The sequence below is a fragment of the Erythrolamprus reginae genome, chromosome 1, assembly GCF_031021105.1.
Source record: "Erythrolamprus reginae isolate rEryReg1 chromosome 1, rEryReg1.hap1, whole genome shotgun sequence".
Classification (NCBI taxonomy): domain Eukaryota; kingdom Metazoa; phylum Chordata; class Lepidosauria; order Squamata; family Dipsadidae; genus Erythrolamprus; species Erythrolamprus reginae.
In genome coordinates this window covers 119,784,191-120,016,587 of record NC_091950.1, presented here as the reverse complement: position 1 = coordinate 120,016,587, position 232,397 = coordinate 119,784,191, and the positions used below count along the sequence as shown (strand labels likewise).

Sequence of the window (232,397 nt, the reverse complement as noted above, 5' to 3'; positions counted from 1 at the left end):
TATGCAACATTTATGGGGCTGAGTTATGCTTTCAAATACTTCGGACTTTATTAAATTGGAAACAGAAACTTAAATTAAAGAATTGGTTCTATGTGTTTTGGGGGGGAAATTGCATTGTTCACTATTATAGTCCAATCATGGGAGTTTTCCCATAAAGTATTTGCTTTTTATCTGTTAAATATGACTGTTGAGTTTAAAGAGCTCACATTTATCTTGTTCATTTTCTTTATACTGAGCATTAATATTAACATTTTGTACTAATCTTTCTGTAACCTGTATATTCCAAGTGACCCCAAAGAATTAATTTCCATTCTTTTCATCAATCTAGCCAATTGCAAAATCAGCTGAAATTTCTGAAGGAGATTCTTCTTCACTTTTTTCCTCTCTGTTAGACTAAATTTAGAATTGTGAGCCGCTTATGTAATGTTAAACTTCTTTTGGAATAATTATCTGGCTGCCAAACCATGGAAACCTGGCAGCTAGAGTATGGACATTGGAAATTTTGACTCTTCGTGTAGATTTATTTTAGATATGGAAGAAATTTTATGATAATTCAGTTTGAACTATTCAAAATGTAGAAGCAATCATTTTATGGATCCAAAATGTTTATAGACAAAAATTCCAATTGTAATACTCACACTGTTTTTTACTGTTCGGAATGTCTGTTGTACATTTTGATATGCAGACGTTATTTTCCATATCACAAGTACATTTTGATCTACATCCTCAATTAGTTTTTTTATTTACAATGTATTTTTCAGAGTATAAGATGTTTGTTTGATTGATTGACTGATTGATTGATTATTAGAGTTGAAAGGGACCATGAAGGCCATCGAGTTCAACCCCCTGCCCAAGCAGGAACCCTGGAAGTGGCAGTTCAATCTTCTCTTTAAAATGTCCAGAGTGTTGGAGTTCACAACGTCCGCTGGTAGGTTGTTCCACTGGTTGATCGCTCTGGCTGTCAGGAAATTCCTCCTTATCTCCATGTTGAATCTCTCCTTGGTCAGCTTCCAGCCGTTGTTCCTCATCCGGCCCTCTGGTGCCCTGAAGAATAAAGTGATCCCCTCCTCTCTGTGACATCCCCTCGTATACTTGTAGACTGCTATCATGTCCGCTCTGGCCCTCCTTTTCTCTAGACTATCCATGCCCAGTTCCCTCAGTCTCTCTTCGTAAGTCTTGGTTTCCAATCCCTTAATCATCTTGGTTGCTCTTTTTTGCACCTTCTCCAGAGTTTCAATGTCTCTTTTGAAGTGTGGTGACCAGAACTGAATACAGTACTCCAAGTGTGGTCGGACCATGGCGTAGTAGAGTGGTATTAAGACTTCCCTGGTCTTGGAGTGTATTCCCCTGTTGATGCAGCTTAGGATTGTGTTGGCTTTTTTGGCTGCTGCTGCACATTGCTGGCTCATGTTTAGTTGATTGTCCACCAAGACTCCGAGGTCTCTTTCGCAGTCGCTATTGCTAAGAGGGGTACCTCCCCCCCAAAATGTGGGTGGAAATGGTGCATCTTACACACCCAATACAGCCATTTTTGATCTCCTGAAGCCCCACCCCTGAATCCCATTTTTGCAAAAATAAAAGAAATGGGCCCATTTCTCACAAAAATGGGGTGCACAGAGGGTTTGGGAGGCTTGCAGAGTGCTCCGGGGGGGGGCAGGGAGGACAAAAACCTTTTTTCTTTACTTATCTCTTTGAAATCTTGGCGCATCTTATAAACCAGTGTGTCTTATATCTGAAACATGCAGCATATCCCACCTTTATTATATTTATAAACAACTCAAGGTAGCAAGCATACCAATACATTACTCCTTTCTCCTCCTATTTTCCCTACAACAACAATCCTGGGTGGTGAGTTGGGCTGAAAGAGAAAGTGACTGGCCCAAGATCACCCAGCTGGTGTTCAAGCCCACAGCAGCACTAAAACTCCCAGTCTCCTAGTTTCTTGCCTGGCGCCTTAAACTCTAGACCAAACTGACTCTCATCCTCTTCTGATTCTGTGGGACAAATTATTGATTAGCACTTGGAATGTCACGTGCTGAAGAAAGATGGAATAAGATAAGAGAAACCTCAGTGTTTACAGTCATAATGCACATCATAAAAATCAGAATCAGTTTTAATTTATCATTGGCATTGGAGAAAAATGGAAACAAATGTATTCTCTGGTGGCACTTTTACAAGCTTTGATTCTTACATGGACTTAAAACACCTCCACACTTCCGCCTCCATTCTTCCCATGGAAGAAGAAAATCCAACTCTCATAGATAAAACAAATGAATTTTGGTTTTTAAAGGAAGAAACACATTTGTTTGCTGCTCCAAGGATGACTAATTTGAACGTTCTCTGGAGGTCACAGGAAAATGATTATTTTCCTGTGACCTCCAGACAGACTTGGCAACAACACTCAGGCTAGCTCTGTAATCTTCTCTGCTAATCACAAAGGCTCATTAAATTGATAGCTGGTTCAGATCTCACACAGAGTATCTTCTACCTTTTCTTTGGGATATTTATTCACAGTGGAATTACAGAACTCATGCATGTCTAGAGGGAGCCATTAGGATTGGAAATGCCTAGAAATATATGTCAACATATTGCCATGATTGGACAGCTAAGATTGCTTATGTAGAAGTAAGAATAAGTCTCTATGTATTGTAGCATGCTTACACCCAGTGATGGGCTCCTATGGGTATGGTCAGGTATGCAGAACCAGTAGAAAAATTGGAAGCTTTTTCTTTTTTCCCCTTCTGGGCTCTGGGTATGTTTTTCCTATCACAGTAAATGAGGTTGAATGTGTATCATTTTAGAAGAGCTGTGCGTGCATGTGTACATACACATACAGTTTATGTCCTGCCGGCGTGTCCCAACTGCCCGTAATTACAGGGTAATTAGTCCAAAAAGACACACACCACACGATAGAAGGAAAACCAAAAGTCTTTATCAATAGAAAAGCAGAAAAAACTCCCTTTTTAAATGTCAAAGGGATTTTCTGGTACACACAAGGCACAGGTTAAATGCAATCCAATTTCTCACCCAGTAACTGGGTAATTGAGTCCAATTCCAAAAGTCCAGAAATTCCACACCCAGTCTTGAACAGGGAACCAACAAACCACAATCTTGATGAACTATGAATCAGATACATTTCCACAAGGCTGGCATATATACATTGAATTAAATTTTGGATGTTCAGTAATAGTAAACAGATAGGGAAAATGTATCTCTCTGAGTCAAGGAGAGGCCAGGCACTCTAACCCTAACCCAAACCCTTGACGTGAGTGATGCCAAGTTGGCCACCTTTAAGCCAGTCACATGACCTTTAAGGCACCCATCCGGTCACATGATCATCAAGCCACTCCCACCTGATCCCATGGTCAACAAGCCACACCCACAAAATAAGGAGAAAAGGAATCCTCAATCTGAATATTGCATTGGCAGTTCTGTGTTAGCAAAAACTTCAGAAGAGAAGGATTTAGGGGTAGTGATTTCTGACAGCCTCAAAATGGGTGAGCAGTGTGGTCGGGCAGTAGGAAAAGCAAGTAGGATGCTTGGCTGCATTGCTAGAGGTATAACAAGCAGGAAGAGGGAGATTGTGATCCCCTTATATAGAGCGCTGGTGAGACCACATTTGGAATACTGTGTTCAGTTCTGGAGACCTCAGCTACAAAAAGATATTGACAAAATTGAATGGGTCCAAAGACGGGCTACAAGAATGGTGGAAGGTCTTAAGCATAAAACGTATCAGGAAAGACTTAATGAACTCAATCTGTATAGTCTGGAAGACAGAAGGAAAAGGGGGGACATGATCGAAACATTTAAATATGTTAAAGGGTTAAATAAGGTCCAGGAGGGAAGTGTTTTTAATAGGAAAGTGAACACAAGAACAAGGGGACACAATCTGAAGTTAGTTGGGGGAAAGATCAAAAGCAACGTGAGAAAATATTATTTCACTGAAAGAGTAGTAGATCCTTGGAACAAACTTCCAACAGACGTGGTTGGTAAATCCACAGTAACTGAATTTAAACATGCCTGGGATAAACATATATCCATTGCAAGATAAAATACAGGAAATAGTATAAGGGCAGACTACATGGACCAGGAGGTCTTTTTCTGCCGTCAGACTTCTATGTTTCTATGTTTCTATGTTTCTATAAGCCACATCCACAGTGTGATAGTAAAATGTTTGGCAGCCCTTCACTGCTTACACCTGAGGTAGAAATATTTACAAGAAGAAACACAGATACCAGGAAGTGCGGAGTGTTCAAAATTCAACTTAAAGCTAACTGGCATCTTTCAAGGAAATATATACTTCACCTGAGTTTTTTTTATGATAAGGGATGAAAAGGTAAAGTTAAGGGATGAAAAGGTAAAGGTAAAGGTAAGGGATGAAAAGGTAAAGTGGGACATATATGCAGACATGTACAGCTCCAGTAAGTGACTCAGGTGAACAGGAAGTAATTGAATGGGGGTACCAATTGCTGCTGCAGGGAATATGCCATCATTGTATCTCTGTCTTGCTCTGGGTAGTGATCGGGACCAGATAGATGAGCACAATGTAAGCATGCATTCCTATTTCCTTAATTCCTTATGGCTATGGTGAATTACAGATAGTCCTCATTTACTGACTATAATTACAGATAGTCCTCACTTACTGACCAGAATACATCCGGGTCCGCCTTCTGCCGCACGAATCCCAGCAACCAGTTAGGTCCCACAGAGTCGGTCTTCCTCGGGTCCCGTCAACTAAACAATGTCGTCTGGCGGGACCCAGGGGAAAGGCCTTCTCTGTGGTGGCCCCGACCCTCTGGAACCAGCTCCCACCCTCCTTGCCTTTCATAAGCTCCTCAAAACCCACCTCTGTCGTCAGGCTTGGGGGAACTGAACTACCCCTTTCCCCCTAGGCCTACAAAATTTATGCATGGTATGTTTGTGTGTATATTTGGTTTTAATAAGGGTTTTTAAATTATTTTAAACATTAGATTTGTTACATGCTGTTTATTACTGTTGTTAGCCCCCCCCCCCAAGTCTACAGAGAGGGGAGGCATACAAATGTAAGAAATAAATAAAATAAATAAAATAAATAAATAAATAATTGGAACTAGCAACTCTTGTTGCTTAATAACAATAGCAATAGCATTTAGATCAGTGGTTCTCAACCTTGGGGTCAGGACCCCTTTGGGGATCAAACAACCATTTCACAGGGGTCACATAAAACCATGGGAAAAGACAAATTTCTCATGGTGACAGGAACTGAAGCTTCTATTCTGGCACCTTGAAACATATTTTTGCAATCTGATCAATCAGGCGTTTACAGTGGGGCTGTCCCTCTGACCTTCTAGCCAATCAGCTTGAAGCTCTGTTGGGGGAATTGGCGCTAGACTAATGGCTGTGGGCATTTTTGGCATAAAATACCTCTGTTGCCATATCAAAAGCCAAAATGCTTCCAAAAGTATGAATAGTATGTTTACATTAAAACATAAATATTTTTATGTTTACATTAAAATGTAAGTCTTTTAGGTTTTCTTCAAAAGAAAACAAGCTTCAAACTTCAAAAGTATTGTATTGTATTTATATTGTATTCTGGTTTTTATTTTAATCCTCTGTTACTGTCTAGAGCTGTGATGGAGAACCTATGGAACATGTGCAACAAGTGGCACGTGGAGCTATATCGGAGGGCATGCAAAACTTTGCCATGTTTCAGCTTCAGCACATGGGCCAGCTGATTTTCAGCCATGGAAAAGGCCATTTCATCCACCAGAAACTTCAGGAAAGTTTCCCTGAAGCCCCAAAGGCAAAAAAAATTCCCCAATGGACAAATCAGAGGTTCAGAAAAATGCACTTCCGGTATGCTGTTATGATGTTTTTTTGCACACCAGAGGGTTCGGGGAAGCTTCCTGAAGCCCCAGAATGCAAAAAACAGCACAATGGGCAAACCAGAAGAGTGTTTTCCAAACTTCCAATTTGCCTGTTGTGCTTCTTTTTTGCACTTCAGAGCTTCAGGAAGCTTCCCTGAACCCTCCGGAGTGCAAAAAAACAGTAGAATGGCAAAACAGAAGTGCATTTTCCCAAATGTCCATTTTGCCCGTTTGGACATTTTTTTTCACCTACCAGGCTTCAAAAAGGCCTGTCCACATGCTAGAACACACTTCCTTTTGGCACACAAACCAAAAAAGGTTCATCATCACTGGCCTAGAGTCATTGCTTTGGGATGGGCAACTGTATAAAAGGAAGGAAGGAAGGAAGGAAGGAAGGAAGGAAGGAAGGCAATTACATTCCATGCACAAACAACTAGGTTAGAATAATCTATGCTGTAATGTTTCATGGTTTCAATGTTTTGGACTATGTAGGAAACAAGGCAGAGGTGCTTTGACTACAATGTGATTTTGGCCAGAAACATTTTAGGAGAAGATAAGACTAAGGAACCACGTATGGACTACAAGTATGCAATTGTGCACATAGGCATTAGGGTGGCAACTGAGTTGATACAACGGGAGGGGGGGGGGGGGAAGTATTTGGAAATTGGGAAGGCCAGCTATGCAGCTGTGTAGTACAGTGTCAGTGGAAAGATGAAAACAAGAAAGCAGTGAGGCAGATGAAGTGATGCCATGCTGAGAACCACTGGTAAAATGGGAGGTTAATTGGCAGAAGGAGGGGACATTGGGAAGGTTCAGAAAGGATAGAATATGCTGCAGTCGGACTGCAGGTAGATCAAGGAGGAACAAGTCATGGGATAATCTGCATTGGGATGTGGGTGTCAGAATGGAGCAGAAAAAGGAAAGAAACAGAATGTGTTGAGAAACGCAGGGCAAAGGGATTGTGGGATTTATTTATTTATCTATTCTATTCTACTCTACTCTACTCTACTCTACTCTATTCATTTCATTTTACTTACTTACTTACTTACTTACTTACTTACTCAGAATATGGCATACAAGACTAAGGAAGCTACAATGTTATGCACCCAGTAGAAGTCTAATCTGTTTGTTACAAAGGTGCACCACAAGAGGGCGAACTAGCTTCACACTGGTTGGGCTGCAGCATTCTCAGAGGGAGCTCATCTGGGATTTCCACTCTCTTTAATTGATCACGTCCAGGTAGATCCTGTAGCAGTTCCAACTCCCTGTGCAGTATGGAGCCAGCAGTTTCCTACCACCAAAATGGGATTACTCATCTATCTACTTGCTTACAATGCTTTCAAACTGCTAGATGGGTAGAAGCTAGGGACAAGAGATGGGTGCTCACTCACTTTATTCATTCATTCATTCATTCATTCATTTATTTTCAAGTACGTATTGGTCATATGCAAAGATATAACGAAGTTTATATACATGATACTCGTAAGAGAGAAACATTAGGACAGGGGACGGAAGGAACTCTGGTGCACATATGCACACCCCTTCCTGACCTCTTAGGAATCGGGAGAGGTCAACAGTGGATAGTCTAAGGATAAAGTTTTGGGAGTTAGGTGATGATACTACAGAGTCTGGTAGTGAGTTCCATGCATCAACTACTCGATTACTAAAGTAAAATTTCTTGCAGTCGAGTTTGGAGCGGTTTACTTTAAGTTTGTATCTGTTGTGTGCTTGGGTGTTGTTGTGGTTGACTTGAACCACCAGTGTGCTGGCAATTTCTCAGCACATCCAGCGTAATTAAGTCTCTGGCCCACCACGTCCCTGGAACTGTGGATAAATGGTTGGCTCACACTAGCTTTCCTTACTTGCCCAGCAAATCTCCCGGAGTTCTGCCAAATTTTATTTCAGTCAAAATCTGGAACAACCGAAACATTCTGCATTTCTGTTGAACTGTGACCAATATGTGAGCGTGTGGATCAAGGTTTTCTGTTCTACATGGACGTTGTAATCCTTTATTGTGGGTTTGAATCTTTGTACTCATTTAAAGAGCTCATTGCTGTCTTCGAATATCAAATGGATATTTAAAATCATCAGAAAAAAATATTACGATGACTGAGACACTAGATAAATGAAGAATGACTACAGAGTCACAGCACAAGTTCTGACTTCATTTCCAAAAAATGCCATGTTCAAAATAAACAGGAAGTAATGATCAGGCAGTGTCATGCGTGATGCCAGATCTCTGGATTAGCAAACATTTCACTGGTGACACTGTCATTGTTAACATCTCTCTCACTGTAAAGCCAGTGAAAGCAGAAGGATGCCAGGGACTTCATGTCTTATCTTTGAACTTAAAAATAGCGAGGCAGAAATGTTATTAATAGATAGTATCATAATCCAGAATGGCTGTTTCACAATACCCTAATAGGAACAGTCCCTCTGGATTACATTAAGAGAATGGCATAGTTTTTCTGTGATTGGTAATTCCATTTTAAAAACTGCCTACTCACACTTTAATCTTTCAGAGTCTTCATGAAGAGCAAAAAGCACGTAGATATCTCATTTACAATTGGAAATGTACCTCAGTGTATAAGACGCATCCAAATTTTTACCCTCTTTTGGGCGGGTAAAACGGTGTGTCTTATACTCCAAAAATACGGTATATATGCTTATGAAGAATTAATTGATAAGTGCAAGAAGAAGGTTATGATGGAAGTAAAGCCATCACAATAATTTTACAGTTATATAAACTGTGTTTTATTCTGCTTTTATTGCACACTGCCCAAAATCACATTAATGAGATGGGTAGCTATATAATTTTGATAAGTAAAATAAATAAAGCATAGAAGAGAATGGATACAATTCTTAGCAAATGGTTAAATGATCAGGGTGTATTACAAGGAAGAATGACATCCCCTTGGTGGTTTAATGCATTTAGGACAAAACGTATACAAAATATTTTTTGTTTGGGGCCATTAAAATCTATTTTCAAAAATAGATTTGCAATGAAAGTTATATTATATGATACACTGTGGATATGGATCTGAAAACTAATGTATCAAAGATCAAGGGGAGTAGCCAATTGCAGTTCATATGGTCCAATGTACCATAAATTACAGCAGTTGGCTTAATTGCTAAAATAACAATACAATTATAATTATTTCAAAATTATGGATAAACTATCCTTGGTAAATTACTCATAAAATATAGTTAATACTTTGAATAAATGAATAGAATGGTAGGATGAATTCATATTTTTCATTACAATGTTGACATATTTTATATGCATATATAACTTCTGGATAATACTGTTACCAAGTTTGGACTTTGAAAAAATTAATACACTATTGACAATAGGCTCAAAGGTAGACCAATAGGATCAATTTGAAGCACTGATGCTCTGAAGTTGCAATGGTGCTTTTTTCCTTAGGATATACATAGAAATTATTTAGAAGAGATTTCCATGAAAAATGCATGTGTTGCATTGCTAGAGCTTGAGAGCTCTTAATATTGGGAAGCAACCAAAATTAAATTATTTCTTATGAACAATACTTTGTGACTTTTTGTAATAATTTCTCATGTCATCCAACTATGATTTTTTTTCAGAATTATCTTTCAATCTACTCCCTCTTCTGTAATATATTTGGATTTTAGACTTGATATTGCATACTGTTTTATTATGTTGTGAGCCATCCCAAGTCCTAGGAGAGGGACAGCATACCAATCCAATAAGTAAGTAAGTAAGTAAGTAAGTAAGTAAGTAGGTAGGTAGGTAGGTAGGTAAGTAAGTAAGTAAGTAAGTAAGTAAGTAAGTAAGTAAACAAGTAAGTAAGTAAGTTCTGTAATTCAATCTTCATTCATTCCCTCTATCCATATGATCAGACCACCTCAATGTACTCTTTTAATCACTAGTCAATCACTTTTGTATCAACTCTTATTCATTACCCACTTAATGTAGGACAAAATCCTGTTACTCTCCTCCAACTAGACTGAAATATCTATTTCCACTGCCTTTTTTTTTCTCCTGACGTAACCAGCTCTCATTGACAGATAATAAAGGCAGAAGCCAACTGTCAGAATTTTCATGTTTTGATTTTCACAATAGGCTTATTTGTCAACGGTAGAGTTTGATTATACATGGATTGAATTATGTGTGAGTGTGATGGAATGTGAGAATGACCTTGGAGCCAACGGGCAGGAAGGATCAGTTATAATGAAGAGCAGCCCAGAATTGAACAATGGGCAGAAAAAGAAACCTTGAAAGAATCTGCCCTGACTTATCAGATGGTAGTAACAAAAGATTGGAGATTTGTATTGTCAGAGGTGTAAGATTTCTCATGTTGCTTTTGATCTTTCCCCCAACTAACTTCAGATTGTGTCCCCTTGTTCTTGTGTTCACTTTCCTATTAAAAACACTTCCCTCCTGAACCTTATTTAACCCTTTGACATATTTAAATGTTTCGATCATGTCCCCCCTTTTCCTTCTGTCCTCCAGACTATACAGATTTAGTTCATTAAGTCTTTCCTGGTAAGTTTTATGCTTAAGACCTTCCACCATTCTTGTAGCCCGTCTTTGGACCGTTCAATTTTGTCAATATCTTTTTGTAGGTGAGGTCTCCAGAACTGAACACAGTATTCCAAATGGGGTCTCACCAGCGCTCTATATAGAGGGATCACAATCTCGCTCTTCCTGCTTGTTATACCTCTAGCTATGCAGCCAAGCATCCTACTTGCTTTTCCAGTCCAACAGGCCTCCTGGAAGTCCAGTGGCTTCAATGAGGCCTGTGCATATGTGTGGGGGAGGGTAATGCAGGGGGGTTGTGCGCATGCATAGGTTTCTTGAGGAGAGGGCACATAATTGCCTCCTTGTAGGGAGCCAGAAAGGACCTCTCCGTCAAAAAAGCATCTCCTGAGCCCAGCTCTGTGTCACTTCCCTGCTGGCCAAAACAAGTCAAGAGGGACATGGGTCCAACAAGCAGGTGGCTCACAGTTCCCTTGGCCTTGCCCACTTCATCAGGTGTTACCTGATCAAACTCCTCCCAAACAGATGGACTAGGACGGGCCCCTGTCATCTCAACTGACTCGTTGTCAGCTGACATTGCATTCCAATTGGAGTCAAGGTCTTTCCATATCTGAGTGATTTTATCCGCAAACTGAAAGTCACAATCCCAGTTTCTAGCATAGTACCTTTAACCATTACACCAAACTGGCTATCATCTGCTTGGTTTCTTTCTTTCTTTCTTTCTTTCTTTCTTTCTTTCTTTCTTTCTTTCTTTCTTTCTTTCTTTCTTTCTTTCTTTCTTTCTTTCTTGGTATTCAATTCATAAAAGCAGTCTTTAAAAAGAAAAGCACACAGAAAGTATTAAAAATTACAACACACTGCCCCCTGGTGGATACTATGTACAAGGCTTTGATGCCATTTAATCACAACTTCCTGTTTACACCTATGATGGATGAGTGATTGAATTATATGAAATTAAAAGTGTGCTTCTGTCTTTATTATGGGTATGTCAAGAGAAAGCAAACTAATAAATGCACTGAAAACTTCAGTTTGTGAGAAAGAAAACGACGAGAGTTATGGCCAGGGTTCAGACCGGTTTGCCCGAACTAGTACTGACCCACTGGTGATGACGTCACCGAACCAAATCGGTCAGTGCCAGTCCATGGGAGCCACCATTTTTTATTTTTTACATTTTTTTTCCTTTTGAGTATGTGCAGAAACTGAGTTCCAGCACTGTGGATGTGGTCACCATCTTTTTTTTGCCTTTGCTGGGTTTTTTTTTGTTTTGTTACTGTGTATCTACATGTGCGCAAAGTGCACCCACGAGGCATGCCCACATGGCATGGGAGGGAGTGAACTGGCAGTGAGTTAAGTTGGAAACCACCCCCGGATATGGCCCGCATTAAATGAATGAATGTGAACCAAATATATAAGCGATTGAGCACAACTGAGGTGGCTTGGTCATATCGAGAGAATGAATGAAAACTGAATCATAGAACAAACGTATGACAGAAGAGAGAGTAGACTGAAAGGGAATCATAGTTGGATGAGAAATTGTTAGGAAAAATCACACTCTTGAAGCATTTGTTCATAAGAAATTATCTAATTTTAGTTGCTTGTTAACCTTCAAGCTTTCAAGCTCTGGTAATATTTATTGCCTTTTCTGATTAGGGGTGTCAAACTCTTGTCATCACGGTGTCATCTCGTCACGTGACAACCCTGTTCTAGATCCTTCTAACTCAGTTCCCAAAATTGTCAGAATAATCGAAATACTTTCATGGCAATTAATTTTACACCTTATCACTTGTGATTAGCAATTACAAAAAACACTCAGTTGAATTTACAGCAGTCCCAACTCATTATAAGTGAGAAATTTAAAGAACAGAAAACAATGTAAGCATAAGTAGGAACAAGGATAATTTGCAAGGATATGGAGATGTAAACTAATTAATTCTTTCCTTCCATATCCATCTAATCTCTTTTCCTTACTACTGTTTGCACCATTTGCAAAATGTCAAAATGGGGTAGCTAATGAGCTTGCATCCATAAAATTACAAATCAAATCATTTTTTTTAATTTCGGCCACAGACCTGCATAAATATATGTCTCATTACAGCAGCAGAAAATAATGAATATAGAGTTTAATTGGAAAGCAACTATCTGTCCAGAGAAAAATGTTCACAAGCTCATATAGGATAGGCAGTGCATTTGAACATATGGAGTTCTGTTCACAATCACATGCCATATAATTACATCACTATTGTCTGCAGCCCAAGATATACATATGCTCCCATTTTGACATGCTAAATGAGTCTTGCTAGCATAAAAATGTAAGTATTTTTTTGTCAGAGTCAGGATCATGGGCATAAATCATCTTGCTGCAGGAAATAACACCAACTTATAACTTGTTGGGTTTTGAGATAGTTCAATAATTTGCCAAACCTAAACATTTTGTCTAATTTATACAATTAACAGTAAAACACTTACGAAGAAATTTAATGTCCTGTTTCTACAGATAAATCTACTAAATTTTTAAACATTAAGAGATACCTTTAAGAAAGATTGCAAACTTCTTGGAACTTAAATTCTGTTTTGTTTTGTGATCCCAGTGATCAAATATCTTTTATTATAAAGTACAGTTGTTTATCTCAGAAAAAAAATCCTTTACATTTATTTATTATTTTAGAAAAGTAATTTTCCCCCTTTAGTCTTTAATTTAAAAATTCATTTAATTTTTAGCGTACAAATGGTCTTAATACAGTCTTTTGCATTCATGTGAAAAATATAGAAACTGAAATGTCTGTTTTAAATGTATAGAAATATAGAAGATTGATGGCAGAAAAAGACCTCATAATCCATCTAGTCTGCACTTATACTATTTCCTGTATTTTATCTTAGGATGGAAATGTTTATTCCAGGCATGTTTAAATTCAGTTACTGTGAATTTACCAACCACGTCTGCTGGAAGTTTGTTCCAAGCATCTACTACTCTTTCAGTAAAATAATATTTTCTCATGTTGCTTCTGATCTTTCCCCCAACTAACCTCAGATTGTGTCCCGTTGTTCTTGTGTGCACTTTCCTATTAAAAACACTTCCCTCCTGTCCTGAACCTTATTTAACCCTTTAACACATTTAAGTGTTTCGATCATGTCCCCCCTTTTCCCTTCTGTCCTCCAGTCCAGACTATACAGATTGAGTTCATTAAGTCTTTCCTGATAAGTTTTATGCTTAAGACCTTCCACCATTCTTGTAGCCCGTCTTTGGATCCCTTCAATTTTATCAAAATCTTTTTGCAGGTGAGGTCTCCAGAACTGAACACAGTATTCCAAATGTGATCTCACCAGCATTCTATACAACGGAATCATAATCTCCCTCTTCCTGCTTGTTATACATCTAGCTATGCAGCCAAGCATTCTACTTGCTTTCCTTACCGCCTGGCTGCAGTGCTCACCCATTTTGAGACTGTCAGAAATCACTCCTCCTAAATCCTTCTCTTCTGAAGTTTTTGCTAACACAGAACTATTTACATATACTGCTTGATTTCATGTATTTTTAGTAGATGATATGTTTTTCCTGGTTTTGCTCTCAAACTTTCCTTTGTAAAGTAAAGTTGTAAACAATGAAATGTTTATCCTGAACTTATTTCAGATTTGTCCCTTTTGGGGGGGATTAAAAAAAATTCCAGGAAAAGTCATGGACTAAAAGACATGTTTTACATAAAGAGGACATATCTTAATGCAGTGTTTTTCAACCAGTGTGCCGCGGCACACTAGTGTGCCGTGAGAAATGGTCAGATGTGCCTTGGGGAAATTAAACATGGGTCCCCAAACTACCATTTCTGCCAGGATATCCCTTTTGTGTTCATTGAAACAGGCCCAGGTTTCACACTAAGTGAATATAAATACATTTAGAAACTACATTATCAACTATATGTATAATATGTACTGTGTTAGAGTGTCATTTTGTGTCATTTTGGTTGGTGGTGTGCCCCAGGATTTTGTAAATGTAAAAAATGTGCCGCGGCTCAAAAAAGGTTGAAAATCACTGCCTTAATGAACTTCTGTATCTGAGATTATATGAAAGTTGGAAAAATTTATCGGTAACAGTTTAATTGCCTTCTAGAATGTTAAGCTGCGAGTATGAAACTGAGAGGTTCATATGCAGTGGACAGGTGCCAAGTTTTTCATCTTTGTCCTGCCAAAGCATTTCATCGTCAATCTGTGGCATCTATGCTATGCAGCCTCTGCCTTCCTCTGTCTCATTTTCCAATGTCCACAAACACTGTCGTCAGACCAGAAATAACTGCGAGGGCTGGCGCTTTACACATCTTTGAATGACACCATCAGCAGCATTTTACTGCAAAGCCAGGACATATCTAAAAATTGTGCTGATGCGCAAGCAGTTTCCATCTGTTTGAATATGAGTTCAGAAGGACAAGTGATGCTTCACTTTATTTCCAAAGCATAAGGGACTGTTGCACTACTTTTGATTATCCACTTTACATCAGGTCTTTTTTTTAAAAAAAGAAATCTTAAAAAAACACTTTGGAGGGTCATGCTTCCTCCAATTGAGCGTATGAATTCCCCCCCCCCAAAAAAACCAACAACTGTGAAACATAGAGGAGGGAGAGAGGAGGGGGACACACTGTTTTCCAGGGAGGGCCGGACGAGGAACAACGGTTGGAAACTGACCAAGGAAAGATTCAACCTGGAGATAAGAATTTCCTGACAGTGAGAGCGATCAACCAGTGGAACGGCCTGCCAGCGGAGGTTGTGGACTCCCCAACTTTGGACACTTTCAAGAGGAGATTGGACTGCCATTTGGCTGGGGTGATGTAGGATTTCCTGCTCAGGCAGGGGGTTGAACTTGATGACCTGTAAGGTCCCTTTCAACTCTAATAATAAATAAATAAATAGAAAGAAAGGCAGTTTTGTCTTCCTGATAACAAAGCAAGAATGTTATAGCTTCATGCCTTTCCTGAGAGAAAATATATGATAAGTTTTTTGAGTGCTCCTTGTCCACCTCAGGCCAGGCCTGATTCTGAAGGGGATGAGCCAGGCCCTTCAGGGTATCCTGGGCCAGGGGGTTTGCCAGAGGAAGCTGAGAGCGAGAGTGAGGCAGAAAGTGACTGAGGAGAGCTTGAGGGGGCCGATGTGACATTGGGAGATTGGTCTCTGTCAGACAGTGGGGAAGACATGTTAGTAGAAAATAGTTGGATTAACCCTCGCTATAGAAGAATGGCTTGAAGGCGAGAGGAGATCCAGAGTAAAAGGTATTAATCCACAGCCTTAGCTCTTTGAGGGGTGATGTCACTTCCAGGCAATATAAAGGAAGGGGTTGTGGGAAATGGGGGCGTGGATCCTCAACGTTCGTTCCATGGAAGAGACGAAAAGAAGTTCTAAAATCATGATCTCTGCCTCAAAGAGACAATCTGTACTGGAGTGCGGTGTTAGCAACTGTTTCTGGTGAGCTAATGCATATAGTTTGAGTGTTATCTAAGGCAGTGTTTCCCAACCTTGGCAACTTGAAGATATCTGGACTTCAACTCCCAGAATTCCCCAGCCAGCGAATGCTGGCTGGGGAATTCTGGGAGTTGAAGTCCAGATATCTTCAAGTTGCCAAGGTTGGGAAACACTGATCTAAGGAATGTAGATAAAGACTGAGTTGGCACGCTTCCTAGAATCGAGAACAAAGCAGGCTCAAAATGAAATAGAATCTGCTTCTATGCTACTTTAACCCTGCATTTGCATTCATGTACCTGCTTTGAGTTTTAATAAAGAGTGATTTTTTTAATCAATAAGAAGTGATTTTCCATAGATTGGAATTTACTGGAAGCCGGTGAGCAGAACAATAAGTGGATATTGTTTCATGCAAAACCATTATGATATTACGTAGGAATGTGCACAGAGTGAAAAATGGTGTCTCTCTCTCTCCCCCCCCCCACTACCACTACTACCATCACCACCATGCTGGCATTCAAGTATGACATAAATTTTATTGTCTATGGTTCATTGGTGTGGTCCGGTGCGGTTCTGGTAGTGGCATGCCGATTGCGCAATTCTGGTGTGATGGCTACTGTTATGTCCTGCCCAGAGATTAGTAAAAGGGGCTTAGAGACAAGTTGTTCATTGGATGAACCCAGGTCACAGTTATTGGTTAATTGCTGCTGTTGCAAGGGCGGCAAAAGTTACGTTTCCCGATTGGTGGTTGCCTCAGCAGGCAGGGGTATATAAGACCTGTCATTCTTACTGTGGCTCTGGTTCTTTCCCATGTAATGCTGTTCCGACTTCAATAAAGTTCCGTTGACTGCAACTGGTGTCCGGCTATTTTAGCTACAGTCTGTTTTTACCGGTCCAGGCACGCTGCCATATTTTAAAAATATTTTTCTCCAATTTTCATCTCTCTGAGCATGCGCAGAAGGAAAATCATCCCTCTGCGCATACGTAGAAGTGAAATAATTCTGGGGATATACACACACACGAGCATATCAAGCACACATGTGAAACAGCGCGATGCCCACACAGTGCTCCAGTAGGAAAAGGTAAGCAATTCACCCCTGCTATGGTTGCTGTGCATCCTCTTATCATACACCTCAACCCATCCACCCTTATCTCACAACTTCTGTTTCCCCACTTCTTTCATGCATCCATTCTGCCTTCCTGTTACCACAGAGCCTTCTCTGTGAGGGCCCCGGCCTCTGGGATCAGCTCCCCACGGAGATTTGTACTGTCCCCACCCTCCTCGCCTTCTGCAAGACTCTCAAGACTCATCTATGTCGCCCGGCTTGGGGCGATTAGACTCTAGTCCCTGGCTGATGAATGTTATGTATGGTTGTCGTCTGAATGGGGATGATTGATTTTTAATAAAAATGAGGATTATAGATTAATTATTTAGTTTTAAATTAATTGGATTTAGGCTACTGTACTGTATTTGTTTCTCTTTTATCTGTTGTAAACCACCTTGAGTCCTCGGAGAAGGGTGGCATATAAATCAAACAAACAAACAAACAAAAAACAAACACATAAATAAATAAATATGCCAACAGCCATTCATTTCTTCTACTGTCTCCTACCTTATAATATCCCTGTTGAAATAGATATGCTCCAGGTCCATCTATGAAACATGTATGAAACATAGCATAGAACTGGGTTATCTGAGGTTATCTGGCGTCTCCCCAGTTACATCAGCCTGCCATGTGAAATCTGACAGAGTAGACATGTGGTACCCATCTTAAGGAATATTATTTTCCCCAAATTAGATCATCTCCATCCTCTTTGATATCCCCAAAATCTTTTAAGATCTGGCTATGTTCTCAGTCATGGGGCTCCCAAACAACCAGAGACTTGGTCAGATGGCTTCACTGAGGAGAAGGACTACGATGCCTAAGACACGATGTAAGTATTGCCCACAAGATCATATGCTGCAATGTTCTACCTGTCAATGACTACTTCAGCTTCAATCGCAACAACACAAGAGCACGCAACAGATTCAAACTTAATATTAACCGCTCCAAACTTGACTGTAAAAAAAATGACTTCAGCAATCGAGTTGTCGAAGCATGGAACTCATTACCTGACTCAGTAGTAACAACCCTTAACCCCCAACATTTTTCCCTTAGACTATCCACGATTGACCTCTCCAGGTTCCTAAGAGGTCAGTAAGGGGCGTGCATAAGGGCACTAGTGTGCCTTCCATTCCCTGTCCAATTGTCTCTCCTTATCTCATTTATCTTTTCTTCCTTTCATATATCTTCTCCTCTATTTTTATATCTTTTCTTCTATCCTTTTCTTTATATATATTACTACATGCCTATTCTCTTCAATGTGTATTGTGTATTGGACAAAATAAATAAATAAAATAAAAAATAAATTTTTATCTTCCCCCAACCTGGGGTTTGTATGTCTCGCTTTTACAATTTTTCTAAGAATGGATTTTATATGTTTGCTTCTATTTGTTGTTTTTAATCTATTGTTCTTTGCCACCCAGAGTTGCCTCTGGTGAGATGGGTGGGTATATAATTTTGATTTAAAAATGAAATAAACAAACAAACAAACATGCCCTATATAGTAACAAAACACATGTACTGCTGATGGGTTAAAGCGGCTTGATGCTGCCTGATCCCGGCCTGGAACACTTTGTGCATAGAACATTTTGCAAATTCTTAGCCAAGTGAATTAATATTATGATTCCTTAACTTTAAAAGCAAAGCAACAGATGCTAATGATGTGGGAGGTTACAGGCAATCAAGGAGCTGATTTTATTTATGTGATCTGGCATCTCATTTTCCTTTGTTGTTATTCCCCAAACAGGAACAAAGGAGAATCCCTGGGCTCAAATAAGACTCATCTGTAAGGGGTAACAAGCCACCACTGATCTATGTTGAGAAGCCCATCCTGCCTGTTAGTAAAGGGTATCTTTCCATAGCAGTTGTGCAAACAGCTGTTCCGCCTGAAGTTGTCACCAACAGCTCATGATCAAATGATCATAACACAAGTGCTGCCGAAAGCTGTAATAAGATCATCAGGGTACAATTTCTTTCCATTGATCGTGTAGAAGATGCAGAAGTCCCAGGTGCAAAGCCAGTCCAGATGCACATGGGGCTGATGGACAATCTTTCAGTAAATCTACACCCAAAAAATGAAGTGTGGAAAAAACCACCCAGCAGAAACATATTCAGAGGTTACTCTTTCAAGCAAAAGTACAATTAACACATATTTTCAGGTTAACTTAACAGAATAACAGAGTTGGAAGGGATCTTGGAGGTCTTTTAGTTCAACCCCTGCTCAAGCAGGCAACCCAGGTCACATAAGTGGTTGTTCAGTTTCCAAGTTCAATGTGCTATCATCTAACACAGGGATGTCAAACTCCTGAGTCCTGGCCCATAGGTGGATGCATCACACATTGGCCACACCCACACCCAGTTTAGCAAAGGGGGGGGGGGAAAGTCCCGCTACATCATGTGACGCAACCGTGAGTTTGACACTACTGCCTAATGCAACTAGTATAAATGGTTAATTACACAAACTACACAATTAGGTTCACACAACATCCTTTGCCTGAATGAAATTGTGACTCCAGGACCTGAGGGTTTCTTCATTATAGGGTATAGCTTAGCACAGTGATGGCAAAACATTTTTGGTTTGTGTGCCAAAAGGGTATGTGTGTTTCTGTGTCTCTCTATGTGTGTGCGTGTGCGCGTGCTACCTCCGAGTCTGCGGAGAGGGGTGGCATACAAATCTAATTAATAATAATAATAATAATAATAATAATAATAATAATAATAATAATAATGCACACACATGTTCACATTCCCTCTCTCATGCATGTACAAACCTCCCCGCACTGCTCCTGCACATGTTCGTTTATAATTGATATTTTGACACCAAAGACCAGCAGCATACTGAAAACCTCAAAAAGATTATAAGAATGAAATTCTAACCTAACAATTCTGCAAAGATCCAGTGGGTGGTGCCCAACAGTAAAATGAAAAGTTATTCTTTTCTCTTCTTCAAAAGTGTGTAAAAGCCAATATTAAATTCTGCATTCAGTTTTACAGTATTTACACCCAGTTCCTTCAAAAATATGGACCACTGGATTATTTTGTCCTTGTTTAGTATATGATAAATTATGAACTTTCTATTATGTATTTTTTACAGGTTTTTAAGAATATTCTGTTAAAAGAGTTAAGATATTTTATTCTGACCGGATATCATGCAGCATTTACAGTATTTCACACACTTACAGTAAAGCTTATTTATATCACCATTCATAATAGGTACCAACACAATTTTCATTTTGCACAAAATGAAAGAGTGTTAAAATAAAGATTGAATAGTTTTATCTTGCATTCCTCTCCTCTAACATTGAGAAGTTTCATACCATTGTTTTATAAATAAATAAATAAATAAAATAAATAAATAAATGTACAAGATAGCAGGTAGGAATATAAACACGGACATGAATGAAGGAAATGAATACAGATAAATGGGGAGAGTAGGACATGGGCGGTAGGCACACACTGGTGTGGTACTCTTATGCATGCCCCCTTTACGGACCTCTTAAGAATGGGGTAAGGAGGTCCATGGTAGACAGTTTGAGGTTGAAGCTGTGAGAGTTTGAGGATATAACAATGGAGTTGGGTAGAGCATTCCAGGCATTGACCACTCTGTTGCTGAAGTCGTATTTTCCACAGTTGGGTTTGGAGTAGTTTATCTTGAGTTTGTATCTATTGTTTGCCCAAGTATTACTGAGGTTTTTCATTTATTTATTTATTTTATTTATTTTGCCAAGTACATATTGATAGTATACAAAGAAATAACACTGTTTATATACATGATATCAGTACTAATAAGAGAGAAACTTAGGATAGGGACGGTATGTATTCTAGTGCACTTATGCACGCCCCTTACTGATCTCTTAGGAGTCAGATGAGGTCAACAGTGGATAGTCTAAGGGTAAATGTTTGAGGGTTTGGTGATGAAACAACAGAATCTGGTAGTGCGTTCCATGCATTAACAACTTGGTTGCTGAAGTCATATTTTCTACAGTCGAGTTTGGAGCGGTTTACTTTGAGTTTGTATCTGTTATGGGCTCATGTATTGTTGTGGTTGAAGCTGAAGTAGTCATGGACAGGAAGGATGTTGTAGCAGATGATTTTATGGGCTATGCTTAGGCCGTGTTTAAGGTGACAAATCTCCAAGCTTTCTAAGCCTAGGATTTCAAGTCTGGTTGTGTATGGTATTCTGTTGCGAGTAGAGGAATGGAAGACTCTTCTTTTAAAGCATATTTGCACACTTTCTAATGTATTTATGTACAAAATGCGGTGTTGGTTCCCGACAGATGAGCTGTATTCAAGGATTGGTCTGGCAAAAATTTTGTATGCTTTGGTTAATAGAATGGTATTACCGGAGAAGAAACTGCATAGTATTATGTTAACAACTCTTGAAGCCTTTTTTGCTATGTTGTTGCAGTTGGCTTTGGCAGTTAGGTCATTTGATATGAATATTCCAAAGTCTTTTATGGAGTGAGGGTTATCTGTAAGATTTTGTTTATCCAGCTTGTATTTGATGTTTGGATTCTTTTTGCCAATGTGTAGGACAGAGCATTTTTGGGGTTGAGATTTGGAATTGCTTGACCATTCTGAGTCAAAGTCAAGGTCTTTTTGGAGGGTACCTGTGTTGTCGGTGGTGTTGAAGAGTTTTACATCATCGGCAAAGAGAACACAGTGGCTTGTAATGTGGTTGCAAAGGTCATTTATATAGCGTATGAAGAGTGTCGGTCCTAGTACGCTGCCTTGGGTTATGCCGCTGCTAACAGGAACAGGATTAGATATGGCCCTCCCTAACATGCAGTTATCCAGTCACATAGGGATCCTGAGATGCTGTAGGATTTCAGTTTTAGAAGTAGTTTATCACGAACCACTGAGCCAAAAGCTTTTCAGAAGTCTATGTAAATTGTGTGTATTGATTTGCCCTGATCAAGATGTGCTGTCCCTATGTTTCTGCAGTGAAGGAGTTGCAGGTTACAAGGTAATTTTTTCCTGAAATCAAATTGTTTGTCAAAGAGTAGGTTGTTAGTTTCTAGGTGAAGGGTAATTGATTGGTTTATTATTGATTCCATGATTTTGCCTGTGATGCAGCATAGAGAAATTGGTCTGTAATTTTCAACTAGACTGCAATCTCCTTTTTTGAAGATGGGGATGACCAGGGCTAATGACCATAGGCTTGGTAGGGAACTAGTCCTGAAGGATTTTTCAAAGATTATGCTGGCTATGGCTGGCTATGGCTGTAGAGAGCTTTTTTTAGAAAGTATGCACATAGACCACCAAGCCCAATTGATAGGGAAGGCTTTAGGTCACATAGAGATTTTGCAACATTTGTCTTCAGTGAAGTCTATTTCTGTTAAGTCATTGTGAGTGTTTGCAGTGTGATTAGGGAATTTTGGGGATGAGCCATTGCTGTTTACAAAGACTGAGCCAAATAATGTGTTGAAGAGGTTAGCTTTGATTGATTCATCATAGCATTCTTTGTTGTTGGGATCTTTTAGTGGTGGGATGGGTCTTGAGTCCTTAGGGTTGAGGTTGAAGCTGAAGAAGTCATTGACAGGTAACTCATTGTAGCAGACAATTTTAGATCAGACCGCAGACAGAGTAGTTACAGATTGTCCAAGCTCAAAATTTCAAGTCTGGTGGCATAATGGATTCTATTATAAATATTCATTTACAAAATAAGTGCATCATTTTCTTGGTTTTCAGTTAGCCTTTGCTGATAAAGGGTGAAAAAGGCAGACTTTAGTTTTCTGAAGACGAGCTTTCAGCAATGCTCGCAACAATCTGAGCTTCTTTCTGGCAGCAGGCAATGTCTGACTATCTGTAGGAAATCAGCCTTGGCTCAGTTCCTGACTTTCCGATGGTGCCTGATCACAGGTGTGATAATTTAATAAAGGTCATTCTGTCCCACCTCCCAGGGAGCAGCTGGGCACTGACTTAGTGTTTTCCAAAATAAGATTAGATTGCCAGGAATATTGCACCATGCTTGCCCTTCGTTGGAATAAAAACAGGTCATATGGAACTTCTAAATTACCTGTTTTGAGACAGGCGAAGAATAAACCAAACCCAAGAATCTAGAGTTCTGTGTCAGGGTAAAGGGTGACTTCTCTTGATTGAGACTTGAACCGTGCTGACACGTAATTGAATCCACCCTGGATGCCCGGCAATTTCTTAAGTTAGAGTAAGCACAAGATATATCATTGACTGAGCAAGCTAAGTCAGCACATGCTAAGTACAAGTGGAACTATAAACAGGAAAAAGTTCCAAGAATTGTGCACCATGTCAGCTATGAGATAAAAATCAAAAAGTAGTAGACCAACATGAGACCAGTAGGATCAACGTGGGATTGAGTAGATTTAGTAGATCAACATGAGATTAATCTTTAAACTATTCTTTTTAGAATGCCCAACTGTTGTTTTTAGAAGGGCAACAGTCTTCAAACTGAGCTGTGTAGAATGCCTGCCAGGAAAGTGATAAATGTTTTAAATTTCAGATTATTATAATAAAAGATTAGTCAATGGGCAATGAGCTGGGTTACCTGAATTTAGCTGATAAGAAATAAACAAAGATCAATCCTCCATTAATAAAAAATGTTATATTTCTTTAACCTTTGGCACCTCCCTACCAATTTAAAAGTCTGGGATGTCCCAGTAGGTATAGATGTTAATAGAAGGGGGAGAAAGACAAGGTGTGTTTGTCTTTCTTTCATATTGAAGCATCTTGAAATTCTTGTGGCTTGGTCTCAGATCTATCTACATTCAAATGGAAAGAATCAGTGCCTTAACTACAAGATCATTCACACCAAGAACCTCTGAGTAGTACTATCAGTGTTGACAGGTGGTTCTTCAAGAAGAAAGCCAACACAGAAGGTGGAGCTACCACACGTTTCATCAATAATATCTGTGATAGTTGCATATGTCTTACTCTCATTTGGTGGAAATGATGAACAATTCAAAGCGTTGGTTATGACCTATAAAGCCCTTCATGGCATCGGAGCAGAATATCTCCGGGACCGCCTTCTGCCGCACCAATCCCAGCGACCAGTTAGGTCCCACAGAGTTGGCCTTCTCCAGGTCCCATCAACTAAACAATGTCGTTTGGCGGGACCCAGGGGAAGAGCCTTCTCTGTGGCGGCCCCAACCCTCTGGAACCATCTCCCCCCAGAGATCAGAATTGCCCCTACCCTCCTCGCCTTTCGTAAGCTCCTTAAAACCCACCTCTGTCATCAGGCATGGGGGAATTGAAATATTCCTTTCCCCCTAGGCCTATACAATTTATGCATGGTTTCTTTGTTTGTTTGTTGATTTGATTTGATTTGATTTGATTTGATTTGATTTGATTTGATTTGATTTGATTTGATTTGATTTGATTTGATTTGATTCGATTCGATTCGATTCGATTTGATTTGATTTGAATGCCACCCCTCTCCATAGACTCGGGGTGGCTAACAACAATAATGAAACAACATGTAACAAATCTAATATTTAAAATAATTTAAAAAACCTTTATTTAAAAAACCAAATATACACACAAGCATATCATGCCTAAATTGTATAGGCCTAGGGGGAAGGGAATATCTCAGTTCCCCCATGCCTGATGACAAAGGTGGGTTTGTGTGTATGTTTGGTTTTTAATAAAGGTTTTTAGTTATTTTAAATATCAGATTTGTCATATGCTGTTTTATTATTGTTGTTAGCCACTCTGAGTCTACAGAGAGGGACAGCATACAAATAAAATAAAATAAATAAAATAAAATAAAATAAAATAAAATAAAATAAAATAAAATAAAATAAAATAAAATAAAATAAAATAAAATAAAATAAAATAAAATAAAATAAAATAAAATAAAATAAAATAAAATAAAATAAAATAAAATAAAATAAAATAAAATAAAATAAAATAAAATAAAATAAAATAAAATAAAATAAAATAAAATAAAATAAAATAAAATAAAATAAAATAAAATAAAATAAAATAAAATAAAATAAAATAAAATAAAATAAAATAAAATAAAATAAAATAAAATAAAATAAAATAAAATAAAATAAAATAAAATAAAATAAAATAAAATAAAATAAAATAAAATAAAATAAAATAAAATAAAATAAAATAAAATAAAATAAAATAAAATAAAATAAAATAAAATAAAATAAAATAAAATAAAATAAAATAAAATAAAATAAAATAAAATAAAATAAAATAAAATAAAATAAAATAAAATAAAATAAAATAAAATAAAATAAAATAAAATAAAATAAAATAAAATAAAATAAAATAAAATAAAATAAAAAAATAAAATAAAATATAAAATAAAATAATAATAAAAATACTTGATGAAATTCCTTTTGCATGGTGTTGTATAATCTTATCCTAATTTGACCTCACATTATTGCTTGGCATCAGCATGAATTTTAAAAAGCATGTAATTGCTAGCTAAGAACAACAACAGTGTTGTATACTATTTCCATCATTTGGCAATACTGTACATCTTTTTGAAAATGAGGGCTGAGAATTTTCCTACACTTCTTTCTTGCCTGACTTTCTTGTTGGGTAGGGATGAGCAAGGATCAGTAATGGGCTGCTGCCCCCACGGAGGTGGGGAGAACACAGTGGGGGTAGTAGGTTTATGCTCTATTTATTGAATACTTAATAGATTTTTTAATTGTCCTTCCTTCTCTAGTACCTTAGTTTGAACCTTAATTACTTTTAAAATAGGAAATAATTAAACACTATGTTTTTACCCCTAAACCCTTTAATCATTTTAATAATTATCTAGAACTGAACTTTTATAGCAATTAAAGAAAATTGAGCTACTTTCCTAATCTGTTATCATACTGAACCTTGGGGGTCCAGTACAAAACCTTAAAATGTTACTGTGCTTCTCAACAAATAGTGCTGTCTATCATTTGTCCTTTCTGTGGCTATTCAAATAATGTGACTTAATCAACTGAAAAAGAGTCCAAGCACCTATTTGAAAACTTCAGTAAGCTACTACCACCCAGTCACATGACCTTTAAGTCACATCCAAACAATAAGCCATGCCCATAGTGTGGTAGTAAATTTTTTTGCAGCCCTTCACTAGCAAGGATGCAGTTGAATCTCTCACTTCAGAGAGAATTTGTGTTTTTCAAAATGAAGTGGGATTCTCTTGAAAGTAGAATTGAATCTGGTCCTTTCCAAGTACGTATTGGTAGTATACATGGATATAACGCTGTTTATATACATGAGATGGATACTAATAAGAGGGAAACATTAGGACAGGGACGGTAGGCATGCTGGTGCACTTATGCATACCCCTTACTACCTCTTAGGAATCAGGTGAGGTCAACAGTTGATAGTCTAAGGGTAAACTTTTGGGGGTTTTCTTAAGGTAATGTGTAAATCCAACCTAAGTGAGTCTTTTTCATTCTTCAGATTCATGCTCATTCTAGTTTCTTTTTCCTAAGTTTATTTCCCATTATAATTGGTTTATTCATTCTATGATGTTTTTGTGATAAATCATTGTACCTGATGAACTCTCTTTTAATCTGCCTTTTCTTCAACCATAGCTAAGTAGCAGCAGTGTCATCCTGTTCATAACAAGCTTTTCACTAGTTTTTAAGAGAGACTTTATTTTATGTTGAATCAAGCATTGTGTTTTATCTTCAGTACATTTATAGAAGTGCCTGCATATCAGCCATTTATTTCATTTAGATTGTTTGTTTGTCAAACATGTATGGCAGAGTAGTAGTTTGTATAAACATAAGTAAAAAGCAACGATAAAAGAGGGTAATAGGACAATAGGTCAGGGATGGTAGCAAGGATGAACCAGGCCCTGGAACGGCAAGAATGCCTTTCCAGTGGTGGAAATGGAGCTCCTAGCCGAGATCCATTGCTGCTGGGGGTGCACGAATGCACGGAAGCAAAGAAACCAGCAAATTTTGCCCGAATCTCGCTGCTGGAAGGACATCTGTGTGAGATTTCGGCTGCTGCACATGCACAGCAGCTGAATCTCACTGCAGTGCCTAGAGCAGCAGCTGGGGCCAGCAGCAACAGCTGAGCTCTGGCCGCGTACCTTGCTTTCTGCTCTCCCATGCCACAGGCATCTCTCGGCGTGGCGGTGGCACCCTGAAAGAGTCGTGGCCTTTGGGAGCACAGTGCTGCTGTTCCCAAAGGCTACGTCTCACTCAGGGTGCCATTGCCATGCCAAGAGATGCCTGTGGCGTAGGAGAGAACATAGCAGGCAGCACGGCTAGAGCTCGGGGCCGCCCAGCCTCCTCCCCGCACTGCATGCCATCTTCGGCATCGGAGCACTGGAGAGAAAGGTAAGCAGGTGGCAGGCGGAGAAGCACTTGGGTAGCTCGCGGCAGGGCCGCTGCTTGTGGCAGGGCAGGCAGCGGATGGGCAAATGGGCAGGGCAGGTGGTGGGGATAACTTACATGATTTTCTCTGTTTTCTGCTTTTTTGCTTCTTTGCATTTGCAGAAGCAAAAAAATCCTGGAAATTGTTGTGGTTGGCTCTGGCCCAGCTCCTGCCCCAAGGAATGTGGAGGTGGAGGTGGGGGAAACATCCACATGCCACAGGTCTGTTTTGCTCCTGATAGAATCTCCTGACGAAGGCTCCTCTGACAAAGGAAGCGTGAATAGCAGGGAAGGGGGGAGTTTGGCAGACAGCCCAGGAGGAGATCAATCATCCTTATCATCCCTGGATTCTGAACAAGAACTTATGACAGATCCACGCATGCGTAGAGTGATGCATAGGAGAGAACAACTGAAGGATTATTACAGGAGATAAGTGAGGCCACTTGTGGTTGGGTGGGGCTGCTGTAATTATTGCTACAGATAAAAGAGCACCATGCTGGTTTAGCCTCGTGGCAGTTTATCTGATTCATAGTTTCGTCAAGATCATGGTTTTTGCTGTTTCCCTGTTCAAGACTGTGTGTGGAATTTCTGGACTTTAGAATTGGACTCAATTTCCCAGTTATTGGGTGAGAAATTGGATTGCATTTAACCTGTGCCTTGTGTGTACCAGAAAATCACTTTGACATTTAAAAAGGGAGCTGTTTATATTTTTCTGTTGATAAAGACTTTTGGTTTTCCTTCTATCGTGTGGTGTGTGTCTTTCTGGACTAATTACCCTATAATTACGGGCGGTTGGGACACGCCGGCAGAACAGAAATCATGTATCCTTGCATGAGATTTGGCTTCTTGGCATGCACAGAAGCTGAACCCTGTGTCATGCATGCACTCACCCCCAGCCCCATTCCGGTGGCGCCGGGAATGGTGGCCCATCGTTGGATAGTAGGCACAGTGGTGTGCTTATGCATGCTGCTTACAGACCTCTTAGAAACGGGGAGACAATCTAAGGTTAAAGTTTTTGGGGGTTGGGGAAGAAACCACAGAGTCAGATAGTCCATTCCAGGCATTGATCACTCTATTGCTGAATTTGTATTTCTGTCTTCAAGTTTGGAGTGGTTTACACATTTAGTTTTAATCTATTACGTGCTTGTGTATTGCTATGATTGAAGGTGAAGAAGTCATTAAGAGGAAGGACATTTTGATATATGATTTTATGAACTACATTTAGATTAGATCAGAGGTGATGTAGTTGTAAATTGTCTAATCCCAGTATTTCAACTCTGGTGAAATAAGTTATTTCGATTATATCCATCATTGTTCTGTTTAAGTGTTATTTACACTCTTGTTTGTTAAAAAATGAGACGGGTTTTAAACCAACGCATCAGGCAAGAGAGGCTGATGGTTCAGATCACTGAAAATAGCACAGCTTCTGAGTATCAAGCAACTCAAAATAGCTTAGATAAAAATATGCCACGTTGTCCTCTCTGTCTTATGCTCTTATACGTAGGCAGAGAAGCACAAGCATTTGCATCACACCTTGCAGAGTCAAATGGAAACAATATTACAGGATGGAATTTACATTAACATAAATGCAAAAATCTCAGAGGTTTTGTTGATAAAATCTGATAAAATCTCACGTCCATTTTGTGGTCCACAAGAAAAGAAAAAATAGTCCTGGAAGTACGACCACAATTGAGCCCAAAACTTCTCTTGCTAAGTGAGACATTTGTTAAGTGAATTTTACCACATTTTATGACCTTACTTGCCACAGGTGTTAAGTGAATCACTGTATTTGTTAAGTTTGTTACACGTTTATTACGTGAATCTGGCTTCCCCACTAACTTTGCTTGTCAGAAGGTCCCAGAAAGTGGTCACATGACCCTAAACCCTGAGATGCGGTAAAGGTCATAAATATGAACTTGTTGCCAAACATCTGAATATTGATCACGTGATTATGGGGATGCTGCAAAGGTCGTAAGTATGAAAAATGGTGAGAAGTCTAATTTTTTCATTGTCGTTGCAACTTTGAATTGTCACTAAATGAATCATTGAGCTGTAGATGATGAAGCTCATATCATAAAAGGGATGTCTAGTTGTGTTTGGAGCATTCTCATTGACTAGCTCACTTGACATGTTAGGCACCTGGGGCAAAGTCTTATTGCTATAAATTTGCCACAAGGAATGTTAAGACCACTCATTTTTCAACTGATAAGATTAGGGCAAGCTAGCTTTAAAACTTTCTACCATGTTTCTTTTCAACTATGAATCTTTAACTTTAGTATTAACTAAAATACACAGGGAAAAAAAGTGAAATAAATCTAAGGTACCCAGTGGTGTGATTTACATTTTTTTTCACGACGGGTTTTGTGGCCGTGGCTTGGTGGGCATGGCAAGGGAAGTATACAGTGATCCCTCGATTTTCGCGGGTTCAAACTTCGCGAAACAGCTATACCACGGTTTTTCAAAAAATATTAATTAAAAAATACTCAGCGGTTTTTTTTTCTATACCATGGTTTTTCCCACCCGATGACGTCATACGTCATCACCAAGAGTCACTTCTCTCTCTTTCTCTCTCTTTCCTGTCATTCTCTGCTTCAATCATTTTCTCATTTCTCTTTTCTCCCCTTTTTTCTATCATTTCTCTCTCTTTCTCTCTACCTTCCACTCTCTCCCCTCTTGCTCTCTCTCTCTCTTTCTCACTCTTTCTCTCCCTCTCTCCTTTCTATCTCGCTCTGTCTGTTGCTCTCTCTCTGTGAGAACGCCTGCCCCGTCTCTGCTGCAGCCCCCTCGCTGACAGCCGGGACGAAAGCGCTCTCAGCTAAGGGACTGTGAGAGCAGCTAGCGGCCGAATGAGGAGGAACGAGAAGCCGTAGCTGCCAGCACTGCTGTAGGAGGACCCATGCCCCAGGAAAGCCAGTGAGAGGGGCAGATCAGGCGGGCGGGGGGTAGCGGCGAGGGGGTCGGAGGTGCTGGGGGGGGCGGGGGCGGCCGACATTCAAAACAATATTTACCGGCCTCCGCACTTTCGTCACTCCCCTCCCCCAACTTCAAACCCGGCTCCTTGCACAGCCTTGGAAAAGGGTGCGCGGGGGTAGTTTTTGGCTGCCCATAGCCAAAAATGGTGTTTTTACTTCCGCATCTCTACTTCGCGGAAATTCGACTTTCACGGGCAGTCTGGGAATGCAACCCCCATGAAAATCGAGGGATCACTGTACTATAAAATCTCCATTCCCTTCCCATTCCAGGGGAAGGATCCTTTAAAATTTCCATTCCCTCCCCTTTCTAGGGGAAGGATCCTTTAAAATTTCCATTCCCTCCCCATTCCAGGGGAAGGATCCTTTAAAATTTCCATTCCCTCCCTATTCGAGGAGAAGGATCCTTTAAAATTTCCATTCCCTCCTCATTCCAGGGTAAGGTTACTGCAAACACCCCATTTCATCCCGATCAGCTGGGACTTGGGAGGCAGCCAATAGTTGGGGGCAGAGCCAGTCAGAGGTAGTATTTGCTGGTTCTCTGAACTATTCATAATTTCTGCTACCTGTTCTCAGAACTATTCAAAATTTTCGGTACCAGTTCTCCAGAACAGGTCAGAACCTGCTGAAACCCACCTCTGAAAGTACCATGCAAAATTTCACACTGAAAATGTGTAGAAAATGTATTTAAAGCTAAATGGTCCATAAAGTGTCAATCAAAAGAGTAATTTTCTTGACACTGAATCTGGAGCAAATATTTTACAACTTTTTATTTGTTACCTACCTTATAAATAAACTGTATTCTCTCTCATACTCAGAATTCAAACTTCACAGATAATATTTTTCCCGTGGTCTGCAACCTTATTTTACACATTTGCTTTGGGGAAAAAAACACCTGTTCTGTATCCATCCGTTGCCATATCATGCAGAGCTTGCACTTGGGATGGATGTAGCCATACAATCCATCAACTCCTCTCTAAAAAGCTACAGAGCTTGCTTGGGTAACAGCAGTGAAATTAATCTAGAGGGTGAAAAGCAAAGCATGTTTTTAGCTGTGCATTTGCTGTTGAAGCAATTTCCTGATAGCGGGCACACGTGGTGCTGTGAAATAGTTTGCATTACACAATCTAAGTTTTACAAGCTGCACAGTACTCCAACCTATAAAAAGAGCTTAAATCTCTTATGCAATTGTTGTGTTGTATCTTTTTTGAAGCTGAGAGAATTTATGGGATGTAGGATTAAAAAAAAAACAATTGATATTCACCAGAAAGAACAGTAGATAGATTTCAAATTTATATTGTTAGAAAATTTAAGTGCACCATTTAAATAATTTAATTAATTTTAAAGTGTTGCTTTGGCATAAAGAAATACATTAATTTCTCCCTTCATTCTGAATATAACACTACAGTACTAGGTATTATATTACAGTTCCTTGAATAACTCTACAACACTTGTATATCATTGTATAAAATACAGTATATGTCTATATACATCTTAAGTACAATCATACACTTAAATAATATGTAATCCACAGTCAAAGTTAGTTTTTTAAAAATAAAGAAAACTAGATTAGATGTGAGTACGCTTTGTGCTTAAAAGTTCAGAGAAGTTGCATAGAGATTCAACCTATTTATATCTAATTGGTTTTAAATTCCCATCAGGTTTAATGGGTCAGCGAATATTTCCACAGGACTATATTTTTACAGAGCAAGAAGCCTTGCTTCTTACAAGAGCTTCAAAAGTATATTGCTTTTCTGCCCTGAACAGCAATGGAGTTGGTTATCTGGCTCATGTTAGTTGCCACAATATTAATCAGCATAGGCACAAGGATCGTGTTGAGATGGACCTATCAAGCTTATTAGAAAGCATTCACCCACTACAATAGTTTGCCCTATTGGCACCCTCTGAATCTTCTCTGTAAAGAACCAGAGTCAGTGAGCCATTCTGGAGAGCTATGCCCATCTGAAGGTGAAGCTCTAAATTCATAATCCTCTAAAGCAGTATTTTTCAACCAGTGTGCCATGAGACATGATCAGGTGTGCCATAGGGAAATTAAACATGGGGCCCCAAACTACGGCCCACATGCCGGATAAGGCCCACAGAGGCCATTTATCCAGGCTGCCACCAGCCGCCTCCATCCGAACATAAACATTCCCCTCACAATCCCTCCAGCTATCAGCGACAGGAAGAGTAGAGGCACAAGGAACGCTCACTGACCAATCACCTTCTAGGATTCATCCCGACCATTAGTGATGAAACAATAGCAGGCTACCTCTCATCTACACCCAGGAAGGTCCCCACTCGGGCTGTCGCGCACTTGTCATTGTGTGGCCGCAGCGAGTAGTTGAAGCTGCTGCTCCTCCCCATGGTCCCGATTTCTAATCCTGGTCAGGACTGGAGGTAAACGTTGCCACCACTAGATGAAGCCTCAGCCTCAGCCTCAGCTGGTTATGTCTATCCTGAAACAGGCCCAGGTTTCACACTAAGTGAGTATAAATACATTTAGAAACTATATTATTAACTATATGTATAATATGTACTGTGTTAGAGTGTCATTTGTGTCATTTTGGTTGGTGGTGTGCCCCAGGATTTTGTAACTGTAAAAAATGTGCCGCGGCTCAAAAAAGGTTGAAAATCACTGCTCTAAAAGGTAATATAGAGAGATCGGGGCCAGCTGTTCTGCCAGGCTCATGCTTCACCTAATCTCTTTGCTCTACAAAGAAAGATGGGGGACAGAAATGTATCCAGAAGTACCCAGTAGCCAAGTCTCTGCTTGCTATCCGATGCAGTACAATCAGTATTGGGTTCCTACTGGAATGGAGGGGGGGAGATAGCGCTGCACCGGTAGCTGAAATGGAGCTGCACATGCAGCTCTGGGTGACCGGTGGGCAGGAGAGCATGTCGGAGCAAGATTTGGCTTTTGCCCATGTGCAGGAAGCAAAATCTCATGAGAAGACATGCACTTGAGTGAGATTTTGGCAATTTTTGGTGGGTTTTTTGCTTCCATGCATGTATAGAAGCAAAATGTTTTACCAAAATCTTGCACGCCCATGCGCCTTCGAACAAGATTTGTTTCCTGGTCACCTGGAGCTGCTCACACATCAGCACTGGTAGCAACGGGAAGTTGGAACCCCTGCCCGAGTACAACCCAATACTAGGATTAATGCCTTATGTGCTACTGGAGACAACTTGGCCTAAATTACAAGCATTCCAAATGACGCCCACATGCTTATTTGCAAGATGTTAAATCTAAGCATAGGAGAACGACAAAGGCCAGCTTGATTCAAAAAACAGCTCAGCAATAATACATAGACAGGCTCTGTGCTATTTCCCATTGATTGGATAGAGATATATTTTCATCATTTCACCAATAAAAAAATATGTCACCCATTTTGTAATTATCACTGTTAAGAAGGTAATTATCATCTTGGTTCTGGGCTTTGGGGTTTAGCATGTATTCTAAAAGACAGGAGAATGGTGAAAGAAGGATTAATGGAAGTGAAAAGGTCCAAGTATGCTTAGTGAGGGAAGAGAAAAAAGGGAAGTGGATGTATGAAAGTATGAGAAAACAAAATGGTGTCTGAATTTATGAAGACAAAAGTGGAAGTATTGGGCAAAGAGTAGATGATAAAGGGAAAACACTTGGTCAAATCCAGCACGATTGGTTGTGACCACAGAGGAGGAAACTTCTCAAGTTTGAAAGTCATCATGAGACAAGTAAAGTTGTTTGAAGTTTTAAAATTAGAATTTTTAATGATTGTTTATGTTATTAATTGGATTGTTTTTCTACTGCTTTATTATGTGCTGTGAGCTGCCCTGAGTTCTCGGAGAGGGGCGGCATACAAATCCAATTAAAATAAATAAAATAAATAAATAAGTAAGATGTTGAGCTGTTGCATGAATTTGTCAGAAATTTCATCACTGCTGCTATTGCGGAATCAGCAATGCAAAACTGGCGATCATGGAAAAAATAGCAGAAAACCATCTAGACTTCCAAGCATCCAGTTATAACAGATAAGAGAGACCACGGTACAGACACAACATGGACTTGGAAGGTTGAGTAGAGCCTTAGTGGCAATCTCTATTGGCCTGTTGTTCCTGCTGCAGGCTGAAAAAGTTCAGTCAGCCAGGAAATTTTGCAGGCATAAGGGAGTTTGTTGGACTTTTTCGAAATGAAAATTTTGGACCTTCTTTTAATATGATTGCTCTGTGTAAATTCTGGAGAAAGAGATGGAAGATTCGCACACTTTGTGAACAAATCTAGAGGCTGGAGAAAGTGTGTCGAGTAATGTAGAACCACCAGGAAGGGACATAGAGGCAGGAGATTATAAGAACTGGCCAAACAAGAGAGCAGTTATGAGATGCAATAGGACTAGGAATTAGTGTATAGTATAGTATTAGCATGATTGGGAATGATTGTCACCCAGCTAAACTTGCAGAAGGATTATGCTGTTTGTGTTTTGAATGACTGTGTTTTGGATGTACTGCCAAATAGTGGACAATGACTAGGAAGAGGGATTAGGATTGTAAAAAATATACCAACAGTGGTGAGGAACACTGCTCCAGTGATGGGGTAAGAGTGGCTTTGCATGGAATTGGACCATGTTCATAATTGTATCCTCTATCCATCTTCCCAACAATGCCCATTATTTCAGGGTTCATGGAGGTTTTTAAATTATTTATATATATCTGTCATAGAAGTATAAAATTATAGTTTGTATTAACTTAACAAAGTATAAAAAGGTGATAAAAAGGATAATAGGACAGAAGGACAGGGACGGTAGGCACAATAGTGTTCTATTATAATAGAGTTCTATTATAACAGAGTTCTCAAGACTGTTGGTGCTGGATAATTTGAACCTCTATACCTTAGAGCAGTGTTTCCCAACCTTGGCAACTTGAAGATATCTGGACTTCAACTCCCAGAATTCCCCAGCCAGCATCCGCTGGCTGGGGAATTCTGGGAGTTGAAGTCCAAATATCTTCAAGTTGCCAAGGTTGGGAAACACTGCCTTAGAGGAAGGTTCTGAGTCCTCCAGGATTGAGTGACATAGAGGTCAAATTAAATGAATGAATGAATGAATGAATGAATGAATGAATGAATGAATGAATGAATGAATGAATGATATAGCTTGTGAATTCATGGCCTCCATGATGACAATGAGCTAGGCCTCCACACACATGGTTGGGCATACACTGTAATTGGCATACATAAAATGTGATATTCTTTGTCAATCTGTGGATCAAAGTGACCCTGAAAACTCTGCAAAGGTTCCACCCCATATGCTTAATGGATCTGAATGGTTTCCAGAAGGCATTTGGGGTTTTTCCCAACAATCTAGCAGGAACATCTGCCTCCTGCCTGTTTTATCTGCAGAATGGAGAGGCAGCCACTGCAATTGATACAACTGCTTCAGTGCTCCATCTCTCCAGTCAGTTTATTGGCTTACGGAGAAGTAGAGGAAGATGAAGCATCTGAAATGATATTTGCATAAAATCAAATGTAGACATGACTGAGATTGGTAAGAACTGAGGATTGAGCCAACTGTGACAACAGGGATGACACATCAATTCTTCTTTTCTTTTGTTTCTTGCATTTGTGAAATCTAATAGCTGATCCTGTTTCCCATTAACCCAAACATTTTGGGGGAGGATGTGGAAACCATATCAGTATATTTACTAAATAGGGCAGATATATACAGTATCTTCCCTGCTATTCCTGCCCTCTCCTTGGCATGCCATGTTGCCTTTGTCTTTTTTGATCTTCTGCATCATTTTAGTAAATATTGTGATTTTATACAGTATAATATTTCACAATAGAATCCAAAGTAAATGCCCTGTTGTTGTTTTTAGCTAGTGCTATGTAAATACTACTTTAATTCTCATTATAAGAAATGCTACGATGCAAGCAGGAGGTTCAGTTTGTGATGCTTTCTTGCTACTAGCAACTAATCTGTTATGATCCTCTGGGTGCCTTTTAATAGAACAGACGTTGTTACTCATAATGGAAGGAAAAGATTAATGGTAGTCACCCCTGCTAAGTATAATATTATTGGAAACCAACATGATTTTTTCTTTATCTGGAATAACTACTGCAGTAGTTATATCCTGCCTGGCTCAGAACATGTTCATAATTTGGTCCTTACTCATCTGAGAATTGATTTCAAATATTTCAAATATTTTTACAATATTTTATTTTTCCATTTAAGGACAAAAATGCACAAACACTGTTTTGTACAATGCTGAAAAGGAGTGTAAGTGAAAAGAAGTGAATCCCCTACTGCTGGGTTTGAATCTTGAGCTTCTTTTAAATCAGAAAGTGATCTGAGTTTTTGTTGGTCCTTTGTGCTTATATGCCATACTAAGAGAGCATGGATCCTTATAGCTGAAACTAAGTACAGTACTGTACTTTCAAAGGGTTTTTGGCATGCTCTCCAGTAGTGGTATTCACTTACCTTTGTTACCGGTTTGGATATGGGAGCATGCGCATGTGTTCCTGCGCCTACCGTCCCCTGTCCTATTGTCTCTCCTATATCTCCTATATCTTCTCTTCTTTACCTATATCTTTTTCTGCTATTCTCTCATAGTTATATTTCACTCCTTTATTTTTTCCTCTATTCCCCCTTTAATACATTCTACCTGATTATATCCTCTATAACCCTCATTGTGTATTATTGTGTATTGGACAAAATAACTAAAGTAAAGTAAAGTAAAGTAAAGTAAAGTAAAGTAAAGTAAAGTAAAGTAAAGTAAAGTAAAGTAAAGTAAAGTAAAGTAAAGTAAAGTAAAGTAAAGTAAAGTAAAGTAAAGTAAAATATAATAAAATAATAAAATAATAAAATAAAATAAAATAAAAAAATAAGTAGAGCATCTGTAATGACGTCCAGACAGGTAGATGGATCCTCCCACTGACGCCACTACCAGTTTGCACGAACCGGTGTGAACCAGTAGAATACCACCACTGATTCTGTCTACTTCTAAGCCCACACAAAAAGACATTCATGAATAATTACAGTATAATTAGCGCATGCACCTATCCAATCTTTCTAATGCACATGGTGTTTATTTTTAAACAGCCATGTTCCCACTTTTTTGTTTTTATGTTGAAACCCAAAGCATTTTCTAAATCTAATGTTTTCTTTTTAAAAAAGCACAATCTGAATTATTAGGGTCTCTTTTATTCAGTTTCAGAAACCTAATGTTACTTTTTAACATAAAACTATATTAAAATGTTAAAATGAAAAATAACAAGAACTAATGTATAGAACGAAAATAAAATAAAAAAGAAGGAAATAAGAAAAAAATTAAATCAAAAGTGCAACATAATTAAAAAATACTACCTTTTTTACAGCAACTATAAGTATAAACATGGAGTGAGGGCTTAATTTACATTTATACTTATAATAATTATAATAATAATAGTAATATTTTTAATAATAATAATTTATTACATTTGTATGCCGCCCCTCTCCGAGGATGTAAAATGATAGAATTTATTGAGATGGCCAAAATTGACAGTTTTTAATTAGAGATAAAACATCATTCAATGCTGTTTAAAGTGGCTTTTTGAGTGAAACTGGGGGGGGGGGAATCGAAATTATGATGTATGGATGGCTTTGATGGTTAGAAAAAAATATTTTACCCTATAATCTGTTTTCGGCTGTCTCAACAAGTCCTATCATCTTCATCATTCATTTCTCAATTATGGTTAAAGTCAAATCTTACTATCTTTGTGCATGTAATGGCCTTTCTGCAACATAAAAGATAATGTAACCAAAATGCTTGTCAAAACAAAAAACTCCCACAGAGGATTCTCCTGGAATAACTTTAGCATTTTGCTATGCATTACAGGTAGTTCTCAATTTATGACCACAATTTAGCCCAACATTTACTGTTATTGAGTCAAAAGCTTAATGTAGTGTATCACAACTATAAAGGTAATTGTTTTTGAAATTATGGAAATGAATCCAGTGCTCATAGTTTCATTGCAAATTAATTACTTCCTAGTATGTGGCAAACTAAATTTTACCCTTTCAAGGGGATTGGGAAACTGTGATTTGAAGTGCAGAGCTTGCAAAGCAGGATCAAATTATAATTTATGCTTACAGTTCGCAAGGTACAGTTTGGATTCATAGCACCAAAACAAATTTCCTTTAGTGCCTCATTGGGTTGTATGAATGCAATCCATGTATTGAATACCCATGTTTACGTCTAATATGTGATGTGATTTCTGCTAATTATAGTTTAGTTTATTATTAGATTTGTATGCCGCCCCTCTCGGAAGACTCAGGGCGGGTTTATTGGTTTATTGTGATGTGATTTCTGCTAATTAAGATTTATTCAGCAAATTTATTTATTACATTTGTACACTGCCTGACTCTCAGAAGCTCTGGGCAGTTAATAATAATTCATCAGATTATAATGATTAAGTAAATGATAGGCTCTGATGCAGGGACGCAATCATAATTTCCTGGTTTGGATGCAGCAAGAATCTGTGATTTAATTCTTTTTATTACTGATGGTTATGAAGGAGGACAAATGATAGATACATTATCATGGCATATTATGGTTTAATGTGATTTCTGAACCCCTCCAATGAGTTATACAGTCAGATGATAATTGAAGGTGGAAATGTCAGATTATTTTATTTTATTTTTCATTGCAATCAGTCAGGAGATTTTGTGGTGTACAAAAGAAATGGATTACAGATCATACTAAAACATTATTTGGTAGGTCATGGTTGATTGAATAACCATAGTCAACCAGATTCACATGTGCTAAATCATGGCTTACAGTTCTCACAACCTAGGGCAGAATTGACTTACAACCTTGTGTTTAGTGACTATTTGAAGTTACAATAGTGCCGAAAAAGCAAAATCCACAATTACTAGCACCAATGATATTGTCTAGCTGGGTAATGGAACATCTGTAAGCAAGCCACCAAGCACAGATTATCAAGGACTGCTCAATTTGTACTTTTTAAAGTTCCTTCTCTATTAGCATTGTAGGAGGAAAGTCATATTAATCCACGTAGCTGAAAATCAAAAGACTCTAGAAGCACATTTTAAAGCTAACCATTTTTTAATACAAGGCTATAAACTGTAGGGTATGAAAGCATATTACTTATAATGAAATTGGTCTCACAAGGTGCCTCCAGAATTTCCAGATATAATATCTCATAGAAATAGATCTTTAGGATTTCAAATATTGTAAGCTACAAATGTCCAGATGGCCACTAGAAAGCAACGATTTGGAGTTCATATTTGATGCCTTAGAATCAGGAGTAGGCTGCTGGGGGTTTACAGGGGTTCGGGAGAACCTCTAGCTAAAATTCTGTGCAGTTTAGAGAACCGTCAAATCCCACTCCTGGTTGGCCCCTCCCAGGAGTCTCCATGCAGCCCATATTGGTGCTGGGTATGCGGAGTCTGTGTAGGCCATTTTTGTCCTCCTGGAGGCTCGAGGAAAGCTGCTGGAGCTCAAGGAGAGCAAAAATGCCACCCCCACTCCCGCTATGGCGCAGGAGGCTGTCTAGGCCACAACCCACTATAGCCACATCCACCCAGAAACTGGGCAGAAAACCCTTGCTAAAATTTTTGAAGCCCACCTGTGCTTAGAATAGTCCCCTGGATTTTCACAACTCTGATCTGGTAGCCCTACAGTTTTCAATAAATGTGTGTCTCTTGTTTGTAGTCTGTGTTCTGTTACTCTTGCCTTGAGGGATACACTCAGAAAAGATTAATGAAGGGCTTTATGGAGTGAGGGAATTTCATCACCGAGTCCTGATTTCGAAACTCTGCTTTTATCCCATCCTGTAGCACAGATTTACAGCAGTGATTTAAGAAGCCTTACAACATCTTCCGAATCCTTGTTCTGCTGATACTGCAAAAAGATAGCTAGATGGTGCCATAACATGCTATTAATCACTAGTGATGAAATGGCCTTTAAAAAGCACACATGGAGCATGTCTTTGGGGGGAAATGTATTGTCGTTAAGTCTTAGCTACTGTTAAGTACAGAATAGGATTATGAACTCATCTGTTTTTAAATTTCTCATCTAGTTCCTGCTTTGAAAGTGACTTTTGATTTTCTAAGTCGTTTCCAGAGAGTTTTAAAATAACTTTGGGGTTGGTGAGGATTGGATGTTTTTCAGGTAGCAGGGGCTGCTGCTGCTTTTCACACATCTCTGCTATTTTCGAAGCCTCCCTGTATATCCCCAAATCCATGAAGTGAGTTCCTGGCATTTAATTGAAGTGGGAGAAGCCTGGCAGCTGCAAATGTCTAGAGCAGTAATGGCGAACCTTTTTTTAGCTCGGGTGCCAAAAGGGTATGCATGCTTGCAATATGCCCATGTCACACCAACACTCCGCAGTCTGCATTGGTTGCCGATCAGTTTCCGGTCACAATTCAAAGTGTTGGTTATGACCTATAAAGCCCTTCATGGCACCGGACCAGATTATCTCAGGGACCGCCTTCTGCTGCACGAATCCCAGCGACCAGTTAGGTCCCACAGAGTGGGTCTTCTCCGGGTCCTGTCAACTAAACAATGCCGCTTGGCGGGACCCAGGGGAAGAGCCTTCTCTGTGGCGGCCCCGACCCTCTGGAACCAACTCTCCCCAGAGATTAGAATTGCCCCCACCCTCCTTGCCTTTCGTAAGCTACATAAAACCCACCTCTGCCGTCAGGCATGGGGGAACTGAGATACTCTTTCCCCCTAGGCCTTTAGAATTTTATGCATGGTATGTCTGAATGTATGTTTGGTTTTTACTTTAATGGGTTTTTAATTGTTTTTACTATTGGATTATTGTGTGTACTGTGCATGTGCTTGCCCACACCCATAATGCAATGCCCTCCTCCCACACATGTGCACAACTCTCTCCACTGCCTCTCCATGCATGTGTACAGGCTTCACTGAACCCTCCAGATTTCCGGTAGGCCCGTTGGGCTGTTTTTTGGCCATCCCCAGGATTCAGAAGGCTTTCCTAAAGCCTGGAGAAATGAAAACGACTGAAAAGAAGGCTGAAAATCAGCTGTCCAGCGTGCATCAGCATACGCAAAATAAACATAAGACAAACAACACAACACAAAACAACACAAAAAAACACAAGAGCTCACAACAGATTCAAGCTAAATATTAACTGCTTCAAACTTGGCTGTAAAAAATATGACTTTAGTAATCGAGTTGTCGAAGCGTGGAACTCATTACCGGACTCTGTGGTGTCATCCCCTAACCCCCAACATTTTACCCTTAGACTATCCACAGTTGACCTCTCCAGATTCCTAAGAGGTCAGTAAGGGGAGTACATAAGTGCACTAGAGTGCCTTCCGTCCCCTGTCCTACTGTCTCTCCTATATCTCATATTTCTTCTCTACTATATCCTCTAACTTTTCTTCTATTCCCTCATTGATATATCCCATGCCTATATTTTCTATTCTCTTCTATTCCCTCATTGATATATCCCATGCCTATATTTTCCTTGATATATTTTCCTTTGAGTATATTCCTCTATAACCTTCATTGTGTATTATTGTGTTTTGGGACAAAATAAATAAATCCACAGTAACTGAATTTAAACATGCCCGGGATAAACATATATCCATCCTAAGATAAAATACAGAAAATAGTATAAGGGCAGACTAGATGGACCATGAGGTCTTTTTCTGCCGTCAGACTTCTATGTTTCTATAAATACATTTAAAGGACAATTCTATCTGTCCGTCCATCACCTTGGGGGGGGGCAATTATTGACCCCCTCAGAGAGGGTCCACAACTTGGGCGTCCTCCTCGATCCACAGCTCACATTAGAGAAACATCTTTCAGCTGTGGCAAGGGGGCCGTTTGCCCAGGTTCGCCTGGTGCACCAGTTGTGGCCCTACTTGGACCAGGAGTCACTGCTCACAGTCACTCATGCCCTCATCACCACGAGGCTCGACTATTGTAATGCTCTCTACATAGGGCTACCTTTGAAGAGTGTTTGGAAACTTCAGATCGTGCAGAATGCTGCTGAGAGAGCAATCATGGGCTTCCCCGGGTATGCCCATGTCACATCAACACTCCGCAGTCTGCATTGGTTACCGATCAGTTTCCGGTCACAATTCAAAGTGTTGGTTATGACCTATAAAGCCCTTCATGGCACTGGACCAGAATATCTGTGTGACCGCCTTCTGCCGCACGAATCCCAGCTGCCGGTTAGGTCCCACAGAGTTGGCCTTCTCCAGGTCCCGTCGACTAAACAATGTTGGCTGGTGGGCCCCAGGGGAAGAGCCTTCTCTGTGGTGGCCCCAACCCTCTGGAACCAGCTCACCCCGGAGATCAGGATTGCCCCCACCCTCCTTGCCTTTCGTAAACTTCTTAAAACCCACCTCTGCCGTCAGGCATGGGGGAACTGAGACATCTCCCCTTGCCTATGTAGTTTTATGTATGGAATGTTTGTGTGTATGTTTTTATATAAGGGGTTTTTTAGGTTTCTAATGTAAAATTGTTATTTTAGACTTAATATTAGATTTGTCATTGTATACTGTTTTATCACTGCTGTGAGCTGCCCCGAGTCTGCGGAGAGGGGCGGCATACAAATCTAATTAATAATAATAATAATAATAATAATAATAATAATAATAATAATAATTGAAATTGAAATTACAATTACAATAATTAAAATTAAAATTAAAATTAAAATTAAAATTAAAATTAAAATTAAAATTAAAATTAAAATTAAAATTAAAATTAAAATTAAAATTAAAATTAAAATTAAAATTAAAATTAAAATTAAAATTAAAATTAAAAGTAAAAGTAAAAGTAAAAGTAAAAGTAAAAGTAAAAGTAAAAGTAAAAGTAAAAAAAATAAAAAAAAATAAAATAAATAAAATAAAAAAATAAAAATAAAAATAAATGCGTGCTGGAGCTGACATAGAGTGCTCTCAGATATGGCTCCGCATGCCATCTGTGGCACCTGTGCCATAGGTTCACCATCACTGGGCTAGAGAGATGCATGCACCGTGCCATTTTTATAAGGCAGATCAGACTAAGAAACCAATGCCGTACAGGTCAGCATTGCTTCTATTGATATTATATCCAGAAAATGGGAGATATAGTTCAAGTCCAGTGTGAGTCATAAAAGCCAGCTGGGTGACTTTAGGCCGGTCACTCTTTCTCAGCCCAACCCACCTCACAGGGCTGGTGTTGTGGGGGAAAATAGTAGGAGAAATATATATTGTACATATTTGCTGCCTTAAGTTCTTTGTAAAAATAATAAAGGTGGGCACCAATAAATAACATTAGAAGAGGAATAGAAAGAGGAGCAAGTCTGAATACAGTAGACTACTTTGCCCCCTTCATTTTATCTTAGCGTGAATTAAGGAATATGTTTCTCAAACTACCCTGTTTCCCTGAAAATAAGACGTACCCCAAAAGTAAGGCATGTCAGAGGTTTTGCAGAATTTACTAATATAAGGCACCCCCCGAAAATAAGGCGTAGTCAAGTTTACATACGGTACGGTGGAAAAACATACGGTACCATTCAAAGCTGTTCATAGCGTTACCGTAATAATGTGGCGTCCCCTGCTGGCCCCTTTCATCGCTTTGTACCGTCCAGTACAGCAGACACGGTCTGCTGCTGTCTCACCACCATTACAGTCTCCACTACACTGCGTAGACTGTAGTTCCTCTGGTGGCCGGAAGCTGCAATAGCGGGTGTATACTGTTGTACCATATAAGTGCCGTAGTTTGTGTGTGTGGGTGCCATACTGACAGGTACCGTACCTTAATCAGTGTACCGTACAGTACACTTTCTTTGGGGTGTCAGCTTTTCTGCCTGTGAATTTGTCTTATATGAGAAATATAAGGCATCCCCCGAAAATAAGACGTAGCACAACTTTTGGAGCAAAAATTAATATAAGACAGTGTCTTATTTTTGGGAAAACATGATAGTTTCTTTAAATAGATTCAAGCTGTGTTTGTCTGATTGTTGCCTTGCTAGCAGCACTTCTTCCTATCCTTTAGGGCCCTCCTCTTTTACCTCTGCACACAATGACACTCAGACATACCACCACCTTGTAACAAAGATAAAGGTCACACCCTGTCTATGAGCTTTTGCCCCAAATGTGTGTGAATTTATGTACTGTATAACTTCATTATTTTTCCATCAAATGAAACTTGCAGAAGACTTAGCATGGTACTATGCTGAACCTATACGGAACTCTAGTGATCTTTTAAAATGACATATGAACATATTTAAATGTATGTAAATAAATATTTCGCTCTTGTGTTAAAATAGTCTATACAAGAAACACCCCCGATTGGTGGTGGGGTACGAATGTGTATCTGGTGGTGGGCATAATCACTGAGCACTTGTTATATGTTGTGTGTGTGTGTTTTTTATATTATAAAATGAATAAAAATGTTTATTTAAAAAAAAACATATGAACAGCTTAGGTAAAAATCCAGCACCTATTATGTACAATATCTGACTTGATGCCTATGGGAAGCACAGTAGCAAAAATATTGTTCATCACCCCTGTAGCTCTTTAGCAAGTGTGCATAGAATCACTTCAAAGGGCCAAATATGATTCGGAGCATGTGCAGGCATGCATAGAACATGTCAGCAACACCTCAAAGCAATTGCTTCTTTCCCTGACCTTGCACAGCTGCTTATGCTACTGCTGCCTGATCTTGGGAAAATATGCTTTATCTGCCGCGAATTTGTTTAATCTGTCTTTAAAGCTCTCTAAAGCAGCGTATGAGGTATGCAACACCCGAGATAACTGTCCTCCTCTAGTCAAGGTCAAAAGGGAGCTTCTCACTGAGTTTACTTGAAAGTAAATAAATATTTCAATGTGGTTGACACTCCTGCTTGGTCAATGAATGCACAATTTTCCTGCTCATTTTAAGGGCAGGAATATTGTAAAGGGGTTGTCGGTATAATCTTCCTTCCTGAAAAGAAATTAGGTAAAGATAGGCTTCAAACTCTGTCTGCAAGCAGGAGACATCTCTTAAAAATGAAGAGGAATCAATCAATAGTGGGTTCTAAAACCCATCGCTACTGGTTTGCATGCATGCGATGCTTCTGTGCATGCTTCCAGCTCCCGCCATTGGAGCTACTGGTTTGCTGAACTGGACCGAACTGAGAACAACCCACCGCTAGAATCAATTTACCATATTTTGGAGTATAAGATGCACCTTTTTCTCCCTAAAAGAGGCTGAATGTAACTTTTTTGAAGCTTTTTTTTCCCAGCTCTAAATAAGGTGCTAATGGTCTTCTCAGCTCTTCCTGGCTTGTTTTCATTGCTACTTCCTCCAAAAAAGGGTTTTCCCCCCCAGTCCTAATGAGCTGCTAACCATCTTCCTGGCTCGCAGGATTTTTTCATTGCTACTCTAAAGAAGATTTTTTTCTAAGCCTTTGCAGGCTTGTTTTCATTGCTATTCCCTCAGAAGATTTTTTTCAGCCTAACCAGGAGATAAAATAATGTGCTGAAGCTGACCAGACTAAGGACATTAGCCAGATAAATATCTGGTAGGTAGATTTTCCCCCCTTATTTTCCTCCCCAAAACTAAGGTGTGTTTTATACTCCAAAATAGGGCAATTGGCTGGAAAAGCTGACAAAAGAAAGTACAAGTAAAATGGAAGTATCTAGCAAAGAGCTGAGGGGGGAAATTATCTGGGGAAAAGAGGTTCTGCAGTACTTCCCTGTAGGAGAGGCATTTAGCAGCAACTTGATAAGCTGAAAGTTTGATAAGTTGATAAGCTGATAAGTCTTCGGAGAGGTGCGGCATACAAATCTAATAAATTATTATTATTATTATTAATTATTAGATATCTCCCAAATATGTACATATATTTGTATTTGTGTAGTTACAAAGGACTCAAAAATAACACAAAGATAAAAAACCCTAAAAGTCACAGAGATGTAATGTCCTGAATCCCTGGAATGAACACGTTCATATGTTATAGTACATTACTCAGAAGGATGTTCAGATGTTTTTATGGTCACTGCTGATCAAGGGTTTGAACAGAGTTTAGGTGGCCATCCTCTACGTTAGGGGCATCCAACCCTGCAACTTTAAGACTTGTGGACTTCAATTTCCAGAATTTCCAGCTAGAATGGCTGGCTGAAGAATTCTGGGGGTTGAAGTCCATAAGTCTTAACGTTGCCATGTTTGGAGACCCCTGGGTTTCCAACCTTTTGGCTTGCCTGGGCTTCACTGAGTGAAGAGAAATTGTCTTGGGCCACCTATAAAATACATAACACAGTTAATGTATACAAATCACAAAATAATGTTAAAACTTTACAATCTTACAGGGCTACATTACTAACTGTTCTGGGCTGCATGTGGCCCATGGGCTGCAAATTGTACATACCTGCTCTAGATGCTTCCTTGTCTTGACCTTAAAAAGCAGCACAATGATTCCTCTACAGCTTTCTCAAGAACTTTCTGTCTCTAGCTCTCCTGCTGGGTACAAAGAAACATTTGTCTCCAATGTTGAGAAGTGGGCCAAATTCTTGAAAAACGATGTACTCTTGGTACAATAGCAAAAATATCTCAAATTCAGGGCAAAAAAATAAAAATAAAAACACAAGTTAAAATGAAAATGTTACAGGATGCTAAAGAGGAAGGTTGGCAGTGCCTAATTTTTTTAATTTGGAAGTGCACAACCTCAGATATGGTCTACATGTCTTTGCTGTGATACGATTGAAGTAAATGTTGAATTTAAAAATCATTATTGTCAGAGATAATAATAATAATAATTTATTAGATTTGTATGCCGCCCCTCTCCGAGGACTCGGAGCGGCTCACAACAATAATACAACATGTACAAATCTAATGTTAAAAAACAATTTAAAACCCATTATTACAAAAAAGAAAACTATCACACAACCTAACAAACCATACATAAAACCATAGTAGCTGGGGATATATAAATTTCCCCATGCCTGGTGACATAGGTGGGTCTTCAGGAGCTTTTGAAAGGCAAGGAGGGCGGGGGGCAGTCCTAATCTCTGGGGGGGAGTTGATTCCAGAGGGCCTGGGCCACCACAGAGAAGGCTCTTCCCCTGTGTCCTGTCAGACAGCATTGTTTAGTCGACGGGACCTGGAGAAGGCCAACTCTGTGGGACCTAATCGGTCGCTGGGATTTGTGCGGCAGAAGGCGGTTCCGAAGAAGAAAAGGTTGTCCCCCAAATTGTCAGAATACGCTTCAACTTAAGAAGCTTTCATGGGAGAAACAGCAGCAGGCCAAGGAAAAAAGGTTACATTATAATTATTTGCTGATATTTATAGTTTGCAAACCTACACTTAAGACGAGACCACAGTGAAATACAGAAGGTATAAATTTGACTTGTTTGCCTATATATAAATAAAGGAACAATTTGAAAAAGGTATACAAAGGAGGAAGTAAGAATGAATTTGAAGAAGAATTATGCAAAGATGACAAACATGTCATCGCAGGAATTTATAAATTGCTGTTAAAATGTGATAAAGAAACTGAGCAAGTTAAAGAATGTAATAATACATTAGATTTGTACATGTTGGCGTATTATTGTATGGTTTGTTAGGTTGTGTGATAGTTTTCTTTTTGTAATAATGGGTTTTAAATTGTTTTTTAACATTAGATTTCTACATGTTGAATACCAATTGTTGTGAGCCGCTCCGAGTCTTCGGAGAGGGGCGGCATACAAATCTAATAAATTATTATTATTATCTTTGACATAATGATTTTTAAATTCAACATTTACTTTAATCGTATCGTAGCAAAGACATGTAGACCATATCTGAGGTTGTGCACTTCCAAATTTAAAAATTAGGCACTGCCAGCCTTCCTCTTTAGCATCCTGCAACATTTTCATTTTAACTTGTGTTTTTATTTTTATTTTTTTGCCATAAATTGTGGGACTGTAATTAGCATGGATATTCAGGGAACATGTGAACTGGAAATATTAAATTTATCCTGAAGAGATTTTTTTTTAAAAAAATAAAACAATGTGTAGATGGCCTTTGACACTTAGATGTGCAAAAAAGATTGGAACCTATTATCATATGTAGTGGTCTTATGAAGTGTTGGTGAAAATAAAATGAAATCCTTTTCAGATGAAATCAGAGCTGCTGGACTCATTAGTGTTTAGGGAAAAACCTGAACAAAAAGCTTGGTGATTTATTGCTGTAATCACTGTAGCAAGATAATTGGCTGGAAAATATGTGCAGAAGTGGAAAAAATAAAGAAACTCCATATGTTGAAGACTGGATATTTAAAGTTATGAACTTGACAGAAATAGGGGGGAAATCCTGATATGTCTAATGAGGGAAGAATCTGGAGAGGATTGTAATCTACTACAAATGTAGAGAAAAAAATCTTGATGTTAAAGTAGAGGGGGAAAGCTTGATGATAAAGGATTCAATAGATTAGATAAGGAAAGATAAAAGAAAATTTAAATAGTGATTGCAACTGTGTAAATGTTTAAGATATGGTTAAGAGTTCTGTGAACTATATGTTTTTTAACTTAGATGTTTAATTTTGTATTTGTAGATTTATATATTGCATTTTCAGGTTTATTAGATGTTTAATTTTGTATTTGTAGATTTATATATTGCATTTTCAGGTTTATTTTATGTGTAGAAATTTAATGAAATTTATATAAAAATAAAAATAGCCAAATTCCAGAAGGCAAGCACTTTCATTCTATGAATACATAGGAACAGAACAGAAGTGAACAGAACTGAGTTGAAAGGGACTTTGATGGTCTTCTAGTTCAAAGGTCACCAACCAGTGGTCCATGACAAAATTTTGGGGGTCTACAGCACACTCATGTGGAGAAGCTGCTCTGGGATGACCAAGAGACCAGTTCTGTGACTAGAGATCTGCAATATGGGATGGCAGGCAGCTCATCCTGGGGCTGGAAATCTCCACCATAGAGGGTGGTACGTGTAATGTGCAATTTTGGAATGGTGCAATGTGTAAGGAGTAGCATAGCCCTCACTAGCTGGAATGGTGCTGTTGCAGCAAGTGGGGATGGTGGCATAGGTGGGCCAAAACTGGAGTCCAGGCACTTCAGCAAGTGGCAGGCTGGATTCATATAAGAGGTCTGTAGGATTTAAAATTATGAATTTAGTAGTCCCTGAGGTCCGAAAGGATGGTGATCCCTGTTTTAGTTCTGCTCAAGCAGAAAACCCTAATGGTTGTCTAATCTCTTCTTTAAAATTTCCACTGTTGGAGCATTCACAACTTCTGGAGGCAAGTTGTTCCACTGATTAATTGTTCTAAATGTCAGGAAATTTTTCCTTAGTTCTAGGTGGCTTCATAGTTCAATCTGCTTTTGAAGGATGAGAAATTAGGATGGGAATGGAGATGGGACAATGACATTCTACTGAGCTACAGCAAAGAACATGGTAAGTAAACCTAATCCTACGTAGCTTCTGCTCTGGCAATCTCACACTACTTACCAGAGCTTACAAAACTTTTGCCAGACCCATCCTCGAATACAGCTCATCTGTTTGGAACCCATATCGCATCTCAGACATTAACACCCTTGAAAATGTCCAAAGATACTTCACCAGAAGAGCCCTTCACTCCTCCACTCGAAACAGAATACCCTGCGAGACTGGACTTTCAATCCTGGGCCTAAAAAGTTTAGAACTAAGATGCCTTAAACAAGATCTAAGTATTGCCCACAAGATCACATGCTGCAACGTCCGGCCTGTCGGCGACTACTTCAGCTTCAACCACAACAACACAAAAGCACACAACAGATTTAAACTTAATATTAACCGCTCCAAACTTGACTGTAAAAAATATGACTTCAGTAACCGAGTTGTCGAAGCGTGGAACTCATTACCGGAATCCATAGTGTCATCCCCAAACCCCCAACACTTTACCCTTAGATTATCTACGGTTGACCTATCCAGATTCCTAAGAGGTCAGAAAGGTACGAGTACAAGTGCACTAGAGTGCCTTCCGTCCCCTGTCCTATTGCTCTCCCATATCTCCTATACCTTTCTTCTATTCCTATATCTCTTCTTCTATTCTTTCATTGATATATTCTATTACTATATCTTCTTTTCTATTCTTTCTTAGATATATTTTACTATGAGTATCTCCTCTATAACCTTCATCATGTATTTTACTGTGTGTGTGTGTGTGTGTGTGTGTGTGTATACACCCACTAAAACCCTTATTGTGTATTGGACAAAATAAATAAAAAAATAAAACAAAAAAATAAATAAAGTAGCCCATCTCGTCATTCTTGAAAAATCCGTGTTTGGATGTAGGAGAAATAAACTACTGGCTAAATAGAGGAATTAAAAAATTCCAAAAGCTACCAACTTTTTGTGCAGATTTGAGCTCAACCTAAGGGAAACTTTCCCTCTGAATGCACATGAGCCCAGTTGTCGGTCCAATTGTAGGCCAGGAAAGAAAAATTGAGGTTAATTACTAACATCTTCCTGAGTCTTTCAGCATGCAATCACATGCCTCATTCCAAAAAGCACAAAAAGGATCTTATTTTATTTATTTGCTCAGTTTCTATAGCTGTGCATCTTAATTCAACTGACTCTGGGTGGCAAAAAATATTGCAACAATTAAAACCATAAACACACACACACAGACACACACAAAGAATTCTTTTCTCCATACTTTTTTCTTCCAAATTTTAAAGAGAATTTTTGAAGGGGAAAAATTATAGAGTGGAAATCAGATTCTCCCCCACCCCTGAATCATTACTGAGTGGCTTTGAATCAATTTTCGAAATCCTAATAGACTGTATGGTATATACAGTATCTGTGATGGCAAACCTATGGCACATGTGCCACAGATGGCACACAGAGCCCTCTCTACAAGCACATGAGCCATTGCCCCAGCTCAGCTCCAACATGCAGGCCTCCCACCAGCCAGATAATTTTTGGGTCTCTGCTATGCATATGTGGGTGGTGGGGCATGATCATGTGCGCATGCGCAGGGGGAAGAGCATGTAGGGGAGCAATGCATGTGCATTGCATTATGCACTTTCATGCATGACAACAAAAAGGTTAGCCCTCACTGGCATATACAGTAGATCAAATTCTATCCTTATGCCTTCATCTCTTTCAGAAAGCTTATCTGAGAATGCTGAATATTCTTTTCAATATTATGTTCAATAGATCACAGAGCAAATTGACAGAAATGTGGGGTTAACCCAAATTTCTCAACAAGACCCGCTACAAATATGTTGATCCTGCTTGTTAGTTTCTGGAAGTTGTGTCCCATGCTAGGGCAGTCTGGGTTAAATATTCTGGGCAGCTGCTATGGTTTTGTCCTATTGGGAATGAAGGAATTAAAGATTCACTGGGGAAGTGAATTTCAGAGAAGTCGTGACTGAGAGCTGATGTTATGGGGAGGAGGTCAGTCCAGGAATGCTGCAGAATGCATGACTCCACTTGCTGTCTTCAGCATTGATTGCAATAGGGAAATTGTTTCCTAGCTATTGTTGACATGCTTGACCTGGATTACGTTGTAATAAATGGGACTGCATTGGAGCTACCTTTGAAAAGTGTTCGGAAACTTCACATCGTGCAGAATGCAGCTGCGAGAGCTATCATGGGCTTCCCTAAGTATGCCCATGTTACACCAACACTCCGCAGTCTGCATTGGTTGCCAATCAATTTCCGGTCACAATTCAAAATGTTGGTTATGACCTATAAAGCCCTTCATGGCATCGGACCAGAATATCTCCGGGGCCGCCTTCTGCCGCACGAATCCCAGCGACCGGTTAGGTCCCACAGAGTTGGCCTTCTTCGGGTCCCGTCGACTAAACAATGTCATCTGGCGGGACCCAGGGGGAGAGCCTTCTCTGTGGTGGCCCCGACCCTTTGGAACCAACTCCCCCCGGAGATCAGAATTGCCCCCTCCCTCCCCGCCTTTCGTAAACTCCTTAAAACCCACCTCTGTCATCAGGCATGGGGGAATTGAGATATTCCTTCCCCCCAGGCCTATACAATTTATGCATGGTATGTTTGGGTGTATGTTTGGTTTTTAATAAGGGTTTTTAGCTATTTTAAATATTAGATTTGTCATACGCTGTTTTATTATTGTTGTTAGCCGCCCCGAGTCTATGGAGAGGGGCGGCATACAAATCAAATCAAATCAAATCAAATCAAATCAAATCAAATCAAATCATGAATGAACAAGCAAGCAAGCAAGCAAGCAAGCAAGCAAGCAAGCAAGCAAGCAAGCAAGCAAGCAAGCAAGCAAGCAAGCAAGCAAGCAAGCAAGCAAGCAAGCAAGCAAGCAAGCAAGCAAGCAAGCAAGCTACCAATCAGTTTTCGGGCACAATTCAAAGTGTTGGTTATGACCTATAAAGCCCTACATGGCACAGGACCAGATAATCTCCGAGACCGCCTTCTGCCACATGAACCCCAGCGACCGGTGAGGTCCCACAGAGTTGGCCTCCTTAGGGTCCCGTCAACCAAACAATGTCGGCTGGCGGGACCTAGGGGAAGAGCCTTCTCTGTGGGAGCCCTGGCCCTCTGGAATCAACTCCCCCCAGAGATTCGGACTGCCCCCACCCTCCTTGCCTTCCGAAAGAGCTTAAAAACTCAGTTTTGCCGCCAGGCTTGGGACTTTTAGATCTTCCCCCTGACCACTGAATGCCTTAAGTATGACTGCTGAATGTTTGGTTTTTCTTTTAAATTGTTTTTAAATTGTAGTATTAATTGAATTTACATTATTGTTTTGTTTTCATATATGCTGTGAGCCGCCCCGAGTCCTCGGAGAGGGGCGGCATACAAATCCAATTAAATATATAAAAATAAATCAATCAAAAGGCATGCAGGTATTCATGCAATAATTTTAAGTTGAGACTGAGTGAAAGGATTAGAACTGGTGAGGGTGGAATTTGATTTTTTTTATGGCAGAGAAAGTAGGAAAGACTGATGGCAGACTTTCAAGACTGAGAAACAAACAAGGGCATGGTCAGGCATTTGAAAATGTGGGAGAAAAGGGTTCCATATTTAAATCTAGGGAGTAATGTATATTTATCAGAAATAAGATTCCAAAATGCTGATAAGGAAGAGCTTATGTATCTCTGCAAGGAATCTACTTATCTAGCAATCTGGAGGTGATTTCAGAATGTGGGATAGGGAGGGTGTTTAATTACTGTCGGGTCCAAAGTCCTGACGCTGAGGCTCAGCAAAGAGCAATATAAGACGTGATGACAGCAGGAATTACATCAGCTCGGTTCCTATGTGAATTAGGTGATAGGTCCTGACCAAGGAAAAGGCTGGTTCTGACTTTTCCATAAGTCTTTGTTTTATCCATAGAGAGTGGAAATATTGGTAAATTTAATTTTTAAAATCCAATAATTAGTTAAAACATTAGACATGGATGATAGTCCAAACACAAAATGAGAAAAAGGGGGCAAGAAGCTCATAAAAATTAGCTTAGAATCCAAAATTCTCAAGAATGCAAATAAACTTGTTGGGATCTTGGAACCACTGGAATCAATGGAGACTGGTCTTGCTTTTAAAAAAGAAATCTGTTGTAGGTGAGCTTTTAATAATTATTTTACGTTGCCATATTTCTGTGCAAGACAAATTTGAAATTACAGTATTTCCAAGGTAATTTGATTATACATTTTACGGGCTATCCTGATGCAATGTAAAAATAGGGAAATTGTTTTTGAATGAGAAATTGATTATCCCTGGCTACTTAGTCTAGATCCCTGGTTCCCAATGTGGGGCCCACACCCCACAGGGGGTAATTTTATTTTTAATTGGGGCAATTGGAGCCTTGTTTAAGCCAATTTAATGGCCTTTTAGGCTTCCTTGGCACGTGTAGAGTTCACTTTTTGATAGTAACTGTATTATATTTCATGGGGGGGGGGAATCAAGATTTTAGAGATGCTTGAGTGGGGCATGGCCAAAAAAAGGTTGGGAACCACTGGTGTAGATCAACATGTCTCAACCATGGCAACTCTTAAAATGCATGGATTCCAATTTCCAGACTAGAATGGATTATCAATGCACATGAGCAAGATGCAAAAACCTGTGAAAAGGGAATGGAATGTCACTGTTCTGTTGCTGATGCTACTGCAGCAAAAGAAGACCAAAGCAAGGCTGGGGCTGGGACATACAGTAGCAAAGGCTAACCTCAGGGCCTTGAACTCTGCCATCAAGAGCTAAAATTGGGCTCTGGCTCTACTGAGAAACCAATGTAAAGACTTATGATGGGAAGAAACATGGGGAATATGAAGGAAGTGCAGAACAATGTGCACTGAAACTTTCTAGACAAGGACTATGATTGGAAAGAAGAAAGTTGTAACATTCAAATAACTTTTGAAAGTTACAACTTTCTTCTTTCCAATCATAGTCCTTGTTGGGGCATTTTTGACCTATTCTAGTAGATTTCATCCTCTTATAGTCCGCTGAAATCTGTCTTCACATGCTTGGAATAGACAAGTCCCTATCTTGCCAAAGGTCAGTGTCCTATCGGCTACTCTCAGCCTGGTTTGGTCAGCCTGTTAAAGCTGTTGCCTGGGGTGCGGCCACTGAAAAGAAAAATCCTTAGGTTTATAACTTTCAAATAACTTTTGAAAGTTATAAGCCTAAGGATTTTTATTCTTCGTCCCATTTTTGGACACTTGGTTTCAGAAAACATATCCATGATGTGATTCACAATGAAATATCATATGATGAATTTAGTGGGAGAGAAAAACAAGTGATCCACAGCTATAAAGCAGCAGATGTCTGTGTGAATATTTATGATTCATAACCACAATGTATGACTGCTGAAAGGAAATAGTTCCAGGAGAAAATCATTATAGACATGAGCAGAAATGTGGTTATTTACAGCTGCTGCTCTCAATCCAGTTGGTCAAGACTGGGGATAATGGAAGGAAAAGGTCTGGAGGTCAGCAAGCGGGGAAAAACTGAGTCAGAGTCAGAGGATATTATTTTAGGATACAGAAACACAAAATAAAAATGTCCTAAAAAGAATATCAGCAATTTTAAAACTGGTTTCCAGAAGGAAATATGCTTTTCTTGTTCAGCTTGAGCTTTACCTGAATTTCTATTTACAGCTGAGCTGCCTATTGTCTCCCTGGGATTTAGAGAATGTATCTGGCAGTGAAGGTAGTCATTTTGGGGGCAATAATTTGTCATCAAAAAATCAGGAACAGAATATATTCTTGAGCCACTTTCTGATGACTAACGGCTGCCTAAATAGGAAGTATTCTGCAAAAAGCTTAAGAGACAAGCCTACAAATAACCCATGTTTTGATGATTCCCCCTCCCCCCAGGAATAGATTGTAACAGGAAGGGGTATATGGGGTGTTTTTTACAAGGAAGGGTAGCACCTCTGTTGTAGGAAAATTTCATGACCTTTTATGGCAGCTTTTAGGGCAGCTCATTCACTTTGGTCCCCACCTGTCACAGCTCTCACCTGTCGCTCCTAGTAGCTGTAGCATGCACAGTGGCTGCATCCCAGGCAACAGCTTTAACAGGCTGGCCAAACCAGGCTGAGAGTAGCCAATAGGACACCGACCATTGGCAAGATAGGGACTTGTCTATTCCGAGCATGTGAAGACAGATTCCAGAGGACTAAGAGGATGAAATCTACTAGAATAGGTCAACGGTCATGAAGACAGTCTCTGCAAGTGATGTGGTGTGCTAAGAGCATGGCAAGAGAAGAAAGACGCCTTGGCCAACCACTAGGAGAAGGGAAACTCTGACTGCAAAACTCCACAGCCTTGTGGCTATATCCATAATTGGAAAAGGCTTCAGCAATTCGTGATTGTGCACAGCCACGTTCTGATAACTCCTGTGACGTAGCTGGAACCAATCATATTGGCTTTGCCATTCCATTGGATTATTTCAGAGGCGTGGAGAGGGGGAATCTGCTCCATACTAGCCTCCATACTAACCAACTCAGGCTTCGTGCTCTGGGGAGTCCAGAGCGTGATGCTATGGTCTTTTGAGACCGAAGGATGCCAATGCAGTTACCAGAATTGGAACAAGAATTTATATTAAATTAACAAACAAATAAATGAAAGTTTTCCATTTATCTGATTTCAATACTAATATAATCTTCCAAGGCTTGGAGAAAAGTTGTCCTTGGGGTTGCGATGGGTCAGGCACAGCTTCCCAACTAACAACAACATAATCTTCCACTGCTATAGTGAGTGCATGCTTTTAAGATTCATGCATTTGGGAAAATTGGCCTTTACCTTCTCCTCCTCAATATTTTTGGGAAGACATTTTTGAAGCCCATTCTTGCAGAGTTATGCAAGACCCAAAGTCATGCATTGCTATGCATTCCTTTCTTTTTTAAGACAGTTTTTAAACCATGGACATGGTTTAAAGGGTGCAGCAAAATCTGCCACCTTGTTATTATATGTAATTAATATCGTTAACTGACCATTAGGATGGCATAATCCACAGGAAGCCTTGGATGAGGTGTTGCCATTTCTTCAAGAAATAAGCTACACACAGAAGAAATTAGTCATGGAGAAGATGAGAAAAATTGCCCTTATTTTTGTACATATGCATGATAGATACAGGATACAGATATTTTGATCATCCAGTCGATGTTTATGATACCTTAAGGTAAAATTGATGTTGACGGTACCTTGAGATAAAGTTGATGCTGGTGGTACCTTGAGGTAAGATGGATAGCCTACAAATTTTATAAATGAATGAATGAATGAATGAATGTAGTAAGATATTAGCAACTGTCTCAGAGCCTTTCTTTTGTGGTAGATTGTCAAGAGATTCTAAACATCTCCTTCAAATATAATATTTCTCAGTGGCAGTTTGGGGAAAGGCAATTAGTGGGGATACCTTTGAAGATCGTTTGGAAACTACAAATTGTGCAGAACGCAGGCACGAGAGCAGTCATGGGCTTGCCCAGACATATCTCTCCAACCCTCCAGGGTCTGCATTGGCTGCCAATTGGTTTCTGGACTCAATTCAAAGTATTGGTTATGATCTATACAGCCCTACAAGGCACGCGGGACAGCCTTCTGCTGCATGAATCCCAGCAACCGGTCAGGTCCCACAGAGTTGGCCTTCTCCACATCCCGTCAACTAGACAATGTTGTTGGCAGGGCCTAGGGGAAGAGCTTTCTCTCTGAGGGTGTCGGCCCTTTGGAATTAACTCCCCCGGAGATTCGTACTGCCCCCACCCTGCTTGCCTTCCATAAGAGTCTTAAAACTCATTTATGCCATCAGGCTTGGGGCCATTAGATTCTTGCCCCCTGGCCAATGTATGTGTTGAGAGAAAGTTGATTGAATGAAATGACTGTTTTTATGGTTCTTGGGTTTTTAGATCTCAAATTTAATTAATTGGATTAAGAAGTTTCATATTGTTTTATTATATGTTGAAAGCCACCCCGAATCCTCAGAGAGGGGTGGTATAAAAGTCCAGTTAATAAATAAATAATAAATAATTCAAATTTACTTGTATTTCTTGAAATTAGAACACTAATTGCTAAGAGATTCACTGCATAGTTATATGGCTTTTGATTTCAATCAACATTTGCTTTTTATGGTTAGTGCTTGGATATAGTACAGAATACAAGCCAGGTAACAAAAATAAGATTTTTTTTTTAGCATACTCAAATTTCCATAAATTTGGGATCCAGAGCTGTGCATATGGTTCCAACTATAGCTTTGACATTTTAGAAAATGTGTGTTGGGGGGAGGGAGGGGGGAAACCCAGCTCCACTCATTTGTTTCAGAATAATTGAAAGCTGTCTAGTTCATTCCAAGGGAATATCAGCTGCAACTAGTTATTATTTACGATTTTATTTATTTAAATATTCCATTTATAAATTTCAAAAGGAGATTTTTTTCAAGTAAGTTAATAGGGTTTTCTTGCTTGCAGTTTCATAGTAGTGTAATTTCTCTATTCCAGTAGAATCTGTGGTAAGGTTAGTACTATCAGGCACAGGACAATAAGCAAATTTGCTTTTAATAAGGTAAGGTAAAATCTTTTGACAGCAAAAGGGAACATATTATACAAACTTCTATATGCTCCAGTATATAGGCCTGCTTCACTTATTAATTTTGGTTTAGTATTTTGCTTAGAGATATTTGTACTTTGTTCAATAAATTGTAGTTAAACCAAACCTTACAAGTGATTAGATATAGCAATAGCAATAGCGCTTACTGGTAAACGTATATACCTCTTTATAGTCTTTTACAGCCCTCTTAGAGGTTTACAGAATCAGCATATTGTCCCCAACAATCTGGGTCCACATTTTACCCACCTTGGCAGGATGGAAGGCTGAGTCAACCTTGAGCCGATGAGATTCGAACTGCCAAACTGCAGTTAGCATTCAGTTGAAGTAGCCTGCAGTGCTATACTCTAACTCACTGTGCTTTTGAAATATCCATGAGTTTAGCAATTCCTGATTGTAAGAATGGGGATCAACAGAGATTTTTTTTCTTCTTCTTCTAAATATGGAAAAATGATATTTACCTGTGATATCATTTAAACTGTTATTCTATACCTTAATTTGTATTAAACTAGGCAATCTGCTTAGAATAACTTTGAATACAATTGGCAACAGAACGAATTAAATAAATAAGATAATTTGGATTATTTTGCAACCTTGTTTCAGCAGGACCACCCCTACAATATTGAAGTAATAATAATAATAATAATAATAATAATAATAATAATTTATTGGATTTGTATGCTGCCCCTCTCCGTAGACTCGGGGCAGCTAACAACAATGATAAAAACAGCATGTGACAATCCAATAATAAAACAACTAAAAACCCTTATTATAAAACCAAACATATACACAAACATACCATGCATAACTTCTAATGGCCTAGGAGGAAGGAATATCTCAACTCCCCCATGCATGGCGGTATAAATGAGTCTTGAGTAGTTTACGAAAGACAGGGAGGGTGGGGGCAATTCTAATCTCCAGGGGGAGTTGGTTCCAGAGGGCCGGGGCCGCCACAGAGAAGGCTCTTCCCTTGGGGCCCGCCAAACAACATTCTTTAGTCGACGGGACCCAGAGAAGGCCAACTCTGTGGGACCTTATCGGTCGCTGGGATTCGTGCGGTAGCAGGCGGTTCCAGAGGTAGTCTGATCCAAAGCCATGTAGGGCTTTAAAGGTCATGACCAACACTTTGAATTGTGACCGGAAATTGATCAGCAGCCAATGCAAGCCACGGAGTGTTGAGGAAATATGGGCGAATCTTGGAAGCCCCACGATGGCTCTTGCGGCTGCGTTCTGCATGATCTGAAGTTTCCAAACACTTTTCAAACGTAGTCCCATGTAGAGAGCATTGCAGTAATCGAATCTCGAGGTGATGAGGGCATGAGTGACTGTGAGCAGTGACTCCCTGTCCACCTCTCCCCCAAAAAGTGAGATGCCAAACATGATGATATGACATTAGTCATTGAGGAACAACTGGGATAACCAGATGTTTTAAAATCTTTTATCTGTGGTTTCCTTACACCATGTGTATGTAAAAAACAAAGAAAGAATAATAAAGGGAAAGATTCCATAGGTTAGGTTTTCTCTAATTAAATTTGGCAAATAAAATTGTTCATGTGTCAGAATTTCAAAGAGTGTTTCAGTGTTGAATGAGTATTTTTTTGAAACAAAAAACATTTATGATGTATAATTTGAGTTTTCAGAGTCCTACTACTATGTAGGTTTCATATAAATTTGAAAGCATTCTTCTCTCTCTCTCCCTCCCTCCCTCTCCCCCCCTCTCTCGATAGCCAGTTTTTCAATGTACAGGAAAAATTGTCTAGTACTCTACTTTAGTTCAAGATCAACATTTTAGCAAAACAGAAAACTCCAAATGGGATGTCATTTCTGAAGGTGTCAGCCCATCTCTTCTTACAGCTAAGCAAGATGTCAGAAATCCACCTCAAGAGCTACCCACCTATTGGAAAACAAAATTGGCAGCATATTTTAAACGGGAAGGTTGAGGGGGTGTTAATGAAATTCACAAAGTTCTGGAATCCTTCACAATATTAGCCTAATAATGTACTGGTCTAAAAACAAATAGGTGAAAACAAAAACAAAACAGACATATCCCTAGATAATTAAGAATCAGAGATGGAGAACAAAAAGAATAGTGAAATAAAAACATCTGGGAGTGATTATCAGAGTGATCTATATAATTTAATTGAGGCTGCACTTGTAATGGGCTGTAAGAACAACCTTGAAGAACAGAAAGAAAAGCTGAAACCAAGACAAGGATCAGATTAGAGAAGTGTGAGTCAAAAACATATGTAATTTGAAAAAAACATCTCAAATTTGACCCTCCCTAATTCTCTTGTAGATAAAGGCAGTTGGAGGGGTGGTTTCAGATTTGCAAGATTCTGATACTGCAATCCTATAATTAAAATAGTTTTAATATTCATATCCTTGATATCCAAGACGGGTTAACTTCTAAGTGCTGACTCAGTCAACAAGCGTTTCATAAAATTTTAAGAATTGCTTTACTAATATGCTTTGCTAACAATATTAAATTTGAAGATGGTCAAACTCTCCAGCGCATATGATTAGATGACAACAGAACATAATATAAGTGATGCTTGCAATCATCTTAAAAATAGGCAATAATTAACACACAATTTCTTGAAATGTTAGTTCCAATTTATTAAGAGGGTGTCAGTTTGGAAAAAAATATGCTTTGGAATCTGTATGTCATCCATAAGAATATAAAATACGATTATTCCTTACATTTTATGTCAGTGTGTTCTAACACACTTAAAAAAGCACCATTTCACTGGTCGTTCTTCCTATTCTGAATAATGTTCATAAAGCAAATGCATGTTCTTATTTGAATAGGATCTCCATTTTCTGACATTGTGTTCTAGGCTTAATAATTTTTAAAAATTAAAATAAAACTTCCCGTGGTAGTCCTTCCCATTCTGAATAATGTTCATAAAGTAAAGGCATGCTTCTTTGCTTTATCTTTACTTCTATGCTTGGTACTTTGCTTAAAACTTCCAAGGAGAGGCTTTCTTGGTAGGTTCAGGTTATAAGCTTGCACTATTTCCCAAGCTGCTTATCTCTGCTTCCATTGAGGGAAGATTATATGTACCCTTTTTGTATGTCGGTTTCTTTGTCCTTGGTTCAAAGAATTTCGAGCATTTATCTATGACATTTACCAGACTCTCCTAATTGGACCTTTACTACCCCAGACTGTTTCCAAATAGATAACATAGGGAGTCGGCCCTCACCAGCTGATCCCTCAGTTTGCTCTGGTATTTGGCTGGTGGTTTGATGAAGATTGTAGAGACCTTGGCAAGTTCTGAATATGGACACCTGCCCACCTCAACAGAAAGAAGCAAAAAGCCTCAAACCACAAAGCTAGTGCCTTGGTTTAGTACTATATAGATCCACTGTTCTGCACCCTATATTTTAAGCTATATTTAATCACATTTTTGGACTATAAGATGCACCTAGATTTCGGGGAAGAAAACAAGAAAAAAACTCTGCTTCTGTCTCCCAGCATAGAAACATAGAAACATAGAAGACTGACGGCAGAAAAAGACCTCATGGTCCATCTAGTCTGCCCTTATACTATTTCCTGTATTTTATCTTACAATGGATATATGTTTATCCCAGGCATGTTTAAATTCAGTTACTGTGGATTTACCAACCACGTCTGCTGGAAGTTTGTTCCAAGGATCTACTACTCTTGCAGTAAAATAATATTTTATCACGTTGCTTTTGATCTTTCCCCCAACTAACTTCAGGTTGTGTCCCCTTGTTCTTGTGTTCACTTTCCTATTAAAAAGACTTCCCTCGTGGACCTTATTTAACCCTTTAACATATTTAAATGTTTCGATCATGTCCCCCCTTTTCCTTCTGTCCTCCAGACTATACGGATTGAGTTCATTAAGTCTTTCCTGATACGTTTTATGCTTAAGACCTTCCATCATTCTTGGAGCCCGTCTTTGGACCCATTCAATTTTGTCAATATCTTTTTGTAGGTGAGGTCTCCAGAACTGAACACAGTATTCCAAATGTGGTCTCACCAGCGCTCTATATAGCGGGATCACAATCTCCCTCTTCCTGCTTGTTATACCTCTAGCTATGCAGCCAAGCATCCTACTTGCTTTTCCTACTGCCCGAGCACACTGCTCACCCATTTTGAGCACCTATCCGGTATTCATCTCACCCGTTTGCCGTGGCTCATTCGACATCGCTGCTGCGTCCCATTTATCGCTGCCACCATTTTGCCGCAGCCCTTTGCTGCTGCAGCCCATTGCCCATGGCCCATTCACCATCACCACTTTGCCACCCCCCCTTCACTGCTGCTGCTGCCCCTTCACCATTGCTCTTTCACCACGGCTTCACTGCCACTTTTGCTTCTGACTCTACCCATTCTTGAAAAGCTGATTGGCGCCACACCAACCCCCTCCCCCTGCCACAATATTCGCTGTATAAGCTGCACAGACATTTCCACCCACTTTTATGGGGGTGGGAAAGTGCATTTTATACTCTGAAAAACACAGCACTTGTAACATGACAATTATCTTTTAGTTTATTAATGTCAGCTATGCGGGGGTATTTTTCTTGATCTGAATTGGGAAAGAGAGAACAATGGCACTGGGATGGGGGCTAGGCCGAGAGTCAATAAAACCTGAAAACTATCCTACATTTTACTCCCTCACAAGGTTACACGGGCCAGGCCAATTTACCTTTTGGTTGTATAGTGCTATTTTCAAATGCTAGGTCAGTTTGGAAGAAATCTCCATTATCACTTGATACTAGATCAAAGGGCTGAATTTGAATTACTTATATTACTAGAGTCTAAGTTAGAGAGTTTTGAAGTTGATCTCACCTAATTTTTCCATGTATTACTATGCAAACCGATCTTGTTATCTGTTGAGATGTTCTTGTTCTTGTATGAAAACCCTACTGTCCTAGCATGTATTGAGCACATGAGGTAGTCTCAGATATTATATCAATGTCCATGCTGAGACCTCATTTGGATAAGGCTAGCCTAGGACTGAACACTGATCATTATAGATGATTCTCTTAATTCTTCATCAACCCAACATATGTGAGAGGTTATGTCTTGTATCTAGAGTTTGTGACTGAATAAAGAAAAAAATACTTCATTTTGAGGAAGGTGACTTGACCCCATGTGGCATTGGTAGCTTGGAATACATTCAGGCAACTATGCCAGGATATCATTGAGAAAATCTCTCTATGTGATCACTAGAGTTGAAAATGACTTGATGATACATAAGCAATCAATTAATGCCAGCACTGCTTATCCAAATAGTCTGTGCATTTAGAATACACTCCTCCCTCAAAGAAATTGAAGCTCATTGCAGAATGGGGCAGTGAAGATTTCCATAACGGCAATTAAAATCATGAGCAGTTTAAGAATGAAAAAAAGAATGAAAGAATGAAAGAAAGACATCCTATGTTAAGATCTTCAGCATCTTATGACAGAGAGAAGTTCATTGATGTGGGAATGTTGGAGAAGGCCTTGCTTTCTGTGGCATCCTGTCTTTAGAATGCCCCCTTCCTAGGAGCCAGGCTGCTGTTGTCACAAACTACCTTTTGCAACCCTAACCATTTATTCCTGGATTTAGAATTTAGCATTCAGAGTCCGCCTATCTGGCTTGCCCCTGAAGTGCCTACATAGCTATTATTTTGTGTTTGAAACTGCATGACTTTTAAATGTAATGAATTAACTGAGCTGCATTTGAATTCGGTTTTGATTCTATGGATGGTAAGCCTGACACAAATTCCTCTGGAGAGGGGCAGGCTATAAAGACCTTTTCTAAAAAATGCACCAAGAGGGAAAACTGTCATAGGGCTGAGCTTCCTGAGAGACAGTTTATCTGTCATTTATCCTTGTGTCTTTGGATTGCAGTCAGAAGAGAGAACCGGATGCTTTCCAGGATATGTTTTTGATCTCACTGGAGACAGGAAACCAGGCCAGGTGGCTTGATTCTGTGAGAAACCCAGTTCAGATTTTGAAGGGTGGGTGCAATCCATTCTCATTTGAGCCTGTTCTCTCTTTTTTCAATGCCTGTTGTATTTCTTCCAATTATTCAACTAAGCAAAAGGAAAATACTAGAGAAGAAGTACCACTTCTGGCAGAAAGAAGGCAGGATGTTCAGAAAGTGGCAGATAATGGGATATAGCTCATCTGTCTGGAACCCTCACAGCATTTCGGACATAAACACTCTAAAAAACATTCAGAGATACTTTATTAGATGAGCCCTTCACTCCTCCATTCACAACAGTATACCCTACACAACTGGACTTACAAATCCTAGGTTTAGAAAGATTAGAACTACGTCTCCTTAAACACGACCTAAGCATAGCCCATAAAATCATCTGCTGCCACGTCCTTCCTGTCACAATTACTTCGGCTTCAAACGAGCACACAACAGATACAAACTTAAAGCAAACCGCACCAAACTCGACTGCAGGAAATGTGACTTTAGTAACTGAGTAGTTGATGCACGGAACTCACTACCAGACTCTGTAGTATCATCACCTAACCCCAAAAACTTTACCCTTAGATTGTCCACTGTTGACCTCACCCAATTCCTAATTCAGTAAGGGGCGTTCATAAGTGCACCAGTGTGCCTTCCATCTCCTGTCCTAATGTTTCTCTCTTACTAGTATCACATATATAAACATTGTTATATCTTTGTATACTACCAATACAATGATACAAAGAACATGGCTTTCTCACCAGAGAGTGTATGCCTAGTTTTCATACCTACAAGTCCCAAGAAATGTGTCTTGCAAAATTTATTCTCTTAATACTAATTACTGTAAAGAAAAATAAATATATTGAAATATTATCCTCCATCATGGGGCAATATTGTTCTTCCAAACTCAGAACTGGACAATGACTTTGAAAAGGATAGAAGTTTATACCAAGAGGCATCCCATTATGCACAATAGAGCTTCCTTCCTGTTAAATGGGGAGAACTACTTTTCCCATATGTATTCTATAATACATGGGCAGGCATGGTGTTGTTTTCCTTGGCTAGGGTTGATGGGAACTAAGTCCAACACATCTCTCATGATAGTCAGCAGCTGTTGATATCAGGGGTCTACATATCTGCTTTCCTATCTCAGTCTCTAATCTTGGATGAATTGTACTTCCTCATTTAAGATTACTGTCCAAGGTCCATTTGGAGATCTGGTTCTAAAAATGGGGCAGGGCATTTTGTGATTTTGCATTTTAATTCTTTTGTATATCTTTGGTATGTTGCTTTGTTTTGGTTGTTAACTTTCTGTGGGAAGCTTTGAGTTATTCTGGTTAATTATTCTGATTAAACTGAATAAAATAAAATAATCATGAGTTCACAGCAGGTTTTCTCAGTCTTGGGGTTATCCAAATCATTGGACTTCAGCACTTTATTATTTTATTAATTTGACTCTTATGCTTCCCAATCCTATGAGACTCAGGGCGGCTTACAACAATATAAAACACAATATAATACAATAATAGAAGAAGTCAATATTAAAATTAAGTCTAACTATAATTATTGGTCTTAAGGTGGAAGGTCTTAAGTATAAAACGTATCAGGAAAGACTTAATGAACTCAATCTGTATAGTCTGGAGGACAGAAGGAAAAGGGACATGATCGAAACATTTAAATATATTAAAGGGTTAAATAAGGTCCAGGAGGGAAGTGTTTTTAATAGGAAAGTGAACACAAGAACAAGGGGACACAATCTGAGGTTAGTTGGGGGAAAGATCAAAAGCAACATGAGAAAATATTATTTTACTGAAAGAGTAGTAGATCCTTGGAACAAACTTCCAGCAGACGTGGTAGATAAATCCACAGTAACTGAATTTAAACATGCCTGGGATAAACATATATCCATCCTAAGATAAAATACAGAAAATAGTATAAGGGCAGACTAGATGGACCATGGGGTCTTTTTCTGCCGTCAGACTTCTATGTTTCTATGTTTCTATTTATTTATTTTTATTTATTCATTTGTCCAATACACAAATACATAGGAAGAAAAATAGACATGTAGTAATATATATAAGGGTAAAGTGAACTTAGAGGAGAGGATATATGAAAGAAAGAAAATATATATGATAAGTGAGAGAAAGGAAAGACAATTGGACAGGGGACGAAAGGCACACCAGTGCACTTATGTACGCCCCTTACTGGCCTCTTAGGAACCTGGAGAGGTCAATCGTGGAGAGTCTAAGGGAGAAATGTTGGGGGTTAGGGGTTGACACAATTGACTCTGGTAATGAGTTCCACGCTTCGATAACTCGATTGTTGAAATCAATTGACTCTGGTAATGAGTTCCACGCTTCGATAACTCGATTGTTGAAATCATATTTTTTACAGTCAAATTTGGAGCGGTTCGTATTAAGTTTGAATCTGTTGTGTGTTCTTGTGTTGGTGCGGTTGAAGCTGAAGTAGTCATTGACCGGTAGGACGTTGCAGCATATGATCTTGTGGGCAATACTCAAATCATAATAAAACAATAAAATCCTATTTAAATACCCACAACAATCCAATCAATCAACATACATACCTAGCCTATCAACACAGATTTGGCTGTGACAGATGGTAGTCTTTACGGCCCCCGGTCTGCCGGGAAAGCCAGGTCTTCACTGCCTTTCGGAAGGCCAGTAGAGTGAGAGTAGTACAGACATCAGATGGGAGTTGGTTCCATAGAACCGGGGCAGCCCCCACAGCCTCACCAACCTGCATTGCTTAGTCGACGGGACCCAGAGAAGGCCAACCGTGTGAGATCTTATTGGTCTCTGGGAGGTATGCGGCAGGAGACGGTCCCAAAGATAGTTTGGTTCTAAGCCATGTAGGGCTTTATAAGTTATAATCAGTGATGGGCTCCTACGGGAAGGGTCAGGAACGCAGTTCCGGTAGCAAAATTTGGAGCTCCACCCCAGAGCACCCAATTTGCACTGAAAGATGTTGAAACAAAATGCATAAGCCACGTCCACAGTGTGGTAGTAAAATTTTTGGTAGCCCATCACTGGTTATAACCAACACTTTGAATTGTGCCCGGAGACTAATCAATAGCCAGCGCAGCTCATGGAGCATTGGTGTTATATGGGTGTACACCCATAACATCTCAAACGGCTGCATTCTGGAGTCTCTGTACACTCTTTAAGGGTAGCCCCATGCAGAGCACATTGCAATAATCAAGATGGAAGGTGATGAAGGCCTGAGTGACTGTGTGCAGAGCCTCCAGAATTAGAACTAGAATTCAGGTAGTGGCCTTGGTGGACAAAGTATTCTGGAATTGAAGGTCACATATCTAAAACACATCTAAGTTGAGAACGTTTATAGTTTCAGATTTCATGTTTGGTCCAAATGCACAATATGGCTTACTTTTTATCTGAACTAACCAGAAAATATAGCCTCGAACAAATATAATGAAATTTATGTTTTTCTGATTAGCTGAATACAGAAGTACTACCCTGTTTTCTCCAAAATAAGACATCCCCTTAAAATAAACCCATTTGGGCTTTTGAGTGCATGGTAATAAGGCCAAGTGCTTATTTCAGGGTTCAAAAAATATAAAACAGGGTCTTATTTTCAGGGAAACACAGTATGTGTCATGCATCTGAATGACACATTAAATTTAAACTAATCAGTTGTTTTCAAATTGTACCAGTCAGACAGGGCCGGCAGACATGAATACATCATTGCTTTCTTAATGATAAGAAAAAATAAGTCTAATATCACCATGGAGCTGTTATTTGCCAACAGAAAGAATAGGAAGTGGCCATTTGAGAAGCTTTCATCTGGCTCATTCATAACAGTTATGCTCTTTGCAATTCCAAAGAAAACTGAGATTAATACTAACTGTATTTATTTGAATTGCCATGGACTTTTCCTCTGTTTATCTTTATGAGTTCTAAACAATGGTTTTCCTATTGCAAGATCACAACTGCTTCAGCTATAATGTTGCTGGGAGAACATGAACTAGAAATTATCTTGACAATATAATCTGTAAACGAGCCACAATTAAGAAAAAGAATTAGGTTCATGTGATTAAGAGTGTAAGTATAATGAGCTAAGATTTGTGCTGTCTGAAATAGTCTTGAAGGACATTTTAATAGATTATTGGAAATGTGAATAATAATAATATTAATGATAATACAATAAGCTAATATCTTAATAGTAATAACAATATTACTATTAAGAGACACGGCAGCATAGTAGTTAGAATGCACTATTGCAGACTAATTCTGCCGACTGGCTGCAATTTGGCAGTTTCAATTTTACCAGGCTCAAGGTTGACTCAGTCTTTCATCCTTCCAAGGTCAGTAAACTGAGGACCCAGATTTTGGGGGGGCATTATGCTGATTCTTTAAACTGATTAGTGAGGGCTGTAAAGCACTGTGAAGTGGTATGTAAGTCTTATTGCTACTGCTAATAGCATTTAGGTTTATATACCGCCCCATAGTGCTTTGCAGCATTCTTTGAGTGGTTTACAATGTCAACATATTGCCTCCAACAATCTGGGTCCTCATTTTGAAGACCTCAGAAGGATGGAAGGCTGAGTTGACATTGAGGCTGTCAGAATCAAACTCCTGGCTATGGGCAGAGTTAGTCTACAATCATAGTTCCCTCTAAGCTGAGCAGTGAGCAATCGCTCACTTAAAAATCACCATCAACTCAGAGTTTTCCAAACCTGCCCAGAAGCCGAGAGGGAAAGAGTGAGAAGGAAGGAGAGAGAGAGGAAGAGAGGAAGAGAGAGAAACAGATAGAAAAAAGAGAGGAAGGAAAAGAGAAAGAAAAAGAATGGGAGTAAGGAAGAGAGAAAGAAAATCAAAATCTAGTTTGAAACTAGCTCAACTATTTAAGTGGCATTTTGATATTGATAGAGTTGCCCTATTATGAGCTCACTGTTATAGACACACAGTACAGTATTTTATTTTGAAATTCTCTGAGGCAAAACAGGTGGGTTTTTTATTTGTTTCTTTGTTTGTTTATTTAATATTTCTGTGCCGCCCAGTCCCGAAGGGACTGCCGCTCAGACACTATACTTTTCCGCCCACCCCCCCAAAAAATTAGAGGGAACACTGTCTACAATACTGCATTCTAACCACTACACCACTTGGGCTCCTATAGAGCTACCGACTTCTCTTCTTGGCAACTCCACTACTGTAAATTACAACATAACAACAAACATAAATGCTACAATGTGATGTTTTTATAGTAGCAGTCCAATGAAGAGCTTGCCTATTGGCCATCACTATTAAGCAGCAGTGGGTTACTCCTGGTTCGGTTACTCCTGGCGTGAGTGCACAAGTGCGAAGCTGTAGCAACCGGTTTTGGAACGGACTATTGTTATCAAGCTCAATATTTTTGAAAACCTGTCAAGGACAGTACTAATTAGAAATTGCTACAAAGTTTAAACAAGAGTGGCAATGTCAGTTAGAGCAGACTAATTATCACCTTCCTGGTAAAAACAAACAAACAAACAAAAGCTTAACAAATCCTTTTTCATTGCATTTATTCTGCATACATTGCTAGTCGCCTTCCTTAAAGAGCAAGTGCTTAATTAAACTCTAAACTTCCAGGTACACTATAAGAAGTTCAAAGTGTATATACAATCTAACTTCCACGTAGATTATGAGAAGTTCAAAGTATATATAAAATCTTATTCCCGGGTACATTATGAGAAGTTCAAAGTATATATAAAATCTTAAATTACAAAGTTCATATCCCATGGTGACACGAAGAATATGATACAAAATAAATGATAATAATTTGTTTATAACTATGGAATATGAGCAAATACAAAAAGCAATATAATCTGTAGCATAGATATGGTAGAAGTGTGGTTTTTTTAAGCTGAATATTTTGTTGGTGTTTAATTCTTCTGATCACACTAAACTAAAAAGCCATCTTTGTTGCTGAAAAAATTGTCAATTTACAGGGAGAAATATCTGGTAGCAGATGTGCAGCTTGCAGATGTCTGACAAAATGTTAACAAATTTAAAATGGAAATTTTGACTTACATAGTCCATCATTTTCAATAGATTTTGCTTCTAGGAAAATGTGCATAAGAATGCAGTATTATATAAAATGTATTTAATTTAATTAATTTAATTTAATTTAATTTTTTACTTCTATGCCGCCCAATCCCAAAACACACTTAACAACCAACATATTTGTTACATATGGTGAATCATTTCTAAATTCTATGACTCTTTCTTCCTCAGCTGGGCTTTTGCTATTCTTACTTAGATTTTTGATCTATAAGTTTTAAACATGATAATCTTCTATGAAACTTGCAGCTCTATGAAAGCTATCAACTGATAATACAACATAGGAATTTCTATCAATTATCCATATCTGATCAGAAATCTTTGTGACATTTTAAACATTGGATCATCATGAACCTACAGTATACATCCATCACAATTCAACTGAAATACAATAGAAGCTACATTCCTATTACTAGCTCATTTTCTTCCTTTAAAACATTTTATTGGGATTGTATGTTCACAGAATACTGTTAAATACTCATCCCTGACCTGTTTGTCTCTTTAACTAGCTGAAGTTTAGTCACTAAATTTGGTTTTAAATTTTTAACTAACCGGAAATGTTCTATGGACACTTTAGCAAAGCCAAAATCTGTGTTTAAAGCATGGTGTGAAATACTGTTAAGACTTATGCTTTTGTTTGTTTATATCCTGCCTTTATTGTTTTCAAAATAGCCTAGTGCATAGCATTATGTTATGGTGGAAGAAGGAAGGAAAGAGGAAGTAATGAAATGGTTCTAACTTTCAAATAAATGTTGTGTGTTACTTGTTAGTCATTTGAAATTATTTACATGAAAACTGGATGCACATACCATTCAAAACAATGTTTTATACATACTGTATACAAAATTTAAAAAAATAGATTTATATATAAAAATAAGGTGTCAAAATGCACATATATGCAGACACAACAAACAGCTTTGAAATAAAATAATAATAAAACATTCTCACATTTTCTAGCTTTTCCTCAAGGTCTGCTGCAACTTGTTTTTTTTTTTCTCAGTCTCATGCTTATTATAATGCTTGACCTGCAGAATGTCCCTGATTCAAAACCTGAAAGGAATGTACTTTTAATTAGTCTGTTTACTTCTCTCAAAACCTTCTATCTAGATCAAGTGGCTGGAAAAGTGATGGAATGGTTTACAAATGATCAGACAACAGGTAAAAGACAACAACAACCAGGAAGTTTAGGAAAAGGAAAATAGTAATTAAAATATTTTTGTTGAGTTTTAACCTGGGAATCTTGTTCATACTAAACAAATATTGTAACTACCAGGAAAGATTTGAAACATGCAGCAAACGTAATTGAGGAATAGCTAGAAAAAGGAAGTAAGAGGATGTTCATGTCTTTAACTTATTTATTTATTATTTATTTTATTAATTAGATTTCTATGCCGCCCTTCTCGAAGAGACTCAGGGCAGCATACAACATTGTAAATAAACATAATATACACGAGAAATCTAATTATTTTAAAAGACATATACAAAGTTAGTAAAAATTCAAAACCCCTTACGCAATCATCCACATTAATCCAATTCAATCATTCATATCAGCGGGGGACAATCTCGTAACTCAAGGTCCCCATGCCCGCTGGCAGAGGTAGGTCTTCAAAGCTTTACAAAAGACCAGGAGGGAGGGGGCAGTCTGGAGGGAGTTCATTCCAGAGGGCCGGGGCCACCCCAGAGAAGGCTCTTCCCCTAGCCAGATGACATTGTCTGGCCGACAGGACCTGGGGAAGGCCAACTCTATGGGACCTAACCGGTTGCAGGGATACATGAGGCAGAAGACGGTCCCATCAGTAATATGGTCCTAAGCCATGTAATGTTTTATAGGTCGTAACCAGCACTTTGAATTGTGCCTGGAGACCAATTGGAAACCAGTGCAGCTCATGGAGTGTTGTTGAAATGTGGGCAGATATTGGGAGCCCCACAATAGCTTACTTGGCTGCACTTTGTACAATGACCACATTTAGGACTGTTGCTAATGAAGTTGATTATTAAGTGAGTTTTATCCAATTTTACAACCTTTTTTTGCCATGGTTAAGCGAATTACTGCAATTAAGTGAATCATAAGCAAATCTAGCAACCCTCACAGACTTTGTTTCTTGGAAGCCAACTGGTAAGTTCCTGAATGGTAGTCAGATGCAAAGCATACTAAAAGCTCTATCCAAAAAGCTCAATCCAGCAAAATGAAATTTAATGTGGAGAAAAGCAAGGTTTTTACATCTGAGTAGGAAAAAGTAAAGGTACAAATACAGATTAGGTGAAACCTGGATCAAAAACAGTAACTCTGAGAGAAACCTTGGAGTCCTAGTATCAATCACTTAAATATGAGTTAGCAATGTGTCTCAGTAGGCAACAAAGCTAATGCAATGCTTGGTTATATAAACAGAGGCATAGAATCAAAATCACGTGAAGTATTAGTACTGCTTTATAAAGCCTTAATAAGGCCACGCCTTGAATACTGCATCCAGTTTTGATCACATTATAAAAAAGTGCAAAAGGCAACTAAGATGTTTAAAGACCTGGAGGCCGAAAAATATGAAGAATGGTTGGAAGATTTGGGTTTGGCTAGTTTAGAGAAAAGAAGGACTAGGGGGAGACATGAGAGCAGTATTCCAGTATTTGAGAGGCTGCCACAAAGAAGAGGATGTCAATTTATTTTCCAAAGCAGCAGAGGGCAGGATAAGAAACAATGGATGAAAACTAATCAAGAAAAGGAACAACTTGAAATTAAGGTGAAACTTCCTAACAGTGAGGACAATTAACCAGTGGAAGAGCTTGCCTTCAGAAGTTGTGTGTGCTTTATCTTTGGAGGTTTTTAAGAGATTGAACAGTCACCTGTCTGAAATAGTACAGTATAGGGCTGTCAAACTGCTGGCCCACAAGTTAGATGGTTCACGTGCTGGACACGCCCCCCCCCCCTTTTAGTGAAGGGGGAAAAGTCCTGATACATCACATGACACTGCCGTGACCCCAGGTATTAAGTCTCCTGCTTGAACAGTAGGCTAGGCTAGAAGACCTCCAAGGTGTCTTCCAGCTCTATATTGGAACACTTTATTCTATCCTTGCTTTTTGAAATATTAAAATGCAATGCTACAATTTTGTTGTAAAACAAAAGTAAAACTAAAAGTTTAGTTGTAAAACTTCATGTGACTGTAACTAAACCATTCTATATTGCACTCTGTAATTTGGTGGGAATCAATGCATATTAAAACATATTATTTTGCGCAACTAATGTTAGGAATAGTGAATTCCTATGCTTGCAAATGTTTTATATTTCCCAGTAATGTTAAGCACAAATGTGTTAAACTATTTCTAGAGAGCGATATGAAACATACCAGGAATAATTAGGTCATGTTATCACTAGTTTCTCAATCATAAGGGAAAGTGAGGCATAAACAATAATAAAGGAAACTTTGTTTCAGAGGCAAGTTAAAATAACTAAACAGAAACAAGGGAAAGTGTCTTCTCTCAGTTCCTCTTGCTACAAACAGAACATTTCAATTTAATGTCATTGTGCCATGCATGATTATTAAGGAGGAAGCCATTTCTCTCAGAGCAGCATCTAAGAATAAGACATTGTGCTAATTACAATTACTAGAGTAAAGCCTTGGCACAAATTACAATGTTGTATATGTATTATGCAAGGCCTAGTTCTCTGGGGAAGACTCTATGCTGTGTGAAACATGGAAGACAAGAGAAGAAGATGGCCAGTAGCAAAGTGGATGGATTTAGTTAAAGTGGCCAGGGATAAACCATAAAAGATCTGAAAAACCAGGTTAGCAACAAATCATTGTGGAGAAAATCTCCATGGTGGTTGCTATGAGCTGAAAATCTTTCCATGGCTAAAAAAAGAATGAAAGAAAGAAGCACCTAGGATGTATTTTCATAACATAGCTTCCAAATCAGCAGCTGGCAAGAGAACTTTTTTTAAAAAAATCAAAGTTTGTTAAGGGAAACATACATGCCTGGTCATCTCCTTCTGCTTTGTAAAAATTTAGATTTTTTTAAAAAATGGAATAAAATGTGCTGAAGTGCGAACAGGCTGCATTCATACTGGTTTTAGCCTGGAGAAATTGACCCATCTTCAGTATGGAAGAATTACCGTCAATAATTCTTTTCATTTATACAGATTACCTTAAAAATAAAACGAAATTATTATTATTATTTATTAGATTTGTATGCCACCCCTCTCCGCAGACTCGGGGCGGCTCATAGCAGTGATAAAACAATATACAATAACAAATCTAATATTAAGAATCTAAAATAACAATTTAACATTAAAAGCCTAAAAAAACCCATTATTTAAAAAGCATACACACAAACATACCTTACATAAAACTACATAGGCAAGGGGAGATGTCTCAGTTCCCCCATGCCTGACGGCAGAGGTGGGTTTTAAGGAGTTTACGAAAGGCAAGGAGGGTGGGGGCAATCCTAATCTCTGGGGGGAGCTGGTTCCAGAGGGTCGGGGCCGTCACAGAGAAGGCTCTTATTTATTGGCGCGTTGACTTCAGCGGGCGATAAACAAGGAGGCAAAACAACAGGAAATGGGGCCAATCAAATCAATCTTTTGCCCGCGGGCAGCTTCGAGTCTTAACCAACACCCCCCCCCCCCCCGTGGCATCTTGAGTTGTGGGATTGGTTAGTTTACAACAGGTGTTGAACCTCCTCCGTCCCACCCTCCCTCCCTCGGTGCAACCCTGACTTTTCTTTTTTCTCTTTTTAAATGCCCAGGGAGCGTTTCTTCCCAAAGTCCCCAAGCGGAAAGTCGCCCTCGGCGCTCCCGCGTGCGAGTTCGGTGTGACAGAACTCCCTTCTCGGCGTCTTCCCATTGGCCCACAAGAGCTCGGCTTGGAAGCCCCGCCCAGCCGCCCTCGCCTCACACCACGAGCAAAGCAAAGCAGAGCAGAGCAGGCGGGCGAGTCCTGTCTAAAGGGCAGTCAGGGGCGCGCGCGCACTCCACCCGCGCGCAACCGGAGGGGAAGAAACCGGCGGCATGCGCCTGGCTCCCGGGTAGAAAGAGAAGCAACCGCGCGCGGCCGGAGCGAGTTTTTCCCCCCAGAGCGTCTTATTTTGCTACCAGCGTGCTGACCCCGGCTTGTGGCGGTAAGGTTTTTTTTAAGGATTTGGCCTTTTGCTTTTTGGGGTGGTGGTGGTGTTGGTGTTTCTATGGAGCGTGGGACCTTTTTCGCGCGAGTCAGCGGGCGGGCGTCCTTGTCGACCGAGGCAGCTCTTTCCCCGGGCAATTCCGTGGGGGGGGGGGGGGGGTCCGGAGCGCGCGGCTTCAAACGCAGGTGGCGCTCGGTTGGAAAAAAGAAGCGCCGGGCCATCCCAAAGTTTGGGGTTTTGGCTTGATCCGCCCGGCCCGGCGCGAAGGCTTTTGCGCGCTCTTCCCAGCCCTCGGAATTGTATCGCCGGACGCGTTTCACCTGCTTCGCGGGGGTGTTTTGTCGGGCTTGAAAAAACAAAACAAAACAAGAGGATGTGAAAGAGTTGCCCCAAAGGTTCTCCCTCAACGCCTCCCGACAGAGGCGGAAATGAAAGCAGGGCTGCGGTTTGGGGCTTCGGTGATGAAATGTTTCTCGCCCCGGCGCTTCGGAGCTCCCTGAACTGGGCGGCATGAGATTCTTCTGAAGGGCAGGTGATTGCTTGACGCTCCCTCCTCCAGGTTTTTCATAGATTTTTAAAAAAGAAATAATGATTTAGTTTTAAAAGCCTATGGAGAGGTTCGGTGTCCGAATGTCTGTCTGTCATCTACTCTGACTGTCTATCATCTACTGTCTCTGTCTGTCTATGTATGTATCTATGTCTATATCTGTCTGTGTGTCTGTCTATATCTATCTCATTTGTCTATCTATCTATCTATCTATCTATCTATCTATCTATCTATCTATCTATCTATCTATCTATCTATCATCTATCTATGTCTGTGTCTATATCATCTGTCTATCTATCCATCGATCTATCTATTCTCCTATTCATCCACCCACCCACCCACCGATCCATCCATCCATCCATCCATCCTGGGATCTTACAGATCTACAGTTTTGTTTCCCTTGGCTGCTTTCTATGGAAGATAAGTGGAATTTAAAGAAGGCCCCAAGGACAGTAAGGTTTCTCTGTTGGGAGGATGAGTGAACCTTTCTTGCGCAATTGAGGAATTTGATCTCTTTGGAAGTCAAGTGTGTTGAATTCATCTTCTGGGCAATTGCAGATTGCATTGCAATGGGAACGACTTTCTTCGAGCATCATAAACTTGAGTAGATTCTGCTTCTGCAAGACACCGGAAGGGTAGCAGTGCATTGGTACCAGTGTGGAATGTGTTCGTATAGATACAGTATGGAGAAAAAGAAATTCTGTACCAATGATCTCCAGTTCTCCCTCCCACAATGTTTTTATTTCCAATCCATATCGTATCGAGTACTGAGGACTCAATCAAGAACCATCTAAAGGGGATGGAGGAGTACTGTTTTCCCCAGTCTAACATCCTACCAGAGTGTTGGGATTTGCACCACATTATTATTGTACATTTTTCTTTGGATCTGAATTCTGGGAGCTTGGACTGCAGCTCATGAAGAGGTTGCAAAGTTGAGGAAAGTTGAGTTGCAATGTTTGGGCATTATTTTTTAGATTAATCCTTATTTTACAAATCCTTATATGATTGAAGGTTTTATTGTACAGTTAAAAATGAGGTGTGGTTTGTGTGTGTGTCTTAAAATTTCACTGCTCTAAGGCTTTCCCAAACAGTCTTGAGGAGTTATACTGTTGCTGATTGGAAAGACTGGAAGTTAGTAGTAGAGTTTGTGGGGAAAATGAGATGTGGCAGATAATGAATGAAGATAGAAACTGGCTGGGTGTGGAAAGGAAGTTGGGCTGCTTATTGGCAGCTGTTGAGGTTTATGAACATGTTGTTCAAGTTCTGAGTGATGAAAGACAGCCTAAACAGTATAAACCATAAAGGTATCCTCATAACAACATTATAAGAAACATCCATATACTGTAATGATAAACAAGCAAAACAAAACACAGTTGAGTAGCCTTTACAGTGGTACCTCGAGATACGAGTTTAATTCGTTCCGGACCTGGGCTCTTAAGTCGAGCAGCTCTTATCTCGAACGACTTTTCCCCATAGGAATTAATGTAAATAATTTTAATTGGTTCCAGCCCTCAAAAAACTCACAAAGTTAGTCTAAATTATGCAGAAAGACATGTTTTTAATGAAGAAATGTACATGTACATATAAATGAATAATGAAGTTTCTTTCACTTAACTTGTAAACTTTCTTAAACTTTTAAATTTACATATGTTCAACTTCTCTGCCACCCAATCCTGTAGGACAGAGGTCCCCAACCCTTTTTGCACCAGGGACCGGCTTTAAGCGATCAAGAGAGGAATGGGTGAATGAATGGACGGAGGGTGGGAAGGAAGGAAGGAAAGAGGGAAGGGACAGGAACAGAGGAAGGAAGCAAGGAAACTTATGAAAGGGGAGAGTAAGAGAGGAATGAGTGAAGGGAGGGAGGGAGGGAAGAAGGTGGGAAGGAGAAAGAAAAGAAGAAATAGAGGAAGGGAAGGTAAAAGAGAGAAAGAAAAAGAGCAAGAAAGAAAGATGCAAGCACCCCCCCCCCGAGCCCCCCAGGCCGGCTGCAACCTTTTAAAACACGTGTGCCGCTTCGCAGCTGTCTCCTGAAGCCGAACGCGGAAGTTAGCGTTTGGCTTCAGGAGACAGCTCCTTGGCGCTTGTATCTCGAATTTGGGCTTGTAAGTAGAACAAAAATATCTCTCCCCTCCCAGCTCTTATCTCGAGTTGCTCTTAAGTAGAGCAGCTCTTATGTCGGGGTTCCACTGTACTTCAAATAGAATGTCTTCTCTATGTTTGCCACAGTACATAATACCTTCTTGAGCTTTAAAAAACAGAGCTTGTATATGATAATTTTCAATGTGGTCTTTGACTGTGTTCACATGACACAAAGATCCAAGGTTAATGGAACTTAATTTTCCTGAATTGCGAGCTCATTGAACCCTAGATTAACCACATGCACTGAGTTTGGTTCAGTATGCTAAGCTAAAACATGGCTAACTAGCTTTTGATTCAGTGTATTGCATTAACACAGCCTTGGTAAATCTTCCTATCAGTATGGTTCTTTGCTATGAATCACTGTGAAACAGTGTGCCTATTTAAGGAGATGTATGCCTGTGAAGTCAAGTGGGGAACGGACATTAGACTTTGAATTTCTCCTATGAATTCACTTTGGATCCTCCTCCACATAACTGCTATATGGAATGAAGTGTCAGAATAGATCTATGGGTGATTCTTGGCTTAAGTTCTAATAGTCTAATAAATTCTGCCACATTGTTCTTCTTTTTTATAAGCATGATATGATATACTGGGTTTTTAGTTTGTATGTTTGCTATTTATTCATTAAAAAATAAATTCCAAAAGGGATTGAAAAGCAATTGTTGCATTTGTCTCAAAAATATATGCACTTTAAATATTTTAAAGTATAAAGTATATTTTAAAACTTTTTTAAACTATGAGGCAAAATTTGGAAAAGGGCAGAATATGGTAGGTAGCTTCTAATTTGTAAGGACATCCAGGAAGAATGGAACAGGGCACCCTATACTTTCTAAAGTATCCTCAAGCAACCCTGCTTTATTGCACCAAACTTTGTAGTTTCCCTTTCATATACTGTATTGCTTTAAATAGCTACAGGTACTATGACCCCTAGAGGGACAGTATGTTCAAAATTGCTGATCTTCTTTATTTGAAACGTCAAGGGAATCAACACTGTTTATTCCAGACACTTGAATAAAGACTTCATTCTTAACTAAATGTACAGCAGATACCAATTACACTGCTCGCCCTATATTTTTATAGGAAAAAAGTTAAGGCTAAAGTTGATTAGTTGCTTCTGTTTTAAATCTCAAAACCACCATAGAAAAATAATAATAAAATGGGAACTCTCAAAAATCAATGGGCTTTGGTTCATTTTGTTTGAATTCTACTTTTTAAAATAAATTTTAAATTCTTTTTTTAATATGTAAACTCTTACTTTTTCCTTTGATGTCTGTTGTTGTCTTTAATTGAAATAAGTTTATTCAATGAGTAATGCAATTGCAGTACTTGCTCAACATGAGGCATGTCAATATTTTATGAGTGACTATGTAATACTGTCATACCAATCTGTAATTTCAGTTGTGACTGGTGTATTTGCTTTATCAGATCTTCAATATACTGTATTCACCTCATGTTGGGCCTAATTAAAAAAGGTGTCTGGTATTATCCTGGCTCCAAATTGTGAATTGCTGCTCATTACAGTACTGTATTTGTCTAGTTACTGTATTTGTATTGTCTGCAGTTCTAAGTTACACCCATGCAATTTAAACATTCAGTTCTTTTCACAAATGAGACCCCCTCAGAGACATTTACTTTCTTGTATTGATCATCTTTGGCTTACCTCAAGCATTTTATCCCTGGGAGAATCCTTGCTGTAGGACTGGTGATCTTAGGTGGTGCTACATTTGATCTGTATCTGTATTTAGATGTCAGCATGTTTCTATAGACTGTTTTTACTCAGAGGTCACTAGGGGTTCGGTAAGGGATTGTGATTACAAAAAAAATCACTTTTTGAACTTTATGTGCCACATGATGCTAATACTTTCAGGAATGGAAATTTTTACATGCTGTGACACAACTGCTGGCTTGCAAGTTTGCTGTTGTTGTAAACATTGTATAGATTAGAAGGGAGTTGTATTATAAAATACGCATAACAATTTTTATGCTAAGGTTCCTTGAGACCTAAAAATTATTTCAAGGGTTCCTCCAGGGTAAAAGATTGAGAAAGGCTGTTACAGATTGTGATGGATAATACATGGGATCCATGTTATGCTGTGTGCCATAATAAACCAGAGATACCCTGGACTAGGGCTTTCGAACTCATGGCCCATGGGCCGGATACATCATGCTTTGGCCACACCGCACCCAGTTTAGCAAGGGGGGGGAGTCACAATACATCACGTGATGCTGCCATGATGCCTCACGTTTGACACCCCTGCTCTGGACTCCCAACGTGTGACATAGTCCTTGATGGCTAAATCGTAAATATGTTTATTATGGCAGAAAGTAGGTTAATAAATCAAATATAGGTAGTCCTCAAGTTATGACCACAAGTGAACTTAACATTTCGGTTGTTAAGCGAGACATTTGTTAAGTGAGTTTTGCCCCATTTTATGATTTTTATTGCCACAGTTGTTAAGTGAATCACTGCATTGTAATTTAGTAACATGGTCAGAGGTAGTATTCAGTAGGTTCTGACCGGTTCTGGAGAACTAGTAATGGAAATTTTGAGTAGTTCGGAGAACCAGTAATTACCACCTCTGACTGGTCCCACCCCCATCTATCCTCTGCCACCCAAGTTCCAGCTGATCAGAAAGAAATGGGGATTTTGCAGTAACCTTTCCCTAGAATGGGGAGGAATGGAGATTGTATAGGATCTCTTCCCCTGCCATGCCCACCAAGCCACACCCATAGAATTGGTAGTAAAAAAATTGAATTCCACCACTGAATATTGTTGTTAAGTGAATTTGGCTTCCCCAATGACTTTGCTTTGTTAGAAGATTGCAAAAAGTGATCCCATGGCCTTGGGACACAGCAACGGTCATAACTATGAACCAGGTTGCCAAGCTTCTATCTGAATGTTGATCACATGATCATGGGGATAGTGCAAAAGTCATAAATGTGAGAAACGATCAGAGGTCACATTTTTCAGTGCCGTGGTAACTTTGAACAGTCACAGTAAACAAACGGTTGTATGTCGAAGAACTACCTGTATGAGGATTGTGACCTGGTATTTATGATCCTGAAGTCAGCACCAGCACTAATATAACATTATGGGTTTCTGTTTTTAGATTTTTGCAACACTTTTACCATAGCAGTGCAGGAACTCCAATCCACACAGTAAGCATTTTATGTTCAAGTGCAGCAAGTAAGTAAGCTTGAGTTATAATTGGCACATAGACCAATAGTCACAGCCAGGAAGATGATTCCATTTGAGCACGGAATCTGAACAACATTCTTGTTACTAGAGATGGCCACTCGAGAGTCCGAGTGAATGGGAGCCTTGGGAGCAAAAACATTCTTGCTCTAGTTATGAGTAGTTGTTGACAGTGTCATTTACGATTTTGCATAAAGTAAAATTAGCATAATATAAATTAGTGAAATTGAACTTTGGAGTGAAGAGATGCCTCTCCCCCACTCCTTCCCTGCAAATTAGATACTACTGCACAGCAAGTTCCTAAACCTGTTTAATGTGGTTCCTGTTTATTATATATGAAAATAAGACTTGCAGGGCTGGCTTTCCAAGGATACTAAGCTCTAATTATCAATGCAAAGTATAGTTACTTAGAAAATGTGATATAAATAAAGTATTCTTTTCTTTTTCAGGCTGAGCTGCTTGATAAATGTAGTTAAAATATTTGTATAAATAGATTATAAATAAAATGTATTCAGATACATAGCTATAGGTATCCATAAGAACAGTGTTTCTCAACCTTGGCAACTTGGACTTCAACTCCCAGAATTCCCCAGCCAGTGAATGCTGGCTGGGAAATTCTGGGAGTTGAAGTCCAAATATCTTCAAGTTGCCAAGGTTGGGAAACACTGCATAAGAAGACCTATGCCACAAATCTTTCTTTTTATAGATTTTTAAAATTTGTTAAATTTATTTGCTGCTACTCTAAGCAGCTTTCAATGATATGGATAAAATTAAAAATAATAATCAGTTGTAAATGATTTTGCTACCTGTTTGCACATATGCAGACACTTCTACACATGTGCAGAAGCATCCTGAGCCAGCACTACTGGTTCTAAGAACCAGTCCAAACTGGGAACAACCCGCCATTGATAATAATACACCTCTTTTATCTTGTCCCTACTTTTTTCTTTTGTGTCAGGCCTATTTTTCAAAATTACAATATGCAGCCTGCAGCACTAAAGTAGTTGCCTTCCTCTGCGTTAAATATATATAAAAGAGCAAAAGAAATCCGCAAGCAGATATGCCTAGATATGGGAGATAAAAAGCATTAGGGAAGTAAATATAAATAAAACTTCAAGCAAGTGAAACAAGGCCAGTTCCCATATTGTGCTTTTTCTGTCTTTGTGTAACATGTGTTCTATTTCCATAGAAGCAACCAAGCTATAATTTGAAAACATATTTTTCTTTGTGGTCCTGTTTTTTTTTTATTTATTCAATTTGCATCTCAAACAAGTGACCCTGGGCAGTGAACAATTGTAAAACCAATTAAAGCCAAACATAATAGAAATTATAATCATACATAATAGACAGAGCTACTGAAAGAAATTAAAACCATAAATATGAATGTGACCATGAAACAGGACCTTTAATATACTTCGGGTCCCAGGATTGGGCAGACAACCAGGTTTTCAAGGTTTATGAAAGGCCAGCAGAGTCGAGGCCATCCCAATTTCTGAGGGGAGAATGTTCCAGAGGGCAGGGTAAAACAATGAACTGATACTGGGAAGAGATCCAGGTTCTACTCATCCTTCAGCCACAGCCCATGAGCTACTCATTTTCTCCCAGCCATGCTATTTCACAAGGTTGCTGTTATGGGGAAAAATAGGGGAAGGGAACACTGTATACACTATCTTGAATTTCCAAATGAAACAGGAAGCAGATTGAATAGCTAAGAAGTTTTCAGAAACAAAAACAAAAACAAACTTTATCGTTCATCTTGAAAAGATCCTTTGAAATCATCTTTTCCCAATACTAAATTGTAGGCCTGTTCTTACAGGTAGTCCTTGCTTAATGACCAGTCACTAAGCAACTGTTCGAAGTTACAATGGACTCCCCAGAGCTACTTGTAATCCATTTCCAGAGTTCTGTTGGCTGCACAATCCCCTCAATGATCAGATGATCTCATTTTAGGTACCTGGCAACTGGCCCACATTTACCTCTGTTTAAAATGGCCACAGTCACATGATTGCAATTTGCAGTGGGTTTTTTTGCCAGTTTCCAACATTTACTTCCAGTTTCCACCAAAAATGCTTATTGAGGATAATGGATTTGTTTAATGACCATAGAGAGAAGAGAGTGGGGAAGGTAGGGAGATAGAGATAGAGAAAGAAAGAGAGATTTATATCCTCTCTTGGGCCCTGCCTTGGAGCTTCCTGTTCCTGTATAGGGAATGTATTCTGTTTGTTTGTCAGACTCCCATGGGGCCATGCAGGGATAACTTTGTACTGTCTTGAGTCCCAAGCTTAGTTGAATCTTGCTGGGTGGTGTAATATCCCCAGATGTCATGTGCTGAGTTCTGTTGCTAGAGGACTGGCGAATCCTATCATGTCCTGAGGGCCATGTCTTTTGTGTTGTGGATAAGGTGGCCCAGCCTTTCTGGGGCTATTAGCAAAGGTGGGAGCTGCTTTCCAAGAGCACGTTTCTCCTTTTTTCATCCAGGGAGGTACAATATTCTGCCTTTTTAATATTTCCTAGAATATTTCATTTTTCTAGGAGAGGGGTAGGTGCGAACTTCCTATAGATGTAAGTCGAGGAACACCTGTAATAAAACTGTTTCTACCTGGATACAGATGTTATTATTTAGTAATGTTTTTACTTTTCTTTAGCTAAAATAACTGTTATTTAAACCAGTGTTTTTCAACCAGTGTGCCGTGGCACACTAGTGTGCCGCGAGACATGGTCAGGTGTGCCGCGAAGCTCAGAGAGAGAAAGAAAACAAGAGAAAGAAAGAGGAAGAGAGAGAGAAAGAAAACAAGAGAAAGAAAGAGCAAGAGAGAGAGAAAGAAAGAAAGCAAGAGAGAGAGAGAAAGAAAGAAAGCAAGAGAGAGAGAAAGAACAAGAGAGAAAGAAAGCAAGAGAGAGAAAGAGAGAGAAAGAAAGCAAGAGAGAGAGAGAGAAAGACATAGAGGGAAGTAGGGAGGGAGAGAGAAAGAGCAAAAAAGAGGAAAGAAGGAAGAGAGAAAGAAAGAGGGATGGAGGGAGAGAAAAAAAGAGGGAGAGAAAGAGGAAGAGAGAAATATAGCGAAAGGGAGGAAGAGAGAGATTTTTTTTGTCCAAACTTTTTTTAGCCGCCCCCCCCCCCTCAATGTGCCCCATGGTTTTGTAAATGTAAAAAATGTGCCGCGGCTCAAAAAAGGTTGAAAATCACTGATTTAAACCACTCACTCTAATTACCAGTAGGTATAACTTAGGTAGCCTCAGAGCTCCTCTTTGATATGTCATTCTACCCAAATATTACTGTTCCTTTCTTCTTGGTTGACATATGCAACAATTAAAACATCATGCTTTTCCATGCCCTCATTTATGTATCTGGCTGAGAGGAGACAGATTTATCATTGGCTGAGTGACAGGTTCCATTTATCCAGTCATTGTAATCTACGAAATGAACAGTTGGAGATATTACGCCCTCCCAGAACTCCTTTGGGATCCTTTATTTTGCTATACAGCTAGATTGTTCATACAGCTACAGTCTTTCTTCTAGTGACCTCGCCTGAATCTGATACTTAAAAGAGACAGCGCTCCACAATCTGAATTGTCTTTTGGGCAAATTGAAAAAGGCAGAAATGAAAATCAAAAACTATATAGAAACATCTGCAGACTCTGTTGTATGGAGCTGGGGTGGGTTCCTTCTGGTTTGGACTGGATCCGCCAAACCGGTAGCAATCTGCTGGTGACATCACAATTGGGCCATAGATGCAATTCGGTCAGTGCTGGTCCATGAGCCCTGCCATCTTATCTTATCTTATCTTTTTATTTATTTATCTTTTATTCATTCATTCATTCATTCATTTATTTGATATGTTTGTTGCCCTTCTCCTGAGATTCAGGGCTGCTCAAAACAAATTTTGAAATTTTTTGATTTTTTGTGTGTGAATTTTTCCCTGTTTGGATGGTTTTTCCTCTTCCACTGCTTGAAAAAGGACTCTCCTGCCCGCCCCGGGCTAATATTGACCTTTATTTCTTCACCCAAAGCACAGCTGATCAGCTCCTCAGCTGTGTTTCTAGTAATTTCCTGCTACTGAGCGTGCACGGAAGACAAATTGCACAAAGGGATGGGCATGCACGAGCTTATTGAGCATGCATGGGCAAAACATTGCGATGTGAAGTGATGGTGAACATAAGTGGAACCCATCCCTGGTATGGAAGCATAGGTCAGGAATCAGTTCCTTTCTTTGCCCTCCCCCTTAAAGAGAAAACAATCTCACCAGAAAAAAAACAAAACTAAACTTCATTCTTCTAAAAAAGGGAAAGAGATACAGATCCCTTTTTTGGATTTAAGTAGTTATAAACAAAGGAGATGAAATATGGGCTTCTTGCAGAAATCTATAAAGGAAAATAAAAAGGTCTGAAACTTTTGGTTGGAATGTGCCTCCATTTCTTTTGAAGTTGTTCCTTTTACCAGAGGAGCCCTGTTACTGTTCCCCTCCCCCTTTTCCCTTGGAGAATTGCTTGTACCTTCCTAAAGGACAAAAGCTCTTCTGCCTGGAAACCTGAGGGATTGGAGAAAAATCTCCCTTTTGCTATATAAAAAGAAAGCATCTCCTCCACATAAGGGTGTAGATTCATTTGGCTGACATAAAGGCCATATCTGTTCACTCACTCCATGTACATTACATCTTTTTTCCTCATATCTACCTGCTTATTGGAGACTATCTCACACAGTGCTAGGTCATGGTTTTTTTGTTGTTGTGTTGAACAAGCAGAGATAGTCACACATAAATACTAAACAAATAATGGAGTCATCCATTATGCTTACCTAAAGCAAGCAGACTGTATTATGACTTAGTCATAAAATTACATATGCTTCATTGCACCTAAAACCTATCACTCGTACATTTAATAGGTTACTTCTGGAAATTGATTAAAAAAAATTCTGGTATACAAAACAGACCTGATTCTCATCTTCCATTCACTAGACCTTGAAAGTTATTCCTCAGGATTATTTGAGGGATTTGTGCCTTCTCAAAGACTGCCTTGATTATGTCAATGGAATAACATTATATACTGCTCAAGAAAATAAAGGGAACACTTAAACAACACAATATAACTCCAAGTAAATCAAACTTCTGTGAAATCAAACTGTCCATTTAGGAAGCAACATTGATTGACAATCAATTTCACATGTTGTCAGCACATTCAGCTTTGTACAGAGCAAAGTATTCAATGAGAATATTTCATTCATTCAGATCTAGGGTGTGTTCTTTGAGTGTTCCCTTTGGTTTTTTGAGCAATGAAGATTATTCGTCATTGGATTTCTGTCATTAATAATAATAATAATAATAATAATAATAATAATAATAATCGCAATCCCAGCAGACAGCAGAATTGAGGAGAAGCAGCTAGAGAAATTAGTGAAATACGAAGATCTAAAAATCGAGCTGCAACGACTCTGGCATAAGCCCGTGAAAGTGGTGCCAGTGGTACTTGGCACGCTGGGCGCAATGCCAAAGGATCTCAGCGGACATTTGAAAACCATTGGAATTGACAAAATCTCCATCTGTCAATTGCAAAAGGCCACTTTACTGGGTTCGGCAAACATAATTCGCCGCTCCATCACGCAGTCCTAGGTGCTTGGGAAGTGCCCGACTGGTGATGAAATACGAAATCCAGCATAGTGATCTTGTTTGCTGTGTTGTACTGACATAATAATAATAATAATAATAATAATAATAATAATAATAATAATAATAATAATTTATTAGATTTGTATGCCGCCCCACTCCGAAGACTCAGGGCAGCATACTCGGGTATATTTACTTGGCTCATAATGCAAACCAAATCACCTGAAATTATTTAACAAGATGGTTGATTTTTTTTATTTCTACAAAAACTTTGACAACTCCTATTTATGAATTCATATACTGTATTATGGTAAGTGGTTGGTCTGTTAATATTTCCACTGGCATGCAAAGAGAGAATTAGGTTGGGAGGAAAACATGGTCATGTCTAGAAAATAATCGATTTGATGATGTTATCTGGGTAGCTAAGGTTTCTCATCTGGTTTTATCCTACAGTTTCCTCCTGATTTTCCAAAGGCAAATTCAGAAGATGACCATGCCTTAGAAAGAGAATGGAGAGGCTTTTTAATGTGTTTTTCCCCGTCATACCTATCACAAAAGGCCAGGATTTAGGATGCCTTTTTAGGGAGTAAGATAGGCGATAGATAAATCTAGGACCCTACCGAGAAAGCAAAAATGATTTATGTAAAGAAAAAGAAATACTATCAATTGGAAAGTGGGCAGCTATTGATCCTGCAGATTGTCAGGAATTGTAATTCCTAGAAACTGTTATATATCACTATTTATCAGATAATCTCTCTGGCAGATTCTGGAAAGACAGTAGGCTAGCAAAGCTTAACATGCTGAAGAGGGGAGGATATCCTGCCATTTCTCTTTTTCTCTCTACGTTGTCTCTTTTAATAAATGTGTAGGTTTTAGAGATTTCCATCCAGTATTAGTGAATGTTAGCTATTTTGTGAAGCCTTTGTGGTGGCTTTCGTATGTGCCTCTAAGTGCTGAGGAATTAAATGCTGACATTCCAAGCAACCAAGGAAAAGATAGCTTTTTTGCTTCATCTATCCTGTCAGCTTTACAAGTAAACACTTTACTTTGTGGTTTTGTAAGATTTTGATGGATGAATAGTGAGGTCAGAGATATAATTAAAAGAATATTTTCCTGTTTTTACGGATTCTTTCAGGCAGTATAACTAGCATGCAAGGTTTTGAAATGAGAGAAGTAATACAGTGGTACGTCTACTTAAGAATGCCTCTACTTAAGAACTTTTCTAGATAAGAACCAGGTGCTCAAGATTTTTTTGCCTCTACTTAAGAACCATTTTCTACTTAAGAACCCGAGCCTGGAAAAATTTCCCAGGAAATTTGAGAGTGGCACAAAAGCCCGGCCAGTTTCCTGCCATTCCCTCTTTAATCCCGGCCATCTCGGGCTTTTCTGGGCTGCTAGAGGAGCCTTTCGGAGGCTTTGGCAGCCCAGAGCGAACGGATTGTTTTCCTTTCTCTGAGCACTTGGAGAGGGAATAAACCACTTCGCTGTGGTGACTCCCTCACGCGGCCTCCCATACACCCGGAGAGTCTGGGCGCAGAAAGGCAAAAGGGGGCATTCAACTCACCTTCTTCTTTCGGCAGCGACTGTTCTCCTCCTCTTCTTCCTCCTCCTCCCGCCACCCAAATTCCAAGCTTTTATTTCTTTCCTAATGGGTTTGCACTCATTATTTGCTTTTACATTGATTCCTATGGGAAAAATGACTTCTACTTAAGAATGTTTCTACTTAAGAACCTGGTCACAGAACGAATTAAGTTCTTAAGTAGAGGTACCACTGTACACTTATCAGAACACAACATATTGATAAAAGTATTAATTCTGAGACATCTATAGTCTAAGTCAGTGATGGTGAACCTTTTTTTCCTCGGGTGCCAAAAGAGCAAGTGTGCACACTATCACGCATGTGCGAGTGCCCACACCCATAATTCAATGCCTGGGAAAGGCGAAAACAGCTTCCCCTGCCCCCTGGAGGCCCTCTGGGGGCTGGAAACGGCCTGTTTCCCAACTTCTGGTGGGCCCAATAGGCTCATGTTTGCCCTCCCCAGATTCCAAAGGCTTCTCTGGAGCCGGGGGAGGGTAAAAATGTTCTCCCCCACCCCCGGGAAGTTCTCTCAAAGCCAAAAACACCCTCGGAGAGCCTCTGTGCGATCCAAAAATCAGCTGGGCAACACAACATGCATGTTGGAGCTGAGCTAGGGCAATGGCTCGTGTGCCAGCAGATATGGCTCTGCGTGCCACTTGTGGCACCCGTGCCATAGGTTCGCCACCACTGGTCTAAGTGTTAAAGAGTTACCAGTGAACACAGTAGTATTTATCAGAAAACCATGAACACAGTTTAACACTCATATTAAAGGGATTTTTTTTCCTGTTTTGCCGAAGGGAGCTTGTTATCAACCTCCACAACAGACTGCCAGATCTTTATCTGAATCTCCACTCTCTACCTTTCTTTATCTAAATTCTGGGAGTCTGGATTCATCTATTTGAAATGGAAAAATTCTAGTCAGGGAGTTGCTTAAAGCTGCAGCCACCCACTCTTTACATTCCTGTCCCTTGGAATCTGGTGGGTCACAGGAAATGTTCCTTCCCTAGAAGGAACCAAATTTTAAATGAATGGCTCCAGTTTTTTCCTTTTTAGTCAGGATTGCCAGGCTCAAGCAATTTTGGAACATTAGGTGATAGATGATTGGAATAATGAAGAAAATAAGAATTTTAGCTTTAATAATTTCAGAGCTGGTGTAATTGTAACCAGCCAATAAGGTTGAGATTTACATTCAAAACCTAGCACTCAGATCTATAAACAGCCTGAATTAAAGTAATACAGAAACAGACAATGGATACTGTCACTTCAACAAAATATTTTTTACATGAGTAAATTAAATGTTCCCTGCCAACTTTATTGGTTCCATTCTCCCAAGATTTTCTAGGCTTTTGGATTGACCTTTTAAGTCAAGTAGCTTCTTTAAGTCTCTGCTTCTGGCAGGGCCCACAGCCAAATGTGCCTGAGAATAAAGAAACGTTTAACTTCCTCTTCCACTCTATTCTGCTCCCTCACTGTCATTAGCAGGGCAGACTCTGTATTCCAGCTAGTCAGCAGCAAAATTAAGAGCCCTCTTAATCCACTACAAGAGCATATAGCCATGATGGCAAACATATGGCACATGATGCTCTAGCGTGCATGTGTGTGCCATCCAGGTGATTTTCTTCTCGCACAGAGGCTGTAAGAGGGCATTTTCACCCTCTCTAGGCTCCAGGGAAGCCTTTGGAGCGTGGGGAGGGCAAGAAACGGGCCTGCTGGGACAACTGGAAGTGTGGAAATGTGGGTGGGGGTCTTGCGTGCATGCATGGGGGTGCAGGGCAGTGTGGGCAGGGGGTTGCATGCACAGGGGAACAGGGCATGTGGGAGCATTAATTATGGGTGTGGGCACACATATGCGTGTGATAGTACACACGCATGCTTTTGGCACCCGAGGAAAAAAAGGTTTGCCATCACTGGCATTCACAAAATATTTTATATTTCCATTTTTCCCCATTATAGTCAGCTGTGGTTTTTTGTTCATGGAGAAAACATTATTGTATTCATTTATTTGGTTTCCAAAATTCTAGAAAAGTATATTGCGCAAAAAAAATTAAAGGGAACACTTAAACAACACAATATAACTCCAAGTAAATCAAACTTCTGTGAAATCAAACTGTCCACCAGGAAGCAACACTGATTGACAATAAATGTCAGATGTTGTCAGCACATGCAACTTTGTACAGAACAAAGTATTCAATGAGAATATTTCATTCATTCAGATGTAGGATGTGTTCTTTGAGTGTTCCCTTTATTTTTTTAAGCAGTGCATTTTGGAAATCTTCTGCATCATGAATATGTATACTTTGGGGAGAGGGTCATACTTGGAATTTTGAGAAAATGTATACTATAATGCAGGGGTCGACAAAGTTGTTCAGAATCTAGGAGCCAGCCAAAAAATTTAGGAGCCAGAATTTTTTTTAAGCAAACTTGGTTTTTTGCCGAGTCTCCACCTGACATCGCTTTCACCCCCTCCCCCCCGGCGCAGGCCTGGCTCCGCCGAGCCGGCTCTGCTGTACTCCCGTCGGGATCCGAGGGGAGACCGTTAGTCAGAAACCGAAACAGAGAAGAAGGAAAGGGAGACCGGGCCGGGGACGCGGGTGAGGGGGGGAGGGGGGAGGAGGGGTTACTGGTCGGAAGTCACCGCGCACGCGGCCGGAGGAGGAATGAACAAAACCTCACGCCGGGAGGGGAGGGGCTTCCGCTTCTCTCCGAAGGCGGGTGAGCGGCCAAGATCGGAGCGTCTGTGTGCGGTGGGGGGGAGTGAAGGGGTTCGAGTAGGAGGCGGAATGGAGGCAAGGGGGGGAGGGAGAGACGCACGCAAGCGCAGGGGACGCTGAGAAAGCAGCTCGCTCCGAGGTTGATGGGCGGAGCTACGGAAGCCAAGATGTACCATTTCTGGGCGTAAACACAAGGCGGGAAAAATATACTGTATACACATACAGCAGTGTTTCCCAACCTTTTTGGAGCCGCGGCACATTTTTCATATTTTCAAAATCCTGGGGAACATGGGGGGGGGGGGCGCTAAAAAAAGTTTGGACAAAAAAAATCTCTCTTCCTCCCTTTCGCTCTATTTCTCTCTCCCTCCCTCTTTCTCTTCCTTCCTTTCTCTCTCCATCCCTCTTTCTTTCTCTCTTCCTTCCTTCCTCTCTTTCTGTCTCCTCCTTCCTCTCTCATCTCTTTCCTTCCTCTCCCTCCCTTTCTCTCTTTCCTTTCTCTCCCTTTCTGTCTATCCTTTCTATCTCTCACCCCTTCTCCCTCTTTCATTCCCTTTCTCTCCCTCCCTTTCTCTCTCATTCCTTTCTCTCCCTCTTTCCTTCCTATCTCTCTTTCTTTTTCTCCCTCCTTCATATCTTCTTTCTCTCCCCCTTCCTCCCTCTTTCCTTTCTCCCCCTCCCTTTCTCTTCCTTTTTCTCTATCCTTTCTACTTCTTACTCTTTCTTTCTCTCCCTCCTTCATTCAATTTTCTCTCCCTCCCTTTCTCTCCCTTTCTCTCTCTTTCCTTTCTCTCCCTCCCTTTCTCTTCCTTTTTCTCTATCCTTTCTACTTCTTACTCTTTCTTTCTCTCCCTCCTTCATTCAATTTTCTCTCCCCCCCTTCCTCCCTCTTTCCTTTCTCTCCCTCCCTTTCTCTTCCTTTTTCTCTATCCTTTCTACTTCTTACTCTTTCTTTCTCTCCCTCCTTCATTCAATTTTCTCTCCCGCCTCCCTCCCTCTTTCCTTTCTCCCCCTCTTTCTCTTCCTTTATCTCTATCCTTTCTACTTCTTACTCTTTCTTTCTCTCCCTCCTGCATTCAATTTTCTCTCCCCCCCTTCCTCCCTCTTTCCTTTCTCCCCCTCCCTTTCTCTTCCTTTTTCTCTATCCTTTCTGCTTCTTACTCTTTCTTTCTCTCCCTCCTTCATTCAGTTTTCTCTCCCTCCCTTACTCTCTCTTTCCTTTCTCTCCCTCCCTTGTTCTCCCCTGGGGCTGCCTGTGCCTGCCCTGCACCACCCAACACGGACGGACAGCCCCCGGTCGTCGGTTCGTCGCCCCCCCACCCCCCCACGGAGGGAGATCAGGCTGGCGAGGGCGGTAGAACTACGTCACCAGCCACTGGAGGGAGATCGGGCTGGCGGGGGCGGCGAATCCACCTCCCCAGCCGCGCGGAGGGAAATCCGGTAGGCGGGCGGGTGGCCGCGGCTCCCTGCGCGCCCCTGGAAAAGCGTACAGGGAACGGTGCCCGGGGCCGCTTTAGCCGCCCCCCCGCTCCCCCCGCCATCTCCCCGCGACTGCCTGTGCCGCTGCAGCCGCCCCCCCCCCCCCGCTCCCACCGCCAGTGCCCTCCCGCCGGGCCCCAAAGGACACTTGCCGATGACGACAGGGAACCTTCAGCTGGGCGGGCGCTGCCATGCCGGTGCCTCCGACCTCCCGGTTCCTGCTCGATGCCGCGGTTTCTGGCGCGAAGAATGGAGCTCTCCTTCCTGCCTGCCTTCTTTGGGACCCAGCAGGAGAGCGCCAGAAACCGCGGCATCGGGCAGGAGCGGAGAGGTCAGAGGCACCGCAGCGCCCTGCCCAGGCGGCACACCGGTTGGGAAACGCTGACATACAGTACAGCAGGCAACATTTTCTAGGCGCCAGACAACATTTTCTAGGCGCCACTGGCGACCAGGCGCCTGGGTTTGTCGAACCTTGCTATAATGGGCCAGTCATAGAACTGCCATTTCAAAGAAGATAAGGCTCTTGTTCCTTTGTTACCCACCTTAAAAAATTGCCAGTCAGTGACTTCTGTAATCACTACAGCACAAGGATATTGTCAGATGCATTCTACATGGTTCATTTATTTCTATCTTGCTTTTATTATTTTTACAAATAATTCAAGACAATGAGCATATCCAACACACCTTCTTCCTCCTATTTTCCCCACAAGAAGAATCCTGTGAGGTGGGTTGGGCTGAGAGCGAGTGACTGATCTAAGGTCACCCAGCTGGTTTTCACCCATGCCATGTTCATGTAACATTAATTGTTTAATAATTATATTAAGTAATTATAATCCCTATTATATTTATATTTATATTAAATCCATTAACACATAATTTCATTGTTTTTACTTATTTTTTGCTTTTAATTACATTAATTCTATCACATATATTAATTATATTAATTATATCATATAGTTCATGGGTATCAAACTGGCGGCCTGTGGGCCAGACGCGTCATGCATAGGCCACACCCACCCCAGCTCCTTAAGGGGGAAAACATCATCATGCAGGAACTTGACACCGCAAGTTTGATACCCGTAATATAGTGTATCAATTATAATCATATTAATCAGCAATTGTTATATTAGTTTTCATTAGTAATTAGTAGTTAAGAAGAATAAGAATTTGTAGAATCTGCCTGTGTGAATTTATCTCCATTGGGAAAATATTTTTTTAACATGAGATTTTATTACTAATTCTGTTCTGTTCTAATGGGAGGAGGAGGAAAAGGAACAAGAGTCAAAGAGAGGCTCAGATTCTGGAATTTCAGAAATCATTTTGGTGGTGCTCAAAGACATTTTGCAAATATACAGACTAATGGAGAATGGCATTTTGTTTTGCAGCAAGTTAGCTGGAACTTTTAATGGTTTTATTATTTAATGCTTTTATTTAAAAAGTATTTTTTTAAAAAAAACCAGGCAAAGAAACCTGGTCAGCATTAAGAGAGTTATCCAGGGTTATGTTGGGACCTGTGGGTTCCATGTTATTTACCCATATTTTTAAGTTATGGTATTAAGTGAAAGATTATATTGTATTTGAAAAAATAAATTGTTTGTTTGCCACCCATCTCATAAAATGTGATAAATACTATATACTTACCGATCCCTAGTTCATTATTACCATTGAAAACAATAGTTAATGACACAGTATAAATTATTGAAAGAACATGACATTTCCTGTGTTTTCTATTTTGCATCCTACATTCACTTATTTTAACATCTAAAGGCATAACAGGAAGTAAATTGTAATTAGCTTAATATTACTTCACATTATGTGACATTTCTTTTTTTTCTTTTTTTTTAAGCTCATCTTTCCTTACATAATGTTTGATATTGGAGATGTGGTTAATGTTTTTATAGTGACACAAAATATTAGGTTAACTGGTTATGAAATGGGAGAACTTAAATGCATCACATAGATTTTCAGGGTTAGTCTGTATTTACCAGATGACAGTATAATTTGTTGAAGTTATGTTTACAACTTGCTTATTTTAAGAAAGAGCTTGCAATTAGTATTTCCATTTTAAAAGTTATGGTTGCTGTACTGATGAATCCATATGCAGACAGACCTTGGTTTTCAGTGCTTGGTAAGAGGCTCATCTTTATGGCTGTTTGCAGTGTCCCACACTACTACCTGAATGTGATTTGCAATGTTTGTTTGTTTGCTTGCTTGTTTAAATTTCTATGCCGCCCAACTACCTAGGGACTCAGGGTGGCTCACAACAAAAACACATATAGATCAGTATAAAAAACATTTCAATATAAAATAGTTAATCATCCATACATTAATGGGCCAACTAGCCCCCCCCCCCCGCTCCCCGAGGTCAATGGTCCCAGACCTGTCCAAAAAGCTAAGTCTTTACAGCTTTCCGGAAGGCCAATGAGGTGGGGACAGTACGGATCTCAGGAGGTAGCTGATTCCAGAGGATTGGGGCCACCAAAGAGAAGACTCTCCCCTGCATTGTTTAGCTGACGAGACCTGAAGGAAGCCAATCCCCTGGTTGCTGGAAGGTATTGAAAATACCAGTCTTGAAGATAGTCAGTTTCCAGTTTACTTCTGTTTTTTAGCAAAAAAAACACCATTGGGGAAAATTGATGCACTTAATGATTGTTGAAAAAAAAGTCAAAAAATTAGCTCTGGTCATGTGATGCCTTTCCCTTATGGTGGCAACAATTTATAATTGTAATTCTGGCTCAATTCTGGTCTTAAACTCAGGACTACCTGTATAAACTCTTCCCAGTTGTCCTCATTTGTCAAGATCTTTATTAAATTACTCAAAACCATGGATTATATTCTAGGAATAAGTGAGTGTCCTATGTGTGAGCGACAGTGTTTTTAGACAAAATATCAAGCATTATAGTAGAACATTACTGTAGAACACTGCCCTCCATAGAGTGAAACTCCCAGCCTTATGCAGGAGAACAATAACAAACTGCCATGAGTTAAATGATTTTGGTAGCATATAAATTAAATCATGTGAAGATTTTTTTCCTTGTCTTTTTAAAATCTTTTTAAAAAGAAAAATAATTGCTCATAAACCTAGTAACTGCTTCTCCATATAGGTTCATTGATATACCATTAGAAGGTTGTTAATTTTGTATGAATGTATTTTGAGTTTATTACAGGCTGTGCTATTATTATTGTCAGCTGTTTTTTATCGGTAATAAACTTGTTATTTTGACTTGCATTTTATGAAATCATTTGGGAGTTAAAGCAGTTTAAGAGTTTAGTAAAATTGTTGGTGTGAAAATAATAAATGATTAATATTTGCACTTTCTCCCCACCCCAAATATATATTTGTTTGTTTATCAAATGTCTATGCCTGTCATATCACTGATACAGTGACTCTGGCTGGCTTTCAATAAAAGTGTAAAGAGGTAAATATAGAGACCTAGTTTGGATTAATAGTTGGCTTGCTAACTTTCAAATAGTTAATAATAATTTATGGTTATTTTATTATAGCTGTGATCTTGTTTATCTATTTTTTTTAATTGGTAATTAGTTTAGTGTAATCAGAGTTGAATAAATTATACAGATGAATGGAAAGTTGCACTTCACATTTTAGGAACTGTATTTCTCCACAGCAGTTAAGACTTACGGACATAAAGATTTCGTTAGCAGAAGGCAACACTACAAAGAATTTAATTTAATTTAATTTGACTTAATGTATTATCTTGCTCATTAAATAAAATTAATTTTATTATGCCTGTTACTGACTTTTATCTTATACATATAAAATGATTGAAGCTAGTCTAAGACTCTAAGTGACAGCTGAGTAAGGAATTAAATGGCTGAAGTTTATGGGCTGAGTTCTCCTTCCATTTTCTTCCTGATGATAAATACTTATCTTTTAAAAGTAATGTAATGTGAAAAATATGTGCACCCACTTTTAGAACCAAGCAACCCATATAGTGTGTTAGTGTGAATTAACAACTCAGCTCTGTCCTTCTTCACAGCAAAATATGGTATTTTATATGCCGTTCAAAGTCCGCTTGGAGTGAGCAGCAAATTAATTCATTAATTTCATTTCATTAGAAATGCTATAAATTTATAGCCCTCATCACGCCTTGTCATCTGTCAAGCAACCTTTTGTGGCCCATTGGCATGTTTTGAGAACCTAACAAACTTACTGCCACCACACATTGTCACAATTGCCTAGGTTTTTATAGCCATCTTGGCCCTGAAAGGCATGCTGCTGAGCGCCTCCAACATATCCAGTCATTACTGATAACTGCCAGCTCCTGTAATGCTACCATGCTGCTAGTTGCTGAAAAGCTGGGCAGCACTCTAGCTGTTTCTTTGAAGTTTGCCATTAACTTTTCAAGTATCAGTGTGTCTCCTTTTTCTCTATGAATTCTGCAATTCTAGCCTATGTTGTACAGTATACAGGCGCTGGCAAATAGAGAGACCTGAGAACAAACTCAAGACAATACAGTACACGGTACACAGAAGACTTGTGACTTTAGGAAAGGATATAAAGAAGGCTTTCCTGTACAGGCTTCCAATTATTTTGCACATACATTATTTTGGATTGAAAACACTTGATGTTAAGGTCAAAAAGAGTTGTTTGAAGGGAGAAATTGTTTTATATTTGGAAGTAGGTTACTTCGAACAGAACTATTTTGAATTTAAAATGCATTCACGAGAATGAAATATTTCATATTGAAAAAAAATATTTTGAACTTGAATGTTTTGTACACCAAAAACAACTATAATGTTTTGTACACCACTATTTTCCTATTTTTAGTTCTAAAATAAGAGTGGGGCAAAAAGTGTGTGTTGCTCTTTATCCGTGTGTAAATATATAAATATAAAACACACATACATACATTATTTTATCTTCACTATTCTCTCTGGATGTAGAGACAAGAACTGGGAAATAGGAACTAGAAATATGAGTTTCACCTAGAGAGATGGAAGAAAAAAGAGGGCAGGATTTGACCTAACCTCTGTAAGATTGTATCAAACCTGTTTCTTAAGTTCTTTAGAAAGATTGTGGTTGGTAAGACTTTGATAAGATTCAAGTTATTCTTTAATCTTTCAGTATTGATCTGAATAATTTGACAGTTTTCCTCTCCCACCTCCAAATATGATACAGACTTTTTCAAACATAATTGCTAGTTGAAAGATGTTTGAAAAAAGCTGAACATAATTCAATAAAGACAGTGCTTATAAGCTTTCAGATATATTATTTGTTAAATTTATATCCTTTCTTTTCATTAATTTATAGAAACATCTTTGTTATGTGAAATGTACATTATTAGCCATTTTATGAGCAGAACACTGGAAAAGTGTGCAACTTGATATAACTGTAAGCTATTCCTATTTCTGAAAACAAGATGGTGCAAAATAGCCAAAGATGGCAATTTCTAAAACCTTTAGTGCCTTTCAAGAATTTCATTTTCTTGTACCTACACCCATTTCATTTTTTTATGAAGACTGGTGTGTATCAAGTTTATTCTTCCCCATTGCCTCTAGAAGAGTAGGACAGCAATTCTTATTCACAATGCTTAGTATAATAGGAGTTATAGTTCCTTCCATCTGGAGGGATTTTGGCCAGATATAGCTAGGTGCAGTCATATGCTACTTGAAAAGAATCTGATTGCTCTGGTTTTGTATTTGTATTTCAGTACATTAAGCAAGGCTAATAGAATGTAAGGCCAAGTTGTAAAAATTAAACACAGCCTTTGTAGCTACTTAGAAGTAAGTCGTTCAGTGGTTTTTGGGGAGTGTATATACATTTCCAGTTGATTAAGTGGAGTGACTGTTGTATACCAATTTCACTTGACAACACTGTGGATAAAGAAGTAATTGTCATGTACTTTTAAAAAATGTTGTTTAGAGACTAATGTCTCAGTAATTTTTTAAAAATACAATTAAAAATAGTAATTATAATATTTATTGACATACATTACCTGCACATGAGCAAATAAAATTAATCATTTTAACCAATCAACATTTTTTTTAGTAATGTTGCAGTTGGACCCAAATACGCATACAGTGATACCTCGTCTTACGAACCCCTCTTTAAACTTTTCGTGATACGAACCCAGTGTTTAAGATTTCTTTTGCCTCTTCTTCCGAACTATTCTTCCGAACTATTTTCACCTTACGAACCCGAACTGGGGTTTCCCTGAGCCTCTCCTCCCTGGGAATGCCACCTCCGGGAGGCAAAGACTCATGGAGTTCAAGAGAGGCTCTTTTCACCTTGCTTCATTGGGACTGCGACTCTTGCCACCTCTCGCTGTCCCTCTCCCCACTTCGTTCACCTCAGCTTCGCTGCTATTTTTTTTTTTAAAGCCTTAATGTTTTGAATTTTCCTAATGGGCTTGCACGCATTATTCCCTTTTACATTGATTCCTACGGGAAACATTGTTTTATCTTACGAACTTTTATTCTTATGAACCTCCTCACGGAACGAATTAAGTTCGTAAGACGAGGTATCACTGTACAGTAGTATGTGAGCACTACTTGAAATTGATGGAAATCCTAACTGCACTACTATTTTATTCTGCTTGTAATTCAGACATTGTAGTAATTACATTCCTTAAAAATTACTGCTTCTTAAATGTTGAATCAAAGATGCACTTTTATATACAGCTAGTGATTAAATAACTCCTGCCACCATGTTGTCCCGAAAATAAGACCCTGTCTTATATTTTTGGAACTCTGAAATAAGCCCTTGGCCTTATTGTGATGCATTCAAAGGCTCAATTGGGCTTATTACAGGGGAGGTCTTATTTTGTGGGGAAAGGGGTTTATCAGGCTTTGAAATATACCTGATAGGGAAGAAAGAAGAAATATTACTGGATGGCTATTTAAGTTATTTTATCCTCTCAAGCATCTGAGCTATTATTAGTAAGCCTTTTTAAAGAAATTATTTTTAACCAGCTTGTATTTTGCCCTTTAACATTCCAGCATAGAGACAGTGTACAGCTGTTTTAGAGTGAAGCTTAAAATCAATTATATGAAACTGTTACACTTCTTTAAACTATTTCCCATGTGAATTATGATGCTCGACAAAATTAGATAATTGACAAAACAGTTACATATTTGTGCCTTATAAACTTGAAGGGTCATCTTAAATGTTTTTACAATGAAAGATTATTAAACTTTAAAATCTAAATTTAGTTGACTTTACCGGCTTTATTGGATAAAATTTAAATCAAAAGCAGGAAATAAAGTCAGAGTGCATAGCAAAAATGGAGCATCCATAGAGACTGATTTTTGAAGTACCAATAATACCTTAAAAATGAATAATTGAAAATAATTATGTCAAAGAATAGATTGCTCTAAATGAAATCACATTGTAATAAATTATTTGATACCCAGAAACACTGTTCCCCGTAAGCTGCGCATGTGAGGATGCGCATGTCCCAAAATACCCCCCACGCACCCTTTTCCATGGGCGCGCACTCCCCATCCTGCTGCCAGCCCATGGGGGGGGGGGGCGCCGGCAGTAGAAGGAACTGCCCCCCGCCCACCGATCCGCCCCCTCTCCTCCTCTTCTGCCGAAAGAAAAGCGCGGAGGCTGCCTGCTTGAGCCCCCCGTAGCTCCACCCCGCTTCGGCCTGCCTATCATCCTCCGTTGTGTTTTCGGGGGGGAGCGGCAGGAAAGCCCTGTGCCGGCCAGGAGAGCCGGCTTTTCGGGAAAGCAGCATGCCTTTTAAACACGCTGCTTTCCTGCACCTCTTTCCTGGGGGGGGAGTGGCCTCCTCCCTCCCCCCTGCCCAAGAAAGAGTTGCAAGAAAGCAGTACATTTGAAAAGCCCTGGCTGGCACAGGGCTTTCCTGCCACTCCCCCCAAAAACACAATGGAGGTCCAGGATGACAAGCAAAGCGGGGTGGAGCAACGGGAGGCTCAAGCTGTTGGCTGCAGACCTCCGTTGTGTTTTCAGCTGGGGGGGGGCAGGAGGACCTTCCTGGCTTTCCTGGGCAGCTGGCTTGAGCCTTGTGCTGGTCAGCAAAGCCAGCTGCCCACCGGAGACGTGGAGGGAAAGAAGGGAAAGAGAGGGAGGGAAAGAGGAGAGGAAAGAAGGAGGGAGGGAGGGAAGGAAGAGGGAGAAAAGTGAACGAGAGGGAGAGAGAAAGGGAGGAAGAGAGGAAGGAAGGAAGAGATAAATATAAAGGGAGAGAGGGAGAGGGAGCGGAAGAGGGGAAGGAAGGAAAAGAGAGAGAGAAAGAGAAAAAAGTGGAAGGAAGAGAGAAGGAAAGAAAGGGAGAGAGAGAGAGAGAAAGAGAGAGAGAGAAGATAGGAAGGAAGAGAGAGTGAGAGAGAGCAAGAAAGAAAGAGTGAGAGGAGAGAGGAAGGAAGAGAGTGAGAGAGAGTGAGAGAAAGGAAGAAAGCAAGAGAGAGAGAGAGAGAGAGGAGTGGAAGGAAGAGAGAGGGAGAGAGAAATGATAGAAAAAAGGGGAAAAAAGAGAAATGATAAAATGATTGAGGCAGAGAATGACAGGAAAGAGAGAGAAACAGAGAGAGAAGTGAGTCTTGATTTAAAGCATATGGTAAAAGCACTTAAATAATAACAGAGGAAAAAAACCCAGCCCTCACCTGTTTTTATTAATAGTTATGTTTTTGGATTTGCTGGTTGTTTAATTTTAATAGTAATAGAGTTTGGTTTTGTTTTATTATTAATTTCTTTTTATAAAAAAGTAGGGATTTATTTTATTTATTTATTTATTCATTCATTCATTCATTTGTTTATTTATTTGTTTGTACTTTTATGCCGCCCAGTCCCAAGGGGACTGCCGCTCAGACATTATACTTTTCCGCCCACCCCGGAAAAAAATTAGAGGGAACATTGCCCAGAAAGATTATTTAGTAGAATATTAGTAGTATAATATTCTAAGTGAATATAAAGATTAATCTGCAATGAAATAGAAATATACAAAAGGAAGATAGAATGATAAAAAGAGAAATGTTTAAAATACTGATGATGGCTACTTGCATTTCTTGGTTTATTGTATTATAAACAGTAATTCTAAAAAAAATGTAGCAGCCAATATCGTTTAAAAAGGATAATGAAGACAAAGGAAACAATTCCAGCAATTTTTGTTTGTTTTTTTAACTCAAGGTTATTTAAAAAAACACCCTCTTGATTCACTCTCCCAAGCAATTCAGCTTTAAATACGCGCCCTTCCTTCCTTCCTTCCTTCCTTCCTTCCTTCCTTCCTTCCTTCCTTCCTTCCTTCCTCCCTCCCTCCCTCCCTCCCTCCCTCCCTCCCTCCCTCCCTCCCTTTCCCTTACTGAGTGCATTTGTGGGAACCTTTCCAGTTCCTTCCTTCTGAATGGTGAAGGAACAATTGAAAACAGAGCTGCTTGAATATATGAAAAGTATTATCAGACTCCTTTCCTTATAGTATGCTGAATACTGGGTGCCCTGGTCTAGAGGAAACATAAATGGGCACCCGTTATGCCAGTGATGGCAAACCTTTTTTGGTTCACTTGCCAAAAGGAGATGTGTGCGTGCGCTGGTGCACATGCACATGCCCCCTTCGCTCCCCCTACATATGCACAACCCCGCACTGCCCCCTGCGTATGTGCACAAACCTTCTTCCCCGCCCTACACATACACACTGGCCTCATTGAAGGCTGGGACAGTGAAAAAATAAGCAACTAGCAAACCGGAAATTCAGAAAAACTGACTTCCAGTTTGCCCGTAGTGCTGTATTTCACCGTACGGAAGCTTCAGGGAAGCTTCCTGAAGCCCCAGAGTATAAAAAACAGCACAACAGGCAAACCAGAATTCTGTTTTTCCAAACTTCTGGTTTGCCTGTTGGGCTATTTTTTGCACTCCGGGGCTTCAGGAAGCTTCCCCGAAACCTCCAGAGGGCAAAAAACAGCACAATAGGCAAAACAGAAGTCCATTTTTCTGAACTCCCATTTTGCCCATTGGGTGGGTATTTGCACTCCAGGGTTCCAGGGAAGCTTCCCTGAAGCCTCGGAAAGGTGAAATGGCCTTCCTTAAGGCTGAAGATCAGCTGGCCAGCTGGAACTGAAATAGGGCAGTGGTTCATATGCCCTCTGATATGGCTCTATGTGCCACGTGTGTCACAGGTTCACCATCACTGTGTTATACCATCTACAACATCTTTGTACAAAGTCATGGCAACATTGAACAACAGAGTTGGAAGGGACTTTGGAGGTCTTCTAGTCCAACCCTCTGCTTAAGCAGGAGATCTTGTACAATTCTGGACAAATAGTTGTCATCTTAAAAACCTCCAGAGCGCTCACAATTTTTGAAGGCAGACTGTTCCATTAATTAATTGTTCTTACTGTGGGGAAATCTCTCCTTAGTTCTAGGTTTGAACTTTTTTTGATAAGTTTCCATCCATTGCTTCTTGTCTTGCTCCCAAGTGCACAAGGTCAGGTTACTCGTGGCATCTCCTCTTTCTGAGAATATCTGCCCATCCTACCAGATCAGAAAGGTCCAGATTCCTTTCCTGAATCGAGTGGGACTTTGGAAGAGTGCGCCTTCCCATGGTTGCTCCTATCTTATGGGCAGGGGTGAAATCCTCTGACGTCTGTTAGCAGTTTGCTTCATGCGTGCTTTGCATGTGCATGTGTGCCATAGGCACTACCATGCAGCACTGAAAAAAGCATTTTGAAGTCATCAGAGACTGCAAATGTAAATAGTACAGCAAGGAGGGGGATCAGCTGTGCCCCATGATATAGATTAGCTAGAAAGCAGGAAATCCTGCTTTCTAGCTAATCTAGATCGCACAGCACAACTGATCATCGGATATACAGTGTTCCCTCGATTTCTGCGGGGGATGCGTTCCGAGACCACCCGCGAAAGTCAAATTTCCGTGAAGTAGAGATGCGGAAGTAAATACACCATTTTTGGCTATGGACAGTATCACAAGCCATCCCTTAACACTTTAAACCCCTAAATTGCGATTTCCCATTCCCTTAACAACCATTTACTCACCATTATTACTGGTACTCACCATTGAATAAGACGCTTAGTGATCCTGATATTTATAAACATAATTATTTATTAACAATAATTTTTTTTTGTTATTTATTTGCAAAAATTATTAGTTTGGCAATGACGTATGACATCATTGTGTGGGAAAAACCGTGGTATAGGGGGGGAAACCGCGAAGTATTTTTTAATTAATATTTTTTGAAAAACCGTGGTATAGGCTATTCGCGAAGTTCGAACCCGCGAAAATCGAGGGAACACTGTATCTTTATTCTGCTGTTTTAATTTCCAGCTTGGATTTTATGTGTTTCAAGAAAGGAAACAGGAATACTTCAAAAAATAAAGCTGATAGATATTTTTATCCTTGATTAATATTATCTGTATGGTATTATGTGACACGGCTGTATTGTGCAGCATGGCCTAGGATTTATGATGCAAACTTGATTATAACGCAACTCATTTTTAATAACAAACTCTGCCTGAACTGTGTGACATATTTGTGAGTGGTACAATGTGACATTGAATTTCACACAGAGCAGTCTATAATAGTGCATCTAAATTGTCTTTACCAGCAACTTTTTATTTATCTCAGTATCCCAATATGAGCCATTATGACAATAGTGAATATTAATATTGCAAAAGTATCACTGCTTCTGAGAATACAGGGGTGGACAAAAAAATGGAAACACTTGACTATTTGGCATCATAATGTTTGAACATGTTCAAAACAATCAAAAACGTGACATATTTTAATGTTTTTTAAAATTCTTTTATTTGATATGTTTTTTAAAACTACCTCTTTTTTTACAGAAATTTAAGGAAATTAGTTATAACCTTCTAGAAATTTATTTATTTATTTATTTTGTCCAATACACAATGGGGGTTTTAGTGGGTATATATCTATTCAGTGTTCCCTCGATTTTCGCGGTGGATGCGTTCTGAGACCGCCCGCGAAAGTCAAATTTCCGCGAAGTAGAGATGCGGAAGTAAATGCATTATTTTTGGCTATGAACAGTATCACAAGCCTTCCCTTAACACTTTAAACCCCTAAACTGCAATTTCTCATTCCCTTAGCAACCATTTAGATTATTACCATGTTTATTTATTAAAGTTTATGAAAAAAAATATTTATTAAAGGCGGACAAAAGTTTGGCGATGACGTATGACATCATCGGGTGGGAAAAACCGTGGTATAGGGAAAAAACCCGCAAAGTATTTTTTAATTAATATTTTTGAAAAACCGTAGAATAGCCGTTTCGCAAAGTTTGAACCCGCGAAAATCGAGGGACCACTGTACTGGTTTGCGTGAACTAGTAGCATTTTTTAACAATTGGTTTCAGAGAACCTATCCGAACTGGAAGCATTTCACCTCTGCTTATGGAATACCTTTTACCCAGCAACTAACAATCTTTTCAGCCTACCAGAAGACCATTAAAACCTGTCTCTTTGCTCGGGCAATAGATAAAGAGTGAACTGTGGAGAGCTTTGGAGCCTTTTAGAGGTTGAGTAAGGTATTGGGGTTTTAATTTTTATATGTTTATTCGTTTTATTGCTGTGAGTCCCCACCTCCAAGATTTTATGAAGAATGGCAGCCATACACATTTTTTAAAAACAAAATAAATAATAAATGTAGTGTGACCCACAGGATGTCTATGGAAGAAGGAACTTTCCCACCACTGTGAAAGAGAGAGCATATAGGTTACATTTCATAGAGTTGACATTCTGTAATAAAGAACAATTTGCCAAACTATTAAGAAAGTTTGGCAAACTGATCAGTGGTGAAAGATATGATAATATTACTCTAATCCATTGTGATTATCTAGGAAGAATTTCTCATTGTTCCTCTTCTATCTTGTAGAATATAGTACTCGATAGTTGAGGAACATTACTGAAAGAGAATATTAGCAATGGTGAATGTATTTAATTCTTTCCTGATGTAAGTAATAAGGAATTTGCCAAAATATTCTCCAGGAGGGAAAAATAATAATTTCATTAAAAGGAAATTGCAGTTATATTCATTTGCTAGAGTTTTGTTCCATTTTAAACAATTTTTAATATGTGAATAGCATCTCTTGGTATAATCTACAAAAAATATTTTTAAAATGTATTTAAATCACTGCCCACTAAACCCACTCTGTGCTGGAACACTGGTAACACTAGAGCCAAAGAAATTTGTTCTGGTTCCTTGTATACATACAAATGTCTATGATGTTTCATTTTAATTACCTTTTGCAATTGAATTATGTGTTATTACGATTTCTGTGTGATAAACAGATTGTATCTTCCCTTTTAAAACTGTTTTACCTATCCAAAAATGGCCATGCATAAAACACTGTTACTGAATAACAACTCACATGGGTTGTTGATTTTTTTAAAAAGTATTTGTTGCAAAATTTGTGCATTGAATGTTGGAATAAGAATGTCCTTTGTTCTGATATCTTTAAGAAAATAATACATAAACTATACAAAGTCCATTGAGAATCAAGTGTGCTTTGACCTTATTTAAACAATATTCGAAACAGTTGCTAAATTGTAACCAACCTGAATTGATTTCATAGAACTAATGGAAGCAATAAACAATGGGGAAGAGATTTGCAGTTCCCATTAAGAAAGTCTGTAACGTTTGATATCTTCATATTTCTTAGGAATAGGTATTTTAGGAGGACTGGAAGTTAGTATAGCATTTTGTATGTAGGAAAGCAGTTTGAAATTGGTGTTCATGAGTAGAAGGGAAAAAGTTAGCCCACCTCTTTTTCACTATTCATTTTTATTTTACAGTGTCTAACATAAGTACTGTAATTGCTTACTTGTTTGCATTTAAAGTAATTTTATTTTAATAATAATAAAGCCTGTGGTTTGCATTTGCATATTTCATTGACCACTAGGAATAAAAGACAATGATTTAAAGATACATTTACAAATCTTTTACTGTATTATACAAGATAAGATATTTTATTTCTGAATTATTGGTTTCCTAGTATGATTGATAGCTTATTAGTAATCTTGACTATCACTAAATGTATCTTTTTATTCTTGATGAATATATTTTATTCTCCTTATGTACACTGAGAATCTATACCCCTAAGGCAAATTCCTTGTGTGTCTAATTACACTTGGCTAATAAAGAATTCTATTTTAAACCTTGTTTCTCCCACGATGAGGTTGCTTCAACTGTTAGGGTCTTCCGGAAAGACCTAAAAATCTGTTTTTGTTTTTCTCAGCTAGCCTGGGAATCCTCCCGTGATAGAAAGCCCACATGTTGGCGGTATTATGTGTAATATTCTTCCACGTTTGATCTTTTTAAAAATTATTTTTCATTGCTTTTAATGGATTTTGCAATGGACTTTAATAGTAAGTTTTATTGTATGCTACCTAGAGTAACTTTGTGGGAGATCTGATAAATAAATAAAGTGTTACAATCATGTAACAAATCAGAAGCATACACATTAGGATAACATAACATTGCTATAAGGATATCTTCCCTACATATTTATATAACTTCTGTAGTTCTGTAGTGGTTTTATTTAAAATTCTCTCAATAATGGTACTTTTTCTTCTTGATGACAATGTTTTGAGTTCTACGAAGTATTCTGTGTTACATGTTGTAAAAGTTTGGAATTTTGTTCTGATTTATACTAATGATTTTTATCTGTCTCTTTCTAGATGTTACATCTTGGGGCAAGTTGACAATATCTCTCAGATGAACATCTGCTTAAAAGTATGCCATTTATACATGCTACTCAGTCTTCTTGAAACATGGGTGAAAAAGACAACGATAAGTACAACCAAGCTAACCAAATATTTGAAAGCTTTGTTCAAGCGTCAACATGCAAAGGCTCGATTCAGGCTTTTAATATTCTCACTCGCCATCTTGAATTAGATCCTTTGGACCACAGGAACTTTTATGCCAAACTAAAATCAAAAGTGACCAGCTGGAAGGCCAAAGCTTTGTGGAATAAGATAGATAAAAGGGCAAGCCATAAGGAATATAAACGTGGAAAATCTTGTACAAACACAAAGGTAAGGTGAATTTTGTACTTTGTTTTGAATCTGATTCTGCTTGAATAAATCAGGTGACCCTCTGGTTTTATAGAATAAATTTTGGGATGCTTTTTTAGGTTTAATAATAGTTCTGCACAAACTTCCTCTTATGTTCAACAGTCTATTCCTATGCTTTGCTATTCATACATACTATATCATAAGCCAATGTACATCTGTATTTTAGTATTTGAAAGTTAAACACAACATATACTTGTAAATCTCTACTGTAAATATAACAAAAGCAAATTCACACATGTTAATTTTAATATATTAAAATATATATACTTGCTTCCTATACGCACCTTTTGAAGAAGACTGTGACCTATTTAACTTGGATTCAAAGTCAACACATTCAAAGTCGAAAATGCAGAGTGTACTGGGAATACTTAATAAGAAACCAAAGCAGCTTTTTAGTTTCCACTGTGAGCTTTCATAAGAACCTGCAAGAAAATGATCACCAAATAGGGGGAAGGAAAACATCCTTATTGAAAAACTAAATCCATTTGCATTCAATTGGGTTAAAATCCTCTGTTTCAAACACAGGAAATCAGGAGTCCAGGCAGTTCAAATGAATATAAGGGTTTATTGCAAGCTTAAGCTCTCTAAAAGAATCTTAATTACTGACAGATTCTAACAATGGACAAAGCATCAACAGAATTCAAGTTGAATGGACTTAGATCTCTTGTGTACATGAAGGGATTCAAGACTTGTGACACATTTGACTCCCTTCCTTAGACTCATCCTGGTCATCCTGGTTATCTTCTACATCCTGGTCATCTTCTACATTGTAAACCTGACATATTAATACAATTAATCCTCTGTTAATGACAGTAATTAGGATCAGCAACTCTGTCAATAAACAAAGGGATTGTGAAATATAATGTTACATAATCACATCAACTCATGTGATTTCAGTTGCAGTTCTTAAGTGAATCCTGCACAGTTTTTTAGCTCAGCATCACAAGATTGACTTTTGGGTCCTCCTGTCAGCTTCCCATTGACTTTACTTGCAATGAAGGTCACAGATGGTGACAACTGTCATCATTGTGAGCCTGTTGCCAAGTGCCTGACTGGAGATGCTGTGACAGCCTCAGCTTTGAGAACTGACCATAAGTTTCCTCATGCAACACTGTCCTACCGGTGACCTAAGTCATTAACTTCTAGCACCGATGTTAATGAGATAATTTGACTTACACGTTGAATATATGGAATATGTGCAACTTAAGTAGTTGGTATCCTCCTGTAATTAAGGATTTTTTAACATGTGTTTTTTATCCCCAGCTTAGAAAAGAAAGAACTGGACTAATCCAAATTCTATTATTAACCATAGTTTTTTTGGCATTTTTGAAAAATGAGAATAATCCACAGAAACTAAAACAGAAGTGACATTTTAATAGAGAACAGTATCAATTAATAAATTTCAGTTGCAAAATTGTTTTATTATACTATCAGAGTAACCAGACTATATATGTATGGAAATACTTAATCTGGGGAATGTAATGAAAACACTGACTAGATTGCCAGCCGAACGTAATTATCAAGCAAGCATTCTTTACTGATGAATCATTGTTTCCTGTAAAAAAATATCTATGATATAAATATGAGTGATAGGAAGTGCAGAAACAAGAACAACTCCCAAGTGACTACTTCGAGGCAGTACTGATATTAAAATACTACATATGCTAGGTTTAGCACATTAGAAGATTAAATTACATGCCAGTATATAAATTAGTTGTGGAACTAAAGTGTTCCATACAATTAGCAAGAACAAATATACTTGGAACAAAATATAATTCTCATGTTGAGCATTAATGGCCATAGAATTAAACTTTGTGGACAGGCCAGAATATTTTACTAAATGTTAGAAAATTATGTTGAAATTTCTGCATAGTAATAAACATAGCAGCAGTCTTGTGTCTTACTGTCTATATTATTTTTGATTGTCTGTCTGTATCTGTCTGTCTATCAGTCTGCCTATCTATCATTTATCATGTAGCCTTAAAATGTGTATATAGCATTATTTGTAATGGGATGTATAAGTATAAAATACATGAAATAAAAATAAATGTGATGGTTAAGGCATGTCACTCCAACACTCCGCAGTCTGCATTGGTTGCCGATCAGTTTCCGGTCACAATTCAAAGTGTTGGTTATGACCTATAAAGCCCTTCATGGCACCGGACCAGAATATCTCCGGGACCGCCTTCTGCCGCACGAATCCCAGCGATCAGTTAGGTCCCACAGAGTTGGCCTTCTCCAGGTCCCATCAATTAAACAATGTCGTTTGGCGGGCCCCAGGGGAAGAGCCTTCTCTGTGGTGGCCCCGACCCTTTGGAACCAACTCCCCTCAGATATCAGAGTTGCCCCCACCCTCCTTGCCTTTCGTAAGCTCCTTAAAACCCACCTCTGTTGTCAGGCATGGGGGAATTGAGACTTTCCCTCCCCCTAAGGCTTATAAAATTTATGCATGGTATGTTAGTTTGTATGATTGGTTTCTAAATTGGGGTTTTAAATTAACTTAAATATTAGATTTGTTTACATTGTATTATTATTGCTGTTAGCCGCCCCGAGTCTGCGGAGAGGGGCGGCATACAAATCTGATTAATAAATAAATAAATAAATAAATTAGGCTAGTGAATTCTAGTGTCCTCAGGCACAAAGCCAGCTGGGTGACCTTGGGTCTTTACTTGGACACTTTATCCGAGTCCTAGAAAATAGGCAATGGCAAACCACTTTTGCAAGATTTCCTTCACCAAGAAAAATGATTGAATGAAAGAAACTATATAAATAGAATAGATAGAATTCTTTATTGGTAACGTGTGATTGGACACACAAGGAATTTGTCTTTGGTGCACATGCTCTCAGTGTACATAAAACAAAATATACATTTGTCAAGAATTATGAGGTACAACACTTAACGATTGTCATAGGGGTTGAATAAGCAATGAGGAAACGATCAATATTAATAAAAATCTTAAGTATATAAGCAGCAAGTTACAGACATACAGACATAAGTGGGAGGAGATGGGTGATAGGAATGATGAGAAAAAACATGTAGTAATAGTAGTGCAGACTTATTAGATAGTTTGACAGTGTTGAGGGAATTATTTGTTTAGCAGAGTGATGGCGTTCAGAAAAAAACTCTTCTTGTGTCTAGTTGTCTTGGCATGCAGCGTTCCGTAGCAACGTTTTGAAATATACATACAGTAGTGAAAAATAATAAATAAAAATATCTGAAACAAAAAACAGGAAAATCAATAGATTTATAAGAAATAAACAGTGATATTCAGTTTCAAATAAACATATTTTCAGATGTTGGATACATCAATATTAGAATAGGCAATTTTTTAATGGCTGAGGAAGAACTTTGAGAGATAAATTTCTGCTTTTTCAGGAAAAAATAAGCATTCCCACTTCTACTTTAGTTTCCAATTTAATAGGAATGCCTGTCTAAAATCAATTTTGAGGTAGGAGTAATGCAAAAAATCTGAACCACATTTTCCATATTGATTAAATTGGAATCATTGTATATTTTCTAATATTGCTTCTTTGAATTTCTGCATATTTTAGCTTAACTCGATTGGTAGTCACAATTGGAAAATGGGGTTTTGGGTAGAATAATCTCTTGTATTATTACTTAGGCTTCTGAAAAAGCTGAATTTATTAAATACTGTGCAAAAAGGCCTACGGAGCACCTGAGATAGGGTTGATTTTTTTTATGACCAAATCTCCTTCAGTAAGTCAATAATCTTGACAGTAAAAACTATTTTGCAATGTTAGTCTTGCATACTATTGGAGGGGTTGTGTATCCAACTAAACATTACTTCATTGTCATTACTAGTAAGTCAATTGTGCATTATTCAGAACAGAGAGGTTTGTCTGGATCAGACCTTTTAACATGGAAGTGAGTGATTTACTACCTCCCTTGCTATAGTTCTGATTTATCCTCCTCACACACACATGCATGCACGCACACCATTTTCCTGCTTGCCGGATACCTGCTGATCTCATATTAGTAGAAACAATGGATGGCTTTTTCAATGGGGCTGATATTTACAAAGAAGGTTGGGCAGGCTGTTCTTGCTCTTTAAAATTTGTGCAAATGGAACACCTACAGCTATCTGACGTAATCCTAATCACTTTTCCCAGTCAGTGTTTCAAAAACAGACAGACTGACAATAAGTACATTGCTTAATCTATTTGTTTTTGCTTGATAATGTCTAGAATACAAACCGAGCTTTAAAAAAAAATGCATTTCCACAGTAAGATACATAAATACTTTACCGTACCCTTTATGCATTTCCAGCTAGCTGAATCAAGGTACACAGACAAAACTGTGCTCTTTGTGTGTTTAACGTTAAACGTTGTTATTTCTTAGCCAAGGCTTGAAATGATAGATCGATTTCTCAGCAAATAAGAAACTAGTTAATATTTAAAAGTATTAATTAGTATACATTATAATGGCTCAGTGTCTAAGATGCTGAACTTGTTGATCAGAAGGTTAGCAATTCAGCAGTTTGAAATTCCTAGTGCTGAGTAACGGAGTGAGCTCCCATTACTTGTTCCCGCTTCTGCCAACCTTGGAGTTCAAAAGCATGTAAAAAATGCAAATAGAAAAATAGGGACCACTTTGGTGGGATGTCTTTGGACAGTGCTGGCTCTTTGGCTTAGAAAAAGAGATGAGAATCTCCCCCATAGCTAGAAACGACTATCAGGCATGTGCCGGGGGTGAGGGGCCTTTAATATAAATTTTATTTTTAAAAATTATAAAAAAAATATAAATGAAAAAAAATCCATTCAAGTTTCACTAATACTAAAACAAAGTAAAGTATTCTGAGAATAACAACAGCAATATACATATACTGTATATTGTATATTATAACAAATACATATATATTGTATATTATAACAATATAATATATGTATATTATAACAATTTTATCCCACTCCCATTTTCTATCAGTTTGAATGTAGTTATATTTGGAACCTTAAAAAACACATTTGATATCAGTGTGTATCAGTGGCTTTTTAATATTTTATCCTCTTCTTTCGTACATTCTCATTCCTCCCTTCGAGGAATATACTGTGGTTCAAAGAGCAATGAAGTTATTGTTGTAAGTACATGTTTCAAGTAAATGTCTCTTGAACAGCATACATTCTTCCGCTCCTCTCCTCCTAATTTTAATGCAAATTTAATGGCTTTTGGCATTGAGTTTCTAAAGCAATTGGGTTTGGAGAAAAAGTAAGGATGTGCCTACCATACTTTCTTCCCTATAGCTCTCTATATAGTCTCTATACAGATTAAACTATTGGGGGTTTATGGGGGACTGTCAGAGGGAGACAATCAGAAGAAAATGTTACAACAATGGCTACCAAGTTATAAATTATGCTAATATGAGTTCCATATTTAACACTACCTTTCAAATTCTGGATACTATTTTGGTATGCCGAGAATTTGGTATAAATCATTGCAGAAAAGATAAACCACTTGTGTGACGTGCAAAAAAAGACAACAAATTTTGAATGCATTAAAATTCTATAGAGCTGTAATTATAGTCAAGGTTTTGGAAAGGAATTGGATAATTTAGATTTTTTTTTTAATCTAACATGAGCTACTAGCTTTATTTAGTTCCTGACAGGATTAAACAGGAATTGCAAATGGTTGATGTAAAAGGTGGATGAGAAATTGAGGAAATAAGCAGTACATGCCGTACAGTACTTTGCATTGTACTCTGAAGCTCATTTGAATGTGTGATTTCTGCATATAGTTTCAGAACAACTTTTACCACTTCTAAGAGAGAAAAAGTTTTTTAATTTTTTTATAGTATCATATATCAGAACTATTCTGTTTGAAATGAGCATCTGTATTAACTGAGGACTAGTGTACGGTAAAATAATTTTCACTTTTCAGAACTTACCTATTTAAGGCCATTAAAATCATACTTTTTTTGCATTGGAGACTGAATTTGGTCGGTGGAGGAGGGGCTGCCTACAAGTTGGTATTGGATTCCTGGTAACTGCCTGGAAAAATCCCTGGAGTTTTTTCTTTTGCCATTTTTTCCTTTTGAACACTGACAAGTCACCACCCCCCTTTCTTTTTCGTAACATGAAAGTAGAACTTTCATGGCTTAACAGGCTTAACAGGCTCAAGCTCAATCCCAATAAGATGGAGTGGCTGTGGGTTTTGCCCCCCAAGGACAACCCCATCTGTCTGTCCATTACCAGAGATGGTCTGCAACTTGGGCATCCTCCTTGATCCACAGCTGAGTTTAAAAACCATTTCTCAGCTGTGGCGAGGGGGACATTTGCACAGGTTCGTCTGGTGCACCAGTTACAGCCCTATTTGGACAAGGAGTCTTTCCTTACGTCGCTCACACCTTCATCACCTCGAGGATCAATTATTGCTCTCTACATGGGGATACCTTTGAAGAACGTTTGGAGACTGCAGCTTGTCCAAAATGAAGCTGCGAGAGCTGTCATGGGCTTACCAAAGTATCTCTATCACTCTGCAATGGCTACTGATTGGTCTTTGAAGTGTTGGTCATTACCTATAAAGCTCTACATGGCTTAGGACCAGGTTCCTTACAGGACCGTCTCCAGCCTCATGTATCCCAACGACCGATCAGAGCCCACGAAGTTAGCCTTCTCTAGGTCCCGTCAGCCAAGCAATGCCACCTGGCAGGCCCTAGGAAAAGGGCCTTCTCTGTGGCAGCTCCGACCCTCTAGAACCAACTGCCCCCACTCTTCTGGCCTTCTGGAATGCTTTAAAAATTCACCTTTGCCTGCAGGCCTGAGGCTGTTGAGCTTTAACATTCTGCTCCGGCTGTTAGTATGATTGTGATATGAATGAGTGTGATTATATGGTTTTGAATGGGAATGAGTGGTTATGGTTTCACAACTTGGGTTTTTAGAATAGTTTTTATAATTGGGCTTCAGAATTATTTTTTGTATTATTTTTATATGTTGTAGCCGCCCTGAGTCTTTGGAGAAGGGCGTCATATAAGTCCAATCAATCAATCAATCAATCTCACTGTCTTCTGGTTTCTAGCCTGATGCCTTAACCACCGCACAAAACTGTCTCTCTAAGGACTGCAAGTACTCTGTAAATTAAACAAAACATTCTAATAATGTAAAGCAGAATTCAACCGCTCAGAAATGGTGGAAAATGTGCAAGTTGCTTTGAATAAAATACTTAGATTCAGCTAATAAAATCAAGAATGAGTCAAGAAACTCATTTAAAGCCAAAGGCTTTCATCATCTCAATTTTTTTTTAAAAAAAATCTGGGATTCCCGATTATTTTTGCTTATTTAGCACTACCTGTTTTATGTCAAACCACAAGAACCGCAGACATCAAGACATTACTCTGATGATTTCTGTACTGTGCAAGCACACGCTGTCCTGAAAAACAACTGCAATTATTACCAGATGACAGTAAGCAGACGACAGTCTCAATAAAAATAATGTTAGTGGGGAATAAGTACGTAATTTTAGCACAAAAATTAGCTGTGAACACAAAAAGTTATATGGCTTTATTTATTGATTGATTGATTGATTTGATTTAATTTGATTTGTATGCCGCCTCTCTCTGTAGACTTGGTAGATATATTAGAACAGTATGCAGTGATCAGCAGAGTAGGCAAGATAAACCAAACAATTGAGACAGTGGAGATATAGGAATCAGTTTTTAGACAGCCTGGAAATAATCTGACTTATCCTTTGTTTAAGAGCCTTTGATGTGATCACATGATCCTCTTGACAAGTACAGAAAAATCCTAAAATTGTTTGATAGGAGATGTATTTGGTGAATTTGCAAAATTCCAATCTGTTACAACCTTGAATGGAAATGAATTGAATTTATTAGATTTGTATGCCGCCCCTGTCCAAAAACTCGGGGCGGCTCACAACAAGACAGTAATACAATACAATACAAATCTAATGTTAAAATTTAAACTAAATTAAAATACATGTATAAAACCCCATTAACTACACAGTCATACACACTCGGTCTAGCTGATCAATATAGAGGTCAGAGAAAAGGGGGGGAGGCTAATCCCCCCCCACCTGATGGCAGAGATGGGTCTTTAGCATTTTGCGGAAGGCGAGGAGGGTAGGGGCAGTTCGAATCTCTAGGAGCAGTTGATTCCAGAGGGCTGAGGCCGCCACAGAGAAGGCTCTTCCCCTGGGTCCTGCCAGACGGCATTGTTTAGTTGAAGAGACCCGGAGAAGGCCAACTCTGTGGGACCTAATTGGCTACTGGGATTCATGCGGCAGCAGGCGGTCTCGTAGGTATTCTGGTATTATTTATTTTAGGAAGCCATTGATACTGACTACTTGGACACTGGGCTAGGATTCCTAGTATTCCTAGAAGATGATGAAGTCAGATCAGATGTTTAAATAGTAAGGGATGAGATACTTGTGGGAAATGCCACAGTGAAGTTATAGGAAACTTAAGGTTATGAGGTAGATGTTGTGGGTTTTGATGAGTCATTGTGGGGAAGCTGACTATGAGAAAGGTATAATTAAAGCCCAGTGATAAAACAATTCTTAAGCTCCTGAAAGGAGCTCAGTTCTTACACTATTAGCAAGAGACAGAGTAATAAATTGGCAGATGCATGTGCTGAATTTTCAGGAGAAAACAAGGAATATAACTTTCCTACTTTTAAAGTTGGTTTGTTGACTGCATTACACGCTTCTATTTAAGCTAGCAATATTTAAATCAGCAGCGCAATCCAGAATTTTGGGTGAATTTTAAAAATCAGTTTAGTGATCCAAATGTAAAACAGAAAAGTATCTACACAGCCTCAAAAATATAAAATAAAATAGCATAAAGTTTCTAATTAATACAAGGTATGAGATTTTTCTGGGGCTTAAATGATAAGATTTTTCTGGAGTCTAAATGCTATTTAAATTTGGATTGAAAAGAGGGAAATAACAGTGGATAGGATAGGACAAGATAATACAGGGACCTGTTTGATGATACAGAAAAAGATAAAATAGCATTGCAAGTACAATAAACCTCAGGCTAATCTTCAAAGATGGCCCTGATTTCCGGCCATAATGTCTGCAGCCATTTCCTTCACTGGAAATCTGCATCTTTTCAAGATTGTTTATTCAGTCAATGACCAGCAACATTTAAAATGGAAGGTAATTTTCCACCCAGTTCAGTTGGTAATTGGTTTCATAATTATCTTTCAATACAATGTGCAGAAAGTCCCAGATATTACTTGGCACATCCAGTTCAAAGTTACAAATCCATATTTACTTGATTATCCAGAAAAGATGTCCTAGTAGATGGCACTACATTGGATGGACAGAAGCTAGGCTGTTGTATTCCTCTGAAGTTTATTTATTTATTTATTCGATTTTTATGCCGCCCTTCTCCTTAGACTCAGGGCGGCTTACAACAAGTTAGCAATAGCACTTTTTTAAAAAGCCAGCGTATTGCCCCCACAATCCGGGTCCTCATTTTACCCACCTTGGAAGGATGGAAGGCTGAGTCAACCTTGAGCCGGTGGTGAGATTTGAACCGCTGACCTACAGATCTACAGTCAGCTTCAGTGGCCTGCGGTACAGCAGTCTACCTGCTGGGCCACTCTTTGGACAATAATGTAAAAAAGAATGAGAAAGAAGATGAATAAAATATAAGCATTAGCATCTAAGAATGTTTAGAATGGGATGCCTATCCTACTTTGGGTCTAGTTGCTTCTCTCTTTGCTAGCACATGATATTTAATGTGCTTCTCTGGAGTCAGTATGGCTGTTAGATAGGAAAGAGTTATGAAATCAAGTGCTGAAAATATAACAACCAATGTGTATATTTGAGAAAATCCAACTAGAGTGAGAGACAAAAAAAAAAAAATCTAATGAAAGAGTTTTGGGATTGTTACAGTAGTCAAGGTGGAAAGGAAAGAAGTTGGGAATGGAAAGAATTGTTTTGTAAACAAAGCACAAGATGCAACCAGTTGGCCATGTTAAGAAAGCTTAGAATACATTACAAAAGAGCAAGAAAATTATTCTTCATATTCAAACCTTTGGGCATGTAAGCATCCAGAATCTAGCCTGCCAGAAGTTGATTTTCATACTAATGAAAGTTCTTATATCTGTAGCAAGGATCTTATCAATTCAAGTCAAGTGTTTGACTTCTAGTAAGAGAAATCAGTTCTACTGAAGAGTTATTGCAGGAGCTCAGGGCTACCTTGTGACTAGTTCAGGAAGAATGATATAGACTGCCAGCTATAAAGGTAAAAGGAAAATAATATGTTTGTAGATTCTTCAATCTAAATCAAAATAGCCCAAAAGTAACAGGAAACAGATTTAATCCAAACCACAAACAATAAAAAGTTGTCACTAATTATGGGGCGAAAGATAAAGATAACATTGAGTAAAAGAGGAATCAAACAAACAGAAAAGGTCAAATATTTTAAACTGGGTCAAAGAACCAAAGAAAAGAGTAAAGTCACAGAGCTATAGAATGAGTATGTGTTGTCCTAAGGACAGATCAAAGTCGAAACAAGCAAATTGTCACACTCATCAGAAAATAGATTGTAACTGAAGGTCTCTTTAAGACAAGGAATTTTCTTTACTCCTTATTTGACAATACAGAGGACTGGGAAAATAAATGGCAACAATCTTCTTTTGCAGTGTTTTATGATGAGGACATTCACCATAATGTTGACCTTTGGATGCCTTTATTGAAATAGAATCATGATTATGTATGTAGCAATAGGGCTCGTGTATTAAATTCTGTTGAAGCCAGGTGATACTGCATTTTGTCGATTTTAAATCAACGTAGCATAGATCAATATATGAGGATGGAAAGAGGGAAAGTGTAGATTTTACTTTGGATCAGAATTTATTTTACAGAAATGCCATAGAAACAAAATATTTAAACCAACAGTAGTTAAAGTCTACGGAGAAGGGTGGCATACAAATCTAATAAATAATAATAATAATAATAATAATAATAATAATAATAATAATAATAATAATAATAATAAAAAATAAAATAAAAATAAAAATAAAAATAAAAAAATATCCACAGTTTAGAAAAGATATATTAATTTTTCTGTTTCAATATTTATTTAAAATATATAATGGATTAACTTTTTAAAATGAAAATATTCAACTTTTTAATGTAACGTTAATTTTATTAACATAAAATGACATTCAGACCGCCTTCTACCGCATGAATCCCAGCGACCAGTTAGGTCCCACAGGGCCTTCTCCGGGTCCCGTCAACTAAACAATGTCGTTTGGCGGGACCCAGGGGAAGAGCCTTCTCTGTGGCGGCCCTGGCCCTCTGGAACCAGCTCCCTCCGGAGATCAGAATTGCTCCCACCCTCCTCGCCTTTCATAAGCTCCTTAAAACCCACCTCTGTCATCAGGCACAGGGGAATTGAGATATCCCTTTCCCACTAGGCCTATACAATTTATGCATGGTATGTTTGTGTGTATGTTTGGTTTTTAATAAGGGTTTTTAGTTATTTTAAATATTAGATTTGTTATATGCTGTTTTTTTAATTGTTGTTAGCCGCCCGGGGTCTACGGAGAGGGGCGGCATACAAATCTAATAAATAAATAATAAATAAATAAATGACAAAGTCCTATTAAACTCAGGAATACTGAATTCTGAGTGCAGCTTTCTTAACAGCTTTTAATAAGAAATGCACACAACTTGCTTAATTTACTTGCCAAACCAAATACAATCTATTTAGTCCAGTGTCCCAGCAGATGACTTTGTTCCTGTCTCAGAAATAACTTGGAGGTATGTTCCCCTGCATTCTTGTGCACTAATATGAACAAAGGAGTTTTTTCCTTGAGGACCTTGGCACCTACAGTATTGCTTTAAAACAACCCTTTGTAGTTCACATCAGGAGTGAAATAAATTTATCTGATAATATCTGCTATGTAAGTTGGAACAAATTGGTGCTTACTTAAAGTATTTCCTTAGATGTAAATATAAGGCATCAGAAGATCTGTATGATATCAGATGCATATTGAATAAGGCAATTATGCTTCATATACCTGGCTGTAGAGTGGTGGAGGTGGATTCTGACCTAGAAAATGATTTTTTGCTTCAAGCTTTACAATACATTTAATAGTATAGCCTATCACTGAGTTTTATAAATGTCTATTATTTAAAATAGTACAATGGCACCTCTACCTAAGAACGCCTCTACTTACGAACTTTTCTAGATAAGAACCGGGTGTTCAAGATTTTTTTGCCTCTTCTCAAGAACCATTTTCCACCTACAAACCCAAGCCTCCGAAACTGTAACCGGAAAAGGCAGGGAGAAGCCTCTGTGGGGCCTCTCTAGGAATCTCCTGGGAGGAAACAGGGCCAGAAAAGGTGGGGAGAAACCTCCGTGGGCCTCTCTAGGAATCTCCCTCCCTGTGGTTTCCCCAATCACACACATTATTTTCTTTTACATTGATTCCCATGGGAAAAATTGCTTCTTCTTACAAACCTTTCTACTTAAGAACCTGGTCACGGAACAAATTAATTTCGTAAGTAGAGGTACCCCTTTATAGTTATCTTTCATCTTATTTAAAAGTGTGTTGTGTATTCTCTGGAGAAATCTTCAGAGCAATGAACTTAACTAAACCAAGTAGCAAACCCAAGGGGAAAAAACCATAGTGGCAAATATATATATAGAACAAGAAGATCCAATGAACATAATATTATGCAAGTTGAACACAGTAAATTAAGTTGTAAACATACATGTCTGCTTTATAAGAACATACCTAATTTTTCATTCTGCCATTCTCCTGTATTCCATGTTTTTGTCAAAGTAATGGTTTAAATTATATTAAAGTTGCACAGATCCTTTGAAATATATTCTTTGCAAAGCATGGGAATGTAAATGAAGCACCTCTCTTCAAATCCTTAAAACAGTTACATCTTCTTGGGTGCATGCACGGTCTCTTTGGTTTGCTTTCTTTTCAGCAGAATTCTTCTTCTTCATGGCGATGTAGCTTTTAAAAAAGCCTTTGGATAAAAGAGAGATGAAAGTAGTTCCTTAATGTTAACCACGGTAGAAATATTATCCATTTATCTATAGCAAATTCTGTCTGTCAGCTCTTCTATTTTCACACACTGATTTTTTTTTTTGCTGCAAGTTAGCCAAGACAAAAGCATCAGAGCAAACTTGATTAAGAGCCTTAAAGCAATAATTTACTTAAAAAAATAATTCTCTCCTTTAGATTCTATCTTTGCAAACAGAAGAATGAGTTAAAAGGAAGGCATTTCATAAACCAGGCATAAATCCAGAATTCAAGCTAATATAACAACAACAACAATAAGAAGAAGAAGAAGAAAATTAATTATTATTCTATTTTTGCAAACAGAAGAATGAGTTAAAAGGAAGGCATTTCATAAACCAGGCATAAATCCAGAATTCAAGCTAATATAAGCTGTCTGTCAGTCTGTGAGCCCAGAATGACGTTATTGGGTCTGTTTTTGTAACTGTTCTTATTGCCTAGCACTTGCTCCCTATTTGCTCCCTTTCATCATAAATGGATTAACTAGATTTGGAAATGGAGGAAAAAGTCTGGAACCGGTATGAAGTGCAAAGTTAGGTCTGTAGAGATTTTCAGTCATCCAGGTCATCATCATCATCATCATAATATTATAATAATAATAATAATAATAATAATAATAATAATAATAATAATAGTAATATTTATTAGATTTGTATGCCGCCCCTCTCCGAAGACTCGTGGCGGCTCACAGCAGTAATAAAAAGCAGTATAGCAATAGAACAAATCTAATAATAAAAAGATATACTGTATAAACATACATGCCTGCATGTATGGGGCAGTGGTTGTCTCAAAAGGTGCTTTTTCCCAAAGTTCAGTTGCCTCCAGAAAAAGCGGCTTTGATACAAAGTTAGGTGTTTGTACAGTATATTAAATGGTTATTCTTTATGTATCTTCAAATTTCAATGTAATTAACAACTAATTTGTTCAGTCTCATTCACAATTTGCCAAATATAAGAGTCTAAACGCTACTGTGCTTAATGCAGTTAAGATCTATATTGGGTTTTTGCCCTCCAAATATTTTAATATGAATGGAAAATAACACATGTAGTAAGAAATCTTGATAAAACTACAAAGCAAGTAATTTAACGTAAAAATGTTAGATGGTATTCTCAGATTGTGGCATAAAACAATTGCTAACTGCATGCCTCCAGAAAAGTTGGTGGTGTTTATCATGCGACTGCTCAAAAGAATTAAGTGATAAAAGAATATTCCTTGAAAAACCAAAGTTTGAATGAGTCACTTTTTATAACTGGAATTGTTTGTATATATGCTTACTCATATGCATACACACATCTTTTCCTAGTAGGCCAGAATAGATTAAACCATTTATGGTGTGCATGTGTTGAGTACTATTAAACTGTATATATAACTCTTTTGCAATGTTTGTTAGCACTCAGAGTTCTCATGTGAATCATAACAAAAAATGTGCTGACAAATCATATAAACCTCTGCCAACTGTTTCCTCAATCTTGATAGCATCTGGACTAGATAATATTGATCTATATAATTAGGTCAACCAGTTTAATGATAACAACTGACACAAAGTACCTTTGTAGCTTTATCTCAGCTCTTCAAAGTAGGCTAGCCTAGGAAATCAAAGTTGTGAATGCTAATACTACTTTTATTATAAAGTTACAGTAACAGAATTTTTGAGGTCTGAATAAGGTCTCTCATCCCTTCCTTTACCTTTGTGAAAACTAGGGAGGGTCATATCTGAAATATTTCTTCAAATTACATTCCTGTTCCAGACTCCGATTTCTCTTATCTGTGTTTCTTGTGGCTCTTCCTCTTGTTAAGGTCATTCCTTCTGCCTATTATACTTTAATAGTTTTGACTTTATATGCTAAATCTAGCTGGGAGGAGCATAATTTACCTATGAAGAAATAGTTACCTGCAAAGAATGTGTTGGGTTTCATAGAGAAAAGTAAGCATAGGTTGTTACGTTAGTACTTGAGGTTTTATTTTCTATTTCTTTCTGCCAGTGATCATAAGAACTGTTTTAAGAATTGATCACATAGTGTGTGTGTGTGTGTGTGTGTGTGTGTGTGTGTGAGAGAGAGAGAGAGAGAGAGAGAATGAATACATATGTATGTATGTATCTACACACACACACACACACACACAAATATGTCAAATCTATACTGAAGATCTGATTGATTCTCAAGGGAACAATGGGTTTTTCATGTTTATTTTAGGTATTTGAATGTTTTTGTTTGCTTCAAACATTGTTTTGATACTTCTAAGCAAGTTTACAGAACTGTATAATGTGGTCCAAACTATATTCACGTTTTTGACCTAATCTACTTGCTGTGAAGGGAAAGCAGCTGAGGAAGGGCTTAGCTGTGAGTCATTTTCCACCTTTATATCCATCTTCTGTACTTAAAAGTGCTGTTTACTATATACAGCAAACAATTTTGGAACAAATTGTTTTAGAAAGGGGAGTTTACCAGAAAAATTAGTATCTGGATTACAGTTATATACAACTATTTTACTGAAGGAGAACATCTAAAAATATGTAATTGGGCCATTGGTAGAAAGTCAACTACAAAGGATCCATCTCTGAATTAAATGGCAGGTTTTTGAGGAAGTATATTTTCTATGGAGTTATTAGGATGAGTTTCCCTTAAGGCTTTAGATGTGTCTTTCATTATTTGCTGGCTCTGCAGGATAGTGTACATTTTTTTTTCCTATAGGAAAATTTCCTATTATATCTATCTATCTATCTACCTACCTACCTACCATCTATCTATCTATCTATCTATCTATCTATCTATCTATCTATCTATCTATCTATCTACCTGCCTATCATCTGTCTGTCTGTCTGCAGAGAGGGGCGGCATACAAATCTAAATAATAAAATAAATAAATAAATATCTACCTACCTACCTATCATCTGTCTGTCTGTCTGTCTGTCTGTCTGTCTATCTATCTATCTATCTATCTAGCTAGCTAGCTAGCTATCTAGCTAGCTATTTATCGGATTTCTATGCTGCCCCTCTACGAAGACTTGCTTAAGATCTATATTTGCTTAAATTTTCCTCTTATTTGTTTTTTTCAGTGTTTGATTGTTGGAGGTGGTCCCTGTGGCTTGCGAACTGCCATAGAACTTGCCTTTCTTGGAGCCAAAGTCATCGTCATCGAAAAGCGAGACACTTTTTCAAGAAACAATGTACTTCACCTCTGGCCGTTTACGATTCATGATCTTCGAAGTCTGGGAGCTAAAAAATTTTATGGGAAGTTTTGTGCGGGATCGATTGATCACATTAGTAAGTCATAATTAAATCATTGTCTCTTTCTGAAAGGAAAATGGAGGCACATTATACCCATGGTGAATTTTTTTTTTTGTTTAGAAATATTAGCTGCAACTTAATACCAAGATGTAGATGTAGTGTGTTGAATAGTTAACGACACACAGATTTGCAGCCCTTCCTGCTATGACATTTATTATAACATATTAATATGCTGAAAGCAAGATCCACTGCAGAGAAAGTCTTTGCCAGATATTTTTTGGAAGAAGACAGAATATTGCAAGTCCTTCATAGTGTGTGTTCCCTATCAATATTTTCTAGTATGTTTTATCTAACCTGGATGATAAAGTATTCCGTCAGATTTTTATCAATATCAATTGACATAAATTATTTTTACATTTAGTATTTTACCGGTACGTACAGTTTTTCTCTAGGACTTGATGTATATATCAGAGTTCAAGTACAGCCTCCATTTACAATATGTAGTATTTATCATCAAATACAGGAATGGGATTCCAATTTATAGAGTTGCATCCTTTCTTAAACATTAAAAGAAAACCATAAGAAAACTTCCTAAACATCATCCAGAATTAAAATACATGGTAAATAATAATGAATGGTGCAGGAGCCGCAAGGGCACAATGGTTATTTACACTGCCTGCAATTTAGCAGTTCAAATCACACCAGGCTCAAGGTTGACTCAGCCTTCCATACTTCTGAGGTCGTAAAATGAGGTCGTAATATTGTTGGGGGCAATATGCTGATTCTGTAAACTGCTTAGAGAGGGCTGTAAAGCGGTATATAATAGCAATAGCATTTAGTGCTATTGCTGTAGTTCTGATCAAAAACCTCACAGGTAACATTTGTCTTTAATAGGCATTAGACAACTTCAGCTTATCCTCTTCAAGATTGCACTGCTACTGGGAGTTGAAATCCACGTTAACTTAGAATTTGTGAAAGTTTTGGAACCTCCTGAAGATCAGGAAAATCAAAGTAAGTTGTGCTTCTTTGAAAGGAAGAATTTCACAGCAAAAATAATTTTTAATATTAGAAAACAGGATACTATTTTTGGTGCAACTGATTACATCTGTAGATGTGTACAAAGAATTATTTATGGCTAGTCTGTGTTCAGAGCATAATATGTATTTTTGATTTGTATCTCTAGTGAAACACTGTAACTTGATCTACGAACAGATGAAACTTGTGTTGTGGGCAAAAATGTTTGCAGAGAAAGCCAAAGTTATTGGTGATACACAGAGGTGGGATTCAGCCAGTTATGACAGGTTTGGGTGAACCAGTAGTAGCGATCTGTAAGTGGGGTGGGCCCGCCCTGCCCACCTGCCTGGGTGCAATCCCATCCTATATTATTGTGTTTTTGATGTGTGGATGGCATGAACAAGCGAATTGCCATGTTGTTTGACACCAATGTATGTACAGATGGCACACGCTCACACATTTCTGGGGGTGGGAGAACAAGTTGTTACAGTATAGGAAGCCCAATTCTAATGATACATGATTCCTAAGTAAAAGAAGGTATGATAAAAGTAAAGTGAATGGAAGGACTGGATGGATAGCTCTCATCCTGCCTTCGAGGACAGCAGATAGAACCAGCCTCTCTGTCCCCATCTTTTCCAATGTCTCCCACCACCACCACCACCATTTCCCTTTGCTCCTAATGCTACTATCTTTGGCTTCAAAAGCAGCATGAGGGGAAGAAGAGAAGAAAGGTTTGGCTTAAGCTATGTGGAGTAGGAGAAGAGAGCAGTCCTTAGTACCTCAACCATATCTTCAAACAATGAAATCCTTTTGGATTTCTGTTGTTGAACTACTGTCCACCCACAGTTAAGGAAACAGTATGTGTTTGTTTTGATTTGAAACAAAATTAATTTTCCATTTTATGGAACTTGAATAAATTCCTGTTTTTGTGTATTTTATTTATTTTGACTAATGTTAAGTTTTATAGCAGATGTACCACATTCCTTCTCTCAAACGGAAGGATTGATTCTGAAAATCTTTTCCAAAAAAAGTTAAGGAAGGATTGAACAAAGAAATTAATTAAATTCTCAGGAATTAATTAACTAATTAATTAGCAACTAATAAAATTGTGATTCAGCATAAAAGTGGAATCTTCCTGCTTATAAATGTTACAACATGATACACTTTTGAGTAGAATAAATATGTTAGACTTATAGAAACTCCCTCTAGATTCATGCTGATATTTGTGTATATTTTCTTCGTGTATTGCTTGATTATTGTTTGACACGTTATGGTGTCCATCCCATTTTTAAGATTATCTTAACTGTAAGATAATTTGCAATAAATATATACAGTTTTTCACAAATTATAAATATAGTATGCATTTCTTTTATAAGACACACAATTTTTCTGTATTTTCTGTAATGGATATTTTTAATAAAATGATTTTTTTTTAAAAATAACTAGAAGAAAGTAGTGAAGTTTTTCCAAACTTTTCTTAACATGATTTGCATTATAGATGTTATTGACATACACTTGCTAACTAACCTCTTGATTTCAGAAATAGGTTGGAGAGCTGAATTTCTCCCAATGGATCATCCCTTATCAGAATTTGAATTTGATGTCATAATTGGAGCCGATGGCCGAAGAAATAGTTTGGAAGGTATGTTACAAATAGAATCAAAATTCAACTGAACAAATATCTGAAATGGAAATAAAGAGCCTGCTCATTAATTTTTTTTTATGAAAAGCAATAAAGTAGATCAGAGTTTTAAAAATTATTACACTTTTATCTTTTAAAAATATAGGTGGCTATTAGCAAAAGAAAAAGATATGCACTTTTTAAACTGCAAACTCTAATGCAGAACTTTTCATTGTTCCAGTAAGGGCATGCTGTGCTGTTTGGCTCACAATTGTGCATAGGTACAAAATGAAATGCCCAATACTTGCTATGTATTTAATGAACAATTACTTTAGGAGAGAAAGATCCTGTTGTGCTAGCTGTTAAATATTTTAAAAGGAATTTAATAATAATAAGTATCACAGGTCTAGCTCAGCTTTTGCCAGTGAGACATTAGTTAAATAGTCCATGCTATGTCATATGACTGAACATCTTTATGCCTATTCCTATTTTTTAATTAGATGCACATTTAATTATTTGGAGCTACTGGACTTTATGTTAGAACTTTTGAACTTAATATCACTACATAGTGTTGTACCTACCCAATTCTAGGGAAAAAACAATCAGTACATCTGATGAACATGATGAATTCTGAGGTTGGGAGGTACCAGAGGAATGTGGTAGAATAGTCACAATAGGTAACACCAAGAAACTTTTAGCAAAACAAGTCAACTCTTTACGAGATTTGTAAATAAATGTTTGCACTGGATATGAGATATGTAGAACTGTCCAGTAGAAAAACAAAAAGAGTGAATTTTAAGAATCTGATGCAGGAAATTATATAGTTAGAGGAGGTGTGGTTCAATTAAAAGAGGACATAATAGAGAAATGCTAGGAGAAAAGAACAAATGTTTGAAAGTTTTCTTGCTCCAAATTAATTTACAATCTTTGTGATTATATCCATTTGAGTTCTTGGGTAAATGCCAACATTTTTCATGGAAAAACTGCATTAATCAACTCTTGTTATTTTTCCTTGTAAGGTTTTAAAAGGAAAGAATTTCGTGGAAAGCTAGCTATCGCCATTACTGCCAACTTTATAAACAAAAATACCACTGCAGAAGCCAAAGTGGAGGAGATTAGTGGTGTTGCTTTCATTTTTAATCAAAAATTCTTCCAAGATTTGAAAGAAGAAACAGGTGGGTATTCTTTTAAACATGGCAGAATACAGCAAACTGGCAACCAAAATTGAATAGCAGAGGTATAAAATCAGTGATGGCACTTAAATTCATTTTCTTTAAGATTTTGTTGTTTATTGATTTACACAAAATCTATAATACCAAGCTTCACTCATTATGCTATGGATTATGAACATAGCAATAAGTATAAAGTAAGTCACAGTTATTCCTAAAGCGCTACTCATTTCAATAAAAATACCAACATGTTTTATGACTTTCTACAATAGAATCTTCTCAGCTCTTACTTTTTCATATTTTTGGTGCAAAGGTTTTTCAACACTTTCCATGCATACAAAGAGAAATTGAATTCTCTGAAACATGCTCTGTGTTGACAAATTTAATGTGACATAATTTTTAACTAGGATAGGATTTTAGACTATGAACACACATGGTTTAATGTGTTCATTATAAAATCGTGTTGTTACAATTTAATTAAATATATTGTTGAGACTGTTATACAGTATGAATGTATTTGAATTCAAAACTTCGGAGGTTAAAAATATTTTTTTTCAAATTTGTTGAATGTTAAAGTAGTAAACAATTGAGAAATATACACTGTTTTACTACAGGAGTTTTCATCCAAAAACATGTTTTGTTTTTCTGTAGGAATTGACCTGGAAAATATTGTTTATTATAAAGATAGCACACACTACTTTGTGATGACTGCAAAGAAACAGAGCCTTCTGGAGAAGGGTGTCATTATTAATGTAGGTATCCAATGTATATTTTTTCTCTGTATAATGGATCTCTGACCCTGAACAGAAACTTAAAAGCCAGATTCTCTTTTTTTTAATCACTACTATCCAGATTATTTGGAACAGATTATTTCCAGAATTCCCAGCCAAATGCCATTTTATTCCCAAAGTACTGGGTGGAAATTCTAAGTCACAACACATCTGAAGAACTACAACTTGACAAAAGCTGAACTGCATTTTCAAATTGAAATATAACAGGAAATTGTGATGAAGTGTTCAAGAACATTTAAATGAAATTGACTGTTCAAGGAAGATGAAGAGGGATAAGGCATAAGACTCATCACAGCATTAATAAGCTAGGGCATGTCCTGAGTTAAAATTGTTATATGTCAGTTGAGCTATATTATAAATTCATAGAATTCATATTTGTGTTACATTAAAAATAATTGAGGATTATGGGAGTTGAACCCCAAAATGTTCTGGAAAGTCATTAGGAAGAGTGGTGTACTGTACGTCTTTGGCAACTGAGTTTTATTTATAAAAATAAAACAAGAAAAGTAAGATCCTGCACCTAGGCAGGAAAAATCAAATACATAGCTACAGTATATAATAGTCAATAGCTACTTGAGTATGAACCAGCAGTTGGGGTGCAACTGCCAAAAAAGCCAATGCAGTCCTAGGCTGCATCAACAGAGTGATAGCCGCTCCAAGTATATATAATATATATATATAATAATAATAAGTATTATTATATATATACAGTGTTCCCTCAATTTTCGCGAGGGATGGTTCCGAGGCCACCCGCGAAAGTCGAATTTCCGCGAAGTAGAGACGCGGAGGTAAATACACCATTTTTTGCTAAGGACAGTATCACAAGCCTTCCCTTAAGACTTTAAACCCCTAAATTACCTTTTCCCATTCCCTTAACAACCATTTACTCACCATTATTACTGGTACTCACCATTGAATAAAACACTTAGTGATCCTGATATTTATAAACACAATTATTTATTAACAATAATTTTTTTGTTATTTATTTGCCAAAATTATTAGTTTGGCGATGACATATGATCATTGGGCGGGAAAAACCGTGGTATAGAAAAAAACCCGCGAAGTATTTTTTAATTAATATTTTTTGAAAAACTGTGATATAGGCTATTCGCGAAGTTCGAACCCGTGAAAATTGAGGGAACACTGTACAGTGGTACCTCAAGATACGAACCCCTCATCTTACGAACAACTCGTGATACGAACCTGGGGTTCAGAAAAAATTTGCCTCTTCTTACGAACTTTTTTCGCGTTACGAACGCCAAACCCGAAGTTCCGGGTTCGGCATTCGGGAGGCTGCTGGAAAGCCGCCCGGCTGTTTTAAAAGGTGACCGCCGGGCTGGGGGGCTTCCCAGCAACTCCCCGAACCCCGAACCCGGAAGTTCGGCAAAAGTTTGGGGTTCGGGAGGTTGCTGGGAAGCCCCCCAGCCCAGCTGTCACCTTTTAAAACAGCCGGGCGGCTTTCCAGCAGCCTCTCGAAGCCGAACGCCAAACCCGAACTTCCGGGTTTGGCATTCAGGAGGCCGCCAAGAAGCCCCCCAGCTGTTTCAAAAGGTGACAGCCGGGCGGCAGGGCTTCTCAGCGAAAGTTCGGGTTTGGGAGGCCGCTTTGAGTTTTTGGCTGGGGGGGAGGCAGGAGGTCCCGCCTGACACCCCCCACCCCTCTCCCCCAGCCACAAACCCAAAGGTCCCCACCACACCATCCTCTGCAGGAGACTTAGCCTCCCGATCCTCCCCGCCCCTCACCCGTGGCCTCCCGAGCGCTCTTCTGCCGGCCACAGGCGAGGGACGGGGGCGAGGGGTGCCTCCTGCGGCGGAGACATTTGGGGTTTTGGCTGGGGGAAAGGCAGGAGGTCCGGCACTTCGCCTGCCCTCCCAGCCAAAAGGCAAAGCCGTGCAGCTCCACAGCCACCGAAGGAGGCTTAACCCCTCCCCTCTGTCCCACCCATTGCTTGTGGTCGGCAGAAGAGCGGGGGCAGGCAGGAAGCAGTTCTTCTAGCTGTGCGGCTTTGCCTTTTGGCTGGGAGCCAGGTGAAGCACTGGACCGCCTGCCTTTCCCCCAGCCACATTCGCCTTCCTCCACTGCCAGCGGCATCCAGCTCCTCCTCTTCTCGCTTCTTTACAAGATGACAGCTGGGCGGCAGCACGGAGGCTGGAGGCGGCGCCTGCTGCTTGCTCTCCTGGGAGGCCCCGCAAAGATCACCTTCCGGAGCTTCCCAGCCAGGTCCCTTCCACAGGGCGGTGGCTGTGGCTCCCCCCAGTTCTCCCACGGACCTCTTCCACGCACCCCCGCCGCCCCCAGCCTCCGCACCGCCGCCCGGCTGTCATTTTGTAAAGAAGCGAGAAGAGGAGGAGCTGGATGCCGCTGGCGGTGGAGGAAGGTGAATGCAGGCGGTCCAGCGCTTCACCTGCCTCCCAGCCAAAAGGCAAAGCCGCGCAGCTAGAAGAACTGCCTCCTGCCTGCCCCTGCGGGGTTAAGCCTCCTTCGGCGGCTGTGGAGCTGCACAGCTTTGCCTTTTGGCTGGGAGGGCAGGTGAAGCGCTGGACCTCCTGCCTTTCCCCCAGCCAAACCCCCAAATGTCTCTGCCGCAGGAGGCACCCCTCGCCCCCCGCCCCTCGCCCGTGGCCGGCAGAAGAGCGCTCTTGCCCGGCGGGAGACAAAGCACTGGCGGGGGAGTTGTCAGGACAGCCCCCACCCCAGCGCTTTGTTTCCCATCGGGCAAAAGCGCTCGGGAGGCCACGGGTGAGGGGCGGGGAGGATCGGGAGGCTAAGTCTCTCTGGCCACTTAGCTCCTCTGCCGAAAGAAAAGCATGGAGGCTGCCTCTCTCCTCCTCCCGTATCCCGCCCCCCTCCCAGCCTCCGGGCCGCCGCTCGGCTGTCATTTTGTAGAGAAGCAAGAAGCGGAGGAAGATCTGGATGCTGGTGATGGCGGAGGAAGGCGAATGCCGCCTGGAGGCTGGGAGGGGCGGGATACGGGAGGAGGAGAGAGGCAGCCTCCATGCTTTTCTTTCGGCGGAAGAGCTAAGTGGCCAGAGAAAGTGATCAATGTAAAAGCGCCGCTGGGCTGGGAACGTCTTTGGCCACTTAGCTCCTCCGCCGAAAGAAAAGCATGGAGGCTGCCTCTCTCCTCCTCCCGTATCCCGCCCCCTCCCAGCCTCCAGGCCGCCGCTCGGCTGTCATTTTGTAGAGAAGCGAGAAGAGGAGGAGGGGCTGGATGCTGGTGGTGGCGGAGGAAGGCGAATGCGGCCCGGAGCCTCCCGAACCCCGAACTTTTGCCGAACTTCCGGGTTCGGGGTTCGGGAGGCTGCTGGGAAACCCCCCAGCCCGGCTGTCAGCTTTTAAAACAGCTGGGGGGCTTCCCAGCAGCCTCCCAACGTCGAACCCGGAAGTTCGGGTTTTGCGTTCGGCGTTCGGGAGGTCGCTGAGAAGCCCCCGGGCTGTTTTAAAAGGTGACAGCCGGGCGGCAGCGGTTTTTTGCGGGGTTTTTTTTGTTGTTGTATGGATTAATTGACTTTACATTGTTTCCTATGGGAAACAATGTTTCGTCTTACGAACCTTTCGTGTTACGAACCTCCCCCTGGAACCAATTAGGTTCGTATCTTGAGGTTCCACTGTATAATAATAATAATAGCATCAAGATTTTGACAAGTGATAGTACCATTCTGTACTGAACTAGTGAAGCCACACTTGGAATATTACATCCAGTTCTGGTTGTCACAATACAAAAGAGATGCCAAGACCCTAGAAAGAATACAAAGAAGAATAGTAAAGATGAGAAGGTATCTGGAGCCTAACCATATGATGAATAGTTAAGGGAACTATGTACTGTATGTCTAGTCCATTGAAGAGAAGGTTAAGTTGTGACACAATAGCTATTTTCCAATACTTAATGGGGCTATCACAGAACAGAGGGGTTCAACCTATTTGTTTTATTTTATTTATTTATGTTGTCAAGTCCGTATTTGTAATATACATAGATATAACATTGTTTATATACATAAATAAGAGGGAATAATTGGACAGGGACGGTGGGCATGCTGGTGTGCTTATGGTGTGCTCTTACTGTCCTCCAAAGTACCTGAGCGCAGGACAAGCAGTAATAGGTGGAAGATCATTAAAGAGAGGTGCATGATCCCTTCCAACCAGAGGTGAAATCCATCATGTTGTGGACAACTGGTAGTGAAAATGTTGAGTAATTTCATGAACCAGAAAATTCCAACTCTGGCTGGCCCCAGAGTGGGATGGGAAGGGAGATTTTGTGATATCCTTCCCCCAGGAATGGGGCAGGAATGGAGATTTTGCAGTATCTTTCCACTGCCATGCCCACCAAGCCACACTACACCATGCCCACCAAGCCACGCCCACAGAACTGGTAGTAAAAAATTGGATTTTGCCACTGCTTCCAACCCTTTTATTCTATATTCTACATACTGTCTGAATTCACACTTTAAAAAAAAATCTGTTTTTTTAAATATCTTTTTTTTTTAGTTAGGTACAGATATATTTGATTTAGATGCCTTCAATGGTCTAGAGCAGGGGTCCCCAATCTCTCAGCCATGACCCGGTACCATTCAGGACCAGGTTGTACAAGCGGTTGGTGCACGTGTGTGCATGCAAAACTCCACTTGTATGAGCTGCAGTATTTGCGTATGAGTATATGCAGGTGCACACTCACCCAGAGCCATCTGCTCTTCTCCTTATTGTCAGTCCACAATGGCAGAAAGATTGGAGACCACTGGTCTAGAGCAAATTAAATTTCTAGCATCCAGTATCCATATAACTTCACCCTGTATTGTTATAGCTTGCCCACAAGCTTGTCCATATATTTGAATTTGGTGTGAATGACTAGTATGTGTGTTATTGAATTGTTTTTTAAGTTTTAATTAGGATTTTAGATATTGCTCATTTTTTTCCTTGACTTCTTTTTATTGCTATTGCTATTGTTATTGCAATTTTATACTGTTGTGAGCCGCCCTGAGTCCTTGGGGATTGGGTGGCATAGAAGTCAAATTGAATGAATGAATGAATTGAATGAATTGAATGTAATTATTTGTTTTTTCTTGCATCCATTGGATTGTCCAAGAATTCTAACAATAGACATCTGTGGTTTCATTTAGGATTTTATTGATACTGAACTGCTACTCTGTGGGGAAAACGTAGACCAAGACAATCTATTGTCCTATGCAAGAGAAGCTGCCGACTTTGCGACTGATTATCAATTGCCTGCCTTAGATTTTGCAATTAATCACTATGGACAACCAGATGTGGCCATGTTTGATTTTACTTCTATGTATGCTTCTGAAAATGCTGCATTAATACGTGAGAGGCATCGGCATCAACTGTTGGTTGCTCTTGTTGGAGACAGTTTAGTGGAGGTAGGATGAAATACACATTTGTTCAAGATAGCTTTTAAAAGTGATTTGCTTTGTAATATCAGTTTTATGAACCAACATCTAGTAAATATTGCAATTATGAATGCTATACTATTCTCTAGCTAAAATGGTAGGAACTTTAGAAGCATTCACAATCTGTACCAAGAGGTTTTTTTAAATTACTATTATTGTAGTCTGATACTCCAGCTTTTATTTGTGTTTGGTTTCCCCCCACTTTCTCTTTTTTGTGTAAACTGCTTATCTACCTATATCCTCTGCTTTCTTCTCGTAATATAGCGGCTGGATGGTATCTAGATTGCAATAAAGAATTTGATTTATTTTTTCAATTTAAATTATATTAGATGTTACCTAAAATTATGTTTCACAGCCATTCTGGCCAATGGGTACTGGTTGTGCAAGAGGATTCCTAGCTGCGTTTGACACAGCATGGATGGTGAAAAGCTGGGCACAAGGAAAGTTCCATCTTGATATCCTAGCAGAAAGGTAAGTCTATATGTGCTTGTCTTTATACCAGAAAAGTGAGTAAATACAATTTTTCCACAGAGCGTAAATTGATCCCAAAATGGGGATGAAGATCTGTGGCCATCCATATATCAAGTATTCCTTACTATTGGCCTTGGACACTTAGTGTCTACAGCAGAGGTCCTCAAACATGGCCGCTTGAAGACTTGTGGACTTCAACTTCCAGAATTCTCCAGCCAGCAAAGCTGGCTGGAGAATTCTGGGAGTTGAAGTCCACAAATCTTCAAGTGGCCAAGTTTGGGGACCCCTGGTCTACAGTGTATTTGTAGCATCTAGGTGACCTAGTTCTATCATACTTGATAATGCTTCTGTCATCTTATTCTTGTTCTTATTTTGTTATCAATTTGTTTCTAATTTGCTTCACTGCAATCTTTGCCCAATTACAAGGAGTAAAGGAGAGATGTTGAGAGGTGGTTGTTTTGGGGGGTTTTTGTGGTTGTTTTTTTTTTGTAGATGTTATGTATGGTAATGATGAAGTCAAGTGTCTGGATTTGGAAAAAGGTCATATAAGGGCTGAGAAAGCATGTTTGTGGAAAGCAAAAAACAGCGCAGGCTGTAAATGGAAACCTGACCCACTAATAATGGCTGTGAAAGCTATACCTACTGCTGTTTTGTGGCTAAAGGAGGAGTTGTTTCTTGGGCGAAAGGAAAATTAAAGCCAGATGATTTGGGATGATGTAATCTTACTTCATTGTAGTTATTCTTCTGCCTTAGGAAGGCCTATATTTTTCTGTCTGAGCCGCTGTCATCTTAAGCATTTTTCATACTTAGGCAAATCTAAATTCATTGTCTAAGTAAAGATAGTTGCATATTAGGTAAGGACAAAAACTGCTTACCTCTTAAAATAAAACAGGCACATTTCTATTCCTGTCTTTCAGGGAAAGTATCTATAGACTCTTACCTCAGACAACCCCTGAAAATATCAATAAAAATTTTGACCAATACAGTATTGACCCTGCCACACGATATCCAAATTTGAACTCAAGTTGTGTTCGACCTCATCAGGTAAGCCAAGATATAAACAATAATTCAAAGCACTACTAGGAAAGTTAGGGCTCCTAAGGTTAGGTTTTAGAGTTAGGGGTTTATTTTAGAATGTTTCTGCTCTTTGGTTGCCACAAAGAGAGTACTGTAGTTGCATAGCTGACCTATAAAATATGAAAACAAACTCAGATGATCATGAAGAAAATGCAAACTTGCCTGTTTTGCATTCATGTCTTGATAGATTTATTTCTCCTAGATGTTTATCTGTAATAATAATAATAATAATAATAATAATAATAATAATAATAATTATTATTATTATTATTATTATTATTATTATTATTATTATTATTTATTGGATTTGTATGCCGCCCCTCTCCGTAGACTCGGGGCGGCTAACAACAATGGTAAAACAACATGTAACAATCCAATAATAAAAACAACTAAAAACCCTTATTATAAAACCAAACATACACACAAAACATATCATGCATAACTTGTAATGGCCTAGGGGGAAGGAATATCTCAACTCCCCCATGCCTGGCGGTATAAGTGAGTCTTGAGTAGTTTACGAAAGACAGGGAGGGTGGGGGAAGTTCTAATCTCCGGGGGGAGTTGGTTCCAGAGGGCCCGGGCCGCCACAGAGAAGGCTCTTCCCCTGGGGCCCGCCAAACGACATTGTTTAGTCGACAGGACCTGGAGAAGGCCAACTCTGTGGGACCTTATCGGTCGCTGGGATTCGTGCGGTAGCAGGTGGTTCCGGAGGTAATCTGGTCCAATGCCATGTAGGGCTTTAAAGGTCTGTAAGTTACCACAAAGGTGTTTTATTGAATTTTAATATTTGTTAAATGCTTGCAATCTTGGAATAGGGTAGAATAAAAATAATAATGCATATAAATGCAATAAATAAACACACACACACACACATACTGGGATTAAATAGACATTTCATATCCATTGTCAGTTTAGATAATTGAATGATAAATCAGATTTGAGCAGTGAAGATTCTGAACTCAATTGATGATTATCTTCCCTTAGGTGAAACATCTATATATTACAACTGAACTGCAGTCCTGCCCACTAGAAAGAGCAAATACCATTAGAAGATCAATCGGCCTTTCAAAACATGGTATGAGAAGTTTCATTAGTGTTCTTTTTTTACACCATATCCTGGGAGAGTTTGCAAGTTGTAAAGATTGTACCAGTATTCTTTTTAAAAAGAGAAAATTATTCTTTCAGAATATGACATCAGGCCCAACAAACTTTTAACCTGGTGTCAGAAACAGACCGAAGGATACAAGAACGTTAACATCACAGATCTCACCAGTTCATGGAAAAGTGGCCTTGCCTTATGTGCAGTTATACATCGCTTCAAACCTGACCTTATGTAAGTTTTTATACGTGTATGTAATAGAATAGAATAGAATAGAATAGAATTTTTATTGGCCAAGTGTGATTGGACACACAAGGAATGCTCTCTACGTACATAAAATAAAATATACATTTGTCAAGAATCATGTGGTACGACACTTAATGATTGTCATAGGGGTCAAATAAGCAATGAAGAAGCAATATTAATAAAAATCTTAGGATATAAGCAACAAGTTACAGTCATACAGTCAACATGGGAGGAAATGGGTGAAAGGAATGATGAGAAAAACTAGTAGAATAGAAGTGCAGATTTAGTAGAAAGTCTGACAGTGTTGAGGGAATTATTTGTTTAGTAGAGTGATGGCGTTCGGGAAAAAACTGTTCTTGTGTCTAGTTGTCTTGGTGTGCAGTGCTCTGTAGCGACGTTTTGAGGGTAGGAGTTGAAACAATTTGTGTCCAGGATGTGAGGGGTCAGTAAATATTTTACCCGCCCTCTTGCTAATTGCCAAATTCCTTTTAAAGAGAGCATTTTACTGAGGCAGTCTTCATTGATGCTGTCTTGAGGGCTACTGAACTCTATGACAATCGTTAAGTGTTGCACTTTATGATTCTTGACAAATATATATTTTATTTTATGTACACTGAGAGCATATACACCAAGGACAAATTCCTTGTGTGCCCAATCACACTTGGCCAATAAAGAATTCTATTCTATTCTATTCTATTCTATTAAAATAGAGACACGAATAAGACCAATCCAAGGAAAGATTGCTTCCCTTTTTAACATCTATTTTACAATTGTCTGCATCTTTTTGTTCAGATTCTGCCCCACAGTGTTTTAGGCTCCATACTAAAAAAATACAAAGTTTACAGATTCAAAGAACTCCTCAAGTTTCAATCATACTGTTTTTTGCTTGTGTTATAGAAGTTGATATCTTCTATGTTTGTATTTCTTTCTGAATTCATACCATTTGTTATTCTACCATGTTTTCTTTTAAATACTCTGTGCTGAGTAATATTCACATGCAAATGCGGGGAGAGATTATTCAGACTTAAGGAGTGCCATCTGTATTGTTATAATGTCTGGAAAAAAATACAAAAAACGCCCATGACAAAAGAGCAATGATAGCAAAGAAAACAAAGCCTGAAGACAGCCAAAAGGAAGAAAGGAGCATCAATTGTCCTTTCCAAAACCTAGGCATAGAGCCAGGCCCTTAGGGTATTTTGAAATGCCAATAGTGTGTGTGTGTGTGTTTGTTTGTTTGTGTGTGTGTGTTAATGTATCTGTGGAAGGATATTATGTCAATCATTTGGGGAATAAATGTTTTACTCCTATCCCAGTTCCCCAAGAATTCTGGAGATGATAATGGTTAGATATTTAACCTGTCTTTCACATGTTTTGGACAACATATTAACAGTTAACATATCTAATGCTCCCACTTCCTGGTATGAATACTCACTACATTAAATTTTTATCAAGGACACCAAAACAGATCCCCCACCCCCACACACAATGTTTTAGAAAAGCTTTGAAAACAAAAAGATTTAGTATAGGGAAAAACATTTTCTAAAGTATTGGAAGAGGTGAGCAACAAGAAAATAAATCCAGTTGCCACGACTCAGTTTTCAGACGTACTCTAAGACATGTTTCTGTACTTATATGACTTTTCTTCCTAATTCTAAAGTGACTTTGATGCCCTGAATGAAGAAGACGCAGTCGAAAACAACCAGCTAGCATTTGATATTGCTGAATGTGAATTTGGAATTCCTCCTGTCACAACTGGGAAAAAATTGGTGTCTGCTGGAGAGCCTGATAAACTCAGTATGGTCATGTATCTCTCAAAATTCTATGAGCTATTTAGGGGGGCACCTCTGAGAACAGTGGGTAAGTTAGCTCTCTTCTTTACGCTCAGCGAAAGTCAGGTTTTTGTTACCTTACATTCAGGTTTGGCCTTAAACCCGAGCCCAAGGTTTCTTGCAATTGTAACTGCTTTGAAATATTGAATTATATTTAACTATGTCAACCAGGTTTTATAACAAAATGGGGAAAATGGACAGATTTATTCCTGTGTGGTTTTGGAAAGCCAGAAAATACTGTTGCCGTTACTTATTTTGGTTAATTGATCATATAGGTTTCATGAAAGTTACTGTTTCTGCACTTGGTTTGTGTATTTGTCTCAGTTTTATTAGATTTTTTTCAAATTCTGAACCTTGACTCCTAGATATATTGTTTTCCAAGTTTTATGATATGGATCAGTAATACTTAGAAATCTACATAACTCAGTATACTTTTGCACCTTTCACATAATCATAGGCAAAATGGAAAAGAGTAGAATATGGAAAAGAGGTGGGCTGCGAAAGGACAAATTTTGGATCTGATTTACATTAAAATTTGTGCAGCAGAAGAACTTTTAGGCATCCACAAATATATTTTATTTAAAGTACTCATTACAATCTGCTGATCATAGCTGGTTTACTCATGCTTTGCTCAATGTGTTATAATTTTTGTGTCAGCATTTGGCAGTATTTGAGTGGTTGAAGGCTTTAAATCTACCTCCCAACTTTCGGGACGATCACAGAAAGACATCTAATGATACTGTGACTTCATTGGAAGGAACAAAGCCAAATTTTATGTCCCTTCCATGTAGTGGTTAAGGTTAGAAATAGAAGTGGTATGCCTCTAAGAGTCAAATCACTTCCATCTCCACCCTTAAAACTTCCTAAAATCCAAGCAGTGGCCCAAGGTCCCATTTCTTGGATCTCCCACATTTGTTAGAGGAACTGTTTATAGAGGTTATAAAAATGTTCAACTTTTTACAACTTCAAGTTTCTGGGGTTGTTATGTTGGGAAAAATGGAACTGGGAAAAAGAGACAAACCACTTCTACTTTGAATTTTTTTTTCTTTTTCTTAAGGGCTACTGAAATTCAGTAGTTTTGTTATCAATTTTGGCAGTGAAGTTTAGGGTGTTTGAGTGGGAAGTGAATGTAACTTGAGAGATGTCCATGTCTATTCTAAGTTCAGAGTACAAGACTGTACTATTTAGTTTGAAGTTTTACTATTTGGTTTTACTATTTAACACTGTTACTTTTTTCAGCATTTCAATTTTTTTAATGAAAGACTTTCTGAAGTTAGTAATGAATTATAGATATAATTTACAGAAAAAATACTTGAAAGTATACATGACTTGCTTTACATAATTTCCAAATTAATACAGGGTGCCTTAATTTACTTTATTTCTTTATGTTTGAACAGGTACCATAGTAAAGCAAAATGGAGAAAGAATTGATCCTTGTTCAACAAAATCATCCAAATTCGGCTGTAATAATTACATAAACTTGACGTTTCCGAGGAAAAGAATACCAAAAGTAAAATTATATATCTTTTTTCTCCCCTCCCCCCATCCTTTAGATAAAGGAATAAATGTATGCATAGTACAAAATAAACAGCAAGATTATAAATTTACAAATACTGTGTAACTCATAATGGCACTCATATTATTTAGATTCACACTGTGAACAGAATATGGGTTTCTCTATCATGCAAAGTTTGTACATTTCCCCGGGGCTATTTGGTTGCCATTTGAGGTCAGTATGAAATTGCCCTTTGATCTCCAAAGGCCAAATTATTCTTAAGACTACTGAAATTTTTCTCCAGTAAATCTGCTCTCCCATTTACAGATGCCAAATTGACCTAATATTAAAGGAAACTACTTTACAGTTTTCAAAAGAGAAACTATTTGCCACCAGTATTCTCTGTTGATTTCTGAAAGAGAAATCCACCCCCTCCCCCTTGATGCTTCATTGGAACAGCTATGGTATAACTTGAAAGCAGCAGGAAAATAAAATAAATTGTGTGAGTTCGCCGGTGTCACTAATAATGAAAGAAAAAGTATTACTTACCACTAGTAATTTTATATTTAGTACAAGAAATACTTGGCTCCAGACCTGGAAGAAAGTTCAGCTTTCTACAGAGATACAACTCTAGAACATTAACCTGTATTAAAAATTAAATTAAAAAATTGAATTAAATTTAAATTAAATTTAGAAAATTAAATTACATCCTATGTATGGAAATTTAATGTTTGATCTTTGAGATAAAGCCTATCATATCGGGGGGAAGGGGACCATTGCATAATACTATCGTACTTGTGTTCAAATATAAGCTTAAACTTTCCAAAATCTTAATGATGATATTGCTGTAGCTTAGATCATTCATCTGTCAATTTCCATTATATAGTACTGCTTGCTTGCTTGCTTGCTTGCTTGCTTGCTTGCTTGCTTGCTTGCTTGCTTGCTTGCTTGCTTGCTTGCTTGCTTGCTTGCTTGCTTGCTTGCTTGCTTGCTTGCTTGCTTGCTTGATTGATTGATTGATTGATTGATTGATTGATTGATTGATTGATTGATTTGACTTCTATGCCGCCCAATCCCGAAGGACTTGATGAAGGGTATGTTGGATAAAATTGCCATATAACTAGTTACTCTTGTGATGAGTGGAATTTATACCATCACAAATTAGCTGCATTGATTTGAATAGTCAGCTAACAATGGCTCACTCCAGTATGTGAGAAAGTTTCACACATGTAATGTAACTCACCCCCTACATTTCATCCTTACATCTGCTTACATGTCCCTAGAATACCTCCAGAGACATTAGCATGCATGCATCATTTTATAGAGATTGCTTGATCAAGAAAGAAAATATACAAAAATATTTTGTCAACAACTTCAATAACTAGCAACAAAAAACAATGAGTGCTTTTAAAGCTGTATCAACTCTGCCTTCTGAAGGCCAATGAATAAAGTTTAACAGAGCCTTCAAAATACAAAATGTAAGCTTCTTCTTATGCCAGCCATTATATAAATAATACCATCAAATCATGTGAACATTAAGCTATCTACCAGTAGTCAGATGCCCTTTTTAGGAAACAGACTTTCTTTATTCTGCCTTGCAAACAGAAGTGATATGTTTATTCAATTGAAACCCAATTATCCAATTTGGCAGAAATAGTACAAAAATGCTCAAACTTGAAAAACACATTTACAATAGATTCCTCTGCTAAGATGTTCATGTAGTGTATTTCATGCTGTTGCTTACTGCTAAATTTTGTAGTCTCGCAAATCAACATAAATAAGACATCTTAATTTTTTTCCAAAAGTGTTACTCTATGCCAGCTTTCCTGCTGTAGGCTACACAAACAAATGCCTTGTTATTAAATGTACAACTGAGCAGTGAATATGAAAATCTAAAAAAACTCATGCTCAGAAACTTAGTTTTAAAAGATCTATGGATTAAATATATAAATCTGTAACAGGAACTGTATTTGTAGTGCTGTCCCATAGGTGGTTCTCCTACTTACTTCCCTGTTTCACAGGGAATGGAGATCACAGAAATAGCTTGGCATGGAGAGAATAAAAACAATTTCTGGTTTCTATTAGTAGGAATTTCTGTTATAGCCTCTTCCAAGAGTAGAAGGGTAATTCTGATTCATGTGATCATTAGTAATGATTTTTATCTAGACAGACAATAGTCTGATTCAAAATAAAAACTTTGAAAACTTTTAAGATAGTTTTTAGAATTATACAACTGTCGGTGTTTTGGAAAGGAAACCTAAGAGTGGTTTTGTCCATTATTTAGAAGACTACACAGCTATAAAATAATTCTAAAAGAAATATACTTATCTAAAATCATGTGGCTTGCAAGGTCAGCCAGAGAGTGTTGAATTTTATCAGTAATGCCACTCACACTTTCATGAAATATTGTTCAACTGACAATGTTGAAATATTCCCAGGATACTTTCCACCTCTTCTAGAGGTAGAAAGCTATATAAATTAATTCATATCACTGATAACCTCTGTCCAGTGAATGGGTTTAACTTTTTTTTTTTACTACTGGTTCTGTGGCCGTGGCTTGGTGGGCCTGGGAGGGGAGGGATACTGCAAACTCTTCATTCCCTCCTGATCAGCTGGGACTCAGGAGCCATAGAAAAGATGGGAGCAGGGCCAGTCAGAGGTGGTATTTACTGGTTCTCTAAATTACTCAAAATTCCCGTTACCAGTTCTCCAGAACCTGCTGAAACCCACCTCTGTGTCACCAGAACAACTGGTGATTTATCCAGGACCTGAATTAGGCAGCAGTATACACAACCTCATGAGCTTTGTCATTAAAAAATATGTAATGCTGGGATCTTTAGGCCCGAAATAATGCACAAGAACCTTGAATCAGGGGAACTGGATTATCTCCTGGCAGGTTTCTAAGCTACTACTATGACATTGGACTTGTGTGATTCCTGAAGTATTGCGAGATGTCAGATAACTACAGCAAATTGTTTTGTATGTTTAATCTAAAATTCAAATGCATTGATATGTGTGTGCTGCTTTTGCATCAAAAATAGAATTTAAGTAAGGATAATACGAAACTTCATCTTTTGCTTTCGTTATTGCCTTGAAATCAATTAATTCAATAATAATTAATTAATTAATTAATAATTTATTAGACTTGTATGCTGCCCCTCTCCGAAGATTCAAGTAATTCAAATAGTCTTCTCATGTATTTTTTGGTGTTTTAGCTGTTAATGAGAAAAGTGCTCATGCTGATACAGTAAACAGAAGAATGGCAGAAGTCAAAGTGGTCGTTTTCTAACAGTCATATGTGTTTTTCACATAAAAATCAGATTGTTCATTCATTCATTAATTAATTTGATTTTTATGCCGCCCTTCTCCTTAGACTCAGGGCGGCTTACAACATATTAGCAATAGCACTTTTTAACAGAGCCAGTATATTGCCCCCACAATCTGGGTCCTCATTTTACCCACCTCGGAAGGATGGAAGGCTGAGTCAACCTTGAGGCAGTGATGAGATTTGAACCACTGACCTACAGATCTACAGTCAGTTTTAGTGGCCTGAAATACTGCACTCTACCTGATGCGCCACCTCGGCTCTAGATTATACAAATTCCACAGTTTAGGAATAGAATGGATTTGTAGTTTGGACTATAGATAACAAAATTTTCTGAGAATAGGTTGGTGTTTGTAGAAAGAGAAACTAACTGTATAACATATTAAAATTGTCCTAAAATTAGTCCTCCAGTCAATTATTTATAGAAAGATGCATAATAAAACTGAATTGTACCTGGTGCGTGATTTAATTATACTCTTTGACCTTTCTCCTTTTATAACTAATTTGATTTTTTTAATGCACAGCATGTTCACTTGCCCTTTTATTAAATAGATAACCTTTTGATACATTTACAGTTGTGAATGTTTTCTTAACTTGATTTCATTGCTTTCAGGTTGAAGAAAATGAAACCAGTAAAAGGCGACGTAAAAGTCTCATTAGTTTTGTTGAAGAGGTTGGTTTAATTACTTTAATTTAATTACTAAATATGCTTTTATTGTGTAACAAAATTTGTCTCCCGCTACAAAAAGTAGATATTAAAGAATTCACATCCAGCTTTTTAGCTGATTAAAGTTGACCATAACAAATCAGGGGATGGGTAGCATTATTTTATTTATTTATTAAGAGATTTAAACTGTCCCATAGTTGAAGGTATAAATAACTGCAATTTTGTTAATCTGTTCAATGTCTGCAAAAAGAAAAATAATATTGTTTTGGAACCTGCTTTGAACAAGCAGAACTTCACTTTAGCCTCCTTCAAGTAATACTAGATTCTTTGAATATGTGGTTGGAAAATATGTGCCATTGTCAGTGGAAGCCAAATTTTTCTGAAGACTTGTTGTGTGACAAGTGTCAAATATTAAGGATAGAATTGACTTGACTGTTTCTTAAGGGCCTTTCTGTGGCTTTAGATACCATCATACTTCTGGCTCATTTGAGAGATTTGGGAATAGGTGGCATGGCTTTGTAATGGTTCCATTCCCATCTCTCAGATTTCAAAAGATTTTGGTTGAACCCAGTCCTTTTACAAGAGGTATAAAAAATCTACAGGTTTATTCAGTTCCCACTAATATTTGATATCATCTTGAAACACTGGATATCTGCAGTTGGATTTATCAATGTGCTTTTGACATTCAATTCTATGTCTCTATAAACTTTTAAAGAAATTGTATGACTCCACTGAATAGCCTTGCAGACTGTAATGAGACAGATAAGCGATAATTTGTTGCAAGTGAAACAGAAGATGCTAATTAAAAAAGGCAATAATTCCAAAGAAGCATAGAAATGTATCATTTAAACAAGATTGCACTCTCCTTGAAAGATATATAGATAGTTTGAGAGTATTTCTGGGCTTGGATCTATCTCTTGTTTCCGAGAACAGATTGAAGAAATGGCCGGGAGCACATTTTATCAATTATAGAATTTGTACCCATTGGAAGAGAATTATTTTAATATTAATGATATATGTTCTAGGAACTTCCAGGCTGTACACAGGTCTACCTTTGTGTCTATGAACATTTTATTTGGAACAAAACAAGGCAGTCAGGCTGGTCTCAGAAGGACCATGAGCAGTCCATATTTAGCCTATTGTAAAGTATAGTAGTGGGTGCCCATTTATTTGTGCACAAAATACAGTTAAAACCCTACACAGCTCAGGTCCCAGCTATTTGAGAGAAGACCAGTTTCTGTATGAACCTTTATTACTACTGAGACATGAAATTCTCTACCTGTTACTCATTTGTGGTTTCCTCCCACTTTTATCTGATTGTTCCTTAGGAAGCATCATTCCCCGTCCCTTCATCCATTCTCACATTCCATTCTCACATTCCATTGCACCCACTTTCTGCTTTATTTATTATCATGCTTGATCCCCAAACTCAAAGCTTGCATTACTTTTGTGTTGTGTAACAGATGCATTGTTCTATGTGGGTGACAGAACGCTTTTCAAATTCACAAATGTAACAAAGAAAGAACAATTTGGTCTAGTAGTTAAGGGGCCAGGCTAGAACCCAGGAGACTCTGAGTTCTAGTCCCACCTTAGGCGTGAAAGCCATCTGGGTGATTTGGGCCCAGTCACTTTCTCTCAACCCACAGAGCGGTTGTTGCGGGGAAAATAGGTAGAGGAACGAGGAATAAGTATGCTTGTTACCTTGAGTTATTTATTTAAAAAATGTAACCTTTTAATGTAGATTTTTAAAATCTACATCAAAAATTTACATAAATGGCAGTCCTTAATGTTATGGAATAAATACATAAACTTTTTTTCACTCTGCTTGCTTATAGTCTTCAAATCATTTCAATCAAGAAAGAAATTCTAGTAATCGATCAAGGGATTTGAAAGGAACTATAAATCGAAACAAAGTGAAATCAATGGCAACGCAGCTCTTAGCCAAGTTCGAAGAAAATGCGCCCAGTGTTTCATTAAAGAGACAGGTGAGTGAATAAAAAAATAAATAAAGATGATAAGAAGGCAGAGCAATTGCAGGACTAGCGGTAGACAATCTTGGTTAGTTGAGAAATGAGGATAAGACTATACTGGCAATGTTATCCAAAAACAGATGGAGATGATGTAGAGATGCTGAATTCTTCCTGCCTCTCTTCTAAGACATAAATATTATCTAAGATTTATATCTTATCTAAGACATAAATCTTGTAGGATGAGGAATTCTGTCATGTGTTAACAAAATCTGGACTCTTGATACCCTGTTTAAGCTTACAGCAGAAGTTCCATGTTTGATTGTGCAAAACTCTGCTGCCGCCTACATGTTCTGGATCTCTTCTTGTGACCTTGGCTTGTTTTTAGATCTTCTGTGTATATCTTCTGCTTCATAGAGTAAATGAATCTATTACATTCTCAGACTTCAGGCTTCAGTCAGGTCCTCCATTCTGGAGGGAAAATACTAACTGCTAATTGGCTAGACTGTCTGGCCGCTCCCTATAAAAGGGCTGCTGGGTTGTAAATAGTTGCCAAATAAAGAGTTGATGTTTTGAAGCCACTTCTGTCTGCCTCTTCCATTCACCCTATCTACCAGAATCTACTGTCTTAATTAGTTTAATCAGCTTTGATTTGACTAGTTACTAGACTTTCCTTTGGCCTTGTTACTGCTTTGTAGCTGCTTCCTGTACAAATAGTAAAATTCACATTTGGAAATGGAGTCAAATCTTTCTGAGGGATAAGCAGCTCTGTTGAGGTATTGGCACATAGGCATTCCAAATATGTATGCGTGGAATTACTATCTTAAGTTTTCAGTACAAGGAGATAAACCCTAAAACTTTATTCTGTTTTCAAACAGCATTTCAGGGAATACTGATATTGATCAACTCTCCAAAAGCATGATTGTGGGTAATGCAGTTCAGAATCTTCACATATACAGGAAATACACATTTATAGTCAGTTAATCAGATAATATAAATATTGGTGGCATTATAAAAGGAAGCATCTCAGAGTACTTCCTATCTTTGTATTTTTGTATAATGATGAAAATGCAACATAGACATTTGCTCCTAATCCCAAGATAAACAGGATCCCTTTCAGATAGTAGATAGGGTGCCGTAATTTTATGCTTTCTTCCCTGTTACTGAAAGTTTTTGAAATAATCTGATAACATGGGATCAGGCTGCTGTCTTAGTAAGTAATATAATTTAATAGAACAATATAAAAGCTGTATATTCTTGTGCTTCTTAAGATAGTTGGCAATATTTTAGTTAAGATTACAAGATGGTGAAAATTATGTTACACATTTTTATTGTTACTTAAATAAATTGATTTTCTAGAAACATATTCCATGGCAATTGCTGTTTAACTGTGTGCAAATATTTCTAGTATAGAATTACATGTAGAAAACAAGACAAAATTTTGCATCAGCTTGAGCTTTTTGGTCAGAGTCTTAGATGTCCAGCATAAACACTTATTTGAAACATCTTTCATAAATTCAACATATATAATTATATAAAATAGTGCATAGAAGAGCAATAAAGATGATTAAGTGATTGGAAGCTAAACATATGAAGAACAGTTGATGTCTAGTCTAATGAAAAAGAGTAGGGTGACATGATGTAAGTCTTCCAATATTTGAGCGGCTGCCACAGAGAAGAGGGGGACAACATATTCTCCAAAGCACCTAAGATCAAGACAGGAAGCAATGGATAGAAACTAATCAATGAGAGATTCAACATAGAAATAAGGAGAAATTTCCTGACAATTAGGACAATCAGTCAGTGGAACTGCTTGCCTTCCAAGTGCTCCATTACCAGACATTTTAAAGAAGAGATTGGACAACCACTTGTCTGAAATGGTACAGGGTCTCCTGCTTGAACAAAGGGTTGGGCTTGAAGACACCCAAGATCCCTTCCAACTCTGTTTTTTCTGTATTCTGTATTTTATTTTTATTCCTATTGCTATTCAAATGAAAAATATTCAAAAAAGAGTATTTTTAACCCCTATATATCACCAGCTAATTATGTTCTCAACTCAACCACATATAAAATGTGTGAATATATAATGTCACACTTTCCTATTCCAAATGGAGATTGTAAATAAATTGTTTACATTTCTGTCCTCTACATCTCCAACACTACCCTTGAGGCTAATTTTCACCTGGCTGACTTTAAGCTAGACACTCAGTCTCAGCCCTAGGAAGAAGCAAGCAAACAACTTCTAAAATCTTACCAAGAACTGCAGAAGCTTTTCCAGACATTTTCTAGGAGTCGGTACTGACTGAAAAGCATCATAAATAAATAAATAAATATAAATTTCAAAGTTATAATTAAGTTAGGTACTGGCTGAAAGTGATGACCAAATCACAGCAACTGAGATTCATTGTTTATTTAAGACTGCCTTTTTCTTCAAACTACATGGATTAATTTTTATGTTTTTACACCAGTTGAAAAGGTCACATATATTCTTGGTAATTAACATACTAGCCTGGTTATTTTACCATGCATGTCAATCTAGGATAATTTGAAAATCGAGCAGGTGAAAAGCTATCAATGATATACTCAATTGTGATTGTAGTTTGCTAATAAAAAAGGACTAATGAATATTATAGTTTTAAAATTCTGAAAAAATTGTTCTTCAGATGAAGAAAATGTATTGATTGCGCCAACAATAAATGATGGTTGCATATGGTAGACAGAAATCATCAGATTTGAAACAGAGTTGGCTTGACTGTAGAGATAGTGATGATATTCCTAATGGTCATCAAAATGAAAAATCTAAAGAGTCAATGCTTATTGTGGGTAGTTTATGTTTTATCCTCTCTCTAGAGGTTTTTAAGTTTCCTGAGAATAGATACAGTAACACCTCGTCTTACGAACTTAATTGGCTCCGGAAGTAGTTTCATAAGGCAAAAAGTTTGTAAGACGAAACATTGTTTCCCATAGGAAACAATGTAAAAGCAATTAATGCATGCAAAAAGAAAGAAATTGCAAAATGGCGCTCCGCTGGGTGCCGCCGCTCAGCTGTCACCTTTTAAAACAGCCGGGGGGCTTCTCGGCGTTCTCCCAAACCTGAACCTGAACTTTTCAGGTTCGGGTTCGGGAGGCCACCGAGAAGCGCCGCCGCCCAGCTGTCACCTTCTGAAAAAGCTGGGGGGCTTCTGGGCGTTCTCCCGAACGCCGAACCCAGAGGTTCGGGTTCGGGTTCCGGAGGCCACCGAGAAGCGCCCAGCCGTTTCAGAAGGTTACAGCCAGTCGGTAGCGCTCAGCGGAGCGCCGTTTTTGCTATCGGCGGTGGCGTTTTCGTCTGATCTGGAGGCTGGAAAGGAGGTGGGGAATCCCAATAGGGAATTCCATGGGCAGAGCTTTTAGTTTTTATTGCAGTCAAGCTTGAGAAGCTCAGTTCACATAGATATGTGGCTGAAAACAGGACCAATCTTTGTTGGCCAGAATAGGGAACTCCTTGGCGACAGATAACCAAAAACTGTCCAAAGGAAGATCAGCAAACTTTAGCTTTAAACCACGATTAGAAATCGGGACCACAGGGAGGAGTAGCAGCTTCAATTACTCGGCACGGCCACACAATGACAAGTGCGCGGCAACCCGAGCAGGGACCTTGCTGCGTGTGGATGAGAGGTGGCCTGCTATTGGTTCATCGCTAGTGGTCGGGATGAATCCTACAAGGTGATTGGTCAGTGAGCGTTCCCTGTGCCTCCACTCTTCCTGTCGCTGATAGCTGGAGGGATTGTGAGGGGAATGTTTATGTTCAGATGGAGACGGCTGGCGGCGGGCTGGATAAATGGCCTCCACGTAGTTTAATTTCCCCACGGCACACCTGACCATGTCTCACGGCACACTGGTTGAAAAACACTGCTGTAGGCTAGCATACAAGTCTATTTATGATGTTCTATTGTTAAAAGCAAAACATTTAATATTCCACGTGAATGCTTGGAAAACTTCCAATTTGTTTAATTATGTAGACTTTTATCTCATTGGCTTTTATATTTCTGTGAATAGAGGCTTGGGGGAATGATTTTAACTGGGATCTGAGTAGAGAATGGTTAAGCTTCTCCCCACTGTCCTAACTAATACTGTATACCTTTTAATGCTAACTACCAATCCAGTTTGTACCCATCTGATTTTAGAGGATATTATTAAATTTGCAATAAACAGAAGTTATTATATAAATATAATATAAATATATATATTTATTATATAAATATAATAACTTCACAAAATTTTAAATGCTGCTGGTGGTGGTTCTTCTTAACATTTCTTTCTTCTCCATATGCTAGCTTTCTGTTCTAATTCTAAAATGTTCTTTTCTTGGGCTGTTCTCCACTTTTTTAATTTAAGGAGCTGGTAAATAGACCAGGCTTGCTTCTTTCTTCTGAATCTCCTATAAATCCCCGCTTTGCTAAACCCAAGGAGACAACAGATAATATGCCACCTCCACCAAAGAAACAGGTAGGCAATCTTTTTGGGGGGGCGGAGGGGGGGGGCTTGATTGCTGGAGAGCATGATTGGATGATGCTAGCAATAAGCCTATTAATACATTCCAAAACACTGGAAAGTCACTTCAACACAATGTGAAATAAACTGAAAAAGTCATATAGTAAGTAGGTAAGAATGCTTGGCTTCTAACAGAATTCCCAATCATTATTCCCTATCCTGGGTGAATGTCAGAAAAAAGCAAAATAAGGATCGTTTTAGTATAGAATTGGACAATGGAAATCTAATTTATAATAATGAGATGTGTGCTGTTTATGACTATTGGGTAAAACATGAATAAATTATTCACCTTGTGTTTATGCGATTAGCTGCCTGTTTGCACGGATACATTTTGATTATTTTAGCCAATTTCAATACAGATATCCTTTGCTGGAAGAGAGGCCACTAGCTTCCTTTTTGGTGTTTCGCAGTCTCAGGCCATAGCTAAGATGGAGTGTACTGTCAGGAAACCCTTGCAGCCTTTGTCTGATGAGCAACCACTGGCCAAGCCTTTGAGATGCATAGAACCAAGAGAGCCGAAGTCTAGGGTCTCTGAAACTCTTGCCTCTTCCTGTCCTGCTGCCCTTGCAATCTCTGGTGTGCTTCAGCGCCTTCAGGATGTGGAGGAAACAATTAATCAGGTGACGTTCTTTCCTCTATTTCCTCTTCCTTTTTTCCTTTCTGATTTCTTCCTGCGCTACTAAAACACATTCAACCATATAGGATGGTTCTGAACCATGGAAGCCTAGCTGCTCTAATTATGAAACATATTTTTTGTTTCTTTCACTTTCATGCTTTTACAGTTGGTTTTCCACATCGCACCAACATTGCATACACCTTAGATCAGTGTTTCCCAACCTTGGCAACTTGAAGATATCTGGACTTCAACTCCCAGAATTCCCCAGCCAGCGAATGCTGGCTGGGGAATTCTGGGAGTTGAAGTCCAGATAACTTCAAGTTGCCAAGGTTGGGAAACACTGCCTTAGATTGATTAATGAAACTAGTGAAAAACTCTGAGGGGGGAGTAGTTGTCAGTCACAGCAATTAAGTCAAATTGCTTATCAAAGTCTCCATTACTTTTTAAGCCCTGCATGGACATTTGTTAATTTTATTTATCAAGCAAAGATTTGGCTCCCTTTTTTAAAACCAACAGTCTTCAAGGCATCTCAAAGTCAAAGGAACTGGGGATGCAGTAATGATATCTAGGAGATAGCTGTGCATACACAATTCATGGAATATGATTCCTGAATAAAGTCTTTTTAAAAAAGCACATTACACTTTTTAAAAAGAAGAGCAGCATAGCGTGAGATATGAACCAGAAAAAAATGCACATTGGAATGACATCAGGCACAAAGTTTCCCATAAAGAATCCCACATGATTTTGTTTTTCTCTTTAATTATTCCAGATAATTTCATGTATACATAACAGTGCTTTGGGTTTCTATGCCTTTTTTCTCTTTGTTACTTATTCAAACTGCTACCTATTTGTACTATTCTTTTTACTTTTTCTTTCTAATTCAAACTTTTGTTCTCTCCTTGCTGTTCTTGCCACAGAAAAAAGCTCAGTCCATAGCCAATAGAGAATTTCATAAAAAGAACATTAAAGACAAAGCAGCTCATCTGGCTTCCTTGTTTGGTTGTGTTGACATCCCCAAGGTGAATAAATAAACAGAGAATGCAAAGTTGGTGAGGAACTGTGTTGGTGGTTAAGAGGACTAGCTCATGGCTAATAACTCTTTCGCTTCATTTCATTAAATGTGATTTTTTTTTAAAAAAATGTGGAAATTTGTCTGTCACAAAGTGATAAGAGCCAATTTCAACATGTTGATTTCAATATGTTTATCTTAGTTTATTTATGGCTGTGATATATTTTTTCTCCTGGCTGTAACAGAAAGTTCTTCAGTAATTTAATGCATGTTGGCAAGTTCCATAATTTTAACATGCATTTGCAGATAAATAATTTGGGACCGTTTTCCCCCCTTTCTGCTTTACACAGAATCCACTTCCTACTAAAGGTCTTTCTCATTCTCATCTCCCATCTCCTGCTTGTCTACCATCTCATGATTCAGCTGCTTCCTCTTCATCTATAAACCCTGCTTCCTCTGCTATTCTTTCTGAAAAGGTATTCTTTAACAGGTTTTCTCTCCGCTTCATATTGTCACTAAAAAAAAAGGCCTATGGAACATTGACTTTCACTAATGTTGCAAGAGAACAGTATGTGTGTGCTATATTTCACTTGAAAAAAAGGCTAAAGTAATGAGTATTAAAAGAATTTTAAAACCGCATCAGAACTTGAATTTGGCTTATCCTGTTTAATAAACTATTTTAAAACTTGGAAGGAAAAAAATTTAGAAATCACATAATTTCTATAAACAGTGGGAGAAGGATGAGTGTATCAAGGGTTATCTGGAAAGTAAGGTTACAAGGCACATAGCTCTCGTGGGGAATGGTTCGCGGGGGAACTTGGTATTACTATTGTGTAGCAGGAAAGCAGCGGAAGAGAATGAGCAGTACCAGTGGTCAGTAGATCATCGACTGGCATTGTTGTGAAGGTTATAGATGAGCGTCCTCATTCCGTTTCCCTCCAAGTGCAAAGTGCGTTCTGTAATACCCTATCTGAATGCTAAGGGCATGAACGCTTAAGCATAAAACGTATCAGGAAAGACTTAATGAACTCAATCTGTATAGTCTGGAGGACAGAAGGAAAAGGGGGGACATGATCGAAACATTTAAATATATTAAAGGGTTAAATAAGGTCCAGGAGGGAAGTGTTTTTAATAGGAAAGTGAACACAAGAACAAGGGGACACAATCTGAAGTTAGTTGGGGGAAAGATCAAAAGCAACATGAGAAAATATTATTTTACTGAAAGAGTAGTAGATCCTTGGAACAAACTTCCAGCAGATGTGGTAGATAAATCCACAGTAACTGAATTTAAACATGCCTGGGATAAACATATATCCATCCTAAGATAAAATACAGAAAATAGTATAAGGGCAGACTAGATGGACCATGAGGTCTTTTTCTGCCGTCAGACTTCTATGTTTCTATGTTTCTATGTAACGCTGCTGCAGGGGGTGCCCAAGATTTTTCTCACCGATTGCTGAGTTTTGAATTTTTTGGCTGAAGGAGAAACCATTGCATTGCATTGATTGACATTTGCTCTCTGGAGTATCTTGCCTTCAATCTTGAAACAGTCAAGAAATTCTCGGGCAGCACTGACCCTGAGTCAATTTTGTGTGCTTCAGTAAGCATCTTGTGCACCCATCGCAGCAGTGTTCATGCCCTTAATATTCAAGTAACATATTACAGCATGCACTTCACCCTTGGAGGGAAACTGAATGAGGATGCTCATCTCTAACCTTCACCACAATCCCAGCGACTGGTGAGGTCCCACAGAGTTGGTCTCCTTAGGGTCCCGTCAGTCAAACAATGTCGGCTGGCGGGACCTAGGGGAAGAGCCTTCTCTGTGGGAGCCCCGTCCCTCTGTATTCAGCTCATTCCCGGAGATTCTACACTGCCTCCACTCTCCTTGCCTTTTGAAAGAGTTTAAAAACTCATCTTTGTCGCCAGGCCTGGGGTTACTAGGTCTCCCCCCCCTTACCAATGAATGTTTATAGTATGATTTTATTGAATGAATGCTAATGAAAGTTTTTAAAGTTAGAATTTTTAAAGATTATTTTTAAAATTATTTTATGGATATTAATTGGATTACTATGCTATTGTGTCTTTGTATATGCTGTGAGCTGCCCCGAGTCCTCGGAGAGGGGCGGCATATAAATCCAATTAAATAAATAAATTAAAAAATAATCAATTTTCCTTACGGATCTTCATTAATTCTCTCTTTATATCTAAATAATTTTATTGTATTGCTCACCCAAATCTGCATTCAGACCACTTTCATTTATTTTTTTTATCCTATTTCTTCCTGGACCCTACAGAGTCTTAAGTATCCCATTCCTACTGTGTTCGTAATAGTTTCATGTTTCCCCTTACTTACTCAACTCTCACTTCATGTAACAAAGCAGGCAGAAGCACTCTCATACCAGCCATTTGCTGATGGTGATAGTGATTGCACAGATTAGTGATTCTCTAAAAAAAATTTAAAAACCTGAATAATATTAATTTGAATAATATTAAAATTCAGTAGCAAGTTATATAAAATTACACAGGCAAAATAATTGTGTTTTTTCAAACTAATCCTATTTTTGGCAAGCTTGGATCTTTTTAAATGAAGATTGTGTCTATCATTTTAAGATGCAAAAGTATGTTGCATCATGATTGATGTCTGATAAATTAAAACATTGATATGAATGGTGTCAATAGATACAATTTGCTTCAAAGGATCAAAAACAGGCGTATTTGTAATTCATGCATTTTTGAAAACATGCTTAAGCATATTCATCTGGAATGCCTCCCTTTACAAAATACTTTTTGCATTTTTATTTGGTATGATAATTGTAAATATTTGCATTATATCAAGCAGGTAAATTATTCAAAGTCTTTATTCCCTTTTAAAGATATGGCAAATTGTCAACATATGGTATTATACAGATTTTAGATTTTATATAGTAAGGGATAAATGTTTAGATTTTACGTGGGATTTGCATTCTGTAATTCAGCTTGGTTTGCTCATTTACTTTAAGCTTATACACCTTTGCTTCACTGTTTTGCTTTGCTTTGCTTTTCCTTAAATTGTAATTTCTAAGACAAGATTTCTTCATTTTCCATCTTTTCTCTTTCCCCTTCTTCGGGACTTGTTAAATACTAGATGACAGTAGGGAAGGTTTCTCATGGAATAGATGCTGTAGCACAAATCCTTGTCAATCTATACAGGAATGATCACAAACCTAATGCATTACCTGCATCTTTGCAATTGGTAAGCCTTAACCCACACATAATTGAGTGCAACGCATTATAATGAAGATGATAATATTAATATCTTATCCATTAAATGTATCAATTTTTCAGGAGTGAAAACAATAGAGCTTTTTTATACTGTAAAGCCAACAGTATTGGCTTTTCCAAAGCTCATCAAAATTATGAATTATGCATAGTTTATCTGGTTATGTTGAGTCACTTTATCTGTATTGTACTTTGAATAAGATGTAGCCTATATAATCCAAAGTAATTTAGAATTTGCTGATAACATTTAATATGTTCCCTTTATACATTCATATATTCAGATTTCAAAAATCCGTGCTTGCAATTCCAGAAAATGTTTCCCTTTTTTCAGTTGGCTAAAATATCTCTATCCCACTTTTCTATCAAAAATGATTTATTTTCAGATTATACAAATCATCTGCCTTTGACAAGAGGCTTTTAAAGCAAATATTCATAAAAAATACATTTGAATGGATAGACCAGCATTTGTACCTATATTTTTAGTTTACACAGATATGCAGAATATAGTATAAGTAATAATATTAAAATGAGCTACATTGCATTGAATAAAATATGAAAAACATTGTTTCTCCCTAACTCTAGTCTAGCACATTAAAACAATTGGAAGTATTTTTTATTTGTACCATATAAGTGGGCATAATTCTATTTCTATAAACATATTGGAAATCGGAAGAAGATTAGTTAGCTATTTTATATATACAATATGTTTAGCATACAGCACATTCTGTATTTTAACATAGCCTTAAAAACTGAAGTACTTTACGAGCCTGTGCCAAATACCAGCCTAGAGAACCAAAAGTCATTGCAGATAACACTCAGCAGACAAATGTGAAGAACTTCAAATATTTGGGCTACATCATCTCAAGTGATGGGTATTTGAATAAAGAAATTGACTGCATTTAGACTCTGGCTGAATGCATAACAGAGTGATCTAACAACACAATATCTATATCTCCACAAAATCTACAAAAGCTATCATTATTCTTTCTCTCATATATGGATGTGAATCTTGGACTCTGTACTGTCAACACATCATTCAATTGGAGAAATTTCATATTAATGCCCTCCACTCTCACCTTGTCATTTGTTGGCAAGACCATCTCTCAAACTTGAAGATCATGTGGATCCATGAGCATTGAGTCCCTAATTATCAGAGTAGTAGATGGGACAAATCATCAAAATGGATGGACTATTGTATGCCTTGTCAATTGTTCTATAGTGAACTGGAGACCTTCAGATCATCCATTCAAACACTACGAAGGTGCTTTGAAAGGCAACCATATGTTGCTGTGGTATCCAAGAGAATTAGAAGACGTTACTGATTACAGAACCATCACCAAAAATAAATTTTGAAAAATCTTTCACCATACTAACTTAATAAAGCCACCTAATATCATGAACAAGCATCATAAACATTAAACCAGGAAGTAGCTGAAAAATGTGGCACCAACAATTAAAATCTGCCAGCAAGTTATTGGGGAGAGAAAGTGGGAACATAAAAGTATGTTTTAAGATTTTTCTTGGCAGCATATCAAAGAGGCTGATTAGGCTGCTGGTAGGAATAAATTCCAGAGCTTTTGGCTCATCTATTGCCAAGGTCTTATCCCCAGCTGTAGATAGCTTGACATGGGCACTTACATCACATATGGAAAGTCTGCTCTATCTTTTAGCCATAAGACCTCCTGAATTCCTACTGCTTCTGTATGGGAGCAGTCTAAACACAGTTCACTAAATGCCTGGTTTGCTATGACACTATGGGTAGACCTTGCCTTACAACTATAATTGAAAATTTCTGATGTTAAGTGAATTTTGCCCCATTTCTTGCCACCAATAGTAAGTGAATCACTGCAATTAAATTAGTAACACAGTTGTTAAGCACATCTGGTTTCCCCATCGACTTGCTTGTCACCTGACCCCAAGCACACTGCAACCATCATTAAATGTAACCAGTTGCCAGGTATCAAAATTGGGGTTGCTACAATAGTGATACGTAATTTCAAATGGTAAGTTGAGGATTACCTGTATACTATTTAAATGTACAGTATATTTCCAGAATGTAGCTAATCGTCAAGAAAATGCAAAATGACATAAAACAGCTCTGATTAAAAATATGTAACAATATAAATCATTGTCAAGCAAATTGGGAGACTGTTCTTGATTAAATTCTTAGTTTTCTTTCTGAAAGAACTGTTTTTTGGGGTGAAATTGAACAGTTATACAAACCTTATTCAGATATTACCAATATATTTTAATTTTTTCAATAGGGATCTTTGAGAAGAGAATTTCCTCAGACAATAGGTGGAAGCGAAACCTGCTATTTCTGTAAGAAAAGAGTTTATGTCATGGAACAATTGAGCACGGAAGGCCACTTCTTCCACCGAGAATGTTTCAAATGCGTCATATGTGCAACCACTCTCCGCCTAGCTACATATACCTTTGATACACAGGAAGGTAATGCAGATGTACAATAAAGTATTTTTTAATTGATCAATACAGGAGAATATTTGTAGTTCATTCACCAAATGAGGGGGCCTTGGTGCTCTCTGAACTCGGTTGTTTTCCTGCAGACGTTTCATTACCTAAATTAGGGAACATCATCAGTGTTTATTGCACTGATAGTAACACTAGAAGGACTATATCTGTGAGGGCGAATGTTATGTCTCTGCCCAGTGACTGGTAGAAGAATAGCCATTGGGTGTTCCTGTCACTGGGTAGAAACATATCTTGGCGGGAACACTGTTGTTTGCCAATTGGTAGAGTTACTATGGGGCTGGAGTATAAAAGAGCTACCTGAGTTTGTTGTGTTACTTGCACTGGTTGTTTCCACGTTGGAACTGAATAAACTGCTGTTAATTACCTAGCCGCGTCTCCTACTTAATAGCCAACCTATGGCATGCGTGCCACAAGTGACATTCAGAGCAGAGCTCATGCGCGGTGGGCACATGAGCTCAGGTCCACCGCACAGGCACGCAGCAGCCAGCTGTTTTTTCAGGCCCCCTGAGCCCACTGGAAGTCAGGAAACAGCCTGTTTCCAGCCTCCGGAGGGAGTGGGAAAGGCCCACTTTTTGGCTCTCTCCAAGCTCCAGAGCCTTTCTAGGAGCCTTGGGAAGGGTGAAAATAGACTTCCCCGTCCCCCAGAGGTCTTCCAAAGGCTGGAAACATTTCCGTTTGGACCGGAAGACCTGTTTTTTTGCCCTTCCCCAAGCTTCAGAGCCTTTCTAGGAGCCTGGGGAGGAGGAAAACAGCCTTCGTCATCCCCCCACAGGACCTCTGGAGGCCAGAAATGGCCCTCCTCAGGCTCCTAGAAAGGCTCTGAAGCCTGGGGAGAGCAAAAAAAAGTGTGCCATCGCGTGTGCATGTGTGGGGAGGCACATGGAATTATGGGTGTGGGCACATGCATGTGCAAACACCCACCCACACCCACGCTCCCCCCTTTTGGCATGCAAGCCAAAAAAAGGTTTGCCATCACTGGATTATATAGTTATATAGTCAGGCTAGCATCATTAATGTTCTCTAGTTTAGGTAATGAAATATCTGCAAGAAAGCAACCAAGCTCAGAGAGCATCAAGGACCTCTCAGAAATATTTATGTATTGATGCCAAGATGATGTACCCTAAGCATCCTAGATAAAATTAAACTAAATGGTAAATGGTAAAACCAAGCAAGGATAACACATATGATACTTTAACTCCTTTGCTTCGGAATCCCAAGATAAAACCATTCAGTTGCTAGAATAAGGTAATAAACTTTCTTCATATAAAGGACTTTTTCTTTTCACTGCTTTCCAAAAGGTTTTCAACAAAGTCACTTAAAATAACTTAAATATGAAGGTATACTAACTGTACATTCCCCCATTCCTTCTGTCAGGTTTACTAACTGGCGGGTTGCACTGGGGAAGGGACAAAACCTAAAGGCATTCCTTTTATTTTTCAGGAAATTTTTACTGCAAGCTTCATTTTGCACAATGTAGAACAAAGAATATGCACAGAAAGAAGAGAATGGAAATAAAGGTATATATATTTCTACTGAGGTATGACAAGAGAGTAGGAAGATTATAAAGAGACAAATTCCAGATCATTGGAAGCAATACATCTATGTTATTCTAGCAGAGTTTCCTTTGCACTTGAACTACATGGAGGGTGTTCACTGGATATCCAAAATGTTGTCTTTCTTAGCAGAATTGAACCAATTAATACATTCAGGGACATTTTTACTCAGTCTGTGATTTACCTTAGCTTTAAAGCATTTATATCAAGATGTGTCTCTGTGCCACATGCAGAAAAGGAGGAGCTGAAATATGTAAGAATTGCAAATGATTGTTCTTTGGATTTCAAAGCACCAATGATATTTCTAATGGTTCCATTATTTTAACAAGCCCAACTACATTATTTTCCTAGCCTAGTGTATCAAAAACATTCTAATGTCCTTTCAATTTTGATTGGAAAGTTTGGTGCAGATGATGATAAGAAAGAAAGAAACTATCCACAATTACGTTTTCTTTCCCTGGGCTACCATTTTTCTGTTTATCAAGATGAGAGGGGCAGCATACAAATCTAATAAATAAGTAAATAAATATCCATTGAGTTTTCATTCTATCTTTCTTGCAGCCTCTCTCTAAGGCTTTTTATTAGTTGTTGAAATGAGACACTAGGGAAAAGAGATACCTTGATTCTGAAATTGATATCTGTTTATAACTTGAACTCAGTGGAAAATATTCCCTTAATTATTTTGGAATTAGTTGGCCATCAGGGTGATCCTTTTCTAAGTTGAAGCACTGTCATAAAGTACCGTAAATTGTATTTTAGAGATTACCCCAAACCCCTTGCAAATAAATATTTTGCTATCTAGATCAGGAGTGTCAAACTCAGTGGGCCAGATTCGGCCCACGGAGTGCTTAGATCTCGCCCACAGGGCCAACCAGCCCGCAGTACCTCTGCCAGCAGAAATGGAGCTTGGGAGGAGCTTGTGCTCCATTTTTGCTGGCAAACTGTTGTAGGAGGTCATTGCAGGCAAAAATGGTCCTCCCAAGATCCATTTTCACTGGCAGAGGGAGCTCCGTTTTCATTGGCAGATGGTTTCAGGAGTTTCGTTTTCATTGGCAGAGGGTTGCAGGAGCTCCATTTTCATTGGCAGAGGATTGCAGGAGGTCCGTTTTCATTGGCAGAAGGTTGCAAGAGCTCTATTTTCACTGGCATAGAGTTGCAGGAGGCCATTGCAGATGAAGCACAGAGGATTGCAGGAGAGGATTGTAGAGGGACAATGAGAGTCCTCTGGAGGAAAAGGTTTTGTTGCTCTTCCTGGTCTCGCCTTCCTCTGCTGGAGACAATGGATGCCCACAAGCCTGCCCTCTACAAGTGCCCCTGACACAAGTGATGTCAAGCTGGCCATACCCACTCATCTCTCCGAGGTCAAACACAACCCTGATCCGGCCCTCAAGGGAATTGAATTTGACACCCTGGTCTAGAGAGTCTCTGAATCATGGGAGGGCATAAATTTAAATATTTGAAATATTGACGATGAGCATCCTGTTAATCTGTGTATTTCTCTTTAAAGGAGGAAGCAGGATTTCAGAGGCACCAAGAACCCATGTGTGAAGAAACTAGCTCAGAAAGTGCTTTTGCTACTAGTAGCAGCTCAGAAGACCCGTCGCCAGGTATCCTGCCTTCCTTCTTTGGGAAAACTCTATGCTGGCCTCTTAAGGTGACCAGGGATCTGCTTGACCTTCCAAGACGCTTCTCTAACTGGATGCATGGTGTCCTGCACGCAACCAGACTTCATTTCAGGAACAATGCATACAACTATACCTACTTGTATGAACTCCTAAGCTTTAGCATACCATTCCTTTTTGTGCTTCCAGAGTTACTTGGCAGTTTTTACAGGGAAGCGGAGTTGTCATACGAGGAAATGCTTGAGTTGGTGAAGAAAGTTTTCAAGCTTTAAAGTCCTTCTGAATCTTGGTTGTGCCTTTCAGGTTTCCAAAAGAAACAGCTTTGGGGTTTTGCACAAGTACAAATATTTCAATTCAATAGGTGCTTTAAATGAGCCCAGAGCTCCATGGTGCAATCATTCATTTTTTATTATTATTAATTTGATCATGAATGTTTGTGTCCGAATTCATTTCCCAACCATGGAGATGCTATGAAGGATAATGTTATAGATTTTTAAAAATTAAATGACAGATCTATTTCTAGTTTTAAAAAAACAGATATTTTTCTATGTTTACATTTTGATATTCTTATTTTAATGACTGTGAAAGGAAGAACTTTCATACATAGAACAATAGCAAATTTTTACTATGTGGATGGTTTTTTTTGAAAACTGAATGTGGCACATACTTTTTCTACCTTTTGCTTTATCTGTGGGGCTACTGTCTGCATCAGGTGTTTTTTTTTAATTTCAAATGTAAATTTAGCCCATAATAGTTGTATTGACGTCTCTTTGACAGACCCTTTGTGAACACTGGGCATTTTCTGCAATATTTATGAATGAATTCAAAGAGTAAATACTAGACATTAATTAATTAAAGCAAATCAAAGTACAGCAATAGCCTATATTTATTTTTTCTCAAACCAAGGGACAGTTTTGTTAATTTATATTAGAGATGACCTAGAGCTGATATGGAAGGTAAGATGTATTTTATGTTAGAATACTTTTTCTCATTCAATCTTTTGAAAGTTGTAAGGAACAGACAAGTATAAAAATATAAAAATATAATTTGAGAAGGGAAGGGGAATGTTTCAATTTATTATTGACTTCATAGATTTTTTGACAGCATAGAGTCTCACTGAAATTAGGATATGTCTGAGAATTATAATATTGTCACTTGATATAAAAGCCACATTTGACTGAAAGAGAAAAGGTATAGAGCCTTAAATTTATTTTTCCATTATAGAAGATTTGCACGGGTGATATCTGTAGATAAATTTAACATACAAATAATTAATTGGATCCTTTTAGTTGACACTCTTATTGCCCTAATTTACCTTTGAAGAATACAGTACATGCGTCTTCAAAGTCTTGGGAAATAAGTGTAAAAAATAAAAGTCCAACTCTGAGGCTTGTACACTATAAAAGATTCAGATTATCATAGCTGTTGGTTCCTGAAACTAAAACCAATTTGACTTTTGGCTGATATAAAAATAGCTTTCCTGAAATATAGGTCTGGTTCTCTATACTCATCCTGTGGCTATTCAATTACATAAATATTGTTATTTGTATACTGTAATGTTAACTTCCCATTAAACAGAATAAAAACAACTTCATAAAACCCATCAATCAGGTTTAATTTTAGAGGTAGCCTGTTAAAGGATTAACTGCTACATTGGAATTATTCTTAAATATACATGCTGTTCTATTTTCACCTTTAGTCTCATGGATTCCTACTTGGAAAATTGTCCTATTTATTTCATTGGAATGGAGAGATGTAGTGTTAAGTACAGTACACGACAATAATCTTTAATTAAATTAACAATGATGATGAAAAGAGGCTTTTAAAATTATTTTTAAGGATTAATTTTTGCTCTGTTAATGATCTGCTTGCATGCAAAAATTTTAGGTGGTCCTACTCAAATGCAGTGATATTGTGAACCCCATGAAACAGTGATGGGGTTTGTGTGACACATGTGCAGAAGCAAAAAATCAAGATGGTGCCACCTCCGCACGAGCTGGTTTGGGGACGTGGCCAGCTGCCATTGCTCCCAGTTTGGCAAGCACAGGGAAATTCCCACTACTGGTCCTAAAGAATCGGTCCGAACTGGGCAGAACCCACCTCTGCTCCCATTTATCAATTTATGATGGACAAACTCTAAACATGTGAACTCACCCTTTCTTTCCCCATCTCCCATAAAGCCCTCCTACATTGGTAGACTTGATAGACAGATAGATTAGAGAGATAGATTAGATGATAGATAGATAGATAGATAGATAGATAGATAGATAGATAGATAGATAGATAGATAGATAGATTAGACAGACAGACAGACATGATAGTCTTTTTTCAACTAACAAACTAAACTTCTCTGTAGGTATTTCAAGGTCTCCTTAGCACATAGTTTCTGCTTATGCAACAGTTTTCAGTGTTCTCTACCACCCCCCATGCCTTTTTCAGAGTTTCCAATTCTCACTTAAGAAGGTGTAATTTGATCTAGCAGCATCTTGTGCTGGATACAACTCAGTCCATATCACAAGCTGAGCCTGAATAAAATGCTATTGCATATCTCAGTTAATGAAGCGTCAGAGTGCCCAATGTACACCCAAAATCTGAATGATTTTAGGGCAGCTTCAAGAGTGAATAAGTAACAGAACACAGATACATTTTGCACTGCTTACTTCAGTTTATCTTGCCTTTTCTTTAAAAAAAAAGTTTCAACCTTATTAAATTATGTTCATATTTTATTTGCCTGAAATTTGACTTGTTAACTGCACAATCATAAGTTAATGATTACAACTTCAACTGATTTGTGTATCAAAATTTTATCACAAATGAAACTTTTCAAATGCTTCTAGTATTTTGTAATAGTTTGAATGAAATGTATAGAAAAAAGGAGGGTTCATTTACACTGTTTGAATCACTGATAATCATTACACAATACAGTTTTGTTTATCCAGTTGTTTATCTCACTCTAAGGGGGACTATTCCCCAACCATTTACCAAGGTTGTTGGATCACTGTAAAAAAGCCAGAATTTTCTTTTGAGTTATGTCTAGTCTCATGTACACAAATAACCACGTTCTATTTGGCTACCATATTTTATTACTTCCCTGTCATTTGCATATTCAATGAAGGTTTCTTAGGAAAGCTTTAGAGGTGTCTTTGGGGTTAAAAAAAAGAAGATGTGACCAATATATTGCATTTATAAATCCAAATTCAATCTCAGATAAATGCAGAATCATTTATTTTGACTTGGTCATATTCAAAGTTAATTGTTTGAAGTCCGTTACTATTTCAAAGAGTTTTTGATAACTATTATTAATTGATACTTGAAATTTAATAATGTTGTTATTTAATATTTTTGGCTGATTAGAAAGAATTACTGTTCATTTGTTCTATCTTAAAATATCAGTGCAATGTATCTAGTGCCTATGTAATTGAAGATTTATAGTTAGCTTGTTCTGACTACTTTCTTTTTCCAATATTTTACATTGTCTTTAGTTCATTTCAACATTCCAGTGCTACAGCCTCTTACTGGCTGAACCATTTCTGGTGTAAGATTATTATTCTCTATGCTTTCTTTTTTCCGTGTTGTGATGAATGCCTAATACTCCCTACTAGTGTTTAAACATGTTAGAGGAGTGTGTGTGTGTGTGTGTATTCTAAATACTAAATAAGAATCTGCATGGTCACTTTTAAAGCACTGCATGGTGCTTTGTAGCTGACAGTCCAAAACTTCTGGCTTACTTCTTTCCAAGTGTTCTCTCTCTGCATTGTAGCTTTTATCTTTGCATGCATTCCAAACTTTTTTTTAAAAAAGAAATTATTCAAATTTAATCATAAGGCATTTCTATGGTTTTTTAAAAAATTCCTTCTTTGCAACAATTAAAGTTTTGCTCGGGCATCTGCATGTTCTTAAACTGTAGCTCAGTCTTAGTCTACTAAATATTGGGGGGGGGGGATATTAGGGAAAAGGCATTTAAGTTTTACAAATCACTTTAACAATAACTATATAGAAAGTAATCTTAAAACATGAATCTTTGATTGTTTCTTAACATACATTTGGTACAAATACAAAGGTTTAAGTCAAGCCTGGAAACTGAAAGACATGTATTTCATTCCTTAAGGCATTTATCTGAAATGCAGATTCATGTTGCTGTGATATCAGCGTAATTCACACATTTTACAAGCTTTTGCTTATAAATGTAAAGGCCTAAAGGACAAAACGACAGCACCTCCTTTACCCCACCGAGTCTACGGAGAGGGGCGGCATACAAATTTAATAAAATAAATAAATAAATAAATGTATTCCCCCTCCCAAACCTGTTTCATCCACTTTTCACTAAGAATTGAGAAAATTATTATGAAACATATTTTAAACACTGAATACAGTGCTTAAGGTGATATATTACTTTACTTTTTTTCAAATGGCCTCCCGGAACTTTGAAACAGAAAGACATTGTTACCTTTCCTACTCACAGGAGAAACTATATTTGGAAGAGAAAAATGTGTGTTTTCCCTCTAAGAGATAAGGCTATTTTCATAAGAAAAGGAAGAATAATTCTGCCCTTTGCTAGTGGGTTCTCTTGTTTACAATTGGCTTTTTTTCCTGTCCTTCTGTCATCCTTATTAAGTGTGAAAGGATGGAACAGAGCTGGATAACACACCAGGTTTATTATAATTATTGATAGAGTGGACAATACAAATAAGGATTTCTCTGCTTGTTCAGGGAGAGAATAATTCTAAATATTCTGGAATTGGAAGGAATCAGTCTGATTTTATGATTCATAAAAGTAATGGATAGTACAAAGAAGCTAGGAAAAAAAGCACTGCAGATGACTTAGTTGATACTTTCTGAATAGAGAATCCCAAACTGAAATCATATGCTATTAAAATTCTTACTCATCCAACTATGTTCCTATTTCCAAAGTAACAAACTGATCTTAGTCTCTTAAATATGCTAAACAAAATCCGTTTTTCTTGGCATCGGAGTTTTTAGAAATCTATATCACTCTTCCGGCTTACTTTGATGCTGCAACTTGGAATTTGTTAAAAATATACAAATTTGCTGGTTTTTAATTATCAATTTCTGCTTAATGTTTTGTAATGAATCAGGAATTACCCAAAGTTTAGCACACAAAAAACCATAATCCTGTTCTTAAATGTCCTGACTCTCAATTTTCTAGGAGTTAGTTCCCACTTTGGAGGATTTGGGAGCTCCCTAGCAGGTTTTTTAAAAAATACTTCTTGAAATATCTTTTAAAAATTGTTTTGGATTCCCAAAGGAAAGGTTAGGAAAGGATGCAGATGTATCCTAACACAATAGTACCCTTTTCTTTTTTCTTTGCTGTGATTAACAAAAATTCTCTGCATGTTTGGGGTACAGAGGACATCAGAATGAAAATTTTCTCTCTACTTTACTTATTTCTATTGCAGATCTACTCATCTCAGTGGGAATTCTCTTCCTCTACTCCTTGTCACTTAAAATGTTTCTATAACTTAATTAAACATTTTTTGTTAGAGTGTTCCTTTTTTTAAAAAAAAGTGTATATAAAAATTTCACATGGAAATTTGTATTTTGCACAGATTTAATGTTTAACTTTCTAATGTGGCTGTTAAGAAATAAATTCAGTTCTCCTAAATACTGCTGCATCTTTTCTTCCTTTTTAACAAACTGCATTGGAGACGGACGGTTTCACCTTTGCTGCCTTTCTGGTTTTGGTACAATGTTTCTTGCACTCGGTGTGGGCTTTCTTCTTATGCTCCTGAAAGACATTTATGTTGCAAAATACAAGTAGTCTTCGACTTAAAACAGTCCATTTTTTTTGACCATTCAAAGTTACAACGGCACTAAAATGTCACTTGTGACCATTTTTCATAGTTAGGACCTTTGCAGCATCTTCATGATCATGTGATCAAAGTTCAGATGGTTGGCAACTGGTTCATATTTTGACCCTTGCTGCATCCCAGGATCATGAAGATCACCTTTGGCACCATTCTATCAAGCAAAGTCAATGGGGAAGACACATTCACTTAACAATCAGGTTACTAATTTATCAACTGTAGGGATTCACTTAACAACAGTGGCAAGAAAAGTCAGGCAAAACTAACTTAACAAATGTTTCATTTAACAACATAAATGTTGGGCTCAATTGTGATTGTAAATCGAAGACTACCTGTAAAAAATTTGCAACCACTAATAGCAGAAAGAAGCCACAAAACCCCGCTACCTGGTGGATGCACTAATATTTGCAGACCTTGTTGTATGAGTAGTAACATTTTACAATGTTGTGCTCAAACCTACCATATGACACTTTCTTCCTATCTGGAAATGGAAGCCTTTAGTATAATTAATATAGAATATACTCTGACAAATTTTTGCAGATTCTCATCTGAATTTTGACAAATTGTGGTTTTGATAACATTTCTAATTCTTCACTTTCACTAAATGGATCTCTTTTTCCTTTAATCAAAGTAGAGTATTTTTTTAAAAAAATGGATAATAAAAGTTTCAGACTGCCATTTTTAGCTATGAAATAATTTGAATTAGTTTCGATTGCAACTATAAGTGTTAATAAAGTTTTTATTGTGTTGAAGAAGCAGAAAATGTGTTTGAGAAACTAAGGCTCAAAGGACTCAGATTCTTATGATCGATTAAGCAAATGACCCACAATTCAGAAATCTAGTCTTCTGCCCTGTAGAACCAAAACAAGGGAGACGTTAGGTATCGGGTTTTCATAATTTTAGTCAACATGATGTTAAAAGCATTTCTGAACTGCAAGACTGTAGCACAAGGGTGTCCAAACTTGATTTCATTGAGGGCGACATCGGGACCTCAGGGGGATAGATGGCATGGCCAGAGTGGACAGGGCAAGCTCAACATCACTCATGTCAGGGCGCAGGTGGTGGCCCAAGTGCTCTGCCAGCGAAAACAGTTCCCAAGTTTCGTTCACAGCTGCAAAGGCCTCTTGCAGCCCTATACCAGCACAAACAGAGTTCGGGAGAGCCTCACACAACCTTTCCGAATTCCATTTCTGCTGGCAGAGGCACCACGGACCAATCCTTCATTGCTTCCAGGGTGGCTTCACGGGCCAGATCTAAGCACCCCATAGGTCAAATTTGGCCCTCAAGCCTGAGTTAGACACCCCTGCACGAACATAATAGTCCCTTCCCCGCCAGAAATAGGTGCTGAGATTTCTTAGACAACCATAGAAACATAGAAGTCTGACGGCAGAAAAAGACCTCATGGTCCATCTAGTCTGCCCTTATACTATTTTCTGTATTTTATCTTACGATGGATATATGTTTATCCCAAACATGTTTAAATTCAGTTACTGTGGATTTATCTACCACGTCTGCTGGAAGTTTGTTCCAAGGATCTACTACTCTTTCAGTAAAATAATATTTTCTCATGTTGCTTTTGATCTTTCCCCCAACTAACTTCAGATTGTGTCCCCTTGTTCTTGTGTTCACTTTCCTATTAAAAACACTTCCCTCCTGGACCTTATTTAACCCTTTAACATATTTAAATGTTTCGATCTAGTCCCCCCTTTTCCTTCTGCCCTCCAGACTATACAGATTGAGTTCATTAAGTCTTTCCTGATACGTTTTATGCTTAAGACCTTCCACCATTTTTGTAGCCCGTCTTTGGGCCCGTTCAATTTTGTCAATATCTTTTTGTAGGTGAGGTCTCCAGAACTGAACACAGTATTCCAAATGTGGTCTCACCAGCACTCTATATAGCGGGATCATAATCTCCCTCTTCCTGCTTGTTATACCTCTAGCTATGCAGCCAAGCATCCTACTTGCTTTCCCTACTGCCTGACTACACTGTTCACCCATTTTGAGACTGTTTGAAATCACTACCCCTAAATCCATTGCTCAGATACTGGCCAATAGTTAATTGAGTGTCTTATTTTCGCATCAACAAAGTAAAATAAATTACACTAAAAGTGTCTTATCTTTGCCAAACTTTATTTGGAAATGAGATGTATCATTGATGTATGAGATGTATGATTGTTTTTATATTAATGGGGTTTAAATTGTTTCAATTTTGGATTTGTATTGTTTCTGTTGTTGTGAGCCGCCTCAAGTCTTCGGAGAGGGGCGGCATACAAATCTAAATAATAATAATAATAATAATAATAATAATAATTATTATTATTATTATTATTATTATTATTATTATTTTGAAAATGGATGAGCATTCCTTTGTCAACAAAACGGTAATGTTGAGGAAAGTTAAACATTAAGCTTTCAGGACCTGCCTCTCCCTTTGAGTAAGTTCATCTCAATTGCTGGTTCACTCTAGGGGAGGAAAGAAGCCTACCAGCTTTTGCCCTGCATTTACTGGTTTAAAGTACTTAAAACAGTGCCCATACAACAAAACTAATTAGAAGAGCTCCAGTTTTGCACAGTACTTACTCAGAGATCTTCCTTGTTTGTTCAAACCTTTCAATAACCTAAAAGTCTGTAGAGATTCTCGGTCATCCAGGTCATGGTTTTCCCAAAGGTGCTTTTTCTGGAGGCAACAGGACTTCCTTGTTGTTTTTTTCTTTTGAAGACTTTCTTGTTTTTGTCTTTCAATAAGCCTCCATTTCCAGCACTCCCCAGGACCTCAAAGCTTTGCTAGGTGCAGTGCCAACCCCTTTATTTGAATCAGCTGTGCAAGAGCAAAACAGGGTGGTTAAACATCTGGAGGGCTTTAACTTTTTTTCTGTAATCAATTTTTTGTCAAAACATTCATAGGTTTTTGTCTCTTAGGTATTGTTTTTCCTGAATTAGACCACACTGTAGAGAAAATAATTCCGGTGTATATTGGATTTCTTTCCACAATGACTTTATTTCCCTGTTTCCAGCCCAACCTTAACGTCTCCACCCTTAAACCTTTGGTTATATAAACATAAAACCGTATTTTGCCTTGGATTATCTGAAGGGACTTATAATTTGAGAAGGATTTTCTTTATGCTTTAATAATTCTTTAGAACAGGTAGTGGAAATTTACTGCCACTCGCTGAACCAACAGCGATGACTGGCGGTCCAGGCTCCTGAACTGGTCACCATGGTTTGCCAAAAAAAAAAATCCCCTCTGCATGCGCAGAGGGTCATTATCAGATCTTTTGCGCAATGTGAATGTGAACCGATAGGAAAGGTAAGTAGAACCCACCCCAATTTAATCAGGATACCTGCCATTAGTGTAATACTGTTAAATGTTTCAAATCCTTACTTATTACTGTATTTATGTCCTATTATTTGGTGTCAAAGAGCCAGAAATCAAGTAATCTTAATCATTTATCGTGAAACATTAAAACAACAACTTCCAGACATAAAATAATAATTACCTGTTATATTTAATTTGATAAAAGTTATTCTAACAAGCACTTTCTGCTACATTTGTATTATTATGAAGGCCCGTATTTATTATTTGAAAACCATATAATGATACTCATTTTCTATCAGCAAGCCAGCTTGAGAATAATAATAATAATAATAATAATAATAATAATAATAATAATAATAATAATTTATTAGATTTGTATGCTGCCCCTCTCCAAAGACTTAGAACACCCCAGGCTTCTTATGCTTGTGTCTCATATTTTATTTTTTAACAAAAAGTTGTTCTAACACGCTTCCAAATCATACAGAGTTAACAGATAGTCCTCAACTTACAAAGTTCATTTGACGACCTTTCAAAAGAAAGAAAATCTGTTAAAAGTTTTAATATAAATTTAAGAGCTCATATATGGTTTAGAATTAGCTGCACAGAAATATCATTAGCACAGAAAGCGAGGCATTAAATATTCTCAGTAGGTAAAACATTCCTGATCCAATAGAAGTACTTTATTTAATGGTCATAAATCAATAGTCCTCGGTTTACAACAGTTCATTCAGTGACCATTCAGAGTTACAAAGGCACTTATGACCATTTTGCACATTTACAACCATTTCAGCTTGCCCATAGTTGTGTGATCAAAATTTGGACAACTTGACAACTTGACTCACATTTATCACTGTTGCAATGCTCTAGGGTGATATGATCACCTTTTATGTCCTCCTTACAAGCAAAGTCAGTGAGGAAGCCAGATTCACTTAACAACTGGGACAAGAAAGGTCATAGAACAGGGCAAAATTCACCTAGCCAATGTTTCACAGAAATGGGCTCAAAAACAGCACTGTAATTTTTTAAAAGAAAGCTTGTAATTAGTTGAAGTAGAATCTTGATAATTGTATATTCTATTGTGAAAATATGACTTACTATAAGTTTGAATACAGAGTATGAATAATTAATAATAATAATTTATTAGATTTGTATGCCGCCCCTCTCCAAAGACTGGAGAACTTCAAGATAAAACCAACAATATGTGAATAATGTTGTTCACATCTTGTTAATAAATGATCTTTGAATGGCACAGTAGGGCAGGATTTTACAGCATCCTCTGGATACCAACTGACTACTTCCATAAATATTTCTAAGATTATAAACCAAATTTTATATTTGTTAAAGTAAAAAAAATGAAAAAAAAGTTTTCCTGCAGCACTGTTGCTAGCTAGGAACCTTTTCAAATGCCATTAAAGACAAGCATTAAGTAGATAGCATGTAGCTTAGCTTCTACAAATCTACAAATCTATCTCTACAAATCACAAAACACAAAAAAAGGAGAACAGCAATGTCCAAGTACAAGAAGACATGCAGAAACTATCCCAAAAGTTTTTCTTAAAGAGAATTCAAAGTTGAGAGAAGAGACCAAAACTATACAAAACAGCAGACCTGTTTCCATGTTAGCTGTTTCTATTGCTGCTGCTATTATTATTATTATTATTATTATTATTATTATTATTATTATTATTTATTAATTAATTAATTAATTAATTAATTAGATTTGTATGCCGCCCCTCTCCATAGACTCGGGGCGGCTAATTTAGCCCTAGACACAAACTTGGGCTGCATTGGAATTTTAATTTCCAGAATTAACTTACTTAATTTGTTGTTTAAAATACCAGCAGATGATTATAACATCTTTAATTATGGCAATTGAGATCTTCATGGTGTGTCTCACATCTCAAGGTTTCTTCTATCCAAATTACACAATAGGAAATAAAGCCAATTCTCCAGAACAAAAGCGTGATGACAGACCAGTTGTTTTATAGGAAAATTAAAGGAGATTGCGTTAGGAATGCAGAAGAAATACTTACGGAAATAAGTAGTTATCTGGCCCCTTATAAAATTCTGTGAATGAAACAGTGTGACTAAGGCTGAAAGAAGGATAATACCTCAAGTGGTAGCTGTATCAAAACTGCATTTTGAAGGAATGCAATTTCATGTCAGCTTACATGGGAATCCAGCAATTGCTGATTAATTAAGATACAATCACTTCTTTTGGAGTCATCCAGTTAAAAATTTCTTGTTTTTTTTGTATTTAACAGCATGGGATCTCCAAAGGATGAGACAAAAGAGAAGGGTTATGAAAAATGTCACAAATGCATTTTAGTAATTGTATATCTAAACTGACCCAAAGGTGGGAGGTAGAGATATACAAGATATTATCATTACGATCGTTGTTCATAATCAGATATATTTATCATGATTGGTTGGTTGGTTGGTTGGTTGGTTGGTTGGTTGGTTGGTTGGTTGGTTGGTTGGTTGGATGGATGGATGGATGGATGGATGGATGATTTGTTACTTAGTTGGTTTCAGATACAACTTTAATATTTAATAGGAATAATGATTAAATCCATTTCAATATTTTTTTTCTTTCAAAAGTATTTGCACGCATGCGATTTATAGACCCATATTTTAAGTATTAGTACTAAGTTAGAAGTGCCTGACTGATTGCATCTTTGGTATGTTTAATTCCAGAAGAATTAAACACAGTTCTTCACAACCTGCCTACATTTTCCAGGACAAATTAAACAACATTTCTTCCAAAAATTATTGGCTATTCTTAACATAGTGGATTCATTGACCAGAAAATAAAAGGGAATTGATAATTTGTAGTGTAAATTAACTCCTTGATAGATAATGGATGCTTTGAATAAATGGCTGACTACTTTAAGCATTCAGCAGAAACAAGCTTGTTTTCATCATCATTGAGGTTAATTTCCACTGGCAGATAAGTCTTAAGAATTTTAGGTGTAGCATTCCTTTCTCCATCTAGGCAGTTTTTGCCTTAGTCTTTCATTTTTGCTTGTTCAATGAACAGATTGTGAAGTGAATCACACACATACATACATAATTTGAAACAATATTTTCAGCAGTTGGATGTAAGGAGGACCTGTGGCTATTGTCTAGCTAGATTTATTTTGGTTGCAGCAAAAATATAGTTAATAATTAAGCCCAAGTATCAGAAATGTTTAGAAGTTGGCTGCAAGACAATGTTCACAGAAGCCCAACAGCTACTTTGTCACTGCTTCACTTCCATTCCAAGAAAGCTGAAATATTTCTTTGCTTGCCAAATGCCTTCTTTGGATTCTCTAGTTCTCTTTGCAATGTTAACTGAACAGAATGGACTAATGCAATTTTTTTTTAAAAAAAATTGCTTCTTAATGCATGAGAAGATTGATCAGATGGATGAACGTCCATTCAGACAGACAGAGCTGTTCATAGCAATGACGCTGCACAGTTTATAAGAAATTAAAAACAAGAAACAATAACATTAAAGAGCCAAAAATTCACATAAACCAAAGTCCAGGATCAAGAAAAATAACTCCAAATTTACTAGAGCAATAAAATCAATCAGCCAACTCATAGCAAAGCTCATTTAACAATCCAAATGCCTGGGGAAACGGCCAGGCTTTAATTTCCTTTATGAGAGTTAATAGGGTTGGGGCCATCTGTATCTCTGAAAGGAGGCTGCTCTCTGGAGCAGGCACCACCACAGGGAAAGCAGGACTCCTACTTCAGCAAGATGACATTGACAGAAGTCATCTGGAGCATGCCGTCCCTGACAAATCTGATGAGGTTTTCCACAAAAAATGGAGACACAAGCGGGAGTGGGTTCTTCTTACCTTCCTATCGGTGCGCTGCGTCCCCTTGTGTTTACCTTCTGTGCATGCTCAGAGAGCAAAAAAACCCCACTGAAAATTAGGGGGGGAAAGATGGCGCCATACAGGGACCAGCAAAGACAGCACTGGAGCCGTCACGTGCAAATTGTACAATCAGCAGGCCACTACCAGAGCAGCGCACTGGGTCGCACCGGTAGGAACCCACCTCTGACACATAGTCTGGCTGGACATGTGCCAAAGAGGGCTTGATCGCGAATAACCATTTTCTGAATCTCACCCAGAGGCTTCCTGTGAGCCAATTGTCTCACAGAGAAGAATCTTCCTGGTATTCCTTTTCCATATTTAAGGTATCACCAGGTGACAAGAGTTGGAACATTCAAGAGAGCAAACCTGTAATCTGATGTTGTTGTTTTTAATTTCATAGTGAATTTTGGCTAAAGGAAATGTGAAAAAGGAATTTTTAGAACATGGCCAACGTTCTCCAATGTGTGGAATTCAATCCCCCTAATAGAAACATAGAAACATAGAAGTCTGACGGCAGAAAAAGACCTCATGGTCCATCTAGTCTGCCCTTATACTATTTTCTGTATTTTATCTTAGGATGGATCTATGTTTATCCCAGGCATGTTTAAATTCAGTTACTGTGGATTTATCTACCACGTCTGCTGGAAGTTTGTTCCAAGGATCTACTACTCTTTCAGTAAAATAATATTTACTCATGTTGCTTTTGATCTTTCCCCCAACTAACTTCAGATTGTGTCCCCTTGTTCTTGTGTTCACTTTCCTATTAAAAACACTTCCCTCCTGGACCTTATTTAACCCTTTAACATATTTCAATGTTTCAATCATGTCCCCCCTTTTCCTTCTGTCCTCCAGACTATACAGATTGAGTTCATTAAGTCTTTCCTGATACGTTTTATGCTTAAGACCTTCCACCATTCTTGTAGCCCGTCTTTGGACCCGTTCAATTTTGTCAATATCTTTTTGTAGGTGAGGTCTCCAGAACTGAATACAGTATTCCAAATGTGGTCTCACCAGCGCTCTATATAGTGGGATCATATAGAGTGCTGGTGAGATGCTTAAAGTCACCTGTGGGATTGGCTTCTCTCATGGCATTGTGTTCTACTATGAGAATTTGGGTGATGGGAATGAACAACAGCTAAACACACAGAGAGAGAGCACAGAAACTTTTTCCTCATCAATGCAGATGTTAGTCTATTGTACAATTTCAAGGATGACCTGGGTGTGAGGACGCAGTTTCAGATATGCATTTTGATATCAATAGAATGTTATTCCCCACTCAAAATCTCTTTTTTTCTCTCTCTCTGGTCCCTGCTCTACATTAAAATGGTTTGCAAACTTGGGGGGATATTGCACCTTAATCTCTGCATTCCTTCCTGGTACTAAAATGCCTTTAAAGGAGATTCATGAAGTTAAATTCTGGTGAAGTAAAATATAAACATGACTTTTTGATGAGAATAATATATAGGGCATGTTTTAATGTTTCCAAGTACAGTCTTCTGTATAAGGAAATGTTTTGCTATGATTTGTTATGGGTGGATATACTTGGGTTTTATTTAACCACACAAAGAAGATTTGTGTATTAGCAACAAGAAATACAGTGGTGCTCCAATGAACCCCTTTAGGGTAAACTGAGTTTCAAACACTCAAGGTGTACAGATACCACGTTCCCTTTGACACTCAATTATACACAAACCATTGCTTTCTGTTATCCCCCAGCCAGCCACACAGGCCTGCGGCAGCTAATATTATAAGTCAGAAAATTGCACAGATTCAGAATTTCCTTTAAAAAAAAATCAGAAAGAATGAAGAATATTCCAGCAATAGAGAATATGGAAGACTAAGACAGTCACAAGTAGAATAATATGATACTTAGTCAACCCATCTCTCCCAAATTAAATTATATAAACAAACAGGACAACTGCATAATGAACACCTAGCTTGAGGCACCCAAATGGCATCTCAAAGTTAGTGAACCACAAAAATCTACTTATATCCTCTTTGCTAGTCATAACGACTTACAGAAATCTAAACTGCCTGTAGCATTTGAATTAGTGTTTTGGGTTTGCTTTGATAGAGAATGAGGGTCATTAGAAAAGGAGGTAATGGAGCTCTTTGAAGTTAATGACAAAGAAGTGTGCCTAAGCACACTTCTTAGAAGGAAGGAATTTTTTTTCCTCATAAAGCATAGAACGACAGAAGGCTGGAAATAAGGAAGGTGGTGTGCTTACTGTGTATCACATGACTTCCCTCCTGCTCACCAGATATTCCCTCCCCTCCCTTCCCTTCCCTCCTTTCCCTTCAATTCCTTCCTTTCTTTTTTCATTCTTTCCTCCCTCCCTCCCTCCCTCCCTTCCTATCATTGTTTGGCTTAATTTTGGAAGACTGTTTCCGAAACATCTTTTTTGGTACCATATTATCTAATGTCTTCATATTGATATAGTTTTTGAACTGGGAGGGAATCTCTGGAAGTTGTAACACTGTATATATAAAACATACTGGAAGATTGCTACTTGACAATCAAATGTATCTTTTCTTTTATGTACACTGAGAGCATAGGCACCAAGACAAATTCCTTGTCTGTCCAATCACACTTGGCCAATAAAGAATTCTATTCTGTTCTGTTCTATTCTATTCTATTGCTGTGGTTCAGTGTGATTTCTTTTGTCTCTATACAATATTAATCAAGAATTATTCTTTAAATAATCTTTGTCCTTTAATAGTTCTGCAGGATATTATGAGCTTAGCCTGACATCCAAAAAAAGCTTAGCAGGGTTGAAACTGATTATTACAGGAAATCCCAAGGCTGTAGACTAAATTGGAAGTTGCGAAAAATAGCCCAGGAGAAAACAGTGATATAGTATGCCCAGATTGTGGCTAAAAACATGTATGAATGCAGTGAACAGAAGCTGAAGTTGACTTGTTGGAGTCTGCACTTATGTGATCTCCAGGCATTAATAAGTCAAGTTCCCATTGTTCTAGGAAACTTTCTGCAGGCTGTTTGCCTCCCAATTGTGGGCTTAATTATCTCGCACAATTCACTTCTTGGCCTGTCTGGGAATTCTGGTGTGTGAAGTTCCACACCCTTACAAAAAGTTGGGAAAAGCTATTTTGCTCTATTTATATGCATATGTGCTGACGTGTACATATGTGTGTGCGTGAGAGGGAGACAGATTGTGACTCACAGGCGCTCTCTCTCTCTCTCTCTCTCTCTCTCTTTTGTTTGCCCTTAATGCAATGTCTGAAATAAGGGATGAGTAAGAAAGATTGTGACTCAGAGGCTTTCAGCCCATCTGATGTATAAAATGATTTTTTTAAAAAAAAAACTAAGCAAGGCTGCATATGATTTATTCAGTTTTTGGTAATTATGCATCCTTTGTAAAGTAATTAACTATTTCTTCAGCATCTGAGCTTCTATCTTGCTGGGATCACGATGTTCACAGCTTTATGCTTTCTATCTCCTGAAGAAATAATCCTCTCTAATGTATTTATAGTTCTTGTTAGAGAACCTGATATTCCTTTCTATAGGCAATAAAGCCTATTTAAAGTTTCTAGCAGAAAACTTCATCTCATTTTATAACTTCTGTTATCAGGAACAACAGTGTATATTTGCTGGGGGAAATGTACACTTTTTCTAGATTTGGTAAAATATAAAGTGTGTATGTGTGTGTGTGGGGGGGAATTGTTGTCCTCTCCAAAACTGTTGGTATCAAAAGGCATTATGTTATAAACAATCAGATGTAGTGATGTAGACAATTTTTGTCAGCTGAGCCAAAACCATCAGTTGGGTTTGCTGCTTGGGCACCATCCAGGGGTGGGTTCTAGTGACCTTTCCTATTGGTTTATATTTATTTGTTTGTTTGTTTGTTTGTTTGTTAGTTAGTTAGTTAGTTAGTTAGTTAGTTAGTTAGTTACCGTATTTTTCGCTCCATAAGACGCAGTTTTTTTCCTCCCAAAGTAGGATGAAAAATCAGCGGCGTCTTATGGAGCGAAGCTGCAGGCAGGGAGGGGGGGGGAGGCGCTGGAGCAGAGGGGGGGCGGTGATATACTCACCAAAAGTGTCCCGCCTCTGTCGCCGCCTCTCCTCTTCCCAACCCTGAAGAGAGCCGCGCCTTTCAGCCTCCGGGAGTGCTGGGCCGGGGGGGCGCCTCCACCGCGCAGGTTTAGGAGGCGGAGCGGCACCGGAGGAGCGTTGGCGGTTCCGAGCCTTTGGGAAGGCTACGGGAATCGCTTCAGGAGGCGGGGAGGTCTCGAAGCACCGTTCACCGTGTCTTCGTCTCCGCGCGCTGCCTCCGCCCGGCCGAAAACAAAACGGCTCCAAAAGTCGGCCAGGCTCCCGGGAGGCGGTGCGCGACTGTTTCCTCTTCACTGCAGAGCCACACGGAGGCGAAGACACGGTGCCCGGCCACGCTCCGCCTCCCGGGAGCCCAGCCGATTTTTGGAGACATAGAAAGGATAGAATTATGGATGCAAGAACTTGCTCATGTGTGATAGCTACTTTTTGGCTCAAAATATTTTTGTTCTATTTTCCTCCTCTAAAATCTAGATGCGTCTTATCAGCAGGTGCGTCTTATAGAGCGAAAAATACGGTAGTTAGTTATTGGATTTGTATGCTGCCCCTCTCCGAGGACTTGGGGCAGCTCACAACATGTATAAGAACATAGTAGTGCATCTAATCCAATTAATATAATTTAAAAACCCTAAATATCCTAAAATAATTTCAAACATTCATTATCATTCACTCCATAAAACACACTAAGAAACACTCATTGGTCAGGGGGGGAAATCTAATGACCCTAGGCCTGGTGACAAAGATGAGTCTTTAAACTTTTTCGAAAGGCAAGGAGGGTGGGGGCAGTGCGAATCTCTAGGAGGAGCTGATTCCAGAGGGCCGGGCCCCCCACAGAGAAGACTCTTCCCCTAGGTCCCGCCAGCCAACATTGGCTGATGGGACCCTGAGGAGACCAACTTTGTGGGACCTGACCGGATGCTGGGATTCGTGCGGCAGAATGCGGTCTCGGACATAATCTGGTCCTATGCCATGTAGGGCTTTGTAGGTCATAACCAACACTTTGAATTGTGTCTGGAAACCAATTGGCAGCCAATGCAGTCCGTGGAGTGATGGTGAGATATGGGCATGTCTTGGAAGGCCCATAACCACTTGTGCGGTTGCATTTTCGACTATTTGAAGTTTCTGAACACTCTTCAAAAGTAGCCCCATATTGCCCCATCACGTCATGTCACATCACGGAAGTGATACTCTGTGTATGTGCAGAAGCCTCTTTGCATGCATAGAGGGTTCTTTGCAAGCTGCTTTCAAGGAGCGGCAACTGGAGGACCAGTTTGGGGGCGTGGCCAGCTGGCCATCGCTACCAGTTCGGAGAGCAGGGAGAAATTTCCACCACCAGTATGGGCGAACCAGTCTGAACCAGCAGGAACCCACTACTGGTACCATCCCCCCACCCATTCAGTGGAATTCCTGTCAGGCTGTTTAAGCTGATTTCTGGTGCGGGAGTTCCCCAGCCAATAGTGTTGCGGAAATCCATCTACCTTCCCTCAGCAAGGAGTCCAGAATGGTCCAGAAGCTCATAGTTACCATGACAGATGTGAATCAAGGACCCAGAGCACATTGAAGGCCACATACTAAATCTAGTTCTCACCTCGAGGCAGACAAAATGTGATTTGAAAGGGAAGGCATTGAACTTTGTCTCACATCATGGTGCAGTGGAGCCTCGGTGGCACAGTGGTTAGGGTACAGTACTGCAAGCTACGTCTGCTGATCACTGGCTGCCAGCAGTTTGGCAGATTGAATCTCAGTCGTCTCAAGGTTGACTCAGCCTTCCATCCTTCCAAGGTTCGTAAAATGAGGACCCAGATTGTTGGGGGCAATACGCTGACTCTGTAAACCACTTAGAGAGGGCTGTAAAGCACCGTGAAGCAGTGTATAAGTCTAAATGCTATTGCTATTCCTGTCGTAGACAATTAATTCTTTGCAACATCCCTTCCACAATAGGGAAGGATCTATTAGATTGAGTCCTTCTACAGCAGGTATCTAATAGATGCTATGGCTCTTGGGGAGTTTCATGAGGATTGTCATGAGGATTGCGTACATAAGAGCACCAGTGTGCCTTCCATCCCTGTCCAATTGTCTCTCCTTATCTCATTTATCTTTTCTTCCTTTCAAATAAACCTATACTTTTATACCTTTTCTTCTATTCTTTTCTTTACTTATATTATTACATATCTTTCTCTTCAATGTGTATTATGTATTGGACAAAATAGATAGATAGGATAGATAGATAGATAGATAGATAGATAGATAGATAGATAGATAGATAGATAGATAGATAGATTCGGTAGGCAGTTTGGCTGATGCTGTGATCACTCTCTGGAATAACAAATCATCCAGGATGTTGGGCCAGATTGTACCAGAGTAGTATATTGAAATGGAGGGCAATAGAGCAGTGTGGGAGAAACATAGAGCACTGTTGGAAAAAGATTTATCTTGAGTCTGAGTCACATTCAAATTTAAAGAGGTGATAGTTGAATGGCAAAATTAAATATTTTGTGGTCCTTATTATATTGGCTGAATGCCACTCAATGGTCTTTCTAAAGAAACTAGCTTCCCTTTAGGAAAAGTTGCTTGCTTCCTTTTAGGAAAAGTTGCTTTAAAAAGATCATTGGCCGACTGCCATTCAACGATCCTTTTTAAGAAACCTGCTTCCTTTTAGAGGAAAAATTGCTCACATTTGAATTATGTACAACATTATTGCAGCATTTGGCCAACAAAACAAATTCAAGAGCAGTTGGACAATACAAACATAAATGATCTTTGAAGTAATCTGGGCCTGTGAATAATTTTGAGCCTGTGAGTCTAAGGAAGTGGAGACTTCCTGAGACTTTCTGGAGACTCTACAGTATAATTCCACCATTTGTGAGAGGGGATTCCTGCTCTTCATAGCTGGTTAAGACCTCCCGTGTGAGATGGCAGGAGACTGCAATCAACACTTGTGAAGTGATCAACACTTATGAAGAAGAGCTTCTTTGATCTCTAAAGAAGGCTGTAATCTGTTCCATATTTTAAAAGTCTTTGCTCAGTTCAATAGTTTTGCCTAACTTTAATATCATGGTCTAAATAGAATGCAATTAATTTAGCCATGCACAAACTATCTCAGTACATCTGGAGGCACCACAAGAAAGTCTCATATGAAAAACAATACAATAATGTCCCATTAAAGTTCCATTAATCAAACTTTTGAAGGGGAGGAAAAGAGTACTAGCTTAGCAATGAAGCTGGTAAGACGTCTTCAGGAAATCAGCACGAAGGCAAAGAGCTTTTGTCTTCTCCTGCTAAACGTCCATAGAGATTCTCAGTCATCCAGGTCATGGTTGTCCCAAAAAAGAAAATCTCTCACTACTATTCTCAGATAATTGGCAGTCAAGGGATGTTGTCAGGGGATGTTGAATCTGAACAATTCCTTATGAACATCCATCATGAATAGCTAATCCTCCCTTTGAATTTGTCTAATCCAGTGGTTCTCAACCTTTCTAATGCTGCAACCCCTTAATAGAGTTCCTCATGTTGTGGTGACCCCAACCATAAATCTAGCGCCAATTCTCCTAACAGAGCTTTAAGCTGATTGGCAGGAAGGTCAGAGGGACACGCCCACTGTAAACGCCTGATTGGTCGGATTGTAAAAATATGTTCCAAGGTGCCAGAATAGAAGCTTTAGTTCTTAACACCATGGGAAATTTATCGTTCTCTATGAAACGGTCGTTCGACTCCCAAAGGGGTCCCGACCCCCAAGTTGAGAACCACTAGTCGAATGAATTAAAACTATATTGTGACAATGAATTCTATGTGATGAAGGACTTTATTTCAGTACAGTAGTGTTATGAACTGGGTCAATCAAGTTGTACTGGGTAAGAAAGGGAGTAAGACCGAGTGATTAATTTACTGAGTGATTGATTGCATTATGTTTCACTTGATGCTCCTTTATATTGACTTTGTTGTTACTCAACTAAAACACCTCCAACCATGTTATAATCTTTGTAGGGGAATAATTCCAATCCTCTTCCTCCTTCTCCTTCTCCTCCCACCATTTCAGCTGCTTTCCCTATATTTCCAGCACTACAATAATAGCCTTTCTGAAATCATATGAAACCTCTATGCACACTATTCCAAGCATGAGTGCATCCTTGATCAACGACAGAGTGTCACAGTACATTAGCTACACATATAATTTGGAACTTTTTGTGACAGAGGTTGTACACTTTGTTTTATATTTTTTAAATTAAGGACACGGGCTTTCTACACTCAGTTTTGTGCATCTTAAAATTCATGAACTCTGCCACATATGCTCCATATTATGGAGCTTTTAGTAAGACAAGATTGATGCTCAGAGACACGAGTTTTCAATGCTTTAATATGCTTCCCAGACCAATTAGACGGTGTTAAGTACATTTGGGGAGCAATGAATAAATGAAGCTTTAATGCACCAGTAACATTTAAATGAATCCACTGACAATGAGAACATCTTAATTGTTTTCTGGTTTACAATCATGCGACTTTACTGCTTGGCAATTGTGCTAAAGGTGTGTTATTGTTATTGGAGGAAAGAAAGCTGTTGTTCTCTTGAAAAGCCCTTCTGTTGCTGCTCAGTGTTGATTTTTGACTTTCAAGTTTGGACTGTTTCCCCCAACCCTTGTCTTTTTTTATTTTTAAGGGGATTAACATAAAAAAATTCAGTTGTTTAGGATCTTCTTACCTGCTGTCTTTTTCAGTACTTGCAACAAAGAGGCCTGTGTGAGGTTACTGAAAATAAAGCTAGGATAACTGTACTGTAGTTTGTTAAGTTCACAGCCTGCCCTTAAATAGAAGCTGGTCATCAACAGTAGGGAAGAACAATTGCAAGGACAAACTATGGTCATGGACATCTTTTTTCAAACCAAATTATCATGTGCCAGCTGAAAGAATAGCACTCAAAAGATTTGAAGGAACCACCAATAATTATATGCTTAAACAGTCACTCAGAATTGTTCCACATCTGAGCTCTGTCAAACTCTGGCAGCCTGTTGCTTTTCTGCTCTGGTTTTGTCTTTGATGTATGGATTGCATGTTCTGATACAAAGCCAAGCACCTTAAATCTTTGAGACCTCTTAAGCAGTGTTCCCCAACCTTGGCAACTTGAAGATACCTGGACTTCAACTCCCAGAATTCCCCAGCCAGCATTCGCTGGCTGGGGAATTCTGGGAGTTGAAGTCCAGATATCTCCAAGTTGCCAAGGTTGGGAAACACTGCTCTAAAGCATTACTGAAAATGTCCTTAGTAGAGTGACACTTTCAGCATGTTGCATCTCGTTCGGCTGATCTTGGAGAACTTTTCAGCCTGTGCTCATTGCTACAGTGATAGGCTACATGTGCGCTAACATCTTCCCAACTGTTTCAGAATGTCTCTGAAAGTAGAAATCGGCCTCAAGTTTAGGAAAATCTAGAAGACAGTATAATTTGAATTAAAGTCTTTGAAGTCAGAGTTATTGCCAGGAGTGTCCACAGAGTGTGGTTAAAAGAAAAAATCAAAATGGTGGCCATAATGGCACAATTGAAACTCAGTCTGTTTTGTTATTTACTGTATTTTGGAGTATCAGATGCACCTTCTTCCTCCCTAAAAGAGGCTGAAAATTCAGGTGTGTCCTATACTCTGAATGTAACTTTTTTGCAGTTTCCACCCCCCAGCCCTAATTAAGTGCTAACCATCTTCCGAGCTCTTACCTTGCAGGTTTTTTCATTGTTACTCTTTGCTAATAATATTTACCAAGCCCTAAGTCTTTGCAGGGTTTTTTAATTGCTCTAACTTGCTCCTTCGTTGCCCTAGCCAGGTGCTAACAATGTTCCCAGCTCTTACCTGCTTGCAAGCTCTTTCATTGTTACTCTTTGCTAAGAATGTTTTCCAATCCCTAAGTCTTTGCAGGGTTTTTTTCCGTTGCTCTACTTGCTCGGAATGTTTCTTTCCAGTCCTAGCCAGGTGCTAATGATTTTCCTAGCTCTGACTGCCTTGCAAGCTCTTTCATTGTTACTCTCTCTAAATGTCTGTTTGGTTTTTATTATAATGGGTTTTTAATTGTTTTTAGTATTGGATTATTATTATATGTTGTCTTATTATTGCTGTTAGCTGCCCCGAGTCTTCGGAGAGGGGCAGCATACAAATCCAATAAATAAATAAATAAAATAAGGTTTTTTTAACCAGGAGATAAAATAATGTGCTGAAGCTAACCAGACTAAGGATGTTAGCTGGATAAATATCTGGTAAACGAATTCTTTTCTCTATTTCCCTCCCCCCAAATTAAGGTGCATCTTATACTCTGAAAAATACGGTATGTCACACATAATAGACAGAGCATTTATTGCAACATTGTAGTCAATCATCTTACATTTTTAACCATACCCTGAGGACATTCTTTGATACAGAAAACCAGATGTTAGATTTAACTACAAGTAAATATTTTTTAAAAACTGAAAAGTAATCTTTGATCCATACATAACAATCCTCCAACTAAACACTGTAACTCTGTGTGGTATCTGGCAGCCCAATGCTCGGCTTTATATGCCTGTAATCATGGGAAAGGAAGTCCCTGAATCGCAACCCCAGATGAGATCATGTCCCACTAGTGTTGATGTGTGAGGGAGCCAAAGATGAAATCCCTCTTTCCTCCTGTGAAAAGCCCCAGCACTAAACCCGAATGTTCGCTTTAAGCTCTTTCAGCCCTCTTCATTTTAGAGAACTCCCAGATAGAAAAGAGAACTTGTTTTTACTATTAAAAAGTAAAAACAACAACCAGAAAAATATATTTGCAGATGAGAATTTGGGATTTTTTTAAAGCAAACCAGGCTACCTGGGAGATAGAGATGAGGCATTGCACTCTGGACATTGTCTTTAGAAAACAGGAGGCTTATACCTGGATCTCTAAATTTGGCTATATGCTGATCAGGATCTCCCAAATCAGGAAACTTAGTAATTAAAATTTAGCCATTTAATTGACCTTGGTTGCTCTTATAAAGCTAAGGAATGTTAACCTGGCAAGTATACAGGATAGGAGACAGTCAAGAAACTGTAGACTTGAGACTAGATCGGGATATTGTGGGGGGAAGTAATATTTCTGGAAATGGTAAATCACTTCCATATAATCACCAACATGGAATAAATTATAGATATTTATAACGATAGGATTTCCTCAGGGGTGAAACACTACTGGTTAGGCCCTAACTATTGGAATGTCTCATGCTCCATTCTTAATAGGGCAACAAAATTCTTTGTGCCATCTATTTTCCCCACAACAATAACCTTCTAAGGTGAGTTTGCTGAGAAAGAGCAACCCCCTTGGGGGTTCTATGCCTAAGGAGGACTAGAGCTCATGGAACTATCAGTTTCTAGGCCATCACATTGTAAACAGCAAATTTCAATCCTTCATCTCAGGTCCTTCAGGATTGGGCGGCATAGAAGTCCAATAAATAAATATTTAGTCCAGTCAAGGGGGAGAATGTAAGGAGTAAGTACTTCTCAGCTCTCCTTCAAAGAGCCATGGTGGTGCAGTGGTTAGAATGCAGTATTGCAGGCTGACTCTGCTCACTGCCAGAGGCTCGATCTGCACTGGCTCAAGGTTGTCTAAACCATCCATCTTTCCAAGGTCAGTAAAAGGCAGATAGATTGTTGCTGATTGATCTGACAGAATAGAGTGATATTTACCTTGAATTAAGAAATGTTTCTTTAAGAGATTGAATTTGGGGGATGTAAGCAGAGATTGCACTCTGGGTAATATAGTCCATGACATGCGACCATATCTGTATATTCTTATTGGCCATCGAGCCATACCTCGGCTGCTGGGTAATTGTGAAAGCACACCAGCAGGCCTTTTAAGTCTTAACAAAGGACCATGTAAGCAGCAGGAAGATGGGGAACAATGAATCTCTTTTCACCTTTGTGTAATGGCACAGATTATGGACATAAGATTTAGAGGAATTTCATCTCTCAGTAATTGATATGAAGATACCAGACAATAAATGCAATCGGCATGATTTACCCATTTGCGTGGAGTTTATCCGACCGCTTGGACCAGGACACTGACTGTAAACTGATTAGAGAGGGTTGTAAAGCTCCATGAAGTAGTATGTAAGTTTAATTGCTATTGCTATTGCTATTCATTATGGAATGCTAGTACTGTAGTAGGATGAAACTGAAGGGAAGCTGCTGTTGTAGGCACTAACACATGCAATGATGAAGCACTCAAACATAGGTTGGTGTTGTTGCTTCATGAGAGATTTTGTTAGATGTTGTTCATTTAAAAAATTAATGTATCCATGGATTGTATGCCAGAAAGCTGACTGTCTGGGCATAAAAATCTCAGTGGAGGCTTTGCATAAGTGGAGTCAGAGACAGTGAAGCCAGTGTATAAATAGCAACCTGTCAGACTCAGTTACTTCATGTTGGCTGCATTGCCCAGAAATTAAATTCTGATTGTGCAGGAGAATCTTATTCTGGGGGAACCTGCAGATTATCCCATGTACATCCCTAGTGCAGAGGTTGTGACATGTTGTAAGATTGCTAGTAGTTTCTCCCAAAGTGCGAAGTTGAAATGGATCTGGACCAGTGCCATCCATCCATCCTGATCCCCATGGTTCCCATCAGGGACAACAGATGGCCATGAATGTCGGCCTTTTTGACCGCAGGGAATGGAAATTCATGGCCAAGGCAGTTTATGCAGTTAAGCTGTTCATTATGGTGAACTCCTCTGGTTCACAGACAGCCTTGCAGAGCCAAGTTCTATTTTTGATTCTTTTCTTAGAGAAATGGATGGGAAAAGAAACTAGAGTCAGATCTGTGTGAAACAATGGGTATGTCTTTAGGTGAGAGAACTCCAAATGTATTTATACAATTAATCTTGTTATTGGGTATCTCATAATTAGCTAATTAATTAATAATTGCATTGGATTAACTCCAGTGATGGGCTACCAAATTTTTACTACCACACTGTGGGCATGGCTTATGCAGGATTATTATTATTATTTCAACATCTTTCAGTGTAAATTGGGTGCTCTGGGATGGAGCTCCATTTTCACGACCCCACTGTGTTCCTCCAAGCAGTAGCCCAGCCCTGGTTAACCCCCAATTCAACATGATTATTGAAGGCTCTTCTAAATAGCTCTGTTTTTACCGACTTCTTAAAGACTGGGAGGAAAGATATATTACGAGTTTTCCATAAGAAAACTGTTCCTAAGGACCATAAATGAGAGATATTGATTTCTGACCCTTCCTCCACAAATATGCAGGTGTGGGAAGGTAACCAGTAGAAGGTTGTAGCTGGTACGCCCAAATATGGAGTCCTGGTAGTGAAAATGGGGCTGCATGTGCAGCTCCAACTGACCGGTGTGCATGTGTGTTGGTGCAAGATTGAACTTCTGCACATGTGCCGGAAACCAAATCTTGTGTGAGGGCATGTGGATGAGTGAGATTTCGGCGATTCTTGCCAATTTTTTGCTTTAGTGCATGCGTGGAAGCAAAGATATCAGCTAAAATTACCTGGTAACAGAAGCAGCTCAAGTGGAGAACATTATAGCCAAGGCTACAAATCAGGAAGAACGGAGTGCCTGATCATTGTTCCCAGAAGCAGGAGCAACAAGACCCAGGATTCCAATTCAGGCATAGTTTGTCTATTAATTATTACCTTTCAGTTCTCTGCAACATGAGAAAGTGAAAGAGAAGTGAGGACAACTATTTTGCTCCCGCTACTCCAGCAAAATATTTATCATTGGACATATTGACATATTGGAATATTTATTATGGACATATTGAAGGACATCCTTCATATTGATATTTTCAAACAATAGACATGTGAGTTCATTTTAAACATATCCTCCTCTACAAATAAACTGTGTTGAAAAGATGGTTGACTTGACTTTTCCATATTTTGAGCATCCTGAATGAATTAATGTCATTGTTCTAAATTGATGTGGGACAAGTTTCTGTGTCCTTTATTTTTTTCTAGAGTATTACAACTATCCAGTAGATGAATCCATCTGTCCGAAGAAGTACAAGAATATCCCTCATCTTGGCTTGAGAAGCTCCTCGGCCTCTTCTGAATGGACTTTGGTCAGACTAACCCCAGAAGAAGAGAAAGCTCATCACAAACCTCTGGCAGTTCAAGTCGTAGTAACTAGTGATGGAAGCAGGTATTGATTACTGATACAGATTTACTTCCTTGAATGAACTTGATCCAGAAATGATAGAACACAGTTGTCAGAGTAAATAAAGGAGATGATGCGAGAGATACCAGGAACACTCAATTCTTGCAGCTTGCGCAAAGATCTTGTGGGCACATGATTCACTGGCAGGAAATCTTTGCCTCCCACACAGTTTGAGTCATACAAGGTGGGGTGGGGGATTAAATCCAGATTAGGTTTGACAACAAGATTACAGTATGTAAAAGCTATTGATGTTTTCAAGAAAGCAGCTTGTAGAATACAAATATACAGTCTATATTTCCTGGTCTATACTGTATTTCCTTTGCACTGAGTTCCTTCAACCTTTGTCCTTTGAGTTCCATCATTACCAGGTCTTTCTTTCTGAAGAACTGTCAATAACTTGATAGGCTTTCAGTAATGTGAGTTGAGAGGCTATTTTTTTTCCTTTCATTTTTTGCTGCCTGGGAGCTATGGCACTTGTAATCGAACACATGTCTAGCAAATAGAACACCTGTCAAAAGAAAACCTGTAGCAAAATCAACCAATGATGCTTATTACATAAGTAGGGGAAAGATACTATACATGTGTAAATTGTTGATGAGTTGTTTTGTACCACTTGCTGGTCAGGCTTAAGACAACCAGATCTTTCTACTCTTGGATTCCTAGCTCAGAACTAGAGTCAGATGTTTCTGGAAACTCAGCCATTTTTGCATCCTCAGAAGAAATGTCGCCATTGCCTAAGCCCATCTGGAATTGTCTCTCATCTTCAAAGAGATCTCCACTGCCCTCCACAAATTTGGAGAAGGGAAATGATCGCCTTGAAAAATCCAAAGCTGCTAGTGGTAAGTTTCTCTAAGCACCAAATCCCTATGATTCCATCAAAGGGCACTGAAATAATTCAAGACATCCCCATTGACAAAGTGTTATGAGGTTCAGAAGATGTAATGAGGTTGAATTGAGTGGCGTGGTGGCCTAGAGGTGAAGATGCTCTCCTCCCACTCAGAAGGTTGAGAGTGCAATCCTAGGTAGTGAGAGTTGTTTCTCTAACAGGACGCAAAAATAAAATATCTGTTGTGGACTCCGTGTAGGCATCAGGAAGGGCATCCAGCCAATAAATGCTCAACACAATTCAGTCACCCTGATTCCATCCCAAATCAAGGAATTAGAGCAGTGATGGCAAACCTAAGGCATGGATGCCACAGGTGGCATGCGGAGCCATATCTGCTGGCATGCGAGACGTTGCTCTAGCTCAGCATGTGTGTGCTGACCAGCTGATTTTTGGCTTTCACAGAGGCTCTGGGAGGGTGTTTTTGGCTTCCAGAGGGCCTTTGGGGGAAAGGGGGAATGCATTTTTACCCTCCCCTGACTCCCCGGAAGCCTTTGGAGACTCAGGAGGGCAAAACACGAGGCTACAGGGCCCACCAGAGGCTGGGAAACAGACCATTTCCAGCCTCCAGAAGGCCTCCAGGGGGCAGGAGAAGCTCGCCCAGGCATTGAATTATGGGTGGAGGCACTAGCGCATGCACGATAGCTCAAGTCCACCCTCTTTTGGCACTGAGGAAAAAAAGTTTGCCATCAATGAATTAGAGAGTTGAAAAAGAAAAGAAAAAATGCAGTTGGGTTCTCTATTTTCCCAAGCACTTTTTATCCATCATTTCTAAATTCATTCCTTTTTTTTTCATTAGATAATTAAGCCAAAGGTAGACTCCATGGCCTGAAGATTTATGCATAATAGGACCATAAAGTACCACTTAACAACTGGATCCAATGTAATCATAATGCAGACAATTGAGTTGATATATTTATAAAATATACCATTATATAAAATAATACTGATAGAACTCTGAAAAGGAATGCTTTCCATACAGTCAACATTTGTTGTATGCTTTTTAAAACAATGGAGCTTTATTTTGTTTCTAAATGCTTGGCTTTCTTAACTTGGCCTGCTCCATGTCGCTACAAATTTCTCAAAATAGTTTCCTGTATTACAGAATTGTTCAAGGAGAAGAAATTGATTGTTTGCTCTGACCCAGTGATGGCGAACCTATGGCATGGGTGCCACAGGTGGCACGCGGAGCCATATCTGCTGGCATGCAAGCCATTGCCCTAGCTCAGCTCCAACGTGCATGTGTGTGCTGGCCAGCTGATTTTTGGCTTGTATAGAGGCTCTGGGAGGACATTTCTGGCTTCCAGAGAGCCTCTGGGGAGATGGGGGAGGGCGCTTTTACCCTCCCCCAACTCCAGGGAAGCCTTTGGAGCCTGGGGAGGACAAAACACGAACCTACTGGGCTCACCAGAAGTTGGGAAACAGGCTGTTTCCAGCCACCAGAGGGGCTCCGGGGAGCGGGGGAAGCTATTTTCACCCTCTCCAGGCATTGAATTATGGGTGTGGGCACTCGCGCATGTGTGAAAGCGCGCTCCCACATTCTTTCGGCACCCGAGGAAAAAAAGGTTCGCCATCACTGCTCTAACCACTCCATACCTAATACAATTGTAAAACAATATCTTGATTAAATCCATTGTTTACATATTTTAACAAATATATTTTAATGCCCTCTACTTTTAATCCTAATACAGGTAGTCCTTGACTTACAACCACAATTGAGCCCAACATTTATGTTGCTAAGTGAGACATGGGTTAAGTGACATTTGCCTCATTTTATGACTTTTCTTGCCACCATTCGTTAGGTAAATCAGTGCAGTTGATCACCGAAATCTCTCACACGAATGTGTCCTCTCACAAGATTTTGCTTCTTGTGCATACGCAGAAGCGAAATATTGCTTGGGCGTGCACAGGCGCATGGCGGGAACACAAAGCTGCATGCACAGCTCAATTTTCACTATGGGTGTGGCATCCTGATCCGAACCGGTAGCAACCCGCTACTGTCACTCCCGTGGAGTAACAGCCATGCATCCTCCCTCTCCCACACATTGTGTTTTACACATACAAACACACACAGTCATAACCCCTCCTTGCCGCCACCACCCTACCCACCACTTTAGCTTCCGCCAGTGATGGGCTATGAGCTGGACCGCTAAATTGCACTTCCCACAGTGGCTCATTTATTTATTTATTTATTGGATTTATATGCCGCCCCTCTCCGAAGGCTCATAAGTTCTTGTGGGACCAGCCCAATTTTGCTGCTGCACCTGTGAAGATAGCAAAATTGCACCCTTGTTTTGGTGAGGTTATACCTCCGGCTCCGTGTGCGATTTTGCTACCTCCACAGGTGCAGCAGCAAAATCGCGCTGGTCCCGCAAGAACTTACGAGCTGCGGTGGTGAGGGCAATTTAGCGTTCCAGCTTGTAGGCCACCACTGACTTCTGCACTGCTTTTTTCCAAAGTGATCCACAGAGTTCCCTGGTTCATAAAGTAATTTCCCCTTTGGGGCCTCCCTTACCCTTTGCTTTCTATCTCCCACATTGCTCTTTTTCGCACCGTCATTGTTTGCTAGGATTTTTTCCCCTTGAAGTCAGTTGTGAGGATTATGTAACTTCGACCAATGAAAAACAAATGTTTCATTTTCTCCCTCATTTTGGAGTATGTGTGTGGGGGGAGGGAACCCCCACAGGCAAGAGAAACAATAGAGATATAAAAACAATTGGGCATAAATGAGTTCTGATGTGCTATACAATTGTACAAAAATGGAATAAATTAAGAATGAAACAACTGAGCCATGGCCTTTCTAAGGGGAAAACAGGTTGGAGAACATTGCCCCCTAGTGGCTGATATTTAAATATTTATCTGTCCACTTGAAACTGTGAGGTGTCATTGCCTTAGAAAAATTGTAATTTTGAACTCTTCTACTTGAAATGTGAACTTCTTGAGGGAACTGTTCTGTGAAGAAGACTTGACTGAATTTTTTATTGCTATCAACTACAGCTGGTTTTGTCAAATGTGGATGATAAGGAGGGGTAGGATGTCAATTTTTCCGCTCCAGTTATGGAATAACTCCAAGACACATATCCAAGCAAAACAAATTCAAATTTAAAATCTCACTGTGCTTATTGTCAAGGTTTGGAACTTCCTGTGTTTTAACAAACACCTTTTGTAGCTGTTTCTCCCCCCTATCTTTCCTCTCTAGCATTACAACGAGCCTACAGTCTTCGTGACTCTCCTTCATCAAAAAAATATCAGAACTGGAAAAAGAAAATTCAATCAAGTAAGATATAATCTGACTAAACCATCTAAAGCAATTACTCCTTTAGCTACCTTCTTCCCTAAATGATTTCATTTGTGTTGAGTTTTCATTTACACCAATTTTACAACCTTTGTGCTACAGATGTCAATCCAATCACTGCAGGTATGAAGTCAGGGATGTCAAACTGAAGGCCCAGGGCAAGATGCAGCCTATGGGGTGCTTAGAACAGACCCATAGGGCCACTCTGGAAACAGTGAAGGACCAGCCCACAGTGCCTTTACTAGCCAAAATGGGCAGCTGAGCTCTGTTTCCAGCTGTGCTGGCCTCCTGCAACCCTCTGCCAGCAAAAACAGAGCCCAGGAGGGCCGCACAAGCTCCAATTTCACTGGCAGAGGGTTGCAGGAAGCCAGTGCCAGCATAAACAGAGCTCAGGAGCACTGGCAGAGCACTTGGACTGCCACAGGTACCCCTGACATGAATGACATTGAGCTGGCCATGCCCACTCTGGCCACACCCACTCTTCCCCCCCAGGATCAAACACAACCCTGATGCAGCCCTCAATGAAATCGAGATTGAATCACACAGCTTGTTAACTGAACCCAGCTTCCCCCATTGAGTGAGCTTGTCCCAATTCAGCTGGGAAGGTCACAAACCATGATCGCCTGGGATTCTACAACTGATTCTGCAATATACATTGCCAAGCACCCAAACTTTATTCAAATGACCATGGGGCTGCTGCATCAGCAGTTATAAGTGTGAAGACAAGTTGTAAGTCACTTTTTTGGTGATAAAAAGATGGTTGTAAGTCAAGAACTACCTGTAATGTCCACCTAATCCTATGACTTGATTATAATTACTTTTAAGGAAATGGCTTTGATATAAGAGAAGATATATGGGGAAACCACATAATTTTGCTTCCACAATATTTTGCTTCCTGGTTCCTGCTGGCTATTCATAAAGCAGTTTTTCCTCCTCAGAGTTTCAAAGACATGAGCACCACAAAATATGGACTTTGGACCTACAATGTGAATTTTGTAGTATTGTTGCACTGGATAACTAACGTGGGTCTTCTTGATTTGCTTTATTTCTCTTCCTGTCTCTTTTCAATGTATTCTTAATAATTGGGCATAAGTCTAACCTAGCAAGAACCATGTATAAGCTTTACTGTAGAAACTAGGACCAACAGACTCTTTGATATACAGTGGTACCTCGTGATATGAACCCCTCGTGATACGAACCCCTCGTGATAGGAACCCGGGGTTCGGAAATTTTTTGCCTCTTCTTACAAACTTTTTTCGGCTTACAAACCCATCGCAGATCGCAAAATGGCGCTCTGCTGGGCGTCGCCCCCTGGCTGTCACCTTTTAAAACAGCCGGTGGGCTTCTCGGCGTTCTCCCGAACCTGAACCTGAACCCGAACTTCCGGGTTCGGCGTTTGGAAGAACGCCAAGAAGCCCCCCGGCTGTTTCAGAAGGTGACAGCCGGGCGGCGGCACCCAGTGGAGCGCCATTTTGCTATTTTTTTTCTTTTTGCATGCATTAATCACTTTTACATTGTTTCCTATGGGAAACAATGTTTCGTCTTACGAACTTTTCGCCTTACGAACCTACTTCCGGAACCAATTAAGTTCGTAAGACGAGGTATTACTGTATTATAAATGATATATTTTCAGTGGTTCCCAAGCCTCCATCAACAAAGCAAGCATTTGAGCCCATTCACAGTGCTGCGAAAGCATTGTGAATGAATCTTTACATTGAAAGTACATTGTACATTCATTTATGTTACCCTCAGATGGGAGATTTCTTCATTTTCCTCCACAGAACACAGCATAGTCCAATTGGCCTGAAAATCACATATTTGGGCTGATCCATCTCAGCTCTTTTAAGTTCCATTCTTACTGCTGAAAAAAATTTGTATCATCTTTAGCATCTTGGACTTCTCAGAAAAGGCTGGCTGGAAACATGTTTTGCTTAAGGCAAAGTTGAGACAAAAAAGTCTATTTCCCCTTTTGAAGAATGGTGTAGAAGGCTCAGGACTGATACTTAGATTTTTGATATGGTACTACCAAGGGGAGGAGTAGCTATCCTTGTATCTGAAAATTTAATTTATATGCCGCCCAGTCCTGTGGGACTAATCTAGCAACCTAGATTACGCAGACAGTACAGGTAGTCCCTGTCCAGGGGTGAGTTCTAATTTTTTTACTACCGGTTCTGTGGGTGTGGCTCATTTTTGGGGTGTGGTTTCGTGCTCATGCGGTGTGGGTGTGGCTTTATGGTCATGTGACTGGGTGGGTGTGGCCAACTCAATGTCACTTACATCAAAGGGTACCTCACCTGGCCCCTCCCCTCCCAACCATTCCTTGACACACCCAGTCTGAACATATCTATAGTTCTGTAAAAATGTGGTTCACCTTTTTTAACTTTATTATCAATATTATTATTATTTATTAAATTTATATACCGCTCCTCTCCAAAGACTTGTATAGAACATGTATGTAGTTTCATGGACCACTGAAAGGAGGAAATGGCTCACATGCTTTGCCCAAGAGTATATAATAGGTAACAGTCTTTTAAGGGACTGCCAGAAAGAGGGGTGGGGGCAATAATTTAATAATAATAATAATAATTTATTGGATTTGTATGCCACCCCTCTCCGCAGACTCGGGGCGGCTAACAACAATAATAAACACAACATGTACAATCCAATAATAAAAAACAACTAAAAACCCCTATTATAAAACCAAACATACACACAAACATACCATGCATAACTTGTAAAGGCCTAGGGGGAAGAGCTATCTCAACTCCCCCATGCCTGGTGGTATAAATGAGTCTTGAGTAGTTTACGAAAGACATGGAGGGTGGGGGCAGTTCTAATCTCTGGGGGGAGTTGGTTCCAGAGGGCCAGGGCCGCCACAGAGAAGGCTCTTTCCCTGGGGCCCACCAAATGACATTGTTTAGTCGACGGGACCCAGAGAAGGCCAACTCTGTGGGACCTTATGGGTCGCTGGGATTCGTGCGGTAGCAGGCGGTTCCGGAGGTAATCTGGTCCATTGCCATGTAGGGCTTTAAAGGTCAATGTATGTTCCAAAGCAGCAGAAGGCAAAACAAGAAGCAGTGGATGGAAACTGAACAGAGAGAAGCAACTTAAAACGAAGGAGAAACTTTCTGACAATGAGAAACAATATAGGTGCAGAAATATTTCAATCACAATAATTCCACATATAAAATAGCCATTCGTGTAATACAACCCAAATATTTTTCAAAACAGTAATTAGGATTATGGCTGATGTTTGACAGCAAGCCCTAGAAGTCAAAGATCACAGGAGTGCTCCTTTTTCTGCATGTATACAAAACATCACACACCAGGGATGGCATATTAAGCAGGACTTATGCAACCTGATGTATAAAATAAACACACACTTATTTATGCTTCGGACATTGAATGCATGTAAATGCCTGAAAAATATGTCGTAGCCCTGGGCAAAAGAAATCACTCCTAGGTGTAGGGACAATGTAAAATATTAACACATGATAAATAATGGAACAATTAAAAATAATAGCATAGTTTTCTATCTCCTTCCTTCTTTCCTTTGTTCCTTCGTTTCTTCCTTCCTTCCCTCCCCCTCTGTCTTTTCTATCTCTTTCTCTCAAATACACACATACACGCACACACACTTTCTTACTTTCTTCCTCTTTCATTCTCTATCCCTTTCTTTCTTCTCTCTCTCTCTCCTTCTTCTAGCTCGGGGAGAAGCAGCTCGGCTGAGCTAGCCCCCCCCCTTTCTTGGGTGGATCTGGCAGGAAGAGCTAGCTTCTTTGCTGGGCTTGAGGAAGGGAGGAGGCAGAGCTGTTGCCCAAGGGTGAGAACCTCGACCACCTCTGGGTTAGGGTGGAGAGTTGCCTTGAGAGTATCCTTCTCCAGGCAAGGGTGAAGAAGAGCCACCACCCTCCTCCTTCTGTGGCTCCTGCCCAATGATCTCTCTTCTCTGTCCCATTCATTCATTCATTCATTCATTCATTCATTCAGACTTCTATGTCACCCTTGATGTGAGTGAAGTCAAGTTGGCCACCTTTAAGCCAGTCACATGACCTTTAAGCCACACCCTGGTGACATGATCGTCAAGCCCACCTGGTCACATGGCCGACAAGCCACACCCACAAAATAAGCCATGCCCACAATTTGGTAGTAAATTTTTTTTTTGCAGACCTTCACTGGAACAGGTCCAAACCAGCAGGAACCTACCTCTGTCCCTGTCTCAACTGGGATAGATCTTGCACATTACAGTTGGATAGCTGCTAAATGCAGGGAGATGTTAAAAGTTGTTTGGATGGTTAAACAAATGTGCAGGTCATTAAGTGGAGCACAGGTGTTTCAGAGGCCCCTGGGAGGCTTAGTGCAGGCCCTACCCACCTGTGCTCCGCTTCCAGTCTCTCAGGGGCCCTGCAAGTCTGGGCCTGTATTCCACCCCATCAGGTCTCTCCCAGCCTTGTCACCTATTGCGCACTTACATTTTTAAAGCACTCCAGAGCTCAGGTTGGGGAAGGAGGGCATGCCACTCCATTCTTACGTCAAATGGTCCCATATGAGCAAGCAGTCACCATTTCTGAATTATGACCCTGCTTCATTTTCCACTGCCCTCCCATCATCAAACATTTTCCACCAGAGGCCAATGCTTTGCTCTGGCAGGCGAGCCCAGCTTTTGACATCCAGCGGTGGGCTACTGCCTGGACGGTGGGGGGGAAACGCAGTGGGGTAGAGAAAATGAATTTCTACCCTAGATCACCCATTTTGCACTGAAAGACGTTGAAAGAAAATGCAGGGCATCTTGCATAAGCCACGCCCACAGTGTAGTAGTAAAATTTTTGGTAGCCCTTCACTGTTGACATCATACAAAATGTTCTGACATGCAGCTTATTCTTGAATTCACCATGCACTTTAAGGCAATTCCACAAATAATGAATAATATTGCCTTTATTTGTATCTACAAATATTTTCCTTTATTGGTAACAGTGCCTTTGATTACATTTTTGTATTACATTTGGATATAAAAAGCCATGTTTGCCCTAGCTGTCCAATTAGCACATAAACTAACGAATAAACAATTTGCAAAAATCTTAATTCTTTTACAAAGGAGAGAGGGGCAGGTGGCAAAACTACCGCCACCTCATTTTTAATTTGTTCTTCTCAATTAAGTCTGTGTTTAAAATGCTGCTTATTAATTCTGCTGTCGTTTTGTATTTTTTAAAATTCCCCCTGTGTGTTTGATGAGGCATCTCCAGAGGGAGCTAAAAGCTTGTGGGAAGAAGGTATTGAATGTTAACATGTTCAAGCTAATCTATTTACTAGAATGAATTGTTACCTACGATTAACATATTCTGCCCAACTCAATGATTATATTCTATTTGGGTGAAAACCAGAAATCCCAATGGTAAGAGTTCTAGAATTTCAAAATACATCGTTTTAATATTTGAATGTTACTCTTTTTAATTTTTGGAAGTACAATCCGTATTATTCTCTTTAAATTTGGATGAGGTTGGGAACTATCCTCAAAGCCTACATAAAAGAAGCAAATTGTTAAAGATATGGCTTATGCACTATATGTAAGTTTAGCTATATATAAATTAACAGATAACTAGGTTCGGCTTTCTCTGATCCTACTTGCATTTTTATCTTTTTTTTTGTAATGTGCCTTTCAATGTGCTGAATGTTGGCTCTCAATTTAGACAATTGTACCTTTAAAGATTTCAGATTTATGTATGTTGCATAGATTACATGATGTTCATAGGTGTAGGGGGCACTTGAAAATGGAATTGTTGTGCACACCTTGTTGTTACAAACTAGTTTGAATGGGGATATATTCATCATATTCATCATATTTATTTATTTTTATTTATTATTTAGATTTGTATGCCGCCCCTCTCCGCAGACTCGGGGCGGCTCACAACAAGACACAACAAATCGTAACAAATCCAAATAAATTTAAATATTTAAAAAGTTTAAAAAGAATCCCAATATACTAACACACACACACAAAAACATACCATGCATAAATTGTACATGCCTGGGGGAGGTGTTTTAGTTTCCCCATGCCTGATGGCAAAGGTGGGTTTTAAGGAGTTTACGGAAGGCAACCATTTAGCCCCATTTTCTTTCGATTTCTTCCACACGTATTGAATATATTAAAGACACACCTGGAATACTGAACCTGAGGATATTCTTCAAGTATATGACAAGATAAAAACAAGAGACAAAGGGGTGGAGAGATAATTTGGGCAGGCTTCAGTTGAAATGATGTCACTTGCTTCAAAAAGCAGTACAACCCTTGCATGCATCCAAATCTGAACAAATATTTTTGGCATTTACTATTCCACTAACAAAAAGAAAAGTATAAGTCATACTACAGTATGTATAGCCAAGAATTCCTGTTGAAAGGGTGAAGGGTCCATTGCTTCCCATGTTGCAGAGAACAAAACATTTCCACCATTACTGGATGATGGTGGAGGGAGGGGGGAAACGACAACAAGTCTTTGACAGCTGCTACTTGTGTCCCCCGCTGAGCTTAATTGGCACCACCAGGAGCTGAGCTGAGCCATTCAGTCAATAAAGAGAAGAGCTGCCGGCCTTGAATTCCATTGTGAAGAAATCTGAAGGTTGGTGGGAAGCAGGCCAGCAGTGAAAATTCTGCTCCACAATTCTTAAGGCGGGGTTAGAGGAATATAGAGAGGAAGCAGTATAAATGCCTGCATGACAGGCTGTTGTAGATTTACAATAGGAGAGAATAATTTCGCCCAACCATTAGACTGTGGGTGGATGGTCTGCATATGACATCATGTTAGGACTGTAGCCATATTAGGCATTGAGTTTTAAAGAAACAGGTACAGAGAAATCAGAATTCTGACTTTTTGTTCCTTTTAGAGAGTGAGGTTTTTTCCGTGAAATATCCATGTCTCTTAAAAAGGCAATATGCATAGCCAATATGCACTCTGCTGCACATTTCGAAGCTAAGGGAATAATCATAATCATAAAATCATCAGAGGTCTTGTAGGAGCATGGTGGCTCATTAGCTTAGGATGCTGTGCTTAGGATTGGCAGGCTCATGTTTGAGACCCAGTTGCTGCTTCGGGACGGGATGAGCTCCTGCCACGTGGTCCACCTCCTGGCAGTCCTACAGTTTGAAAGGGCGTGATCACAAGTAGATAAATGGGTACCACTTTAATGGACATCCCGCAGGCAATTGAAATGTCACCATTCAATTATTTCAACCCAGAAGCACTTCAGTGCTCCCAACCAGGCGGGGGTTGCTGTTTACCACTGCTACCAGTACAATGGGTGCTCAGCTCCATGGTGCCAGCATACACGTGCATGCGCCCCAGCAATATTTTGCTTCTGCGCATGGGCAGGAAGCAAAATCTTGTGAATGGACGCACCCAGGAGAGAGATTTTGGTGATTTTTTTGGCTTCTGTGCATGAGTTGAAATCTTACATGTGCCGAAATCTGACGTGCACGCATCCTCTCGTGAGATTTTGCTTTCGGTGCATGTGTAGAAACAAAATCTTGCTGCAGTGTGCACACATGCACGCCAGCGACCCAGATCTGCATGCACAGATCCATTTTCACTACCGGTACCCAGTGTGGCCCGTACTTGCTTGCAACCCAATACAGTACTGCTCCCAACACAACTCTAGTACAGTAGTATCAGAAGTCTTCTAGTGCAATCCCTTGCCCAAGAGAGGTATTCTCATCCCTTCCAAGACAAAAAAACCTGTCTGTTTGCTTAAAATCGTGGTGATGGAATACCCGTTACTGTCCCACTACTTAATAACAGTTCTCACAGTTAGGAGATTCTTCCTTCTTTTGAATGGGATCTCCTTCTGTAAGCCTTCTAGCTATCCGTTTCATTTAGGGATCCCTAAAGAATAAATCCATAATCTCTTCCCTCTGACAACTCTTCAAGTCTTTGAAGGCCTTGGTCTTCTCTTCTTTAAAGTAAACATACTTAGTAGAATTGTCCACCACCATCATTTTAACTTAACAACTCATTTGTCCTTTTATAGATTTTCCTCTTTTGTACAAGAGAAGTGGACCATCTTTGAAGGATACTTCTGCCAGTCTTCAACAAGATTTTGAGGAGGGTTGCTTTAAGACAGAGGTAGGTGACCAAAAAAGGGCAGCACACTGTTTTGAACTTGCTGTATCATTATTATTATTAGTTATTTATTTATTTATTGTATTTATATGCCGCTCACGCCAAAAGGACTCTGAGTGGCTAACAATTGGAATAAATACAACAACAATAAAACCAGTTAAACTCTAATAATAAAAATCAATAATAACAACAATATAAAAAACATACATACTTACAATTCGCCTAATTCCAGGCCTGCCGGAAAAGCCAGGTCTTATCTCTGGTAGGGTGGAGATAATGTGGATCTCGGGAGGCAGTTGGTTCCAAAGGGTCGGAGCCACCACACAGAAGGCTCTTCCCCGAGGTCCCGCCAGCTGACATTGTTTGGCGGATGGGACCTGGAGAAGGCCAATTCTGTGGGCCCTTACTGGCCGCAGTGAGGTATGAGGGAGGAGGCGGTCCCATAAATAGCTTGGCCCTGAGCCATTTAGGGCTTTAAAGGTGACAACCAACACCTTTACCTAACATACATTGTTTAATATTTAAGGGAACAATGTTAAAACACAGTGAGATAGATTTGACATTCAGAAGGCTTCAGTCTATGTTACAACATTTGCACTATGCCACTAAATAAAGGTATCAGTGCATTTAAGATATTGAAATCTGAATATTGGAAAGGGGAAATGACTATTCTTTGCAGTATTGTTTGTCATACATGAATTAGCATGTATGGCATCATGGCATCGGACCAGAATATCTCCGGGACCGCCTTCTGCCGCACGAATCACAGCGACCGATTAGGTCCCACAGAGTTGGCCTTCTCCGGGTCCCATTGACTAAACAATGTCGTTTGGCAGGTCCCAGGGGAAGAGCCTTCTCTGTGGTGGCCCCGACCCTCTGGAACCAGCTCCCCCCTGAGATTAGAACTGCCCCACCCTCCTTGCCTTTCTTAAACTCCTTAAAACCCACCTCTGTCGTCAGACATGGGGGAACTGATATAACTTCCCCAGGTCTATATTATTTATGTATGGTATGTTGTGTGCATGTTTGGGTTTTTAGTTTTAATTATTAGATTTGTATTCTACATTGTTTTTTCTATTACTGTTGTGGAAATTGTCCTCCTACATCCCTGAGTTTTGATGTTAGCAAACAGAGACACTTCATACGTCAATCAGTCCCCCAGCACACATTTGTTTTTATTGCTTGTAGAGTGAGTAATTAACTTCTAAGGCTCTTCTATTAACTTCTTGAAGGGTGCATCTGCTCTTGGCCTTCAGGGATCCAGGCCCTTCTTTCCTGAAAATTTAAAGCCTTTTATCCTGCAAGAGCCTGAATACTGTTTTGAGTTCCAGTGAGGCAGAATCTCTTCTCAGCCCCGTATCTCTAACCCTGTCAGATAGAGTGCCTTCCGTCCCCTGTCCTATAGTCTCTCCTATATCTCATATATCTTCTCTCCTATATCTCTATAAGCTTCATTGTATATTATTGCGTATTGGGTTAAATAAATAAATAAATAAAAATAATAAATAAATAAATAAAAATAATAAATAATAAATAAAAATAATAAATAATAAATAAAAATAATAAATAATAAATAATAAATAATAAATAATAAATAATAAATAATAAATAATAAATAATAAATAATAAATAATAAATAATAAATAATAAATAATAAATAATAAATAATAAATAATAAATAATAAATAATAAATAATAAATAATAAATAATAAATAATACATAATACATAATACATAATACATAATACATAATACATAATACATAATACATAATACATAATACATAATACATAAAAATAATAAATAAAAATAATAAATAATAAATAATAAATAATAAATAATAAATAATAAATAATAAATAATAAATAATAAATAATAAATAATAAATAATAAATAATAAATAATAAATAATAAATAATAAATAATAAATAATAAATAATAAATAATAAATAATAAATAATAAATAATAAATAATAAATAATAAATAATAAATAATAAATAATAAATAATAAATAATAAATAATAAATAATAAGAATAATAGACTTGGAAAGAACCTTGGAAGTCTTGTAGTTGAATCCTCTGCTCAGGCAAGAGACTCTATATCAGTGATGGTGAACCTTTTTTTCCTCGGGTGCTGAAAAAGCGCAGATGTGCGCTATTGCACATGTGCGAGTGCCCAAACCCATAATTCAATGCCTGGGCAGAGCGAAAACAGCTACCCCTGCACCCTGGAGACCCTCTGGGAGCCAGAAATGGCCTGTTCCTCAACTTCTGGTGGGCCCAGTAGGCTCATGTTTCGCCCTCTCCAGGCTCCAAAAGCTTCCCTGGTGCTGGGGGAAGGTAAATATGCCTCCTCCATCCCCCTGGATGCTCTCTGGAAGCCAAAAACACTCTCCAAGAACCCTTGTGTGAGCCAAAAATCAGCTGACCACCGTATACATGTACACATTTTCCCGTTTCCAGCTGTTCATTTCCAAATATTTGGAACAGTAGTTTATTTATTTATTTATTTATTTATTTTGTCAAATACATAATACACATTGAAGAGAAAGATATGTAATAATATAAGTAAAGAAAAAAATAGAAGAAAAGATATAAAAGTATAGGTGAACATATTTGAAAGGAAAAAAAGATAAATGAGATAAGGAGAGACAATTGGACAGGGGACGGAAGGCACACTGGTGCACTTATGCACACCCCTTACTGACCTCTAAGGAACCTGGAGAGGTCAATCGTGGATAGTCTAGGGGAAAAATGTTTGGGGTTAGGGGTTGACACTACTGAGTCAGGTAATTAGTTCCACACTTCAACAACTCGGTTGCTGAAGTCATATTTTTTACAGTCAAGTTTGAAGCGGTTAATATTAAGTTTGAATCTGTTGCGTGCTCTTGTGTTGTTGCAATTGAAGCTGAAATAGTCATTGACAGGTAGAACGTTGCAGCATATGATCTTGTGGGCAATACTTAGATCGTGTTTTAGGTGACATAGTTTTAAGCTTTCTAGACCTAGGATTGATAGTTGATGGATTCTTCACCACCACCCTTCTCCCCCAAAGCAAAAGTGTTCCGCTTCAGTTTGGCACCTTTCCAAGAAGGTTTCCGACAAACAGCAGGATAACAAACCTGCTTTTGTTCTGTTTTGTTTTCATTCACAAAGATGCACTCAGGGTGAGCAGACTGTGAAAAAAAATGCACAAAAACAGGATGACGTTGCTTTCTTCCATGTCTCAACTCCAGGAAAGGCATGATTATATTGTCTGATAATTTTTCTAAAAATGACCTTTGGAAAAATTCTGCACACTGTTAATAGCTTCTGATTTTGCCAACTGTACCGGGATTAACAAGCCAAGCTGTAGTGTCTATTTGAAAGCCATTTTCTTTCATCACAGGGGAAAAAATTAAATATTAACAAAAAATTCAAATAGAACATTTTCAAGTTGTTACTTGGAGATGGAACAGTCTAAGTTTTTTCACAGAATTTTCTGCAACTAGAATTCCTGATAGTTGTTTCAGAATTTGTATAACACATTTGTAGGTAAAATAAATCTACTGAAAATATAAAAATCATGAAAAAAATTAATAAAAAAGTCAGCTACATTTTTCAGTTAATAAAAAAAACATACATTATATCCTTTTTCAATAGTGTGGTAACATATTATGTTTAACATGAATTCTGCTTTTATAAGGACGTAATTAATAAACTTTTAATTTTCTTGAAAATGAGGGTCAAATTGACTTTAAGTGGAGCTACTGCCAATTCATGTCTCATATCTAATTATAACTTTAATTCTTTACATATTTTTATATTTCCTGCTTTGCAAAACATTCCCAGGCAGGAAACGGCATCTGTTATGTTTCCCTATGATCATTTATTAAAATGGATATAGGAACAGAGTTAATCACATCCCACATTTCATTATCTCCTTCAATAGCGCCTACATATAACCATCCAATAAGATAGCAAAAATAGGGAAACACTCTATGTTAAAGTATCTTTTCTTCCACTGATGTCACCAACAGTTTGCTATTGGTTCAGACAAACTGGTCCGAACCAGGAGGAATAGATCTCTGGTTATGAGGATTCATATGAATGGTTAGTCCAGAAATGAAAAAGCAGATTGGAAACATAAATGTATTTTTGTCCATAAATGTCTAACTTGCTGTAGATTTTTTATAGCAGGAAGAAAACAATACATGTAATCTCTTTTCTGCCATAGTTATATTTGCTGAGGTGTATATCTTAGGGATCCTATTAAGAAAAGCAACAAAGCAAAAATTTAGAAGGAACCGGTGTGGAAATTAGTGGCGATTCCTCTCTGCCCTCCATTTCACTGCTAGGTTTCCTCTATTTCCAAAGTTCAAACAGAAACACACTGTGTACTGGGAAGAGTTTTTGAATCTAAGTTATGGAGTTTAAACCTTCTAATCAATTTATAAAAAAATGAAAGTTGTGGCCTAAATTGCATCTGACCATTAATCCAGTCAGGGTCAAAGAGATGCTGTTGATTATTCAACTACACTGCATAATTCACAGTTCTTGTTCCTTCTTCAATTTGGCTGGAGATTCTTGTTTCAGACCTTTGTAGCTAAGGGCAACAGAAAATTGCTAAGATCCCTCCATCTATTCATCCCTCCCTCGATCCATCCATCCAATGTAGGGCAGCTTTTCACTTAGAGAAGTGTGTTTGTTGAGCCATGCTGTTGAGGAATAAGCATCTCTTAATAATGAGGTATAGTTGGAAGACACAATTAGGAGGGCTGTGTGTTGTCTAGCTATGAGGCAGCCTATTGCAAATAAAGACGCCTACAATTACAACTACACAAATATTTTTATTGCTCTCAGAGGATCTTGGCTACCATTACCATCAACACTGTTCATTTGCTGTTTTTATTGGAATGATCTTCATCTTTTCAACAGTTTTCAGCTCTCTCTGATGCCTTGATATTTATATGTGCATTTTTAGAACTGATTTCTTTGAAAATCCTCCCCAGATAGAAGCATGGCTGAGGAGCTACATTTTTCCTCTAAAAATAATCTTTTTATGCATTCCTTACAGCTGACATATCCCAACAACATTCCAGAAACTAAAGCACATTTCCAGCCTCACAGTCCAGAATTTCACTCCAGAGAAAAAAACACCAATGAACCTGGACAAATTCCTTTCTATGTTCCTCATCGCTGCTGCGTAGGTAGCTATCCAGTGGCACATAGTGAATCCCTTTCTCATGCTGATTGGACTACCATTCCCAGTTCTCTTAAACCTGGTGTCAACCACTGTGGTACTGATGAACAATATTTAGGAAATGAGGCAGTAAACAGTCAGCAACTGACTTCAAGACTGTTTACAAAAAACTCAGATACATCCTCCATTAACCTTGATGAAGGAGATAAAATTGCTTCTGTGCCTGCCAAGGAACAGCAAGACAAACCCTTAAACAAAGCTAAAAGTAAAATTATGAGGAAGTTAACCCGTACACTGACGAATTCTCAACCAGAAGGGACAAGAACTGCTCACCAGGTCCAAGGAATTCCAGGGCCAAAGAATCCATATTTTAGTAGAGATGAACACATTTCAAAGCAACTTAGTTATGCTGGGTCTTCTGAATTCTCAGATAGCCTTTTGCCAAAATATGTTGATAAATGTCCCATTGCTACTCAGCCTAGACTGTCACTGAAGTTAATGGCTAATGTCATCAGAAAATCCATATTAGAAGGTATGGAAAAAAGTCAGGATGTGCATACCAAACCTCCACTGGAAAATACCTTTAATTATTCTCAAAACCTGGCTCATCCTGAAAATCTGAAAAACACTAGGTTTCAGGAAGACTCCAGTGCAAAAATGCAAGAGTTATTTATGTTGAATACTACAGAACAGGGCATTGAGCCTCGGAGTTCAGTTATTTCTAGCTTTTCTGGTTCAATTGAAGATTTTCAGTATGATGATAAAAGCTCATATTATCCAAAATTTGATGTGCATCTAACATCACCCAGCGGTAGGCACCGTAGACATTCTTACTCTAATAAAGTTGATGTTCCCACACTTTTAGAAAGATTCACCCTTAAAGAAAATGCTCGGAAATCATATGTTGATTTTAAAGAAAAGAACATGCTGCATCCATCTTTGAGGTACAAAAAGAAAAGTGATAATGCTACACTAGATGGTCCAGTTCAGAGGAACAATGTGTGGAATCTGTTCAGCAATTTGAGGAATAAAGAAGATGACAGCATTAAAAGCTCTTTGTTAATGCCAGCTGTGGCTCCTACTACCATCTTTGATGTTGATCAAGTACTAAGTGATTCTTCCAAAGGAGAATATTTGGGTAAGCATGCTATTTAAAAATATTTTAAATTAAGGACGACATATTATTCATTTGAAACATATGCTGTATTTTATTATGCTACCATAAATCTGTCCTCCAATTTTCCCTGTGAAAGAGATTCTTGATTTTTAAGCCAGGATGCTTTAGAATGTTCTTTAGAAGAGCCGTGGTGGGGCAGTGGTTAGAACGCAGGCTATTTCTGATGACTTCCATCAATTTGATTCTGGACAGCTCAAGGTTGACTCAGTCTTCCAAGGTCGGTAAAATGAGGACCTAGATTGTTGGGTGCAAGATGCTGACTTTGGAAGCTGCTTAGAGAGGGCTGTAAAGCACTGTAAAGTGATATATTAACAGGGGTCTCCAACCACCAATCCATAGACCGGCACTGGTTTGCAGCATGCCAGAAACTAGGCTTGCAAACAAGCTAAGTCCCATCCGTTCGATGCAGACTAGAAAAAAACCCATGCCCACTCTGGTCCGTAGAAAAACCTCTCTCCAAGGAACCGGTCCCTGGTATCCCAAAAGTTTGGGGGGGGGGGCACTGCTGTGTAAGTCTAGGTGCTACTGACATGGCTATTTTTTGTAAATGTTTTTTTAGAGTTCCTTTTGATGCTGCACTTGAACTTCCATTATTTTTAAAAGGGAAGAGATGATTGGCTCATGATCACTTGTTTCATATTTATCCAACATTCTGCAGTCTTCTTGGCTGCCCATCTCCTAAACCAGTGATGGCGAAACTTTTTTCCCCTCAGGTGCCGAAAAAGTGTGGCCGTGTGCTATCACGAGTACCCACACCCATAATGCCTGGGGGGGGTGAAAACCCCCACCCCCTGGAGGCCCTCTGGAGGCTAGAAACGGTCTGGTTCCCAACTTCTGGTGGGCCCAGTAGGCTCGTGTTTTGCCCTCCCCAGGCTTCAAAGGTTTCCATAGAACCAGGGAAGGGTAAAAACGCCCTCCCCCATCTCCCTGGAGGCTCCCTGGAAGCCAAAAACACCCTCCCAGAGCCTCTGTGTCAGCCAAAAATCAGCTGACCAGCACATATATGCACGTTGGAGCAGAGCTGGGGCAGCAGCTCACGTGCCAGCAGATATGGCTCCACATGCCACCTGTGGCACCTGTGCCAAAGATTCGCCATCACTGTCCAAGAATGAAACTTTATTCACTGAAAATGTTCTTTCTCTAATGTCTTCCTTTAAGGGTGGATTAGATTAGATTAGATTAGATTAGATTAGATTAGATTAGATTAGATTAGATTAGATTAGATTAATTAGATTTGTATGCCGCCCCTCTCCGAAGACTCGGGGCGTGTTCCACTTACATTTGCCACTGGTTCGCATCGTGATGTTTCACGCATATCCCATTGTGCAACTTTGCTTCCAAGCATGCTCTAGTAGCAGGATTCAGCCCGAAACATAGCTGAGGAGCTGATCAGATGTGCTTCGGTTGAAGAAATAAAAATCAGTATTAACCCAGGGTGGGTGGAAGGGCCCTTTTTCAAGAAGCGGAAGAAGAGAAGAGAAAAAAATTTGCTATTTTTTTTTAAAAAAGAGATGGTGGTGGCCATGGACCAGCTCTGACCATGACATCATTAGCAGGTTGCTACTGGTTCGGGCAATCCAATCCGAACTGGAGGAAACCACCCCTATTTGAGATATAATTGAAATGAAGGAAGTTAGGGAGGTTTGCAGGCCCATTTTATAAAGAAAATAATGGAGCATGGCAATGTTACATGTAGAGGTCTAGCATGGCTGACTGTTCAAAACTGTATGCTGAAAATCAGGATACTCAAATTTATCCATCAATTTAGTCATACTTAAATTAAATGCAAGAACTCCATACAGGGCACTGAAAGATTTCCAGATGCTTATATCTTCTTTTATATTGTTTTGAAAGCACTTTCTTTTCTATGAAATGGAATGGGAATAATAAAAATGTATAACACAAAATAATGCAGAATAATATAGAAAAATCAGAGAGACAGAGAATTTCTAGCAATCTTTGTTCAGAAGAAAATATACAGGATACTGTAGGCCCAGATTTTCTTTCAGTTCTGAAGATGACAAATGATTTAAATTCTTGCATACCTTAACTGTTACTCATAGCTGTTCTGTGCATGGCCCTTGGAGTAACCTCCCCCCGAACTCAAAAATCATTTTTTAATGAATAAATCAAACTCTTTATTGATATAAGCTCACATAACAAAAAAGCAGATTTTAAACTGTGAGGCAGGGGTTATTTTTGTCTTCAGAGCTAAATGTAAACTATGTCCAGGAATGGCGTCAAAACTCAGCCTAATCAGCATTCCTTAGATAACAAGTCCATTCATTATTTAAGTATATGAATTTGCTCACCAAATTCTGAGCATGAAGCATCCAAGAGAGAATATATTTTATTGAGGCAGAAATCATGGTTTTAAAGCCGTGTTCGATCACACACGCACCAGCCTCACATCTCTTCCATTGAACGATGTTGAATCCCCATACCCCATTTCCCATAATCCTTTGCTTTTATACTGCCTGGAAGTGACATCACCACAAAGAGGCTCAGGCTATAAGCTAATACCTTTTACTATGTAACTCTTCTCACCTTCGCCATAATCTCCTATAGCGAGGGTCTATCTACTCTAATGTCTTCCTCATCCTCTGACTAGGACCGTTCCCCCGTTGTCATATCAACCCCCTCTAGTGGTTCCTTAGGTTTACTTAGGTCATTTTCTCCCTCACTCTCACTCTCTGACTCAACTGGCAACTCCCCTGGCCCAGGGTATCCATAGGGGCCTGGCTCATCCTCCTCAGAATCTGACATGATCTGAGTGGACAAGGCGCACTCACAACTAAAGCTATCTAATAATCTCATGGAATCATTAGGTTGGGCATGGATCAGTTGCTTGTGTGTGAGGAGAAGGGTCTACTCATTCACAGGATATAGATATATTAGGGGACCCATGTTATTTTTAGGCTCAACAGTTGATTGTAGCACTTATGTGGTAGGACTGTAGCTGTAGTAAGATCTGCTTCTGTACCCATCCGGTTTTTTAATTTCTTCTGTTAGTATAACCTAATCCCTACCCTAGAATTCTAGCATTGCTTGAGATTCTGAAGGAATGTCAAGTGCTATAAAGTCGATTGCTAAATCAAACCTACTTTGAGTGTAGATGCTAAACGACCCTGACTTCCTTCTCATTTGGATTTTGTTCTGACATTTCTTCCTTTAAATGCAAATTTACTCCAATTGATTCTAATGTAAAATGATTAATGAACTTTGATTTTATTTCCAGGTGGATTTCATGGAATTCTTTCACGAAATGTATTTGAACGCATTTCAAAAATGGCATTGTTGGAGCGAATGCCTTTTCTCAAGGGTCCTTCAGTACTCCTTGCACATTTTAGCATGATATTCTGCTATTATTTGGATAACTTTGCCGTCCTTAAAGATTTGTGATTCAGGGTCCTATTTAACCTAACCTCTCTTTTGTAGGTTTTGTCTGATATGATTGTCTGTCACTCCGTGAATTGTCAGGGCATTTTCTCTAACTATAGCTCCTGGCCTTAATAGTGGGTACTGCTCTTTTATGCTCTCTTTGGCTTAAAATGCACAGTAGCAGAATGACCTGTTGAAAGCGGCAGATTGAAAAATAACCTTCCATCCTGTGGCTAAGCCCTTCCAAATAGTGTATCCAGAGCTTCCTCTAAAGCAGTGTTTCTCAACCTTGGGCGTTTGAAGATGGGTGGACTTCAACTCCCAGAATTCCCCAGCCAGCAATGGGAGTTGAAGCCCACCCATCTTCAAATGCCCAAGGTTGAGAAACACTGCTCTAAAGCAAAGGAACCTTCTCTGCATGTCTGTGCAACATGCGTTTCTGCCATCCGTTACAGCAAATTCACACTTACCCATCTGAAATTAAGCAAGAAGCTCTCAATCCTCTTAAACAATGTGTCCTTGTCACTCATGCCCTGAACATAAGTGAATTCAGGTGTTAATCATTAATCTTGCAGCAAATTAAGTGCAGTAGCAGATGTTCCTTGTGCTTCTGTTGTTTAATTTATCAAGAGGAGGGGTATGAATTAGGCAAGCAAATTGTTAGGAGGGCGGTTCAATTCCTATTAAAACATAATACTGATGACCTAGGTAACAGGTTAGGACATAATAATGAAATCAATTTGGAATGCAAGTTATTCCAGAAATCCCCCTTCCTTTCTCACAGAGCTTTCTCCAGGGTTGCAATAGATGTGCTTATAAACAGCACCTATTGTTTAATACCTGCTGTGGTAGAGATTGAGAGAGTGAAAATATTAGTGATGTTTATTTAGATCTCATTAATGAAATATTTATGCTGCAGAAGGCTGAGTGATAAAGCCTCCATCAAGGCGTCCATTTGCTTCTGATTATATTTGTGACTTCTTTTAAAATATGACCAGACATTCTGACGCCGGCTATTTTACACTGAGCAGATGTCACAGAAGAAAAATGGGTGCCAGATGCTACAAGCCACATAAGAGTAATTTGTTTAAGAGCTGGCTCAGCCTTGGTGCATTTATTTATGTCCCTTGGTGTGAGATAACGTGGCTAACTTGTGATATGTATTTTAAGAACAGGCCTAGTTTTTAATATAGGGCGAGCCATTGTTTGCGCATAAAATTTGATATATTCATATTGGGAGGATGAGCACAAGATTGCCAGGCAGTGAAGGCCTTGAACAGTAGCCAAAATGTAATTAATGTAATCAGATTTACAAATTGTTGTTCGGTCTAGCTTTGAAAAGCTATGAGCAGGTGCAGCATAAGCAGAGGTGGGCTGCTAAGGTAGAACAGTGACATGTGCTCGTCCCCGTTGCTCTGAGTGCTGGTGGAGTCCAGCACAATTATGCTACTACACCTGGGCAGGTAGTCAAATCATGCACGGACGCACAATTTCACTACCTGCCCAGGTGCAGTAGCAGAGCCACGGAGGCGCGCACACGTCACTGTCCCACCTTAGCAGCCCACCTCTGAGCATAAATGGTTGCAGTCCGATCCCAGGAAAACAATAAAGGCAATAAATGTCATTCAGCAGTTTGATTCTCTTTCAGGATCTAAAGGTCTACCTGCCAGGAAAGAAGCAACAACTGGCTATTGCTCATCCTCCTCTGATGGCGAATTGGAATGTCAGCCTTCACCGCAACTCTTGGTAAGTTATCGAAGGCTATTTCCTCTCACACATTTGCTGTTTTCACTTGATTACAGAAATGGATATTTAATGCAATCGTGTATTTGTGTCTCTTTAATAGCATGTGAAAGGATCTTAAGGGTGCAAGGGGATAATAATTTAACCGGTCTTCCACAGAGACAGCATGAATGACCAGCTATTTTTCTACATGAGTCCTTAAGATAACAGATAACAGAATTGTAAGTCTTCTAGTCCTGCTTAAGCAGGAAGCCCTATATCAATGATGGCGAACCTTTTTTGGTTCGTGTTCCAAAAGGGATGGGTGTGGGGGTGCTAGCATGCATGCACATGCCCACACCTCTTCCCTCCCCCCACCACGCATGAGCACACACACAGACCGCTGCCCCCTGCACATGCGCACAGGATTTTCTGAAGCCTGGTAGGTGAAAAAAATGCCCAAATAGTCAAACCGGAAGTTCAGGAAAACACACTTCCGGTTTGCCATTGTGCTGTTTTTTACACTCCAGAGGTTTCAGGGAAGCTTCTTGAAGCTCCGGAATGCAAAAAAAAAAGCACAACGGCAAACCGGAAGTTCAGAAAACACACTTCCGGTTTGCCCATTGTGCTGCTTTTTGTACTCCGGGGCTTCAGGAAGCTTCCCTGAACTCTCTGGAGTGCAAAAAACATCACAATGGCAAAATGGAAGTACATTTTTTAAATTATTATTATTATTATTATTATTATTATTATTATTATTATTATTATTATTTATTAGATTTGTATGCCGCCCCTCTCTGAACTTCCGGTTTGTCCATTTGGGCGATTTTTTTTTTGCCTCTGGGGCCTCAGGGAAGCTTCCCTAAAGTGTCTGGAGAGCGAAACGGCCTTTCTCAAGGTCAAAAACCAGGTGGTCAGAGCACGCGTGCACACTGGAGCTGAAATATGGCAAAGTCTCATGTGCCCTCCGATATGGCTCCATGTGCCACCTGTGGCACACATGCCATAGGTTCGCCATCATGGCCCTATACCATTTCAGACAAATGGAATACCACGTTAATAAGTTTAGATAATAGAAAATGTTGAATATTGAATGTTGAAAAGAGAAAGGTACAAAAAGGAAAGTAATTTAATATCAGTATAAAAAAAACATTGTATTAAACTTAGCAATTTAAATTAGGGAAATAAATTTACTGCCAGGGGGAGAGTACCTGTGCAGTTATCTATTTACTTGTTTTTAAATAAATCTAAAGATATGGTAAAGACTTGAGCAATTGGAGGAATTAAGAAACAGTGCATTACAGTGATTTTTTAAAAAACAAACAAACCCAGAGACATGAAGGTACCTCAGGGAAAGAAAAAATGTATTTCTTTTTAATTTGTTCTGCATTTTGAACCAATAACCTTATATTTGCAAGGTAAGTGGAATGATCACTATACCATTGATAAAAGGTTGTACTAGAAGACACTAGAGACCAATATCAAAAAGAAAGGAAGCCGACCAGGCTGGGCTGAGGCAGAACACGTAGGGCTTTCTGGGAGACGTAGTCCATCCTGCTCTGGAGTGCTGTCAGGCTGCCTGGCAGGGAGGCGGCTGCAGAACTACAGTGGCAGAGGGAGGGAGAAAGCGGGTCCGGAGCAGAAAGCATAGGCGGCACTCAGAGTGCCGGTTTCAAGTTTGCAGGTGCCCCATTGCTCTTTTCCTAACCAGGCAGGATGCACCCCTCTTTGGCTGTGGGGCTGGTCTTCAGGGGATGCTGCAGCAACGTGGTTTTTCTGGAACTGCTAATCCCGTGAGTGTGGCTTGTAAAGGTTAGCTGGGCTAGAACATCCTTCCTCCCGACTTTCCCCAGTGCATTTAACAGTAGCTGGAGAGGTCAGTTTGGAATGAAGTGTTGATGTTCAGCCTGATGATGTTACCTGGTTGGATGAGGAGATGTCTGCAAGAAAACTAGTCGGCTCCGAGAACACCAAGGACCCCCCCAATCCTAGTTCTCCTTTCCTCCTGCTCTTGTTAGTCCATAAAACACACTTCCTTCTGGCTCTGATGATGTTACCTAAGAAAATAATTGAGCTCAGAGAACAATATGGACCTCCTCTTCCTCTTCCTCCTCTCTACAAACCCCACTCCCTTTTAGGTCTGATGATGTTACTTAGTTGGGTGATGAAATGTCTATAAGAAAATAATTGAGCTCAGAGAACAATATGGACCTCCTCTTCCTCTTCCTCCGCTCTACAAACCCCATTCCCTTCTAGGTCTGATGGTGTTATCTGTGACCGGCCCACGGAGGTAGGGGTCTGCTCATGCAGCACCATGGCAAAATTAATTGCCAACCCCTGCTATAGATAATATCTGGCATACTTTGGTCTAATTGTATGAATCTGCTTTCGATTGCTAGGGCTAAAGGATATAGCAAGATGATTACAATTTTCTAGCCATGTTACAAAAACCCATTTACAGGCGAGGTGCTTGAGAAAATATTGCCTGTAAAACTGCTGACATTCTTGGAAGAATCCTATTAACACAGTCCTTTTCAGTCTGGCTTCCAGCCTGATTTTGAAACAAACTCAGCTATGGCCACCCTGTTAAATGACCTCCTGCAGAAAAGACAAAGGGAATATGTTTCACAACCTAATGAGATGCTAGCAGGGAGTTAAATAGAACTGCCATAAATCAATTCTCTTACTAGCCATGCCAATGGTAAGACTATAAATCAGTCCACAGTCTTCCACTGGTATAAGGAAGCAGAATTTGAGTTGGCCAAAGTCCACTGTGAGAATTCCAAGGGGTGAAATGTAGAATGTGGTCAAACCCACCGGATCAAAGAGTCAAGGGAACAGGTAAAAGATTCTCAGCACCAAGAATGGGCTATCACCAAATGTTGCTCAAGCAGAGCATAAAACTGCCGAGCAGTCGTAAATATACTAGTCCTCTACGTTCCATGCCAGATACAGCTGAAGCTCTGCAGCCTTATTTGGTCAGGTTTTTGATCCTGCACATTCTCAGCTTAAGGCAAATGGTTGTCAGGCACAAAGGATCAGGACCATACATTAACTTGCAGCACAGAAGATTTATTCAAATCTATACGCAATCCTCTAGTCAACTAACAGTCAGCACTAAATTGGCACTAGATAAGGGTAACAAAATTCAAGGAGAGCTAGACTTTGATAATTTGTGGCAATGCAAGGACTCTTATATGCTTATGACATATTTAACTCTCCCCCTCCCAAGGTCTGCTTTCTCTTTCCTTATGTTGGTTTCCTTGAGAGGCAACTACATAGAAGAAAAAATGATGGTAGCATGGTGGCCAAATACCATCCCCTCTCCTTTCCCCTCCCCCTTTTACCTATTTTGACTGCCCTTTTAGATTGGATGAGTCAATCTCTTAGACAGGGGGTTGGTTATGGTGACATTGATGGAGAAAAGTTGGAAAGTTGTAAAAAACTGAAAGTTGAAGTCTTAAAAATGGTACGCAGAGCAGGAAAATGGTGGTGATAGGGAAAGCAACTTGGAGAAAAGTGAACAGTAAATTGTTAGTGGTAGCAGAATAAATATACCAGAATGCTGGCAGGAAATTAAACCCAATATACCAGCAATTACGTTGGAGGTCTAGACACTAGCAGGAAACCAAGGCATCACTGTTAGCAATTACTCCAAACAGTCCAGAGGACAGGCACTAAATTAAAAGCCTAGTTTGGCAACTGGAGGCCCAGAACACTGGCATACCCAGCTGACAAACACTTGAGCACTAGTTGCACTGAAAAAGTCCCAACAGTGTGGCAGCTATTCCAAGAAGATCTAGAGCAGTGATGGCGAACCTATGGCAAGGGTGCCACAGGTGGCATGCGGAGCCATATCTGCTGGCACCCGATCTGTTGCCATAGCTCAACTCCAACATGCAGGTGTGTGCCAGCCAGCTGATCTTTGGCTTGCACAGAGGTTCTGGGAGGGTATTTTTGCCTTCCAGAGTGTCTTTGAGAGATGGGGGAGGGCATTTTTACCTTCCCCAGCTCCAGGGAAGTCTTTGGAGCCTGGAGAGGGTGAAACACGAGCCTACTGGGCTCACCAGAAGTTGGGAAACAGGTCATTTCTGGCCTCCAGAGGGCCTCCGGGGGGGGGGGGCAGGAGAAGCTGTTTTTGCCCTCCTCAGGCATTGAATTATGGGTGTGGGCACTCATGCATGTGCAATAGCGCACACTCTTTCAGCACCTGAGGGGGAAAATGTTCACCATCACTGACCTAGAGTGACCAACCATAGACAAGAGACTGTGGAATAGCCTCAATGCCAGTGAAAGGCTCCCAGTGCCAGACTATGCACAAATAACTGGGAGCAAGATTTAAAATAAGTAGAGACCCAATAAAACAACAAAGAAAAATGGATTACGATGCATGATATAACCTGTAGGACAAAATAGTATTCATAGAATATAGAATTATGGAAAGTAAATTAATTGGTAGAAAATTGTGTAAAAACAAATGAGGCTGGAAACTCAGATTTTAACCTAAAACACTATTTGGTTAATATCTGGTAATAAAAAGATTCTGTTTGCAGGAATTCGCAATGCTACCTAAATCTGACATTGTTCCCATGCTGAATCCACAACACAGATTTTTCACAAGGCTAGACTCTGACTTTCTAGGTTCCGAAAGACAGGGTGGGTTTGCTTTTAATTCCAGGTCTAAATCTTGGTACCAGAATCAAGAACTGTGACATCAGCATCTGGTCTTTTGGAATCACAGTATTGGGGCTTGCTATCATTAGAATTCAAATGATACATAAGTGCACTAGAGTGCCTTCCATCCCCTGTCCTATAGTCTTTCCTATATCTTGTATTTCTTCTCTACTATATCCTCTATAACAGTGTTTCCCAACCTTTTTTGAGCCGCGGCACATTATTCACATTTACAAAATCCTGGGGAACATTGAGCGGGGGCGGGGGGCGGGTGTGTGTGTGTAAAAAAAAGTTTGGACAAAAAATATCTCTCTTCCTCCCTTTCGCTCTATTTTTCTCTCTCCCTCTTTCTCTCTCTCTCCCCCTTCCCTCCTCTTTCTTTCCCCTCTCTCTCCATCTCTCTTTGTTTCTCCCTTCCTTCCTCTCTTTTTTGCCCTCCTTCCCTCTCTCTGTCTTTCCCTCACCCTCCTTCCCTCCTCTTTCTCTCTCTCTCTTGCTTTCTCTCTCTCTCTTGCTTTCTCTCTCTTGCTGTCTTTCTCTCTTTCTCTCTTCCCCCTCTCTCTTTCTCTCTCTTGCTATCTCTCTTTCTCTCTCTCTCTTTTGCTTTCTCTCTTTCTCTCCCCCCTCTCTCTCCCTCTCTCTTGCTATCTCTCTTTCTCTCTTTTGCTTTCTCTCTTTCTCTACCTCCTCTCTCTCCTTCTTTCTCTCCCCCCTCTCTCCCTCTCTCTTTCTCTCTCTCCCTCTCTTGCTATCTCTTTCTCTCTCTCCCCCCTCTCTCCCTTTCTCTCTCTCCCTCTCTTGCTATCTCTTTCTCTCCCCCCTCTCTCCCTCTCTTTCTCTCTCTCCCTCTCTTGCTATATCTTTCTCTCTCTTTCTCTCCCCCCTCTCTTCCTCTCTCTTTCTCTCTCTCCCTCTCTTGCTTTCTCTTTCTCTCCCCCCTCTCTCCCTCTCTCTTTCTCCCAGTAGCCGTGGGGCGATGGCAGGGTGATCAGCTGTGAAGCGGAGCTCCAGAACGGAGGCACAGATGGCGGTGGCTAGACGCCGTACATTTCTGGCGTTGCGCTGGGCATGGACGTGCGGCTTGAGCCTCCCTCCTGGTCCAGCCAGCAGGCAAGTGCCAGCCACGCAATTCCAGCATTTCCAGCCGCCACCGTTGGTGCCTCTGTTCCTCTGTTCCGTAGCTCCGCCTCACAGCTGATCAGCCTGACGTCGCCCCACGGCTACTGGGAGAAAGAGAGAGGGAGAGGGGGGGAAAGAAAGAGAAAGCAAGAGAGGGGGAGAGAGAGAGGGACCACCCTGCCACCGCCCCACGGCATGGCTCCTGCTCGCTGCCGCTGCCGCCGCCATCACCCTCCCGCTGCGCGCCGCCCTCCCGCTGCCGCTGCCCTCCCACCAAGCCCCAAAGCTCACCTGCTGACAGGGAAGCTCCAGCCGGGCGGGGCGCCGCAGCTGCTGGAAAACTTGGAAGGCGCAAAGAAGCAAGCTCAGCTTCCGGTCTCACAACTTTTTTCTCTTCGCAAAAAGTTGCGAGACCAGAAGCTGAGCTTATTTCTTCGCGGCACACCTGACCATGTCTCGCGGCACACCAGTGTGCCGCGGCACACCGGTTGGGAAACACTGCTCTATAACATTCATTGTGTATTATTGTGTATTGGACAAAAATAAATACATTTTTAAAAAATTAAATGATATTTAGCCAGCTCCTTTTCTGTGAAATTAACGTGTTTGGCTGAGCTCTGAAAAAATGTCTCATTGATGCCAGTTGTTATCCCCGTATCTGTATCATACATGGAAGGGTGAGAACACTCCTGCATGAAGGAACAATACCAGAGTAGTGTTGGGTGGGCATATTTCTTCTGCAAGTGCTAGAAGACATCACTTAGCCCCCACTATTTATGAAGTTGCTCAGGATAGTCATACATGGCTGATCGGGCGATGATGATGATGAGAAGGAAAAACCAAATGTAAAATCACTTGAAGAGACACTTTGTTTACTAGCAAAATACTCTTCTGCATCTGCTCCTTGAAGGTACAGCAATTCAAATATAATTTTAACCTGGCCAAGTGGATGCACATGCTATCATGCCTGCACAAGTGCCCAGACTCATAAGTCAATGCCTAGGCGGAGCAAAAACAGCTTCCTCCCCACAGGGGGCTCTCTGGAGGCCGGAAATGGCCTGTTCCCCAACTTCTGGTGAGCCCAGTAGGCTTGTGTTTTGCCCTCCCCAGGCTCCAAAGGCTTCCCTGGAGCCGGAGAATAGTAAAAACACTCTCCGCCCTCCAGAGGCTCTCTGGAAGCCAAAAAACACCCTCCCAGAGCCTATGTGAGAGCCAAAAATCAACTGGCCGGCACACACATGCATGTTGGACCTGAGCTAGGGTCATGGCTCACATGCCAGCAGATATGGCTTTGCATGCCACCTCTGACACCCATGCCATAGGTTTGCCATTACTGGTATAAACCAGCCATTATGACAGGATAAGTTTTACATTTTCCATGTAAGTAGCTAGCATTGCATTTTATTGCTGTTTTTATTCTTTTAGTTTGTAATCAGATGAGGCATATAGCAAAATAAATAAAACATCTACATTGACATTTTTATTATTAAATCTGCCTGCATTTTGCATGAAGGCACTCTGTTTTGTTATGTTCATGGTGGAGTATATGCTTTAATATTTTGCAGCAGTGGCAAGTGAAGAAAGATTTCAATGTAATGCCGGATTCCCTGATGTTTACTTTAGAACCACCAGGATTATTACCTTGGTTTTATAAATGTAGTGTTTTATCTTAATTGAAAGAACATTCCTATTCCTATTATCGACAGAAAATGTTAATGCCTAACTAAGACTGTGGTTAGGCCTTTATTGATGAAAACAAATGGCTTAGATTATGCCCAGCAAACATAGTCAAAGGCTACTTAACATTCACATTAAAAGAAAAGTCTATGGAAATCTGTGGCTAAGTACAAAGTATTGATTTATTTTGATATGTGCTGTTGCTTGTTTTTGCAGGTTAAAAGTACTTTTAGAAAGAGCAAAAAGTTGGCAAAAGAAACAAAGCAACTTGTTAAACAAAAGGAACTAAAAAGACTTCACAAAGCACAGGTATTTTAGTTCCTTATTCTTTCTTTTTGTAATGTATTTGACAGTAAAAAATTTGGCCAGTTTGGATGCATTGTCTTGGGCCATGTTACTGGGAAACTGCAAAAAATTTCCCTTTCATTAATGGAGCCATATGCTCTTTCACTGTTCTCTTTACAAGAAATTTGATATGATTTTTATTTATCCTATCTTGAAGATATTTCATGGTAGAGAACATGATCTCTCTTTGTCATTTCCTCTATCTGTTCCATGTTTAGATCTATTTATTTGATTTTTATTTGATAGCAGAAACATATATATATCTTAGTCTATGTTTAAATACATTTTCTTGTGATAGAGACATAGAAAAACACCCAAGGGTCTATGCTACGTATGCTGAAAGACCTACATTTCACTCCTATACCTTCGTAACAGTTAGGAAAATAGCAGTATCATCATAATGAGTCATTGTCTAATTGAATAGAGAGCTATGAGATAGATACAGATATTCCTCAACTTACAACAATTCATTTAGTGACTATTCAAAGTTACAATGAGATTGAAAAAAGTGACTTATGACAACATCTTTTGCACTTAAGACATTGTAGAATTCCCACAGTCACATGATCAAAATTCTGATGCTTGGCAACTGATTCGTATTTATGACCATTGCAGTGTCTGGGGTCATGTGATTACCTTTTGAGAACTTCTGACAAGCAAAGTGGAAGCCAGATTTACTTAACAACCATGTAACTAACTTAACAACTGCAAGGATTCTAACTTAATTTACTAACTTAACAAACTGCAGCAAGCAAGCTTGTAAAATGGGGCAAGACTAACTTAACAAATGTCTCATTAACAAAAGAAATGTTGAGTTCAACATTTTATTTCTTATATTTATTCATTTGTTCAGGCTATCCAACGGTTATTGGAAGAAGTGGAAGAGAAACAAAGAGCTCTTGAGGTGTATGGTGTTCAGTTGGAGAAGGAACTACGAGGAGAAGCAGGTGAGAATGGCAATAAAATCTGTGATCTGAAGAACATGCCAGCCCTTCTGAAACTGTTTGAGAAGTTGTAAGAAAATAAAGTTGCATTTAAACTTTTTATCCTCCTAGAGTAGACGGGAATAGAATGGAATGCAGGAAACATTTAAGCTTGTGGACATTTTTTATTATATGAGAACGTTCTCCCTTGGTATGATATGATGATTGTTGGGGACAACATGGCTAATCTTGAGATGTAACAGACAATGCCCAACCATCTAATACAAGTGAGCAGCTAGAGTAGGTGGCAATTTAGTTAGTGTTTTGAGTGGCCCAAGAAAATTCCAGCTTGTAAACTACATTGGGGAATTAATAAAAATGACAATTCTATTTTATACACATCCAAGGGCATCCAAGGTGAGGTATCATCAGTACGTGGATGATACCCAGTTGTACATCTCCATCCCATGTCCAGTCAATGAAGCAGTGGATGTGATGTGCCAGTGCCTGGAGGCTGTTAGGGTCTGGATGGGTGTCAACAGACTCAAATTCAACCCTGATAAGACGGAGTGGCTGTAGGTTTTGCCTCCCAAGGACAATTCCATCTGTCCGTCCATTACCCTGGGGGGGGGGAATTACTGACCCCTCAGAGAAGGTCCGCAACTTGGGCATCCTCCTCGATCTACAGCTCACATTAGAGAAACATCTTTCAGCTGTGGCGAGGGGGCCTAGTGGCGGCCCTATTTGGACCGGCAGTCACTGCTCACAGTCACTCATGCCCTCATCACCTCGAGGCTCGACTACTGTAACATGGGGCTACCTTTGAAAGGTATTTGGAAACTTCAGATCGTGCAGAATGCAGCTGCGAGAGCAATCATAGGCTTCCCTAGGTATGCCCATGTTACACCAACACTCCGCAGTCTGCATTGGTTGCGGATCAGTTTCCGGTCACAATTCAAAGTGTTGGTTATGACCTATAAAGCCTTTCATGGCATCAGACCAGAATACCTCCGGGACCACTTTCTGCCGCACGATTCCCAGCGACCAGTTAGGTCCCACAGAGTTGGCCTTCTCCAGGTCCCGTCGACTAAACAATGTCGTTTGGCGGGACCCAGGGGAAGAACCTTCTCTGTGGTGGCCCCGACCCTCTGGAACCAGCTCCCCCCGGAGATCAGAATTGCCCCCACCCTACTTGCCTTTCGTAAACTTCTTAAAACCCACCTCTGTCGTCAGGCATGGGGGAATTGAGATATCCCCTCCCCCCAGGTCTATACAATTTATGCATGGTATGTTTGTGTGTATGTTTTGCTTTTTAATAAGGGTTTTTTAGTTACTTAAATATTAGATTTGTTATACATTGTTTTATTATTGTTGTGAGCTGCCCCGAGTCTGCGGAGAGGAGCGGCATACAAACAAACAAACAAACAAATAAATAAATATTGCGAAAATATCAATATAGATAATGTTCATGAAGTCATCTAGAATCAAGCTCAGCTACCTACTGCCCGTGTTTATTTAGTAATAAAGCTGCCGAGACTCATCTTATAGGTTAGATGGCCAGCATAAATATTATTAAATAAACAAACAAGCAAACTTGGGCAGTGAATCCCAATCCTCTCTCCCCCCCACACACACACTCAAGAAAGCAGGTAATTATTTAAATCTACCCATTGAAACAAACAGATACTGGAAAGGAAAAGGAATTGTTGCCACATCTCAGACCAGTATTATTGAAGGATCTCCTCTTGATTACTTGGTTCAGGAAGTGACTGTAAATCTGTAGTCTTATGAACCGTTTTAGCATATCTCATGTAACTATACATTTCTATCAGAAGAGGCAAAATTTAAGAGAGTATAGAATTCTAGCACTTTATACTTGTGATCAATCAATCAATTTGATTTATTGTGGTTGAAGACTAATACACATTAAGATGAAGGAATGATTTTCTTTTGCATTCAGTCACCCTCTGCCTCTTTCACTTTTATTAATTTTCACATCTCCTCCCTTCCTAAGAAGACACATTTCTCTTCAGTGACACCAACATTACATTATAGAAAGACTGGAACAAGAAATGGGAGTGGAGGAAGAGGAACTCTGAGTAGACACTGGAGACCATTTGCTTAGCATATGGGCCTCCAAACTTGAAAACTTTGTGAATTCTACTAGGGAATTCTGGCAGTTGAAGTCCACAGATCTTAAAGTTGCTGAAGTTGGAGACCCCTGGCTGAGCGGGCAGAACTGCAGTGCCCAGAGGCATCAGGATGCCTTTGGGCATCACTGTTGGCACCTACACATCTAAAGCACAGGCAATGTGAAGATGCCATAGGTAGGACTGAATATGTTTTCTAGTAGCTTTCGAACTGATGCACATGACAGCATACTGGTCTTCATTGCACAGCAATGGAACCTTTTTTAAACAGATGGCTGGAAGAGCAAACAGTTACTTTAATTGCACCAAAGTATGCCAAATTACTTTTCAGCCCACAGCAGGTGATACCTTGAAAAATTCCTGTCTTCATCCTGCATTTTGTCTTGTAAGAGAGAGAGAAATTAGACTTGCCTTGTGCTTAGCATAAATTTCTTGCTGTGAGCTGGCCTTATTCCATGTTTCCCACAAGAAGGCTGGTTGCTTGCTCCAAGTACCTTGTTGGAATGGAATTGTGCTGATCTTTCCAACTCATATGGAACTGTGTAATATTACACATCTGAGGTGCTTGATCACCTCCATTCTTCCTGGAATGTCACTTCTCCATCTGCACTAAGTCAATGGTAGCAACAGTTTCTTATAAAAGGGGCACCAAACAAGAAGACCATAACAAATTATACCAAGAGTTTATTTACTTACTTACTTACTTACTTACTTACTTACTTACTTACTTATGTACTTACTTACTTACTTACTTTCGTACTTACTTACTTACTTATTTACTTACTTACTTATTTATATTTGTCCAATACACAGTACATATTGAAGAGAATACAGTGTTCCCTCGCTTTTCGCAGGGGATGCGTTCCAAGACCACCCGCGAAAGTCGAATTTCCGTGAAGTAGAGATGCGGAAGTGAATACACTATTTTGGGCTATGAACAGTATCACAAACCTTCCCTTAACACTTTAAACCCCTAAATTGCAATTTTCCATTCCCTTAGCAACCATTTAGATTATTACTCACCATGTTTATTTATTAAAGTTTATTAAAAAAATATTTATTAAAAGCAGACGAAAGTTTGGCGATGACACATGACGTCATCGGGTGGGAAAAACCGTGGTGTAGGGGAAAAACTCGCAAAGTATTTTTTAATTAATATTTTTGAAAAACCATGGTATAGACTTTTCGCAAAGTTCGAACCCACGAAAATCGAGGGAACACTGTAGACATGTAGTAATATATATAAAGAAAAGGATAGAAGAAAAGATATAAAAATAGAGGAGAAGATATATGAAAGGAAGAAGATATATGAGATAAAGGAGAGACAATTGGACAGGGGATGAAAGGCACACTGGTGCAGTTATGTATGCCCCTTACTGACCTCTTAGGAACCTGGAGAGGTCAATCGTGGATAGTCTAAGGTTCTACAAGAGTCTTTGTTAAAAGCATTTCTATCTACTATAATAAAATACAAAATATGAGTTCTCATTGGGATGGAACAAATGGGTTAAGCTGCCCCAAAGTTTTAAGAACTGAATATTTGTGGCATTTAAAAATGTACAGGCTTCTTGCTAAGTTGTAACACCATTATTTACTTGGCATGGCTTGGGAGATGGAAGATTTTCTGCTCCATTACCTGTCATTAGTAATTTAATTCCTTTAATTAGTGTCAGTTTTTTCTATTCTTTATTGATGGATGGACAGGAGATGGTGTTCTAAAAGTGGGATTAATTATTTCTCATTTGTCAACCTTACAAGTAGATTTGGCAAACAAGCTTAGAAAATTATTAATTTAGGGGTGTTGCTTATAACCATGCTTATGTTGTTAATGTATGGTTCCCGGTCTTACGGTTCCATTCATTCAGCCTTTAGAAATATAGTACTTTATTGCTTAATAAATAACCAGGTCTTATTAGATTAAGCTGTATTTAGGCAGGGCTGTGCTCATGGAGTTCAAGTGATTTAATAGGTGTTATTATGGTAATTAGAAAATCGTCACAGTTAAGCAATATTATTGAGCTGCAAAGGTTCTTAATAACCAAATTTAGAGACAGGCCTGCAAACAGTAGTCTTCCATGACATTAATGTAACTCCCCTCTAATAATTGTGTGAGAGTGAAATGAAAGGCTCTTTTGTTAGGGAGAATTACTCATTAGCTACTGGACTGAATAAGAGAGTGTGGAGGGTGAAATAAAGTGCTCCAAAGGCCCTGAGTAAAATGTGTCTAAGAGGTTCACAACTGGAGCAACAGCCACCTATGTGTTAGAAAAATCTCAAATAATCTGAGCCTTATGAATACCATTAATTATCACGGGGGCACAACAAAGTTAATTGTGATCAGTCTGCTCCTCTTTTACTTTTGAAATTCTTCTGGAGCAGCCTCTCCTTTAGGCACTGATTTTAATTCTGTGCAACTTAATTTTAGCACAGCCAGAACATCATTTTTAATTTATTTATTGTTTTAATTTTTTGAATTTATATGCCGCCCTTCTCCTAGGAGACTCAGGAGAGAGAGGGGGAGAAAAAAAACACCTTTGGGACTTCTAGTCTTCATTTCAGCAGCTGTAATATTTGAAAATGCTTAGAAAATGCAACTGGAGTCTTTTTGAAATAGATATTTTAATCAGAACTACTTCTCTATACTTGATTCAATTTTTGAGATGGTGCAACAACTAATTCTGGCATTTTAAAAAATGTCTTAAACAGAGTCAAGCACACAAGATGAATCTGAATTATTACATGAATGGTTTGAACTAGTACTGGAAAAGAACAGATTAATGCGGTATGAAGCTGAACTCTTGATCATGTAAGTCAGAATTGGCAGTTTGAATCAATGGTGAGAATATATGTACTGTATGTCTGTATATATTTATGGATGCCAGAAGTTTTCTCTTTCCAGCATATACTGTATGTGTCCCTTACTGAGCTAAACTGCTGTGTTTCCCCTTGCATATGTATTTTTATTTTGGCGTAAAGTTAGTTAATCTTTTTTATATTATCCTTAGTGAAAGGCTTTGATGGAATATCTTCTAAGAATACATTCATACTTTCATGCTGATTTGAAATCTTAGTTAGATAGGTGGAAGGAAGGAAGGAAGGTAGGAAGGAAAGATTGTTATACTTTTTATCTTTGCATTGAGACAAGACAATCATTGTCTATCCTAATCTTAAACCATTTCTAAATTTTATTGCTGTGATATATTCATTCATAAGATGTACATTTGTACAAAGCATTACAAAACTGTATATTTCCTGTTTTGTTTCCTGATACCATGTTTCCCTGAAAATAAAATCCTGTCTTATAGTTTTTTGAACCCTGAATTTATTGCCATGCACTCAAAAGCCCAATTGTCTTATTTTTGGGAAAACAGGGCACTGTTTTCATATTCTATTTCTTATTCTATTTATTGCATTTATAACACTTTTCAGCTCTAATAATGTGGGTGGCATACAACAAATTTGTGAACAATGATCCCCCCCCCAAAAAAAACAAAACACGACCTACATCATTAAACACTCCAATATACAAAATAGTGAACCAAACCTTGATACTTAAACAACTAAAAGACTTCACACATCTGGACCCCAATATCTGGCTAAAAAGCTAGATTTCAGTGGCTGTCATATGGAGATAGTTCTTGACTTATGGCAATAACAGGGACCAGAGTTTCCACTGATAGACAAGGGGACTGTTAAGTGACTTGTGCCTGATTTTACAACCTGTTTCCCACAATTGTAAAACAAGTCACCACATTCTTAAGTGAATCATGTGGCCATTAAACAAATATGGCTTCCGCTGTTGACCTTGCTCATCAGAAGCTGGCTGAGAAGGTCGCAAATGGCAATCACATGATCCCAGGGTGCCTGTGGCCAAGGGGAAATTTTGATCAATGACCATGAGTATACTGAAGAGGTCTTAAGTGCAAAGACCAATTGTAAGCAACTTTTTCAGTGCCATTGTAACTTTGTTTATAAGTCAAGGATTATGTATCGAAGGGAAGAATCACTCTAGGGGACATTATACCACACCTCAGGCTATTTTTTTGACCCAAAAAATTGTGTGTGACTTCTTTGCTTACCAAAAAAAGCATATTTCAACCTCATGGGAGGCAGGGTTTTCAAAATTGGCCAGGTTAATAGGTGCATAGGTCAAAGAAATGATGGTAGAAATGGAAATGAACTTGAACACCATTTATTGCATTGCTGGGGAAAAAATAAGGATCAACTTTGTGCAGAATGATAGGAATTATCAAAAATCTTCATAGTGCAAATATTTTTCTTGTTCCAGAGCCAAAGATATAGAAATGGAAGATCATCAGAATGACTGGAGGAGGACCGAGATAGAAAACTAAGTATTGATGATAAAATAGATGTTTAAGGTATTGGTATAAGGTTTATTTTGTATATAAAATCAATATATGTCACCTGGAAATGGATTCAGTTAGTGCTCATTTTCCAACTACATTGAGCCTGTAACACTATCACCAAGCAACACAGTTGTAAGGTGGGGTAGGGGATCACTCCTAGTTTTTTATTTCTAGTTGTGGTTGTTAAGTAAATCAGTGATGGTAAACCTATGGCATGGGTGCCACAGGTGGCACACAGAGCCATATCTGCTGGCACGTGAGCCCTTGCCCTAGCTCAGCTCTAATGTGCATGTGTGTGCCAGCAAGCTGGGTTTTGGCTCTCACAGTGGCTCTGGAGGACGTTTTTCGCTTCCAGAAAGCCTCCGTGAAAACACCCTCCCCCCAGTTCCAGGGAAGCCTTTGGAGCCTGAGGTTGGTAAAACATGAGCCTACTGGGCCCACCAGAAGTTGGGAAATAGGATGTTTCTGGCCTCCAGAGGGTTCTGGGGGGGGGGAAGCTGTTTTCGCCCTCCCCAGATATTGAATTATGGGTGTAGGCACTCACACATGCGTAATAGTATGCGACTATGCGCACACACTCTTTTGGCACCTGAAGAAAAAAGGTTCACCTTTTTTCGTTAAGTGCAACACTACATGAACGTGATTTGCGACCTCCTGCAAACATCCTCATTGACTTTACATGTCAGAACCTAGCAATAAAACTCTCAGATGACAATTGTATGATCGTGGGATGCTATAAATGTGTGCTGGTGCCAAGCACTTGAATTGTGATCGTGTGAACATGGGGATACTGTGACAGATGCAATTTTAAGGATTGGTTACTTTCTTTGTTCAATGCTATCATAACTCTGAAGTCACTGAATGAATGGTTGATAAGTGAGTTCTACCTTTACATTACTACAAGCAAACTTGTAGGAATGTTAGCAATATTGAATTTGCTATTTTAATTCCCTTACACTGCAGGAATGGATTATTTTGAGATTTAAATTGCCAAGAGTCACTCTTTGGTAAGCTGGGTGGCAAACCTATAGAATTAAAATAAATTAAAATAAATTAAATAAAAATAATAAAATAAAATAAAAATATGTACTGTTTCTTAAGTGGTAAAGAATGAAAGACTGATGGGTGAATGTAGTAATGTGAAAGTGAGAAATCAGTATGAGCAAAATTGAGACATTTTGTAATAGATAGATAGATAGATAGATAGATAGATAGATAGATAGATAGATAGATAGATAGATAGATAGATAGATAGAGTAAATGAGAATCAAATCAGAAAATGAATATATGGAGAAAGAGTTAATAGGCTGAGGGGAAGGGGAAGGGAAAGAAACTCAATGTTCACAAAGATCTGCATGGAATTGATGACAATCATGAAAAATAGAGAAATTAAAGGTTTGAATAGCAATACATGATCTGCTGAAAGTATGGGATGGAAGGTATGGAGAAGTATAAGAAATGGCATTTGTAAACCAGATTTAGTTAAATTTTCATTTTACCTTCTGATTTGCATTTGCTTCACTCTTTACTTTTTGCTCTTTGCATAGCATTGTTTACCCCATGGGGTAATAGTGTAGGAGGTACTGAATGTACTGTATATTTAAACAACAGAGTTGAACGTTTTTAGGGCATATGTGCTAAAAATTAAATCCACTTCTGAGTGTTCATTTTTAAAGAAAATTTAAAATCAATTCAGGTATTTGGTAGGATAGGGAAATTTTTTTGAAATGACTCTCATCAAATAATTCTTACATAGGGTTTTATTTAGCATTCATATCTGGATTATGGGCAAAGGATGAGTTCAGAAATGTTCCTGTTGGAATATGAACTGACTGTTGAATGAAAGTCTGTGCCAATATATGAATGGCAGCTTCTTGTATATTGTTCACTTAGCAAGTTTGTCTGTAAATTCCTGCTTGAACAGCATCCCTGATGGGGTATAAAAGTCAACATATACAGCAATACAGGTGGGCAACATGTTCACAAATGCTTGGTGAGCATTTTATATATTCCATGTCTAATGGTATTCATGGACATCACAGTATAAATAGACAAAGCTGGTCCTGATTCTGGTTTTCCCACTTTTGTTATACTAACACTACATATTAAAAAAAAAACCTCAGAATGCTCTGTAATGCAATAGATAAATGATGTTAACTTTAAACTTTTGTATTTGTAACAGGGCCTAATTGAAGAATAAGAAAAGAAACAGAAGAATGCTAACAGTATTTTCTGGAAGGAACAGGAAATTTCAATAGCCTAAGAACTATATTTTATACGTTTATACTGCTTTACAAGCATAAACACAGAAGGATGTATACAGTTCCTAATGGTGAGAACAATAAATCACTGGAACGGCTTATCTTCAGAAGTTGTGGGTGCCCCATTACTGGAGGCTTTCGAGAAGAGATTGGACATCCTTTTGTCTGAAATGGTATTGACTCTCCTGCTCGAGCAGAGGGTTGGACTAGATGACCTCCATGGTCTCTTCCAACTGTTATTGTATGTTCTAAAGTTCTCAGAAAACAATTGTCCCTCCAATATTCCATGGTGAATATTATTACATTATTAAAATGTATGCTGTCCGGAGTCATTTGTGGCAATGGGGGGAGGGGAGTGTCTTATAGAAATCAAATAAATCAGGATCAAAACTTATTGTACAGTACAACTGTAGAGGAAAGTAATAATGTTCTAATGTAAAAATATCATTGGCCTTTGTAAGACAAGAATGACTGAATTGTAAACATATCTAATACAGTTCCACTGAGGAAGTAATACTAGAATGGTCTTTGTGTTCTATTTCCTGGATTTTTAATTCTGAGAATACTTGATAGTTACAAACTGCAACACAACTTTAGTTTTCCTTAAAAGTAGGGTCCTTCAATCTGTGTTTCTCATTTGTTGATGGATGATGAAAGGTCTTTCAGTGATTGAAATACTACCTGATACCACTTAACATTCTACATGAATTCTTGAGGCGGAGGATAATATCCTTGTGATTGGAATGCCATTGTAACTATGAAGAGTTACAATTAATTAAAAATTTACACTGTACATGTATATTGTAAATAAAGAACAACAAAAGGGAATCAGCATGTTGTTAAGCAACTGCAATTTATAAGATGAGTTTGCAAACTAAAAGTCACTATACATATTAAAACTTTTAAAACTATGGTAAATATTTGTACTTTGTACATTGTAATTTAACATATAAGCATTAATTCTGAACAAGATGTAGAGATTAAGTAGGCTATTTGTACTGAAACAAATAATTTTTAAAAATGTTAATTTACTCTAAATGTTGTTTTCGTAGCTTTAAAAAATTTGCATGACAGAGGTAGGACAACAGGGCAGTTGTTTCTGAACATCTTTGTTTACTATTCGAATGGAAATATTTTTTTAAAACTTGTTTATGTAAAATACGCATAAAAGTCGCTGTTGCTTCTGCTTAAGAATACTGTACTGTACAGCTGCTATGTACAGAAAATTATGGTTCCTGACTGGTAGGAAAGGAATTATCCAGATTCTGAAACAAATGGAATATATTATTTATTTATTGGATTTATATGCCACCCCTCTCCGAGGATTCGGGGCGGCTCACAACTTATTAAAACAATATAAAGTATACATATGTAAAAATCCAATTAGTATTGCTAAATGTCTTTAAAAACCCTAATAACATTTAAACATTTATTAGAGTATAACTTGATTAGAATATAACTTGATGTAAATGCAACCAAGGACCTGTATAGCAGACTAGGGTATTGTTGTCTATGTACAGTAAGCCACAAAGTTCCTAGCATCAATTATCTTCCTTTGAGGGCAATCATTTCTTTTTATGATCCTGTAACCCCTTATTTCGATGTAGAGTTGGGAAGGGAGACTGGATAGAGCTGAATTTTTACTGGCCAGATGCCCTTCCTGATGTCACACAGAGTTCATAGCAGATATTTTTTTCTTTGGCCCTAGGGAAAAAAATCATCTGCTGCTACCTAGGATTGAACTCTCAACCTTCCAAGTGGGAGGCAAGTATTTTCACCACTAGGACACCACACCACTCTTAATTAGAAAAGTCTAAAAATTGTGATTTTTAGTTAAATTAATCCTTAGTTTACTTAGTTTCAGTAACTTTGGACACAATTGATTGCCTTTCACTGAATGACTGCAAAGTAGAGTTTGCTATAAAGATTTGCTTTTAGGAATCTAAAGTTAACCCTAAATAAAAGGCCCTCAGTTGTTCACTGAGCAGGAGCTAACAATCCAGGAGCATATCTGGGGGAAAAGTCATTCTTTCAAGTGGCTCATGAGTTAAAACCAAAGTGATTTGATCTTGCTAGATTCAAGCCTAAACCCTGATTCTCCTCATTCAGATCTTCAGATACCAGGAAAGGACCTCCAAGATACTTTTCAGTCAGGGGTTGAAATCTAAAACTAGGCTGTAATATATCAACATACCAATGATATCTGACCACATTTCTGACCTTTTCCAATGGTCTATTCCAATGGTCCCATGTACATGACTATCTTCAAGACCGCCTTCTACTACATAGCTCCCAGCAACCGATAAGGGCTCACAGAGTTGGTCTTTGCCGGGTGCCATCAGCTAAACAGTGTTGGCTGGTGGGTTTGTGGGGCAGGGCCTTCCCTGTGGCTGCTCCAACTCTCTGGAACCAACTACCTCCTGAAATCTGGACTAACCCCACCCTACTGGTCTTCCAGAAACTGTAAAGCCTGACTTTTCCAGTGGACTTGGGGCTGTTGATGTGATAGTGTACCATTGGGATCTGGCCATAAATGGCCTGAATGTTTTTTTAACTATTGGTTTGCGATTGTTTTTAAATTGTTTTGTTAGAGGTTTTAATTACATTGCGTTGTGTGTCTTCCCTTGCAGCGTGAGGAGTTTTCAGATTCGGATGATGATGAGTGGGATTTAGAGATCATAAATCTCCCTGCTCTACCAAGTTAGCAATGTTAGTGAAGACCACGGAGCTAATGACATAGACATGAGTTTGAGTGACTCAAATGAGGGAGACCCCAGATCCAGGGCCGCTCGTTTCAGAACGTT

General features: G+C 39.0%; 1 protein-coding gene across 7 annotated transcripts; it reads left to right on the top strand.

The window, feature by feature from the left end:
• The first annotated feature begins 75,030 nt into the window (after positions 1 to 75,030).
• Positions 75,031 to 230,115, top strand: MICAL2 (microtubule associated monooxygenase, calponin and LIM domain containing 2). Of its 7 annotated transcripts, XM_070763004.1 has the most exons (35): positions 75,206 to 75,294; positions 107,178 to 107,534; positions 123,655 to 123,862; positions 124,721 to 124,837; positions 126,381 to 126,482; positions 127,481 to 127,636; positions 128,282 to 128,382; positions 133,536 to 133,793; positions 134,179 to 134,294; positions 135,212 to 135,338; positions 136,356 to 136,446; positions 136,557 to 136,704; positions 138,374 to 138,573; positions 139,943 to 140,055; positions 143,979 to 144,038; positions 145,868 to 146,017; positions 150,377 to 150,487; positions 150,892 to 151,152; positions 152,066 to 152,167; positions 152,508 to 152,633; positions 155,282 to 155,389; positions 157,680 to 157,866; positions 159,349 to 159,425; positions 160,969 to 161,068; positions 188,127 to 188,310; positions 188,989 to 189,164; positions 192,408 to 192,485; positions 200,523 to 200,617; positions 205,672 to 206,935; positions 212,004 to 212,101; positions 219,764 to 219,856; positions 220,746 to 220,839; positions 225,672 to 225,771; positions 227,254 to 227,344; positions 229,515 to 230,115. In XM_070763004.1, the coding sequence occupies exons 2-34, from the start codon at positions 107,271 to 107,273 to the stop codon at positions 227,315 to 227,317; spliced, it is 5,529 nt and encodes a 1,842-aa protein (XP_070619105.1). In that variant the 5' UTR covers positions 75,206 to 75,294; positions 107,178 to 107,270; the 3' UTR covers positions 227,318 to 227,344; positions 229,515 to 230,115. The 7 variants fall into 7 exon arrangements, with proteins under 7 accessions (XP_070619086.1, XP_070619076.1, XP_070619095.1 ...); XM_070762950.1 differs by lacking the exons at positions 150,892 to 151,152; positions 152,066 to 152,167; positions 152,508 to 152,633; XM_070762967.1 differs by lacking the exons at positions 150,892 to 151,152; positions 152,066 to 152,167; positions 152,508 to 152,633; positions 155,282 to 155,389 and having other exon boundaries at positions 192,378 to 192,485.
• The last annotated feature ends 2,282 nt before the right edge of the window (positions 230,116 to 232,397 follow it).

Coding starts and splice junctions, on each gene's coding strand:
- MICAL2 (XM_070763004.1), top strand. CDS start 107,271: ATGGGTGAAAAAGACAACGATAAGTACAACCAAGCTAACCAAATATTT. Junction 107,535..123,654: donor AATCTTGTACAAACACAAAG/GTAAGGTGAATT, acceptor TGTTTTTTTCAG/TGTTTGATTGTTGGAGGTGG. Junction 206,936..212,003: donor TTCCAAAGGAGAATATTTGG/GTAAGCATGCTA, acceptor ATTCTCTTTCAG/GATCTAAAGGTCTACCTGCC.